Here is a 263,022-nt window from a genome sequence, read left to right on the forward strand (position 1 = left end):
ACTTGGTGCCACCTTATATGCTCAGACTTCATGGAGACACATGCCTTCTCACTTATGCTAATGTGCCAATCTTGCCCAAGTTGACTAACAACCTATACACAAACCGAAAATAGAAGGTCTGATGTCTTTTCACAAAATGTTATCGGTTTTAATTACATGTTAAGCAAATTAATGAGATACAATGTCATGATGATAACTTCGCCTCGTAATTCTACCTGTGGGTAGTTCATAAAACTTTCACTCGACATTTCCTGTCTAATGAAATAAAAACAACTAATTTACATATTTTGCGTCAGCCATTGCAAATTTTGAATATCTCTTCGTGACAGGTGTTGCAGTTCCTGTATGATAAACCAATGCGCAAAACTTTTGCTGGTGTCAGCAATAGGAAACTGCGAGTTGATGACGATTGTCATGACATTACCTTGTTCGATGGCAGCGATTGATATCACTGTGGTTGGAAATTATAAAGCAGTAATATTCTAGCAGTAATGTTCTATTTTAAGAAAAATACTGTCGCTTGTTGTAGACGACTTTTATTTAGATTGAATCTAAAGTGGTGTGTCATTACAAAGGCGTTTATAACTTCATCAGATTCAAGAATGACGATAATCATTCACTAATTTTTAATTAAATGAGACACAGTCACGTTTGATTTGTCACAGAATATAATCTGTCCCATCTTTCTTGTCGAAATCTTAAATGTGACACGCCTAAAATCTTAACAATGATCTTGAAATCTTATGAAATGCATCCATTTATCATCTCCAGGGAGACCATTCATTTATGTCTCCTTTTTTAGCCAACAGAGCTTGAGGTTCCCTGCGACACTCCTTGAAGTATTCGATATCGCCCACTCGTTTTGCACGACGTCGAACTCGCCCTGGCAAATTTGGTTGCAGTGGTTCACAGAAAGCGTCAGGTTGCAATCTCGGATATACATTCTCCACGTGTCCTTCCCTGCGCCATGCGAAATACTCCTCATAGAGAGTGTTATCTTTGTCTAACATTATCAGGTATTCGGCAAGTTCCTTGGGGGAAGAGAAGTCCGCCACGTGAATGAAGGACTTTGGTGGCGCCACACGCTCGTATGCCTCCTTTCGTCCGCCATACACAACCGGCACAACGCCGTTCATCAGACTATTTACCCAGAACTTCTCCGTGATGTACTCGTCGCACTGAGCGCTCTCCAATGCCAAGTAAAACTTGTAAGACCTCATTTTTCTCATACACTCTTCCGAGAACATCGGCAAGCAACTCTTTGTTCCACACTTTCCGTAGACGTCAACCTGCACATGTTCTCGTAATTGGGTAACCCACTCCAATCTTGGCCAGAAAGTTCTGTCGCAGTTGCTCGCCATCCATGATATTAGCGCAGTCTTGTTCTCGCTGTGGTTGACCGGTTTCCCTGGCAGCTCCATAGGTTGGCCTGGAACAGATCTTCCATACGGCAAAACAATGTCGCTCAACGAATGGTAGGTCATTGAATAATGATGCGCAATATCTTTAAGATTAACAACCCAAGACTCAATGACAGGTGGACTTTCCATGGAGTAAAAGACAATGTCCGTTTTATTTGGCAGTAACTTGACAAGATGATGCGACAGGTTGGTCAGTTTTGCTTTGATCAAAAGGGGAGCAACATTCAAGACAACAACATCACTTTCGGTCAGAATTTGTTCGTCATCGGTCGGTATGATGTTAATGTCACATGCGTGGCGAGGACATCTAACATGGGCAGCTGGGGAGGATTCGTCACGTCCTATTCTGTTTGCTGCATCGATAAACATTTGTTTGAGATTTGCATATTCTGGCCAATAGTTGAACGGCTCTAGGGATCGAGTGTAGATGCTTACGATTCGTAAGCAGCGCAGCCTTTGCTTTGACGACCATTTTAGAAGGGGGTCCTTGCTTTGAGATTCTAAATCACTTCCCTTCGCTTTGAAAGCAATCTGTTTGGATTCATTTGCCGATGAGTGTCCCATTTCATCTACATCGACCATTTTCTTAACACCCATTGTATTGCTTGTGTTTGTATCATCGTTGTGACCACTGAAATTATAAGTCGCGTTAAAATGACCTCTTTCGGGCAATTTCAAGTCCCTGACCTTTGTTACGGGCTCGTTCACGAGCCGAGTATGAACGGACAAGCTTATATTCCTCGCTGTAGGTAGTTTCTGGTTGCCAAACCTTTTTGACTTTAATTTAGTTCGGGTCTTTTTGTCCACTGTCAGGTTGTGACCGCTGCTTTGATACCGCTTTCTCAATCCTGCAATGACTTTCGGACGATTACTAGAGAAACTATGCGGAGGCTCGTCGATTGGTAAGATTGGTTTTGCCTTTAGTTCACTGGTATAACTCCTGCTGCTTTCCCTTCCTTGACTTTCGCTTCTCTCCAATATCAATCCTTTCTCTCGCTCTCTCTTAAAGGACGGTGGTCTCTTGATACCAGCAAGCAAAACATGTCTGGAGTTTTTCTGCGTTGAGTGGTGTGCTGTACTCTGTTTCAGAAGGTAGCCAGCTTTCAGGGAAACAGCGGCGAGTACAAGAAAGCACGCCATGCGTAAAATATTGTGTCTGGCGCTTCCCTTCCGACACCGCCACCTCATCATTAAAGCAAGTCGTGGTATTATCCTGAAAGAAAACGTAATGATATTTTATATGATATATAGTTATGATCTCATTTGTAATAATATGCACGTGAGGATTTACAGTGCATGGCTTGAGATTTTTTTTTCTTTTCAAACAATACGTCACATTAGTATCCATAAAGAAAGCAAGAGGGCACGGTGAAGATCATAAGACTTCATACTCGCTGAGTTAGTACACACGTAAAAAAAAAATCATTGCAAAACAACAACAAGACAACAAATTGTTTATCATTCTGACAAGGTCAGACATTCTCATTTCCCATGGTATTGTAAGCCTTCTGTTGTATAATATAGTAAATTATGTTTTAATTATCACACATTATAGCCTGTCGGCATTTCAGTCAGCAAATTTGAAGGAATAACCGAGAAATTTCGATCAGAAATCGTTTTTTTTTTTCTCATGTTTTCTAAATTTGCAGCGAGTGGAGTGTGGAGATTTGTTCACCAACATATAAGTCCAAAGTATAAAATAATATAAAATCAAAAATAAATACCTCTAAAAGACGTAATCTTGGAGTCAGTGAAGCTACCAAACTAGGTACGACAGGCCCATGCATGCAGGCAGAGAGGATAAGCGTGCCACTGAGCGTACGCAAGGAACGCATACCGACACCACTTAGTGACAAGGACGTTTGGGAGCAAAATGGTTGCAACTCTACTCAAAGTCAACGGATAAAGATGACGTCACTTCGAGTTTCTTTCTTTGGAGACTTCCATTCTGATACGAAGAATATACCGTAAATATACCTGCGTGTCACATCTACCAGTGACTGGATCTCATGAAGAAAAGAAAGAAGGGAACTACAGTGATGACGTGGGAATTGCAGTTTCAGCGGTTTGTATCAAGGCATTCGACGTATACTAAGAAATAAGTCATGATAAGTCGGTTTTGAGGGTGCAGTAACAACGGCCGTTTGTAGTGTATAGATATAGTGTTTCTTGGTCCTATGTGTGCGTGTGGGGTGGGGGTGGGCATTTGTTTTAATTTCTAAAAGGTATGATAGGTCAGGTCATCATGCAGAGATGACGTATATATCAACGAGAGGAATCCCGAAGTACTTAAAAATGAAAAACTAACCTCTTGAGCTCCCACCTGTGTTTGCATGGTTCTTCCATTCGGGAATTTCAAGTGTTCGATAAACAGTGCAAATTCGACCAAAAGAACCAATTAGGGCAGCCGGGGTATTCCTATATAGGCAGATTTGGAGAGAAGAAGAAACAAGTGGTTGCAAAGTTATTTGCTAAGACTATAAAGCTTCTATGCGCCTCTGTTCGAGATAATTGGCTGTCCAAGGTGCAACGGAAATCAGTGGAAATTTTGAGCACTACTGATATTACAGCCACAAAATATGTGCGAACTTTATCATGTATAAGTCGACATCACTTTGAAAGAATTACACATTACGATAATTCGTGGATTATAAACTTCAAGACTTTGAAAAAGAGTCACTTTTCCCCCTGGTGATTCCATAACTGATGTATCCCAACTCGTGAGACATATTTTCGACGGATGTATCAGTCTCCCGGGGAACCATGCAATCGATGGAGTTAATAACGAGTGCAGTTGTAAGTTAGCTTGCATCGTCTGAAGTAGCATAAAATGAAATGGGTTTGTGAATATTAAGTATGAACAGCTGAACAAAACAATTAATATGTTTAAACACACACACGCACACACACACACACACACACACACACACACACACATATATATATATATATATATATATATATATATATATATATACATACATACATACACATAATTGTATTTATATATGTGTTCGTGAACCTATCTGCGTATGTTTTTCGTTGGTGTGTATGTCTCTATAAAAGAATGTTGGCAATTTCTCGTCAGAGAACGATTCCAAAATGGCTTGACATTGTCGTATAGTTAAATAAAAGTGAAAGTCATTGTCAAAATAGTCAAAAGCTAAGGAGCCTGTATAATAGCTTGAATCTTTAGATATAACGTGGATACTTCTATCTTGATGAAAGACACAAAGGACCCATGAATTGGAGGAGATAAAAGAATGATTATCCAGAATTTGTCTTCTTTTTTTGGGGGGGGGGGGGGTTAATGGCGATTGGAGCAAAAGGGTTATTTGCAGATAGATATACTCAATGCATTGTCTAGGTCTGAACTGTATGTTTATGTACAGTGTGCTGTTACATATTGAAGGAAATATAACCCCATTATATGGGAATATGATAACAGAACAAGACATATAATAACTATTATACAAATTTTTGTGACAATTAAACATCATCAGACGGTATTCATATTTCATCTTCTTGGCGCCATCACCGATTATTGATTATTCTATAACAACTGCTTTACAACTTTGTTGAGGATATCTAGTTCTGAATAATACTACTGATTATAACGATTCGTTTTACTTTAGATTGATATATGTCTTATTGTCCTTCAACCCCACCCCCAGGTTTCCGGTACATGTATATCAATATTCCACATAAATACACACACAAACACGATATAGGTTTAGATAATGTGTGAGTTATTTTTGCTTGTATTATATAATATATATATATATATATATATATATATATATATATATATATATATATATATATATATATATATATCAGTCACTGACAAGTGTTTGAAGCTATATGTACTGAAATCCTTGCATCTGTTGGCTGAGAGCAAATTTGTCAGTGAAAATAATTGACAAATCATTTGATGAAATGCCCCCAGGCGCCAGGTGGACAAAGTTTGGGCTTTCACGTGAATGGTTCATGGAGAATGACTGATTGTGTTTGGCCTAATTTTCATATGGACAATGATTTAACAAAGATGTGAAAACTAATGAGAAATGTTTAAAGTGCCATTATATTCACGTTAAATTCACCAAAAGTCAAACATTATAGATTATGGAAGATGTAGATATAGCTTGATCAAATAAAGCTACCGTTAAGGTTATACAATCAATAGGCTAAAATCTATGTTGCGTGTTCCTCATCGGTATCATACTATAGATTACAACAATAATTATAATGATAATAATTCGGTCTTCTTTATCCAGGGTATCCTCTTCAGTGTTGCCACTGCTCTACCAGAGGGTCCTGCCATTATTATTAGCCTAGCGTTGCCAAGTACCCATTTATACACCTGGGTCGAGAGGGACATGTGGGTAAAAACATCTCGTCAAAGGATGTGAGGAATACAACGATGCTACATTAGTGACACCATCAGCTTTTCTGTTTTATTTCATTAACATAAAAAGGGGGACAATCCGTGTACTAGTCAATGGTAAACTCGTGAGACAAAACTTAACGTTTGACACCTTAGATATTCGAGTTGCATAATGATACACGGTCTTATAGTTGTGAGCGCTGCCACTTAATGCATGCGTGAAACATGCGAACTTTCAAATATATAACTTCACCATTTCACAAGTGATTTTAGTAAACTTCTACAGTTTTAATTGATTTTACTCGGATATGTATAATGCCAGTACATTCTTTGTATTATGATGGAGGGGACTTGCACTATAAAGAATAATATCATCTTGCAGACTGACTATTATATCTATAGTGTAAAAGGAACAACGCTGGGAAAAGAAGAGACAGGTCACAGAAATGTACGAATTCAGATAACAAAATGAAATGTATCAAGGTTTTAAAAGTGGGAGATGATTAGAATCGATGGTTATGTGCTTGTGACCTGCAATATACCTCGTGTTCGTCCGGAAAACATTATTTATTTGACTTTGATCAATACAGAGATACAAACGACAAAAGAACCTGTGTGGCACTATCTGACATGCTTCTGCAGTCGGGTTATAGACTTTGCATTATATCATCAGTATCATGTTGTTGTTATTTTTAGAGTCTCTATCGTTTTTATAATCGACGTGAATTTTTGGGATGACATATTCTATATACAGTCTTCATACCCCCCCCCCCCCCAAAAAAAAATGCACAGTTTAATTGTTAAAAGTCCTTAAAGGGATCGTATAGTTTTGGTTGAGACCTAATTTCAGGTTTCTAACATTTTTGGTAAGATAATGAGAAACTTCTTATTATGAAAGAGCATGTGATTCCATGAGGAATTCAACGTTTATTTGACGAGAATTGTTTTTGAAATTCTAATAAGTGCGGGACCCACACTTTACGATCGCTTTGTTTTACTTTGTTTTTGGTTGTTTCAGTCATTCCAAACCCGATTTTCATTAAATAAACTTTGAATTCCTCTTAAATTGGTATGCTCTGTACTTTTTCAAAAGTGTTTTCTTGGTATCTCGCAAAAAGTTAAAAGCCTAATTCTCATCTCCACCAATACTGTACCATCCCTTTAAAATTACGTTTGATTTGAGTTATTGCAAAAGTCTGTGCTTATATGCGTTCGACCTAGGTTGCATGGTTGACATGCGTGGTATTTGCATGCTATATCAATATGCTGGCTGAAGGACACATCACAAGAACAAGAACATCTAATCTAATTTATCGTATCATAAGTGTCCAAATCAAAATGTGGCGTATGATTCATAGTTGCAGAAACGATAAATGTATATGTGGGTATGGAGAGTAGCTTATACTACTAGTACTCTGCAATCTTAAACATTGTTACACAGTTGTCGATGCGATTTATACCCTCGTAAAATCAAGATATATTTCATTCATTTCATTTCATTTTCTTTATTTCCATTCAAAAATGCAATTACGATAAAACAATTACATTATACACATAATAATTATATATATTAAATGACAACTCTTACCACATTCTGTTATATACTTTGTTGGTTTACATCAATCCACTGTTTCATGACTAAAAAATCTTTAATGCAACTTATTTGAAATTCTGAAAAGAACTTAACAATGATTGTTAACTCTTCTTGAATTCTGTGTGAAGGGAAATATCATAAAATTATGTGGACTCTCTTCATAACTTTGAATCCTCTTTCTATTAAACTGATTTAATCTATACATTTTTGGTGTTTTTCCCCTCCTCTCAAATACTCGCCATATATAAAATGTATTATATGTGATAAACATACAGTCATGTTCATTTTTCCTATACGCTTAAAATGCAATTAACATTGACGGCATAAAACATCAATAACAAGAATAACACAACAAACAATGAAATGAAGAGTGTTTTCTCGCAACTTTAAACACTGAGTTTCCAATCAAATGAGTTTTAAATTCACGAGTATTATAGGCGAACTTGTTAACAGGCAGACAGGTGTACAACTCTTACAAATTCGGGAATATTGCACCAACTCGTAAAATTTCATATTCGATTTTTCAAAAATTGATTAAATACATTTATTGAAGTGCTTATTGGGCTATGATTAACGAGAATCAATATTGAAATCTTTGCAAACAAAATGTATTTCCGATGTTTAGGGCCTTTTTCGTTTTCACAGATAAAGAAATTAGACTGAAAGGCAATACATTTAACATGAGGTACGAGTTGCATTAGATCAAGTGCATTGACTTTCTATAGCAGAGATCATCCATGAACAACAACAACAACAACTGAATCGCATCGCCATTCGTTCTTCCCAAGAACTGTAAGGAACTGGAATTCCCTGTCGTCAGAAATTGTTTCAGCGCCATCTGTGGGATCATTTCGAAACCGTCTAACGGTTGATCACAGTGGCTAGTTTGTTTTTTTTCGTCAACTTTTCTATGTGCTTGTAAATATCTGTAAATAAATTGTATTATAATTTAAATAGCACCAGTCTGCAAGAATCTTCAGTCTATTGAAGGAGGCAGACTTAATCAGAAGAAGAAGAAGAAGAAGAACAACAACAACAACATAATCCTGGCTAATTTATTTACTTTGATAGGATTAAACATTTCCTGATAATCAGTGATATCAACCTTGCGGATAATAAAAACTATACTCAGTAGTTGATTCTTGTCACCATAACATGTTAGAATGATGACAAAGAGCGCCATTGCAATAGTAATAATCTTACTGCCTGGCGTAAACAGAGACCACGCCTCACTTTATGTCGACCCTATCAATCTCACACCTGCAAAGTAAATGAGGCAGACCCCCATAGGCCTAATGTCATGCATTTGTCCTGTAAGTGTATAAAGAACAAGTTCCAGTGGTTTTCACGGGGTTACTTTTTCAGCTATACGCTAGCCTAGCTGGAAAGAGTTGGGTCTTTGGGGGCGTCTGGCGGCTCCCCCCACCAATGGTCATGCATTTGTCCTGTAAGTGTAAAGAACAAGTTCCAGTGGTTTTCATGGGGTTACTTTTTCAGCTAGGCTAGCCTAATTCTGACATGCCAATATTTTGCGTCTGGCGGCTACGCCCCACCACCCAAAATGTCTGGCAATGGTGTTTTATTGAATCTTGGGTTATGCCTGACAATGTCCCACAGGTTTCAAGAGGTTACTTTTTCAGCTAGGCTAGTCTATTCTTTTTTTTTTTTTTTTGGGGGGGGGGGGGCCTTTTTATCGCCCTCCTGGCCACACCCACCACCGATGACCAGCCAAACTTGCATTTCCATACTCAGGGGCATATGTACTGTTGGGACCGCCGAGTTGGTACCCAAAAGACAGTTAGAGTTCAACTCTAAAGACACAACAAGAAATCAGGCAAACCAGTCATTTCGATGGTTCATGTCTCAAAAGTAGTGTTTTATTCGAGCTCGCAAGATTACATGACTATTCACTGACACGTATAGTGCTCATTCCAAGACTGACTTTCCCTCCAGTCAGCTTCCGAGATCCACTCCTCAACACTCACTCTTAATTTCTTACAACATCAAATCATCATTCATCACATTCTTGTATACAATGACTGTATTCTGCAGTGACCGTTACCAATGACCATTTGTGGTCTGGTCTGGGGACATGGGCGTCTGCTTGAGGGTGATAAACTCTAGGGGGCTAGCTCGTCCGTGGTAAGGGGAAAGGATGAAGAACCACAGATACAAACAATGTTCTCCATAAGACTTGCCCTATCGGTACCAAACTTTCATGTGGATTCCAATTTGCCTAACTCTGGGACTGTAACAGTACTAAATTGCTATATACATAAAAATTTGTAACCTTTTCAGCTAGGCTGACCCCCGCTGGCTCCCGGACTACTAAATGGGATCACTCCAACACTAAAACATATTTTTGAAAAGATACTAACAAAAAAAAAAAAAAAAAAAGAAGAAGAAGAAGAAGAAAAAAAAAAAACACTCTTGCTTTACACCTTAAAATTTGCTGCCCTCACACGGCACGGTGGGCCACGGATCACAGTAAATGCATGGAGAGAGCGAGTTACCTGTACTCAGAGCTAGCTGAACACTGTGAAATGTAGCAAGTATTTACGATAAATTAGATTAATGTGAGCGATTTGAACGATGGACCGAGGAAAACTTCCTCCAAGAAAACCTCCAATCAGAAGAGGTAAATATTGCAAATATTCGCAAATTGCCATTTAAATAACGTAGCATACTCTGAACGTTGGCTTTCGCTCTCATCAAATCGCGTGCGCGTGCTTTCGCCTTTGCCAGTTTGGCAGACTGGCAATGCAGCTTTTAGAGTGGTGGGGTTACAAACTCGTGCGTGAAATGGCTGTTCTCGCTTGGTCGGGCAGGCGCAGGCATTGCCAGCATGCATGCATTTTTTCGGGACTGAAGAACATCTCTATCATCTATGATCTACGCAGTAATTCGATGCATGCCTCTTCTCACTAGTATGAGCTTCAGCTCTAGTTTTGCCTCGATCTATGTACAAAGCTTGCAAATGCTGCCAACAAGTCAAGATAATTCTTCGCCTTCTTAACCTCCGTCCGTCCTTACCCTTTGTGTTGTGCCTTTTTTGGCTTGGGCTCGAGAAAGCGAAATTTGACTTCTGAGATCCCCTCTTCTCGACCTCTTACTTAGTCTTAACGGTTAGACAAGTCTTAGTTCTTGGCCCTTTTTCATTGGGTGCGATGTCGAGAAGGCCAGATATGTGAATTTTTTTTAAGTAGGCCTAAGGCCATATCTCGCCAATTAGCAGAGACGTCTCCGCTACGTCTCCAAACCAATGTATCACTTAGTCGCAGCACGTCGCAGAGACGTCTCCAACATAAAAATGACTTGCAGTCTCACCAAGGAGACATCTCTGAGACGTCTCATGCAGTAGGTTCTTTGAATGAATAGAAAGCTTGGGATCTCTTCCCATTTTTGCTGAACCTAATCATTTTAAAGCTAATTAAAAATCTTTTAGAATTTGATATTAACTAAAAAATCGTGTCAGACGCCTTTTGGTTGGTTTTGAGATGCACGTTCACATTTATTGGCCTTATCATTACATAAATGGATTTTGTTGAATTTACATTTTATTGAAATATATACAGTAACATAAAATTGAATGCATATAACTATACTATATTTCACAGAAATTATTTATTGTAACGCAAATGGATGTACATGTTGGAATTTAACTATAAACTCACACGTGAAGGATTCAACAGCTGCTCTCTTGTAGGTGTTATCTTTGAATCAGCAGCTCTCTTGTAGGTGTTATCTTTGAATTTCTCGTGGGATTTGTCATAAAGTTCAGCATGATCCTCCCAGAAGTCGGCCAACATTTGCTGATGCTCCTCTTTCCAGGGATATTGTTTGGCCTCTTTGGCCTCAGCAGCCACAGTTTCTACAACAACTTGATCAGCCTTCTTCTTGCACCCCCCCCCCCCCAAGCTGGCCTTGGGTGGCATGTTGGTAGAAGTAATGGCAGGTGTCAAAAAGTTTCAAATATGATGGAGCCGTTGCAGCATCACCTGACTTGATCTAGGCAGGATGTCAGCATGCAGATTGGTCACATGGTTTCTAAAGTAGGTCAAACAGTGTCTAGAGTCACGGAGACATCTCCGTGGCCTCTCACCAGTTTTTCTAGTCTTCAGCTGGTTTCGGTGACGTCTCTGAGACGTCTCGGAGACATCGCAGAGACGTCTCAGCAGTCGCGGATATAATTAGTCTCCGCGATGTCTCTGCAACTGATGGAGACGTCGCGGAGACTGGAAAGTCTCCAAAAAAATCAAACATGTTTAAATTTCCTTTGACTCCTCGGAGACTCTGTAATTTTCAGGAGACGTCTCTGCAACTAGCAAAATCTGGAGTCATGAACTAGTCGCGAACTAGTCGCGAACTAGTTTCAAGCCCGGTGAGGTACCCCCTTAAGGAGATGGATAGAATTTTTCCTGGCCCCTTTCCATTCTGTTTAAAACAGAATTCATAGTATCATACAGTCTCAACAAGTCTTGCACAGCTACCTGAGTTAGAGGGAATTAGTGGTCTGCAAGAATCTTCAGCTGATTGAAGGAGGCAGACTTCACCAGAAGAAGAAGAAGAATTATAGCTTTGAATTGTGGGTGTTACAAGCAGTCCCAACCAAGTTTTCAAAAGACCTCAAATTAAGTTTATTTGATGATTTTGTTTCATAGGTCTGCCACTGCCAGGTAACATCATACCTCTTGGAAGCAAAGGACGGCCTGACTCTGAAGCCAAACCCTCCTCATCGCATTATGGCGACCGCAAGAGAGTGGCAAATGCCCCTGTGCCAAGTCACGTCATTCCTCCAAAGACAAAACTGATGGGACTCACTCCTCTGGGCAGGGCAGGACCAGAGACTGGTAGAGCTACGTCCAGTGCAGTGCCCAAACCAGGAATCAAAACAATTGAGGGTAAGTTCAACTTTGTGCTCAGCTCTGAATATAGAAATTTTACATTTTGGTTCCCACACTTCACATGGAGTGTCGATCAGCCAATTGTTTTCTGGTATAAAAAAAAATCTTCCTCGGAATCATGATATTTTTGTTTGTAGTCAATAATCCTTGAGATGAAAGTAAATATCAATACATCACATTTATGATCTCCTTTTGCCCTTGATGCAGTGCAACCCAAAGATCTGGTCGATCGTGTTTTAGCTGCCGATGATGCAGATGATGATGAGAGCATTGACAAAATCTTGTGTGGCGCCCTCTTGAGTTTGAAGTCAGTACGAGCAAAGCCATCGCCTGCTTTGTACCTGGGATTGATGTACCTTGTGAAAGTCAAACCAATGTTTTTTGATTCGCCGAGTGTCATTGAGGTAAGACAGGAAGTATGATTGTCATTTCAAAAAGATGCATCTGTGTCATGTTTTCTTCCGTACCTACACAAATATCATTACCGAGCACTGTGTTATAGTCTTAGAGTGTTGTATTCAAAGGTCAATTAGCCTTTGAAATTTTCTTTAACCATTTTGGTAAAAGGATCAGTTACAGACCCTGGAATTCATCACTACCATTATTTGTACATTATTCTTCATAGAACCATTTGTTAGATGAAATATGACCGCATCGATACAAATAAGTCACCGATCCTTTAGATGTACAGATATGTAAAAATATGTGTGAGTGTGTTTGTATTCATGTATTTGTTGAGAGTTTTACCACAGGCAGTCCTGTTAGGTGCCTTAGTTACAAAATAGTATGACAGCCTCTTAACTCAATCAATCAGAGGTCCTTGACCTTTTCATCATGTCTGATCTTCTAGGAATCCTACAGTGCCAAGGCATAGAATGTAATACTGGGCATACTGTATTTTCTTGATGCACTCACTTCTAGGCAACATGCTCCTTGCTGAAGAGAGACATTGGGATGAGTTTCAAGAGCAAGGGGAATCCCCTAGTGTCTGTTATGGCCTGCAACCTGCTGATGCATGCCTTCGTGTATGAGCACAATTGGCCAGATTCCTTTGTAAAGGTGAGCAAGTGGTTGGAGCTGAGTGTTATATAAATGTATGTCCACAATGATGCACGCTTTGGCCATTATGTTACCTGAAAATGTATTTCCAGTAAAACAGACAAGTTCAAATTCATGAAATTCTTTGTGAAAACAGAAACGTATTGTTGTGACATATTCTCATGTATGCAGTTTATTGCATGGTGAAGTGAGGCCTAGTAATGTTTTCATTGTCTTTTTGACAGTCATAATCAAATGTGTGAAGATGAAGGGAGAATGTCATTGCAGAGGTAATTTGAGAACAATGATGAGTCTAGTCCGTTTTGACAGCTGCCTCACATTTTTGTACATGTTATTTTTCTTTGTTTTATGTCAAGCTAAAGTTTGGCCCAAGACTGAAGTGAAAGTTTAATCTTATGTGATTCTTCAGAACTGATTGCCTGTTTCACAGTTACACACTCCATAACATAATCTCCATGGTGAAGAGGGTCAAATCAGAAATGATGCATTTTTCCATTGCATTGGTTCTTTGATACTCGCCCCAGGAGAAATTATTTCTTAAAGAATGATTTTGGGACTGCCACTGCAAATAATCACATATTTCGCTTTGTGTTCAGGTTTACCTAGAGGATGCCCATGGGGAGAGGGTGTGGGTGGACCACCCTTACTGCAAGGAGTTTGTGACCAACCTCCAGACAGCGTTTGGTACCAAACAGGCATCCCCTCACCTTCAGGTGGCTACCGATCCCCTGAGGGGCAGCCTGACGGACATGTCTGGCAGTGAGTCACCTTCTCTACGAACTCAAACAGACATATGCGGGTATTGCAGAAGCCAAGATAGTGGCCTTTAATAGCCATATCAGAGTCAATTGCTAGAACTTCTCTAGACCCTTTCTGTGCCTAACGTTGGAGATATTGCCGGGGAAAAACATAAGTTTGGTAGAGTGGTATTCCATTTCCTGTCCTTTGAATTCCCTTCCGTGCTCTTAGTGCGAGCATCCTTCTGTGCGTAGTGTGAATAGATAGTTCGGATACCACTTTAGTCATGACACATTGATTCATTGAAGCATGTTTCTCACAATGTGAGTGATCAATATTGAACTGTTCCTTTGGCCCATTAAATCTTTAAACAAGAGGTACTTTGTGTTCATTGTATTGTGCCTATGAGTTAGCTTACTGTAGTCTTAGCTCTGCACAACATGTGGAGTTGAAATATAAAAGTGATAGAATGCAGGGCTCGACACTAACGGTAGCCCGGGGCCACCAAAAATGCACGTTGGGCCACCAAAATTTCAGAAATGAAGAATTTGGTGGCCTGATCGGGCCACCAAAAAAGGTCGGATGTTTGCCTTTGGGCCACCAAAAATAAAAGTTAGTGTGGAGCCCTGTATAATGGCAAAGATGAGGATGACAAATATTGGCTACTTGCTGTTCAGCCAAAAGATGTCAAAGATTATAAGGATCAGATACCTTTTTTTTTTTTACCTGTTGGTAATTTCCTTGCAGAAATTGCCCTTCTTCACAGTTTGAATGAAGATTTAATCCACTAGAGCCAAAAGACCTTGTAGTACCAAAGTTTTTTTTTATAAATACCTAGGAATTAAATATAATCTCAGTTGTAACATGCCCAATATGATTTAATGCTCTATCATTATAAATTGTCTTCTAAAAGTTCCAGTAGCATTTAAGTTTCCTGTTCTCATGTACATGAGTGTATGTTTTAGTAAGGTTGCTTTGAATGCTCAATGAAACATTTAAGGTATACCGTGAAAGTCATGCTGGATGACCAGGCAAATTCTCTTGTCTTTGTGTTATGCTTGTAGTTTTAGAGTGTATTCATTCAATGACTTTTGTGGTTTACCTCAAAATGTTAGAAACAACTGAATGTTTGAACCATGCACCAACATCATATCAATGAAAATATGTGAGTGTAGGTGAAAAAAAAAATGAAGATCTGGATTTCTTCTTGGGATATGTGAAAGGTTGTGTGATATAGCCTCAGCGCTGTCTGTCCACTTTCTCTTTGGCCAGGTGGGAGTCCCAGCCGAGATGATGATGGAAGCCAGTCATCCACCCCCACCCTAGGGTCCGAGGAAGGAGATTTAGGGTTAGAGTCACAGGAAACCACGCCAAGGTAGGAGCAACAAAGCAGCACAACATGCAGTACCATAGCAAAGGATAGTGTTGTGACATCATGTCTGTGTTACTGTTTGCAAATTTTACCTTCTGCAGTTTTTCTGTAGTGAATTGTACAAGAAGGTATCAAGACCGAAAAGTCACTGGTTCATCAGCATATATTTAATGTGCAGCAAAGCAAAAGCAAGGAGCAACAGGCTGGGGTCTTGGAAACTTTTACATCTTTTTTTTTTTTGATGTCAAATAGTTGTGGAAAAGTGCTTGGATTTGCAGCAAATCCTTAAAACTTTTGAATTCAATTACTGGTAATGCTGTGTGGGAATTTTTGTGGGGACTGTTAGTTTTGGGAGTTTTGAAATGAAATCCAGGTCTTATCCTGTATAGGAAAGTGTTTCTGTTTGTTTTCTTGTCCTCTGGCTGTCCTTTTTGCCCTAAGTAATAGTAAGTAGAACCTTCTGACTGGTAACTGTATACCTGTATACTATGCTGTTACAACCTATGTAATGTTTCAATGTTTTTGAAAAGGAAAATCCTGAAAGTTATTTAAATCCTTTATTTTCAACTGTGTGACTGTCATGATGAGTTTTGCTTTATCAAGGGTCTAGGGCAATTACCCCCTGGGCAATTACCCCGCACCCTTCCCCTGGCCCTAATCCTAATCCTAATCCTGAACCTAACCCTAACCCTAACCCAAACTCCTAACCCTAAACCTAACCCTAATCCTAATCTTTACTCTTACCTTACCACTAACCAGTATTTGGCCGGGGGGTAATTGCCCTCCGGGGGTAATTGCCCGGATACGCTTTATCAAAATAGACAATGAAAACTGATATTAGATGACATTACTTATTTGCTCCAAATGACATAGAATTATTGTGTGTATATCATACTATCACAATTATTATCCAAAACTGAAGTTTTGCAAACAGTGAGTAATTAATTTGTAGCTAAGGTGTTAGTGTTTGTGACATGTATGGAACAACTTTGTACAATGGGAATCACGGTCTGCCTACTCTTGATTTCACCATTACTGTTCGCTGATATACAGGTATAGCCTCCTAAAGAATGAGATAGAAAAGGATGTGGTGGCCTTTGTGCGAGAGCAGCTGACCCGAAGGCAGGGGATGGACACACCAAGGAACCTCCTCAAACTACTTTCAGCCACCTGTGGCTTCAGTGAGGTGCGTTTGCTGGTGTCCCAGCGCCTGGAGATGTGGCTGCAGAACCCAAAGGTACTGTTTCTTGCATTTTGGTATGCATTTCACTGCTGAAATGATGAGGGTGCCTTGATGTACACCTTGTTTGTGTGGTATTTTTGGTTGTTGATTTTACGAATCATGTACATGCTTACCTTGAAAACTATTTTTTTGCTAGTTTGGTTACATCCTGACTTGTGTTATTTCACAGTCAGAGATTATGAAACTTTGCTTCCAGTGGAGATCAGCAGAGTATATTCGTAACTTCTCACTCAGAAATATCTTCTGTGGAAATGTTTCAATATGTCCGAATGTGTTTTGTGTCTCCATCTGTGCATTATTTGGTGTCAATGTCTTAAAGGGATGGAACAGTTTTGGTTAAGATGACACTTCAGGTTTCTGACGTTTTTTGATGATGATTTTTTGAGATAATGAGAAATCTCTTATGCAGTATGAAAGAGCATATAATTCTAAGAGGAATTCAAAGTTTATTTGATGAACATTGGTTTTGAAATGGCTGAGATATCCAGTATAAAGTAATCCTAGTAAAAGGTGGAACCCACCTTTTATTAGGATCGCTTTGTTTTACTTTGTTTTTGGATATGTCAGCCATTTCAAAACCAATTTTCATTGAATAAACTTTGAATTTCTCTTAGAATTATATGCTTTTCAACATTTCTTAAAGTGGTTTCAAAGTATCTCACAAAAAGTTAGAAGCTGAGTCTTCACCTCAACCAGTACTATATATTCCTTTAACAGGATGTATGTGATATATTTTTCTGTTTATCAATGTATTTGTGTCATCTTTTCCCAAACGAAACAAATCATGCAGCTGACCAGAGCAGCCCAGGAGCTCCTCGTCTCAACCTGTGTCAACTGCTGCACCCACAGTCAGGAAGACGTTGAGGTCATAGGTCATCTGATCAAAATTCGCCTCAAGACCAAACCTCTCATCAACCACTACCTCATGAGTATGAAGTGAGTGGAACGCTCTGTACGGGTCGCATGAATGGTTGAGTTTGTATTTAATGTACCCTTTTGGCTGATAGGCTGATAGTAGAGGTGTGGTTAACACCTTGTTCAGTTGTTGCAATTTGCTGACAAAGTTGCTGTCATGAAATTTGTCTGTGTAGAGTGGAAAAAGTGGGTTTTTTTTATAATTTTGTTTTTATTCAAAGTGGAAAAAGTTTATGGTAAATGCTCAGTATCTCTCTGTAGAAAGCTATATTTGGGATACAAAGTTTAGCTAAAAGAGTTGTTAAAGTGTATTAGATAGGAACCAAACAGGCACTGTGAGGAAGGTATGGCATTAAAACTCTTACTGTTTCTCAAATGACAGTGTTATAACATTTCTTTTGAGAATATTGTAAGATGTGCAAACTTGTGATGATGTAGCATTTGCTCCTCTCTCCTTTCCAAACACAGAGAGCTACTGAGCCAGCATAAAGAGAATCTGCCCACTGTGTTGAAGCACGTAATCTACAATGAACTTTCCAATGCCCGCAATCCTAACAATATGGCACTTCTTGGTGCCCTGTTCCAGCATTCCCCAGAGTCATCAGCCAAGGTAAGGTGTACCATGAACCTTTGTCCCTAGTGTTTTGAACACTTGTCAGTAACAATGATATTAGACTACTGTGGACCCCTTTATTATAACAAAGTCCCTGGGACCAGCATTTTTATGCCTCCGCAACGAAGTGGCCGGAGGCATTATGTTTTCGGGTCGTCCGTTCGTCCGTCCGTTCGTCCGTCCATCCGTACGTCCGTCTGTCCGTCCGTACGTCCCGTTTTGTTTTTGTCGATATCTCAAGAACCGTGTGGTGGTTTTACATCAAACTTGGTATGAGGGTATATCCTTGGGGGATAATACTTTGTGTGGATTTTAGGGTCACAGGGTCAAAGGTCAAAGGTCACAGGTTATTTTGTGGGGAAAAAAATTGAAATTTCATGTTTTTCTCCATATCTCACAAATGGTTCAAGGTATCTTCATGGAACTTAGTATATATGCTTGTACCGATGGGCAGTGATTATCTAGGGAAGTTGGGGTCATGGGTCAAAGGTCAGGGGGTCAAAGGTCAAGGTCAACTCCTCAAAATATCACTACTTTCCTTATATTTATGCAATGCCTGAAGGTTTTTGTTTTTTTTTAACTTGATGTATGCATGTATTACCCAATATATATTCTGTGGGAAGTTTCTTGCCAAAAGGTCAAAGGTCAAGTGAAAGTGCTGAATTGCACTTTTTCCTCCATATCTCAAAAGTAACTCAAGGTATCATCATGAAACTTAATTATTTATGCATGTTCAACCTAACAGTGATTCTCTTTGGAACTGTGAGGTCAAAGGTCAAAGGCCAGGTTTAGATAATGCTATTTTCCCTTTTGATACTGAAATTATACTTTTTCTCAATACCTTGAAAATTACTCAATGCATAAACTTATAAAAGGGTCAAAAGTCAAGTAAAAATCATCAGTTCCCCAAATACCTGCACTCTGACATTTCAATCATTCATCCAATTGAACCTAGTTCTAGGAAAGTGAACATTCAGCACATTTGTGTCAAACCTGTCATTTTAATATTTTGCCAATTGTGTGAAACTGTCATCACACATTGTCAAGACATTGTACTATAGACCTATTAGGAGAACCATGCATTATGGCGGAGGCATATCAGTTGCCGTAGCGATATATCTAGTTCTTTCATTATATTGAAATTTCATCATAACCAAACAAATAAACCCTAAGAAACAAGGAGAGGATAATGTTGGAGCCTGAATTTTTATTTCATTTTAACCAGAATCTGTTATAACTGTTCGTTATAACAGGAGTGCACTGTACCAGACACACTGATTTGTATGCCACAGGCCTGTGAGATTTGCTGTTGGGCCAATCACTGTACGTGTGCTATGTAGGTTCTTGCCAGTTTTATGGCTGTACATGTATTGACGCTTTGTGATTCTTCTGATATTCCTTGTGACAATTCAGTGTGAGATTGATGTTGGAAAGGTCTACAGGATAGCAGTTTGCTTATGAAGCATGATAACTTTGCTTTCTGATAAGAATTAGTAAACATTTATAAAATGAAGTACATTAGTCAAATGTGGAGAACCAGCTGTCAAACGATTTCTTGAGATTTTAGCATGTACTATGCCTCATCATACTGGGATGACCTCGTAAAAGTGTTCATAGATATCATAGCGGTTTTTAGTTCTCTTTGCCATATTATGTATGTATATGGAACATATTGTTTTTCTTTTAAGTTTATCTTTATTTCATGTCCATTTTTCTAGTTCCTGGCTTCAGTATTTCAAGACCTTCTCATGAACCGCGATGACTATCTGCGAGCTCTGAGGCCATTGTTCAGGGAGATAGTCAAGTCCCTTCGGTATGACGTGGACTTTTTAGCATTTTGCCGAGGCCTGATGACAGAGAGAACTGACCGGCAGTTCACTGACCTCGATAAGACACTCAAGGTAAGGCTTTCAAAATTATCATTTCTGATACCATCAATTTCTGACTACCTGTGCAAAAAGACTTTGTCAATGTAACATTCAGAAAAGTGGACAAATCTGCCCTACAAATCTGCATCCATGATGATCCTGCCTTGAATTTGAATGACAATGTGCCAAATTCATAGCTACTGTTAATCGGTTGTATATTATAAAGGTTTTGGTTTGGAATGAGTTCATTTTCAGTGGTCGTTCACTGATCCACAACTCAACAAGACTGATTTTGGGTTTTGTTAAAACATATGGATGCCATAGAGTTAGTTGTACTGTTCACCTAGCTCTTGGATAGAGCTTATTTTGTGAAGAAGTGTAAATTTTTGTCATTTCTGCCAAAAAAAAAAAAAAATAAAATAAAATAAAATAAATAAATAAATAAATAAAATAAATCATGATATATGTAGGACTACATCCTTAGCATATTGATTCCACCTTTCAGGGTAAAACAAACAATCCAAGAGGATGCATGACTCATGTTTTCATGATACATTAGAAATAATACCTAGGCATTGTGTGGCCAAGCTGATTTTATTTCTTCTGAAACCAATGATACATTTCCCCCTGTTTATGTATATACCTGTGTACTCTGATTGATACCTCAGGAGCGCATGTTTGCTTCACTTTGTGATCTGATCTGCCTGGCCTCACTTCTCAGTGTTACACCCCAAGTCAGAGAGGTGGTGGCTGCCTACACAAGAGGGGAGAGAAAAGGTAACATTCTTGCATAGAGCGTGTTTATACAGAGAAGCAAAATACGCGCTCATGCCGGCTCATGCCGGCTTATGCCGGCTCATGCGAGAGGACCTCTCGAATTTTGTTCTGTATGAACACGGCGTATGCCGGCATACGCCGCCAAATGCAGGCTCATGCGAGAGGTTCCATCCGCCACCTTTTGAGGTGGCCGATGCGAGAGGAGCCTCGCGTATTTTGATGTGTGTTTATACAGACGACCGAAATTCGAGAGGTAACCGGAAAGCGTGTATTTTAATATCTGTCATGATTGAACCACGTCTTCTCCTTCTTACTGAAAAACTGGATTTCAATTGATCATTTGGCCGGGTGGTTGTCAAGAGGAACGCTGTAAGAATGACCTTCAAGCTTGGTGGTCCTGATGACTTTGCCGGTGCCATCTTGATTTTTTTCATTTTTTCCCATCATGCAATAAACTGCACTGCGAACGTGACCTATGCTTGATCCCCAAATTCGAGAGGTCCGGTTCAGCTGAGGTCCGCTCGCATCGGCTCGCATGAGCCGGTATTTTGACTTCTGTATAAACACGAGAAATAAGCGCTAATGCGGGAGGTAAAATACAGGCTCATGCGCGCCGATGCGAGAGGCTCCTGTATAAACACGCACATAGATAGAAATGCATGCTCCAGATAGTCTCAAATAATATAAAAGAAATAAAGCATGAATGTAATTCAGTAGTGTTTTATAGTGTTTAAAATCAAAGATCCAAGCCAAAGTCTGAAAAGTCACCATTCACAAAGTGTCTGAAAGAAATTACTCATTTCCAGTTCCATCTATCTAACTGTATAAATCTCTGTTTTTAAAGAAATATAGATGAACAGAGAGTCCAAATTGTAACAAAATTCTTGTTACAACAGAGAAAAAAATTGAGGTCTCAAAATTACTATCTATATACCTTCAAATACTATACTTTCGCCTATAATGAAATTTCGATATAATGAAAGAAAACCGCTGGTCCCAAGGACTTTGTTATAACAGAATTGCACTATTTATTTTGTTGATTTCACTTACAAAGAATAAAATTTAGTGTGTACATTGTTTTATGTTTTTACCACTAAAGAATGAATACAGAGATGCCAAAGCTATTATAAAATTGTTTTCATTTCTTTTCTCTGCTTTTTTTTTTAAATTTCTTCTTTTTCCCCAAGCTGCAGACATTGAATCTCTGAGGAGTTTCCAGGCTCAGGTTTCTGTAACACAGAGAGACTGTGTGTGGTGGATTCACACGATAGCAATCAAGATGTTCACCTTTTCCAATGGAGAGCTGAACAAAGTGTGAGTGTACAGACTGATTTGTGTGAACAGTGTTTATCATGCTCGGACAGTCGACTAGCAAAGATTTCCTGAAGAATATGTCATAATTTTCCCTCTCTGTTCCTTTTTTTCCTCTTCATCCTCCATCCCATAATTCTACCCCTCATTCTTTTACCCTACCTTCTTTTTTGTCTTTTCTACCTTTCTTCTATTTGTTGTCTTCTTCTTTAGGACAGTTTACACTAATTCCATAGTATTTAACTACATCTTGGTCTTTCATATCACATTATGCATGTGTAGAGATGTTATGCAAGGTTCTTTAATTGATATATCTTTCTTTTGATACATGAAATGTCATGGTCTTCATTTGCTTGATAGTATCTGTGTGTCTGTTCTGGAGTGAAACTGCTTTCTCCCTGTTTGTAGAATCCAAACAGGCATAATGAATAGATTCTTGTGACTTATTTGGTGTTGTTTCCCTTTAACCCTAGCATACAGAAAATGCTGTTCTTAGAGTCACATGAGGTGTACTGTAGCAAGGACAACTGGCCACCAGAAACAGACAGAGGGTAAGATTGACTTATGAAAGCCTGTTTGAAATTACGTGTATTGTCAAGTAATTCTTGTTCTTAAATGCTTGTGCCCATGATTGTTTTGGTAGCTGAGAAGCAGAGGGTACAGTGCAAAAATGTACAACATTTACAAGCTTTCTTCTTAAGTTGATGATTTGTTAAAATGTAAGCTGTTGTTTCATTGTAGTCACAGTTGATGTCACATGATTTGTGTATGGAGTTATATGGAGCAGTTGTAACTGGGGGGGGGGGGGGGGGGGGAAGGTGAAGATGTCACACTTACCATAGAACTGTAGAAAATTGTAGTAGGTTTGCTCACCATTGGAACACTTGCCATTGCCTGAATTATAATAGATCTTAAATGTCAGTACATGATGAAATATCACTGTGAAACATTTACAGTCAGCCTTATTGTTCAGTTTTTTTAGTGAGGCACAATAGGCTTATGTGATAACAGTAGTTTTCTCGTGCCACCGTCCCTCCACTCTGCAGCCTCCTGCTCTCCCTACTGTCAGAAGTGCCCGTGCAGGAAGACACACTCATGCGCCTGCTAATCATGGGCCTGGAGAGGACCATTCCACTTGCTGCGGGGGAGGCACTGGACCTTGTGGACAAACTGGTCAAACGAGCTGCTGTGCTCCATGCAGAAGGTGCAATTCATATGGCATAAAATTTCAAATAGAACTTGCAAGCCCTAAAGCCAAATCAGGAAAGTGAACTATGGGGTAAATATCTAGTAATTGCCACATTCTTGAATAATTTTCTCAATTACTGCTATGGAACTTTTTTCTCCTAGTAACATTTCTGTCTACCCATGCACAGATGATGTAGGAATGGGATATGATGTTTGCTTTAAAGGGAAGATAAACCCCAAGAACAATGTGGATTGAGTGAAAGCAGCAACATTAGTAGAACACATCAGTGAAAGTTTGAAGAAAATCGGACAATCGATGCAAAAGTTATGAATTTTTAAAGTTTTGGTGTTGGAACCGCTGGATGAGGAGACTACTAGAGGTTATGACGTATGAGTGGACTACAATATCAAGAAAATATAAAGAAAATACTACAAAAATCCATTTTTCATGAAAATTGCAAATTCCATCAACTTCATATTGACATATGTTAAGGGTAGCAATTATTCCCCCTGCTTTCTGAAAGCGGTTGGTCCACTGCTCTTTCATAATTCTAGAAAAGTGAATTTTTCTTGAATATCCTTTATATTTTCTTTGTATTGTTGTCCACTCATACGTCATATCCTCTAGTAGTCTCCTCATCCAGCGGTTCCAACACCAAAACTTTAAAAATTCATAACTTTTGATTCTATTGTCCGATTTTTCTCAAACTTTCACTGATGTGTTCTACTAATGTTGCTGCTTTCACTCAATCCACATTGCTTCTGGGGTTTACCTTCCCTTTAAGGGATGATGGTCCATATTGTGTGGTAATGTCCACATTGGTAGTCACTGTCCTCTGGAGCCAAAGATCGCCTGCTCCAAAATGTGGTTCTGGATGTGCACAGTAGTAGCATTTAGGCAAGTGATATGTGATGGGCTTGTGTGTGATAAGATTGGACGAGGCTTCTATCATGTACTTATTTTTTTGTTTCTTCTTGTCGCAGATTTCCTTGTCCTAAAGGTGGAGCGGAATGAACTGATTGACATCGTGATGAACTCCTGTGTCTACCATCATCCAGAAAACATCACTTTGCCTCAGGGGTAGGTGTGCAAAGTGTGTAGAAGGGGTGTCCTTTAGCTTATGGGTGGAAAATGGATTGCTGGAAAGCATACTCAGTTGACTGCATAAATGATTCGATGAATTTATGATGTATCTAAATAAGTAAATCAATCCTAATGTACAAAATAATCTCTGTACATATCGTAGGGTGAGAATGAGAAGGACGTTAAGTTGCTACTGAACCTAGAGTGCTCGAGACAACTTGACGCCCTTCTCATTCTCACCTGATGATATATGTTATGTAGAATAAAAGAGAATTACAGCAGTAATTTTGCAATATTCTGACACCTTACGATCATGCATATTAAACATCTGTTCTGTTGGGCTAGCTGATATTGAAGGAATTAGTTTGGTGGGTTGTTGTTAGTTGAACTCAGTCTATGAGGCACAGTATTCCCTTCATATCCACAGCTATCAAGCTCCCAACCTAGCCATTGCAAACCTCTACTGGAAGGGCTGGATCTTACTTCTCATCTTGGCAGCTTTTAATCCAGCCAACATCGGTAAGAACTCTTGGCAGAGAGTGTTACTCTCTCATTTACTCCATAACACTCATGCTTGTACAAACTGAGCCAGAAAAGAGAAACTGGAACATTTGAATGATTAAGAAGATAAATATTTCGAGAAAGGTGCGAAAGGCAGCCTTGCATGAGTCATAGTGATTTTCATGTCAAACCATGCAGCTTGTCTTCACAAAGAGTGTTTTGAATGGAGAGAGAATGCCACAAGGCAAATGACAATGTGAGTATTATATGTCCTCTATCATTTCATATAATGATGTATAGTAATTTTGTAGGAATTGTTGTAGCACTTCCTGTGAGGATTTGTCAGTTTTGATTACCACAGTACTTGCCATTGATTGTCAACTGTATTTTCATGATCATTTGTATTAGTTAAAGGTGATTTTGAATGAAATGACTGAGTCTGTAAAAATGGATCAGTAAAGTGGGATAAAACCTGGATTAGTTAAGAATTAATTTGAGATTGATTCACATTTGATTTGAAATGTCTGTATATCCTTATTGAGTCATAAAGTTGATGATTCCGCTAAGAAAATGGAAGTAGACAGATGTCACTCAAAACACAAGTGAAGATCTCTATGCATGATTTGTATGATTCACACATACATGACCTTTTTTTTTCTTGAAGTGAATGTGCCCATCTTGTGAGAGTGATTGAGATTATGTGTGATTTTTATTCTTCTTTAATGACAGGTTCTGCAGCCTGGGAGAAATATCCAATGCTCAAATACTTTATGGAGATGGTTATGACAAAGTAAGTGTTGATCTCTGAAAGCTTATGTCTAGAGTCATTGCACTTTTGAGACTTGATGAGTTTATGGGAGTGTATCACTGCAGAGGAGCAATAATCTCTATTTGTATGCCTCCGCCAATGAAGTGGCCGGAGGCATTATGTTTTTGGGTCGTCCGTCCGTCCGTACGTCTGTCCGTCCGTGGGTACATCCGTACGTCCGTCCCATTTTGTTTTTGTCGATATCTCAATAACTGTGTGGTGGTTTTACATCAAACTTAGTATGAGGGTATATCCTTGGGGGATAATACTTTGGATTTTAGGGTCACTGGGTCAAAGGTCAAGTGAAAATGTTAAAATTTAATTTTTTTCTCCATATCTCACAAATATTTCAAGATATATCTTCATGGAACTTAATATATATGCATGTACTGTCTGACAGTGATCATTTAGGGTATTTATAGGTCATGGGTCAAAGCTCAGGGGGTCAAAGGTCGAGGTCAACTCATCAAATTGTCATTATTTCCCTCTCATCTATGCAATGCCTGTAGAATTTTTCCTTGAAACTTAGTGTATGCATGTATTACCCAATACAGATTCTCTTGGAAGTTTCTTGTCAAAAGGTCAAAGGTCAAGAGAAAGTGCTGAATTTTACTTCTTCTTTAAACTTATAAAAGGGTCAAAAGTTGGGTACAAATCCCTAAATACCTGCACTCTCATTAGACAGTATAGCCATTCATCCAAATAAACCTAGTTCAAGGAAAGTGAACATTCAATGCATTTGTGACGAACCTGTCATTTTTAATATTTTGCCAGTTATGTGAAACTGTCATCACGCATTGTCAAGACATTGTGCTAAAGGCCTATTCCGAGAACCATGCATTATGGGGGAGGCATACCAGTCGCCATAGCGACATTTCTAGTTAATCAAATATCTTTGTTTCATGAAGCAGTATTCGCGTTTTGAATCAGTGAAATGTGCCTGGATGATAAATACACGTCTTTTATTCAATCAGTAACATTGGAAAAAAATATTATCTTTTCAGCAATTTCACATTTCCACCATCCATGTTGTCCAAGGATGAGAAGTCAACAGAGGAGCTGAAAAATCTTGAGCTGCAGGTGAGTGTAGAAGAGCTGTACAGTCTCCTTGATTGTGTGGGAGGCTCCCTGTAGAATTAACCATCTCTTCACATCCAGACAAAAGAATGTCGAAGCCTCCCTTATGTGCAATTTTTATCCATCTTTAAACTTCTTGTAACAAAGCAAGTATTTCCATGTTAGCTTTTTGGAAACTCCCATGAATCCGATGTGCAAATATTGGCATCTCTGGTGTAGGATAGAGTTCATCAAGATGAAGATGGTTCTTAACATGTTATCTTGTATGTTTGAAGTCATCCTGTCTTGAATAGTAGACTTCCTATTTTCTCATGTTTATAACCTGTAGGTAACAAAGTCATTTGAAGTGAGATGCTCAGTGAAAGCAGAAAAATATGTGATGTGAATGACTCTGTTACAGTAGTCTTCGTTGTTAGACTAATGCATTGTGGTTTGGCAATTATATCTGTACTTTGTGGAAACTGACCCCTTTATGTTTATCTCATTTGGCAAATTGCCTCATTCTGGGGGGTGTTCCATCAACGTTCGTCAGCGCAAAAAGTTGTCACCATAGTAACAGTCAGTGACCAGAGCATCTCAGCCAATCAAAACCAAGGATTTTGCTGAAATTGTCAGCGCTGACAAACGTTGATGAAACACCCCCCTGACCTTACCTCTGTATCCAACCCGGTCTGTCTGTGTGCTTGTCTGCAATGTGTAGGTGTGTCAGCTGGAGAAGCAGGCTATCCTGGAGTTTGAGAACCACCTTGCCCATGTCCAGATCATGGAGAACAACAGTCTGCTTCTGTCCCAACTCATGAGGATGGATCCAACGTAAGGTTTCCTCCTTGAGGAACATTGGTCATGTGTGTTTGTGTCTGTGTCTCTTTTTTTGTGTATGTGTGTGTGTGTTGGGGGGGGGGGGGCAGTGACATAATGTGATATCATTCAGAGTCCAAACAATTACTGTAGTCTTATCCAAATACAGATTGGTATTCAGTATCCTAACTTATAGAAAAAAATATCAACTTCTTTTGCAATTGTTTGTCATAAATTTTCAGTAAGTTTTGCATTATGCCATGCAGGAGAGCAGTGGTCGTAGATATGTATTCTACTCTTGATATTGGACAAAGTGTTGTAGGGTAGGATCAATTTGAGTGAAGTGATAAATGTTCACACAGCTCAGTGCTACTGAGCCATAGCATAATTATCTTCATGTTTCTTCAAACCTTTTATGCTACACTTCAGCAGTATAAAGGTGGTTGACTTCACAGCTCCAAAGCCGTTCCAGAGCACTGTCCAGTAGTCTTAGCTAGTTTGTGAGAGTTAAGTGACCACACTACACCACTGACCAAGATGAACAGATGAACAGTCTCTGTTATCTTGAGTACATTTTGTCACCTGTATGAGAGATCTGCAAGTAGCCACTGTAATTAAGGGCATTTTAGACTGGTCAGGCTTTACTGACAATCTAGCCATTGTTCTTGGTTCCCTACAGTGGTCCAGTGCGACGTCCACCAATCCAGGTCCTGGACCAGTTACAGCACTATAACAAGGTCTTGCACTTGGGCCACATGTTGTGCAGGAGCAGGAACCCAGATTTCCTTCTCGACATCATCCAAAGCCAGGTAGGTCTACCATTGGACCTTCCTATGTTGCAGGTTGCAGCTACAAGTGACAAAACATCTTGAAGTGTGGTGTAAAATGAAACATCATTATAGCGTATAGCAACCTGTATTGTTGAGACTAAATACTGAAAGACTGAATCCAATACCGTCATACATTTTGTTTAATGTGTTGAATGGCTTGAGGGGTGCCATTGTAAATTATTCTCAGACATTCCAAAGGTCGTGACTGTTCTCATTTGGCCAGTTTTGCACCAATCTGCTTCTTTATTTGGCATTTATTCAAAATAAATGTCACTGAAGGACTTTTTTTTTATGCCTCCGCCACGAAGTGGTGCCGGAGGCATTATGTTTTCGGGTTGTCCGTCCGTCCGTCCGTCCGTCCGTCCGTCCATCCGTCCTTCCGTCCTTCCGTCCGTCCGTCCGTCCGTCCGTAATGAATTTTGTGGACAAGGTAACTATCAAAACCTGTTGAGGTATCCTAATGAAACTTGGCATGTATGTGTATTAGGGGGTGAAGTTGTGCCTATCAACTTTTGGGTGCACATGCTCAAGGTCAAAGGTCAAAAGGTCAAGGTCAAATACATAAAATTTCACTATTTCCACCATATCTATTGAATGCCTGAAGATATTTTCTTGAAACTTAGTGTATACATGTATTACCCAATTATAATTCTCTGGTGAAAGTTTTGGTCATGAGGTCAAAGGTCAAAGGTCAAAAGGTCAGGGTCAAATACATAAAATGTCACTATTTCCACCATATCTATTGAATGCCTGAAGATATTTTCTTGAAACTTAGTGTATACATGTATTACCCAATTAAGATTCTCTGGTGAAAGTTTGGGTCATGAGGTCAAAGGTCAAAGGTCAAAAGGTCAAGTAGAAATATTAAAACTTCTTTTTTTTCTCCATACCTTGGAAAATTGTTCAAGGTATCTTCATGGAACATAGTATATACATATACTGACTGGAAGTGATTATCTAGAGAATGTAGGGTTCATGGGGTCAAAGGTCAGGGGTCAAAGGTCAAGTGCAACACTTCAAAATTTTACTATTTCCCTCCTATCATGCAATGCCAGCAAGGTTATTTTTTTTACACTTGGTGTATGCATACATGTGTAACCTAATAGAAATTCTCTGGAAAGTTTTTTTTTTTCTTCTTTTTTTTGCCTCAAAGGTCAAAAGGTCAAAGATCAAGTGAAAGTGCTGAACAAACTTTTTCCTCCATATCTCGGAAGGGGCTCAAGTTATCTTGAAACTTAGTACATATTATGCATGTTCTACCTGAAAGTGATTATCTTATGAATTTTAGGGTCAAGGGCCAGATGAAAATGGTAACAATTTACTATTCAATTCAGAAATTGCACTCTTTCTCCACACCTGTACCTTGAAAATTACTCAATGCCTAAATGTATGAATGGGTCAAAGTCGAGTTAAAGTCCTTAAATCCCTAGATACATGCTCTCCTATTCATCCAATTAAACCTAGGTCAAGGAAGGTGAACATTCAACACATTTGTGACAAACTTGTCATTTCAATATTTTGCCAATTTTGTGAAAATGTAATCACACATTGTCCACATGTACTATCTAGACCTATTGGGAAAATCATGCATTATGGCGGAGGCATACCAGTCGCCAAAGCGACATTTCTAGTTTCTCATGTAATGACACGTACATTGATGGGAAGCCTATCATAAATGAAGAAAATAAGTGGAATTTTGAGTGCACTCAGGGTGGCTATTTAAATATTAGCTGTTTGAGGGATTGATGTATCAAATAATCAGGTCTGCATTTGTACATATGAATGCCATTTGTTTTGCTGTATCTATAACATGAAGGCTAGTAGCCATGGGATGAGAAAGTTAACTGAGAGGGAAAGTGAGGTCAGTCAATATTTTTTAGCAGGTCCCCATGCACGTAATGAGACTGACACCTGCGTAATCTTCTACGGTTCATTAAGTCAGTCGCTCCTTCTGACCTTGTGTGGTATTTTGCCTTCATCCCCCTTACAGGGAACTTCTCAGTCCATGCCATGGCTCGCTGAGCTGGTCAATTCTGCGGAGGGCTCACTGGACGTCCTGCCTGTCCAGTGTCTGTGTGAATTCCTGATCAATCAGGAGGCAGACCGGGAAGGAGTGGGGGCAGACGGGGGTGAAGGCAGCCTGGCCAAACAGGTGAGTATGGTGGTGAAGTTTTAAAGGATGCCGCCTCTGTGCTTCCACACTCACACTAGTAGTTTTGTGTATGATTATCTAGCCCCTAGCCAGGTAGTGACCATTAATTGTTCATGTTGTTGAACACTTTAGAAAGGGTCTAGAGTCATTTTATCTATTCATTTTGCCTGTCGCAGGTTTTGTCTAAGGGCCATTCACTATATAAGATTATACTTGATTGAAGAAGCACATAGAAGGGAATTTGGGACTCTTAACCCAGGGACTTTAGGCAGTGTGTACAAGTCTACAAGGTTTTCTGTGCCTCTAGGAACTTAAAGCACACAAAAGGATTTAAGCAATCTTTGGTACATATAAACTTTTTAAAAATCTTTTGTACACATAAACCTTTTTTTTTATTTTTTATTCAGTACACATTAACTTTTTTTTAAGTCTTTGGTACACATAAACCTTTCCATGATGTTAAAAGGCTAATTGAAAACAAACAAAGAAAAAACTATAACGGTGGTCTTCAAATACAGAGTTTTGTGTAGAGCATGTTTTCTCTCTCTCTGTATTGTCCTGTGTGTGTAGAAGGTACACAAACATGAACAGCTCCTGTCCCGCCTCAAGTCACTGGTCTTTGATCCCAGGGCTGACCCTCTCACCACCTCAGAGGTCCTGGGCTACTTCCTGACCAGACTGTCATCTCAGCAGCAGTCTGCTCGCAACTTAGCAGCAAAGGTGGGATGCTTGACTTTGTGGTCATACTACAAACTTATCTGTCAAATGTACCTTTTATCATGTGGATTAACATTTGACAGTAGGTATAGGAATAGGGCATAACGTATCAAAACACACACACACACACACACACACACACACAAAATAAAACCAAACATAGAAAGCAGTGTGACTCTCTTAGGCTAAGAACTTCAGTTTAATGTAGAAATTCACATGTTACATATCAAGCAAATTTGCTGAGAATGTTGAAGAGCAAACACAGCTTATCCCACACCTGGGCCATTCAGATACAACTGGCTTTCTGATTTCTTTCTGATATCATACAGATTTTAGGTGGTTAGAGTTGTTTTTGCATTGAATTATCAATAGATTTAAAGGAAATGTCCCAGCATTTTTCTATTTTTCCTTGAGCAAGATTAAAAATGCACTCAACACATCAGCCAGGAAGAAGTTGGCTATCACATGCACATAGTGAAAATAACACAGAGGGTGAAGAGTGAAGAATTGTATGAAATGTGAGAGTTCAGGCCTGTTTACACGGAGCACGGTATGGGCAACGGGCTGGGTTTTTGCTATGGTGCGCCAAAAGGAACCATGTCTGGTTCTGTTGCAATATCGCTTCCCCGCTAACAATTTTGTTACAAACTTAATCTTCTTCTGTTGATGTTGTTGCTCTCAATTTTGACATAAGAATAAAATCTTGGGTGATTTTGTACTGAATTACTGATTCTTTTGTAACAGAACCAGACATGGTTCCTTTTGCCGCACCATAGCAAAATCCCGGCCGGTTGATCGTACTGTGCTCGATGTAAACGCAGCACTAGGCTGCAAAAAGGCTCTGAACATCATCATTTAGAATTTTGCCCATACAAGGATTGCAAAATGTGGTGAACTCGGTGAACTCTGTTTTGGAGAAGATATATCCCTGATCAGTGTGTAGTGACATTGTTTGAATTGCTCAGTGTTCGAATGAATGCTTTAGAGGTAAATCAATGAAACAAGTGAACCTATGCTTCATTATTATTCCATATCCAAGCTTATCTTCATGGAGACAGCAACTTTGCCTAGAATGTTACCACACAGTGTTGTTGTTTTCTCCCGAGTAGTGATTCTCTACAAACATTCTTCACGAGTATCGGCCTCAGTCAGTCAAATACCTGTATATAGTAAATATTCATCTGCCTATTGACTTTAATGCAGGGGCTTTCACTGGTGCTGACCCCTACATCAGTGGAGGATGTAATGGAAGTAGAAGAGCCAGGTGAATCCCAGTGTCTCATTCCCTCACACAAATGGCTCTTACAAGATATGCCTGCCATCCCCAACTTTGAGTGTGTCAAGAGCCAGGCCACAGCGGCACTCAGACAGGTAAGGACAAGCTCAATGAGTGTGTGGTCATAGCACCATCTCCTCAAGCCCTGTTAGTCTCCACATAAGTTCAGTTGTAAATGCTGAAAGCAATACCTCATATATGGTAAACTGTAAAACAAGGAATGTTTGCATACATTTTAATTTCTTGAATTTTTTCAAGAGCCAATATTTGCAAAATTAAAAATGCATGCAAAAGTTCTTCTCTAGACTGTATGCACTGAATACCAAATGCGAAAATTTAATGTTGTGAAAATATCTTGTTTTACAGAGTCTAGTTAGTCTCCAATTTGGACTTTCCGACACTTTAGTGAGGGGTTAAATTTGTGATTGTGAGGACAACAGTGGCCAAAAAAATATCATGCATTGACATTGCATAAATGTCGAGAGCAGAGTTTGTATTCCTGCCTGTTGTTAGTTTCACAAATGTCACCCCACTTCACTCAAAATTTTACGTTTTTTGTTTTTGTTTTTGCTCTTGCTCACTCTTTTGAAACCCATTGTTATTAACATAACTTTCTTTTGATATGAAGTGCCCCTTGTTTAGACTTTAGGTAACAAAGTTAGTTTTGAATTTCATGCTGCATTTTTTGTGTTTTTTACATGTGCTTTCGATATCCAAGCGAGGAAGAAACAAAAAAGTTGTTTCAATAGATCATCAAACTACAAAATTGAGCCATCTCTGTTAATGAAATAGGCAATGGTATGTGATGGAATTATCATATATTTTTCGATCTGATATGTTCTGGGATGAATCAACAAACTTTTTATCGTAGGATATTCAATCTTACTGGACTGAGAAATAGACAGCAGTAAGAAGAAACGATAAGTTTGTATGAAAGTGATGAACAGAGATGGGGTCTTGACTCTGTATAAATGTTTGTATGTTTCCAGGCCTGTCAGATTGACACAGATCCCTTGGCCATCAGTGCTTACATCATCTTCCTGTCCCAGCATGCATTGCCAGCCGACCTCAATGACCTTGCCCAGGTGAAAAAGCATCAGTCATCTCAAACTGCAAACTTTGGCTTTCTGAAGGCTTCTCTAAGACCACTCACACATTTGCTTTGGTTATCACATCAATACGGATAATCCTTTGTTTGTATGAGAGAATATTTCAATGGAATAAGGTAATAAAAACTGTAAAAGAAAGGGTATGCTCTCATTTATGAAAACAGAATATAACGAAATATGTTTAGCAGCCATCCACAGTTATTTTAGAATAATAAAAATTTTCTGTTTTTTAATCCTGCTACATTTATGTAGCCCTTTGCCTCGCTGCAATGATGATCCCTCACTCTGACACCCCTTCTGAAGGCCAACAACCATGCTGTTAGAGAGTGATCTGAGCTATAAAGTCATTTGTGTCCACTGAAAGGAACAATGTCCTGCAGAAAGGAAAGAAGTATATAAAATTCTGTCACACATGACTGAGATATAAAGAGATCTAAGTATTCAGAAGTTGAAATGAGACAGCGTCACCAGTGGCCTCTGCCATGGCAAAGTCACTGTTTAGCAGACTGCACCTTGGAGAAGTCTTGTCTAATTCTATGCAAATGGAATTTTTTGTGAGAGCTATTCAGTGAAGAAAAACAAGGAAGTTAACGAACATACATTGTATTTGCGCACATGTGGATGCAAATCTCATCTAATGAGTGAGGTCTTTCATTACCTGTGTCCCCAGGATATTGCCCAGTTAATTGTGGAGCGTCCCACAATGCTGACATGCATCCTACCACACGAGGGCATGATCCAGGCAGCAGATGACACTCTGGCTGCCATGCTGAGAATCTTCAGTGGTTATGTCATCAAAGCCATCAAATCAACTGAGGAGGAGGAGGGTTACAGATGGGTGAGCAGTCCTGCAGGGAATCTTAAACTTATGACCATCAGAACCTTGAGCATCCGTTCCTTCTCTCCCACCCTCCCCTACTGTAAAACCAGACATTTTTGTGTGCATGAAACTTTCACGAATTTTATGAGGAGCTCAAGAATCACAAAAGTGAAATGCACACAGAATTGTTTGTTTACACAGTGTATGGAATGCTGTGGCGATTTACGAAAGTTTCATGCAGGGAAAAGGGCCATCGGCTCCAATGTTCACAAAAGTTTCATGCCACGAATGATTGTAGTTTTACAGTGTATATCCCATATTGCTGCTATTGAGAATTTGCTATCAAGACGGACAGTGTTTCTTAGATTTTATTTTGTTTGAACAAGGTTTCAGAATTCATATATTTATTCAGTAAACTATTCATGTACTAATTGTCATCATTGTAGAAATGTTTTTACCTCTCTTCTTATCCCCATATGTGTTTTCCTGGCATCCCATCAAGGGATATTTCTTTGCTACCTATGACAGAAGTCAAGAGAAAACAAGATAAGCTCTTTCCCAGTGAGCTTTCATAGGCTCAAAATTGACTTTAAAACTTCACAACAACATAAACAAATTGCACACTGATTGACCAATTGCCCTACATCGACGTAAATAGGGCAATTGGTCAATCAGTTGCAATGAAAACATCTCTACAGAAGAATTTCAGGAATTTGAACGTAAACAAAGGAAAAAAAATCTTGTCCTCTTCCTTACACATATTTCATCTACAAAAAAAGAAAAAAAAAAGAAAAACATCTTTTGATTATGAAGAGTTTGAGTGAAACTCGTCTCTTTTGTTTGTTACAGTCAGAGTCTCAGGACCAGGTCTTCCTGAGGTGGACCAGTGGTGAGTCAGCCACAATGCACATTCTTGTCGTCCATGCCATGGTCATCCTTCTCACCTATGGATGTCCGAGGGGTGAGTGGATTCTATCGCTTTGTGATGATCACTTATTCTAATGGGAAATGCCATAGGTGTGCTGGCAAATAGGGAAGGTAGAGAAAAGGTCCTTCATTTTCAGAACAAAGTGGTGTATACTTTTCTGTTGCAAACATTGCTGTCTCATGCAGGCAAAGTACTGCAAAAACTGGCCCAGTGGGTACTGCTTTCCAGAAGCAAGGACTTAAAACTGAACATAAAATACTATTGGTATCTATAAATTAACATGTCGCGTGTCATTTCTTGAATAATACTTTAGAAAGATGTATAGACTTTTGAATATGAAGATGCAGTTGCACTGACACTGAAAGATTACTATCTTTACGGTGTCATTGGCTTTGGAAGCAGTGCAGTGAACTTATTTATACATTAGACTGCAGTGCCTATAAAATATTCTATACTTTAAATCTCTCCAATCACAAAATTGAATTGCATAGGTTCACATGACAACCATACATCATTAACATTCAACCTGACTTGAAGGGTAGAGTGTGCCAAAAAATCTCAATTTATTGCAGTCTTCCAAAGTGGATTTTGTATTCTTCTTATCTGTTGATATCTTGCAATGATGATCCCTCACTCTGACACCCCTTCTGAAGGCCAACAACCATGCTGTTAGAGAGTGATCTGAGCAGTTACCAGTCGCACAATCTTGTAGTTACATTCATCAACGATTCTTTTAATGTTTGTGCACTCTCTGTCTCATTAATCTTTGCCTTTGATGTAAAGTAGTTCAAAAGTAGTCACCCTTCCTTTTCCTGTGAGTCATTCAGACTTTTACAGAGGACCATGCACTGCATTTGACTGCAGTGACACTGCAGAGCCATTAGATGTAATGAAATAAAGCCAATGCATACTCCTTTAACATCTCGCCTCAAACTATCTGACAGTTCTCCTGACCACACAAAGTTGAACTGTTACAGAATCAATGAGTCATGTCAGATGTGATGTATACACAAGACATAGTCACTAATGCACTTTATGAGGTTGTATGCGTAACAAATGCATTATCAGCTGGCATTTTATTTCACTATTTGTTTGGGTTAGATATGATTGCGTGAGGTCTAAGCACGCATGTGGAGTGCATACAGTCCAGTTTAAACTGATTCAAACCAAACTGATCCATTCCAGTTCAAGCCAATTCAATCCAGCCCAGTTCAGTCTATTATCCTCGTCATTTCTCTGTTTGCAGTCACGAGTGATTTTTCCTTCCTGCTGTCTACATGGTTCCCTGAGAATTCTCTGCCTCCCTCAGCCTACCTTGTTGACACATCTGAGGAGGCCTTGTTGCTTCCTGACTGGCTCAAACTGAGGATGATCAGATCCAGTGTGGACCAGTTAGTCATAGCAGGTATGGCTGGTCTCATCATTTTCACATCACACTACCTGTGTTAATTGCAGCAAGTGTAACTGGAATTTGGTCTGGGGTTCTGTAGTCATGAGTGTACTGTAGTTGTTTTGTGTTTTCATTTGATTATTTATGTTTTTGCTTGTGTAGTACAAGTCCAATGCTGTTGTCATCCCCTGAGATAGTGGTATCAGGATTCTGCATCTCAGTTGCATAGATAGATCCATTGCATTTGATTGAAACTTCATTGCTGATTTGCATTCTGATTCTGCACATGGTACTATACTATCTCTCAACAGCTCTACAAGACCTAGAGCCGGCTCAGCTAGTCCTCTTCATCCAGTCTTTTGGTATCCCTGTCCAGAGCATGAGGTAATTAGTTTATTATTCTACCGATAATTAGTTGAATGTTTGAATGAGTGTTAAATTTGATTGATAGTTTTTACCCTCAGTGGGTCAGTTTGTGATGCTGAGTGGATTTCTCTCGGTGGCATTCATTGTCATTTTGTCTGCCTACTCAGTAGAGGAAAATGATATCTCTTTATGAAGTTGAATCAACTAGATTTCTTCAAGGACATGCATGTTTGTGTGTGTTTGGAAGTGTATACACATGTTTGTATGTATGCAGGTATGTATGTATGTATGTATGTATGTATGTATGCATTACTGTTTGGTTGATATTCTCTCAATGTTGAAGATGATATGTGATCTTACTAATCTTGAATCTGTCTGTTATCCCTCGCCTGTGAATGACAGCAAGCTGCTGGCCCACCTTGATGCAGCCGTGGTCCAGCTGCCCGGCGCCATGGACCAGGCTGTGGTGGACAAGGCTTACATGGCCCAACTGGTTGAGGTCCAACAGATGAGAGGGGCCCAGGGCGGGAACCAGTTCCTAGCCCTCTTAAAGTGTCCACCTTCTGACCCCACGACAAAGGAGGACAAAGGTATGTTTAGACTTCAAGAACAGTGGAGAAAAATTTACCCGCTGAAAATGTGTTTGTGTGTTTGTTTTAAGAGTGCTATTGCAAAATTAATGAACAAGTTTTACATGTTTATTATTCAGCAGAATCAAATTGATAAAATATTGTTACATATGACAAGGAAAATGTTTGCACACTTTTATTTTCACATTAGTTTTGTGCCACTCAAAAGCATGAAAATTTGAACACCACGAAAATTTCCACTTTGCAGTATAGCATCCTATTTGCATTGCATTTTGGTTGACTTGATAAATTTCCCATGCTGTTTTGCATGATAAATTTCCCATGCTGTCTTGCATGATAGTCCTCAGTTACTTCTTTATGCATATGACTCATAGTTTGAGTTTTCTTCAGGTTTTGTAGTCAATTTCTCTGTATGTCAAATTTTTAGGAGGAAAGGTCCTTTGTAGGCTTCTAGTGGACATCCAGTGACCATGGTGAAGTATAATGATGATCCCTCACTCTGACACCCCTTCTGAAGGCCAACAACCATGCTGTTAGAGAGTGATCTGAATGACAAGGTTTTCACCATTGACATCATTGGCACAGCTCAATAGCACATACAAGCACCATCTCACTCATCTTATTAGGCTTGAACAGTTGTATCTTCAAAATTCTTATCTGATGCATTTGTTCATCAAAGCTTATCTGTTAATAAAGCAGTAACTTTTGGCACATGCACACAAGATAGAAGCAAACTAGTTGAGGAGTGAATAGATTTTGCATTTGTTGTTGCAGTGCCATCCACTTCTCAAAGTACCTCTATTTTTCTATGCTCAATGTAATAGACGGAGAAGCAATGGAAGTATCAACCTCTGGGCAGGAAGAGAAGCCCAAATTGGACCAGAAACCCAAGGTGGAGCAGGTCCAGGACCAAGAGTGGTGCCAAAAGGCCCTGATGACGCTTGCCAACCTCCCTGAACAGTCCAGCAGTCAGGAGAAGAGGGACGTCTGGAGAACATTACAAAAGGTAAGTCCTCGTCTTGTGTCCACATTTCACAGTTTGGTGGTGAGTTGGCTCAGTTGGTAGGCTAGCGTGTCTGCCTCACGATCCAAAAGACCCTGGTCCGATTCCCAGGTCCCACTGAGCAGTGTTGTGTGTGATTATACCGTCCCCTCTAGTAAGAGGTAAAACACTTTGTCCCTTAGATATAGGACATAAAACGGAGGTCCCTTGTGTGAGAGAGTCACAATTCATGCACGTAAAAAATCCTTCTTCATTTATTCATCGCAAAGAGCAGGGTGTTTAACCTGACGAAGTGGTCCTGCCTTACACCCAACTGGACCCCATGGAAGACCAGCTATTGCAGCTGAATATGGGCTATCTAGCCATCTTCTCAGATGGAAAATGAAACCAACTAACCAATCTGTTACAGAGCTGACAATTTTCCCTTGTTCTGCCGGAGCTTACCCAAAAACTGAAATTTCTCTTCATATCTGACAAAAGAATAGAAAAGCCTCCATGATTGGGTTTTTATGCCTATAAAGATGCATGTAATACACATATAGCCCCCTGAGTACTTGTTAAAATCTCAGTGATTATGCAGTTTGAATGTTGGCAGCCTTTCATGTGTGTATGATTCAGATATTAAAGAGATAATACCCCCAGCATGGTATGTAGTACAATACAGACATAGATTAGCAGTAGTTTTGGTATCAGTTATAAGCATGCTCAGCAAGAATCTGGAGAAGAAAATGGACGCTTTCGAGATGTGATGCTTCCGTCGATTACTCGGAATTCATTGGCACGATCGCGGCACCAATGCATTGGTGCTGGAAGAGATCAGGAGGAAAATCAGGGATTATGAACCACTGCTGGACACAGTGAAGAGAAGGAAGCTGCAATGGTTCGGACATGTCACTCATCAGCCAGGCACACTAGCGCATACGGTAATGCACGGTCGGGTGGATGGGCGGCGAGCTCAAGGAAGACCAAGGAGGAATTGGGTGGATGATGTGGGAGATGGGTAGAGAAGCTGGTGGAAATCTGTATGAGAATGGCACAGGATAAGGAAACTTGGAGAAGGACATCTCAGTGCTCCAACGGCAGAAATGCTACGGATGTGACCTGACCTGACTTATAAACACAAGATGTCTCCAATAAAAGTGACACAATTGAGAGGGAAAATTTTAGATGTGATATGAAAGTACGACAAACACTGGAGTTTGCATGTCAAGAAAGAAATTAAAACAAGGATGAAAAAGTGCAAAGAAGTAGAATAAGGATAAAAGATATAAAAATATTGTGACCATCTTTTAGAGTGTGTGATTGATATGCAAATATGCTTGCTAATGTGTGTATGTATACACAGACCATGTTACTCATTGCATTTAGAACTGCATTGGTGAAATATGTGGTTTTCGGTAAATCTGATGAATATATGGGTAGATAGAAATGTAGGGAACAAGTAATCTGAAGTTGGTTCACAGTGTGTATGTAATGTTGCACATTCCTGATAGATTTTGCTGTTTCGCAGTGTGACTGAGTATTGACTACTGGAGTGATGTACTTAGCATTGGGCAGACAGACAGAGAGAAAGAGAACGGACATTCTCCTAAGATACTCTTAAATCTCTAAGTTATGTATTTTCTTTCTCCACTTATGTGGGAGTAAATGAGAAAATAGAATTCTTCTTGAAATATTATGAATCCTTTCTCCACACCTATGTGGGAGTGGATAAGAATATAAGTGTCGTAGGATCAAGAGATTTGAAGTGAATATGTAGTGACAGCGTCCAGAGATATCTCAAAGCACTGAACCTTGCTATGTTTGATGCTGTATTCTATACCTTCCTCTCAGGCCATGCTGGATGAACAGAGGGGACATCAAGCTGGCCGTCTGTCTCACACAGTACTAGGTGCCTTACAATCACTGCTAGGCTCAGAATGCTCTACAGGCTTTCTTCAAGGCCTCCAGGCGAATCCCAGCTACCCGTGTGCATTGATAAAGCATATGACTTCTATTGGGGTGAGTCATATAAAGTCATGATACACCGATAGGGGTATATGACCACCTACAGGGCACAAATCATAAAATGTTTGTGTTAGAAGGAAATATACAATTTGTATTTTGTGTATTTTCCCTTACTAATGATGACAAGAGCACCAGACCTCATTTTCAAAACTGTTTAAGTGATCTGAAAAAAAAAGAGACAAGCTCTTTGTAGACCAGAGTAAGTGTTTTCCCCATGTCACAATTATCTTTTATGAATAGAGCTTATTCAAGCTATCAGAGCAACAAAAGCTTTTGTTGAAATCAAATAAGATTAAGAAAATTATTGAAATTAAAAGTTAAAATGTTTTAACGAATGAGTGACCTCAGTTCCAACCACATATGCAAATTAGTGGACTGCCTTCTTGATAGATGGTTCAAAATATTTACCAGATACTTCATGCTTACGAATGTAGCACATACTCATTGGAGAAGATAACTCTTTAATGTAGACACTTGCAAGCACTTTGTGTATTGTGAAAATGAAAGTAGAGTTTGTCGTAAAATATGTCTGTGATTACATGAGATATGTGATAGAAGTTTAAAGATGCAGTCCACATACACTTTAAGAAGCTCGAAGCCATCATTTATACTGATGTATTATGAAATGAAGTCATAATCATTTTCTTTGAGAACTAAAATGTTGAAAAGCTGAATTTGTTTGAACCATTAAGTGATTATAAGAATGTCGTCTTCTGGTTTTTCCCCACCAGGAGAAGTCCAGCAAAGGAGCCTCATTATTGGCAGAGCTTCTTGCAGTCCTACGACAACTGGAAAGTCTGCTGCCCCCTACTGGCCAGTTGGGTATTGCTGTGGCATCATGCAGTATGAGAATACAAACTTGGCAAGATGCAGTGGGAGGCAAGGCTAAAGTGGAGAGAAAGGCTGAAGAAGACATAGAGAAATGTGAGTGACTTTTCCCGTGCCAATTTATAGTATTGAAAACAAGAGACTATTAAGCAGAGGGGTGGAGGTTGAGGTGTAAATTTTCTTCTGTTTGTCTCCCTCTACAGGTTCGAGTCCCATGGTTCCCTTTTTCTGACATGTTTGTTGAATTATAGATCAGCAGTTGCAATCTTACAAATTTCATTTGTAGAGGGAGACAAATTGAAGAAAATTCACACCTCAATTATAGTATTGTTTGTTTGTTTTTAAAATGAAAATGCCTTGTGTGTTATGTAATGGTCAGTGCAGATGATGAAAGTGTAATGCTGGTTTAGTAGTTTGTGAGACGGACAAACAAAACAAATGGCAATGCACAGCTTCTGTTTAGCACACCACATCACTGGGGCTCCACATCATTATTAGTGGGTCATTATTGTTGTCCCTCATATAAGTAATTACATCTTTTATGTAATTTTTTGAAGTGCCATGAGCACCAAAAGGTGGATGTTGCACTAAACAAATAGCCACTACTATCAGTAGTATTTTACAATTACATGCTTGGTTTGTTAAGTCTATAGGATGACCATGATTTTGTATTTAGTGTCAACAGCCACTGATTTTGCTTCCATAGCATGTTCAGCTCTTCAATTGTGAAATAGAAAACAGATATTCTTGCTGTGATGGGTATATTCATTTTACATTGAACCTTTCTTTTTGTTCATGATGGTTATAGTTGTGCATTTTTTTAATTGTTCATTCAGCATAAACTGCTCACCAGGTAAACGCAAGCAATGTTTTATTTCTCCAGCAAAAACAGTGTTTGTATGTATGAATAAGTGAAAGATCAGTGCAAATTGTAGATGATATCTCTGCTGTTAAAAGCATATGGACAACTTTGAAAAGGCGTCCATAGTGAATGTGGTGAAGCAATTGTAGTTGTGAAAGGCCATGTCTGAAGTTAATGATGAGTGGATACACTGTCACAAGTTTGGTTTAAAAAAAATCAACTGCCACCAAAAACAAACAAAAATCCTAAACCAGATTGAGATGTCACCTTGTCCTTTGCATAAACTCCTGTGAATCTATTAATATTAAACTCAATTGTTACTGGACATTGACAGGGTGCAGATTATGTTGAATGTGAGACAAAGGTGAACAAGGAAAAGATTTGTATTTTAAGATAAGGATCTCTGGTTTGTATTCACCAGCTTGCACAGAGCTGCTGAAAGCACCCACCCCTCACGACAGGCTGGAGATCATTCTTGAAGATTGTCTTGGTAAGATGGCAAACATTGAGACAGGAGACTCCATGGCCAAAGCACATATGTTGGCTCAGCTGATGAATCAGGAAGTGGGACAGGCAGATGACCAGTGGAGGTGAGCCTTCAACCCTCAGTAAGGATATGTGTGCTGGTATGAGTCCCTCCTTCTGCTGAGGCGACCCTTGAACCCTACCTGCCAGCAAACCCTGCTTACCTACAAAGCTACCTTACCCTGCTTTTGTGACCTCTTTTGTGAACTATATAAGAGTTTAATTGTAGCTATAATTCCTAAATTATACAAGTAATAAGAAGTATAATTAGAATTCTATTAGTAATAATGAAGTATAAGTCGAAGAGGTTAGCATTTCCCAGGTGTTTAAGGCAGTGAAGTCACATAATGAAATTCAAAGTAGGTAAAAATTCCAGGCAGTCCCAGTTTGCTATAAATACCCGTGTCAGTGAGCAGTAAGCATCTTTTCAAAGAGAATGCGGCTTAAAATAGACAGCCCAGCAACACCATGCAGTATTGGGTTCAATGCAGACAATTAGCTCACTGGTCCTTCTCATCATACAGACAAGCAATAAACAAAGCACAATCATTGCTGTTCCAAAGGCACGGAGCATTCTTATACGTATGGACATCTCAAGTCAAGCAATTAAGCAGAACATCAGCATACAGTATAAGGGCCCACCAGTTTTGACTTCTGTACAGTGTTGTAAAGGGAGGGTTCAGAACTGAAGAGTATCGATCAAATGAGATGCTGGGTGGGAACCTCTTCGACTTATACTTCATTATTACTAATAGAATTCTAATTATACTTCTTATTACTTGTATAATTTAGGAATTCTATTACGTAATACTCGTATAAGTCTTCAGAGGTTAGCATGTTCAAAGTTCCGTACAGAAGTCAGTCTAGTGGCATGAGTGAGGGCAAGAGGACAAGGATGATGAGTTTTCACAACGAGGTTGAAACTTTGGTCATGACTCCTCATGCATAGAGAATGTCTATCGATGGTGACACACATTGTCGCAAACAAGAGAAGAACTCGAGCAAAGTTTGCTTGAGAACCTACTAGTATAAGGTGCAAGGCATAGGTTTTGAGTATGATATCATTTTGATACCTTGCGTGCTTTAACTGGAGCGGGATTAAGCATGATAGCGCACAGACAAATTAATCAAATACAATGGACCTCTTGTACCGATTTTCCAATCAAGAAATTATCCTAATCATGTTCCTTAATATTCATGTATATTTGAAGGAAGAATTAGACATTAACCAGTTCATACTCGGCATAGTAATATTGCAGCAATAATTAGAGGCAAGTCCATTGCATTTTGGGTTGATATTAGAGTTTAAATTCATCAGTTTGGTGGACCGAATCTCCTAAACGAGTGGCCGAATAACGTGTCGCCATTTTCCAATGCACAACGTAACGTGATTTATGGTCTTGTGTCTTCTCTGACTCGTATTATGACATTGTTCTTAACTGAGATACTAATATACAGGTATACACATACTGCCACAATTTACATGTATCTTTCTAACTCAGCAGAACTGAGAATATTGTTGAACTAATGTGGAATCAATTGTTAGAAGGTAGAAGGTTCAAAATGTACCAGCGTTCGTCCAGTCAGTTGTGGACAAGATTTCATTATGACCTTTATACTTCATGCGCGAAAGTTTAGAAGTTGCGGCGCTTCTGTAGCTATGAGCTGAGAATGTGATACCACTTTCATATTAGCATCCGTGGATGTCTTACCAGACCAGGGTCTGGGATGAACGCGGGATGACTGTGCTCCCAAATCCTTATGTATATGAACACGAGGTACGTCCTGTGGTACCCTTTCATACTGATCTCGAAGACAGAACAAACTCGGTACATGTTCCCATAGCAACAATACATTCATACCTAATTGTATGCAGCAGTCAGTACAGTGTACAGGGATGTATACGTACAGCTATTGACAGTATATTAGTTATATTTTAAGTGTTTATACAAGCAGCTGCGAGGGACTGGCTTTCAGCCTCCGCCCCAAGATGCTTGTCGTCACCGATTTGTTGGGATGTTTCGGAGAAATTATGAGTTTGCTTTCTGAACTTGCTCGTTGGAGACTTGTTCTGTGCATGTAATATACTCATGAAGAGTTGATCGGAACACAGAGTTTAGGGTTGGAGGTAAAAGAAGGCACTTTAATTACCTGGTTAGAGATATACCTTCCATATCTCTAATGTGCAAACGTGGCATCATCTTCCGGTAATGTCATAAGAACTAGATGCCTCAGCATTTGTGTACGTTTTGCCGAAACGAGCTAGGAAAATTGTTTTTGGCTCAAGGCACTGAAGGAATCTATAGTTCATAGGTATCTTGAAACGATAAAAAGTGATTCAAAACAATTGAGACATCCCAAGTGTTGTTGTATTTAGGCTTGCGAGGGTCGGAGTTAGATACGCCCTTCATAAGTCTGACTATAGGGGCTGTTTGCCTATGTCATAGCTCTCGGTTTCAGGTAGTATGGAAGACCGAGCAGGTCTATGAGTTAATTGTGGAGTGGGCTTTGTTGAAAAGCTATGCTATAGGCTTAGATGTTGACAACATGTTCTGTAGACGGATTAAAAAGGATCACAAGATTGTTCAGAATACAGACATTGCTACTGTCTTCAAGCACCCTCATTTGTTTTGTTTATTGGTATTGTCTCGCCATGATGATGAAAGGAGCTTTGCAATGTGCTGCGATGTGTCTGCCACTTGTCATCGCTAGCAGAGAGCACCCATGCAGGCGGCTAGTGTGAGCTGGAGGCTCGTCGGTGGGTGAGGGTGTGGGGCAAGAATTTTCTCTTGGAGTAATAGAGGTGGGGCTATTCGCGTTTTGAGCGATAATGAGACCCATGGCTGCCGCCACCATTGGGGCAGTGAGGATTGCTCAGGTCACCTTGTTCAGTTGAAGCTTGTGGAGGACTGAAAACGTTCTAGGTAAGGAAAAAGGCATCAAAATTCAGGGCAATAAAACTTGGCTTTCATTTGACATGAGGAGTGTTGCTAATCTATATGTAGAGTTTGTGGATTGTGTGGTGAAGAACATGTAAAATAGTAATTAGTTGTTCATATCTCTGCGAGACAAGCAGAAAACTTCAGAATTATCTACATTTGTTGAATGTGAAGGTGATATCCAATTGCTAGACACCAATATTCCAATGTTGGCCGTGAATTCGTTCGGGTCAGGTATGCTACTAGCTGTAGAAATGTCTGACCGAATTATGAATAAGCACATTTTTTGTACACGAGCCACACAGGGCTTCAAGACCGTTCATCCTGAATTGCAAGAGGTTCACACACATTGCTATGCGGGGAATTCTGTTTGGCACTCCAGACTCTCTGAGCAAAGGAATTGTCATTGTTCAGAATTAACTACTCTCCATACTGAGATGCAAGCATCGCTTGAATTATCATGCTAATGAAGGTGGAAAATAATTCTTTGTCTTGCGAGACAGCCACCACCAAAGAATGTTTTGTATCGCATGACTAGATAACGACACCAAACTTCGTGTCGATGTCATCTTCTGCTTTACGCAGAGCATTAGTTGATTTATTTTTTCTAGTCCCAAGTGACGAGAATGTAAATTTCTTTGTGGAAGGCATTAAAATCCCGAAATTTGGTTTCGTTACCATACAAGACTGAATTTCCAAGGGCAGTAACCTTGTCAATCTTGTTCTCAGGAAAAAAAAAAACTGAAAATCATTTGCTGGGAATTAATATGAGAACCAAGGAAGGTCTCGACGTGCTTTGGGTTGAGACTGGATTTGTCAAAATCCTTACTGAAACTCTTTAAGGGTGACAAGTTGATCATTGGTTTTGTCAAGACACTCTTCTCTGGTGTGAGAAAGAATATGGATATCATCGAAATAGGTAATTGTTCTAATGCCACTACTCACCGAGGCAAAGACAGGTTTCATAACTTTAAGGAAATTCTGTGGGGTCGAATTAAGGCCAGATGGAAGGCACTGAAGGAATGCAGTGAAAATACTACTTAGTATTTCCATTCGAAAGACTGTGCTTGATGAACAAGGTGAACGGATACGGATAAATATGCACCCTTTGGAGGGGCAAAATTAAGGCCGTAATCAAGCGAAACTGTTCCACTCTGAAGTGTTCGTATCTTACAAATTTGTTCAAGTTTTTCAAATTTATGATTGGACTTAGACCGCCAGTCTTTGGTAGCGCTAGAATAGAGTTGATACTCCATGTGAGGAATCTCTCTAATAGCTTGATTTGCGAGAATGTTCGGAGACAATTCTTCATGGGTTGCCTTTTCCTCCTCGGTAGAATGTACACTTTGTAGAGGAAAAATGTATTGGTATGGGGTTGAAATGAAATTATTGGCTTCATAGTCAAATATTGTGGCCAATATCCAAGGCTCGGGAATTATTTTGACCACAGTCATCTTTGGAAAGCTTGAGATTTCCAGCACTGAACGGTTTTGGACAGTACTCATCCTTTTTTTTTTTTTTTTTTTTTTTTGCTGGCTTGCGTAGAGACATTCATGACACACGATGTATTTGTCAATTTTTCTCAGATGTCTTTCTTAGTAACTTTCTACCAAGTGGAATCGACTTGCTGCGCAAGTGTTGCTGAGAAGGGCTTTCAAGATACCTCGATGGTGCATGCTCAGATCATACGATAAGCAAAGCCCGGGAGTGTCAGGCCATCGATGGTGACATGAGTTGTTCAAATTCTCGTTGTGTCAATTGCATGGATGATTATCCGTGCATGATCTGTGAATTTCAGAAAGGATTTATCTATGAGGTAGAAGTCCCTTCACTACATTTTGTTGTAGAAGTTGGGAGCTCACAAGACCCAAGACCTCGTGAAGGAGGATAGCCCAAATTTTGCTCTCGACTTTTGGTGTGAGAACTGCTTGGGCATTCGATGGCAATTGAGCATTTGCTTCGCGATTTTATAGAGCACTTACCTTCTGATATGGGCAGTGTGACTGCCTTCATTAGCAAATCAGCCAATTTTAAAATTTGGCCCAAATGAGATCAGAATTTAAGTTAAAATCAAATTTGGTACCAGGCTTTGAAAGAGTTTGGCTGTAAGGACATGGCATCCGGATCAATTCGGTTGTCAAAATGACCATAACCACAAGGGCAGAGTCAAGGCCACCCATACAGGGTAACGCAATCAGTTTTGCCAGGAAGGAGGCTGACATGAGAATATCGTCGTCTGTTGAGCTGCCGATGGGGATGGCTAGCTCGCTGAAATCTTCGATGGGCGGGGCAGCGCCCCTGTCCCCGGGGACATGGCTCGCATGTCCGGACTAATCGCCGGGAGGAGAAGCTCTCCTGCACCAGCTGGCATGGCTCGCATGCCGTTTGTCATTTTACCACGGTGTGCCGCCGCCCTATCCATGAAGCGGGAGAGTATCTCGGTCTCTCTAGTTGAGCTTCAAGGCGGCCTTCCATGCCCTGATCTCCCCGCAGGGATGGGGGCTGAGAGGTAGCGTCGTCTTCCTGATCACTAGACATTGGAGTTTGAGATGTATAATCAGGGAGGTGTCCCACCTCCCTGGTATAGTTCACTGCCGTCACACTTGAAAAAGATGCTTACTGCTCACTGACACGGGTATTTATAGCAAACTGGGACTGCCTGGAATTTTTACCTACTTTGAATTTCATTATGTGACTTCACTGCCTTAAACACCTGGGAAATGCTAACCTCTGAAGACTTATACGAGTATTACGTAATAGAATTATTGTAAAGGCAGCTTTTCTTAATGTTAGACAAAGAAGGGGACTTTTTACACCCAAATTTAATGGCTTATTTCAAATTATTTGTATACTTTGTCAAACAAAGATTGAAGGCTTTTGTATAAAAGAGGACAGGAGGTCATACTGATTCACAACTCATGTGCAATTATGGTATGTTTACTGTTATTCTTTTGTTTTGCTCTTAGTATACTTCCATTTCCTCAAAACTGAAATATTACGATCAGCCATCCAAGCCTGAAGCTCATGTTCTATACATCCTTTACATGTCACACCCTGTCCGTCGGGGATTTCAGGTAACAACTTTCTAGTGAAGTTTTCATAGTGAGAAACCGTAAGCTAATTCTTGTGCGAAATCCCTCAAAATTGCATTGTAGATCTAAAGCCTGCAGCTTCCATAATTCAGCAGAATTGATGTTGTTGTCAAAAAGCACCCAAACTGCCAATACCTGTAAAGCCTTGATGTCTTATTCCAATTATAAACTCTTTTGCACTTCAGCAGTGCATCAAAGACCCAAGCGTCAACTTGTGGACTGCTCATGGACTGGCTGGCCCGCATTGACCCCGAGGTCATCAGGTCATGCCCGAATCTCAAAGAAGAGGTCATGTTCAAGCCCAGGGTCAATCCGATGGCAGACAGCAGTGAAGGTAGAAGTGGAGAGGCGTCAGCTGGAGTTGGTGGTAGTGGCTACCTTCTGGCTCTTCTTACTCATCAAACCAGCTGGTCCACCTTACATCGCTGCATTGATACTCTCTTGGGAAGGAACAGAGCAGTGGATGTGTGAGTTGTGCTGCGGCACTTCATTTTTTGTCTCCTCATGTCAATCCTTTTTATAGTATCACAATGAATCAGGTTGCAGACTATTATTCCTCATGTAGGATAGACAACATCCAGTAGTTAATATCTCACTGTTCCTAGCCTTTTAGGATAAGTAGCATTTAGCTGTTGGTATCTCACTAGGTTTTATCTCTAAGTTCATGCGAAGTACTTCACTTGCTTTTCACCATGCTATATGCAAGAACTGAACTGCATCTTCTGGATGCAGAACATTTATTTGACCTTTCTGTGCAGGAAGATAACATCTTTGTTTTTGTTTTGTTTTGTTTTCAGGAGAGGGACAAATTTACTTAATCCAGATATTGTATAATGATAGAGATAGACAGATCCCTCTTCAACAAACCAGGGACAAGAAAGGCAGATGTAATACCTGTAAGGTCTCTTCATGCTGCTAGTATCTTCATGTTGTAGTATAATATGATACGTGTGTGATAGATATTTAGCCTCCTTGTTCATATATAGCAGTGAATACACTGGGAATTGTTTTACCTTACACTACTACATTTTGGCTCTAAGCTGAGTGGTAATTTATGTCATATGTATGCATCCATTGATAGTGACTGTCATGGTGTATTTTTTTATCTGTGATTTGTTTTCTGTCTTTCACAGGTTTGATGTGACGTCAGTGTTAGATTTCCTCTGGGCCTGTGTGCATATCCCTAAGATATGGCAGGGCAGAGATACAAAGGCACCAAAGGTACATCACATATTTAGTGTGTGATTTCTTTAATACCAGCTTACACTCGATTCATGTTTATTTCTTTCACAACATTGAAAAACCACAAACAGTTTTAGTCAAAAAGATGTACAAATTATTTATGCTTGTCAATATTCCTGGTCAATGCATATTTTTTTTTCTCAGTAGTATGTTGAGAGTACCCCCCACCCCAATGAAAAAAAGTAATGATGATAATCTTTTCTCCCATGGACATACTGAAGAGCTGAACAGGGGGACTGACATGTATTCATCGTAATTGAAGCTATTGTATGAAGTGTATGCAAGAGACACTATCCTGTGTGAAAAAAAAAGTAAGCTAGCCCTCTGCAATGATGATCCCTCACTCTGACACCCCTTCTGAAGGCCAACAACCATGCTGTTAGAGAGTGATCTGAGCTTGCCGTACAAAGAGACATTAGGTGCATTCAATCTCTGTTCTACAGCATATTACAATACTGTGTTGAATCATGCCAGAAGCATGCCTTGAACACTTCCAAAGTGTACCTTACTGTGCTGCTATGAACTGCGCCAAGAAGTGTACCATACTGTTCTGCCTTGAATTAGTAAATAAGGTATTTACGTAAATACTCAAGAATTTTTGATCTTCAAAAGTAATGATTGCAAGTTTTTGCCTGTAATCATGATGTTTAACCCTAATCAGGCTGGGCTTTTTTGACTATGCTATATCTGGGGGGGCCGGATTCCGCCCCCCCTTCAGATCTCGCCTATGGAACGCGCGATTGCGCCGAAAATCGGCACACGCGACGCCCGCGACATATTCTATCAAAATGTATGGTTGCTTTCTCCGAAAAATTGTTCTTATATTTTATATTAATTAATTATTGTAATTTATGCATAAAATCAGTTTTGGGCTCTAAATCACTTATTAATGCTCCAATTAAGCTAATTTCTTTTTTAAAATGTTTCTTGTATCATTCTTCTGAGACATAGGATAAAAAAAAATCTGTATCGAAATTAATTTCTTATGTATTTTATTGTTTTTTTGAATTTCTTATGTATTTCTTTGTTTTTTGACCTTTTGTTTTTGTTTGTTTTTTGGCCAAAATTTGTCACAGACATTTTTCGAAGCATTATTATGCTAAAATAAATTAATTTCGGCCATTCTAAGTGAAGATATGAATTTTTATGTGAATTAATTAAAAAAACATAATTTGCATTGGATTTGTACACAAAATCACTTTTTGGAGCAATTTTGGGGTTGACAAATTTTTTTCGAACGAGCGTCGCGTCAAAACAGTACGCGCGGGCGCAACAATTTGGGTCTCAAAAGTTGTGCGATACTTGAAAGAAAAAAGTCAAGAAACATCGCGGCGGGAGCTTATCGCGTTGCGAAGATATTGGGCGAAACGTCGAGGGGGGGGCGGATTCCGCCCCCCCCCCCCCCCCCCAGCCTGATTAGGGTTAACTTGACAATGACATTCATTTAATCAGTTCTCAAAGTATTTACTATTGTCTTGCAATATTTTGTGAGCTGTGATTTATTCTGTCCTTGCAATAGAAGCATTAAAGTGGGAATCCCTTTTCAAAACATTTGGGGACTTCGGGAAGTGCTTCTTAGTTACATGTTTACTTCAGTTCTCAGTAACAGACACTGAAACATGCAATGAAATTGGTCACTAATCTCAACTGATGAGGAATAACAGATTCTTTCACACTTTGGTATAGGAGTACTGTTCAGAACAAGTAGCTGAAGGACTGCAAAACATGCTTACTTCTGCTAGTCTCATGAATGGCTGATAATTTTGATCAAAGCTTCACATGACAAACTACACCAAAGGATAGCTCAAAAAACACACTCTATCAGAGGAGACCGACTGCTCCCTGAAGTTTGCCGCCTTGGCACAATGTTACAAAACACTGCACACTACGGCACAACACTGGATATATATTTTGAGTCTGAGCAATCATTCTTTTGAGAATTTTAAAAATAGTCTGTACAAATAATGTGCTCATTGTGAAATTTTAGTTTTCTTTTCTGTAGAGAGTAATCATAACTTCCCTTTAATTTTGTTAAAATAGATGAAAAATTACACTGAATGGAAATAATCCACAAGTTTAAACTTTATATTACTTTGTGTGGAGACATGCTAAGCAATTCGCCAGAATGAGGGCTCTCCTTCTACATGTGTGTGCGTCATGAGTAGGGTTAAGCAAACTTTGAAATAATGGTTCTCCTTTCCAAGCAGAGGCATGCTGATGAAAACATCTTGATGCTGGATGCTAGACAACTCTGCACTCTCTCTGACTTCATCGTCACGGAAAGCCACCTCAGTATGGCAAACAATTCGCTGGCATCAGAGTGTTTAGGGTCATCTGTGAATGCTAGGCTGCCTCTGCTCATCAACTGTTGCCAAGGTAACAAGATTGTGATTGCCTGCCTGGTGGACCACCTCAAGACCAAGATAGAGGAGAAAAGGTTGGTCGTGGTTTGAGTTTTGCAAAGGATGCAGCATCCTTGATATCTTTGCTTTCTGTTCTTTTTTATATGCAGAATGACATTGAGTATTTGGCTTTGCCATAGATAATTCTTAGGGGATTCAAAATTCAAGCATTTAAAAAAAAAATACTTTTAAGCATTTTTGTTGTTGTTGTTGTTGTTGTTGCATATTTATCAATGTTGCCTGTGTAATGCTTACAGTACATGCCTTAGAGTTCCTATGTAGGCATGTGATGACATGTTTTATCAAACAAAACCCAGCTTTCATGCACTGGCAATAGTGGTATAGCAAAGAGTAAGCACTAACAAAAGCAGCTCCTATATGTTTCATCTTATGCCTCCATTCTTGGCTCCTATGTGTAAGATCTGTGTATTGCATCCCTTATTGATTGATCAGTGATATTCACAAAGAAATGTGCCCTCAGTATGGTATCCCAGAGGAAAAAAAAAAACAAAACATTTCTTCGCAGCAGAGGACTGCTAGAGCTAGATGTAATCCAGCATTGTTATGATTGTTATTATCATCATTATCCCTCATCTTCACATCATGCAGTCCCTTGTCACTGATGTACCAGTCACTTCTGATGGAAGTCTACATTCAGCTGCCCAAAGCTCTAGAATTTTTCTTGGAGGATCTGTCGGCTTTGGATCAACGGTGCCACACAGTAGGAGCTGCCAGTTTCATCGACTCACTCATTCACAGGTGAAGATTTACATTTGTTTTCTGGCCGCACCCTATAGAATGGGATAGGTGATAGGTGTAACCCTGGTCCCCTCAGTGAATTTTCTGTGTTTTTAATTCCGCGGAATCAGGACATTAACTACTGGAACATATGGCATGCAAATATATTCTTGTGCTTTTATTTTTGCGCTAGCTTCTGGTTAAACTTGATTTGCAGATGTCATTCAGCGTACAGTAGGATATGCCAAATATTAATGTATGTTAATGTATACTAATGTTCGTCTCAGTCTGGTGATTGAAAACTGGTGATGGTGATAAGGTCTCAATTCTTAGGTGGTTCCTTTTCTTAACCGAGTGGTTTGCGGTTTTCCTCCTGATATCCTGATATGAAAACATCAAATATTCTACCTAGTATTTGGCTTTATTTGTATGTTTATTTCATTCCTTGAAAGAGTAATTCTCAATTAAAAGCTACTGCTGATTGGGTCAAAGACATCCTCCCTTCTCCACCAAGCTACTGTCTGTAACATTGCCATGTACCAATAATTGGTGAAAAGACTACCTGTTACTGGTCATGAACTGGCTGTCAGGTGGGTGACATATAGGTCTTGAAATGGTAAAAAAGGTTAAAAAAAGAGGTAAAAAGAAAAAAAAGACTGTTTTATTGCAAACTGTTATTTTGTTTATTGCTTTTTCTTTCTTTTTTTTATTTTCATCATTCACAGTGTAGGTATGAAGTATAAAGTCATGCCATAAAAAATCAGCTCACAGTTCTATGTCTTAAAGGGGATGGCTAGTAACTGATCAGTGGGAATCAGTGGGAATGCTGAGGGATGATTGTTCCAATCCTTGTGGGATTCATTTAAGAGTACATTATATATCTATTCTTGTGTGAAAATTATTTGCTTCAGAATGGTCTCATATTCAAGTAATGTGCAGTTTAATGCTTCCAGGTAAGCGTCCCTGGTCAGTGACGGGGCATTAATCTGCACATTACTTGAATACGAGACCATTCTGAAGCAAATAATTTTCACACAACAGTAGATATATAATGTACTCTTAAATGAATCCCACAAGGATTGGAACAATCATCCCTCAGCATTCCCACTGATTCCCACTGCTCGGTTACTACCCATCCCCTTTAAGTCAAATTATATTTAGTAATTGTCAGAATTTTGTTTGCTATGGTTGTTAGTTGATTAAGTGGATGTTGATATGGGCTGATATTCACTGTTAAATCACCAAGAGTACATAGATTTTGCAGATATGATCCATACTTAGAAGGGTTGTTGCACTTCATGCATTTCCCTGTATTCAGGCTCTTCACTGTGTTTTCGGAGAGAAACAAGGATGCCCACACCCGTCAGAAAGTGGAAGATGCCAACGTGGTCTGCCGCAAGCTAGCCTCCATGCATCCTCTTGTTATGTGCAGGTGAGAACTGTCGATGTCTCTTCCACTATCATGACCCTTTTTCATGAAGGATATACCAACAGTTATGAATTCCAGTAATTGACACTGCCTTGCTACAGAAGAAGTGGATATTTTCCTGCAAGTAATTTTGCACGCTCGGCCAGTTCAGATGAATTTTCTGTGTTTTTGATTCTGCGGAATCAGGACATTAACTACTGGAACATAGGGCATGCAAAAATATTCTTGTGCTTTTATTTTTGCGCTAGCTTCTGGTTGCGCGAAATGCGAGAAGATTTCCACACCGCAAAAATATCTACTCTTACAGTATTAGATTGATTGTAGCCTGTCCCGTGTTAGCATTTTGTGTTATTTATTTATGTGTTTGGCTGTTTGTTTTTATTGGGAAGGGAGGGGGAGGGGTAGCAGAAATTTGTGTGATTTACCAGAGTTGTAACTGCAATTGTATATTCATATAAACAAGGACCTTGCCAATCACTAGAATTAGATTAGTGTTTGGGTTATTTCAGGGTGATATTCTAATTCTATAACAGAGCAGAAGTCAGTCCTTTGTAGTATTAAAACTCAGTGAAGTGTTTCCCTTAGTCCCAGGTTGATTGTTTTGTGTGGATAAATGTTTGCCATTATAGAGAATGTGTCTAAGGTATTGCTATTAAAGCATGATGTACAGATGGTAGTGCAGATGTTTGTTTATGACTGTCTTGTGGTAAATTCTCACTGTCACAGACAACTACACCTCCTGGGTGTCCTGATGCGAGGCCGCACACAGGTCAACTTTAGAGAGTTTCGAAGCGTCGGCCACCTCGGATTCTTCTACCACACGGTTTGCCTCTTGGAGCTCCTTCAGCCAGCAGTCTTCAGAGAGGATGCAAAGACTGTCAATGGAATCATGGAGGAATTCTTTGGTGTCTTCCAGGTACCGTGCACTTTTCTTGATATTATTCTTTTTCTGCAGTGCTGAGTGACAGTTAAGCCTGATCTGATATGAGAAATATTCACCAGTCTAGGTGTAAAAAACGAAACAAATAAAAACCAAAGACACCAAAAAGCTGGCTGGAGTGATCTTCATTTTGTGCTGTTGATAATTTTCCTCTGTTGATAAATTTCCTTATGAGATTTGAAATTGTCTTCATATGGTGAAAAGTTTTTTTTTTTTTTTTTTTTTTTTTTTTTTTTTTTTTTTTTTTTTTTATAGACAGTTAAAAATAGAAATAGACATAGAGAGTCCAGCTTTTGGCTGGCCTAGTATTGTTGTCTGTCATCTTACCCCTGATCAGCTACATTATGGATTGACATCACCATACTCTGCTGTAGAAGTGGGTACATAAGCAAGTGCTGAAGCAATGTTGTTGGGTTTTGATTGTTTGTTTGTTTTTGAACAAATGTGAATCAGAACCTGAGCAACAGAAAAAATTTTGCTGTTTCTGGGCTTTCCTTGGAAATAGGCAATCACATGTGTGTGTAGTACAGCTGTTTTACTGGAAGAAATTAGCCACTTCATACCTTGCAGTATTTGCCAAGTACTTGATTACGGAAAGGTTATAAAACTGGATCTTTTTCTGTGTGCATTTGTTGTTTGTTTTTGTTTGCAAGTTGATGTATCATGTAATGCTCTGTAATACCAGTGAAAAGTGATAAATTGCAAAATGTGACTTTTATTGTGTTCGTCCATCTTCACTTTTTAATTCTACGTCACTTCTCTCCTCAGCGGTATGGTAGTGCCAGTAGGCATGTAGAGATGCTAGTCCTGCAGTTCATTAGTCTGCTCCACCAGTACCACAGCCACAGTCCCTCCAAGGCAAGACCAGTCCTCCAGAAACACAGTGCAGTGCTGCAGTATGTATCATCAGATAATGTCTCCTCCTTTATAACACCTCCTTGGTAAACATAACATTAAGTGGGGAATCATGGTGTGCCTGTCTGTGCATCGAATATCAGACTAAATGTCCAATGCATTTGATAAAGGACCATAGTCAAAGCCCAGCTTGAAGAGCATGAGACAGCAAAAAGTCTGATCCAGTGTCAAAGTTTAATTCAGACCTGTGTTCAGTTCCATTTATGCAAGAACTATTGTGTTGATCGGGGGGTATACATTGCTTGATGAAAAATTGATGATAAAAAGGCTAACATTCAGAATATATTGGTACTCATTATAATCTAAAACGAATGTATAAATGAAATTAGCATGTGCTATCTTAGGCTTTGAATATACTGCTAACAGTGATAGATGTAATCATGGGATATGTTGTGAGTATTAGAGGCAATTGGTGTTATCCCGAGACATTCTCCATGTCTTATATCAAGAGGAAGACAAGCATGCACAAAGCATGACAATTTTCTGACAGTGATTAAGAAGCTTTTGCAAAAGAAATGCTGTGATGATCCCTCACTCTGACACCCCTTCTGAAGGCCAACAACCGTGCTGTTAGAGAGTGATCTGAGCTGTAACTTGTCTCTGAGTTTTCACAGTAGTGACAGATTGTGCATCTTTCAAATAATCAGTTTGAGGAGCCTACTGGTCACGTAAGCAGTACAGGTTACTCAATTCATTTACTCAGAGAAACTAAACAACAGGTTCTCACAACATTGATTATTCCAGCTATAGAATTGTGTCTATACCAAGCTATTTAATTGTTCCTATACCAAGCATGTTGGAAAATTGTGGTGTAGTAAAAATCTTATAAAAAGCTTGTGGGGTATATAAAGCATACCGTGTCTATCTCTTATGTGTGTTCTAGCACCATGGCACAAAACCATCCAACCCAAACACAACTCAAGTCCATACTGGCCAGTATAACCCTGACCAGTGCACCGAAGGACCAGTCAGAAGGCAGCGTCGCACCAGTAGATGACCCAGCTCCATCTGAGCAGCTTCCCTTTGTGGAGGGAATCCCTGGGGTGGGGACCCGAGAGGAGACATACTCCCCCACCCCAGGGAGTAAAGGAGATGGGGATGAGAGTGTATGGACCACAGAGTACATCAAGAAGCTCTCCAGTAGATTACTCAGCCGTACCAACATGGATGGTGAGTTTAGTATTCATGATGGCAAGTTCTTTGTTACAAGAGAGAGAAAGGTTTCAATCAAATACTGAAAATTTTTTAAATACTGTATTAGAAATTTTCACTGTGTGGAAGTTTTGTGCATTCCAGTGACCTGAAACTAGTGCACAAAATAAAATCATGTGAATTGTTTTGCATGTTACATGAAACACACTACGTCATATTTTGATTATGCGGGATTAAAAACAAGGAAAATTCATCTTACAGGATTGGATGAGTGCGAAAAATTGCTCGAACCGAAATTTCAACTTTTTCAGGATGCATCATATCAGGGAATAATTTTCCAACTCAAATTTGATAAGCAATTTCAGCTGGTGAACAATATTTCAAGTGGTATCGTGTACACACATATGAAAGCAAACTGCTTCCCAAAAGGTAATTTGTGTAGCAGTGGTATGAAAAATGCATGGCAAATTGCGATGTGATACCAGAAGAATTATTCCCTGCACATTATTTTCTTGAAATTCTGCTCATCTTATGTCGTACATTGTATTACCTCAGTTGCACCACCAGTATTGATTTTGTAAAATGTCATCAGTTGAGAGCATGTAATATGAACAGAGGATACAGGCTTGACTGCCTCCCTGTGTAACACATGGAAGGCAGTCACCCTGTTCCTACATATACTGGTAGACATCAGAAAGAAGTCACATTGAATGCTATGCATTCCCAGTCACTCTTAATGATATGTAGAAGGAAAGTCTGTAGTGGCACTCTAGGTTTTGTAACCATTCAGGAAGCTGTCATATCATGATTTTGTTATTCATTATCACAGTTCCTGACATAGTCTTGGAAAGCTGACACTGAAATACCATAATCACTTCCAGGATTGCATAGGTTAACATTAATTTGTGTCATTTTGTTTGTCAAAATTGCTCATTTTTAACCAAAAGAACATATTTACAGCATCTATCCAATGTTCTTTCAAGTTGTATTTACCTTACAACAGAACCTGCTATAAACATCCACACCATAAACTTTGAATTTTTGTGTCATGTAGATCAGATATATGAATTTCAATGAATACACATTCTTCCATTTCTTAGAATATGTTTGTCCGTTTCCAAGAAATGGAAACCTGACATTGTCCCTGTATCATTAGAGAATCACTGATGTCACAATGTGTTTTTCTCTCTCCCATTTCAATTTCCAAGATGTTCATGATGCCCTGAGTGAGTTGGAGAGTGCCACACACCGCAAACATGAGCTGCTTCATAACTTTGCTGTAAGTGCAATCAACATAATATTTGACTTGTTGCAAAATGGATACTGTACCAAGTTTCAGCTGAAAAAGTTCCCCACTGTCCTGTTAACTAACTGCAATATTTGCAAAACTTATATCGTCCATAAGTCAGCCCTTGGTGGTTTTTGTATTTGTTAGTTGTTGTTGTTTTGTTTTTTGTTTTGTTGTTTTGTTGTTTTGTGTTTTTTTTTTTTTTTGGGGGGGGGGGGGTTGCCCCAAATTATTTTTCTGATATGGGGATGACTGAAACAGTGGTGATATAGTGGTCACTTAATGTGGGCGTGTAATGTCACGTTACATGATTATTTAACTACATTGGCTTTGGCATTGTGTCTCTGTTACTGTACCAGTACTCCAATATTGTTTGATAGTTACTTTTTCATAGATTCATATTTCAAGATGGCACAGGCTGATAATGTGGGAACATCGGTTTAGTTTAAAATTTAGACAGTGATAGGAAATCTAAACAAATTTTGATGATAGCATTATGTTTGATTAGCATGCTATGATGAAACTCACTCTGACACCCCTTCTGAAGGCCAACAACCATGCTGATGGAGTGAATTCTGAGCTGATGAAACTTTTCTCAAATATTGGCATCTTGCAAGGTGTGATAGACCCTGTCCTCATCTTTCGTAGTGAATACCAGCAAGAGTGTTGGGAGGATATGCTTGAGAGATGTAATTCTTATCTAGCATTTGCCTCATCGGTATTTGATGCTTGATATTAGTTGTCAGATCAAGTGCTATGTCTTGGTGAGACAAGGCACATTAGAAGGGAGATGGCCTAAGATGATGTCACGGCTAGGAAGCCAAATATTGGATGTGGCTCTGATATGTGATTTGGGTTAGTCTGGCATCACTTTGCCTCTAGTGACTGTAGTTGGGTTCACAGGATGTTTGTAATCTTTGTAAGATTTAAACTCATTGTGTAGTTTTAAACTAGATTAGCTTGCAGTCTGCAACTACGACGCCCAGCCACATGACGCCTTATCTTAAAGAAAAAGAATTAACTCTTCAGGAGAGCCCCACTTGAGGATTAACCCTAAAAAGACTGGGCTATTTTGATGCCTCGTAGGACTGGGGGGGGGGGGCCTAATTGGACCCCCCCCCCCAAGATCTTGGCTGTTGACCGCGTGATCGCAAGGAAAATTGGCACGCGCGTCACCCACAAGTTAATCTACTAAACTGAATGGGTAATTATGTCACAAATATTGAAATTTATTTTTAATGAATTAATTATGCTAATTTGTGCATGAATTTAAAAAATGGCTGTAAATCTGTAATTAAAGGTCCAAAACTGCTGATTTTTGGTTTAGATACTCTGTGTAGGATTCTTATTGAATGTACATCAAAAAAAGGCAGTATCAACATTTTTTTCTTATGTATTTTATTGTTTTTAAAATTTCTTATGTATTTCATTGTTTTTGACTATTTGTTTTTTATTGTTTTTTTATGGAAATCATCGGCGACACTATTTCAATCATAAACAACGTGAAATTAATTGATTTTGATCAGTAAAAGTAAAGATAATGATACATTTATGAATTTTGATCAGTAAAAGTAAAGATAATGATACATTTATGAATTTTGGTCAGAAACAGAATTTGCATTGGATTTGTACATGAAATCACGTTTTTGAGCAATTTCGGGTCTAACATGCACTTACAAAATATTGCGTAACTTCAGAACCGCGTACCCGGGCATCGCGTATTTGGTCTCAAAAGTTGCGCAAGACTTAAAAGAAAAAAGTTATAAAACGTCGCGGCGCGAGATTTTTACGTTCCAGATTTATCGTGAAAAATGTCGAGGGGGGGCCCAAGAAGCCCCCCCAGTCTTTTTAGGGTTAAACTACAGAACTGGAAGAAATACATACACGCAGTACGAGCGATAAACCTGATAATGTGCAACGATACAGTTGTTTACAAAATGCACTGGAGGTTGACCCGAAAGCTAAGAGGGAATGGGGTTCATGGAGAGGTCATGGTAACTTCCGAGTCCAGTGACTATCGTGTCCACATGACGCTAAACTTCGGCTGGGAACCCCCCTCTGTAAGTGGATAAAGCGTAAACCCTAAGAAATTTTGTGATTCTAATAATTGACTAAAGTATAAGATTGCTAACTTTTGAGTGCATTTACATAGAGCTAAAATATGAGCTAATCATTGAAGTTTAAAACTTCAAGCTAAGCTTCAGGTTAGAAATGTTGTGTGAACCAAACTATTGACACTTCCATTTTCCACTCTACCTTACAGACAGAATTTGCCACCCTGCTGATGTCACCAAACTTTGATTGTCGCAGCCTTGCCTTCAGCCTCTCCATTCGCTACCTGAGATTTGATCCAAGGTGAGTGGTCTTTATTTCTGTCTTATTACCCCTGTGGATCCTCCTCTTAATTGACTTCCTTGGTGTGTTCATAAAATTCTTGATGTCAATTTGTTTAGGTTGTTTAGGTTTGTATGTAAAACAGATATAGACTGCTTTCATTGGGCATTCATTTCCATGCCATGATCCTTGGGTCATAGCATGGAGTTGAGATCCCATGGGTTGTGTAATGGTATCAACATTGCCCCCTCCCCCCCCCCCCCCCCAAAAAAAAAAAACAAAACAAAACAAAAGAAAACAAAAAAAAAACAACCCATATTTATATAGTATGAAAATGTTGTGTATAGGCAGTAAATCATTAACTGCTGGAGTAATGGCTTTCAGTGAGTACTGATTCTCTACAGGTAATGATGGAGCGAAAAATAACCTTTGTGGTTTGTTGTAATGAGCTTAATGTTGTTTTTTTCTTAGGTTTGTATCGAGTGTTTGTTTGTTGTTGTTTTTTTGAGAATGTGTTTCTTCTTCTTTTTTTTTCTTTTTTTCAATGTCTTTCTAATTTGTCCACAGTGTTAGGATATTATTAGTGATAAAGTGCATGACATCAATATTCTAATGTTTTGTGTCTGTCTTCAGCTCTGGAGCCAAGTTACTGCCATCCTATCTGGATGCCCTGTCCTCCAGTGATGGGTCTGTGGTCAACAGTGCCTTGAAATACCTCCCAGAGTTCTCTGTACTGTGCCAAGGTAAATTCCCTTCATTTACATCATCTACTAATGGTCATTTAGATGTGACAAAAGACATTTTCCTCCAGTGCTTCCATTGAGAATACTTAATCTAGTGGAGACTAATACCTCTCCTCAGAAGAAAAAAAAAATGACTGATAGATAATCTGTTGGAACAACTGACAGATAGAACTTAACCCTAAAAAGACTGGGCTATTTTGGTAGCTCGAAAGACTGCGGGGGGGGGGGGGGGGGGGGGGGGGCCTAAAGGGCCCCCCCCTTAAGATCTCGGCCGTGGATCGCGCGATCGCCGCGGAAATTTGCACAATGGTAGTGTGCGATGTAATCTACAAGATCGTATATTTAAATTTTCCAAAATAGTCTTCTTTTATTTTATTTTGATTAATTATGCTAATTTATGCGAGAAATCAGACCTTTTTTATCTAAATCAGTAAATAAAGCTCCAAAAGTGCTCATTTTTGGTCTAGATATTCTTTGTAGCATTCTTAGCAAATGTACTTGAAAAAAAATTCGGTATCAAAATTAATTTCTTATTTATTTTATTGTTTTATGAATTTCTTATGTATTTCTTTGTTTTTTCCGACCTTTTGTTTCTGTTGTTTTTTTCAGCAAAATTTGTGGCAGACCCTTTTTGAAGCATAATACTACTAAAACAAATTGATTTTAGCCATTGAGAGTAAAAATAAGCATATTTATATGAACCATGTGATAAAACTCAATTTGTATTGACTTTGTACACAAAATCGCATTTTGAGCCATTTACGGTCTCACGTGCATGTACAAAAAGTTATGTAACTTCAGAACCGTACCCCGGGCGTCACAAATTTGGTGTCAAAACGTGCGGGAAACTCGAAAGAAAAAAGTCACAGAGCATCGCGGCGAGAGCATTGCGTGTTGCTGAGTAATCGCGCTAAATGTCGAGGGGGGGCCTTTTAGCCCCCCCCCCCAGTCTTTTTAGGGTTAAACTAACATTAACCTCATTATGCAGCATTAAAAAGAAGTAATTACCGCCCACATAATATACACATATGCATGTAAACAATGATGCTTAGTATAGGTGGATTGCATTTTTTCTGTACATTTTTTTTTCTTCTATTTTCCATGATAGTTATCAAAGTCATGCTTCTGACAGCAAACGTTCAGGGAAGATGTCTAAGCCAGGGATGTGTTTGATATATCTGTGATTGAGGAATTGTCTGTGCATATTCTTTATGATCTTGTCATTTTACCCAGTAATGGAAGAAAATCACTGAACACCCTGCCATGAATGCTTTATTGTGTGTAACTGAGTGGCATACCATTCACATGAAACTGAATCTCTAACTTGATGATGACATGATATTAAAGGTGAGTTGTACATGCTGTTGTGTGTTGTGCCTATAGAGCAAGCAGCTGGCATCCTACAGCAGGCATTCACTGTGGGCATACACAGCAAGATAGACACAGTGCCACGCATCTCAGAGACTCTACAGCTACTCTCCATGGACTCTACACCATCCAGCCCAGGGCCAACCTGATGTCCAGCCAAAGAATCTTTACTGGAGTCGAAGGATACTAATGTGCACACACTTTGATGCGCATATTCGCAGATGGCAATTCTACTCTAGCATGCCTACGCTAGTCGTGGCTTTCGAATGTACCACTGTGGGCGGTGCATGAAGATCATTTCGATCGGGCCAACCTTTTCTCCCCATGCTACTGGGTCATTATGATCTTAATGCAAGGGACTGTCTTCAAGAAGGATACTGGCATATGTAAAGAATTCTCAGGTATCAAACATCAGATCACCCACATGAATCAGTCTCCCCAAACCTCACCAACAATGTTTTGTTACGTCAAACTGATATTGTGAGTACAATATCTTTAGAGATGTTGCAAGGCAATTTGACAGTACACAATACACTGTAAGAATAAATCTTGTGTTCACTTTGCGAATGTGCAAATGTTCCTGTGAGCTTCAATTATATGCTAGTATGATGACCAGTGCACAAATAACATAGAGTCTTTTACTGCTGTAAGGTATGCATGGGTTTCCTCTCTTTACAAGGACATATCGCATAAGGAGTGATGATGTGGTACTTATCGTTGAGAGAAGTTGCAAATGTCAACTTGTATCACATCACTATATTGTAAGAATGACTGCCCCATTCATTGTAATCTGTCCCAGTGATGACACACTGAATGTATCAAACAGGACAGTGCCCTCTACATTGTAGTACCAATCAGTGTTTAAGATACCATTGTGGGTCCACATTATATAGATGATGACTGGCGGGGGAGGGAACATAGCGAATGTTCCACCTGAAGGGTTTGAAATGCTATTGAGGGACTTATAGCCTCCCGAAATAGCATTTCAAACCCTGAGGGTGAAACATTTGGTACCTGTTCCCGACAAAAGTCATCATCTGTTATATTATATGGGTTAGTCAAATTATCACACTTTCATACACATTACAATAACTGGTCATCTGCTTTTTCACATTGTATGGAATACTGTAGGCAAATTTATCCTATCGATTGCGTGAAAAATATGATCGTTCAATCATTTGGTATTGTTTGTCATTTGTTACGTGAAAATGTTTTCCCATGGGAGAACATTACAAAAATGTTCTGCCCATGGGCGAACATGACAAATGTGCCTCCATCATTTGACTCCCATTATTTAACTAACCCATTTAATATTGGATGTTAGGAGTATTGGTAGATGCCAGTGTGGCCTGATCACAAGGGAGGCCATCATGCAGGCCTGGCACATTGAGAGTTATCCCTCTTAGAACCACTACCTCATAGTGTTGTTGCCATGGTAACAAGCAGGTTGTGGATGGTAATTACAGAGTTAAAGGACCTATGCAGCATCGCTTATGTAGCCAAAAGACTAAAAATATATGCCATATATTTTAATAGATTACCCGGATATGCCCACAAAAACCATCCAAACCAAGGTTCTGTTGATTGCATCATCTTTCAGTCATTGCTAAACTACTAATATGATGAACAAAAGACAATGGAATGCAGGTACCCCTAGATTGAGCATTACTTGCACATTTCCATTCCATGCTATTTAACTCAGTCTAGAGGAAGGTTTATTCCTCATGTCTTTTGTTAATCGTGTTAGCAATTGAGCAATGATTAACAGATGATGTCATGGACATATCTTGGTTTGGATTTTTTTTTTCGTTAGCGTATCCAAGTAATCTATTACAAAGCATATGGCACATAATTAGATATATTCCTTTCGACACAATAGCATACCAGTAAGTGATTATCAAGGTATTATGAATCAGGTCAAGTCAATATACACTTGCATTGCATATGTCCTTTAAGGGGACATTTGATGCCAGAGCCCTAATGTATAAAAAGATGCAATCAAGCATAAGTCGGAAAATGAAACACAAATCAGGTATCAGCCAATCAGAATCGAGTATTTACATTCTTATGTTTGATCTTAACTTTTATACAACAGATCCAGAGTTGTGATACAGCTGCAGTCTTGCTGCAGTCATAGTCTTCTCTTACCATGACTCGTATGACAAAAGAAATTACTGTATTTCCTGTCAAACTTTGCCATAACATCTGAATTGTCCAGTCTGAACTTTGTTTTTTTTTTTCCTTCAAAACTTAAGTGCGTCTTATGCTCCTGCCATTAAAACTTATATGAAGCTAAAGTTTGTCATGAACAACATTCGGTATAGTGTGCAAAGATTAAAAGTCAGTGCAGTGGACTCCCATTATAATAAAGTCCTCGGGACCGGCAGTTTTCTTTCGTTATAACTGAACAAATAAACAATGCAAATACATAGTGTCGATAATGTTTCGCCCTGAATTTTTACTTTGTTGTAACCAGAATTTCGTTATAACCGTGTTTGTTATAACCGTGTTCGTTATAACAGGAGTGCACGGTATGAATCTCTGTTGAATTTACATTCCCCCACCCCCATTAGACATGAGATTCTCTACCAGAGAGTAAAATGAGTTGACTGGAAACAAATCATTTGCTTGATGCGATATTGATAATGGTGATAATGATTATTGTGATTATTGGATTTCTACCAGTTGTGGTTACTTAATTGAGGAAAAGAAGAAAAATGGAGTTGAAGGCATTCATGTAAAAACAATTAAAAAAACAAAACAAATTAGGGCATATGCTGTGGCAATGCTCAACTATTTGTGCCGAGAGTGTAAAGTGTATATATTTGTATGTACTTTATTTTGGTGCATGGAGCTTGTAATAAAGAGCTGAACTACATCTCTTGGTTTCAGAGTCTTTTGTTATTATGTGCTGAATCATAGGATGTTAGTGTGTCAGACAAGATACAATAAAGTTTTGTGTGTGCTAGGGAAAACCCCCCACAGTAGAACAAACAATCAATTAAAATAATCATGTAATATTGGATTTTTTGTTTTGCTTTCAAAGTCATCTTTACTTCCATAATTACACTGTATTCCCAATGATAATCTGCAGAAATAAATCGAAGTCACCTTCCTGTTTCCGTTGTCATTGACCCAAATACATCCTGTGAATTAAAGGGTACTGCCAAGCCAAGGAAGGCTTTGGTTAGTCTGTGCTTGATTTAGAAACACATGTCAATGAAATTTATATATATAGCATGGCTGTAATTTCTGTGAAGGGAATACTTACCAGAAATGAATGGCATTTAAATAATTTATAGAGTAAAGCTGTGCAGTGTATATGAAATTTCTGTGTGACTTCATTCTTGTGGTTTTGATAACACATACAATCCAAAAGTTAGTGCTTATGAATCATTGGGCCTATTCTGTCAATAATTGTGAAGAATTTGCTGCACATACAGTATTGCAAGTGTGGATATTGTCGCACGACTAATTATTCACCTTGGCCAAGTAAGAAGAGTCTCACATGCTTTTAATTCTGCGGAATCAAGACAGCAACTACTGGAACATATGGCAAGCAAAAATATTTGCATGCTTTTATATTTGCGCAAGTTTCAGGTTGCGCGAAATGCACAAAAATCTTAACACCGCGAAAATTTCCACTTTTCCTGTAGGTGTAACAAGCTATATTTTCACACATGCATGCACAATGGTTGAGACTTGGTGCATGCAGGGGTCAGCGATATATCACTCCACATTAATATTGATTGCATGGATTATGTATTCTTACACAGCAACTGACCAACAAAAGAGTGCACAAATGTTTTACATATTCCAGCATTTTTTAGGTGAAAACAAAGTTGTGATATGCCTGAGTAGTGTATCTGCGAGCAAAAACAGTCTTTACCTGGTGGTACTCTTTAAGCAGCGCTATGTAATTCTCTGCTGTTAGTTGTGACCTAGAATTTGGATAATCTTTTGAAACAGCAAAACAATTCGTGCTTTACATATGGGTAGTGCTAGTTATGTGAGTGAAACTGTCTTACAGCACAACAGTGATAAAATGAGAGAATGTGCATGCATCTGATTAAGGACAGTCTGCTGTCCTCAAGACATTTTATATCACTATGTAGTAAATGGAGAGCTACTCAATATTTTGTAATCAACAAGCCATATGTTTGTTTAAATTGCAAACTACCAGGTACGTTTAACCACAATACTTTTATTTCCTATATGTTAGGCCTACCATTGAGCTGTTGCAAGCACTGATAAAATCCGCTTTCTGTGCTGTTAAATTCTTTTTATACAGCTGTATTGCAATAATGGAGAGAAAATACATGAATTCAACTTTGAAATTATCAAAACTCTTGAAATTAGGAATTCAACCAAGATATGCAGGCCAATATATAGTATTACGTGTGCATGTTTGTACCGGTACTCAATGGTGCAAGCACTGCCAATGCTAGTGGTAATCCTCCTACATGGCTGGTTAAAGAATTTATCACAGTAATTACAATTACATCTCATTGTTTGGTAAAAGCTATATTAAAAAGTAATATAAAAGTATAATGTCTTTCCAGAGCAACATAAAACCTTGCATATTTATGCCTCCACCATGAAGGGTGAGGGAGGCATTTTGTTTGTGGCCGTCAGTACGTCTGATCCCACCAAGATCATATTTGAAGGGGTGGGGAGGGGGGGGGGGGAAGGGGGGACCGGTTGGATTTTATTTGCACATAATCCTAGTCTAGGTATATATGCTACGTGGGATGGAGATGGGCTAATTAGATTCTGGTCAAAATCCCTTGAGGTCAAAGGTGCAAGGTCATTGAACTTTGCCTTGAAATGGCATACACTTCTCGGCTGTGACATCAGCAATTTTCATCAGTAACACAAGATGTATAATGTGATAAGGATAGAATGAACAGATATTTTTAATGAAATGGTTGTGGTGAAAAGTAGGCTCTCATTTTGTCTAAAGAGAGCCAAACCTAACCAATCATGATTTTTAACATGAGATATGGATTAAAAAATATCCGTTGTGTAGATGGCAACATTAATTTCCAGTGAGTCTTGAAGACCTATTTTTTCAAGGTACATATGTATTTATGAATTTCTAGGGAGGATCACTGCTTCGTTGCAAGTTGTAGTATCAGTCCAGCTCCATTGTACGGGGCTTACAAAAAGCAACAATCTGTTTAAGAATCACTTGCAGATTCCGAAGAGCTGATTCCTTCAAGGGGATTACCTTCTTTGGCTTTTACGTCATCGCTCTCTTATTCTGGTCACGAGCTATTGAATAGTGACGCAATCCCATTCAAACACTATTAATCCGAGCAGGCATTCCTCTAGTCTGTATGTGAAATGACGGAACAAGCCTCTTTCGCTAACAACAGGAAGTATGTCAAGCGTCGCGAACAGCGAAGCTATTAGTACTATTTTTGTTTACAAAAATAACGGAGAGGCTTCACAGTTGTATTATACATTATAAACATGTAAAGTTTCTTGATTTCTCGTCTCTGGCTGGGGAAAAAACAAGAATGAAAGAAAAAAAGAACTAAAGAAAGAAAAGAAAAATAAAAGTTGGGCAACAAAGCTTGGACTGGAAAAAAAAAAGAGAAAATCTTAAAGGTTCAACGTATAAAGCCGAAATTCGACCATGCACTTCTGCACGTGGAAAAAACAATCACATACCATTTAAAGGGGTATCTCTCTTAGCTGCGAATGTTAGCGAGAGTAGCGAATTCTAGGGAATCAAGGTTCGTTAACAGTTGCAATCAAATTCGTAAACAATTGCAACCAAATTCAGAAAACAGTTTTCATTGTCGTAAATTACAGTTTTTCTTGTCTCAGCGACGATAAAAACTCGCAAATAGACAAGAAAAACTGTTCAAGACAATAAAAACTGTTTGCGAATTTGATTGCAATTGTTAACGAATTTGATTGCAACTGTTAACGAACCCTGGCGAAACGCTGCATTTTGCTAGAATTCGCTACGTTAGCAAACATTGTCCGCTCAGTGAGATACCACTCTAACTGATTGCTCAATTCTTATCAGTGACCATGCAAAACACTTCTTGTAAAAAGAAAAAAAAATCGCGATAATTACTGTATCTCTTTTAAGATTCACTGTGTACGTGCGGCTCACCTCACAATTTGGAGGCTTTACTGTGGTTACATGCTGCATCAGCTAAAGCGATTTGAAATCCACTAGGACTATTCGGACAGAAAAATATCAATACCCAAAGTTCATGGAACAATCCAGGAAGTGGCCAAATCGCCATTTATTTACGTAAGAAGCAACGGAACAATATCACTGATGATTAACTTGAGTGAGCATTATGCCCATTGGGGTATTTCTTTTTTCCATATGTTAAGACAGATAAATATTTGATGAAGTCAACAACTCGAAGTAAGCAGAATAATCTCTTATTCCAGTGTGACCGGCGTTCTCTCCTAAAGTAGGCTTATATCTCACGAACAAATTTACATGAAAGTGTTGTGTAAAAGCATAGACCTAATATACAAGGACATTCATCGTAACGTTAATTAATTCATGCACCTGTACATCTCAAAAGCGCCACAAAGACATTTTTAACATGCTTCACTGCTTTGATCCCATCATCGTCACCGCCAGCAAGCCGGGAGAAGAACAAGACGGAGATGCGATAAATCTAAGACTATATGCACAGAAGAAAATAACTCACAAAAATCAAGTAAAGTGAATGTGCAGTTGTGGTGTAGGCTATGTTAGGAAATCATGCCTCAAACAATTTCGCTTTGGAGAAGTAGGCAGTTTTTAAAAGAAAGCTTACATTTTGGCGGAATGATTGTCATTTGTGATCTCAATATTTCACTTTTCCGCAGCTTATTCCAGAGCAAAAAAGGATGGTAATGGTATATGTATATAGAGAACAGGCATATCTTGCCATTAGGCAAGGTCTTGAAATGCTTGTGCGAAAAATGTGCGAATCAGCAATTACCCATCTTTTGACACAAAATTTGTCATGTTCTCAGGTTTTGCTGCTCCTCGTCATCTGTATTTCATTCAAAGACATTTCCGTCTGAAAAAAAAGGCACATCAGCGAAACAAGACTGAAATGAGGGAAACGATTCTTTTGTCAGTGATGATGCCCAATTACACAATCGACATTGTCCAAACGTCTGAATGTATACTCATTAAGATGCACATAATCAGGTGGCGGTGGTGAACATTGGATCAAAGAAAGACCTCCGTTCATGGTCCATACCATTATGTGTAACAGGTCCATAGTATAAGTAATAGTCGGGTACCTAAGGGGGGGTCACCGTGCACCCCCCCCCCCCGGACTCCTCGAAACTTACATTTTCAGGATCCTCATGACATACCAAAACATAATCAAGATGTTAACAGGAACGAAAAGTGGCTGTTCTAGGTGAAATTTAATGTATTCTATTGTTTTTCATAATTTCTTATGTATTTTTTTGTTTTTCAACTTTTTCAACTTTTGTTTTTTCTTTGTTTTTCTATTGGAAATTGTCACTGACCACTTTTCTACCATAATTAGCACAAAACTAATCAATGAAAGTGATTAATTGTAAAAATAATCAGGTTTTCATGACCTTCATGACAGAGCACCTGTTTTCCATAGGAAATGTACACAAAATCACAAAATTGTGCCCGTTTTGGGGAGACATACCGTTACAATAATGGGCGTGACTTCGCAAAAGTATACGCGGATGTTGCAAATTTGGTCTCAAAAGTTGTGCGAGACTTGACCAAACAAAGTCAAGAAGCCTCGCGACAGATTTATGGTGCGAAACTTTCGGGGGGGAGGGGTGGCGGATCCCCCCCCCCCCCCCCGTCCTTATGTATGTATGTAATATATATGTGCTTACATGTAGGGCCTACATAGTAGGGTACCTAAGGGGGGGGGGGGTCACCAGGCACCCCCAGGACTCCTCAAAACTTACTTGACTTTGTTTTGTTCAAGTCTCACGCAACTTTTGAGACCAAATTTGCAACTTCCCCGCATACTTTTGCGAAGTCACGCCCATTTTTGTAACGGAATGTCGTCCCAAAACGGGCACAATTATATTTTGTGCTTTTGTGTACATTTCCTATGGAAAACAGGTGCTCTGTCATGAAAGTCATGAAAACCTGATTATTTTTACAATTAATCACTTTCATTGATTAGTTTTGTGCTAATTATGGTAGAAAGTGATCAGTGACAATTTCCAATAGAAAAACAAAGAAAAAACAAAAGTTGAAAAAGTTGAAAAACAAAGAAATACATAAGAAATTATGAAAAACAATAGAATACATTAAATTTCACCTAGAACAGCCACTTTTCGTTCCTGTTAACATCTTGATTATGTTTTGGTATGTCATGAGGATCCTGAAAATGTAAGTTTCGAGGAGTCCGGGGGGGGGGGGTGCACGGGGACCCCCCCCCCCCCCCCTTAGGTACCCGACTATAAGGGATGATATAATCACCAGGGTAACGATGAAACGTGCTGTCAAATAAAAACAACAGCAACAATGTATTATACAATGTTATCAGACTAAATCTTTGAAAAGCAAAGCAAAACAAAACAAAACAGCAGCTGACTTTGCAACTAACTGACTGGCAGGCCTAGATCACCGTTGAATTGCTGATACAAGTTTTCTTCTTCACTGTTCTTCTTCTTCTTCTTGCTCTTCTTCTTCTTCTTCTTCTTTCATTTTTTCTTTTCCCAACATCAACAGTATCTTCTGAGGGGACCCCAATGTATACGAATGTCTCAATCGCGCTATTACACAACCGTCAATATCGCTATAACAACCGTTCATTTGTCAGCAGCATCATGTGGTTTAATGGTTCTTCTACTGAAATGTATCTGAAAAGAATTTTCTATTACACCCCAAGTATTGTCCTTTTTCCCCTTAGTTCGGTTCTAAGTTGTACCGATGCCTCTTACCTTGTTCCTCACACTAAATTTCTATGCTTTTAAGTATGGTTCCTTCGTATTGCCCTAGCTTTTACTGGGATTTAAACTTTGACATATTACATTGACCACCATATTCTATGTTACTGGTATTTTACTGTATATCCCGAGGTGAATATCCGTTATCATGTCATGTGTTTTCATGCAATTTTTTTTTTTATCGAGAAATACAAAGGTAAATTGAAATTGAATTGAAACTGCACGCAAAACGACGCGGAAATTGTAATACAGGTGGCTACGTATACATTGATGTCCTGTCTCTGATTCGAGATATGGAAGCTGGTAGACGTTGAATCTTTAACTCTCGAAAACAGAAAAGAATGTAGAGACTAGGGAATACTCCAGTAGGTAGAAAACTCGAGTGTAAAGCGAAACTTCACACTATGCTCATAAAAACAGTTAGACATATACAGAAAACTGAATATTGATTAAAATCAGACCAAATGCAACAGAAAATATTAATAATTCTCACATATGATATCATTTCTCAAAACAGTGCTTATATCGATCTGAATCACAATAATATCGTAAATTTGCTAAAAACATGTTGTCGGGGCCTGGCAAATCTCGTTTTAACATGGACACAAATGTTCACTTTATCTTTTGAGGTGAAATAAATACACGAAAATTTAAAAGGGTGTCTGAAATTATTCTGAAGCGTTTGTGCGAGAAGCAGTTGGAGTTCCTAAATCACTGAACGCGATGTAAGTTTTGAAACATTTTAATTTGCTCAATTGATGGGAATCATAATAACATCAACATCAGTCCTCTTACTAGTATTTGCACAAACACACGTTTCGGCTGCATACAATAAAACACTCGCGAACATTATACTCAGCAGAATTTTAAAATCTTAATCCAGCAAGATACCACGGCAATAGTCTGTAGGTCAGAAGTTGGTCAGATGCTAATCATGTAATGCCATGCATTTTCGTCTTTGAGAACTATACCGAGGACTATAACGAGTTCATCAGAACATATTATTGTTATCAAAATCAAGGTGTTAAATATATATTCTAAGAGTTTTTGTAACCAATCGTTTAAAATGTAATTATGTTTCCAATCCGCTCATTCATTCAGACTCATTTATGTGCTTCATAGAAAAAAAGTCAAACTCAAAACGTCACAAAACAAAAGTAAAAGATCAAATAAAGTACGCAGTGGCGTAACTACGGGGGGCATGGGGGGGGGGGGCACGTGCCCCCCCAATCCGCTGGTAAAAAAAAAAAAAGAAAAAAAAAGAAGGAAAAAAGAAAAAAAAAACCCTACTAAAATGGTAATTCAAGGGTTAAGTAAACTGCTTTTGAAATCGACATGAAAGGATGATCAAGAAAAAAGATATTTTTCTAAGATTTCTTTTAACCATATAATTAAAGAGGTATTATAGTGAAACATTGTTCAAAAAGCCCGGAGACGACAAAAGATTGTGATTCAGTGTGATTCCTGGTTGGCATTTTGAATACAAGCATGGATGTGCGCAGTGTACTCAGAACATCGGAATGGTAAAAAGAGTCGCTGCAATGTTGCGCAATGATGTTTGATAGGTTGTACACATTAAGCTTGATCATTGATTTTGCAGTGTTGCTTTACATACTAGTCTATATCAAAATGCCTTGCATTGCCAATAATAAGACTTGACCTTGGCTATTTCCTAACTTTTCCATCTATATGAAACACACACACTCACAAACACCAGATGCTCTATATAAAGTGCAGATTTTGGACATCCTTCTCCCGCTTGGTCACTTCGACGCTCCCTCGCTGGTCATACCTCCCCCAATCATAAACATAAACCGACACCCTTGACTACCAGTGGCGGATCCAGGGGGCGCACCGGGCGCCCCCTCCCTCCAAAGCGAAAAAAATATATATGTAGCTACAATTTGGACTGTAAAATGTCAAAATTTTCAAGCTCGCTCGCTTCGCTCGCTCGCATTTAATCGTTATGCAATTCTTCTGATGCTGCTGTCAGTAATTGCCAGCAGTTGCGCCCGGTACGTCCCCTCCCCTTAATTTCCAAAGCGAAAAAATATAGCTACAAACGGCAGTTTGGGGACTGTAAAATGTCAAAATTTTCAAGCTCGCTCGCTCGCATTTAATCGTTATGCAATTCTCCTGATGTTGCTGTAAGTAATTGCCAGCAGTTGCGCCCGATGCACCCCCTCCCCTTAATTTCCAAAGCGAAAAAAATATAGCTACAAACGGCAGTTTTGGGACTGTAAAATGTCAAAATTTTCAAGCTCGCTCGCTTCGCTCGCTCGCATTTAATCGCTATGCAATTCTCCTGATATTGCTGTCAGTAATTGCCAGTAGTTGCGCCCGATGCACCCCCTCCCCGTAATTTCCAAAGCGAAAAAATATACCTAAAAACGGCAGTTTTGGGAACATAAAATTTCAAAATTTTCAAGCTCGCTCGCTTCGCTCGCTCGCATTTAACCGTTATATGCCATTCTCCTGATATTACTGCCAGTAATTGCCAGCAATTGCACCCGGTGCGCCCCCCCCCCCCTGAATTTCCAAAGCGGAAAAATATAGCTACAAACGGCAGTTTGGGGACTGTAAAATGTCAAAATTTTCAAGCTCGCTCGTTTCACTCGCTCGCATTTAATCGTTATGCCATTCTCGTGATGTTACTGCCAGCAACTGCCAGCAGTTGCGCCCGGTGCAACCCCCTTAATTTCCAAAGCAAATATATATATATATATTGTATATGTATATATATACATACATATATTATTATATATAGCTACAAACGGCAGTTTGGGGACTGTAAAATGTCAAAATTTTCAAGCTCGCTCGCTCCGCTCGCTCGCATTTAATTATTACGTTATGCAATTCTGATGTTGCTGCCATGAGGTGCCCCCCCCCCCAATGTCTTGACCCACGGTACGCCACTGAAAGTACGTATCCAATAACCATGAAAATGCCAATAAAACTTTTGCTCATGATCTGTTTACCTCAAAACGGCATGTCTTTCGCATAACAGAAATTTGTGTCCTTTTATGCATATGCGCATGAGACAGGATGGCTTGAAATGCGGATGGGGTGAGGTGGCAAGCAAGCATCTAATCGTGTTAGATGAAGTATCTCAGCCGTTAATCTGGAAGAGGGATGTTGCACCTGTCGGTCAGACTTCAAACGTTTGATACCAACAATAGACGTTTATTTTCAGAAATTCTGTCAATAAAGAACATGAACAATCTTCTATCGTTTGATTCACAATATATGCTTATTATCTGTGAATTAACTTTTATATCAAGTGAAATGATTCAAAATTATGCGCGCACTAACATTACTGACATCTGCATTGTATGTCCTTACATTATAGAAATGCAAAAACGTACCGCTACATTAATTTTTGAACTTGCAGGTAGCCCAATTCCAATGGTTTCTCTCACAATTTTTATGGGAAATAGATGATCGCGCTATCACTTCGTGATGCTGCACCTATTCCCCAACCCTATCATTTTGTTATGATCTTCACTCCCGTTAGGCTCTATGGGGCATATACAGCGCTGATCAAGGGTGGATCCAGGAATTCATTAAAGGAGGGGGGGGGGGGGGGTCTTTATAAAATTAAAGAGGGCGCCCGATGCCTCCCCCTACCACCACCACCACCACACGATCCGCCACTGCTGATGAGGCCGCTCATAGCCACGCCCCCCGTCTGTCAAGGCATTTCCTTGAGAGCTGAAAATTATTGATATCAGGTCTTTCGTAGCCAAGCGAATGGGTTATTCAATTCATGAAAACGGCATCACCACTTAGATAATTTGCCTTTTGATGGTATTCATCTTGTCGAAGTGATGATAGATAGGTCTACATACCGCCAGATCCAGCGAGTTTATACAGATGGATGAGGTGACCGTTGCAGGGGGAAGCACCACAGTAGCTCGGAGGAAGCCGGTTGGTCCTCCATTCCGTTTGAACCGTTTGTACACCCCCCCCCCCCCCCCTCAACAAGAACGTCGCTCTAAAGCTACTGGTAAACACTTAGACGCTACAATGTACGCGTGTTTCACTCAACCAGGGAGGAAGTGGGAAGAGACTAACACATGTTACTAGTACATGTATGTTTTTACAATGACAATGACAATGACAATGACTATGAATTTTATTCTTGAACGGCCCCGCCAGGAGGCATGGAAGAATAACAAACAGGTAACAGTTTTATGGCAAAACAAAGCCATAAATAAAGATGTAATACAAAAAGCATACTATATTATACTATGTACATATCATGAACTTCATAAGGCAAACAACGACAGTTAACAAACAACGATCGAATAAGTGAAACAATCGGTACATAATGGCAAACAGTGGCAGTAGTATCTTACAATATATACAATGTAAAAGGAAAATAATGACGAGACATCAAAATCTGGCCATTATGATCTGACAGAAACGTGACAATGTCTTTAAAACTCTTATGTTCTTAAAATTAAAAAGCTGCTTCATTTTCAAGACATTCGGTCGGCGAGCATAATAGGTCTTAATTAAAACTTTCCGATCTGTTTCAAAGAACGGACATTTAAACAAAAAATGAAACTCGTCACCTGGATCATTCATTTGACACAAGGTGCAGGATTTAACTTCTTGATTAGGGAGATAACGTCCCTCACTAACAGGTAATACGTGATTTCCACATCTAAATCTACATAACGCTAACCGTTCCAAATAATCAAGTTCAATCAAATATTCCTAAAAAATGTAGCTTTCTTTAAATATCCTATAGTTAGTGCAAAGGCGGTTTCTATTTACTTCCGCACACCATTTCTGCTGACCAATATCATTTAAACGAAGACTGACGGCTGATTCAACCCATTTTAGATTGAGGATAATGGCTCGATCGGACCAAATATTAGACATACCGCATTTGTCGAGAATATCTTTCACCTTTACTATCCACTTTGACCTAAAGATTTCTTTATCGTGCAATTGACGTAAAAGGTTATAAATAATACAAGACAGTTTCGATCTCCCATTTACATTTCCATTTAATCTCTCAATGTTGTAAGTCAGGCTTACCCTCCCGAGCTCACCAAACGGAATACAGTTAGCTGTTCCATGCTTCAATCCTAAAAGACTCTTAAGAAATTTCGTATAAAACATTTCAATACATTCTAAATTTTCATGACCCCAAACCTCACTTCCATACAGTAAAATTGGAGCAACAAGGATATCAAACAGCTCACATTGCACATCGACTGGCAAGGATAGTTTCCTGACTTTGCTTTTCAAATGGAACATAGCTCTACGTGCTTGATTAATCTGTTTTTTTTTTCATTGCTTTATTGAAAGAGCCATTACGATAAAAAATAACCCCAAGGTATAGTGTAATCATATACAACGTCAAGAGAACTTTCCCCAAACATAAACTGAGGAAACCTACGAACACGACCTCTGGAAAAAATAACCACTTCGGTTTTACTTGTGTTTACAGTGAGTTTCCATAATCACAGTATTGGTGAACAGCTGATAAAGCACACTGGAGCTCCTCAGCAGACTCAGCAAATCAGTGTCATCAGCGTATAATAATACATACAGACGCAAAAAGACCTCAACATCCTCATCACTTAAATGCTCCCTTATTGCAGAGGAGCACATATCTAGCCCTTTATAATGTTTACTAACAAAATATTCAAAATCATTAAGATAAAGTAATAACAAAAGGGGAGATAAATTTTCTCCTTGGCGTACACCGATGTTACAAACAAAAAACTCAGACGACCGAATTTTACACACAGGATTTTGCATTCTTGTATATACATATTACAAACAACATTAATGATTTTCCCATTAATCCCTGATGATATCAATTTTGACCATAAACTAAACCTATCTACAAGGTCAAAGGCCTGCTTATAGTCAACAAAAGCACACTTTTTCTACGGTTTAAATACAATTCAATTAGACCATGCAAAGTAAAGATAATTATGATCAAGGGTACTATGTCCATCTCTAAAACCAGCCTGTTCGCTTCCTAAAATACCTGCACACTCTAGGTAAAGTGAAAACCGAGCATTAATGCATGCTGTAAACAATTACCAACACAGCTCAAAAGGGTGATTCCTCTTGTCCGGATCATCAGCAGAACCTTTCTTTTTGTATAGGGGCTTAATCATACCTAGACACCAAACAGAAGGTACAACTCCTGAATAAAGTACTCTAACCAACAAATTCACGGAAGAACCAGGGCAATTTTTCAGTTGTTCATTAATAACATTATCAATCCCACTAGCCTTATTATTCCTTAATTTTCTAATAACAAGAATGACCTCTTCATAGGTAAAGTCTTTATTGATAGCCTCATTTGTGGAATGATCTACAACAGAAGGATCAACATCAATTTCATTTGAATTCAAGTCTTCTAGTTTCATACTCAAATTCTTAAAATGCGTCATAAATGCATTTAACGGAATGTTACTACCTTTCTCTGGCGATTTACAAGCATCATCTAACAGTTTCCAATATTTCTTGGGATTGGAATTTTTCAAGTTTCGCAGTGATTTATGAAACTCTTTATTATACGCCCTTGATTTTGCCCTAATAAAACGTTTGTAAGTTTTTGCTAACTTCCTAAGTTCTAACTTTGCATCCACAGAGTTCAACTTCTGCAGCCTGTGCTTTTCTTTAAGATATTCTTTTCTACGAGTTTCACAAGCTTTATCAAACCAAGGCTTATCAGTTTTACTTAATGAGTATTGCGTCTACAAACATTAATAACCGAACGTCCTTTCTTACAAATCCCAATTGACTTAGCAGGATCAATTAACAGTCTATTCAAGTCATTAACCATATCACCCATATCACACTGAGAAATTGCTTCGGCATCAAAAGTAGCAATCTTACTATTCACATCATTAATTGCATCAGTATCGAAAGCATTAAGATAAGCAGTTTCAACTTCTTTTTTCCATGACATTTTCAAAGGTTCATATATACCATCATCAACAATAGAACAAAATTTTCCATAGGAGGAAGCCTGTCATGGCGTGCATCACTTGGATGAACAGCATCAAAAGTGAGTTGAACAGAAATACCTCCATGAGCATCAGACAAGCATTTATCTAATAAGGAAAGGGGTGTACACGGAAATCGGTAATCTTCGGCATAATACTATAGGGAGGAAACAAGTACGTCATAATCAACCACACTAGAGCCTTTCGCATTTTGGCATGTAAATTCTCCTATCCCCAAGTCACTACCAAACCTACCATTAACTACTTTAATGTCAAAGTTCTTACATAACTCAATTAGATTAAGACCATTATCATTAAGGCTAAGGTCTTTACTATAACGCTCTGGCCCTATCCCAAGCTACTAGATGACGATCTACTGTTAGTTCCAGTGCTAGTGGTGGCTATTATCAAATTATAAAGTCCAGTGGTATACAGTACTCGAGGCAGCTTAAGATGTGCGAGACAACTATAATGTACGGCCGGGTTGTTATAAAACCGGAATATCCCTCGATAACACATTCCTCATATTATCACCTCGTATTTTCAACGCTTTCAGAATTGTGCTGTCATCTTATGAAGATGGAAATATCAAGATTTACAACGCGGTAAAGCGGAACCTAAGCGCCGATCTGATCGCGGAAATTGTGGCGTCTGGCTTCCACAGCAACCGAGAGTGACGTCGTGATCCTTGTCGCAACCTTGCCGCCCGGGCTCGCGCTCGGTGCGGATTTTCAGACACTGCTAGTCTAGCTAGCTACGCGTGCACTCACAATTCAGTGTTTCAGATAATCCTCTTTCTGCCTGTGTCCTTTACTGACAGGCAGGATGATGAAGTTACAAGACGGAGAGGATGTACGCTGCTGCTGAGAAACACGGTTTGGATACAAGAGTCTTGTCCTTCTTTGGAAACCAACGAATCGGATTGTGAGAAGAACAATACTAAATTCGTGCCCACTACACTATTATTCACTACCACTGCACTGGTCCACAGATCGCGGGCATCAGACTGAATTTTCTGCGACAAAGAACCCGTACTTTACATTGTAAAGACGATGCCCTCCGAGTCTGAGCTTTGTGTGCGATTACGTGAAAAGAGAGTCAAAACAGATTAGGGCTAGGGTCTACCACGGAGGTAAATACCGGTAGCAACTCGGCCAAGCAATGCCAAACGTTCTACGTGCTCATTCCAATCTGCGTTGTGTAAGCTTTGTATTCAGCTTTTGAACTCTGAAGGACTGCATTTTTCTCACATACAAGAACATCATCTACACTGGCACTGCTGTAGCTAGCTGTAGGCCCATTACATTTTGTAATAGTATATAATACTTCATATGGTATGAGAATGAACTCGCTGCACCGACGCTGGACTCAATAATTTTGCTACCTCACTCTCTGTTGGACGAAGTTACTCTGCATCATATGAAGTTTGTTGGAGATTTCTGATGGATTAAATACAAGGAAGTTTAGCACTGTGGATGCCCAACTCTAAGGACTGCATTTTCTCAACAATTCCATTAAACGCTTAAAGTTCTTTGAAGAAGTCCGAGTTTATTTTCCTATTCAACCATTGTAAATTTACAGCATTTCTGTTTTTGTCAGCAGTTGTCAAGGATGGTAATTAATCTGCCAGCAAGAGTGCAGTGAAATCAACATGGCTAATATATTTGGTAGTCTGCTTGCAAATGGCTATCATGTGGCTATTCTTGGCCTGGACTGGTCAGGAAAAACGTCTGTGCTGTACAGACTGAAGCTGGACGAATATGTGAACACTGTGCCGACAATCAGCTTCAACACAGAAAAGATAAAGTGTAAGACCGGCAGTGCAAAGGGGACCACTTTCAAGTTCTGGGATGCAGGAGGCGCAGAGAAACTTCGACCGCTGTGGAAGTCCTACGCCAGGGCAGCTGATGGGATTGTCTTTGTGGTGGATAGCACTGACAAAGACCGAATGGATGAAGCAAGATGTGAGTTGTTTAAAGTGACCCAACTACAAGAGACCAAGGGAGTACCTGTCCTTCTCATTGCTAACAAGCAGGACCTAAGGGAAGCTGTAGGGTTGGGCTTCATTGAAGATGCCCTCAGCATCGCTGAGCTGCGTGCGCAGCAGCGCACTGTGCAGATCGTCTCTGGCTGTGCCCTGACGGGGGAAGGATTTGAGGATGTGTTGGGGATTCTTGGAGAGATGATTGAAAAACACAGAAAACTCTTGAAGCAGCAGAAGAAAAAAGGAAGATAACAGCAGTCTCAAAGATTGAGGATTAGATATGTTTTTATTTGAAACAAAGTATAGTGTCTACATCACCCACCAGATAATTTATTGATATTTCCTGGTACCATATGTAAAAGTCTATCAGTGTGTGAATATTTGTTGTAAGAACAACAATGTTAATTACTATGTCATATGTGTACCTTCTTTCCAAAAGTTGCACCTTGTTGGCATGCTGATGTTGAGATAGTGAGTACTATGGTAATGTATGTTTAATGTAAATTGATTGCCTGTGAGATTGTTACCAATTGTCCCAAACAACCAGCAAATTGCTGTCCAGTGTATCAGTGCTAGATTATAATTTCATGGATATCTTGAATACATCCAGCCTGTAATTCTGAAGGAGGAAATGGGTAAATATGTATAAACATTCTCTGCTACTTCTGATTCTGCATGAACCATCAGTATTCTCATATAAGGTACTGCTGTAAATGAAATATTCACGGTACATTCATTTTCATGTATTTCGCGCTAATTTGTGCTTGCACGAATTCTAAAACCCACAAAAATTTCTTTGCAATTGTCTACAAATTTTGAAATTGTTGAATCGTGTGCATTGATCACGCCGTACAAGTTCAGTAACCTGCGAATATGTTTTTGAGCTGCTCGTGAAATATTAATTGTGCAAAAATATTAACATTTACAGTAATAGACATTGTACTATTACGAGTGATTGAATCCTGCTTCTGAAATCTATACATTTATCAACAAAGTTAAGGCATTCCCTGTAACTATGCACTTCTTTAGATTTTTTTTCCTGCAAGTATGAAGAGTCTATACTTTGCTATACAGCATATGACAAAGATCATGAAAAATACATTTTCTTGTTTGAAATGATGATAGATTTCAGCATGTCTGTGCTCATAGGGATAGTGGAAGGTGTTCTTGCAGTAATAGTATTAAAGTTTACAGACATTTAGAAGACAGATGGTAAAATTTGTCACAATTTTCCAGAGCAGAATGATGGCAGACTACTCAAAGTGATAGCTTTTTCAGTCCATCTTGTTAATTATGAAATATGGTAATGTGATTCCTGGCAAAGTGCTCATCATGAAAGATTGAGACAATTTCCTCTGAAAAGGCGGCCTGTTCATTATGCATGATATTCTCGATTGTAAAGAGTATTTTGGTAGCATTAACACCTGGACAAACACTGGGTTTTGTGTCACTTCTACGAAAGCTGTAATATTGCATTTTAATTGCTTTCTGCTCTGAGGGAGCTTACTCAAGTGAAACCGAGACCCATTCACCGGATATTGACTCTTCATTTGAAGATGACAGAATAAGTGAGGAGCTTCTGTGCTTGAAAATGTGTCATTGACAGAGAAGTTTTGATCTTGGCCTTCACTTCCATAAATGTACAAGTGTACTCGGCCTATGCTCATTGTCCAATTTCGTAGCAGAGAACAGTTCAGGGCAAGTCCAAGATATCGCGCACCTTACGTATGGGACATTCAGAGATTTCAAACCTCTGAAAAGTAATGAAGGAGCACTTGGATTTTATTGTTTATCATCAGGAGGACTGGTATCCCTGAGAAGAATATTGTGTTTAAGTTTGATGTCATTTGACCTTGGGTTGATAGTTTTATTAAGAAAAATATGCCAACTTACTTATGGGACCAGAGAAAAACTGGATTTTTCAAAATAAAGTTTGAACTGAAAATTCTCTGAAAGTACCTTACTGATCAAGTTCTGTTTGGAAGTGAAGAAAGGTACAATACTGAAATATCTTTCAGCAAAGTTTCACTGCAAAAGAATAAAGCATATTTTCATGAAGTTGGTTTAATCAACGAAAGTACACCTTACGTATGGGACATGGCTCAACTTACGTATGGGACATTTGTCTTTAGTGCACAAATGCATTCATGGGATTGACTTTAAATTTCCCCATAGTGTCATATTCAGTTCCACAAATCATGCTACAACATGTAACAAATGAAATAGACTTCTAGGTGGGTACTTTCCCGGTTCAGGTACCTAGCAAAAGCTAAAATAAAACAAATAAAAGTAATTACCAATTTATAATTAAATGTCTTAGTTTGGATTCCCTCATGCATCAACACTGTCCTCATGATGTCTACACATACAGATACAGTATACTGACACTCTATTTCTAGCCCATTTGTAATTACTCTAGTCAATATTTTTTCATCAAATGAAAAAAAAATAAGCGAATTCTAGCTTGTGACCTTGATATAGCATACATGTACATGTACAATAACTAATTTGTAGTCTTGATAATTTCAACTTTAGAATCAAATGTCATGTACAATGTAATTTGCAAATACAGTTTGAAGTGGGTACTTTCAGTAGCTCTAGGCTTACCTTGCAAGTTGTCTAAGTTTTTATAAAGCTTTGTAATTGTTTGAAATGCAGCACAAAACACAACAACAACAAGAGTACTTCATTTTGCTCTGTAATCATCATGTTTTGCCATGTGAATTTTAGCTGAACTGCAAAATCAATCAAATTTTAATGAAAGTTTTAGATTTTAAGGAGATAGAAGAATGTATGTACCAATGCTGTTTGTTTTTTTTTGTTTTTTTTTGTTTTTTTCAAATTGCTTGGCTTCGTGTCTATGAAACCAAAGACGACAAAATTTGTGTTACTTTGTGCATACATACATGCTTGTGTAGTGATACAGGAAAGATTATCATTTGCACATTCAAATCTAGATTTGAAACACTTAAGTAACTCACTGATCTGCAAATTACAATTTTGAATAAATTCTAATAACCTCATTTGATCATACACTACCAGATTGCAATGTATGTTGATAATTGTGTAGATGTGGGGTACAAAGTAAGTATGAGTTGATGAAGGTGTCTCAGAGCACATCTGTCTCTTCAAACACAAAATAGAAAAGAAAATTGAATTCCCTATTTGTTTGTGTAATTTGTGTTTTTAGCACTCCAACCACAGAATCAGTATTGATATTGTGGTTTATAGCAAATGTAAACTATAGTCTTCATTTTACAGGATTTTCAGAAATCATGTTCATGACCTTGATAAGTCATGACATATTCTGAGGGTGAGCAGTTGAAATATTAACAATCATATCAAAATAAAAAGTATTCTCATAAGGTTTTTCCTTTGCTATCAACTCTAGTACTGACAAAGTTACCTGCTCACACCTTAAGTGATTTTTCTTTTCAGTAAGACCTATAATGTTGTCATTGATGCGCGCCATAAGCACAATTGTTTTGATTTCGCTTTTGAGGCTGTACAACCTGTGGTACATGCTGAACAGTGTACTGCACCTAAAATGACACTCAGAGAATCCCATTCTTGGACAAAGTCATTTTGTAGAGAGGTAAAGTTGAAAATGATAACTGAATTAAGAAAATGTCCAATATCAAAATGTTAACGGGGAATGTTAATTTAAGACCAGCTGCACAGCCTGTAATGAAAATAAGAAAATACAAGTATAAATGAATATTCTTTATTTTCCTTTCTTAATCATAGAATGACTCAATAATGCTGTTCTTACACTCTCCCTGAGGTCAACTGAGTAGGAGAGGCAGATATATAGACATATCCTTCAGAGTAGGTGCAAAGATAACCATTAACCAAACAAATGTAAGGACATATAGCATCCATGTCAAAAGGCGGTTTTCCCATTCACTTTGCATGTAATGTCCCATACGTAAGGCATTTGTCCCATACGTAAGCAGACTTTAATTAGTTATAAGATGAAGGACTAATTAAATTTCCTCATTTAGTTTTGCTAATCTGGAGTTGAAATGAATAAATTAGAACTTCCTAAAGTATGATTGGTCAATGTTACAAATCTTCAGAAAAAACTTAAAAAAACATACTCAAATCCTTACGTATGGGACACTATGTTCTGGGAAAGTGCATAATTTGCATACTTAATGTGCTGACCTTGTCTTACCAATTGCAGATTATACTAACTCATACAGGGGTCATGTCCATAAAGGAACTAGGTCAAGGACAAATTCAACTGATTTTAGATGAATATTTATAATTTGTCCCATACGTAAGGTTTGTTTTTGATTTATGCAAATCAAGGCCATATTTCTTGCATAAATTTGCATAATTCAATATTTTCTTTGCTGGAAATATATGATTTAACTCTTTGGCTACAACATGATATCAAGAACTTTTTGATAAAATCAAGATGAATTTTGAGCATCTGAGGGGACATTATCTTGGACTTGCCCTTCATAACAAAAGTGTATGCTGTACAGTATATGATTACCTTATAAGCATTCCTCCCTTCGATGATATCACACAAAGGTTGCATTTGTGGCAAGGTTACTAATGTGCAAAATTATCTCATATTAAATGCTTTCAGTTTCAACGAGCAGTGACAATGTATGGTGAATGCACAGCCAGTTGCAGCTTTCAGTCAATCTCAGTCTTACCAATGGATAGATATTACTTCAATTGAATATGAAGTATAAAAAGAGCTGTCATAAGCCCCACTGGGCTCTTTTTCTTCTGGGACCCCCTGCTGTCAGTCACACAGGATGGTTACTACCCATAGGGATGTTACTATGCCTGCTTGTATGGATGTATTTCTGACATGTCAGAAGTTGATTAGATGTAAAAGATAAGATGTTTCACCTCAAGGGGGCACAAATTTAGTAAGGTTTCAACAGTTAAGCACACAAAGGGAGTCAGCCTTGTTAACCCGTTGAGGACGAGTCCCGAGCATACTCGGGCAGGTGTCTATGGGAAATGCGTGTTGTAACAAAATCAAACCGTCCTCAACGGGTTTACAGTGGTAAGGGAGTGCAGAGATAGTGCAGTCTCCTCTTGTCTATATTTTTTTTTTTAAAGATGCATGCAAGAATGCAGGGGATCTGCAAATCATGCACAAGCGAAGCACATTTCCTGTTATTCATTTCCCCGTCCTACACCTTTTTTTCAGTCAGAACCACAGTTTTGTGCCTTTTTTGTGCACATATATTTTTTCACAGTCCATGTCCGCAGTAAGGCAGATATTTGCATGCAGGAAATGTATTTGAGAAGCAAATGGTTCATGTGCATTTAGCATTGGCAGTTTTATTTTGCAAATCCAAAGTATGATCACATTGTTAGCATTTTAGCATTCTACATTGTATGCATGTACTCTCATAATTTAGTTTAATTAATTTTTTTTTTTTTGCTGACTGGGTAACCACTTTTTTTTTTCCATGGTATTCTTATACACCATGCATTATTTTATAAAGCAGTGCAATGGATGGTACAATGACTTCATGTCAGTTGTACTGTCAGAGAGACCAGAAAGCGGAAGCAGATGTTTGATATTCCATGCAAAAGGTGACCTATTGTTAAAAAAAAACAGCTGCGTGGAGACGTTAAATGCCTAATAGACTACAGGAGTCTATACAAAAGTAACACTCGTCATACAATTCATTTTCGGTGCTTGTTGTGCATTCATGAAAAGGATTGGTTTACCGCTGATATTTTTTTTTTTTTTTTTTTTTTGGGGGGGGGTGTGTTTATATATAGATATAGTGTATAAATTATGTGTACAAATAGGAGGTGCTGATGCCATTTCATATTATACTGATGTCCTTGATTTTAGTTCTGAACCACAAAATGCTTGATGATGCAGCCATCCAGAGTCTGTGTAATTTCCATGTTCTGCACATGTTGTGTTCACATCTCACAATGTTATGCCAATGTCTGGATGCTCCCACATGCGAAGATGTGTGTGTTTGTCAAAGTGAGACCGAATAATTTCCATTGCAGATGAGAAAGGCGCGAGCATGTCTGGCATGAAATTACGGTGTCGTTGCTTGTAATTTTGCCCGACGACAGTCGCCGAGTGCTGCAAGTCTCAGATAGTTGTATCATCCCTTCTGGCAAAGACTTGATGAAAATTGTGCATCCTCAAATAATTTGTCCTACATTCATTATTACTTTGCCATCAGCAACATGCATGCATAATGACAGAGCCTGTCTTCACACTATACTCTGCCTAGCTACCCTTCTTTGCCTTAAATAAAATGCAATGTCCAACTGTGTATACACGCCTGATGTACTAGCAAACATACAAGTACCATCGGTGGATTCGTTGCATTGTCAACCCCTGTTTAATGAAATGTTCCTCTCATACAAATTCATTAAAGGAAAGACATTATATCGTAGGAATTTATCCTTGCTTATCCCTGATAGACTTCCTTTTTTTGTCACTAATGACAACATCATGATTTTCCCAGCTAAAGAAACAAGATGAATGCACCACGTGAAATAACTGTTCAAACACACCTTGCCCCTCCTGTATTCCAGACCAATCATTTTTGCAGTCATTTAGGCATGCCAGCTCTTCACTGAAGTTTTTTTTTTTTTTTTTTTTTGTTTTGTTAGCATTTATCTAAGTGGTCTGTATTGATCCTTATTAAAATGGGCCTATTACCTTTGTTGAACTCGGTTCCAAGATAGATTTATAACCATGGTTCTTGCTATAGCTCACAACAGGTACGTACAGTGTAGTAATCAACATGAACAGCATTATTGTATGAGTGCAAATTACCATAGCGGTACATCATCTTTTGGTGTTTGGAGTGCAATTTAATAGTACTGCCATACTATATGTACATAAAATTATTGGCTCTGGATTTTTTTTTTTTTTTTTTTTTTTTTTTTTTTTTAAAGACATGATGACTAAATTTGGGCTGTCCGCATGATGTATGCTAGAGCTGATTTTGATACACTGCACAGATTTGAAATAGAGAGTAATGTTAAAGATGACTTTATTGTCTCCATAGTAAAGTTGAAATGTGGTTTTGAACATTGTGGCAATCAACCTATTTCATAAAGATGATATATATGGGACTTCCTCATAATAATCTCTTTCAGAGGTATTACACAACTTTTGCACTACAGGAATTCAATTTCATAACAGTTAATTGATTGTGTTTATCACAGTCATACTATGAGTGCTAGGTAATCTACATGTTCCTGTCCTGATACAAACTTGATTGTAACATCTGATATAATTAGAAACAAATTGTTAGCTGTGGTAAGAGCAAAACAAACTCATAAAGTTACTATCAATTCTTGTCTTTGCATTTCAGTAAATGCTTGGTTTCAAATTATTCATCACAGTGGACAAATAAATGAATCCTTGAGATTTAATTCTGATAGTCAGCTTGTGCAAATTCATAATGAGTCAGACTGGCAATGTGTAAATAATGGGCAACAATGTAATTGCGGAGTAGTTGTGTGCAATTGTGAATTCTGGTGTGAAGTTGCTCTGAAACTGACATCACACTGAACTATGCGATATTAATTCATACATTGCTATATCACAATATCACATGCCTTGTACCAGCCATTAATTGAATTGGACACACATGCTGTAAGACTTGGACCATGACATAATGAATTTTACAATTACACAGTACGTGCAAACACATATCAGTCGGTCATAATTTCATAATGTTTGATCTTATTGGTCAGTTGGATATCACAGTAAATTACTTCGTGTGGTTGAAAATTTATTGCAAAATTTATTGCAAGGTAGACCTGCTCTGCTAAAAGCACCTGCATAATGAATGTTAATAAGTCCCTTTACATACAGTGTATGGACCACTGTGCAATATGTGATCTGCCAACCTGGAGATTGTACTGCCAGTGTTAAATTCTGTGTTTTGTAATTTGCATTTGTGAGGCATATTTGGAAATTCAGTTTTAAAGAAGAAAAAGGAATTGTTGTCGAGAATGTTTTGTCATATTATGGGCGTGGAATGTGAGCATACAAGGCTGAATTTATGTTCTCCGATTTTGATATCTGAAAGTATGCAGCTAATATGGGTAGGCCTACAAATGTATTTCAGGGAATAATCACCAGGTAGTATGTGTGTCCGTCGTAATAAAACCATGCTGCCAACTAGGTCATACTGATGAGGTTCCGTAGTTATTAGGCATTTCTGTTTGCTTATATAAGTTGACCCAAAATCTATTTCCTGTAAACAGACCCAATTTATGGCTGAGGGTTGTAATAATTCTCCCATAGATATTGAGGCTACCTCCCACATCCTGTAGTAAAAATGGAATGAAACAGTATTGTTTACTACGTCTTGACCAAAACCAAATTATATGCCTGTCCCGTGTTGAAGTGTATCACTTTGGTGTATGCACAAAGGCACTGAAGATGCCATAGCACCCTTTAGACATTGAGGCTGATATACTACATTTCGTGATACATGATTCTAGCATCATACATGTATTTCCACTGCCAACCCCCCAGAGGAGAGAGGCCAACATTTCTTGTTTTTGCTGCATGCTCATTTTCGTTCCTAATGAGATGATTTGTTGGAAAATTTGATGGGCTCACCATGGGGGCTGGATGCATTAGAACTCTTTGCATGGAAGAAACAGCCAATTCTCTTGTGAAGTGTATGACAGAATTGATAAATACAGTGAAGTTCTGAAATACCCAGGAGGTAAATTTTGTCCGGTTGACTGCATGCCAATCTGTCAGCATGTGGGCACCATAGCAGTACTGTTTGCCACTAAAGCCAGGGGAACAAAATAAAAATAATGGTGTCCATTTAAAAAAATTGCCCAGTGCAGATGGACACAAAGAAGCCCCCAGCTTTTTGCTCAGGGCTAAAGAGTGATTGTACTAACTAAAGCCAGGTTTTCACTCACTGGACTTCCTTCCAATTTCTCTACTGTACTCTCCTTTACGCTATTTATTGTACATTGTATGGCATCCAAGGCTGCAGGTGATGATATGACTGTTCAAAAAGTCAAAGGAATGATGACAGCACAAGCTGCATGGCTTACACTACAGATTGAGATAAAGCTTTTAAAAGCTCCTGTATGATGCCACCACAAAATGGACTGCCTTCACTATGTGGACAGAAGGTGTGCTCAGAAGGTCTGTGCAGTAATCACATTAATCTGATACCTAGCTAAAGATATTGTACCATGAACTCAAATATTTGTGGAGTGTCAAAGCTGTATGTATATTTTGTAAGCTCACACTGTAGGTGAGCTACATTAGTAGGGTTCCTGTAGTATCAATACAAGCAGTGATTAGCCATTGTGTCATTGCTGTTATCATTAAATGGGATATCATTCAAAATGCACAATGTGTCTACAGTTGAATGAAATTCCAAAGTTGTTCTGCCAATCATCACCCTTTCTTGTTGTTTAAACTTTAAGAGATGAAATTGCATGCATCTTGCAATGTTCTCAGGTCAATACCAAGATTTTTTTTTTTCTTTTTTTAAAAAACCAATGTGAACACCAGTTTGTGTAGGCATACACCTTGGTGATGGTGATGTTATGTTTACAGTATATTAAGATCCTAGGTGTGCTCCTTCCATGGAATAATATGCCATGATATGGAGTTTGAATGGCTTGCTGCTGCGATGTTGGTGTAGATGCGCCAGTGTTATAAGATGAAATTGTTCTTGCATTTGTACTGGTATGAGACTCACGTGCATATTTTCTGTATTGGACAACATTTAAAAGCAACAATTGCAACAGATTCATTTTGATTGTCATTATCATTTTCATGTGATGAGTCACATTCTTATGCCAGTACTTGAAGAGGTGTCATATTTCATGTAAACAATCTATGCTAGTTTGTTAATGTTGTGAAGGATCTCCAGAAATGCAAAATGGCTTGAAATGAGTGAGTTTTCAGCAGTGTATAGTGCCTAGTTACTTCTCTTCATTGTTACATGTATATCCCAGTTGAATCTGTATTTGTATGTTTGTGTATTTTTGTGCGTGAAACAGCAGTACATATGGTAAAATCCTGTCATACAAACTAATTATCCTCTGTACAAGGTGCACACGCATCCAGACTAATTACCTGGTACTGTGTCAACACCAAAGTACACATTCTGTTTAATACTGATCATGATACTAGAGATATGTAACCAAGTGTTGTCTTCCAGACAGTAAGTGAAGATTCTGACTAGAACTGACCAATCAACAACTTCGGTAGTCACCTGTAATTAGTAATGAAATCCAAGAAGAATCAGGGTATCATTTTAGGCAAAGACTTGCATTCAGTAGTTGTTCGAAGGTAGAGTGATTGCAGATACTGTATCTGGAAATATTAATGCATTATGTAGCATTGATGCAGATATCTGGAAATATTATAATGCATTATGTAGCATTGATGCAGATATCTGGAAATATTAATGCATTATGTAGCATATTGATGCATTTTTCTATGCCATGGTGTGCAGTATTCTATCAAACTTGCTGATCCAATTGTTTTACCTCATACTGCAACCAGCACTGCAGTATAGGTGCATATGTTCTTTCCCTGTGACGATTTTTGGTGGATGTTTCCTGAACGCACAAGACCAATGCATGATTTCTGGTCATTCTGTAATTTTTGTGGTTCTTCCTCATTCCAGGAAGATATAAGCTATGTTTGCAGTATCTGTAGTTATTCTGGCAAGCATCACTGCCAGTTATAGGTTGCGTTTTAACATTTATTGGATGGATTGGGTTTTCTCTTCCACCTCCCTGGTGCTAGTAAATAGTGAGAACTGAGATGAAGAAATGGTATAATGTTGAACCAGCGAAAATCTGAAACCTACCTTTGTCACAAGACCATAGTGATTACAAGGTTTGTGTGTGCATTGTGCAGTAGACAAGTAATCCTTGGTACAAAACATGATTATTGCTACCATTTAATACTCTTGTTGGTGTCCTTGTAGAGAAAGCTTATTTGAGCTGACAGCATTGATTGGTGTTCCTGCGAAGGTTGTGCTGAAAATTGCTGTGGTGTGTTCTAATTCCTAGATGATGATGATTATCTTTAATTTTTTTTTCTAATTACACACATGTGCATACTATGTACTAAATATGGCTCTACTGAGGTAAATTACCAGTGAATTGTTTTCCAATCATTCTGGATGTATTGTTACCAGACAGAAGCAGGTCGAATACAGCTGGAAATTTTTTCTCATGTTCATTGGTAGACCGCAGTATTCCAAGAACCAGGAAGGAAGGAGAGACCATTGCCCTCCAACCTGGAGATTTAATTTGCCTAACATTGTACAAATGAGGTTATGATACATGATCTGTGCTTTATGCTGCGTTTGGGTTGCATATTCATGGAAATTTGGAAGGTAATTTAATGAAAGCCAGTTCATGTGTCTACAGTCATTATGTTTGTCTGCCTAGGTCTCAGAAGAGTCACCTTCTCTGTTTCATCTCCTTTTTGCTATGAGATGTCAGATATAGATATAAGGGGGAATGTGGTATTCTAATCTCTTAACTTATTGCTCAAGCTTTGTTGACATCTACAATTTACCTGCCTAGCAATTCTGTGACACATGACACATTTTATAGTAGAAGTCCAACCCTCATATCATTTTGATGTATATTTCTGGTTTGATTCCTGCAGTTAATGTATGTAAAGCTGGAGTGTGGTAACACTGTCATATACTATACTGTGTATGGAAGAAAAAAAAAAATCCTGTTTGCATTTAAACGGCAGGCTCATCATTTGGTCTCACAAAAAACAATAATGGTGTTAGTAGGTTAAAGAGAGGCATTGTGTAAGGTTGAATTATTATTGAAGTACTAATGTATATTGTGTGACATACCTCTGAAAAGCATGGCACTGTATTGACTACCAATATGTATATTCCACTGAAAAACATTCCTATTTATAGCCTACCGTGTTATATATGCCATTAAAGATAATATAATATATCATTTTTCCTCTTAAATGGTAACCTTAGATATATTGTGCTTGTAAAACTACCTGGTTTTATGAGTAGTACTAACTTTAATGAATCCAAACAAATATATTGCTAGTGTACAGCCATCTGTGGGACTCTTTTATTTTATGTGCCTTATACTTTTGTGCGATTGATTTTACTCCTGCATATATACGTATATAAACATGGTAAAGTATCAAATATTAAACCACAAAAGTTTGAAACCGGCCAAACAAATGTTTTTGTGTCGTTTCTTTGATATGCTTACTTTTATCAGGGAGGTGAGAAGAAATATCTCACCTCCCTGCTTTTACTGATGGCGAGAGACTGGGATCTTATTGACAAATCTGTGTGTGCAGTGTTCATTTGATCATGTAGAAACTCTGATGATTGTTTCTTTTCCTCTCAGGGGAAGAATTTTTGAAAAGGCCAAGAGAGACTGAAAAAAGTGCAGAGTGAAATCCTGTGTGAAATCTGATTAAGTTGTCACTGTCTGTAGGAGATCTTTGACTGAAGTATTTTGTTACTCCCCGAGCATATGAGATCACCCTCTAGTCAAGTAACTGTTATGTGTGTGTGTGGACTAGTAATCACTTTTTGTTGTGTGCTTATTCAGGGCTTGATGCTTCTCAGTGTGCAGTGAGAAATTGGAACTCTCCTCAAATTGGTTCCTCAAATTGTTTCTCCTTCATGGCTCACACTAAGCAATAATTATGTGTATCGAACATCCCTATGATAATCACACGACTGTGACATGCTATTTGAGCAGGATGTACAATGTTAGCTGAATGCATGTGTATAGTTTGTATTGGTGCAGGAGGGTTTGTGTGTGTGTGTGTGTGTTGTATTTCGTAGGCCTATTTATTTCCAGCAATAGGGTGGATAACCCTTTCAGCGTAGCTGATTTTCAAAGGGGTCCACTTGTCATACATATTAAAATCCACATAAAACAACAGCGATAAATGCACAAGAAAAACTTTCACAGTTGTTGGTATAAAATAATTGTAAAACAAAAGTGACTAGCAGTTGGCATATTGATATCATACATTAGAATAATATGCAATTACAGAAATAATGAACGGACAAAAAATGATAAAAAATATACTTACAGAACTCACTAAACACACCTAAATAACGAACATACTAATCAACAAAATAAAAGAATGTGTTTGTGTGTGTGGGGGGGGGGGGGGGGAATAAAATCATCCAAAGACTGAAACCTGAAACCGGAAACCAAATTGAAAAAAAAAATAATAGAACAATAATAAATAAATATATATATATATATATATATATATATATATATATATATATATATATATATATATACATACACACACACACACACACACACACACAATATCAAAAGTACCGAAAATACTGAGCAAAAATAAATAAAATTCTGTCTGTCTGTCTGCCTGTGTATCTGTGTCTGTAATATTTGTTTGTCTGCAGTCTGTGTATGTGTGAGGGTGTGTGTGTGTGTGTGTGTGTGCGTGTGTGTGTGTGTGTGTGCGTGTGTGTGTGTGTGTGCGTGTGTGTGTGCGTGTGTGTGTGTGTGTGTGTGTGTGTGTATGCGCGTGCGTGTGTGTTGCAAATGAATTGCCATAGAATGTAATAATGCACCGGGTATTCGACTGTGATACATACAAAAAACTTTGCTGAGCCTGAGCCATCTTCCTCACAAGCATTCATGAACAACGAAGTGCATTCAGTAGTGTACAGTGCATGGGGTGGGAAATGGAGAGAGACAGAGCGAAAGGAGAGGAAAGGGGGGAGAGTGGAGATCACAGAATTTTATCGCTGTCTGGCGCTGATCTGACATTCAGAAGTCATTCAGCACCTCGGCTAAAGGTGATTCATGGAGCAGCCAAGCTCAATATTTAGACCAATAGATCCACTGTAACATCAGAGTGTTCCTCTCCCTGCCACTGCCATCTATTTCAAGGATGAGACTGATGAATGCACATCGAGTCCAGGTAGTTTGCCGGGGGTAATTTAAAGGACCTCTGTACATTTAGAATGAAAGTGCATGTTGACTTTTGTTGATTTATAGGGCCTATTCTGATCATCACTTATGTGGCTCAAAGAGTACCAAAATATGTGCCATGCATTTGAAGAGTTCCTTTAATTCCAAAAAGGGCTAAGTCCATTTTGATTAGATTTTGCCTTTTGTTGTTGTTTACAGAAATATATATATTCTTACGTCGATGCCGGGCAATTTGTCAATCAGTTGCAATATTTTCAGTAATTCCGTACTGTACAGTAAACTCTTCGAAGCAATGAAATTCTTGTGAGAAAATGGAGAAATCGGGCATATTATAACGAATTTTGTTCCAAAAGGTTTTACATCATTTATTTTGTTCCAAAAGGTGCCAAATTCAGTCTGATACAGATATTATTTACAAACTCGTGTGTATGCTTGACCGCACTGACCCCAGACTACAGCCAGGTTGCAGAGCTACCAAGTCTCACGCATTCTGCGGGAGACTCACGCATTCAGGGTCTGTCTCACGATCTCACGCATGGCACCCATTTTTCTCACGCATCGGGTGAAGTCTGCAACTTGAGCCAAAAACAAGGAGCATAAAACAAGCTCAAAGGATTAAAGTGATAGTTGCAATCATTGAAGAGCTAATAATAATTTTAAAAAAAAGCTCCCTACCGTGGGAGGGGGGACACCCCACCCACTCGTTCGCGCGTGTCATAAAAATCTCACTCATATCTTTTCTTTTTTTTAACTTGGCATCTCTGAGGTTAGGGGTGGCCCTACCTGTATAGCTTTCCAGATATAACTCGGGACCCGGGGCTCGGATGGAGCCATGTATAGGCTCTACACAGACTCTTGTTTGCTTGATTTTTAGCTGTGACATTTTTCATTTCTCTGCATATAAATTCTTCGGGGAGATGACGAAAACATGAGGAGAATGTATACAAATCATGAACTAGACAAATAGACTAAGTCACAGAAGCTATAGTCACTATACACATCACCGTGCTAAAATATATATATATATAAAAATAAGGTGCTAAATCCACGAAATCCCCGCAAAATGTGAATTATTCAAAAACGTGTAGACGCGTACGCCCTAGATTTTTCAGAGGCAAATTTTCTTTATCCCAATTTATACTTGTAAGGGACATAAAAGCATTGCATGGAAACACTTAGAAGATTGTAAAATAATAAAAAACAGAGGTTTTTCTTCTTGCCAATAAAAGTGGATTAAGTATACCTTTTGGAATGGAACTTACTCTTTACTCTATTATAATTTTTCTATTTTTCGTCGGATTACTTGCGGATCCGAACACACACACAAAAAAAGCCTCGAAACCAAGCCTCCGAAATAGTCTATCGACCACTGCTAAATTACTATAAACGAAAGGCATTGTATTGAATCATAAGACATTGTGTGGAAACGTGCAAGTTATGATCAGGGTACATGGTAAATGAACACACGTCAATATTGCTTTAGTTCGTTATTCTGAAAAATGAAATAAGGTTCGTTAATTCTGATACACCTATAGACCGTTGTTTGATGTTCATCACATTGTTGTGCCGATTTCGTGACATTATCTGTATATGCGAACATTTCATTGTATTCCTAATTATTTTGTTGGAAATGAAATTGATTCAACTTGAACTTGAACTTGAATATTCATTAATCTAAACAGCTTAAATAGAGTCTAGCTCGTGTATGGACCGTAGCTCATGGGCCTATTTTAGTTTATGTCGAGATTGTGGTGTGTATAACTCGTGAGTTGTATATTTCTGGGGTGTAGATGTCCCATGGGCTTAGTGATGACTCGTGGGTGTCAAGCTCGTGATGTGCACCGAATAGACTGATGCGTCGGTCGTCAGTTATTGCCGATGGTGACGTAGTCACTAATATTCCTTTCATTTTGGCTGGTTTCATTAGTTTATTTTTATATACGCCTTTTTTTCCTCAGATAAGATGTGAACATAAACATGACAATGAAATAACATGCAGATTAATATAGATGAAGCAATGTATATAATTACATTAATTGTCAGTCTATATTTTATTATGTTACACCATATTGACAACTGCTTTTACATGAGATTTCAGTTGCATTCTGAGGCGGTGGTAGTGAAAGGATTTAAGGACAGTAATTGATAGTGTGCATTCAGTTTCCCACTCAAAGGATCTGCTGAGCATTTAGAGGGTAATGTCTCGATACCACCACGGGGACTATATAGGCTGTTCCATTCATAAATGATACATGGACACTCAAAGTCTGCCTTGAATTATATCTTCTAAAGCACACAGGGCTCACATCATCACATAAATATCAGATGGCAGTCAAATTGAGCGTGGATGACGGATAGGCCGTTGCATTTGGGAGGAGAGCGACCAGATGCCATCCCCATGATTGCCGAGTGAAGCACAGTTCTGATGCCTTAGCGAGGTATGTATACTCGTTAATTTGAGTTTCGGCTGTGACGTTGCACTGTAACATGCAATGAACTCTAATAGTCTTCATATTCACACATGTTTAGCGTTCTATACATGCACCCTTTATACACTTCAAGAATAAAACTGCATGTGAAATAAGTGACCAAAGCATTCGTGATTCTTTCTCGTTGGGAATAGCAATCATTCCGAAAATGTCTATTTAGACATCATTTATGGTGGCAAGAACATTGGAATTTCTATTCCTAACGTCCGATGGCATCTTTTTGGGGTCTGTGAATTGAAATTAATACGTGTGTTTGAGCAGGTGGTGCAAACAGAATCTTCATAAATCACCAGATTTTTTTTTTCTCGAGCGTATTGCCTTATACTCAAGAATATGGACGTTTTGAAAAATTACCACGAACCAGAAATTACCACCGTTTTCGGGCCCATTAATAGCGATAGGACAGGAAAGCAGATACACAAGGAAAATTAATAATGTGTCAGCATAACAATATTTCAGCAATATGAGCAAGAGAAAGAATTCTTTACGTTGGAACATGCCGACGTGCACGTTTTATGGGCATACTGGGCCTTAAAGGTTTCACGCCAATTTTCGTCATCATTATTTTCATTTAAGTAAAAGAAAAAAAATGCTTTCAATGTCGTTACGCACAGTCTATAGAATGTGCGAATTTTTATTCCAACTTTGTCTTTTGCCGATCGGTTTTGAAACATTGACATTTCACCCATTTTGCAATTCAGATTCGTGGGTCACAGTATCTCTATAGCTGAGCACGAGACAGCAAATTCAGTTTTGTCCATTGGCATTCATTTCCGTCAAACTTTCACCCCAAAATAATCGTTTCTCAGATTTATGGTATAATACCAAATTTGTAAATATGTTTGTACTTTCATATTCATATTGTTGATAAGTCTGATTCTATACTTTCATGTCTTATTCCTGTTAATTGTATTATTATTATTATCAGGGGCGGATCCAGGAATTCTGTAAAGGGGGGCGTGACTAATATTTCTGGTGCCACTTCCGGGTTTCATTTCATTCTTTTTCTTTTTATTTCTTTTGTTTTTAACGAAAAATTAAGGGGGGCGTGCGCCGGTTGCGCCCCCCTCTGGATCCGCCACTGATTATTATTGTATTCTCAATGATTGTATAAATGATCTGTGATTTTAAACTCGAACTTAAATTTGGTAATAAATCATTCATTCATTCATTCATTCATTCATTCATTCATTCATTCATTCATTCATTCATTCATTCATTCATTCATAATCTGTGTATGATGGCGGGATAAGAGCATGTTCTGTCTGCGTGACTCAACGGTGTTTTTTTTTTTCTTTCCGATGTCAAATGGAACGCTATATATAACAGTCTTTTAGATGTTCTCAAACTCTACAAAGCACATTATTATCATGCACATTTCTTTTGACATAAGTATGATCCTATAGGGTTTCAATTCTTTTAATGTAAATGATCTTAAACTATAAGACATTGCTTTTGTCCTGTTGGCTTGAAGAAATGCATGGCATTCAATTCAATCATTACGTTATTTCAATTGAATAAAAAGCGATACATAACAAAATACACAAGCAACAAAAGTAAAAAAGCTATAAAGTACAGTACAAAATGTATGTGCGAATAAAATAAATGTATAATAGTATAACACAAACAATGCATAGTTTGCAGAAATGACATAATAAAGTAAATAAAGCGATGGAAAATGTAAGTAATCCACTAAAACGCATAGCTTGTATACAGAAGTGCATCTTTCGGTAAACAATTTTCAAGTAACCTATCTATCCAAATGTCGTGAGGTGATGTTTGGTCACCGGTGTAGATTGTGTAACAATCTTTGGGTTCGGACTCAAATGAATGAGTATCAGCACTCAGAACGTTGTTATTACTAACTTTATTCTGACATCACTGACGTCATACCCAAACAACAACCCCCAGGTCTGTGATTACTGTCCTGAATCACACGAGTGGACATCAGTCAGGCAGGAATACCATACTCGTGAAAACATCAAAAGTTCCTCCTGCACTCACAAACTGCATCCAGCTCCTCCAAAGTTCAGGACAGCAATGAGCACATGGTATAACTTTTACAAAGACTTCTACACTGGGAGTCTTATCACTTTACTCCAAATTCGATATCGAGGTGCCATGCAATCTGCATCAAAATTACCCGTACCTTATGTGCATCATGCATATTTATAATAACCATATCACCTTCAACAAGTAATGATTGTATAAACCACCAATGGTCTAGATTGACCTCAGATATTGTTAAATATCTGTTCTTCAAATAAAGGACTATATTCATTTTGCACCTTGCTACTCCTAAACTTGGAACTATTTTCAGTGATGGGGTAGCTTGGGTCTGGAAACAATAGAACAAAGAGTTTCTGCCAAGCACTGCCCATGACTCATTTTGTTTACCCATGGATTAGTGTCCCCTTCCCCTCCTTGACCATGGCCTGCAATGTAATTCATGTAGGATACAATAGTGTGCATGTCTAATAGTGAACTGGACAGTGTATGTTATATCATATACTGTACTGCCCTACACTGTAAAATCACTATCTTCAAATTTCCATTTCTTGTCACAAACTTTATCTGTGTTGAATAAAAGCAGTCGTTACGTTAGCTGTTACGAAAGATCATAATCACTATAGTCACTTAACCATAACCATCTATCTATAGGCGCTGAGCAAGATGCCCTCTTCTGATAATTCACATTCGAATAGTTCTATAACTTTCTTCTCATCTGTCTCTCCTATTTACAAAATCGACTGATTCACCAATATTTACTATAAATCCCTTATTTTATGGTTGTAAAGTGCCCCTATAACAGAGCACAAAATCCTCAATTCTATAACCACAGGATAATGTAGACACTGTACATGTTTGAATAGCAGGTCGTTGTGATTATCTCAGCAAACACTCTCATTGTTGATTATACAAATACAGACTATAGGGTTTACTAGTAGTAGGTGAACAACACATATGCAGACACAATGCATCTCAGACGCAAACATGCAGCATCCACTTATAATCGCATCTAAAAGTAATGAATTCCAACTATACCAGCAGGTCTTGACGCTTGAGAATTTTCGGTCATTAGTCTACTCTGAAAGTCCAACAATGATGGAAACAAACAAACAAGCGATAATAACTGTTTTCTGATTGCTTGCTTTCAGACCTGTTGATGTTACATTTCGTTCAGATTTTCACTTTATACCATGGTAGCTCCATGTTTATACTAAGAATGGACACTCAACATTGCTCGAGTGACTTTCCCACGCCTGCACGTCGAAATGACTTCTAGTGATCTTTTTAACTATACTATCCCAGCATGAATCAATGAGATGCACTCTGCAAGGTGACACCGTGTAAACAAACCCAGGGCCATCAAGACGTTGGGCAGTCATCTCTCACGACAGTTGATGTCAGTCGGGTCAGAGTCAGAGTCAACGGCCACACCCATAGCTGTTCTCTGGTACCATCAGAGAGCGCTCCTCAGCGACATGCGCAGGTCATCGTGGAAGCAAGGGCGGCGATATGCCTTTCCTTGTAAAGAGCGGATCAAAAAAAAAGGGGGGGGGGGGGGAGGGAGATAGTGTTGACTATAATCCTTATGTAATAAATGTCGTTTATAAGTGCTATAAAATTGTCATAAGATGTTATGTTATAATCTTATCTTAATCCTTCATGAATAAAATCCCGTTCGCTGCTAATAAGATTGGTCCACATAATGCATAGCGTCATGTCAACAATTTATTGAATTCCAATTGAGAAAAGACTGTAAGTGTGCCACGTCGTGACGTCATATTCTTGGCACATTGCACCATGTATGGTATCATAAGTTATTACCTTCATCGATAATGTGTGTAAAGTGCTATTGGTATCGGCCTCTTAGACTATGCATTGTAATTGTGTAAAATCATATCCATTGATGTGCTGCAACATGTAAATGAACAAACAACCAAATTATAATTTAAAATTAAAAAATTCGTAATTTTAAATAAAACAAATATAATAATGCACTATTTCGAGGGTATATAGTGAAGTTATGGATTTCTCGTTGACATGTTTAGGATCACTATTATCTCCCGGTCTGCGCCCTTCAGAAAATAGTGTTATTCTTGTCACCTTGGTATTGGTATTTTCAACTGGAAACTCTCAGTTTCATACTCTTTAAGAGGACTTTTTCATGATGCAGGGATCGCGGGACTTCATTATGCTACTCTCGCGCATGCTTTGTAATGTTTTCTTTGCATGTATTTCTAAGTGCGACCAAGCAACCTTAATGAGCCTGATCAAACTGATCAAGGTGAATAATTTGTTGTACAACTCATTCTATGTATATATCAGATGGTTGCAGGGCTTTGTAAAACTCTTGTATTTAATACTCTTCAGTGGCGGATCCAAAAGAAATAAAAAGAAAAAAATCGGGGGGGGGGGTGTGTTCCCCCTTTGATTTTTTAATTTTGTAAAGGCGCCTCCCCTTTACGGAATTCCTGGATCCGCCCTGCTCTTGTTTGTGTAGGAATTCTCTCTGTGCATGAACGGATTTTTACTGTGATCAAGCAGTATAGGCGCAGAGGGGAGTGCTAAATCAGCTGCTTTCATGTTTTTCTTAATCCTATATATAATTTTATGAAAAAAAATTAATAAATTAGAATACAAAAAAAGTGTACTGGAAGGTGGCGGGAGAACGGGCGTTTAGGCTATTTAATGCTCACGGTTGAGTGAAGGGGCAATACTCCCCCTCCGCCTTCCCGTCTATGTGAAGAATTATACACGGTAGAGCCTTGGGAAAGTTAAGGGATTCTCTTGAGTCCCACAGCCCGTGAAAAGGTACGATAGATTCCCGAGATAGAGTTCTCCAAGCAAAGGAGAGCGATCGCGCAAGGGGATGGACAGGTGTGGGATGGAGTATAGGCACTTTGATATGATATTATTCGGTATGTGTGCACAAACGACAAACAAATATGAGGCATGTTCTTAATTCAGAAAAAAGGATTTAACTCTGTTTTGTATGTTTCGAAATTTAACGAGCCAAAGACGATGCCCTTTAAGCGTAAATGTGTTCTTTCGTTGAAGGATTTACCAAGTTCATGTCTTCACGATAATTTTATGACATGCCCTGCACCCCCCCCCCGCATACACACACACACACACACACTGACACACACACTCTCTCTCTCTCTCTCTCACACACACACACACTCACACACACACACACACACACACACACACACACATCAAAAACAAACAAACACATATACAATTGCTCTTCGTTAAAAAAAAAAAGAGGAAAAAATGGCAACAGAAATATAGACAACAATTAAAACTCATAAACCCTCTCCTGGGGTTCTGCCCGATCCAAAGATTCTTCGATTGTCGAACAGCTTTCGTACTGCTGTAGGCATTGTACCTGAATACTGTCATGTCCATGCATTGTGGCTTCCTTATTGTGGTTTAAATTACACATTGCTTGAATGTGCGGGTAGAAACTTCATTTGTACAACCTTGGTTTCCATGAAATTTGTCTGTTGATGTCACGTTTTCTACCATTACACGATATACTTTTATTTTTTCTTTCAACTCATTTGGCAGAACTTCATTCTAAAAGCAGGAAAGATTTATTGTTTTGATTATTATACAATCTCTACTTTACATCAAGATAACTTTTCTGGTACAACTCTTTCTCTCGTTAAGTATAAACTCAATTCTTTGCCAATGAATGTGATTCGTTGTTAAGTCGATGCTTGTTTATCCTATTACATGTGATTGACAGGACTCGAGTTGTCATTCTCGCAAAATTATAGTGATTTGAATTGTAATGTGTCGTTAAACCAATCGAAGAACAAGAGCAGGCGATAATGTCACACTGCCTTCATGATGACATGTGTACGTCTGCCCTTGTTTGGTATATGCAACCTGTTTATCTTTTCTTTGTTATACAGAACAAAAACAAGGTGCACTTTAACAACATAATATCACATGAACTGATAGGACACAGCCTAAATCACAAACTTATTGCACTGCACTTTGCATGACCTGTGATGTGTCTGACTTTCGAATCCTTTCCGTTGCCCGCGATGTTTTAAGTTCGGAAGAGTCTTTCTGTCTACGAATGTATCACCTTACTTAAGGATATCCGCGGAAGATTATAAGCCCTGCTGTAAAATATGCTGTAGCAAAGGAACACGGAACAAGCACGCATGCATATGTGATAAAACTGCAAAGAAATAGTGCAGATAAACAGAAGTTCCGGTGATATTGTTACTGTTCGCCGACTTACAAACAGGATGATCATATCATCTTTGATAGGCCAATTGCGTGTTCGACGATCTTTTTACTCAACAATATGGTTCAAATTAATCGACCTTCCGCTCACCAGTTTTGGGTTTGTTGTTCTCTTGAAAAGCTATATCTCTCCCTTGCTTTTGTTAAAAATGAAGAGACAGCAAAATGAGATTTAAAAAAAGCGTCGGTCCTAGAGCTTGAACAATATTTGATAAACAATACACACTAAAATATGGACACAAATCAGATATCAATAATTATTTATTCCATTGTTCTTGTTCATGCTTTAAATTCGGTTTTACTTGCAGCTTGTGACATTGATAGGTCTGTTAATCTCTCTATGATATCAAATTACGTTATCACTCATCGACCCTTTGTGGCTATAGATCTCTTCGGATGATTTGCAACAGTTAAAACTATTCAATAATACATGCACATGAGGTCGTACAGTTTGAATGATTAAAAGTTGTAATTGTCATCTGACAACCAAACCCAAGCTAGGGGGTGTTTCATCAATTTAGTCAGCGCTGACAAGTTGTCAGTCTCTGACAATTTCAGCAAAACTCTTGGTTTTGATTGGCTGAGAGGCTCTGGTCACTGACTGTTACTATGATTATTGTCAGAGACTGACAACTTGTCAGCGCTGACTAAATTGATGAAACGCCCCCTGAGTATCTCCTAGCTGTCGGCGGAAAGCGAGGGCGCGCTTCTCATTTGAATTTATTTGTCAACAAACAAAACTGTTTGTTTTCTCCTGGTGTACTCCTGAATCTGCCTCTGTTTTCACATGTGAACTGGTGAACAACGAGTAATTTAGATATTTCATATCTCTTTGAGTGACATAAAAAGGTAAGGCGTGCATGTAGAATGCAAATGTTGTTATGAATTGCTGAAAATACTCACAAGAAAGCAAACTTTTTTTTGTTTTTTTTCTGTCAAGGTTGTTGTCATTGGTTAGTGTAGTCCCATACGAGTATATCGACGTTCGTACTTGGGTCGCTCTATAAAGTTCCAACGTCTCATTACTTGATTACCTCGGGCCTTCATCATCATGCCTTCATTTTATCAGCTAATTTACTCTTATACTGCCAAGTCGACAACTGGCGGCTTTTTTACGCTTGTTACGCTAATTTTATGATGTATTCGGCAAAATCGTGAAATAGGCCCCACCGGGCACCGCAGTGCGCGTGCACCCGTGCGTTAGCAAGCAAGAAGGGTAGGTCCTAGGGTTAGGGTTAAGGGTTAGGTAGGGTTGTATTTATGGTTAAATTGGCCGTTAATTTAGTCGAGGGACATCAGGGAGTCCTTCCGTGAAGAAAGGGAGGACGAAAGATGCTATGCTGTGGAAATCGGCCCCACTGCTGTATCAATTTCGCGTAAACGCCGTTTGGTGGGGCCGCACTGATTCACGAGTATTATACTGTGGAAGGAAGCCCCACTGCCGTGCTTACCTACCGATGAACGCCACACGGTGGGGCTGAATTCACGAGTATAAATAGGCGAGCTGCCGTAGTATCAATAGTACGGACACGCAGTGGTGGGGCTAACCGCAGCAGCGACCCCATACGGACAAATACGTACCGTTACAGCGCCCCGCGACGGGGTTATGGTGGGGCCTATTTCACGAGTACAATTGTATGCCACGTATTCAGGTATTAGAACCGGTAAACTGTAATTTACTCTTTACACTGTGACATCCAAATCTACGCTGACAACACCAAAATATATGGTGAAGTCTCAACAATTCACCACCAGAATCTAATGCAGGAAGACTTGGATAAAGTAATCGGTACGGGTTGGGGTTGCTGGTGCGGTTTGCATTTGGGCAGAGTTAATCCCATGACAACTTAAAGGTAGGGAATCCCATTTGCATGCCTTTTAAATGAAGAGTTGTATAAATACAGTGGTATTTTGAAGAGAGTATCATTTTAGGAACTCCCATAAAGTATTGAAAGAGGAAGGTAACATTTAGTACATTTTTATTGACCGTTAGATTTTGAATTGAATTTTTTTCGGGGCTCACCGTAAATTCCAGTACATTACTAGGCTACCTTTGCAGACCCATGCACTGCATGTGTGTCCATCATGTATATTTTGTGAAGAAAGTTCATCAAAACTTACAAACATTTCTATAATATACGTTCTTGCCACACACTCTATATGTTATTACATCAGCTCTTATACTTTTAGATTTGTGTTTATATATAAAAAATACAGAAGACTGCAACAAAAATGCTAAGTGTGGCTGACACACAGAACTACTGAGTAGTTGAGTTTTGTGCATTATTCAAATTGTAGATAACTGTTGACTTCCAAATTTCTCAGCAGTGGCCTAAACAAGTCCCCTGAGGTTCATATTTAATGTTTTGCTGCATTTTGGGAGGTCTGTAAAAGGTATCCCCTACCTTTAATATGAACAACCAGGTTTTGCAGGAGACCGCCATGGAGAGGGACCTTAGTTGGAGTCATCATTGACAACGAACTGGCCTTCCAAGAACATGTTGCCAAAACTGTGAACAGGGCCAATCAGATGTTGGGACTGATCAAGAGAACGTTCACTAGGATCTCCAGGGAGACATTACCAAACTCCTATTCATGACTCTCGTACGTCCTCTGCTTCTAGAGTACAGGAACGTGATTTGGCATCCGAGGTTCAAAGCAGAAGCAGAGAAGATTGAAAAAGTCCAAAGAAGAGCAACGAAACTAGTCCCGGATCTCAGACACTTGCCTTATCAGGAGAGACGCGTAAGCCTTGGAATGTACTACCTACATTACAGAAGGCAGAGAGGTGACATGATAGAAGTATATAAGATGATGAATGAAGTTGTGAATGTTGACCCCAAGATTTATTTCATCTCAGCTATACATGGTAGCACAAGAGGACACCATCAGAAGTTATTCAAACAAAGATGTAGTACGACCTGAGAAGAAATACTTTCAGTCAAAGAGTGGTCGACTCTTGGAACAGTCTCCCTTCATCAGTAATCTTAGCTCCTTCGCTTAATACCTTCAAGTCCAGGTTGGACAAGCACTGGTCCTCCCTACACCAATCTCTTTCTTCCCTAATGATGTATAGTCCGTTCACCCACATGCACGTACACCAAGTTTTAGGTAGGATCATGTGCAACTAGGAAGGAACGACTGGAAGTCTCGACAGGACTACCTACTACTTCCGTACACTGATGATGATGATGATGACAGTGACAGTGTCCAGTAGTGCAGTGCTCTGTGAAAAATATTAACAATAAATTTACTCCTTTTCCGCGATATCTAACATTAAATTCAATGCGATGTCATCATCATCATCATCATCTGGTACAGGAAGAAGGCGTTGGCCTGTAACTCCTGATCACTGCTTCTTATTTGGCCTGTACTTAACTGAGTACAGCATGCGCAGGAGTGGAGTCATGGGAGATCAAAATGATGCTCCCACCAATATTTGTCAATATATTTTTTGAATTTTTCAGTTGTTGACAAGACCACTATATAATCCGGCAAGCTGTTCCAGTCCTGTATTGTACGTCTGCTGAAAGACTTGCTTCTAACATCCAATCTGCAATGTTCTCTTTGGATCTTGAAACAGTGCCCTCTTGTGATTCTACTTGTAGGTTGGGAGAAGAAGTGGTCCTGTGAGATGTTGACAAGTCTGTGCATGATTTGATGAACAGCAATCATGTCTTGAAACAGTGCCCTCTTGTGATTCTACTTGTAGGTTGGGAGAAGAAGTGGTCCTGTGAGATGTTGACAAGTCTGTGCATGATTTGATGAACAGCAATCATGTCTCCTCTTCTTCTTCTGTAGAACAGAGAGTACATGTTCAGATGCTTAAATCTTTCTTGGTATGAGAGGTCCTTACATGATTTCACGAACCAATTTGGTTGCCTTCTGCTGGACTCTTTCAATTTTCATTGCGTCTTCTTTGTACCTGTTGTGCCATGGAACACTCCCATATTCTAGGTGTGGTCTAATTAGGGTCTTGAACAAAATTGGTAGTGTTGCCTTATCCAGTTGTGAGAAAGTTCTCTTTATTACTCCCAGTAGTTGATATCCCTTACTAACCGCTGATGACACATGTTGGTGGAAATTCAGCTGGCAGTCAGTTATCACTCCAAGATCCTTTTCGGCTTTTACTGGTTGCAGATTTTTCCTTTGCATGCGGTAATTTCCCTCAGGATTTCTCTTACCGATGTGGAGTACTTTGCATTTGTCCTCAGTAAAAGGCAACTGCCATCTCTCAGACCATCTATGTAGGTTGTTTAGGTCGTCTTGGAGGTTATTGATCTGTGCTGGTGTGTTCACTGCATTATACAGCTTTGTGTCGTCAGCAAATAGGGCTACTTCACTCTTCCTCACGTCAAGTGGTAGGTCATTAATGTAGATCAGGAAGAGGACTGGTCTGAGGACACTGCCTTGCGGTATCCCGCTTGTTACTGGTGATCAGTTGGAAAATTCTCCATTTACGAAGACGATGATGATGATGATGATGATGATGATGATGAAGGCATGATGATGGAGGCCCGAGGTGATGAAGTCTATTTAAACGTTAGTGTTAATGTCTAACGTTAATGTCAATGGGCTCCCAAGTGGAGCTTCGTGACATTTATCATGTTGACAAGGACTAGGCCTGATGAGAAAATTATAGCAGGCGCCTATACGATAAGAGCTGAATTCAACTTTTTTTTTTTTTTTAAATGTAAATCGACTCATTCATTTGACATTGGTCTGCATCTAATTTTACATTGAGCAGTCTGAGCTCTGCAGATGTCTCATCGGACTGATCTTGTGTTGGTCAGTCACTTGCTTACCATTCTTAGTCCCTACCTTAAATATGAAATTAAATGTGTTTGCACTAATTGATAACAGTTGCAGTCTTGAAATTATTATTATTATTGTTTGTAATGTTTGTAATATTTACATTATCACCATCTTCATCTTTCATTGTTGTTTATACATTTGTACTAGCCTTATTATCACTCAAATGACATTAGCATCATCATGATTGTAAGTCTACGCTGTCTAGATTGTAGTCTTGTGTGGGATCTAGGAACTGCATTTCTCATCTGACTTCATTCAACTTGCCATTTGAACACCTTTTTTTTTTCCCTCCTGGTAACTTGAAAGATTTGTTGCATGATATTGGACAGATAACTCAACGCTGCGCACTGGCACTGGTCTGAAGGTCCAGGATCAGTGAACTTCACTGTTGGACCAACAAATTTTTCAGGAATGGACAGTAAAACATGAAAAAACTGGGTACCTACTGGTCTGACCTACAGGTCGGATCCGGAATTGGACCAGTAGAAAAAATGGGTCAGTGTGCAGCCCTGGTTAACTTCAGTTTCAGATTATGCAGGCAGTATACACCATGATGCATGGCTCATTAAGAAGGAGTTATTTTGAGCGACAACATGACAGTTGACCGTGATATTGACGCTTCTCAATGACTGATTTTGTTCAAATTTATGTGAGTGATTGGAAATAAGCTATTTAGTGTCCTTTGATTTTGGTGCAATTTTGGCTTCTGGAATTCAAGATATCTACAATTATACAAAAGTACATGAGCACCATTTGTTCTACATCCATGCACAGTTCTGATTGGAAAGTGGCAGTGTGATATCACAGCAGCAAATTTTGCAATGTAATGTAGGAACATGAACCTGTTACTCAGACTAGTATACTCCTCCAAGACTAGTCTACAAGGGATTAAAGTACTGGTAGTCAGTATGACAAGAGTTGTTCACTTTGCCACTAATGTAATTTTTCATTAGGCAAAGACAAAAATCTAAGAAATATGAAATAAAGAATAAAGGTTAACTGTTTATGTTGTGATTATCCAAGCCAGTTAAGATAGTATGCATGCTGAAATAAGCCCATGGTACAATGTTATTGGTGTAAGTTATGACACACCACACACCGGTATTCCTGACTTGTGACAGTAACTGCACCCCTTTATTATGCACAATGCAGTGATGTATATGGTGCCGGAGCATTTGTCATACCAAGGGGCATAGCAGTGACAGAGTCATGGAGGCGTTTAAGGTGGTCTACTTGCAGATCTGTAGAGAGCATGGTATTTCGCCTCAACAGAGTGTCTTAGCACAGCTAGCTCCCACCTTGAGAGGGGGCCCTGGATCTTCTAAGAGGGGTTCACAAAGCACTCCTGGAACGGCTGGAGCCTCCTCTCCCTCAACATTGGACCTCTCCACCATATCTCTGACTGCCCAGACATGCTCTGTGCTGGGGTCGGCTCTGGCCACCAACCACAGCTTTCAGGAAGTGCGACTGGCAGACTGCATGATCGGTGATGAAGGTTAGTGGTGCAGCTCTGTGATTAATCTTTTTGCTGTTGGTCTGGTTACTGTGGAGAACACTCATTTTTAAATGTTTGTGGTAGAAAAAAGAAATATAAGTGCAAGTGTGTATTATTTGTAAAAACAAAGAGAAGTTCAAATAGTTTTCCTGAAGCAGCAAACACTTGAATTGAATAATTGAATTGAATAACTGAAACTGCACTGGTCTTGCACTCGAGACACAGTGAACAGTTCCAGCATGTTTATTTTCATATTTCACTTGACATCAAAATACATCCAAAAAAAGAATACAAACCAAGTAAGATACAAAATATGTCATACGTCGGGAAATGAACAGAAAAAAGTGTGTCAGCATACACAATGTACATAAGACTATTCTCTATAACTTGTGAAATATGATGGAACCGCAAAAGCAAAGCTTGTAAACGCAGGTTCCATGAAAAAATACCGGTGTAAATTTGCTATGCAATCAATGGAGATAGGACACAAAGTAATAATGACGAAACGATTATGAAAGCTAAAATATCAAAGTACAAAGGGAAAAAGAAATAAGAGAATAAAAAGAAAAAGTGAAAAAAAAAACAAAACAAAAAACAAGAACCCAAAGAATAAGAACTAAATGAAAATATGGCATATATTAGGTACACAAGTATATACGTGCACATTATCTATAATCAACTTCATAATGAGTTCAAAATGTTAATACAAATACGGGTGCAGTGATTATATAACGGGAGCATAAACCAGAAATATACATTGAACGAGGATACTGCGCATATAACATATTGAAATATTCTAATCAGACTGATTATATTCATTTATTAACATTAATTTCAATTTTTGTTTAAATGTAAACATACTAGAACAATTGATTAAATCGGCGGGAAGATCATTCCAGAATTTAGGTCCGGTAAAAACAATTGTTTTTTGAGCAAGGAGTGTGCGAGTACGTGGAAGGTGAAATGATTCTCTTTGTCTTGTGGGGTAAGCATGGACGATATAGTTTTTCTGAAACATATGAGTAAATACGTCAGGCAAGCCGTTTGCTGATAACTGAAACATAAATGTGCCTAAGTTGTATAAAAACAAGTCAGCAACCTTAAGGAGTCTGTTTTCAAAGAAGAAATAATTCGTGTGACAATAATAATCGGCTAGATTTATTGAACGAATAGCCCGTTTTTGTAGTTTGAAAATTTTATCAATGTATAATTTGGCACAGTTTCCCCAGGCAAGTATTCCGTAACAGAGGTAGGGTAAAATGAGCGTTGAATATAAGTTTTTCAAAATATACTTTGGAAAAAAATGTTTTAGCTTATTTAGAATCCCAGTATTTCTCGAAAGCATTTTAGATAAATAATTCATGTGATATTTCCATGTTAATTCATGGTCAATATGAAGACCTAAAAATTTAAACGATTCAACTTGAATCAAACTATTATTATTCATTTTTATATCGCCAGGCAAATGGATCACAGAATTACTAAATAACATATAAACAGTTTTGTTTATATTAAGAGACAACTTGTTTGCTTGGATCCACATTTGAACCGACTTAATTCTCTGTTCACTACATCTAGAAGGGTTGTTGGGTTTCGATGGGAAAAAAAGATATTAGAATCATCGGCAAAAAGAAGAAAAGATAAAACATTAGATGAATTTTTGAAATCGTTTATATAAAGAATAAACAAAAGTAGGCCTAAAAGGGATCCTTGAGGGACCCCACAAGATAGTGTTTTTAAGTTGGAACTGAAGCCGTTGATATTTACAAACTGTTTCCTGTTAGTTAGGTAGCTCCTGAACCAGTCCAAGGCCTTTCCACGTATCCCATAGTGCGAGAGTTTGTATAGCAAAATACCGTGATCGATAGTGTCAAAGGCCTTGGACAGGTCCAGAAATATACCAACAGTATGTGACGAGTCGTCAATAGCGTGGGCTACTTTATCGATAAAAGCAAGCACAGCATGAGTAGTAGAGTGTTTTTTCCTAAATCCAAATTGAGACTCACAAAAAATATTGCATTCGTTTAGGAACTTAATTACACGAGAATATATCAACTGTTCAAGAATCTTAGACATCGCAGTCAAAAGAGAAATTGGACGATAATTACTTACATCTTGCTTGTTACCTTTTTTATAAATCGGAACAACTTTAGCAATTTTCATTTGACTAGGCACTACGCCAGTAACAAGGGACAGATTAAATATATGTTAAAGGAGACAATATTGCCGATATAATATTTTTCAGTAAAAAATTTGTAATACCATCATGTCCAGCACTCTTTTTTGCTTTCAACTTCAGAACTACATCCCTCACCTCGTATTCTTGGATGGGAGTAAAAAACACAGATTGAGGATTTGGATCAGTTAGAAAATAATGAAATTCTTTATCTGTTACTGGGATATTACTAGCAAGACTGGGGCCTAAATCAACAAAAAAATCATTAAACGCATTAGCAACATGTACCGGATTTTGGATCGAGATACCATGCTGAGATATTTCCTTCACTTGTTCCGATTTATCTTTAACTCTGAGAACTTCATTAATCACCTTCCACGTACTCTTGGTATCATTTTTGTAAAGTTCAAACTGCCTCGTGAAATACCTCCTCTTAGCAAATCTCAAAGTTGTTGTAAGAATATTACGATAACATGCATATTTACCTTTCGTATTTTCATTCGGATTCCTCTTATATTTACAAAATAAATTATTCTTATGATTGATAGACTTAAGGAGGGATTTGGTGATCCAAGGCATTCTTGGTGTTTTTTTATAGGTAGAACGGGTGGATTGTCGTAAAGGAATAATTTCATCATAAAGCCTAGAAAATTTATCCAGAAAAGTATGAAATGCAGTTTCTGCATCATTATCAATACCAAAAACTTCTTCCCAGTTAGCAGTCAACAATCTCTCCCTGAGTCTATCAATGTTGCTCTCAGAAAAATCACGAAAAGTAAATCTTTGAGTCTTAAGACAACAGCTTTTCACAAGAGGAACCTTGGCGTATATCGGGAAATGATCAGATATATCAGATACTATAACACCAGATGATACAAACGAAATATCGTTAGAAAAAATATTGTCTATCAAGGTGGATGATGTATCAGTCACACGGGTAGGTTTTCTAATTAACGGTATAAGATATTTGGATAACATCAGGTCTAAAAATTCTTGGCAGTGGACATTTTCATTGTAATGAAGCAAATTCAAATTAAAGTCCCCCATGATAAAAATATTCTTTTGGTGTAGGGAAGGCGTTAGCAACAAATCAGAAAACGTTTCAAAAAAGTCCCGGAAATTGGAAGAAGGCGGCTTATAAACTTCACCAACTACAATATTCTTTTGTTTTGATATTTCAATTTCAATAAAAATACATTCCAAACTATCACACATTATATTTAAATCCTTCAATATTTTAACTTCCAAATTGTTTGTAACAAAAAAACCTACACCACCCCCTCTCCTGTCAAGCCTATTATTCGAATGAAAAGTATACCCTGGAATAGAATAAAATGAAGACGGCAAGTTGCTTATCCAAGTCTCTGATACACCAATAACAGAACAATCAGATTTCACTTGATTTAAAAATGTTTCCAGCTGATCAACCTTTTTATTAAGACTTCTGATATTATAATGCAAAAGAAGAAGTTCACTCACAGGAGTCTTTTGCATTTGTTCAATCATTTCATTCACGGAATAATAATTAGTGGTAATGTTGTAAGCTAACCGATCATTGGGATCAAAATCAAATCGCAGCTCAGGTGTGGCCGTGTAAAGGGACGGTAAAGATACATGACTTGAAAGCAGAAGAGTGATTAAAAAAAAAAATGTTACAGAAAGAAACATACTACATCAATAGTACTGTTTGCCAGACTTTGCTACACATTTTATGACAAAAAAAAAGAAAAGAAAAAGAAAAAGAAAATGAATGATTTTGTACCAACATTTTAGCATTCATTTGGATACTTGTTTAAAGTATTGGGTACCTTATATGAACAAGTTAATGGTTCTCTAGCATTAAATGAATCAAGTACTCTTGCAGGTCAAGAGCAGATCATTCAAGAAGTGTCTTTTGTTCCAGGTGCCAAGCCCCTCCTCCATGGTTTGTGTTCTAATGCATCTGTCAGAGCTTTGGACCTGAAAGGAAACAATTTGAGGTCAGGGAGTTCAGACAGTGTGGGCAAGCTACTCCGGCAGAATCACACCATTAGAAGGTAATACCTCCAGAGGGTCGGCCTCCTACCAGAAATATGTATAAACTTCCTCCTCAAACAGAATTGTGTAGTGCAAAGGAGGTCCTGTGTGTGCACTAATCCACCAGGAAAAGACGGAGGTCTGCTGTCGGCACTTCTATACTGTCATGAAGTGTCAAGCTGTGTAATGAAAAAACAAAAACAAAACAAAACAAAACAAAACAAAACACCCAACAACAACAAAGGCCACCAGGCTTGAGCCTATCCCAGCTTCTAAAGTGTAATAAGACATAAGGTCACAGGTCATCCCTTGGTTCGCTGATCATGAAATAAGTACACTCCATGCTTTATAGAAGAGCTACTCAAGGGTGAGTGTTAGGAGTGACTGTCATAGATAGGTGACCAGTGTAAATGGGTTTGTCACTATTATTGTTTGTAACACACATTACACTGACAAAATCAGTGCAAGTCGTCTTGTTCATGTCCATGGACTGACATTGTAATTAGAAGATATATAACTGTCGAGTTGCTTTATACATTCTTGTGTAGGCTTTTTTGCACACAACAAATTTAAGCAATTATTAATTGAACATATTCTTAAATATTTACTTCTGGATGAAAACAGAAATACATTTAGAACAAAACGGTGGTGGCTTGCTGTGCTCGACAGGTGGTCAATATATGCAAGGTATATGTCACTTTGTTTTCTGGGAGGGGGTATTTTCTTGTTGTGTGGGGCGAATGACTGCCAAAGAGAGGTGTCAGATATGTTTTGACTCTATTCTCCTTAGTATGAATTCTCTCAGACGAGGTTTCTTTACTCATTGTATTAAAGTGCCATGTACATCTTATCACAGTCTGCCCTGTGTTTTGATGACATGCAATGTGCAGAGAATCTAACAAGCAAAACTTAATTTGTCATCCTTTTATCCAAATGTAAAACTGGCATTGCACCAAAAATAACTTAGCCTCATCTCAGTGTTTCTCTTGTAATTTGATAATCTTTGATTAAGATATTATAATGTGTATCTGATGAACGATGTTATTGTGAACTTTGCTGTACCAGATTATGTCTGGAGTGGAACAGTCTTGGATTGGATGGTGCAAGGTTTGGCGTTGTGGCTGAAGGACTGTCTGCTAACAATAGCCTTGAAGTGTTTGACCTGAGAAACAACCAGGTCAGCCATGACGGTGCTGATCATCTTGCCACAGCAATCTCCAGAAACAGCTCAATAAAGACCATTGGTAAATCATCTTACTACTCAATGTACTGTAACCATAAAAGATACACACTTAATTGTCTTTATAGTGCACTTTTTTTTTTTAAGTTAACCACCATTTTGTGTTCCTACACATTAAACTTTTGTGTATGTTTGTAATTTCTGCTCTGCTGCAGAGAACTGATTTCATGAATCTTCTAACTTCAGCAGAATACAAGTGAGTGGAAATAAGGAGGCAAAGCATTCATCTATTATTTCATAGATGAGTAATATTATTTATGATAATTGTGTGTTTGTGAATTGAATTAATAGAAAATTTGTTGAAGTCAAGGTATTCATCATGAGCAAACTTGTCCTTTTCTCTGTAAGATCTGAGGTGGAACAATGTTGGCATTGTAGGTGGTAGAGCCCTTTTAGCTGGCTTGAAACACAACCACAGCATCACGTCCATAGAGCTGGCAGGCAACAACATCCCACAGGACATCATCAAGGCTATTGGTAAGCAGTGGCATTGAACCATTCAAATGGGAAAGATTGTAGAAATTATGGGTATTTTTGTAATGGATATCAGTCCAGAAGATTGTCATATCAGTCTTTGTTACTGGCTAATGCTTTGAATTAGTCCCACTAATTGCTATTCTTGTTTTTATATTTTAAGACCAGGCCATATTAATCTGAAGTAAACTGAATGAATGATTTGTATGAATGTTAACATTATCCTTGCTTTCAAAATTGCCCTTTTAGGAATTGATTCCTTTAAAGTATGAGTAAATTCTGCAGATGTTTTCAAGATCTGTAGATGTGATTTTTGTATAAATGCAGAAACCCATGTTCATGAAAGAGACCAAAATATGTAGATGTATTTTATAACTGCTGAGGGCATCAGATGCACAAGCTTAAAGTTTCCATAGTATAAAAGTGTCGGATGTAAATCAAAGCTGTGATAAGAGAACCTTGGAGTGAATGTTATGACTTGTCTGCTGCTATGAGAAGACATATTATGCTGTAATAAATCTCCATCAACAGGATACCCTCACAGAGATTTGGGAATGTAGTAGTTTCTTGCATTCTATGTTTTGTTTTGTTTTTGTGTGTAAGGTCTGCTAGAAGAGAGGAACAAGGAGCGAACCAGCTTGGCTGCCTCCCACCAAACCAGACAGGACATCTTATCCAGAGAGATCAGGCAACTCAAGAATGAAAAAACCCAACAGGTGCGTCTTTTAGTAAGGAAATGACATGATTTGGCTCTCATCACATCCCTCTTGCATTTCTTGTGGATTATCAGTACCACATTGTGTGAAAGAAAAAAAGATGCAGAGGCCAATACTGAGGCTTGCCATCATGGTCATACCCCCCCCCCCCCACTTTTGACTGGAATTATCCATTCATTGATGACATCTGAAGCGCTTGCAATTTCTGATACTGAATCTTCAGTAAGTTCTTAATAGTGAAATATAAAAATGTCCTACTAGTGTGCATTGAATGTTCTGCTGCTTTCATTGACATACAGCCATTACAAAAGGAAGGTGACAAATAATCATGACCAAAAACAGTGATAATCGCATGTGGTCGACTGTAGATCAAACTGCCTCTTTATTTCATATGGTATGATATGATGATAGTCCCATGGTGATTAGTGTGGTGACTGTAGTTACATTGTCCAGACTTGTATCTACAGTATGGTGTCATTACACATGCTAATATATCATTCATATATTTCATTATGTGATGTACAAGGAAGAAGTTCACCCCAAAATATATGTGCATTGCATAAATGCAGCAATATCAGTAGAACACATCAGTGAAAGTTTGAGGAAAATCTGAGAATACATCCAACATTTTTGAATTTTTAAAGTTTCAGTGCCACCATTGCTAGATGAGAAGACTACAACAGATTGTGACATTGCTGTAGGACAACAAATTAAAGAAAATATAAACAGAATTCAACATGCTGTCATATTTCTAGCAAAAAGAAAGCGCACATGATTTATGTCTTTTAGAAAGCAGGGAACGAGGGAATGTGTAGTTTTCATTTAAAAAGAAATTGTGGAATTCTCTTTATATTTTCTGTATATCGTTGTCCTGCAGTGACATCACAAACTGTTGTAGCCATCTCATCCTGATCCAGCAATGGTGCGTGCACTTAATCTTTAAAAACTCAAAACATTTGAAGGGATCATCTGATTTTCCTGAAACTTCACATAAGTTATCTTGTAATATTGCTGCATTCACTCAATCCACACATATATTTGAGTGAACTTGTCCTTTAAAGTATGGTGCCATGAACATTGTAGAGAGAGGTGCTTACATGACAGTGTCATTGGCATTGTGCACAGGCCAGAGATCTTCTTCAGAAGATTGACCAGCAGAATGACCAGATGGGAAGGACGAAGCGAGATTCCAGTAAGAAGCTCAGGATGTTGGAGGAAGCACTGGCAGAGAGGAAGTCAGCCTTCAATGCCATTGCTGCCAAGTAAGCTTTAAGCACCAACAACTTGACACATCTCTACACTGTGTACAACTACAACTGGATGGGAAGACACTTTGTGTTGAGTTGCATATTATTGTGGTACTCCACCTAATACTGTATACGCCATATATTTACTGTTAGAGAGTCTAATTTTTTTGCCAGTCGGGACTTCTTGTCAGTTTCTCGAGTGTTTAAATTTGCGATTGTGGAGTACAGTACTGAACGGAGAAATGCATGCGTGCACATCACATTATGTTGGGGATCAGAGTTGATATTTTTGTTTGTTTTTAAATTCGCGGATGCCACCTGACTCACGAAATTTGCGAAAATAAAAACGTCACGAAATATTCAGCATACACAGTAGATTCACAAATAGACCTTTGCATCCTGCCAAGTGTTCAGTTATAGCCAGGATGGATACATCATGAATGCCAGTGAATTCCATCACTAGAATCTGTCATCCTTCTTTTGCTTGAAACACATGGGTGTCTTTACCCCTGTGGATTACATTGGTACTAAACCACAAAATTAGTCAGTTACATTTGTGCATGTAAGAGCCATTCCAAAGTTTCAGACCCAAGCATGGTGGAAGACATGCAACCAGTAGGCAAAATACTTATTACACAACACACCAGTCAATTCAATTCAATTCAATTCAATGATTTTGGCACTAGTTATTGCTGTGTGAACTTATTGAGAGTTGATATATAATCAGGAGCTTAATACTCATATGTTATATCTTGTGCTTCCAGTAAAAATGAAACAATATCCTGCCGCATGAATGCAGATTATACTAGTTCACTAAAGAATGTGTAGTTTACAGAAAATTGATATTTAATGTATGACAATTTACATGATGTGACTTTCAATCAGGACTAAGTGATTGTAAGTTGGCACTGATTGTAACACAAGTACGCAGCTGAATGGATGCATACAATATAAATGGAGATATATTCATGGACAGAGCAAAGGCAGTGTTCCCATACGTATTCCCCCAAAATGTCCCCTGGGGTTGTTTCAGCTTTATGAAACACCCCCAATATTGCTTATGATCACTGAACATTCTGTAAGAAATAATGTCAAAGGGCTCAACTAGAGAGTGTGAGATAATTTCAAGATGGCATTGATCATATGCTTGATCACTGGTTTGATGGTTTCATATCTTGACCTAAGTGTAGATACATGTACGTAGCTTTCACATGACACTCCACCTGTTTATTCAGGAATCACATTTCTAACACATGTCTGATACATGTCACTGTGGCAGGTTATCAAAGACAGAGGCAGAGCTGTCATTGGCTGAAAGGAAGTCACATGACCTGAGTACAGTCCTAGAAGACACAAGGCAAGAAATGTCCACCATGATGACATCTCAGCAGAGAGAAATGCAGGCGGCAAGAGAGGTTTGTTTCTTCTAGAATTGGCACTCTGTATCATGAGATTAGAAGCCTTTTATTTACTGTGTGTAGACAATATTACTGTTCTCCATCATTTCTCATGTGATTTGAACTGCCTGGTCTTGTACGTTTTACCTAACTGTTACAAGCACCAAAGGTTAACCCAGAGAGGTTGGCATTTTTTTTCATGAGCTTCTAGTTTACATTTACATGAGCTGTTCAGATCATTGTCACCCATACACCTTAAAGGATAAGTCCACCTTCATGTACATAAGGATTGAGAGAATGCAGCAATATTAGTAGAACACATCAGTGAAAGTTTGAAAAAAATCGGACCATCTATTCAAAAGTTATGAATTTTTTAAGTATCTGCCCAATCACTGCTGGATGAGAAGACTACTACAGTGTATGATGTCACATGTGTACAACGATACAAGGAAAATAAAAAGAGAATTTCACAAAACTTTACTTTTTGAATATAGTGCACATTCCTTCGACTTGTTACTGACGTATGTTAAGGGTAATATTTTTCCCCCTGCCTTCTGAAAGAGAGAAGTTGAGTGCTCTTTTGTTATGCAGGAAAAATGGAAATATGTTGAATTTCCTTTATTCTTTCTTTATATCGTTGTACACCTGTGACATCACAAGCTATAGTAGTCTTTTCATCAAGCCATGACTGAGCAGAAACTTTAAAAATTAATGACTTTTGAACAGATTGTCGGATTTTCCCCAAACTTTCGCTGATGTGTTCTACTAATATTGTTGCATTCACTCAACCCACATGTCTATGAAGGTGAACTTGTCCTTTAAGATAGGTCCTTTTGTGTGCATGAGTCAGAACTGCTGTGGCTCAGTAGATAGCCCATAGAGTCCATTCCAGCGCTTTCCTGAAGGGAATGGAGCCGTACCAAACCTGCACCGGAGGAGCACTCGAACGCTCCTATAAGTGCAGCGTACCGAACTGAACCGAGCCAAAAGTGGACCACTTCCCGATGTGCTCCAAAAAGGTACCAAAAGCGTACCAAAAGTTCACATGTGAAGAATGTGCATATCAGGTACATACTTCAAAATATGAAGAGCTCATTCTCTATGTTTGAGACATCTGTAAGTAGTTTTAAGTGTGCCAGGTGAATGACCCTCTTGCTACAAAATATGTAACCCCTTCTAAAAATAACTCATGAAGTATGCTTTCTCAACAGAGTGCTTGAACCCTCCAAATATTGCAAGTAATATATGGTTCGCTTTGGTTTGTTATTGAGTGCTCAAATACACCCATAGACTCTCTATCATGATGTCCCTGGTTCAAGTCCCCTGGCTGCAGTGGTTGTGTTCCTAGGCGAGGCACTTTATCCTTGTTGCCTAGTCCTTTGAAGGGGACTTCAGCCATCAGACTTGTGGTTGCTTGCCTTACGAGCATTAAGTGTTTCCTTACAGAATCAATGGCTTTCCCACAAAGGGGATAGACAGTCATCATCATGCAGATTTCCACAGTGTTTTGTCTCTTACAGAGGTGATGTTAGAAAGCATGACTCCTTGTCACATCTGATATCACAATATTTGGCCAAAGTACTAGTTCTCCAATTCCTACATTGGCTCTCCATACATCAATGTATCACCTATGAAGTACTTCTTATGGTTTATAAGATATGTAATAACATTGCCTCATCTTATCTCAAGGACTTGATTTCTCTTTGCTCCTCCACTTATAACTTTTAGTGGCCCTAGGCCAACCAGCCACTGCTAATGTGGAGCCCCATGTCACAATGTTCATAGTTGTATTCTGTATCTTCTTAATTCAACTTTTCTGTTCTGTATGAATGCACATAAAAATGCCCATATTAATATTATATTGGATGGCTATGAATGGGATACCAGGGAATATTGCACGAGTTAGGGCCAATATTGCACGAATCGAAGATGAGTGCAATATTGACTCTAACGAGTGCAATATTATACAAATATTCAATGTTTATGAGTGCGATGGTTCCGAATATTACATGAGCGTGCAAGTTTAATCGTTCTATTCAACGACGCGAAGCGGAGTTGAATAGAATGGTTAAACTTGCACCGAATGTAATATTCGGTACCGTCGCACGAATGATAAACATTGAATATTTGTTTTATACAACACATGATATTGAAATATTTAGGCATGGTCTAGAGTCTAGACCAAGGTAGATATGCTTTAACCCTAAATAAGTAGGCCCTAGGTCGAGAACTATGCGAAAGCCTACTCCTATTAAACGTTATGCCTACTATAGCTATACGTAGCGTACTGCCACTGGATGGCTCGATCTGCTGTAGGCCTAGGTCTTGAAAAAAGGTCTAACTAAACCCTATATATAGGGCTAGAGAGTTTGCTTACCACTATTTAAAGCATACTGTATTTGACCACTTTCTTAGTATTTGCTGCTGCACTTCACTCATGATTAGCAATGCGCGGAGATCCTCATCAGAGACGAGAACAAAGCTCGGGTGAGAAGAGGTACAAGTAGGTTTACGTAGCCATGATAACGTAGTGGCGCTTTATGGCATGGCCATGCGTGTATAACGGTGGACTGGTACGGTGGTGGTGAACCGGTTGCGTGCTGGCGCAGCGCACACCCTACGGGTGCAAACCCTACGGGTGCGCGTATGCGCCATCAATGCCAGCTAGCTAGTGTACGATACACAAGTTCAGTGTGTCCTAGGGTCTATTGCACTGCCGGCTCGCTTGTACCGTTCAATAGTCGACTATTGCACTGCCATTGAGAGTGAGCGTTGGATAGCTGATTCCTCTGAATGTCATGTGACCCGCATTCATCCAATCAGATGGCAAGATTCCATACATGTGTTGTATAATCCCTGGTATTCCATGAATCAAGGCCATCCAATATAATTATTATCATCTATACAATCAAGTAGAGCAACCATGAACTGCACAAAATTACCCGGCTTCTACTCGTCTTTGAAGTTGACTCGGCAGTTCCATCCCAGCGCTGAAAAGGGGAAGCCCCTAAAACTGCGTATTGAAACAAACTAGCAAGATGTTTGCGCGCTTGTGAAAAATGTAACAAAATGACGCGCACTAGTAGCAAGTATTTGCGCATTCAGCAAGCGCTCACGCAATAAACGAGACAGAATTGAATATCGTGTGATCTTGAACGGCAAGTAAAAACGGTAGCCTATGGGGAATTAATACGTTGGTCTATGCGATTCGTTCAATATGCTCCGATATTAAACGGTAAAAATTGAGTTGACTACAATACGCGTTTTTAATGCGCCGCTAAAACGTCCTACATAGATGATAATAAGCAATGTATCCATGTTATTTATCTTTGAAGGTAAGATTTTCTAGACTTGTCAATGTAGTCATGTTAGTTTGGAAATAGATGAGAGTGTAGAGCAGTTGATTTGTAAGGTTATCAATCTTCCAGAAGGTACTGGTACATGTGAGGAGTAAGGATTGGTTAATCTTCACACCATACTGTTTGATAGTGGAGATTGTCTTATTCGCCGCCGAATAGCGCAGTCTGATTGAAATGATTTGTGTCTTTATAGGAGAGAGTGGCAGCAGAGACGAAGCTGATAACAGAGCTGTCATCAGCCAAGGAGCGGGGCAGGGAACAAGAGAGCAAAATGGAGGAGATGGAGAGAAGAGTGCAGCAGCAGCAGGACCAGATCTATGAACTGAAGGAAGAACTCATGACCTCTCAGGCTGAGGTCAAGATGCAAGGCACCAGAACAGAAGGTTCGAAGAGAGGGAGGGGCTCATGAAATATCATCAGAGAAGATGGCTGTAGTTTGAAGCACTCACAAATATCATCAGTGGAGACTGCTGTTAACTAGATCTCACTGATTTCATAACTGCATAATAAATCTAAACAAGGTTACAAGTGCACGGAATTATTGCACATTTTTTTTGGGTTTAATTTGTTTGTGTTTTCAGAAAATAGTATCCCAAATTTATTGATCAGGATTGATTATGTAGGAAGTTGAAATGTATATATTGGGGTTATAGCAACCAAGTAATGGTTTTCCAAAACACATGAACTTAATGACTCTGTAAATAAAAAACAGCAACACAAATATATGGGGATTGAAATAGGTAATGTGATCTTTTTCATTTGGTATGGGTTATATAGATTAATATCTAGATTTATCATCAGAAGTCCTCAAACAAATTTTTTTTTTTCTACCGTCTGAACTTTGCTTTCACAAATGAAATAAAATGTTTTCTTTCAGAAAAATAAAGCCATGTATTGTGTTGCTTTCAGTTTGTTTCTATATGCTTAATGCAATGTATAGAGCAGATTATTATCAAAGTTCAAAAACTTGAGAAAGAAGAATTGAAATAAATTGTACATATTTGTATTGAACCAGAACTACTTCAGGTTGAGAGAATCAAGCACCGTGATGAAATCAGTGAAATTGATCGCCGGCACCGGTCTGAACTGCAGCATCTCAGGCAGGGGTATGAGGAGAGTGAGAGGGCGTACCGGGATCGCATCGAGCGACTGGAAGACCACCGGAGGGGCATTGAGGAAGAGCTGAGCAGGCTGAAGGCCCAGCAGCTGACTGAGAGACTGGGTCTGGAGGAACAAATATTGGCCACCAAGAAACAGGTCAAAGAAGAAGAGGTAGGTGGTGTACACAGGTGTCATCCTTGTTGCCACACTGATTACTATTTGCCTCACAGAACTTGATCAAAGAAGTAGAAGAGGGTGGTGCACTTGTTGGTCATCATGGTTACTATGGTAATATCGCCATCTACCATAAGATTTTAAATGGATGCAAAGAAGTTTGCTATGACTTATATCTGCACATGCTCAGATTGTAACTGTGAACTGGCGTATTGCAAACAATGCAATATAGAATGACCCATGGCAGAAGAAATCAATTTCATAATAGTATGAACAATAATAGAAAGGAAAATCTATATATCTTATCATATCTAATTATTTTGATATCCAATATAAGTTGTGAAATATTAATTTGACCTTGATTCAATTTGGTTTTGTTTATTCTGTGTTATTCAGTGCCCTGTTCATGGCTTGACAATTCATCAAAATAATCACAAGTACATAAAAGATTAAAGTCAACACAGAACAAAAGAAGAGGGGGAACAACTGGACAACTAGCATGTATAGACAGAATAGATGTGTGAATATAGGAATGGAGGATTACAGGAATCTTAAAGCAACTGCAACCCGTGTAATGACTGGATATTTTATTTCGGAAGTCTTGAAAGAGACTACGATGCATTAAATGAGTAATAATAGGAGAGCCCGCACGCGCGTCCAGCAATACGTTCGCGTTCTTTCCAGCCGACAGGAGGTTCTCCTGCCAGCTCCGCGGTTTGATTTCTTTTCATAAATTCATCACTGGAATTTTACCTTCTCGCAAGGTAATTTTGCTTCACCGGTCATCGGGTACCGACTGAGAAGGGTTTTGATGCAGCTTTCGAGCCTAAACTATATGGTGGTTCGATAAAGATGAGCTCGAAAGAGCAGCACAATCCATCCTTCGCTTTACGTGCTACACGTCACCAGCGCCTGCGCCTCCCCCCAGCGATGCCGGTACGGCGCACGTACACACTGTACAGAAGAATGTGAGCATCGGTAAGGCTAAGGCTCCAGATTCAGGGAAGAAGTTGATGAAGAAAATTCCCAAAAATGCACCCCATACGGTATCAAAAGCCCCTTCCGAGGATCGGGTGTCTAGCTCCGGGGATGTTAGTGCTCGTCTAGACAAACTTGAAAATGTCCTCGCCGAAGTGGTGAAACACCTTCCCCAATCGCATGATAAGACCACTAGCCGTGCTGCTGTGGTACATACAGGCGCGTCTACTTCTAAATCTATAGCCGAGGAATTTTCCCGCTTTCCTACTGACGTCCGCCATTTTGGGGATGATTTTGATACGTCTGACGACACAGAGCTTGATGGACCGTTCGATTTTGATGAAGGGGTGGAAGAGATTCCTCCTGCTGCACAGCTACCACCGTTGGCAACCAAATACTGTATGCTATTCCCCTCGGGATTGGGGTGGCAGTTGACGAGGAAATCGCAAAATCGGTGAACTACTTTATTGGCAACAAACTGGAAGATAAAGCCATCGAGGAAACGGTTGGAAAATACCCCCCACCGAGCAACTGCCCCCACCTCGATACACCTAAAGTGAACGCTCCCATTTGGGAACACCTGCAGTCCGTCATGCGTAATAGAGATCTGAAATTACAGAGAGTGCAGAAATGTCTGACTCGCAGTATTGGGGCTCTTCTTCGCTCTTTTGACGCGCGAGATATCTCCGAGTCTCAGCAAGACGCACTTGCTCTATTGAGTAATGCACACTTTGAACTGAATTGCGTGCGGAAGGAGCTGATTAAACCGGACATCAACTCGGAATACATGCATCTCTGTAAGCCGTCTACAACAGTCACACAGCTGTTGTTTGGTGATGATCTCACAAGACAGATGAAAGATCTCAAAGAACAACATAAGGCCTCTGCTGGGGTCCTGAGAACCCAGCAGAAGCATATTTCTCGTCCGAGCGGCTCTTTCCATCCGTACAGACGACCCTTCAACAGCGGAGCTCGCCAACAGGCTCGCGATGTGGGCTGGACGGGCTCATGTAGCGCAGCCTCATGCTTCGTGCATGAACGGCAAATCGTCCTTTTTTAGACCAGTGCTACCAGGGGAAGTCGCGACCTCCCCCACAGCAACGGCCGCAGAGCAGAGCTCATCCACAGGCCAGAAGCAAGACTCCCCACAACAAGTAACCCAACAACAGCCCTCCTCTGAAGAGGTAGGAGACAATGATTCAACAGATTGCTCATTTGACATGTCAGTAACTGACCATGATGCATTTCTATCTTATCTAGAAGAACAGTATTCTAGATCTACTCCTCTATTTACTAGATCTATAGAATCCAGACCTACCACTTCATGTGTAGGCATAAATGACCATCCAGTTGGAGGTTGACTGAGGCTTCGTGTGCGTAATTGGGAGAAGTTATCTTCAGATCCCACAATACTACAAGCTGTGAATGGCTATAAACTTGAATTCAAGCCTGAGTGTTTTCCACCTGAAAGGATTAAACCTTTGGTTCAGTACAAAGTAAAGAATGAAGATATGGCCAATATCCAAGCTGAAATTTATTCACTGGTAGCCAAGAATGTTATTGAACCTTGTTCACATGAAGCGGGAGAGTTCATCTCTAACATTTTTACCCGCCCTAAGAAGAATGGCATCCTTCGGGTCATTCTTGACCTCTCAGAGTTGAACAAAAGTCTAGTCTACCTGCATTTTAAGATGGATTCCATCCATACAGCAATGCAATTTATTACACCAGATTGCTTTCTAGCCTCAGTCGACCTTTAGGATGCTTTACTATTCAGTACCAGTTGATCCGCAGGATAGGAAATACCTGCGATTTGTGTGGCAGGGCCAACTTTGGCAATATCGGGCACTGCCAAACGGGTTTAGTACAGCACCATGTCTGTTCACAAAGCTTCTCAAACCAGTTTTTGCTCATCTGAGAAGAGCAGGTCATATGATAGTGGGATACCTTGATGATACTATCATTATTGGGAAGAGTGAGGTTTGCACTCAAAGAGCAGTCGATGCTACGACTAATCTCCTCGAAGACTTGGGGTTTCTTGTCCATCAGACTAAATCAGTGTTAAAACCCACTAAAGAAATCACCTTTTTGGGATTTGTCTGTAACGCTGTGAACATGACAGTTACTCTCCCTGAATCTAAGAAGGAAGATATCACTGCTGAGTGCATAGGCCTGTTGAATGCCACAGAGTCCTCTATTCGAGAAGTGGCTAGAGTAATAGGGAAACTGATTGCTACGTTTCCAGCAGCCCAATATGGACCCCTCTACTACCAAATCTTGGAAAAAGAGAATATTTTGGCATTGAAGGCCAATAAAGGTCATTTTGATAGGAAAATGAGCTTGTCTAATAGAGCCAAACAGGAACTTATGTGGTGGATTGACCACATACAGTACACCTTTAATCCTTTCAATAGACACAGGCATACACTAGAATTGCGCACAGATGCGAGTGGGTCTGGTTGGGGAGCAACGGACATGTGCACAAACATAGGGGGACGATGGAATGAAGTGGAGAGAGAAAAGGCTGTTAACAATGAGATAAATTATCTAGAAACCCTTGCAGCAGGACTGGCATTGAAGTCCTTTTTTCTAGCCTGAGAAATGTTCATGTTCTCATTAGACTGGATAATACAACTGCAGTCTCATATATCAACAATATGGGGGGCTTCAGATCACAGGACTGCAACAATTTGGCACATGACATTTGGGAATGGTGTATTGAAAGACAAATTTGAATCACAGCCGCCTACTTGCCAGGATGGCTCAATACCACAGCAGACTTCTTGTCAAGGAAGTTTAATGATCGAACAGAGTGGATGCTTAACAAAGCCCAATTCACTGAAGTGGTAGAACATTTCGGCCTCCCTGAAATAGATCTTTTCGCTTCCAGACTTAATGCACAGCTACCCAGGTATATCACTTGGCAGCCTGATCCTTTAGCAGAGAATGTAGATGCATTTACAGTGGATTGGGGTCCATTATGGTTCTATGCTTTCCCTTCTTTCTGCCTTATCCCTAAATGTCTGCAAAAGATAAGGGCAGATAAAGCCACAGGGTTGCTAGTAGTACCAAACTGGCGTACACAATCATGGTTCCGAGCACTTCAGGACATGCTGACTGAAAAACCACTTCTTCTATGTAGACATGCACAACTTTTTGTTCAACCTGTGTCTTTAATGCCCCACCCCTTACACAAACATTGGGATTTGCTCTGTTGCAGGCTTTTTGAAAGAGCTAACATTGAAAGTGACAATGTTATTAGCGCTTCTCTCAGCGCAGCGGGTACAGTCTTTGAATGCTTTGCGAATAGACAAGATGACATTCAAAGACAACTCTTGTTAATTTCTTCATTGATGACTTGTTAAAGCATCACAGACCTGGTAATACAGGCCAAGTTGTTAGTCTAAGAGCGTACCCTCCAGACAGAAGAGTTTGCGTTGTACGATACGATACGATACCGGAGTATCTGAGAAGGACTCAGATCATTAGGAAGGACCAAAAGTATCTGTTAATCAGTTTTTGTAAACCGTATCACAGGGTTTCTACCCAAACTTTGTCACATTGGATAAAGACAGTTATGACAGAAGTTGGGATTGACACCAGCTTGTTCTCGGCACACTCCAGTAGAGCAGTCTCTGCGTCCGCTGCCCAGAGGAAAGATCTGCCTGTACATGAGATTTTGGCACAGGCAGGCTGGAGTAACGAGAAGACATTTCAAACATATAACACGAAATCCCTCAGGGAGGAGAAAGGGGGTTTCAGCCAAGCAGTGTTATCGTAAAAGGTAAAGCCATACCCCTCAGTGGTAAAGTGGTCATGGGTACAGTACTGTATGGCCAAAAAATGTGACTACCGGCTTCGAAGTCTCCTATTATTACTCATTTAATGCATCGTAGTCTCTTTCGAGACTTCCGAAATAAAATAGAAAATTTAAATGAGAACTTACCTGTTTGAAATTTGAATTGTATTTTATGAGGAAGGCGAAAGAAGAGACTACAGTCCCTCCTCTCACACCCTTCTTCATAATATCAGGTAGTTCTCAATAGCAGTAGAATGACTGTTTGATTGGTAGTCACATTTTTCGGAGCTACTAATATTGCTGGACGCGCGTGCGGGCTCTCCTGTTATTACTCATTTAATGCATCATAGTCTCTTCCTTCGCCTTCCTCGTAAAATACAATTTAAATTTCAAACAGGTAAGTTCTCATTTAAATTTTCTATATTGCCTTTATGAGATACACACAACAGAATCATGTTTATAAAGACACAAATTAATACCTTGTTATATGTTATGTGCACTATCTGTATTGACTAAATGTTTTATACTTGGAAGGCAGTATTTGGGACATCCCCTTTAATCACAGAACAGGAGATACATGTACACTAGTCTCATCCTTTTGCAGCAACAGAGAAGCAAGTTCTTGGAGGACAAGTTGCGGGTGTTGCAAAACGCCAAAGATGATGTGCAGCAGCACGCCAACAACCAGAGTCAGCTGGTTGGGGAGCTACAGGCCAGAAACAACAACCTAAGCCTTGAGGTGGAGTCTCTCAAGAGACGCATGCAGGAATTAACGCAGGTGGGACTTACCTCCAGTTTGTCTCATCTCGACTGCCAAGATACTCTTTATTATTTATGGCTAAAGGTGTGATGAGGGAATCTAATACAGCTTTAACTGGCTAGCTCCACAAGTAATGTCTTCACAGCCCTCCTATTGCATTCACCCTTTGGTGTGAAATGATATGCACATCTGATACCATCAGCCAACCTTGACAGATCTCCAGAACATACACTTGTAATTTAAGGGATGATATCAGAGGGAAAGTTATCTCACATTTAGTGTTCCAGAACTGATGTCCCTACATCATTGTAATATTAGGTTGCTCTCCTTAGCCATGGTCACATTGGCAAAACTTCTGGAAGTTTAAGTTCTTGAAGTTTGACCCGTTTGAATGCAACTTCCTGAAAAGATCTCTCTGAACCTGCACAAATCTTCTCTCAAAACTTCCCTTTGGAACTAGAGAAATTTACCGAATCTACACAAATCTTCTCAAAGTTTGTGTAGTCTTAATGCACATAGCTGAAACTTGGTAGAGTTTGTTACATGACCAGTCCACTTCCTGTTTTTGGTGCCTATGAAGCTGTAAAGACAGCATGTACTTTCTTGTTTGTTGCACATGCACACCAATGACCCAGATTTCGATTTGAGAACTTTATAAGAACCGAAACTTGGGGAGTTTGGCTGCCAATGCGAATGGATGAATAAACTAGCTTTGCAAAGTGTTCTCGAAGGTAAACTTTTTAAAGTTTTGCCAGTGTGACCAGGGCTTATGTGACAATGGAAATGTCATTTTCTATGTGCTAAGACTGTGATACATTGGCAAACTAGAGAAGCACTCTGAGAGTGCAGACCTCTGCCAAGCATGCAGCTCATTTCCATCATTTATCATGTTCTTCCATAGAGATATCAGTGATTTCCACCCACACGTACTTATAGCATTGTGTGCTGAAAGTTGCCCGATTTCCCAATATAGAAGCCTTTGTTACGTCATAAACCCTCACTTGCACGGTGCGCCTCGCCCTAGCAGAAACTAGAGAGCACGCACTTTAGTGCGCGCATGCAAACATCAAATACGCACAGCCTGAACTCCCAAGTTCATTGACCCTACTTGCCAAAATAACAAAAATCCTTCATAAATTCCCCAAAAATTCTCGGATCACTACCAAAAGTTAATCGTTTGTTACTTGTATCATTCTCAACCTTTCCTGCAAGTTTCATCCCAATCCGTTAACTACTTTTTGAGTTATTTTGCACATGGACAAACTAACTAACTAACAAAGCAACGGTAACGAAAACATAACCTCCTCCCTTGGCGGAGGTAATAATACTCCCAACATATCGTTTTGGGTGGACACAATCCCTCATCTTTCTGAAGTTCTGAGGTAATCCTCAATCAATGTAGAAGGAAATCATTCTCGATGTGCAATGCTGCCACCAACTGTTCTCTGGGAGATACAGATGAGAGCCACAGACTGTTTGTGCTTGAAGCGGGTAGATTAATCAATTAGTTAGATCTTAATTCCCAGGCCAAGAACATTTTATTATCTAAAGACATCTTGCTCTTTTGTCTACGAGGCTGGATTATACCAGACTCAAAACTTCTCCTGATTATTTCATCATCTATCATAAGGCAAACTTGCCCCCTAGAGGATAAATGTACCAGGATCTCTCATCTTGCTCCATTTTTAAAGAAATGAAGAATTATACTTCTTCATTTCACAACTTTTCCAGTTGACCAGTTTGAATGCAACTTCCTGAAAAGTTCTCTCGAAACCTGCACACAACTTTGAAATATCATTGACTCTGATATCTTGTCTCTGTTTTTCCAGGAGTTGGCAGGAAAGAACAATGAGAAGCTTTCAGCCGTCCACCAAGCCGAACTCCTTCACCAGAAGGAGCTGCAGCGTATGGAGACCAAGCTGGCTGGCTTCCAGGAGCTCAGGGAACACTGTGAGGAGCTGGAAATCAAACTTGCAGGTGATTTGATACTGCAAACTTGATGTTGGTATTGTATTATTATTATGTGTTTATTTGTGTTCATGCAGGGCCTCCAAGAACAACAGTGTTTAACCCACTGACGGAGCCACCCTGTGAAAATAAAACATATAAATAAATAGATAAATAAATAAATAAATAAATAATAAATAAAAGTGACCTCTGACGTCACTGCTCACCACATTTAATGTCTGTTTGACCCCCTCTTTACACAATGACCTACAAGCTTAGACATGTCAAGGTAATTTTGTAAGAAACATGCGGGTATGGATAGTTAGGGATGGTTTGATAAAGGTAGTGATTACCGGTATGCAAAAAGCACTTGTCATTGTATCGGTGACATTGTAGATAAAACTTCATAGAGAGTCAGTCCTATTATTTCTGTGATACGTCATGACAAGGTTTCAATATTTTGCCTGTTAATTGAATCATCACATTAAAGAAAATGAGTTCGATGACAATTGGATCATATTCATGTTTATGTTTTGTCATGCATCCTTAGATATATACAGTATATGTCTCTTGATGAGAGATAAAGGTATGCTTTGGATTATTGTTCCTATGCTCTCCCTCCTGTCTCCAGACGTGATGAGGAGATCCAAGATGGAGCTATCCAGCAAGCAAGGAGAGTTGGATGCTGCACAGGAGCAGCTGAGATCCAGGGAGCTGGACATGGCTAGACTCCAGGAGGAGGAGACCCAGAGAGCCAGCGCTCTACAGTCGGCCATCTCCAGCTACCTCCATGCCCCTCGCACACCACCCATCACCCCCAGGCGATGACCACGCCCTTCACACACCACCCATCATTCCCTAGTGATGATTCACCAAGTGATGGCGCTTCGTGCTTTGTGCTGGCATTGCTTTACCAACCAAATCACAGTTTTTAACATGCTGTGCTTATTGTACTAACATGCAAGGGTGCTGAAATGTGATACAGATCAAGAACCTAAATCTGATGCTGTATTACATATGGTCTTGATCTTTCCTTGGAAGGTAGGTTAGGCTTGAATCTCCCAAGGATTTCAGATAGTTTGCACACTGTGTGTATTCAATCCAATCACCAGCAGAAAAACAAAAAGACCAGCGAAATCAATCAATGACATACACATACATTCCTTAATTTCACCTTGATTATTTGATGTAGCTGTTGTAATTGCCAGGGTCATACTGTACATGCTATATATTTTACGAGGTTAGTATTTTTGCGAATTTTGTGGGTCAGGTGCTATTCGCATATTTAGAAAACAAGCAAATATATCAACTCTGATCCTGACATAGCTGTGACATGCATGCAGACATTTCTCTGCTCAGACCTTTTACTCCATGATTGTAAATTTAACCTCCCGGGAAGTTGCCTGGAAGTCCCGATTTGCAAAAAATTAGACTAGCTAAATATATGGTGTATAAAGTAGGTTGAAGTGAGGGGTGCTGTCATCCATTTCCAAGTCTGTTCTTTGCCCCTTTGGCCCCATCCTCACCTTTCCAGGCATTGAGATGGCTGGCCACCAGACTCAAAGGCCCATATATATGAATGTGGTGTAAATTTGGTCCGTGGACCAAAATAAGCATAAAATATGCATATCTTTCATACGTGAGTGCATAATTGGATTTTTATGAGCAGATACGATCTTTCACATGCATTTATTGAAGAGAAATTTGCATAAACCATGGGCTAACTTTGAACCACCCTCATTAGAATGGGCCATTGTGTTTAACAGCTGTTGCTGTACATCTTGCTATTTGAATGCTTGCGGTGTTCATTAATTTTTGTGTGAGCTTAGAGCTACCCAGTATTCAAATATTTGGCCAGTACCTGTTGATGTGACATTTCTTGAACATGATTTGTTGTAAAACACCTTGAAGCTTGCTTAAGTTATTATTATATCAGTGACTGCTTCTTGTGATATGTTTTTTTACTGCCTTTGATAAAATATTGAGCATTTATTATGTATAAATTCCTACAGTGATCTGTACACCTTCTGTTGCTGTGTGTCAACATTCCAGTATAGTAAATGGGTCTGCATTGAATGCATTTTCTGTAATTGACATAAACAAGAATTCTATAGTCTTGCATTAATTCATAAATGATATTAAGATGTATATAATATGAGGATGCAGTTCACATGTAGATGTGCTCAACTTGAATAGGCAGTGTGTATGAAGAATATATTGAAAATATGAACCCTTAGGGTGTAAAATTTAGAAATGGATAAAAGTTACCTTACAGGTTTACTCTTAAAACTTGCTGGATGTATTTTTCTTTTGAAATATGTGATGGCTACTTTTGGCGCTTTGAACTAGGCATCAGCTGATGTTAGCACTCTTATTGTAAAGTCTTTGAATTGCAGAAGTACATGTACCTTTGATAATTGACATACACAATCAGTGATTTTAGCCCACCTTTGCCAAATGGCTAGAGTGAGCTATTGTGACCATCAGGCATCCAAGCCTGCATCATCTGGCATTCTGTCTTGTGTGAACTTTCTTATATTGTAATTTTCTTTTTGAAAACTGGTGGCTGGATGTTGATCAAATACTCTAAAGTAGGAAGGTGTCCAGGGGACCTGCAACCTGAATCTCAGAATTTTGAAGGAAAAAAAAAAATTGTCTTGTGTGGAATACCATGAAGGGGAAGTGCACTGCTCTGGGGTTAGCACTAGACCTACAGTTCTGTTGTTTTTTTACACAAGTTTATCCAACTGTGGCGCCATTTTCTGGTAAAATCAGAGTTTAACCTGACACCAACTGATATATGGAAACCTAGTATACCAGGTTCCCAAGATGTAGACAAGAATGTCTGCATTTGTGGCGTAAGTTCATGTTTGTTTGTGTTATGCTGCCCAGAAAAATAACTTTGATCAAAAGATTAGTTTCTTCTATCAATATCTGTTTTTACTCGGTGTCAAAGCTGCATGCATTTCTGTTTGATTTACCTTTTTTCAACATACAGTTCGACCTCGATTATCCGGCCATGTCGGGACCGGCGCTCATCCAGATAAGCGAATTGGCCAGATATGGGAGACACAATGTTAATGTATATAGCTGCCGTCCAAGCTGCCGTCCCAGTGCACTGGCAGGTAGGCAGGTAGCGTACCCCGCTAAGATGGTTGAATCTATGCTAGCCTGCGCATAATTGTAGTCCCTTCTTCACAAAAATAAAGTATATCTTTATGTGAAAATCATACATGTTTTACCTCATTAGATATTGAGAAACCTATCATGCACGTCTTATGAAATTAGTGAAATAGATCCAGGAAAGTCACTGTTTTTTCTAAATTTTTGGATGAAAAAAAAAAGTCTTTCACTGCGTGAATGAGAGATTTCCGGATAAAAGGAGGCCGGATAATCGAGGTCGAACTGTAGTAGTGTTCTTGTTTTGCTATAAAACTTGTTTGAGGACATAACATAGCAATCAAGGCTGAGCACGTTAGATTTTGACTTTTGCTGACCCCATTTGGGTGCCCTTACAGTGTACGTATAACAAAAGAGTTTGTGAGCCCTTCAGCGCACACTCGTGTGCAATGGCACATGGAGTTGATCGTTGAAAAGGAATACACATACTGATTGACTGCGTTCATCACTCTATCGTTCAAAACACTGCCCACCCATCATCCACTCATTCTAACAGCCTTTACCTTACTAGGTCACATAATGACACCACAAAATATACTCAATCCAATATTTTGGGATATGGCCTGCCGAGCTAATAGCACGAAGAGCTGGCCTTTATTAAGAGAAATCTCTAATTATTAAGAGCAACATAATAAAAATAATTGCATATATATATGTATATATATATATCTTGACATAATTCATATCGATATGCATATCCATCTTCTGACACGGATCCCGATTTCTTTAGAAATCGATATAACAAGATATAACAGGACTAATTAACAAAATAGCCCGGGGTGAAAAAACCAGAGATAAAACTTAATAAGCGCAAAACTCTGGAAAAACCCTATGGCTACGGCTGAGACCAAAGTCGTAATTTTGGCTACTTGCGCGTCACTGAGAGCTTTCTGAGATTCGTTCAAAGATTGCTGAAAATTGCTCTGTCTGTTTGAAATTAAATTATCGAGGTCTGATAAAAGACGGTTTTGGCTCTGCTTGACTTTAGAGTCAATCATGTCGGCTATCCTGGCTGCATCCATATTGAGAAACCGCGTAAAACGAAGGTAAATTGTGAGAGGCCCAAAATTCGAACGTGCTATCAATGGAGTGCAAGGCTAGAATGCCTCTTCTTCCTCACCGCTCCCTACACAGGCATCTATCTCCTTTCATATTCAAATTTCCCTCCACTCGCATGACGGATACAATGCATTCCGTCATGCGTTCCTGAAAACAATTAAGTGTTCGCACTTATGCCGTCTGAACAATATTTGCCAGCTATACTGCGTAACGCAGGCAGATACATTTTCACACAGGTGGATTACCAGCCTTTCCATTCTTTGTCAACCTGCAAAAAGAATCTCGTTTGGGGGCATTGAGGGCTCTAGTCTCAGAGAATTGTGGGAGGAATGAGTTCAATGGTTTATCAAACTGTTGCATGTGTCACCAGTGTTTAACTCTTTATTTGCCATGGTGGAAACCCCCTGTGTGCCACGTTATTCTGAGACCCGAAGGTAGTCATGCTTTGAGAAAGAATTCTATTTTTCCAATCTATATAACTTCTACAAATTTCTGTTAAGCTGGACATAATAGTGAGCAAAGGTGAAGGGGAATGCCAAGCTTTTCTTTGATATAAATTGTATGACAAATCTATTTCTATTTATTTTTTTACTGACCAGTTGCTACATAACTGTAAAGGCATGACTTTTGCACATGAAACCGTGAGTGAAACTTAGAATTTACACGAAAATTTAGTTGGGAACACCGCTTGATAGTCAATCACCACGTAGAATGCAAGCTGTATGTAAAAGGAACAAAAGCGCGAGAAAAGCTCTTATCGTACCGTGGGATTAGGCGATTTATCGATCGGTTTAAGCGGATTATGCGTTTGAGTGGAATATGCAAAGTTGGCACGCCGTCGACTGAGTGGGACATGCGAACATGGCACATAAAGAGTTTTTAAAAAAAAAGAAGCTTTTTGTAGCTATGTGTCTGCATATCGCTGGGAATATGAAACAAAGACTTTAATGTGGGCAGAACGACATGTATTTGAAATATCGTCTAATGCAATCTTGAAGGTAAGATATGTAGCAATTTTCAGTGCACTCGCATTCCCTCGTAATAGACCTGTATAAATGATTGATACTTTTACACAAAAGCCACTGCATAATAATTGAGCACAGGGCAAAGTTTAGAGTAATTCTGTAAGTTTTTTTTTTTTTTTTTTTTTTTTTTTTAATCAGAAATATATGTATTTCACTAACATTCCATCTTTGAGGACCATGAAGTATCTGTGATGTGTACATAGTTTAGTGTGGAAAAAACAAACAAACAAACAAAGTGTATGATTGACAAGAGGTTGGACATACTGATATCAATGCTTCCATGCTAAGACAATGATGTAATACCAGAGTTTACACTCATACCTGTGACATACATATATGGTCTGCTAGTTTTAATGTATCATTGTTATACAGATGAAGCTCGGAGGTTGGAGACACATGGACTCTGATATTGGACCCATTTTTGTGTAGTGTATCCTGTAGAGATCACACTTTTGCAGCTGAAATAAAGAGTGATTCCCTTGCAGAAGTAGTGATTAATAGTACATGAAATGCATTCACGTCTTGAGTGTAATCTACTGGCATTTGATGAGGAATAAATGAATAATACGTACATGGTGCTGATCTTAATAATGATGCTATGTAAAGACTATTAGGGTATTAGAAAGGATATACAGATACATAGGATATGTTATCTATGATATTGCCATTATACTATGTATTGGGATTGCTTCTTTTGAGCTTTACATCTGCACTTGGATGAGCGGAGATGCCGGTAACCTGAATAAGAGTAAATGGAGACTACTGTGCAATAAAGTATGTATGTATGTGTGTATTATGTATGTATGTGTGTGTGTATGTGTGTATGTACCTTGCATCTCCCCTCCACTGATAGTCATCTCAGTAGAAATAATGACAGCGTAAAGTTGATTGTTTCCATCAGCCTTCATATAAACAGCATGTTTATCCTTTATGATTTACATTGTCTACATTTTCAAAATATTTTGATTAAGAAAGAAATATTTCATTACATGCACTTGCGTGAAAAGTTCCTTTGAAAGCATAGAAAATAGCTTCATGACATTTTACAGATCGTTAATGACATGATTTCAGATACACTGTATATGTAGACAGCAAGCTAACCACCTGGTAGGTAGATGAATAGAACAAATGAAAGAAATGAATAAAGAAGACAAAGAAAGAAAGAATTGTAGATAAATGATAGATAGGTAGATAGATAGATAGATAAATAGATAATAGATTTGAAAGTTACATAGACAGATGAGTAGATATGTAATTGTATACAAATACACGTATGAGTATCACACTTATGCAAAATTTACTAGAACTAGCCCCAGCAGCGTATGTTCTGAAATCCATACATGCTAGACACACATGACTTCACAATAATCACATTTACATCTTATGTAGAAATTAGCACTGAGTACAGTATATATTTTTATTTGAATCCATTTCTTCACACAATGGAACATGCATGACAATAAGTTGTACATTTGAATTAATACCACACAGAATCAAATAGAGATTGTTGTAAAAATCTAGTTAGTCCCTGTAAAACCTGAAAGATAAATTCTTATCTGTTTTCAGAGAGAGAGAGAGAGAGAGAAAAAAAAAATACTGTAGTGATAACACTCCTTATCACACTGCACACAGTGTCAAATCAATGCCCAAATCACATGAGACATGCCATATCACTTATTCCACAATACTATCCTCATGCAATAAAAGAAGTAATAAAAACCATTAAAATTAGATAAACTACGAACTGAAAGGAAGTACATGTACTTAAGCCTTTTTAGCTCAGGGGTGCATCAATTTGCTTTAGACTCTAACCAGTAATGAGGCATTCACTTCTGAATCACAAGAAATGTTGGCAGAAATCGACATGGCTATTTAATCAAAATCATAACACACTATGCATGAATGAAGATTTTTTTTTATCCGTAAGTTGCATGAATGACTCATCTTCATTTAGTCTTTTCATGTTTACAATCCGTGTCAGTTTAATACTATGGTCCCTGCAGGTCCATAAGATATAATGTTTCAGTAACTGTGGGTCAATAACCTAGCAAATAGCAACTAATTTGCCATTTACACTTCTCCAAGCAAGTCATGATATGATTTACCTGTACACAGTGGCAGCAAAAGTATTTCAGAGTGTATATGCAACGTACAGACGTTATATCTAATACTGCTGAAATATCAAACTTCTGGATACTTCCAGTCTCTGTGTATCAGCAGAGATTGTCCCATTTGATCTTTTCCTGGAAAATGTAACATGATTGATTACCAGTGTGAATAATCAAGCACTGCAGAAAATAATCAACTTTACACCAAATCCTTCACAATTTTCATTGTCTGCCTATTAAGGCAGTAAAGGGACTCAACACACAATGTATGTCACTTTATTAGCAAACAGCTAGTTTCATGCAAACATTCAAAGGGTCTTATCAATAAGACACTGAGGCTCTTGTGTAAGCATAAAACCCTGAATGTGATATCAATCATATCCCTATAATAGTATTGAAAACAAGAATGAAGGCAGCACATGTTTACAAACACAAACATATTACATTTTGATGGCATACATGGACACAAATATTAATGTTTGAGCAAGGAAAATTTCCATTCAATCAAAGTTATTTAAAGATGCCAGAATGCCCTTTCTTATTTTAAACTTTTCAAAGTCGATTAAGGAAAAAAAAAATCACATCTTCAAACATAACAAAAGACAAAGTAAAAAAAAAAAACCCATAAAATCTTGTACACAATTCAAGGAATATGACAAATCAACTTACACATATAGACCATTTAGGAATATTTAGCTGTGACTAAATAATGTGAACCCATATTTGACCACAGGCAGCATCGGCTCTTTGTAACATGTCTATCCATTTATGTATACAGGGAATCCCAGTTACAACAAGATCGCTAACAACAAGATCCCCTTTTACAAGGTAAAATTGGCAGTCCCAGCAACTGTAATAACAGGTTTTCCCTGAACAACTTCGGCATATAAGTTCACATTGCTATAAATGTAATAAAAATACACAACTCATTACTAAACACCATACAAATTATTCAGTCAGTTTCTTATTGTGAGCAGCAACAAGATTTCTGAGGTGTGAATTTTCTTCAATTTGTCTCCCTCTACAAATGAAATTTGTAAGATTGCAACTGCTGAGCTGCAATTTAACAAAAATGTCTGAAAAAAGCAACCAAGGGACTTGAACCTGTCATCTACAAGGCAGCGACACTACCACCGGGCTATTCCTGGTTGCCAGCAGAGACACAATGAAGTCATTTGTAGAGGGAGACAAATTGTAAAACATTCACACCTTAACCTTAACCCTCTGATTAATATTCTCTTGCGACATTTTTCTTCTCCTGGTGAAACTTTTGACACATCTGTCTTCAGGAAGTGATCTCCTGGTGTGACACATCAGCTTCTCCCTGTTAATATCCTGAACATACCATTAGGGAGTCCACTTCTTGTTATATTCTAAATATAAATTTTGTAAAAGTAATTCCAACCAGTTAGCTTTGAACAGAGGAACATACCCAAGACTAGAAGCTGCCATCATTCAGAGTCTGAGACTTCATCACTATCTGAGCAAATAATCATAAAATGGTGTGATTTCCCATTTTCAATAAAGCATAATATCAATACTGACAATGACAATAATACAGTTTTACTTTCCCCTGTGATTCAATGACATTTTATGTCAACACATTTTACCAACAAACTAAATAACCATCAAAGTTTCTTTACATATTATTTCCCTCAACTCATAATACACGCATTCCTCTCCCTGGATGGTTTCTCTGCTTAGCTTCAAGTTTTGGCACTCTTGAAAACACAAAATCGACAGAAATTATTGTTTACTTTCAAACAGAGGCATACTCACACTCCTCAATATATATTCGTTTGTTTGTTTGGTTTTTTTTTTCTTTGTGCAGGCAGATGTATGTGGCTCATTTTATTGAGATATGAACTGTTGACTCTTTTTTTTTTTCAGGAAATGAACCAATATCTCTGCAAGTCTATATCCTGCTCGATACATCACATAATTAAAAATAATCCAACTTCTAGCTCCCACAGCACTACTACAGTGTTGTAAAATCCATGCATGGCAATTCTTTAATGATTACAGCATTACTTAAAATCTACAATCTATGACCTTGGTTCATAGTTAACTTGTTAAATTACTTCAAGAATACAATTTACATAAGTTAGTTCCCTATTAGTTGAAGCTATCTTCACCACATGTTAATGTGTGATTAATTACACACATCTTAAGGTGTTATTTTGCTTTCTTTTGTCTTTGGCCAATGCTAGTCCAATACAAATACATCAGTATGAATTGAGCCCAGTACAATCCTTGAATTTTAACACAGCAGTACAGCATCTTTTATAATCTTAGCAAGTACAGGTCCATTATTTTACAAATATACATTGTTTAAAATAGACGACATTAATTTCAATCAGTTATTTTTATATTCAAGTTCTCAAAACATTTCCTACCTATAATTTTTCAAACTTTTTTTTTCTTCAAAATATCATCAATATCCATGCTTATCCAACTTGATATTCTTCTGATATTCACATGTATATTCACATGGACAACCCCAGATTACTTTTAGCACACGCGCGCACACACACACACACACACACACACACACACACACACACAAACCAAAAACATAAAAGGACAGAATAACTCCTCATGTTTGACATTCATTACCTGAATATATAAAAGCTGCACATTGTCTATTTCTTTTAAGGCCCTAATTGAGAAACTTACTGCTCACAATCATGAATGATCAATTGAATGCCAAGACATGATTATGTTTCTCATTTCTTTTATGACCAAACAAAATCTCCCTCTGAACAATGGCAATATCACTCCACAAAGTTAAAGTTTCAAGCTATATGCTCATGGCACCAGTACAATTTGCAAACACAGCACAAGAATATGCAATTTCCTTTCAAATTAAAGTGGCAAACTAAACATTATCTTCTAAATTTTCCACACCCTTAGGTAATTAGTGTATTTTCTCTTTCATTTCTACAAGCAACTGCTTATGACAGTCTCTTCCTCTGCATTAATCAAAATTGTATTCACCTTATCAAACAAGGTTTGTATTGATTCATATCAATATCTATGCACACTGTATTTTTTGTTATCGCCCGACTGCTTGGTCATTTCTACTATTTCACTGCTGTTAACAGTCATTACAAAATAAATGCAGAAAAGTGTCTGCAAACAAACTATGAGAAGACAGTGATAGACATTTCATTAAAGAGGCAGGCATGCATCACGACAACCATCTCTCCCCGTAAAGGCAGACTTCACTCATAGTTCTTGGGGATGTCACCAGTATTAGTATGTTACCTCTACAGAGATGAGACAATAGTTACCAATCATCAAAGAATCTTGAGCAAGTTCATATGCAAAATTATACCAATTTACAGCAGTCTAAATGTTCTAAGCTCACATGCCTGAGGTTTAACATCAAAAGTGATACATCTATAACAGCTCACAAAAATCTTTAGATTTTGCAAAGTAAATTGGACTTCTGCAGGCAATACACTTCACAACTGTGAATTAAATTCTTTGCAATACAACGGAAAGACACAGCATGAACCTATTTTCTTTTCTTGAAAGATCATAAAGTAAATCTTTCATTCAAAGTGATCCACACAACCATGCGTGGTGCATCAGTGGGTCACGGCATGCATGTTGGCACTTACCACACATAAAAAAATCAGCAAAATACAGCAGTCAATGTCTATCTTTCATACTAAAAGTAGACTAAAGATTAAAACTGTATGAAAATTAACAATCTGTATTTTACTCTAACAGCACCTGCCAAGAGAGAAACTAGAAGATAACAGTTGGCAGAGAGTTATCCACATAGTGTCAGGCAGCACCTACATGTATCTCCATGTTAGCCCGAACTGACTTCCGACAGATTGTGGTCAATTGCATTCTTTTTCTGTGGTACCAGTTCTAAAGTTATTAAACAGAATAGCACTTAAAGGTGAATGACCAATCTCTTCAGCTGGTGGGTAGCTTATCTTAATTTCTTTTCACTGTTGCTACTCTGTTTTGAAAATTGTTAAATTGTTGGGTGAGGTTCATGAGTTCAGAGACAATTTTTAGTCTAGTTGAATTAACCAATGTCACACAAACATCCCTGAGGTATATGGTGCTTGTTGTATGATCTTATCAGAGAGCAGGAGTTCCTTTCCAGTGATCACAGTCAGTACACATGTGCATAAGACGTCATTAAGTACTTTCCAAATATTTCCAAACATGACTACAAATCTTTTGGTTTCATTGTCACGAAGTCAAAATCATACTCTTGTGGCAGACCTTCATGTGAATACCGAGTGAAAGGAGAAACCCACTTGAACGGTGGCAGACTCCCCTCGGCCCTCGTCGGCCCATTGATGACATAGCTTGTCTGCTCTGCTGCCATCGCCAAATTGGCAACCTGGTGAAATCAGACATTGAATTCTAATTTTAAAACATCCCTCGTCAGTGTGATATACTGAAATCTTGCAAGTGGTTTTTAAAATGAGGCATTATGATTTCTAAATTTGGGTGTGAAAATTACCTACGTAAGGATAGAAAATTGACTGTAAAGCCAAGCTAATCACTCACAACATTGATTCAGAATACACTCAACCATCAACATGAAAATAAAAATAAATGACTAAGCCTCCATTTCAGGAAAAACATCCAAAATTTAACTGCCTGGTATGTGTCTGGGTTGATCTGCAAGCATTACTGCATTACCTATTGAAAAGTATGAATAAAATAAACTTTTAACTCATCAGAGTTACGAAGGACAGATGTGAGACACTACAGCCTTTTTTCAAGAATGCAGGCACATTATAAATACATTTCATTGTAACCACAGTCATGCAGACAATAATTATACAGGCAGTTTCATGCAACATACTATGTCTACACGGGATATTTTTCCTAATGCATGTAAAAAGAAACACGGCACAAAAGACGAGATGGGAAGACAATATTTACCTTAGTGTCATAGCAACCATCTGGAATGGGTTTGGTCATCAGGTCACCTCTCATGCAGATGCTCTTGGAAGGATCACCCTCAGAGTAAGGGTCAGTCTTATACTCTTTGGTCAATCAAAGCAATACAATGGGAATTAATTGGTAATAGCAGTGCTATCAAATGGCAATACATTAATTAGTCCCTGAAGTAACTGATTTTGAAGATGCATTGACTCTTGTCACAAATGTACACACTAGTAGTTAGGTACATGTATCAAGGCTGTATGCATGGTTGTTTTAATGTGTATGTACACAGGGTGACCAGAATAATGGAGAACATTCTATATGATATAGATATAGTACATACAGGCTGACCAGATCAGTGGAGAATTTTCTATGTGGTATACAATGTAGCTACAGTACATGTATGCATGTGATAGGAAATGCATTATAGCTCACGCAATCTAGAATAATTTTGCCCATTCCAGAATATTCTGGGAAGTGCTGGCTGAGTGAGGCACTGTCCCTGTAGCCCAATGTGATTGGTAGTTAATTTTGGCAATGATGTTATGCACATATTAGGCAGTGAGTCATCCAGGATTCCTGGAATTTGGACTTGCTAGTATGTTCAGGTATGTGGCCCCAGGTTGGAGAAAATTACAGAATGTACTAGAAAGGGGTGAATGGATAGTATATAAACCGGAGAAATTCTGAGGTAGGCAGAGTACCCAACACCTCTGCTCTGAGAGTTACGTCACTTCTGGCTCTGAAGCGACTTGTTATAGTCAGTCCTGTGTTACCTGCTGACCTGCTATACAAACTGTGTTTGTAGAGATAAGGCCTGGGAGACATTTTGCCTGCAGAGAATTAATTTGCCTACATTGGAGATAGACTCCATATTTTAGTGTCAACGGACATTATTACGGCAAAGCTGTGACTGGCTGGATTCCTTGCTGGACATTATAAAGTGAATCATCATTCAACGCATCAACTGGACGTGGTCGTCACAACGTTTGGATTCTGCGAGTTTCGCCGTGAACATCTATCGTGGATCTTACCCCGGATTTATACTGAGGATTAATGCAACCTGTGCCTTTGGAGTTACGTCGGAGGAATCATTCATCGGTGCGTCAAGGATCATTCATCGGTGCATCGAACATCGTATCTGAACATTTTCAAAGGACTACTTGATAACATAATATGTAAGTGATTCTATTACCGATTTGTAATTGTTTCTATTGATCATTATTGTACTGATGTGAGAACCGATTACGAGTCTGTACCCACAATATCACTGTTAATAAACCGCCTGAACATTAGTTGATTGTTTCTTTTGTGCGATCATTCTCAGAGTGATTTTGGTCGTAACACTCTATGAATTCACTGTGATTACAGGACAATCTTGAAATATTCTAAATTTTCAACATTTCATCATTCTTTTATACAATAATATTATTTTTTATACAACCTAGAAATCTTAACATTTTAAAAAAAGTGCAAGAATATTGACAGGATGTAACAATTTTTATATCAAAGTATGTAGTTTGACTGAAAATATGACTTATCTTCACTCTCATGCTCAGTGAATCTGCACATCAACTTTAGTAAAATTAGGTACAATTAAGAGAGAGAGCTTTAGCCAAATTCTTCTGTTGAAGTTACGATTGCAAACTGGCTGAATATGAATCACGCTGACTGGTGACTGGAGGTATGTAAGTCAAGTACACTACAAATACATAACATGTTTTACAATATTAAATGAAAGCAAGATATCATTCAGAAGGGTGAAGGTGCATGTGTATTCTTCAATTTGTTTCCCTCTCAAAATGAAATTTGTTAAGATCCTCCAACAATAAGCATAAAAAAAAAATCACCATTCATCAAGCATTGCAGGAATAGTGGTCCTCTTTATTGCATCTGAATGATCAAAAGTGAAGTTCATTCCTCACACTTTTGTCAATGTGCTTATGTTCAATCCAGTAAGATATCAAATTAATCTACTTCATTGGCGTATACTTTACTCTTTGATTACCAATGATTGCAAGACTGCTCGTAATTCAAGCAGTCTTGGACAACATATATACAAGTGCTAGCTTACACTGATATACTTAATACATGAATGATCTTTAGCAGTATATGATTTTCTCCATGACAGTTCCATCTTTGACCCAGCAGTGATACTACAGTCAACCTCGCCTAAGTCGACATAATCGGGACTGAGAAAAACACGTCGACTTACGCGAAAGTCGACTTACGCGTAAGTCGACATTTTGTCGACTTGTAAATGAAAACAAATTTCCCCTATACAGAGTAAGATCACGATGCAGATCGCTACCCAAATCTTACTCCTTTTGCCACCAAAACATACCTACTGACATTAGCAACGTAATAGTTCATACATAAATCTCGTGCGGATTAGTAACGACAACGCACAATTCCCAAATCTCTAGAGAGATTTTGAGAGAGCGGGATCGGAAACCTTGGCCCATTTCTAGACACTGTACGTTTTAAATTTGATTTGAAAAATCACACGCATATTTCCAAAATTGCATGCAACTTTGCGATTTAAATTCAAGTGCATTGCTGCGAAGATATGCGTGTGAATTCGTATAATTCTGTCGAGATAATTTTTCAGTGCCGACTGAGTTGAAATAGAATGTGTGATTTTCCTTCCCTAAGTCGCCATATTTGTTTTGCTTAAATTTCTATTGCCATACTCTGAAAATGAATTGTTCTCGCGCTCCGATTCGCAACATTACCGCTCTGAACGGCGCGGGCCAGTCTGAAATAAAAAGAAGAAGAAAAGTTTGTTAATTCGAAAACGACACCTTTCGGACTACTAACCTTCGTAAAAACAAATCTCTTTCCATCGTCGGACTAATTTCATTTTGGACTGAGATTTAAACCTTCGGCATAGTGAACTGTAACAATAATTTGCTACTACAGTTGAACCTCTCGTATCCGGACAAGTCGGGACCGGGGCTCATCCGGATAAGGGATTTGGGCGGATACGGGAGACTCAATGCTTTAGTGTTACATGTACATATACATACACATGTACTGATGTAGCTCATTGTAGTACCACATGTAGTAATGTGTATACTGCAACCTTTTCATTGTTACATTTGGGGATGTTTCGGGATGTTGAAATGTCTGAAGGTAAGCAATTTGGAAGGAAATTTGATGCAATGTATGTTAATCATATTGGAAGTAATATGTAATTCATGTGTGTGGGTAGGAGTTCTCAAGGAGTTGGGAATTCCCCTTTCTTCCCGTAATTATTAAAAAAAAATCACGGCGAGATTACGTCCGGATAATAGAGAGATCCGGATAAAGGGAGGCCGGATAATAGAGGTTCAACTGTACATGTATTTTTTCATTGACATTTCGTGAAGCAGCATGCGTTTCGGTAGTTTGAAACGTGTGAATGTTGCGATGTCTTTCCCCTGCTAGTGCAGACTAAGTTCGGCCACGGCGAAAGTTCCGTTACGAAATAAAAAATAATTCAAGTCTTTTCAACAATAACACACTTCCGTATAGATTTTTATGCATTTTAACGCAGTTTCTAGTTTCTACTAAAACCGCAAGTATTTTCTGCAACGCTCTTGCATTTTAAATACAGCATTGCTTGTGATTTGATGGACTTGCATTTGATTTTTAGAATTGCATTTAAACGCAATTGAGTTTTAAGTTTCTTACAATTTTCTAGTTTCGGATGATTATCAAACGCAAGTCTCTTTAGCGTTCCGTGTGATTTGATGGACTTGCATTTGATTTTCGGGGTTGTGTTTAATTTTTAATTTTGCGTAGGAAATAAAGAATAATGCAAGTCTTTTCAACAGTAACGCACTTCCGTAGATGTTTAGAGATGCGTTTAAACGCAGTTTCTTATAGTTTCGTACCAAAACTGTGCAAGTCTTCTCTGCAACGCTCTTGCGTTTATATACAGCGTTGCGTGTGATTTGATGGACTTGCACTTGATTTTTAGGTTCGCGTTTAAACGCAATTGAGTTTTTAAAAAAAAAGTTCCCTAAAATTTTCTAGTTTCGTATGATTATCAAATGTAAGTCTTTTCAGCATTCCGTGACAGGACTTGCAATTGCATTTGATTTTCAGAGTTGCATTTAATTTTTAATTTTGCGTACGAAATAAAAAATAATGCAAGACTTTTCAACAATAACGCACCTCCGTAGATGTTAAGAGATGCTTTTAAACGCAGTTTCTAGTTTCTTATACGAAAACCGCAAGTCTTCTCTGCAACGCTCTTGCTCGTGATTTGATTTGCGCGTGATTTGATGGACTTCATTTGATTTTTAGAGTTGTGTTTAAACGCAATTGAGTTTCAGGTTCGTACAGCTATTTTCTATTGCAACTGATTGACAAATTGCCCTACATTGACGTAAATAAGCACTGAATTGATCAGTGTTTTTTAGTAGTAGCCATGATAAAAAAATCATGGGCGTACATACTCGAGCCCATACAGTACGCCCCTGATTTTTTATCATGGCTACTACTAAAAAACACTGATCAGTTCAGTGCTTATTCACGTCGATGTAGGGCAATTTGTCAATCAGTTGCAATGAAAACATCTCAATGGAAGAATTTCATGAATTTGAATAACTATTTTCTAGTTTCATATGATTATCAAACGCAAGCCTTTTCAGCAACGCATTTGCGTTTATGTGCAAAGTTGCTCGTGATTTGATACACCTGCATTTGATTTTTAGTCGCATTTAATTACATGTAGGTGCATTTTAATTAATTTTCTAAAAAAGGGCCCAGGTTTCTAATACCGCTTCGGAATAATTAACATTAGAATATTCGGATAAACAGAAACACCTATTTCATGTTCTGATAATGATTTTCTACTAGGACCTATAGGTGTACAAAATTGTGTGTTTTGAGAATAACGAGAAAGAGAAAAGGGAGAAAGTGAACTGCTTTGGGTACTACATGTAATTCTAAATGAGTGTATGCCCCTTCTATTCTGGCGTACATGACAATGGACGCATGGCGCGAACGCTACCGCGCCATACACTAGCGAATTACCGAGTAGAAATACTGCGAATTGGAGCGGGAAAACCATTCTTTTTCAGAGAATGGCGATAAGATTTTGAGCGAAAAAATTATGTCGACTTAGATGAGGAAATTAACACATATTTCAGCTCACTTGGCACTCAAAAATCAGGTCGACTTACGACTTACGCTCAGTTGGCACTCAAAAATCAGGTCGACTAACGCGAGTTGTCGACTTATAAATGTCGACTAAGATGAAGAAATTTTCAAGGAATAACAAAGGCAAAAATCAGGACTTTTTTATCGTGTCGACTTAAGCGAGGTGTCGACTTATGCGATGTCGACTTAAGCGAGGTTTACCTTATTTGCCTAAACTAAGAAATAATTTCAATCACATGTTTCAATCACAAGTGTCATCTCACCATTGAATCTCATGATTTTCTTCATGGAATCCATGTCCACCACTTTCCCCTGGTCCCTGCGGAATATCTTGGCTCTGGGAGCCAGCTGGTAGGACGTGTCTGGACCCTGCTTCTCCACCATGGCAGGGTAGCCACTGATGTTGAAGATCTGCTCGTAGAAGGGAACGTTGTAGGAGGGCCAATAACCTGGCGAGATGTAAAATACAAACTGAACTATTCAGGATCTCTGCTCCTGGGGTGCAATGCATCAGCTTCTGGATATTGTTGTAAACCTTGGCTAAATGTAAGAGCAGCAGTCCAAAATCGACTCCAAATTGCTACTACAGATCACAGGTACTAGCGATAATTTTTCAGCATTTCCTCTAAATGTTTGTATGATTGCCTGGTGGTCACTAGCCCAAAGCATGACATCTTACATTCATTTGACTGATGCAAATAAAGTAGTCATTTTGTTATTCAAATAACTTTTATTTTAATAGTACATAGCATCTGCAAAGTCATAAAAAGCAGGCATACTGATTTAATTCTACATGGCACATTCCACCATGACACCGTGCAAACGACACTAGTTTCATTAATAAACCTCATGAATATCATGTACTTACCAGCTCTCAAGATATTTGTCTGATCGCCTGAGACAACAAGTGTTGGAACTTGCTCAATTACCCACAATGCATCATCCAGGATGGTGGTCTTGGGCACTATCTTTGTTCTGTCAATGATCATGTACTGATTATTGTATGTACCTATAAATACCACAAAATGATGAGGGGGGAAAAAAAGATGAAGAGTATCTCTCATAGTATTACATAGTCAAAGTTTGACTGCACTGTGTATGGATATGAAAGACCAAAAATTAATCATTTTACAATAAAGAGTATCACTTAACAATTAAAAGTAAAGCGATAATCAGACACACAGGTAGTGCAAATTCGTCTCTTCACTGTGCACTTAGAAACATTGTATTAATATTCCATTACAAATGCAATGTATTATTATTATCATTATTACAAATAGAGAAAGAGAAAGACAAATGGACAGACAGATACACATGACACACACATACACAGAAGCAAGCTGTGAACTTACGAGCAAGAGTTAGAGTCTGAGATGACTTGTGTCAGAGAGTGCTTATCTGTTAATAGCAACTTCTTTAAAGAGTTGGTTTAACTTTATGTGTCATAACTCTTTAAGTGAATATAGGATTTAAAATGAACTGCTGTAGATATAGAGACAAAAATTGTAATTCTTATGTTACAAGAAGCACCGCATGTCACAGAAAAGACTTCATAAATTTTCTAAAATGTTTGGGTCATACACCAGGTAAATGGAAGGAACCAGCCATCGTTCTGTTTAAGTCAATAACAGATATCCAGGGACACTGCTTTAGTACCACACTAACATATTTTGGCAGGCTACTTCTGAACAAGTAAATTTGTTTTTTATTCAAAATGGGAGATCTGTTGACAAACTGATAATTGAAATACTGCCTGTTTAAAGAAACACAAAAAGGGAGTGTGGCTTTATCTGTACTTCTCCTCTATTACAAGCTGAAGTTTACTCTGTAAAAGTGTTCCTTAATGGCTAGAAAGTTAATCCTTGAACCAACCTCACATTTAAAAGGTTCAAAAGACTTACCAGAATTGTATCTGGCAACGATCTCTGCCCACTCCTTCCCGCTCCTTGCCATCATGTTGGCCACGCGGACACGGTGCCATGCAAACAAAGACTGGGGCTGGACAAAGGTGTACAGTGTGCTATTGAAGACATTGTTAGTGGTTTGTAGCATGCTGAGGCCACTGCTCATGATGTAGAAGTCATCCAGGGATTCCAGGAAGCCTACAGAGAGTCAATATGTCCAAGATTCAAGTCAAGTTCATCATTCCCAACATCAATATGTAATATGACAGCTGTAGCTCACAGTAGCTGGCTGTGCACATACTACAATGAGGGAAGTTCTATTTCACACATGCAGAATATGATGCAAACCATGCATTAATACATCAAATCAGTAGACATTTACACTGCTATTGGCACAAATTGCTATATGAAATGAAAACCATCAGCTGCTTGCTGAAAATGTCTAACCTGGATAGCTGGAGAATGACATCACTTCTGCTGCATTATGCTGAAAGCTAAGCTTAAAGTGGTAATGCTTGTAGATCCTGAGGGTTGCACTGTATGTAAACCAGCTGGAGTGAGACATGAAGACATCCTCAAACCCTGGAAGCACCTGCCAAACCAATCAACAGTTTGTGACACCATAAATTCATCTAAACATCAATCATATGAGCATCGCGATACCATACATAAGATAGCACAAAAGCCAAAAGATGAGCATCCACAGCTTTACCAATTTAACTTTGAAAAGAGTGTGTAGTCAAAGAAAAGTGCTGTATTACATCAGTGAGAAAATGTTACCGAATTTCATATAATTGTTTTGTGCTTGTTTGTTTGTACTTACTCATAATATCAACTTCGCTCTATCATTTCTGGGTTCTAGTGATTATTTCAGAGAATCCTTCATGGGGAAGGGTTGGGCCCCCTATGCCCCCAAGGGGAGCATTGTGCCTATTTGTACAAATTGAGATCCTATCTCCCTAGGGATGCTACCTGCCAAGTTTGGTGAAAATCCATCTTGGGGTTTTCAAGAAGATGATGAAAATGTATAATTTAGGCCCCCATTTTAAAGATAATAAAAAGTTTTGGTACCTCAAAAATTTCCTTGTCTTAGTTTGTGTTTCAGGTTAAAGTACCTTTCATATAACTAACACTGTGAGACTTACTCGCCCCAAGTGCTCTCATGTCTTAGTAATCATGCAATTAACTGCGACCAGCAGCCCCATACGCAGAGTGACCAGCAGTCCCATACGCATAGCGTAATCGGGCTTCGCATTGTAGCATTCAGGATCATGACAGATTTAGTATCGCGGGATAAATGTTAACTTAAAATCCCACAAATTCTTCAATTTGAAGACTTACCAATTAAGGTGAAGTATTGAAAACAGGCTTCGGGTAACGTTTGGTTCTGCCTATAGTCCCTTTCTGTTCGAATTGATGACTGAATGTGACTCGGCCGAGAGGACCTTGGGAGAGCTACATACACCATGTACACTGAATACTACAGCCAGTGCATGCGAACACATCAAATGCGCACAAATTTCAAATCCCATATCAACGGATAAGATGCTTGTGTGCGCATGCGCTGGCCGTAGTAGTCAGTGTATGCATTGGGCCATGGTGTATGTAGCTCTCCCAAGGTCCTCTCGACCGAGTCACATTCAGTCATCAATTCGAAAAGAAAGGGACTACTGGCAGAACCAAACGTTGTTCGAAGCCTGTTTTCAATACTTCAACTTAATTGGTAAGTCTTCAAATCGAAGAAATTTTGGGATTTTAAATTGGCATTTACCCGCGATACTAATTCTGTCATGATCCTGAATGTTACAATGCGAAGCCCCATTACGCTATGCGTATGGGGCTGCTGGTCGCAGTTAGCTATGCATACAATGGGCTGCACGCTGCTGGTCGCAGTCAGTGGTTTCGTACAATATTTATCGACGCTGTACGGCGACGGCTCTGGTACGAAACCATTATTGCATGATTACTAAGACATGAGAGCACTTTGGGGCGAGTAATTCTCACAGACAATGTACTTAAACGTGAAACACAAACCAAGACAAGGAAATTCAGGGAAACTTTTGAGGTACCAAAACTTTTTATTATCTTTAACCCTGCCCCTGGCTCCAAAGGGGGTATCCCTGGATCTGCTATGAGCAAACTTGAAACCACATTTATCAATGTACTAGTAATTCATAGTATTAACTTTATAGTTCTATCACTTCTGTGGTTTTACAGAAGAAGATTTTCAAAGATTCCTTAATTTAACCCCCAAAGGGGCAATGGCACCCATCATATCCCCCTAGAGATGCTACCTGCCAAGTTTGGTGAAAATCTGACAGGGGTTTTCAAGAAGAAGATGAAAATGTTTTTTATAAAAATCACGCATGAGGCGCATGATGTACGATGCACAATGTACAAAGGATGCTGGACAGTGATCCATCATAATATCTCACCAAGCCCTCCGCTCAGGTGAGCTGAAAAGGCTTGCTGAATATGATGCTGCAGGAACTAAGACACACTCAAATCAATAGGCCTTGAGACTTTGTTGTTGTTGTTTTTACATTTTCTCCACCAAGAGCTCACCTTCACAAGGGCTGAGCAATGTCCACTGGAGGCCACATATCGGTAGAATTCTTGCTTGGTGACTTTATCAAAGTCTGGCATGAGAGAAGGCATGACAGCCTTGGTCAGATCCAGTAGATCACCACACGCATTCAAAACCTGCATGGCCAGGAAGTACTCCCTGGACTGTGGGAACAACAAAACAAAAGAAAACAAAATAAAAATAAAACAACAATGTTCAAAACCAATCCATTTATCAACCCCTCAAAAAGTAATCAATAGGTCCAACATACAAAACATACTCGCTGCAATAAGAAGGAAAAAAAAAATAATAATAAATGTAATGTGTACGATGCAAAGAAACTCTCTTTATCTGAGGTCTGAATATGTGTCTTTTGTTTCACTGTAATGTGAACTTGCATCTTAAATCATATCACTCAACACAATACAATTTTACGACATCATATGATGCCATTGTAATATGATGATAAAATATCAATTTCACTCTTATGACAATCATAAAGAATCCTGCTAGCAGGGAAAATACTATGAAGGTGATTGTCATCAAGATCATCTAATGTGATCACATGAGCTTAAATGTTGTGAAATAAACATCACAAACCTATTTCCAGAAATGTATAGAGTTGAGAATGAATGCCAAAACTCTCAAACTGGGTTATCCTGCATACAATTTTCAATATCATGGCAGCCATCATGTCATAACATATCATCCCAACAGAACCATTCCATTTTAAAAATCATCTGTATGTCTGAAGTGTAAAAATCCACAGCCATGCATATTTGATATATGAATTCTCATTTCCTCACAAACAGATAGGAGTAACTTTTCATCAACATTGTTAGGAGTAAGCATAGAAGTCCATTTGCTGATTACAGAAACTCTGGTCACTGATTTCCTTGTGAGAATGGCTAAAAGGGATTGTACTTCTGCCGACTTTTTGATAAATCATTGAGTAGCAGCAGTGTGCAAGAGTAGAACAAGCACACAAAAACAAACATTCAACCCTCACCATTTGTTTTACAGTGCACTCCCGTTCTAATGAACACAGTTATAACGAAATTCCGGTTACAACGAAACAGAAATCCAGGTTGCAAAATTATCGGCTCTATTTTCTGTTATTGTTTGTTTGTTCGGTTATAACAAAAGTGTGATATAATGAAAGGAAACTGCTGGTCCCGAGGACTTCGTTATAACGGGAGTCCACCGTACACTCATCCCCCCCCCCCCCCTTCCCCATGAATATATGGTGATGAGGACAGTGTCAAATGGAAATTATAGTATCTTCTGGCAAAGGAGTTCAATCTTCAAAATCTGCAGCACACAAAATGATGTACAGAAGTCACATGAATCAAGAAACATTTCTTGAACAAACCTTGTTTGCCACATGATTGGTGTGTCCCTTGTAGCCTTCAATGAGACCATCAAACTGGGCAACCACCAGGGCTACACCCTCCCAAAAGGGGTCATCTTTCATCCTCTCTGCAATCATCTGCCTCATCCAAACATCCTGCTGCTCAAAGAAGGTGACAACCTTGGCCCAAAGCTCTGGATCACCGTCAGACCTGAACATGGTGGAATTGATGTTCTGGATGTTGGCTGAGATTTCTCTACGGTAGAAAAGGGGAAGGAGACAGATAAATAGTCATCATAAGTCACAATGCAAAATACTCTCTGACTGAATGCCAGACAGGATATATTAAACAGAGTATTCTAGTGAGAATGGTAAGCCTTGACTTCAAATATATCACTTTTCAATTCTTGCAAAGAACAGGATGAAATTTTAGACAGACCAGCAGACATATAATAGTTCAGTGTGCATGATTCAAACCCCTCTTGGTTCCCACTGGAAAGCACCAGTGAAAGTCACCAGGTAGTACATCTACTCTCTGTGCAGTCCCCTCAATTTTTCAGTTTCAGCTTCAATAAAGTCCAGTTACCCTAGCTGTATGAGATGATCAAGACCTAAGTCAGAACTGAAGAGTGACTTGCCAGTTTATGCCTCAGAATTCACATTTCATTTGACATACTGCCTCACATGGTCAAAATCTCTTTTTGCAATTCTCCCGCCAACACATATCACTGGGATAATTTCCTGCAGACAAATTAACTGTTTTTCTGTACAAAAAAAAAATACAACACAAACTGTGGGTACACCACGTTCCTTATCTTGAGGGTCTTCCTCGTCGTAAAATGTGCACCAGTAAACCAGAAATGGAATAACAACTCTACCAATACTCTTTGAGATTTACATGATGCCAATAGATTAAGAAACCCAGACTCACTTTGCAGTCAGAGCCCCTTCTAGCATGCCAGCTGCAAACATGGTATCATGGTCTGCCAACACCTTGTTCCCCTGTGAGTAACCAGCAAACAAGTGCAGCTCCCCCCATCCTGTTGTCATGAGAGTGTTGTTGTAGGTGCCATAGGCAACTCCAGTCTTGTCGATGACACCCAGTTTTACTTTGAAGGTGCCATCCTGCATGTACACAGTCCCACTGACAATTTCTGTCATTTTCAGTAAAAGTTGAATAGAAAACAATGACATTTATGCAGCAATGAATAAAAAATGAAGAGCTACAAAATAAATGTAATAAACAAATATGACATCAATTTACTGACACTTAATGTACAATAGAATTACACTAGAATTGGATGATATTATCATTAAAAAAAAAAATTGTGGTACATGTATTTCATTAGATTCTCAAGCTTCAGGCATTTATCTCATCCCTGCCTGCCCCTCCTAGCAACCAGTATTAACATAAAATACATATCACATACATGGCCCTCCACTTGCAAAAAGTTTTGACCAATGGAACAAGTGGTGATTGGTCATTTGACTAGCGTCCTTAAATTAGTTACCGGGTATGCCATTATCGTAATATATCACTCAATAAGACAATATCAGTATAATTACATAAAAACCAAAGTCAGCACATATGATTAAAATGAAGACCAATGTCAGCATGTCACTACACTCAAGGTAAGCATACAATGTAATCCATCCCCTCCCCCCCCCCCATCATCTATCAAAACAGCAAGTAAATTTTTTTTTTTTTAACACTGATCAAATATTTTTCCCCTAAATTTCTTTCATTTCACTGCTTTCATTTTAAAAATATTTCTCTTTGGGTAAAGTCTTCCTTTGAATACCATAACAAAGGTGAACTTCAACCTCCTCTATCCATTTTTAACAGGTTTGTGAGGATGTCCTGGGTCCATGGTCCTTGTGGTGGGTGATTGAAGGTAGTATAGGACACTGAAGACTTACCTGCCTCAGCACCGTTCATGAGCAAGATCCATGAGAGAATGCAGATAATTAGCATGACAGGAGACCTCTGGCACCAGGACTGGGGAGCCATTGTGATCATATGGTGTGTTCTGGCTGCAAAACAATACAATAACAAATAATATCACTTGTATCATACAGCTTATGCATATTTTTTTTCAATAAGCATGGACTTAAATATTGCTGGATGAGAAGACTACAACACTCTGTGATGACATGTATGGAAACAATATAAAGGAACTGAAGCTCTGTGGTCTAGTGGACACAACTCTTGTCTAGTGAACAGGATGCCATTGGGTCGACTAACCAGCTGCAGAACAATACAATAACGCACAATATGATTTGTATTATACAGCTTGCAAATACAAAGTACATTGTACATGAGAAGACTCCAACACTTTATGATGTCATGTATGGAAGACAACATAAAAGAACTGAAGCTCTGTAGTGTAGTGGATATAACGCCTGTATAGTAATCAGGAGGTCATTGGTTTCAGTCTAATCCAAATATGTACGCCCTTGATTTATTTTATGTCTGTGAGGGGCAATTTGTCAATCAGTTACAATAAAAACAACTTGATGAAGAATTCATAAATTTGAATAAACTTTTAGAACTTGGTTTAATACAGTTTGTATACCTTTGCCTACTGGACCCCTCTCATCCTTTGTGATTCCCTATTAAACTCAAGTGACTAACGCACTGTGACTAATTAATCCTCTTTGAGCAGCTAACCTTCAGTAGTCTGTTCAAGGTAGTAACCCTGACAAGAAAACTGTGTGAGATATCACACAGAAACAGGCTTATTGTGGCCCAAACTATCACCACTGGAAAAGCATACATTGTACTTAAAATAGTATCAAATAGGAGCTTTGCATGTTAACATGAATGTGAGAAAATGGCTGAAGTTATGTCAAAATTAGAAATGATCTACAGTCTGCAATATCTAAAGTTTGTGCATGTTGCATGTCTCAAATTAAATTGACAAAAATCAACATTTTTGCTCAATGATATCATTACCAAATGCATACTGAAGCTGTTATGTTTAAAAGGATTTAACTTTCACGAATTTCCCAAATCCATGATGGACTGCGAATGTAACAACATAGTGAAAATGTCGGTGCACTTAGGTTAGCCTTGGTGTCCATTTGCGAAAACAGCATCTTACAAAAATGTCTGTGACCTCCTCATTTACGAAAATATCTGTATGTGAAAATAACAGCTAGCTTCTATACAATACAAACCATTTAGCACACTGTGTTGTAAACATTTTTTTAATGTGCTGTCAATGTCAAATGGTAAACTACTGTAGCTTGAAAAGATGCTGAGCACTACAAACGTACACTTTGGCATTGATCATCAATTTATATGTAAGTGCATGAAGCATCACACACTTGGCTCCAGTTGACACTTCTCATCTCAATAACCCAGGGTTAAACTTTGAACCTTGATTAACAATAAGTACATACAGTTGTACTTCTGCGAACGATACCAAACCTTGTGAATACATAGAAAATGTGGGTAGTTGCATAGTTATAAAGCCTCGCATCTATAGACTTTTCAGTACAGCCCAGTCAACAAAAGCTCATTCAGTTAAAGTTTGAATATGGTTCATCGGATCAAAGGTGAGGTCATAAATCAAAATCCAACAGGCTGTTGTGTAAAATTTTCTTGGCGAGAGTAACAATGCCATACAAATAGAGCAAGGTTAAAAATATGAATGATAAAAAGAATATTCCAATTGCCACCATTACATTATCATTTTAGTGTAAGTAACCATATTTGACAAATATCACCAACAATTTCTTTATTGCAACTTATTGACAATTTGCCCTACATCGACGTATAAGCTCTGAATCGATCAGTGTTTTAGTAGTAGCGTCCCTGATAAAAGAAATCATGGGCGTACGTGCTCGAGCAGGATTTGAACATTTTGTCAGTCAGTTGCAATAAGAACATCTCGACGGAAGAATTTCAAGAATTTGAAAAATTGCTTTGTTTACTTACAAACTGATATAACATATTTTCAAGGATGTTTGCTGTGTAGTATTAATACTATTATTTGTTCAATATTGTGTGCAAGGGAGAGGAGGGAAAGAAGTACTATAAAATATCCTATCATGATCATACTCACCATGACTGGTAATCTAAATTTGATATGAATAATGAATGATGTGAGGTTTCCTACTAACTAGGGTAATGCTGGCTACAGTGACATAACATTTGCTCACTGGACTGCAACAATTGCTCCGGTTTTATTTTCTCCAAGGACATAGGGTTCGGATTAGGGTCGTGATAGGGTTTTAGTTAAATTGATGTGAGGATTAGGAGTAGGATTAGGGTTATTCATATTTGTAGGGAGAATTTTTGTTTGGCTTAGTGTGCAGATAATTAATCGAAGCGATTGACGCAGGAGCAAATATCATGGAACCACTTGTTACAAACTACACAGGCAAACGGTTTCATAGAGGACAAGAGAAACACTTCAGTACCCATACGTCACTGACTGGTGGTAGCAATGCATCCTGATCAGTGATGTTCAAATTAGCTAAACTTACTGTACTTGAATTACCTATGATGATGCCCAGTCAATGTCAAAGACTTACAGAGGGCCATTCAACATATCCAGTCCTGAGCCTGAAGAGTTCAATGCAATGTATCCACAGGGTGGTCAATTCATGCAATCTGGATTAAATTTATTATGCTTCTGTGTTCACTGATCATTGAGCTTACATTGGAAGGTGTTAAAGGCTATTCTAAGAATTCTGCTCTCTAGCTGGCTCAAAGAGTTCAACCCTTTACTAGTGCAATGCCTTACTTTATGCCACTTAAACTTATGACCATGTGCAACTTGATCATGATAACAAAGAGAACAGCTGGATCAAAGTCTTCCATATCATGCAAACCCTTCAAGACTTGAATCATACACTTTGCATCTGCACGTTCATGTCTATATATTCTAAGGATGGAATCCCCAAGAATTGAGTCCCTTAGAATATGACATGATTAACTTCAGATACCAACTTGGTTGCTCTCCTCTGAACCAACTCAAGTTTTTGTTTTTGTTTGTTTGTTTGTTTGTTTTTGCATTACTCAAGTTTATTCAAGACACAAGAACAATAATTTAAGAGCAGTCTAAGTTTACAGTGAGACAAACACTTCCATAGTCAGGTGAGTAAAAGTCCTTTTGATCAGACAAGTACTTCATTTGCTTTGGCAATGACTTTGTGCACATGAAGACTATCATTCTTATCATCTGAATGTATCTGGTATTACAAAAATTCTCGGATCATTACCAAAAGTTAATCGTTTGTTACTTGTGTCATTCTCAACCTTTCCTGCAAGTTTCATCCCTATCCGTTAACTACTCTTTGAGTTATTTTGCACACGGACAAACTAACTAACTAACTAACTAACAAACAAACAAACCAACGGTAACAAAAACATAACCTCCTCCCTTGGCAGAGGTAATAAAACAAATCACAAACACCCACTAATGTAGAAATACATCAACCACAAATGTAGAAATTTTCTACATTTGTGGTTGATGTATGGATTTTTTTTACTACATTAGTGGGTGTTTTTTACATTTGTGGGCGCTGTTCGTTTTTACATTTGTGGTTGAAATTTCTACATTTGTGGGCGATGTTTTCTACATTAGTGGGCAATTTCTACATTTGTGGGCGATGTATTTTTGGTATTTTTACATTTGTGGGCGTTTTTACATTTGTGGGTTCAACAGGGGCACGGTCAAAAGCCCTTGAGAAGTCTAGGTAAAGTACATCAAAATTGCCACCATTGTCAAGGACTTGAGACCATATATCCATGCAATCAAGGAGGAGAAGAGAACAAGACTGTTTGGAACAAAAACTACATGTATGTATACTGTACATCACTAAATAGATCATTATTATCAAAATGCTTCATGATACGATCACAAATAATGGATTCCATAGTCTTACAAACATATGTCAGACTGTCAGGTCTGTAGTTACCAGGATCAGATGTACTCCCTTTCTCACAAATTGGTATTACATTAATAGACCCCGTTTACAGTGCGGGGCTGGGCCGAGCCGCGGCTGAGCCCCGCAATTTTGTCCATTTACACTGCTGGGCTCGGCCGCGCTTTTAATTCAAACCTTTCAATATTTTGTCGCAGTGGCGCTCTGCTTGTAAACAAACGCAATTTGGTATAGCCTGGTTTTCAGACCCTTTGCCAACTGGATTCCATGGCGACGAAGTCGCCGTTTGGGCAAAGGCCTTTGCCGAAGGAAAAATCCTTTGCAGGACAAAACCACCTTAAACTACACTGGTTTTTGACGTTGAGGGGGTTAATATCGTGAATAGCGAAATAGTACGGGCAGAGGGTCTGGAAGCCAGACTAAAATTGGCCGCGCTTTTGGCCCAGTTTGCGTTTACACCAAGAAGAGGCCGGGCTCGGCTGTGGCTTGGCCGCGGCCAAGACCACCTCCAGAGCGTGGCCAAATGCGCGGCCAATTTTGGCCTTGCATTTGGCCTTGCATTTGGCCTTTTGCGCATTCACACTGAAATGAAGGAGGGCTCGGCCGCGGCTCGGCCACGGCCGAGCTTCGCACTGTAAACGGGGTCTTAGTCATTAGTGTTCTTCCAATCATTTGACACAATGGCAGTTTTCAACGATTGTAAAAATATAGTAAAGCTGCAGAGGAATTGCAATTTCCCTCCTAGCTTCTTCCATGAATTTAGGATGAAGACTATCAGAGACTTGGGCTTTTCCCTCTTTGATACTACCAAGTTTCTCTGCAATATCTTTAACTGTGAGTGTGATGTTGATGTCAGACAAAATCAGAATTGGTATAGATCTACATGTGCTTCATATCATTAATACCTCTTAACTAGTTAGCACGACCAGACGCTGTGCGAAGCACGGCGTCAGACAGATGGGGCCTCGCCATCACATCGGGGAACCACAACACAACTACAAAACTTGTAAAAATGTATGTACATTACTCATAGAAACCACTGTAAAAGTAGTTTCTTTCGCGGTGATTTTATTTTTGCGCTTTTCGCACTTTGAGGTTGAACCGTGAATTTAACATCACACGAAAATGTTTTGAAAAGTCGCGAGAAATTAACCACGCAAGGAAATGTTTTGAACTCGCCGCTTGTTGCAACGCTATTGCGCACATGCACACAAGAAGATTCCACGCAATGTAGGTAAAAGCATGTTATAAAGTACTCGAGAGATGGGATTTCAAGTAAGCTTGCATTTAATTTAAATTTCTCTTTGATAGATAAAAGAATAATTGGATTATAGTTTGGGTTTTCATGTGCAAAATAAAAGTTTTTGCCGACTGTGAATTCACAGATTTTGCCGACTGCGAATTTAAACACACGCGAATAAGTCAGCACTGATGGAAACCGCGAAAGTATCTGTACACGAAAGAAACCACTTTTACAGTACGTTACTCACGTAAAGTGCTTACTGCAACCAGCCCCATACGCATAGCATAATGGGGCTGCGAACTGTAGCATTCAGGATCATGACAGGGTAGTATCGCGGACGAACTATCAACTTAAGATTGAAAAATTCTTTCAATTTGAAGACTTACCAGTGAAGTTGAAGTATTGACAACAAGGTTAGTGCAACATTTGGTTCTGTCAACAGTCCCTTTCAGTTCGAATTGATGACTTAATGTGACTCGGTCGAGAGGAACCTGGGAGAGCTACACTGAATTGACGGCCAGCGCATGCGCACACATCACATGTGCACAAATTTCAAATCCATTGACTGGATAGATGTCTGTGTGCGTATGTGTATCGCAAGCAAGGTTAGGCTAGGTCTTGCCGAAGATGCCCACAATCAATAGGTTGATTATCATGGCACTTGGGATGCAGACCAAGCCTGACCTGTCCTGCGTTGACCTTCAAAGCTGCTATTTACACTGTACAATTTTTTTCTTTTTTTTTCTCTTATTCTAAAAAACAATGCCCAGTGATGGTTTATTACTTGCTGACCCTTGACATGAATATGTCAAGGGTTGGAGCAGCCACTACTTCCTCAGGAAGGCTGTTCCAGTCCTTTATGGTTCTTGGTAGGAAAGATGACCCCCTGTATTGTGTTCTGCAGGTTACAAGCTGGAACTGTGTTTGCTGTGAGAGCGCCGTTGGCGAGAGGGTAGTGGAAGAAGTTTTGACTTGATTATTGGGCAGTGGGCAAGGTCATTGTTGATCCTAAAGAGCATGGAGAGACGTGAGATTTTTCTGCGGTGTTCCAGGGACTGCCAGCCAAGGGTCTTGATCATCTGGCTATCACTTAATGTGTTGTGGTAGCGGGTACCTGTTCAACACAAAGCGAGCAGCTCGTCTCTGTACAGACTCCAGCTTATTGATGTTTTTCTGAGTAGCGGGATCCCAAACACAGGAGGCATACTAAAGTGCTGGTCTTACAAATGCCTTGTACGGTACGCTCTTTCCTTGACCTTACTGGAACTCATCTTGAGGTTTCTTCTGAGGAAGCCCAGTGTTCAGCTTGCTTTGTTGTAGATTTCGTTGATATGGTTTTCCCAGCTTATATTCTGTTGGACAGTCACTCTGAGATATTTTGTGCTTGTGACCCTGTCCAAAGTGTGTCCATGTAGGTGGTATGATAGCTGTAATGGGTTTCTACTCCTAGTGACTGGAAGGGAGGAGCACTTTGCCGGATGGAACTTCATGTCCCAGCTGTCTTCCCAGTTGGTAAGGCGCTGGATGTCATCTTGCAGGAGATCTTGGTCTGCACTGCTTGTTACTACACGATACACTGCTGTGTCGTCGGCAAAGACACGGACCTTCGATGTCACTTGCTGTGGCAGATCATTGATATACGCCAGGAACAGACACGGACCTAAGACTGACCCCTGCGGGACACCTGACTTAACATGGGCAAAGGATGACCTCTTGCCATTCACTAGTACAGCTTGGCGCCTATCATGTAAGAAGTTGGTTATCCATGAGAGAGTACCGGTTGTTCCATTGACTCCATAGCACTGGGGTTTGTGTGTCAGTAAGCTATGGTTCACCCGATGAAAAGCCTTGGCGAAGTCCATTACCAGGATGTCAGTTTGCTTTCCACTCTCCAGGTTGTGTGTTAGTTCTTCTGTTAGCTCAACAAGCTGTGTTTCACATGAATGCTGTTTGCGGAAACCATGCTGGGAATCCGCTAACACATCATATGTGTCAAAGTGGTCCATCACTTCGCTGATGACTATGTGCTCCATGATCTTGCAGGCTACACATGTGAGGGAAATTGGTCTATAATTTCCTGGGTCGTAATGCTCATCATTTTTTAAAACGGGTGTCACATGGGCATCTCTCCAGTCTGCCGGTACCGATCCTGTCAGCAGAGATGACTGGAAGATAGCTGTAAGTGCTGGAGCCAGCTCCATGGAAAGCTCTTTAAGCACTCTGGGGCTTATGCCATCTGGGCCACCAGCCTTATGGGTGTTGAGGTTTATCATCAGCTTCTCCACACCTTGCACTGATATTGCGATATCTTCGATTTTAGGAGTTCCAGTGTCTGACATTCTTGTCTTCTGCAAAAACTTTTCTTTGGTGTAGGTCTTGCCATCTCCAAAGACTGACTGGAACTGGGTGTTCAGAATTTCTGCTTGTTGTAGAGAGTCAGTTATCAAGTGACCATCTTTCTTGAGGGGTGTAACTCTGATGTTAGTTGACCGCTTGTTCTTTATATAAGTCCAAAACCACTTGTTCGTGCCCGCTTGTTCTGGGGGATCATCTTCCGTGAAGATGTTGTTCAGATACTTCCAGTAACTCTGTCTCATCTGTGTTTGTATTTGTCACCTCAAAGATTTCACTGCATCTTTAAGCTCTTGACAACCAGTCTTCTTCATCCATCGGTACAGTCTGTTCTTCTTGTTGATCAGTTTCCTTAAGCTGGTATTAACCCATGGTTGGCTGTATCTTTGTCCGAGATGTTTTGTGGGGGATAAAGGTTCTGATGACAGCCACAAGCTTTTCCCTGAATGTGGTCCACAGCTCTTCTGTTGTAACAGTCTCTCTCTTCTCTGTGATTTCAACACTGATAGCTCTCGCTGCATCCTTGATGGAATCCCAGTTTGCCTTATTGTATAAGGGGAATTTGCGAGGTGTTTGTTTCTTTCTTGGCACACAGATACTGAACTCACAGTACGGGATGCTGTGGTCTGATAAGCCTAGTACCACTTCCACTCGGGGAACAAGATGGGGGCAATTCGTCAAGAAGAGATCAAAAGTGTTTTCATCTCTGGTTGGTTCTTTTACAAGCTGCTCCAGTCCATTGTCATGGACAATGTTGAGAAACTCCTCATGAAGTCTTGGGCATCGTGATCTTGCCTTAAGAGACCCTGTCGTCCAGTTCCAACCAGGAAAGTTAAAGTCACCACCTATGAGTAAGTAGGCACTGGTTATCTGGGCTGCTCTCTGGACAGAAGTGTGGAAGAGGGACAAACTGTTTCCATCAGCTACATCAGGTCGGTAGTAAGAGCACACATACACGTACAAGGTGCGGCGTGCGTCCTTTAAGCTTGATGCGGGCCCACAGCAACTCGCAGTCCTCCACATCCAATTCAGGAACAAGGTAGCTGTCAAGTGAGTCATGAACGGCGATAAGCACTCCTCCTCCACAGCCATCCCTATCTCTTCTGTGCACTTTGTAGGAATCAGGAAAGATTTCTGAAGAAGCTATAGTCGGGTCTAACCATGTCTCTGTCCCAATTATGATGTCGGGTGTCATGGAAAGGAGGAGGTTAGGGATTTCTGCCCGTTTCGCACTAGCCGACTGAAAGTTGATGTTGAGAACTCTCAGAGGCCTGTTTTTCCATCTGTCCTGCTTACTTATTCTGGTGGGAGTAGAAGCATGCTCAGGTGAGAAGTGCGTATCTGTTGGAGTAGCACATGAGTCTTCAGCAAGGGAGGGTGCAGACCCTGGTTCGGACCAGTTTGTATCATGCAGGCTGAAGGCAGTTGCACTTGGCACTGTTGTGGTTGCCACATATGACACAGAACCATACCATGATCCCTCGCTGTCATCTAAAGCATCATAGCTTCTCTCGTTAATAATCTGACCATGAAACCACTGTCCACAGCGATCACATGCTAAGCCTCTATCACTCCAATGCACTTGCAGATCACAGGTGCCACAAATCCATGACGAGTGATTGTGCGAGCCAGCAGGGCACTGAAGCTCTGTGGTAGGTCCAGGATTGGGCTCTGGAAAGTAAGAGTGGCTGAGAAGGAGAACAGCAAGGTAGAGTAATACCAGTCGCTGCCTGGTGAAGGTGAAGGTGTAGGAGTGTCCATGACCTGACCGAGAGATGGTGTCCCCGAATAGGCCAAAGCCCATGCCAAGTATCCTATACACAGTCTTATCGCTGAACCGCACATGATCAACACAGCAGGGAGTAATTGGTTGAGTGGCATCACTGCTTACCACCTTGAGCATGAATGCAGCACACACAGCCAAAAGGAGAGTACAGTTTGTGGAGAACATAGCATCCCACCATAGTCACAACACAAGTTCCAGTATATAATGGTTTGTCTTGTCTTTTCTAAGTTTAAATACAGGCCATGAGAGCCACTAGCTGATAAGATTGCTTGATGCCCATGGTGTACACCAGTCTATGCAGTGAGGTCCAGCACAGAATGCAACATGTGGGACTTATTCTATATAGCCTCAAATAGGCTTGTCAGTAAAATACTGAAGCTCAACAGATTTTGGCAAAACCCTGGTAATCCCAATTGAGCTTTCTATAAATCCCAGTATAATGTGGCTAGAGCTAACAGGCCACGAGATCCACAGCAACAAGTTGATAGGGTTGCCTGACTCTGGTTACTGAACATGTATTGTAGTTACATGATATCCATATGTACACACGATTCAGTCCACAAATTAGTGGAGTCCAGCTCAAAAATGCAACAATGAAGCAAAAATGAGGTCCAGCACATAGTACAACAAGTGGGACTGATTACAAAATAGGTTCTATACAGTTACCGGTAGTTGACGGCTTGTGCCGAAAGGGTGGGTTGGGTGGTGGCGCGTCGCGTTAATGGGAACACCACCCTTCGTCCAAAGCCCCCCCGGTTTTGCCGAAAGGGTGCGTTGGGAGCGTTGGGTCGCGTCGCGTTGACTGGAACCCCACCCTTCGTCCAAAGCCCCCCCGGTTTTGCCGAAAGGGTGCGTTGGTACTTTTTCTCATGTAATATTAAAAGACGCGTTTTGAATTTATATTTAACCTTCAAACAACCATTTCAAAGAGGCTATCGTCCGGATCGGTTTACACTCTATTACAACTTGGTCTACAGCCAGTTGGTCTAATAGACTGTTTAATATCAGTTGGTCTAATATATACCAGTTGGTCTAGTCATCATTTTGTCCAATTACTGTTTGGTCTAATTGCTATTTGTTGTTTAATACAAAACTCGTCTTTTAACCCTATAAAGCCCAAGGGGGGGGGGGCACATTGTGCCCCTACCAGATTTTCATTCGCCACTCCTTCGCCCTTAATCCAGTTTTAACCAAATTTGGTGACTTTTCCAAAAATCTTATTTCCAACATTTTGATATATAGTTTAGCTATATTTGATATTGCTGGTTGCCATGGCAACAATAAAACTGACAAACATGTCAGTCAGATTTTGCATATTTTTCTGTTCCAATTCCAATTAACCATATTATAATGTATAAAATGGGCGTTTGTTGGCTGAAATTTGCTGAAGGAGCAAAATGTGAAGTAATTATCGCCCTGAAATGTTTTTCCTATTATTTCCTTTGTTTTTCTGTGACAATGCCATAAAACAGTAGCTATAGTAGAGATACTTGAAAATAACAGTATTTTCCAAAGATTGCCACTCTATTTTGTGTCATTTTGATTCCTCCACCCAAGTTATACCTCTAATATCATTTGTTTATCACATTATCAATCTGCAAACTTAAAATTCCGATATTATTGGACTATGAAATATGATAACTATGCATGTACCTATCCCTAACAATACATCACAGGTCTCATAATGTATTTCTTTATTTTGTTATGAATAGCGCCCCCATGTAGTGACCTTGAGAAATTTCAACCATAAAAACTAATGAGCTTTGACTTGCAGATCATTTGTGGCAAATATGAAAAATATTGGTCTATGATAAGACATAGGGGAAGTGTGGGAGAGTTGAGCCACTGGGAGAGTTGATCCAGGCCACCTCACATCTTCATAGTGACTGATAGCAGTCAGCTGCTGCCATTTCTTGTTCATGCCTATGATTAACTATATACCAGTGTATGAGGCAGCGACATTGGACGAAGCATGACAAAATAGTCAAAGAAAAACCATTTTTGGTCACCAAAAGTGAATGTCCACTTGTCAGATTATGTGGTTTCTCTCACACCTATGGTAGAGGATAAGTGCGAATCAGTTTGATTAGCAGATAGTCTGTATATCATTTGTTTCTTTCAGCAAATTTCAACATGTTTGGTGTGGTCACTTTCATAGGTTTTGAGGGTTAGTTTAAAAGGCGACTGTGGGGAGAGTTGTGCCAACGTGTCGAGGGAGAGTTGTGCCATGGCTAAACCCTGTATTCCAATGGCTCAGCCCTCAAGTGGCTCAACCCTCCCTTCAAGTGGCTCAATGAGTGTCATTTTTTAGTCAAAGAAACTGGTCTGCAATTGGATGAGGTGAGGAATATTGGAAAGGTATGTGGTGTTCTCGCCAGGGGTGACGCCCTAAAGGCGGTTTCTTCTTCCTAACACCAACAGTTGACTTATTACACAAATCCAATCAGAATGCATCTAGAAATCCTGATCATGTGATCGTAGGTGGACCCCAACAACATCCACATTATCCATCCGATGACCCGTAAGTCAAACAGACGCCCCGCCCCCTCTGTTACCATTACACCATCTTTCCTTAGATAGGTTTCCATAGTCATTTTCTTTTATAAACCTGAACTTCTTAATATGATATGTAGGGCCTATAGCATAGTGGCTCAACTCTCCCAACCCCGTGGCTCAACTCTCACCACATCAAGGGAGACTTGAGCCATTTTGCAAAATATTTTTGTTGAAGTGTCACCCCCAAGTTGTTTGTGCTAGGTGTCTTATTGGGCTATCGTATTATGCCTGAATAGTTGTAGTATATACCAGCGAACGAATAATCCATAAATTGTGTATAGTTATTGAACAATATCACTAAATGTAAAAAGTGGCTCAACTCTCCCACACTTCCCCTACTGGGGATAAAGAAATTATACAGAAAAATCATGTTTTTAGCATATTTCCTATGTATTTCTTTATATTGTGGTAAATAGCGCCCTCTATGTGTCATCATGAAAAAAATCAAGTATGTGGTCATGTAGACTATGAGTTGCTCTACCCATGTGCCAAATGTGACGATGAAACATCAAAAAATAACATCAAAATAGCTTGGGCTTTATAGGGTTACATGAGAAAAAGAGAAAAAGTACCAACGCACCCTTTCGGCAAAACCGGGGGGGATTTGGACGAAGGGTGGGGTTCCAGTCAACGCGACGCGATCCAACGCTCCCAACGCACCCTTTCGGCAAAACCGGGGGGGCTTTGGACGAAGGGTGGTGTTCCCATTAACGCGACGCGCCACCACCCAACCCACCCTTTCGGCACAAGCCGTAGTTGACAGGGTTGCCTGTAATGGCTCAGCTGAACGTGCCTGTGATAATACACATCATTCAGTCCAGGAAATGAAGTCCAGCGCAGAATGCAACAGGTGGGTATTATTAGATGAATTGACTGTAGACCAAATAGTAATTAAACCACATAACAATTAGACCGAACAGTAATTGGACGAAATGATGACTAGACTAACTGGTTATTAGACCAACTGATATTAAACAGTCTATTAGACCAACTGGCTGTAGACCAAGTGGTAATAGAGTGTAAACCGATCCGGACGATAGCCTCTTTGAAATGGTTGTTTGAAGGTTAAATATATATTCAAAACTTATCTTTTAATATTACATGAGAAAAAGTACCAACGCACCCTTTCGGCAAAACCGGGGGGGGGGGGGGGGGGCTTTGGACGAAGGGTGGGGTTCCAGTCAACGCATCGCGACCAAACGCTCCCAACGCACCCTTTCGGCAAAACCGGGGGGGGGGGGGGGGGGGGCTTTGGACGAAGGGTGGTGTTCCCATTATTAACGCGATGCGCCACCACCCAACCCACCCTTTCGGCACAAGCCTTTGTGATGGGGTTTTATAGAGCGGCAGGCATAAAAATATTCACGTAACTGTTGTGGCAAGCTGGCGCAAGCTAGAATGTTAAAAAATGATATTTATTGTCTCGCAGACTACTGCCAACTTTCTCACACTTTGTGCCATGATCATGCAATATTCTGCGATGCAACATTGTATAAATCATAGAATGTAAAGCTCGATAATCCTGCAGCGGAGAGCAAAGGCATGCAAAATCGCGATCACAGTGTTCGAGGAGGTGTAGTCAGCTCTGCAGAAACGCAATGAGTGCAGGCGGGCTTTAGTTACCTTATCACTCGTCTAACGCCGGTGTTCCATACAGCAAGAGAAGCTCGCCATTGCCAGCTGCTCAGTGCGTGGTGGTTCATGGGATATCACCTTGGCATACAGCGAATGAGGTACCGATCAATAGGGCCGTAAAGTGTGCAATTGCCGTGTAGAGGATGGGGTGGCTGTCCCAGAAGAATCTTTTCCCACATTGGCTATTTAAATTGCATTGGCGGATTGAAATAGGCCAGACCAGACGTATTAAAATCAGATCATGTTAGACGTCTAAATTACATGGTCTAAAATTATCCTGACAACAGTCAATGCGCCCATATCAAGTTTGACACACTTTGTGGTGATTTAGGTCCTACTATCTTACTCTCAGCTAAAGTTTACACTGATTAAAGCTTTAACTTACGCATCGATTCTCCTTGCCTAGTTGTGTGATCTTGACACCTCTAACCCGAGTTACAGTAATCTTGTTTCCTGCCAGCGCAGCGCAGGGGAGAACGAATACCAAGTCCAAGGCAAGGGTAGGCCGACGTTGAGATGAGAACGTCGATGACAAAGTGTAAGGGATGGCAGGAACGTTTTATGCCATTCAGATACAGTGTGGCTGGTTCCTACCGCTACATATTGGACAGTAGGCCTATTGTTACGAGAAGACTTCAATCATCACCGATGCATCACGCGGATCCGGACCTCTTTCCTGCTGACCCCTACATGCCATTACGGAATCACCTGACAGTCAGTCATGATGTCACATGACCATAACAGTGGACGTGCGTGCGGGTGCGCGAGCGTGACAGCGTTGGTACGATGTATCTTCAACCCCATGAATATTAAATTTTTAGGTCCCGTCCGTCCTGTCAACCCTGTCAAAGATGGTGTTGATGACGGTGGTGGTGGTGGTGGAGGTGATGATGATAATAAAGAAGCAAACCCTTTTGAGAAGCATGCAATATTGTTCAATGAATACATATAGATTGTACTTAATTGGTAGAGATTGCTGCTAAGTTGAGCAATCCTGCTTTCGGTGATACAGACAAGGACGATGGATGTTTATAATAATAATAATAATAATAGTGGCTACTTGTATAGCGCACAGGACCACTTTTCAGTGCTCATGGCGCTTCAAAAATGAAAAAATATCATATATTTACATGCATATACATATTCAACCATTTCAACAAAGAAGAATATGGTAAACAAAAGCAAATATATACCAAATAAAGAATACAACATATATCAATTAAAAATACAACATTGATCCAATATTAATGACATACAGCAATTACAGTCCTCAGTATGAAAGGAACAAATAAGTTTTAAGTTTGGATTTGAATGACTCTGTAGATGACAGTTCCCTTAACTGAAGAGGTAACTGATTCCACAATTTTGGTCCCATAACGGAAAAAGTACGATCACCATACCCATGTTTTACTCTGGGTGTTTGGAGTAAGAATGCACCTGATGATGAACGTATAGCCTTCGTGTCGGATTGTATTTTTGAACAGAATTACTTATGTATATTGGGGAAAAAGAATGAACTGAATGATGTACTAATAACAGAATCTTGAAAATAATCCTTTTTTTCTACAGGTAACCAATGTAAGGAACGGAGAACTGGTGACATGGAATCAAACTTATTAGTAAAAGTTAACAATCGGGCAGCAGAATTTTGCAACCGTTGAAGTTTTGTGACATCTTTTTTTGAAAGATTACACAACAATGAATTCGAAAAATCCAACCGAGAAGAAATCAAAGCATGAATAAGTATCTCAGCTGCAGATTTAGACAAATATTTCCTTATGAAACTTAAATAACTTTAACTTTGTCACTTTATACTGACAATCAACGGCCTCTAGATATAAAGGCGCGGAATCAATGACTATACTGAACCTCAAATTTTGAATTTGTTTTAAATTGTTACTCTAAATCAGGTAGATTTTCTAGTGGCCAAGTAAATAGTTTATGCAGGTCGACTGATGAAGGGAGGGTATACAGTGGTATAGGGGGTGAGAGACGCGGTTTTTGTGTTGATTATAAACTAAGAATGGTGTATATAACCCTTTGACTTTTTTTGCAAAAGGGCCTAAGTAAATGAAAAAAACAACAACAACTAATAATTCATATGCAAAAATCATTTACAATTGTAAGACATCTGCCGACTTTTTTACAGTCATTTTTCACATTCATGAAATTCTTCCTTGCATTAGAAAACAAACAAAAAGTCGCCAGACATGGATTTTCAGGTAAGAGGGTATAGGTTCTGAAAGAGCCTATTAATACTCTAAGCTTCAAAATTGACCTTCCTATAACCTATAAACGGACAGAATGTACACACTCTGGGAAAGTGTTTATACTGAGAAAAGAGGCTTTGAAGTAAAGGGTCTATTCGAGTGCTCAATCTGACCAAACTGTGCTTTGTACAATGAATGGGACAAAAAGATGTAAAACTCCGAGAAAAAAAAAACACAACGATGGGACTATCCGATTAAATGGAAATTTTGCAAACTTAAAGAAACACATTGTATTCATGACTAATGCTAACTTCAAAGCAATGACATCATCCTTTATAAAGTTATTTATGATCCCAAACTTTAGAATTGTGTTTGTGGCAAGAATAGTTGCTTTTTCAGACAAAGTAAAATGCTAAAGATTGACTGGGTTGACCTTTTACATCTCCGAGTCCTCGTATAAAATCGGGGCCTAATGCGTTAAGCCCCGTGATTAATGTCGGTCTCGTGGGCCTTTTTTGCCTAGTGTCGAACTGGGACCGCATAGCTTGTGTGCTAGCTGTATGACTCGTGGGTATAGAGCTCGTGACGTACCCCATAATGCATCTACCATTTATTGCGCATTTCCCCTTATCGCTGGAAATAGCTTTATATATGTGTGTGTATATATATCTATATATATTTATTCATTGTGAGGCGATGACATCGTCACTACACGATTGTGACCATTATTACTCTCATGTGAAAACATCTTGACATGGGAATTTTTCTGCCATACCACTATGGCTGATTTTGATTTTACACTATGTAAATTGCAGGTGGAGTATGCCTACCTACAGGTAGTTCTCAGGCACTTTCGAATGACTAAATGCAAGGGCGCTAAAGCGGTATTTCTTACGGTCATGGGACATACAGTATTTATATAGATACCACTATAATAAAAAGCAAAGTGGCGTGTCAGGGAGGCGTGTGGAGCCGGGAAATGTGCAAACGCCGGGAAATGTGCAAACGTCTCGCCGGGAAAATAATGTGCAAACGCCGGAAAATGTGCAAACCATTCATTTCACCTACTCAGTATATTATGTATAGATGGAAGAGAAACTCTCAATCAAAGCTGCGCACGAACTATTACCATCTTTACCACTTGTCGTATAGCGACCATCTGTCTTGTATTTTTTTTTTTTTTTTTTTTTTTTACATTTTCAGCATTTGCTTGCAAACCCTACAACGAATTTTCACCAGATTTGGCAGATAACATCTTAATGGTGATATGATCGTAATTACTTAAAATGAGCCCCAAACCCCCCTCCCACACCAGTCCTAAGGAGGGGGGGGGGGGGGGGGAGGAGTTGAAGCCTGAGTGTCCCTAAACGCTTGATTTTTTTCTTCATCTGTCGAACCGAAAAAGATAGAGCTAAGTTAGTGCTATGAAGACATTAATGACTAAAATTTCATGTTTGATTATGGCGGACCCAGGGGTGCCCTGATCGGGGGGTGAGGGGAGGAGGGGGATTTTCCACATTTTCAGCATATTCTCGAAAAATCTAGGACGGATTTTCAGCCAACTTGTGAGATACAGTCATATTTATGGTAATATAATCTTGATTTGTTAAAATGAAGCCTCTGAGTCCCTAAACTCTGAAATGTATATCTTCTCCTGTCAAACCGGAAAAGCTAGAGCTTAGTTAGTGCAATGAAGACATTAATGCCTGAAATTTTATTTCACGTTTGATTGTGGCGGATCGAGGGGTGTCCTTATTGGGGGGGGGGTGAGGGGGAGGAGGGGGAATTTTCACATATTCTGCATCCTCTTGAGAAATCTTTGACGGATGAATAGGGTAATAGGGTAATAGAATCCCACTCTGTTCGAAGGGGCAACAAGTCCAATTTGTTCCCCTTCCCAAAAGCTAGGGATAAGACCAGGGTATAGCCCCCACATCATAAGCAGACGTGAAATTTCATCAAAGTATGTATAGGTCTATCTAACCCCTTCTAAAAATGTGATAAAATTGTGTTCTATTACTCTTGGTTGCATAGAAAATTTCTTTAAAAAGTATGTATTCTGTCTTTCATATGTGTAGGGTTTTTAATAAAATTCTGAATTCCACCTGAACGACCCACCCCTCGTCTTGGTCCCTTTTAAGTTCAAGGGGCGGAGATGGGGGGGGGGGGGCTCCATCTCCTCCCACCTTAGGGGTTGGGGCAGTGCTCATTTAGACAAATTGAGATCATATCACCAGATAAATACGCTACACTACGTGTCAAGCTTGGCAAATATCTATTATAAGGGGCTAATTTCAATTTATAAAGATCATATCACCGTAATGAGGCTATCTGACAAGTTTAGTGAAAATCTGTCGTAGACTTTTCAAGAAGATACTGAAAATGTAGAAAATCGCCCTCCTCCCCATCACCCCCCCCCCCCCCCCGGCGATCCGGGCATCCCTGAATCCGTCATAATCAAACATGCAATTTTAGTCATTAATGTCTTCATAGCACTTATAGTTTAGGGACTCTGAGGCTTCAATTTGAAGACTCCTCCCCACTTATGGCCCCGTGCCTTGCATCCCTGGATCTGCCATTAAACTTGAACTATACTATACTGTCATCAATGTCTTTAAAGAACCAACCTAGCTCATTCTTATTTGGTTATAGAATACAAGAAGAATTTCGATAATACCGTAGTTCTGGGACTTTGAGGGGCCCCCTCCCCTTATTTTTTTTTTTTTGGGGGGGGGGGGGGTGGGTGGCTATAAACAAATTGAGATCCCATCGCCATAATCGTGCTACCTGCCAATTTCGTTGAAAATCTGTCAAGGATTTCATTAAGAAAATCTAAATGGTGGAAGTTCATGGGCAGTTTTGATATGGAGTTTATCTACTATTTTTATACACAATATCGCTAAAGTAAATGATTTGCACATTTCCGGGCGACGTTGGCACATTTCCCGGCAAAATTTAACTTTTGCACATTTCCCGGCGTCATGTTTGCACATTTCCCGGCGAGACGTTTGCACATTTTCTGGCAAGACGTTTACACATTTCCCGGCGAGACGTTTGCACAATTCCCGGCGTTTGCACATTTCCCGGCTCCACAAGGCGTCGGAAACTGACTCCTGATTAGTGGCGCATTGGGAACGGATCGGGAAGGGACAGTCATTGTTCAACCGTGGAGTTACTGTTATTAGCTCCATGGTTGAACTACACGTACATTCAACACAATTACTCTTATGTCATCACCTTCACTTTGTTGGGACATCTTTTATATATATATCTATATCTATATCTATATCTATATATATATATATATATATATATATATATATATATATATATATATATATATATATATATATATTTATACATACACACACACACACACACACACACACATAAGTATATACAACGTATATATACATATATATATATATATTATTGAGAAGCTCGACTTAACACTTATCAATTGATGCTTAAGTGTTCAGTGCTAAAAATTCATCAGGAATACTGCCTAAAATGCTTGCAAAGTTCACTCTAAAAACACAAATGTTGAATTAGCATTTAAAAGGGCCAAGTGTTGGTTTTCCTGCTAGATTCAACGTTTAAAATGTTATCTTAAAAGTTAGATGCAACACTTCAAAAATGCTGTCACTCCTCGACCCTTTTAAATGTTGATTGAACATTTGCGTTTTTAGAGTGTTATGAATTAAACAAACCATTACACACAACAAAAACAAGTAACAAGTATAAGATTACCTGCACTATGTTTACAGAGAGATATGGCACAATAAGTCACGAACAAGATCAAGTGTGAGAGTTAAAAGTAATCAACAAAAAAAAAAAAGAAATCAAATATGTTTTCTCTAATTGTATAGCTTTAAGTGTGTGTGGCCATAGATTGCCTAACCCACAACCATATGTATTTGATTGATTCCCTTCAAAACATTCCACTGCATTTGGCATGTGGGAACAACCCATCCACAAGCATTCAACATGCGTATCTGAGCAAATTATTGCCCCCCCCCCCCCTTTCCCGGCTAAATACTGTTTAGTGATAAGGTTAGAGTCAAGATTAGGGTTAGGGTTAGGTTTAGGGTATAGAGTTTGGGTTAGGATCAGGATTAGGTTCAGGATTAGGGTTAGGGTTAGGGTCAGGGGACAGGTCCGAGGTAATTGCCAAAGACCCATAACATGTTATGCCGCAGTTATGTAAAAATGACTTTACCCGTCTGCACCTGAACACTGCTATTCATCATTGAACATGTGCATGTGTTTTGTATAAATGGGGTGTGGATGTGTGACAGAGATGCCAAGTTTCTAAACTGGCTGGTAACGTGACTGAAGAGGTGGGGATGGGAGGAGCTTTTTTATTTTGGAATTTGAAATTGTGCAATTTGGCTCACATTTCTAATTTTAAAAGCATAATTATCATCTATTTTTATGGAAGATGGTCCTGCAAAACATTATTTTGACCGACATTGTGGTTTATCTATATCAATAGAAAGAAAAAAATAGTGTTAGTACAGCCATGTAGGTACACTCTATAATATTATTCTCCAGCCAACAAAAAGAATAAGAAAAATACTCTAAATTCAGGATAAGCAGGCTTCTCATCCAATGTTTATTATTGATCAACCTAACTATCTGTTTGTTTGTTTGTTTGTTTGTTTGTTTGTTTGTTTGTTTTCTTTTTCAGGCATGAGAAAGTGATTACTTGGCGGGTGAGCATGAGATAAGTTGCTGGGGAGTGAGACTTGCACCGTAAGCATTAAACTTGGTAGGTCTGGTGAGGGGGTATGTCTATGAAAGTGGGTATAGGTGGTGAAAATGCTTTTTTCTTTGCCTGGTACATACCATCCCCTTATCATCCTATATTTGCAATTTAATCTCCAGCAGAATGCTCCCCTGAGGAATAACAAAACTGTGATTACTCATGAATGAAGAAAGTGACATATACAATAGAAACACAAAACATAAAAAACAAACAAACACAGGTTCAACAATGTTCCATTTGAAAGTCAATGTAAACACACAAAATATGTATTCCCAACATTTATTCCTTTCTGTTTATTCTTGAAAGGTCAAAAGTCAATATAATATGGTACAAACAATCTGTAAGTGGCATTATGCTACTTGCCATTATATTCAATCAATATGAATAAATATTGTAATTGACAAATATCAACACAAACCATGATATTCCACTTCCATCTAATCCCACATGAAAATAGTGAGTCATTTACTGCACCCTTCAGAAAATAAAATCAACAGTTATGTTCCACACCATATTTAAATTGGCTCTATATGAACAATGTAAACTCAAAGAATGTTAGCAATTTCAAGTCAAGAGTAAATGAAAAAACTGCATTTTCAAGGAGACTGCTAAATGTTTTCAGACTTCACCATTTGAACATCTACAAATTGTGCTGAGTACAGAGTTTCAGAATTTATTGTGATTGGGATGAGGATTAAGATTGTTTTCAAAATTCATTACAATTCACAGTGAATGAGGATGATGACATAGCAGCTTCACATAAGAATAATGATTGCATGGTGAATGAAGCAAAACAAAAGAAGAAAGCTTGCATAAATTCTACACAGGTACTGGAATATTCCTATTATAGTTATCATCCCTGTTCAGTGTAAAATTTCATTGGTTTTTCAGAGAATTGGTTTATCTGCTCTAGGACCACAATAAATTCCACAAATCTATACTGGCACTATCGATTTATGCCCTACACAATGTACAATTATATTAAAAAACCAAAACAAAAAAAAAATTGTCTGGAATGTCCCTTTAAGTGTCACAAGTTTTCCAAAATAAGGCAACCAAAATCACATTAATTGATGTTACAAACCGCCCCAAGTTTCCCCTTTTTGACATAGAATTAAAATACTGGTATTTTTTTTTGCATCATACAAGCATATCATGTTGCCTTGGCCAAATGTGGTAGTGACTTATCTTGGGGAAAGTGCTTGTATAAGTTAAATTACTACTGGTACCCCAAAACATGATTTAACATTTTTTTCTTTGATATGATATTTTTGTTCAATACATCTATGGGAGAATTGTGAAGTGATGACATCTCATACAACTCGTACAACTGAGTTCCATTATATAGTTGCCATAATAAACCTTTATTATTCTATACACTGTAAGACTTGTAGACTTGTCTTCACAACCTTTTATTGTTAGGTTTGATTTTTGTGAAATTGTTATCATTCTATTTGTCTGATTTCACTCTATTCACCTGTGTTTGAACAAAGCAAGAAATCTTGGGGTGCTGCATATTGTTAGGATTAAGGCTCCTTATCCACTGACGATTACAGGTACTTGAAGGATATCTTTGAACAACAGCTACAGTCTGAAGCATAGGAATGTACTAACTGGCTGTGATCAAATTTCAGGTGGGGTTTGAGAACCCTTCAGTTGCTCTGTCATAATCAGTCTATTTCCCAGTAAATTGTATTTCAGTAAGAATATCACATACCTGTAGATTATGACCACAAATTCACTCTTGTGAAGTGTTACCGAGATGGGCCTGTCACTTATTCACTGAACAGTATGACACTCTTTCTTGCCAACAACAGGCTATGCACAAGACGCACATGAACCCCAATATTAAAGGGGCATTCCAGACAATTTTCATAATTTCACTTCATGTAGTACATAAATCGACAGCTCCTTGTGTAGATTTGTGGAGTTTATTGTGGTCCTTGAGCAGAGAAACATTACTTTGAAAAACCTTAAACAAATTACACTGAACAATGATGATGACATAGAGGCTCACATATTTTAGAATTTCCATTACAATACTGCTTTCGTGCAAGTTCACCTACGTATAATCGGGTGCTCTTCGTTATTCCGAAGGTTCGATATTCCAAAGGTTCGTTAATCTGAAACACGCAAATTCCCTATACCTAGAGGTTCGTTAATCCGAAAATGAAAAAGGGTTCGTTAATCCGAACATTTGTGGCGTTATTCTGAAGGTTCGTTATTCCAAAGATTTGTTCATCCGAAAATAATTCGGAATAAGGAATCTTCAGACTGAAGAGCCTTCGGAATAACGAACCTTCGGAATAACGAGCTGTAACCATATAATCTATGCATGCCTTATTCTTTTGTTCTGCTTCCTTGAGCTCCAACTCATGCATTCTCATGGTGAGGTTGCATGTCATCATCCTTGTTCATTGCAATTTGTTATAAATTTTGAAAACATTCATTCTTCATCCTAATCATTATAAATCCTGAAACACTGTACTCAGTTTAACTAATTTATAGTTGTTAAAATGTAAAAATCTGGAAATCATCCGGAGGTCTACTATAACTACAGCAATCACCCTCACAATGTGCCTTGATAAGGTCTCAACACATGTTTCTCTGTTTTGCTTAATACACTGCAATACATGGAAACAAAATACAGTTATAATGGTAAGGTACAATGCCTCTCCATAGGACACTTTCATATTTTGAGAAAAAGCAATGACTTAATCAACCAATCCAATTCTGTAGGACATTCCTAATTCAGTGATCAAAATCAATATCTTTGTTAGATTACTAAATTCTTAGAAATAAAAAAGGTGGAGTCTGTGGAATACCATTGTACATGCACTATTTTCATGCAGGGAGGTGAGACGGAATCACCTCCCTGATTCATGATACAACTTACAATGTAGAAACTACGAATAACGGTACTTGCAGTACAGGGAATTTATACACTGGGTAAATGGAATACAATCATAAAGTTTCACTAAAATTGGAGAGTTATGAAATTCCTAAGTTTCACAGGTCTTCATGATACACGGATATTGGTCACAGTCATACAGGTAAAATTTGCATATTATGCAAATTAGATGAAGTGATGGTATTGGTTAGACCCAAAATGATAAAATCCTGTTTCTGGTTGATGCTGAAATAGCATATCCACTGAAGGTACATGTACAATGTAATCGCTGCTGACTCGATACAACTCTGTACAGCACATTCACCTAAAGAATAAAACTCTGTGACTTCTTTCCCAAAGGAAAACAATTACAGAAGATGAGTCAATGGAAGACATGTGAGGTAATATCATCAGCCCTTCTAATTTGCATTTAATTGTAAATAGTAGAACTGTCTGGCTGAACATGTCATATCATAACTCCATAACATGATGATGCTACATTGTATGTCCATTTTCATTGAAAGCCTACCATTGTTTATTTCATGCTCTTCTTCATTACAGTCCACTTCACATGGAATGCCCTATCTCTTTAAAGAAATGCAAGAAAATTGATGCTTCAAATGAGGTTAATACATTACAAGAACAAGTCTACTGAAATCCATTTTACTACTTTCTGTTCGAAAAGAAGTTAATAATTGAATAATCATGACGTACTAAAGCTCAATGCCTATGGCATACAATGAAGCTACAGTTATAATCTGGAAACGTTGTCATGTTGTCCAAATGAAATTACAGCCTGTATCAGTATGTCCATACAGAACTTGTTCACATGACAGGCATGACTTTTTTCTTTTCTCTTCCTCACTCTCTCTCTCCATGTCTAGATCATACTTCACTAGTGCCATACACCATAGCCTGGAGATACACTATGGAAACAGCAAACTATTTCAAAATACATGAAGTTCTCACCCATGAATGAAATCTCATATTGAGGTGCCCGAAACAAAAAGCTATGCAATATCTACCTCAGTACACATGCCTAAATAATATCCACCTCACAAAAATGCAACTTTATCAATGCAAATAACAGGGAAAAGAAGAAACATTTTATGTGGCTGGCATCATTGTCAAAACAATTCCAGGAGCTGCAGCAAATAAATAGTGCATCACAGTTAAGCACAGAAATACTGAACGATACCTCCAACTACAATGTATACTGTACAGTATGTCCCCCCAAAAAATTACAACGGGGCCCTCCGCAATGATATCTTTAAAAATAGTGAATCAATCTAAATACAAATTCAGGGTATGAAACTGTAACTCATTGCCCGCAACTTACAGGAAACCGCACTCGATTTGCTTCAGTGGTCAAAGAGAAACACGGAATTTTGTAGAGGATGTCAGGAACCTCTTTTGTCCAAGTTCTGTTTATTATTCCCACACAATATCATCGAAATGCCAAACTCGGAAGAATCCGATTCATGACATGCTTTACAATAATCCACATTTCTCTGTGACCGCTTAACCAAATTGAATGGGGTTTTCTGCAAAATACAGCTAAGATGTTATATTTTAAGACCCTGAAGTAGCACCTAGACAGGTTGATCATATTAGGTGCTATCAATTCGAAAATCTGGTTGTAATTTTTGGGGCCACTTACTGCAGTATGTCCCAAAAAAAATTACAATCAGATTTTCGCATTGATAATGCCCAATATGATTAAATCTTTTTAATGCTACTTCAGGGTTTAATGCTACTTCAGGGTCTTAAAATATAACATTTTAGCTCTATTTTGCAGAAATCCCCATTCGATTTGGTTAAGTGGTCACAGAGAAATGTGGATTGTTGTAAAGCATGTCATGAATCGGATTCTTCCGAGTTTAGCATTTCGATGATATTGTGTGTGAATAATAGACAGAACTTGGACAAAAGCGGTTCCTGACATCCTCTACAAAATTCCATATTTCTCTTTGACCGCTGAAGCAAATCGAATGGGGTTTTCTGTAAGATGTGGGCAATGAGTTATAGTTTCATACCCTGAATTTGTATTTAGATTGATTCACTATTTTTAAAGATATCATTGCGGAGGGCCCCGTTGTAATTTTTTTGGGGACATACTGTATATCAAAAAACAACAAATAAAATACATGAAAGGATCATACAATGAATGATATCAATGAAATGCTCCTAAATTTAATGCCATGTTTCAGTACAGATTTAGTATTTAAAGTATTTAATTTAATTATGTTTAATGTAAATATTTAATGTAATTATTTAAAGGAGGTATTCAAAGGTACAGTTTTAACTCGCAATTTCTCAGTGGCGCGAATATCTTTTAATAAGTCACATTAAAAATCTGTTTTAGGAGACATTTCCCTCTGCTTTGACATCTTCTTTTATATGATTTTCTTGATTTTAATGTCTCGTTCACCATACTTTAAGTGATGGTGCTGGTATTCTTATTGCCCAAATCTTCTCTGCACACGGGTTGTTTTGATGTCTGCTTATTGCTGAATGACAGAAATGTTATTAGAAACATTTATGCTGGTGGTTTGCATGTACATGTAACTTTACCAAGATACCGGTATTGTGCAACAGAAAGTCATCATGCCATGTACGTACTTGTACAAAACAATCTATTAAACCAGCTTTTGTTTGAGGCAAGAGCTCTATGGTAACACTAATGCTTGATAACCGCTGAAAACTGAAACCTCAATAGCTCTGCCACTTTTTACACCGTCAACACCTTTCTTGACTAGTATACAAAATTGTTCGTAAGTTGGAGATGTCATGACGTAATCTTACCTGCAAAAAATGAAGAAAAAGTTTCGGGTTACACATATACATTTAATCTCCTTTGCCATATTGGTCACAAGGACTACCTGCATGACCTTTGACTTCATCACACACCATTCTTATCAGCTTTAAACAGATGCGCCGTGAACAGTTGTGTACATCGTAACATGTACCAGCAATTGTAACAGCATGCAAATTAATCTACCTCTTTCAAGATGCTGGAAAATTGGGCAAAACAGAAAAAAAAGTGCAACATACAGCTGTACATGCGTGAAATGACATGTTTAGAGTCATATCCCATTGTAGAACCCACACTAATTTATGACTGAAGGCCAGCCAAAATCCAATAATGCATCACTTCCATGTGCAGTTAACATGCGAACAACACTTTGACTTCTCTATGACACAGCATTAATATCGTTCATCAGCATATATGGCATATAAGGGAGAACTTTGGTCATATTACGTGTACATGTAAATGAAACACTGACACCTACTATGCAGGGCTCCACACTAACTTTTATTTTTGGTGGCCTGATCGGGTAACCAAAATCATTGATCTTTATTTTTTGGTGGCCCAAAAGTAAAATCTGGTGGCCCGAAAAAAAAAAAAAGAAAAACACAGGAAAAATTAAATCAGTCCTACTAAACATAGAAAATAAATATTAAGTATTTCTGAAGTGATACAGGTACCCATGTCTAAACTAAAGGCAAACACCCGACTTTTTTGTTGGCCTGATCGGGCCACCAAAATCTTCATTTCTGAAATTTTGGTGGCCCGACGTGCGTTTTTGGTGGCCCGGGCCACCGGGCCACCGTTAGTGTCGAGCCCTGCTATGGCCTTATAGCTCCCCAAAATACAAAATGTTTGGCTATCAAATGCGATAAGTTAATGACACAATAACAAAGCACCAACAATGTCATGACAAGATGGAGAAATGTTTACAAAAACATGATACATAAAGATTAAAAGACAGACAGGAATAAAGAAGAGAGCGAAATATTTTCAAGAATTAAACATTGTGAAAGCATCAAGATGGTTCCCCCTGCCCTTATCTGTATAACAGAAAATTGATACCTCCACAAAATACAATAAACTTTCACTAAAAACATCAAACAACATATTTAACTTACACTGTAAAATGAGACAGATCTATACAGCTAGTATAGTGTACCACCTTGGCAAAATTTTGGAAAAAAAAATGCTTAGTGCTCGAGTCCCAGGACTAAGAAATGGCAGATGTGACTATACCTTGTTTGAATCATACTTTAAATTTACATAAACAGCAAAGGCAAATCCCTTCAGATATTCACTGACACACTCACCACATTTGTTAGTCACTACTAAACAGTAATGTATGCGAGAAAGTGAGAAAACTGTTAATCTCCAGGGATGCTAACCTGTCACCACATGAGCTAACAAATCAAGTTCTGTCCACAGACTGCACACTCGTGTACAGAACTAAATATCAGGGATTGATGAGTAATATATAAGATATGCATTTCACCTTGAATTTTCACAGGTTATGCAAACAATGAGGTGTGATGTTATGGTAGTATCTTTGAGCTAAAGTATGAAAACTGCTACAAGAAAAAAAGAATACATTCTACTGCTGAAAATGCGTACTATACTATATGTCGTAAAGCAAAAACACAAAATCACACACTCATGTAGTCTTACAGAGTATTCTTTCCTTCCTCCTCCCCCCCCCCAAAAAAAAAAGAGATGAAAGCTGACCAAGTAAACTTCTTCTTTTAACAAGCATTTAAGACTCAATTATTTCTATCAAAGCAATGATTACAAAACACACACACACAAACACACACACACACCAGGATTTTAACTCACAATTTCCTACCATCTATCATCTGTTGTAACTTTTGCACTCAGATTTCAGTAGCTTCTAACAGAATCATAGTATTGGGGAGATCAGAAAACTTTTCTTCAGACATGAATTACAAAATGTGCAGGGGCATGGAAAGATTATAAGTGACTGTGATACAAAATAGTTCAGTAAAAAGCATTCTGAGCATTCTTTTTGTGACATTGGCTGTGTTTGAGTGCTCAAAAGTGAACAAAAGAAACCAAACGATACTGTGCCATACCAAACCATACCATGTCAGATCGGGAGCATTCTGACGCTCTGTGGGCAAAATGTACAAGTGTACCCAATGAGCTATTATTTTTGGACTAGAGTCAGAGGGGATACACATTTTGTAGCAATTTTGTCATGCACCTGGTGCAATGATGCAGGTGTCCTGAACAAGGAGAATCAACTCGACACAGTATGGCATGGTGTGTGTTATGCACATTTTTCTCATGCCAACTTCAGAACAGTACATGTACATGCATGGTGCATTATTTTGTACACCCAGGGAGGTGCTAGAGAAGGAGAGGCAACTAAAGCTCTCCTTTGAAGTCATGCGCGGCACCGCCGAGAAGTTATGCGTTCAACTACAGGTGTTACCCATGTGCTTTGACAAAAGAGAGCATCAATAATCGGGACTAGCGCTCTCACATCTAGAAATATTTGCTCCTACTGCAATTCGCTCTCTCTTTCAATGTGATGGCAACCATGAATTTGTGTACCTTGAATTGGAGCAGCGAATCAAAATGCAGTGTAAAACTCACTATTTTACCAGCTAATAGTTTAAAAACACGCTGGAACACGCTTTAACGGAGTACTTTATTTGAAAGATCAAAATATCCCCTCATTAACAGATAGAAAATTAACATGCGGGAATGTGCGCATTATAGAAAAAAATTAGGTTTTTAAGAGGGCCTAATTTTGATTTCCTTTCGATTTGCGAATTACGAAGAAACTAGAAATACATGTTAATAATATTGAATTCTTTCCTAAACTAATCTAAATCAATTCGAGTATTTCATTTAAAATTTTGCGGTGAAATAAAGCTTATAATTCAACGAAAGGTGAAATGCGTTCTTCGTCTCCGAACTTCGTCTTGCAACTAGAGCGGTGCCGAGCATGACTTCAAAGCGTAATGGAATGCTAGACGTCCCATTGTAACGCCTTGAACCCAAACATGTGTTTGCATGAATTACGAAGAGTTGCCACTCCATCTATTAACACCTCCCTGGTACACCTTTTTGAGCACATCGGGAAGAGGTCCACTTTTAGCTTGGTATGATATGGTACGGTGTGCTTTAGGAGAGCGCTTGAATGCACCCATTATCTTCTAGACCAATTGGTACTTTTCCATAAGGATTGATGAAGTGTAAAAGAATGGTGTGGTGCAGAAATAGCACACTTATTGCACCACTGCACGTCCCATGTCCCAGAGGTATATGTAAAAGCAAAGACCATTCATACACACCTCCATTGCTGCATAACCCAGAGTTTTCTTCACTATAGTGAATTGGTGAGTGAGCAAACAGTATGAAGCTTTTCATTCTGTCTGAACAGCAGCAAATTCCTTTGTGTTCTTCGAATCATGCCATGCCAAGCCAACAGTCAAACTTGATAGTACATGTTAAATGCCACATACTCCTTTTAGTACTGATGCACTGAAAGGTGAAAAGTGCCATGCTTTTTCACTGCCACAGGTCTCAACAAAAAGCATTCAATTGGTATAACTTTAGACCTGCATCCTGACACTTCAGACACTAACAAAGTTACTGTACATATATGCTATGCTTTATCATTTACTGTGAAATTTTTATTATATCTATCACAATTTTTTTTTTTCAAAAATTATGAAGAAAGGCAGTATTCTACCATGATTGGTACCCTGCAAAATCTTCACCACAGCTTTCCATTACTGGCATACTGGTCTTTGTGCAAAATAAAATTCAGAGTTAAATTATCAAATTGTGGGTGAACTTATGTAGCTGAACTGAGATTGAATGTGGTTTTCATAGTAATAAAACCTTTTGGATTACTCTTGATGTCTTGGATAGCCTTGCTCATATCAATGAGAATACCATTGGTACAGTAAGATATCATAAATATTCTTAAAGGACAAGTTCACCTTCATTAACATAAGGATTGAGAGAATGTAGCAATATTAGTAGAACACATCATTGAAAGTTTGAGGAAAATCGGACAATCCGTTCAAAAGTTATGAATTTTTGAAGTTTTTGTGCAGTCACCGCTGGATGAGAAGACTACTGCAGTGTATGATGTCACATGCGTACAACAATATAAGGAAAATATAAAGAGAATTTCACAAAATTTCATCTTTTGAAAAAAGTACACATTCCGTTGATTTGTTACTGACATATGTTATGGGTAATATTATTCCCATTGCCTTTAGAAAGAGGCAAGTCAAGTGCTCTTTTATTATGCGAAAAAAAGTGAAAATATGTTGAATTTCCTTTACATTTTCTTTACACTGTTGTACTCATATGACATTACAAGCCTTAGTAGTCTTCTCATCCAGCGGTTCCAACACAAAAATTTTAAAAATTCATAACTTTTGCATCGATTGTCCAATTTTCCTCAAACTTTCACTGATGTGTTCCACTAATATTGCTGCACTCTCTCAATCCTTATGTTTATGAAGGTGAACTTGTCCTTTAAATACCACTCTATACTCAATGTAAAGCCTCATACATGTATAAATGTAAATATTATGTTGTAGAAAATCTGCATAACAGGAAACACACTTCAGTAATGCCTAATCATATCCCAAATAAATGTTTATCTGGTAATTACAAAAGTATGGCTTCACGATATCATAATGATTTCTCATGTTTCTATTGTTATTTGAAGGGTTAACATATATATGTGTACACGTTGTGGACAGAGTTCTGACTGCATATGTTTGCAGTGAAAGACATTGTCAAAATTACACCAGTACATACATGTACAATATACCTGTACACATTTGAACATTAATATATTTTCAATCAGACAAGAGCCAATAGAAGTCAGAACTTATTAATACTTGTGCTTTAAGATTTTACTTATCTTCCTTGTGTTTTTAAGAATAGCTTGCAGCCACTTGTGTGTTCTCTGCAATGCCCACGATGGGAGATCGATGAAACAATTCACTGTTTCTTCCTGAGGGTGTGGAAGGTTTCTGTCTGCAAGACAATTGGTCAGGATCACAAGGACATCCAGAAAACGCTCTGCAAGCACCTGCTCTCCCCAGTCAGTCTCCTCTTTGCAGGCTATGTACATGATTGCCAAAAGGTGGGCATGAGATAACACCTGCAGCTTGGAGTTGTTCACACGCAGGGCCTCCATGATGGCCAGACACTGCATCCTGCAGCCTTCCCCTCCATCCAAGTGGTGCAGCATCTCCAGGACATACTCATTGTAGGACCACATCCAAAGGTTTGCATCAGGACCAACAGTGACCTCATGGTCTTCATCCCTGTCACTTTCACAGCTGTCTTCTGTCCCGACTGAGGTACGAGGGCAGTAGGGCGAAGAAATCAGTGCTATGGACTCTTGGCCCACTTTGGCGTAGATCTTCGCTTGGATGGTGAGGCTTGGACGCTCCTCATTAAATTCTTCAGAGTACTGTTCAATGGAGTCAGCAAGAAGTTTCTGTAAATGGCGCAAAACATATGCTGGGCAGAAGTAGTTTCCCACCATGAAACGGTCAGACGGATCCTGCCCTTTTGGGATGAAATCAAGGTTTATGCGCTTCACTAGGAAATATCCTGGGGCTTTCATGACTGAGTGTTGGGCATCTACACATTCCCAAGTATTAGGATCCATTTCAATTGGTACCACCATTAATTTTGTAGCTGAATCATAGGCCTTGACAATGGTCACATGAGACCGATCAGCTGCAAAGAAGGCACTGCCAAGATGGAGACTCTTCTCATGCTGTCTGACATACTTCATGAAGAAAGTGAGGAAGTTCTGCAACTCATCTCTCTGCGTTTGCTGTCTTTCTTCATTTGGCACTACATAGGCTGAGTAGTAGCTGTTTAGCCTTCTAAGGAGAGGTTCACCATTGTTTTGTGATTCCTGAGAACTTCCACCGTCACCCCCAGAGCGATTTTGAGCATTTACCTGGGCAGCAGCCTCTTCATAGTCATCGGAGTCAACTTCTTCATAGTCCGACCAATCACAAGGTCTGGACATGACGGCTTCCTGGTTCTCTGTGGTCTCCTCCACTTCACCCTCCCCTGACTCCCCATCAGCTCCTGAAGTTGAGGCTTTCTGCTTGGACTGTTGCTGGTACTGCCGCTGTTGTGTTTGCTTGGCTGCCCTGTATGCTTCGGCAGCGATGAGAGCACTGGCAGACAATACGCCGATCCCAGCTGCTCCCTTCAGTCCGAGCGACCACCAGGACTCTCTGCTTTGCTCTTGTGACTGCCTATTCCTGCCTGCCATTTTTTTCAGTCATGTGAAAGACCTGAAATAGAACATGGAGAGAGACAATGAATTTTTATTTCCTCTGACGATCACTTCCGAGGACTGAATTCAAATAGTGGTTGTTACGAACATATCTGACTTTGTAAACACAGGGTTCGAAATTGGCGATGGTCCGCTGGCCATTGGCCACCCAAAATCACGTCGGACTAACTAAAAAGCATAAAATTCTGAAGTTACTAGTCCGTCTGGCTAGCCAAAATATTGCTTCAGTGTCAAAATTGATTCTAAGTAGTCCGCCTGGCTAGTTAAAAAAAAAAAAGTTAAGTGCGACCCCTGAAACATATGTAAAATTTTAAATCTCATAACTACTGTATCATTTTAGGTGTCACAGTGATTAAGCCCAAATCGAATGAAGCATAGAATTGTAAGTGAAAAGAAAAAAAAAACCTAGAAATATTAATTGCCGTGCAAAAGTGTATAACCAAGGTTGTGGAACCTCAGCCATACAAAATAAACTCCCATTCAGTAGAATTTTTCTTTGCCATGAAATACTACATGTACAAAGCCCTCCCCCCCCCCCCCGAAAAATGGCAACATGGATGTTTCTTTTCTAAATATTGGAAGTCACTCAGTGAATGAAAAAAATAGTACATAAAGCCATGTGGAAACAACTAAGAAACTTCAAAGAAATACAACAAATTATGGACTACAGAGAATTTATACACATTAAACTAAATATCATGTTTGCCCTATGAACAGTGGGATACTGGGGCGACATTACAACAACAACAACAAAAAAGAGAGAGAGAAAACGAAAAAAAAGAGTAATATCTGTGTACATATTTAAATATGATGGACCTTCATATAATCTATTTTTATAGGAATCTGTCAAGAAATGCAGTGCTTTAGAGTCCACGCACGAATGACCATGGAGGGACCACACGGGAAACATTACCCAAAACAATAGGAGTGTAGATTTAATATGTATAAGGCCCATTCTCAGTAAAAGCGTTCAAATACGGGATCTTGGTGTCGCCGACATTCCATGACAGTTTGCGGTTCCCTGAAACCTATTAGATACTATTTAAATGTTTATAATATATCACGAGGACCTTATTTGTTAAAAATAAACACGATCAAATGCGGTTGTCTGTCTTTTTGTATAAAATTTTGCTGTTAAACTTCGTTAAGACCCCCAAAATGCAGTAATTTTAGAATTATGTTTTATTGCTCCTCTCCGTCCACAAACACACTTTCCAAATATCATTTTCGTGGACGATGAGCATATCATATGTGCTAATCACAATACTCGAAAAGTTCCAAAATTTTTATTGACTTCTTTTTTATAGCCTTTTGAAACCTGTCGCCAAGTTCACCGCCAGATACGTTACCAGTTTCTTTAGTGTTACAGCATTGCGAAAATAACAAGACTTTGCAATGACCCTGTGTATATGAAACCCTGAGGATATACTTCGTACATTGCAAGTACTTAGATTTTTTTGTGCAACAGCTATTTATTGAGAATACGGTACAATGTTTGAAATATCGGTTTTCTACATTTTTATTTGGACAGATACGTTACATACATTTCACGCCACCCACTGCGACAGATATTGCAAAGTCAGACAAATTGTATGTTATACATTACTCCTCGGAATGACGCATCGATTCAACATTAAAGTTTAGTACAAGTGAGAAATATTTGGTAGATATCGCTCTCATAATAACATGATCGACCATATACGTTACCGCAGATACGTGACCGAATTTTGCTCATTGGTCTTGTGCTTTCAGGGGATCAAATCTGGTCAAAATTCATCCCTACACATTACATGCTTCGTTTTGTTGGACCTCAGGATTATATTCTTACACCAAAAGGACAGAGAGGTGAAAAAGAGCAACGCTTCCACATGATTTTTCTTTCTGTGTCAGTGTCTCACAACTTAATGCCAAGTTTTCCGACAGATACATTACCACATAATCAAAATGCTGAAAAAAAATTGTAAATGTTTTGACAAACAAATCGTTGTGTGCTCACAAACTCAAAAGTTCTATTCTATAAAACCCAGCCACTTTCATATTCTATGCCACAACTTTGAACGTTTATTTTACAAGACGAAGCTATGATTCAGCATATCAGTTTTTTGCTTTTCAGATTTAGCAGATACGTTACGTATAATTCAGGGCACCCACGGTGACAAATAATGTTATGTAAAACAACGTGTTCATAAAAAGATTCTGCATAGAATGACACTTCCATAAAAAAAAAAATAAAGTTACGTTCAAATGAAGAATATTCAGTAGAAATTGCTCTGTAACTTCACCGACAGATTCATTTACGGTACGCCAGATACGTTACCAAACTTTGAAAGAGTAAAAAGCAGTTTATGAAAAGCTTCCGAGAAAATTTTCAGCGTTCTGTTGCATATTTATTCTAGTGTTTTTCAACATACGAAGAACTATTCAAGATTCACTGATAAGTTGAACAATTATTTATTCATTTTCATTAAAAGGGGTGAGCCAAATACGTTACCATAGGCCAAACAACTTTTTAGTATATCGAGTTCATAGAGACTGTACCTACTTCCTTCTAAGTGCCTGCAAAAATATATTTTTTCAACCTTGTTTGCATTATCCATCAAAACTTAATGAATATTTATAGTCAGATGGATAAATTCATTCAGACATAAGATGAGAATATTCTGTGAATGAAGAACTCAGCTTTCACATTTAGGCCTCTTTTCCACTACATTTCACAGTTTAAATATTACGTACAATGTTTGAAATGGTTAATTTGGGCTTACATCATTCATTTTTACATCAATTCATAAGGTAAATAATTAAACAGGTGATATCTATTAATTCATACACAACTAAAATTATTACTCATATTTTACCAGATACGTTACCAAAGGCGATTCGATATTTTTCAATAGTTATTTCCCCAGGAAAGCAATTCATATTTGTTTCCTGTGGAAATTCCAGATCGGATCGTTCCCTTTGCATGATTTGTGGGATTCGAAACTTGATTTGTAAGCGAAATTTGTTTAAAATACAAAGTGAATCTTAAAATTATATTTCATTTCAGCAAAAAACATATTTCAACCTTCCACACAGAAATAATTTCTACCAATTAGCAAGGGATGACAACATCTTTACCTCTTGAAAAACCCCAATATCTTTAGGGGGGACAGATGTCTTTTCCTGAACAGAAACTGGATCAAAACAATAAATTTAATTCAAAGTTAGCAGTCCATTACAACATGTAAATTTGCGGTAACGTATCTGATTGGTGATCAAAAATCATACATGATACTCTATTTCAATTCATTTTTACTCAATGAATGGCCATCATTTAGCATGTTCCACTTTTTGTTTCGTATTTGACCGGTTTTGAAGTTACCGAAAACACATCTTTGAATGTATTACTTTGTGGCTGATTTTTCGGTTTTACTCACATGGAATTGAACACTTAATCTGAGAATGGCCCATAAAATGTACAGTGTATCACCATTTTGCAAAATTCGCACCAAAAAAACAAAAAACAAAAAATCTTTCAACAATTGAGGCCTGCAGAATGCACACAGTAAAACGACCAGACCATAACTACAGACCCAATAACAAGCACAATATTGAGGGCAGTATTACTACAAAGTATATTGCACTAAGAGTAAAATACATTATACTCCTATGGATGTGTATACAAATGGTAAACAAAAAAATCAGTAGAGCATAGAATGTATCATGTCTTCTCACTCAAGACTGATAAGGGAAAGGCCAGAAGGGCAAGTCAGAGAAAACAAGCGAAGAAGTAAAAGTTGATGGCAAATATGTAGACCAAGAGGAGAAACAATCATACTGACATACGAAACTGATCACTTTAAGACCACTTAGGTGTACACTGTATAAGTTTGTAGGTGATACGCGGGGAAGGGGGTGATCACATGTCAGTCGCCCATGATTGGCAACTTTTTAAAGGGGTGACTTAGAAATCCAAGTAGTAAATTTAGAAAAATACCACGTAAACATGTTAATTCAAAACTAATCACACCATTTATATTCCTCAATTTTGACTTTCATCTCCATGACTAAGGAAGAGGTCTCCAACAAGAACAAAATCAAACAGGACTCAAAAGTGTTCTAAGGGTCATCTTGGTCTCAAAACTTTGACCCTAATTTGCATAACCAAGATGGATATTTATCAACTTGCTGTTATTATCGAATATTAGCAACTGGTCAAACTCTTTGAGCCTAAAAAATTTTACAACAGTCGAAGCACTGCAACCTCTAATACAAAACTAAAGGAAATTGTGCGTATGCCTGTGTTTCCTTGGGTGTGTTCCACTTTAGAAATTGATTCAACATGAATTATACAGTGTAAATTGGAGTTTAGCTCAACAGCAAAAAAGATAAACAAACAAACAAACAATTTTCATCCTGCCGAATATGCGCACACATTTCTGAAATGCTTAAAAATAAAATTGTCTGAATTGTATAAAAAATCCATATGGTAGTAATTTTGAGCATTTTAAAATTCTGATGCATGCATACTAGTGCATAATGACAGTCTGCCTAAGAGGCACTGTGCAAAAAGATCTGCTGGCAGTCATGTGAACTTTTATGCCTACCATATGTGATAAAGATATATGACATTTATTTACGAAGATAAGATGGATCATTTGACCACAAAATCACAAAATGGCACCTAGATGATGTCACAGATAAGCTAACATTATGGAAAGTTTTGTTTTATTTTGTTTTGTTTTGGTTTTTTTAACCAAGATATTGACATGAGACAAGATGGTGGAAAATGTCACTTGGGATATTGCATTAACATGTTGTATGTCAGAAAGAAAGAGGAAAGAGAAAAAAAGAAAGGAAAGGAAAATTCCTTATTAGCACAATTAGTGATACACTGTACGCTGTTAGCATCGAGGAACAGGTTTAGAGCATTACATCAGTAGTAGGAATCGCAAATGCTTCTTGCACAGATTAACTGAGGATGCTTTCAAACTGGCTGTCAATAGAGAAGTAAGCACTCTCACTAATCCCAACTGTATGACAATTATAGCCTTTGTGGCCGAAATCTGTGCCAGAGTTTTCAACTGAGTGGGTTTGTTTGACTTTATTCGATGCTAAGTTGTGAGTTATTTGGGGGTGGGGGATCAGCTGAGTGTAAAGAAAGAAACAAGCAAGTTGTGTCTCTGGCTCAGAGCTTGTGCACATGCAATATCAAGTCAAATAACATACCACAGTACAGTAACCAATGGGCACCTTGTACATGTAACAGTCCTTCACTGGAAATACAGTGATATTACACATCTACTTTTATGAATGAAGAATTTCTTAAACACATGTTTACACATAATTTTTCATGATATAGCAACAAAGTGCTTCTCATATCTACACTTTTATGATCAAAGCAACTAATTACACACATACATCTGCTAACCAAATTTGAGACAAATTATTCAACTGCAGACTCTTCATAATATTTGTACAGTCCAAAACAAACTCATAAATTCGGCTTCACCTCGTGTGATTCCAACTGCTTCACAGTTACTATCAAGTGGATAAATCTTACTTTAAGGTAACATTCTGTGTAATGTATACATTGAAAAACAATTTTTTTTTTTTTTTTTTTTTTTTTTTTGTGGAAAGAAAGATAACATTCAGAGGGGTGAAGGTTCAGGTGTGAGTTTCTTTGGCACTGCCGGCAACCAGGGACAGCCTGGTGGTACTGTCACTGCCTGGAAAGCAGCAGATGACAGGTTCAAGTCCACTTTTTTCCAACATGTTTGTTAATATACAGATCAGCAGTTGCGATCTTAACAAATTTAATTTGCAGAGGGAGACAAATCGAAGAAACTCAAACCAGATTTCTTTTTTCTTTTTAACATCTGAATACCCGGGTAAGCAGTGCCAGATGAAAATACTATTGTAATTGACTACTGTCAAGTGCAGTCTTGCAATAATCGTTCACGATGTACAACATGTAGAACAGTGTACTCCACATCTCAAGGCAGATTTGTCTTTCTTTTTATTTGTTTTTCATCATCATATTCTGAAACCTTCACTTGTGAGTGTGACTATGACCCCATTTATACTGAGTGAAAAGGGTGGGCTCAGCCTGGCCTTCCTTTCACTGTAGACGCTCAAAAGGCAAAGCTTTTGAGGTAGTCTCGACCCGGGCTCAGCCCGGGCTCGGCCAGGCCTTTTCTCACTGTAAATGCAAGTTTAAATTTAAGATATCATCGAATCATCCTAACTGTAGCTACATCATTTTGTGTGTCCTCCTCCATATTCTTGTGTTCTGTTGTGTGTAGAAAACAGATAACCAGTAAAGATCAGGAAAGCAGTTGAGAGCGTGATGTTTGAAAGTACACGATTGTACAAGTTCGCCCTGTACAAAAACCGTAGCCCTTTGTTCATTGCAAATAGCCCCCGCCAGTGCCTACGTGTTGGCACTGTGACCCCGGCGCGCTCCCACATACTCGTTTGTTTAAAAGCAGAGTGCCAATATGACAAAATATTGGAAGGTTTGAATTAAAAATAAGAGACACTACACTTAGAAATTTGTCATAACAGACAAATTAGGTGATCCGTTTAATTTATGATCAGGAGCAATTGGCCATGCACTTTCTAATATAATGCATCACGCGTTACCCCGGGGTACCGTAGTACCCCGGATTACCGCGTTGTGTAGTGCCACCTCACATCCACTCGAGGACAGCTAGAGAAAAATGTATGCACTGTGTGCGTGTACATAGTCATTCCCATGCCACTGCATGTTATACTATGCGTGCATGGCACGCTGTGCAACCACTAGCTTGTGCTGCAGTGCAGTGCAGTGCAGTGCAGTGCAGTGCAGTGGCATGGCTAGCGCGCGCTAGCTCCAGCACCAAAATAGTTTCCTCTTTTTGGCACCCAGGGTACAACCTCTTTAAAGAAATAAATAATTCAACAAAATGGCTGATTTTCATTGAGCACCCGGTACCCCGGGATACCATTTATGTCATCATATGTTTATCAGAGAACCCATATTCCAACTTGGCATCTTGCGGCCGATAAAATTCAGGATCTGCTCATACACAATGAGTATTGAACAAAACCTCCATAAATTGAAGCCTGAGTTTCAATTTCAACCACATTCTTAGAAATGATTGCAACATCCAAAAATAAACAATGGCCACATGAACAATAGCCAAGAAGGCCAGCAACATATCAAAATCTTGGAGAAATCCAACCAGGGATAAGTGAGCTGCTGCTAAATGAAGAAAGTCATGCCCATTTGCATTTTGCAAAAGAAAAAAGAAAAAAAAAAAGGACTACCATTACGATAAATCCTAAAATAGTCAAATTTGACTAAGGTACAACTTGTGTAACTTCAAACAGGTTTGTCACAATGATGACATCATCAAATTGAACAAATGTTAAGAATAATTTTGATTGAAAATTTGATCTTTAAGCTAAAACATAATAAAATTTGGGTATAAATTGATCAGGATAAGTGACACACGCTCAAATAAATCTGAAATCCAATGATGTCATTATGAAATTTCACATTTCTCATTTCATGCAGGAATTTTGATAACTTTGATTCTCTTTTAATAATTTGCGAGACTAAATCTTATATAGTCAACAACTACATGTACCACTCATCAGCTTTCAGAATAAGCTATGCCGTGTAAAAAATATTGGGGTCATCATCTATTCTTATGAGCCAAAACACATCTAACATACAATAAGCATTTATTTGGCACATTTGTACTGTATATCGCCATTGACGCAGGAACAGAATGTCAACTTTGGCAGGCCTGTATAAAGTCCTATCTGCTTGGATAGACTTGAAATTTTGTAACCATATTCTATATAATAATAATACAATATTGTTCCATTAAAAATAATAATAATAATTATAGAAAAAGAAATGTACTCTCATTCCAACTTGGTATCTTATTGACAATTGCTAACAGGTTTAATATGCCTAAACACACTTTATATCAAGCCAATTACCCCCGAGGACAATCCCCCCCCCCCCCCCCCCCCCACGAGATTCTAGTTAGTGATATTAAGTTGAGAGTAAAGATTAGGGTTAGGGTTAGGTTAAGGGCAAAGAGTTTGGGTTAGGATTAGGTTTAGGATTAGGATGAACGTCAGGGGGAGGGTCTGGGGTAACTGCCCAGGAGGTAACTGTCCTGTCTTAGACCCCCTAAACACAATACAATGTAGATTGTACCAAATCTCTGTAAATTGAAGCCTAATTTTTGATTTTTAGCCAATCTTAGACATGATTCAGACATTCGCTCAAAAATCAATTAATGTAATTATTATATTGGATTACAAACACCTATAGAGAGCCATAGACAATGTCATAGACTTTGTATGTATAAAGAGTAACAATTGCATGCACTAGCCTTTTACTTGAATCTGTATGCTAAAAAGACAGGCATTTGCTTGCCACCAAAATCTTTTGCTAGCAAGCACAAGCAATTGCTTAGACAACAAGCATATTTTGCTTTGTTAAAAATTTTCTAAAAATGCATAAAATGGACCTTTTGCTTGTTCTTGCTGGCATTACCATTGCTTACATTTTTCCAAGCTCTGTAAAATGAGCTTCAGCTTTTTGCTAAGAAACTTATGTTATTTGCAGAAGAAATTACAAAGAACAATTGATGAAATTCTGTCGTGGTGTAGAGACTGGAAGATTGATGTTTCAGCTGATAAATCAGCTGTGATGGTGTTCACCAATAAACAGAAAAATAATTTTGAATTATATATTGAAGGATATGAAATTAAACAATATGCGGAATATAAGTTTTTAGGAATGTGGTTTGATTATAAGTTAAATTGGAAAAAAAACCATATTGATGTTATCAAAGACAAGGCTGTAAAGCGATTAAATTTGTTGAGATGTGTTGGTGGTACACCATGGGGCAGTAATGGTCAAATATTATTGATGGTATATAAAGGATTGATAAGTCAAGATCAATTTTAGATTATGGATGTGAATTATATGATGCTGCAAGTGGTAGCACAAAACGTAAACTTAATTGCATTCAATATCAGGCTTTGAGAATAATTACTGGTGCAATGCGTAAGACATCTCTTGAAGCTTTACAAGTAGAGTGTGGAGAGATGCTTTTGAAATTTCGCAAAAGTATATTTGTTGATAAGTATAGATTTTATGTAATGTCTTCTGAAGGGAAACGGCATTCTACAGTAGAAATACTACAGCCATGTTGGTATTACGATTGATTTAATTGGAAAACCGGTCAAGGCCCGCTTGTTATGAGGGCATGTACTTTGAATACAAAAGTTGAACAAAATTATGATTGTGTATTCAAAGAACTGTATTGGTATTATGTACACTACCTCCGAGAATATCGTATTTCTTTTTTGAGAACATTAGCAAAAGAATCGATACTGAGATAGAGGTAGCAAATTATGGAAATGAAAGATTATTACTAAGATGGAAAGGTTATACACAGATGGATCAAGGCAAGACAATAATAATACTGGTGCGGCTTTTTATGTTGATCAGTATGACATAGGTAAAGTATTTAGATTACCTTCAATATATGTATTATGAGAGCAGAATTAACTGCAATTATAATGGCATAAGAATGGTTAGAGACTTTTTGTAGTATTTTGGTTGTCATTTTAACCGATTCTCTAGCTGCATTACAGGCACCAGAAAATTTGTCCTCTATTACTAATGTTCTAGTTGTCGAAATTTTAGAGAAATTGAAATGTTTACAATTGCAGGATATAGATGTATATTTTGAATGGATACCCTCTCATAGAGGAGTGAAAGGTAATGAAATAGCTGATAATTTAGCAAAAAGGGGGTCTTTTAAAGAAAATATAGATGTTGACATTGCTCATACGAGACAAGAACTGACCAAACATATGGTGTTGTATTATAGAGATATTTGGCAAACAGAATGGGAAACATCTGAGAGCTAGGAAGAGATTTCTTCAGAATACAATCGCAGATATATCTAGGGAGTACAATTACAAGGAATGAGTAGAAAGGAAGAAGTGTTAGTACATCAACTTCGTCTGGGGAAATGTAGGTGGTATTATTACCTTTATGATATCAATTGTCATGAAAATGGATTATGTGATTCATGTCAAGTGTTAGTAACAATAGAACATTATTTATTGGAATGTAAACAGTATAAAAATGAAAGAAAATTGATGCAAAAAGTGTTGAAAATAGATGCATTGAATATTAGAAATACAATGAAGGTTATATAGTGTAGAATTTTAGGGCATTGTGTATTTAAAGAATACATAAGCACTTATAAATGATGCAATAAAGACTGCATACTGATATTGTTGGTATTTACAGATTTTGTGTGCTCATGCATTTTGTCAAAATACACACACACACAAAAAGAGGCTATTTATATTATGTATTTGTATATAGATGCACTGCACATACTGCACTATTAACGGTGGAGGGAAATTGATCTCACACACTGCCACTTGACAGGTAAGCCGAAACCTAACCCCGTCGCGGGGCGCTGTAACACAGTAACCCTTTACGGTACGTATTTGTCCGTATGGGGTCGCTGCTGCGGTTAGCCGAAACCTAGCCCGACCAGACGCCGTGCACGCGACTTACACTTGTTGTGAAGTTGTGTACAGCGACAGGGCTGTGTATAATTTCCAATAGCCGAAACCTAGAACATCAACTGAACTGAGCTGAGCTCACGAGTCACAGACTCTTTCATGGACTGACTGCTACTATAGTATGGAGAAGACGTGCCGAAGATACTACAGTAATCAGAATGCTTGAAAAGCGCCAATAAACACCACCATCAACAACAACAACCCCCCCCCCACACACACACACACACACAAACATACTGTTACTCAGTATGCATACATGGTTTATATAAACAGTCAAAATCATACATTCTGGTCACGATTAGAAAGATACCTTCAGCATGACATCTGCTCTTAACATGTGATGAAGACATTCGCCGACACCTCGTGATAATGAAACAAACGTTTTTCCGCTCAGTCCACCCAGGCAGGCCAGACTAGCGACTGTCGACCCTTTTTGAAATGTATGAGTTTAGGAAATACACTGTAAATAGGTGCAGCAGCGGCCGACTCGCCTAGCTATACCTCCCTGGGCTAACTAGGGTCTGTGGTGGTATGGAATTTTACGAGAGCGCGCTTCACACAACACTACAGAAGCACCGATCACACGCGGCCCGCGCGCCCATCCATCGATCGCGATGACACAGTTTGGTGCTTGGTGGTTATGGTGGAGGTGGTGGTGGTGCTGGTGGTGGTGGTGGGGGGGGGGGGGGGGGGGGAGAATTATTCTTCACAATTTACTAGTACATTTTGTAGCTCATCAGCGTTCTTATTCACGTACGTGGGATCACGATACACTAACAAGAAAAGGAAAACAATTATTGTAAATACGCTTTCTAGTTTCTATGTGTTTTTCATAATGTATTATACTCCGCAATTTGTAGTGATTATGTGTGTGTGTGTGTGTGTGTGGGGGGGGGGGTTGTTTAATTATAGGAGGTTCGAATGACCCCCCCCCCCCGCTGACATGCTATTTAACTGCTTGACAACAGCAAAATTTTACGACGAAACAAGAAAATTTCTTTTCCAGTCTTAAACGCAACTGAAGTGTGTGTGTGTCTGTTGCGTGTTTTAAGATTATTTGATTGTCTAATAATCCAATGCATAGTATTAGTTATGTGATGAATGTCAGAATAGGCCTACCTCGTTCTTCTTCTCCCTCAGACTGCACCTTATTATATCCTCTCCCCTTTCCTTTCTCAGACAGAAACATTTTAGCGTTTTGAATCAGCGTTTTAAAACGCTGATTCTGCCTTCGCAATTGAGCATAAACACACCTTTAGTTTATTTCTTCCACAGCATTCCAGTTCCAGCGGATCCACTCAACCACCTGCCCTTAGCTTTCATCTCCCCTTCCTCTCTTTCTTTTTTCTTTTACCCATAGTCTTTCCCCCTCTCAGTACCTCTTTCTTTCCCAATTTTTCTCTATTCGTCATTTTGATTTCATAGTCCATATTGTTCACAGACTTCGTTTAATTCTCCCAATTGGTTTTATGAATTTACACGTGTCTCTCTCATATCTTCATGATTTTCAACATCGACCACGTCTCCCTCCCCCTCCCTTCTACTTCATCTTTCTCCTTCCAGCGATATCTGAACCTATTTTTACTTAATTGATTTTCACTATTTTTTTTTTACTTTGTCCCTTATCTCCTACCACTCTCTCTCTCTCTCTGTCCCCTTTTCCTTGACCATCTACAGTCCAATTTCAACTTCCAGCTGCCACTCACTTGTCACCCTTTAAGTCACTTCCCTCCTCAACTCTCTTCTTTCTTGGCTCTTCTTTTGTCAAGCCACGATCCCTTTAAAACATGATATATTCGCGGCATGAAATTTTCGCGAATTGGACCCGACGGCCTTTTTCGTGGCATGAAATTTTCGCGAATCGCCACTGGCGTTCAATGCATACAGTGTATATTGAAGTATATAGGCCAATAGACAGAACTTTCGCGTGCATTTTAATTTCGCGAATCTTGGCGCTTGAGAAATTCGCGAAATCAAAATGCACGCGAACATTCCTCGTTTTACAGAGTACAAGGACTACTGGTATAGGTCTACACATGTGCTACTGTTACACATTTCTCGGACACCTATTTTCGGAAAGCCCTTCTTGACCAGTTGTTATGAATATTCAAATCATCATGTAAAGCATGATGATGTCATGGTCTCTCTTATTCATTTCATACACATTGACAAAATCTCACATTCAGCTGTATGAATACAAAACATGCTTTAAAACCACCCCCAAAAGACCGATGACTAGCTCTGATGCATCGGAATATGCTTTCATCTATACTGCTAAAAAAAAAAATCCAAATTTTTTATGCATGAGGTGAGAGCGGCATGGCGTATAAAATCGCCAACTCGTAGGATTGGTCAAGAAATGTTAAAAAAAAAAGAAAAAAAAGATGAAATTTCAAAATGCCATATAGGGCCTAATTACCTTCCTTATTTTTCTTATCCGATCTTTGTCATCTTTTTTTAAACGTTCTGTAGAGATTTGTTTTCTCTCTTTCTTTAGTTTATTTATTTTTGGGCCGGTGGACTGCCTCTTAGATTTCCAAGAGGGAGCTTATGCATAATATATTGATAGTCAACGATCTGGCACATTACACATGCTTTTGTGGAATCGAAAAAAAAAAAATGTAAGTCAAAAAAAGTAACACGATAATGCACGTCTGATGTTTCTTTAAAATAGAATAAAATGCCAAAACAAGCATGTCAAATAAGCTTTTGCGTTGAAAATAAACGATCTGGGGTTCACTTGTCTGTGTTTGGGTGAATGAACGGATATCCGGAAATTTCTCAGAACCTGGGGCAAACGGTGCTTCCACCTAAAATCACCGCCACTGATCAGTGGTAGTCGAAACAATAATTCCCCGCGAAATGCTGAAAGCGAAGAATTACTCAGTACAGTAACATCCACTGGTTATGCCATTTTATGATTAGATCAGCATGAGACGTCAGAATTTGGACAACCTTGAGAGCATAATGCATTATGCATTCAAATCCACCTGTGGCAAATTCTGTCCGCCATTTTGGCCTATTCAGTTCAATTCGATTCGATTCAATATCAATTCAATTCAATTCAATTCAATTCAATTTAATTCAATTTAATTCAATTCAATTCAATTCAATTCAATTCAATTCAATTCAATTCAATTCAATTCAATTCAATTCATGTATCAATTCAATTCAATTCAATATACGCAACAGAAACATTGAATAGGCCCCTACTGAGTGTAAGTCGTTGAGCAAGCGATCATTCAAAGCGATTTGCTGATGTAAAATTTCCGGTCTGCGCTGGTTCAACTAACTTTAGTACAAGCATGGACCATAGAGCTATATTTACATGTATAATAGAGCTCTATGGCATGGACCATAGAGCTCTATTTTACGTACGTAAATACAGCTCTATGTTTGTTTGTTTGTAGTTTATTAACTCAATCACCCTCCTGGGTTATGTGAGTAAAAATAAATACATGTAAGATACAAACTGGCAAGAATAACAACCTACATGACAGACGAAACATGCAATGAAGATATATACATGTACATGGAATAGAGATGAATATATACGAATACATCAGACTATCTACTTTCTATAACAGGCACTGTGCCTGCAATACATGTAAGTTAAAAAAAAAATTATCACCCTCTAACAGGGTTAATGTATAAGTACTCATAATCACACACTACACAAGAAAATCTTATCAAAGTTTATCAAGATAATCTACATTACCTTAGAAAACTTTGCTAATTTCAACATCACTGTTTGCGCAGAGTGGTTAAATAAAAGATCCATTTTATATACATTAGGTCGTCTCCAAAAAAAAAATTCTTCATGGCTTGTTTACGATCATTTTAAAATATTGGACATTGAAACAAATAATGAAATTCATCCCCGATCTGATTCAGGGAGCAACATTCACATATTCGATCCTCTCGAGGAATATTTGCATACCTTCCAGTCACTATAGGGAGTTTATTATTTAAACATCGAAATCCACAAAAAAGTTTCCTATCAAATGAATTAAGGTGCACCAAATAATCTTCAAACACTAACTTTTGCTTATATATTCGATACACAATACATTGAGAATTCACATTTATGTCGTTATGCCAAACTTGTTGGCGTGTATCATTCAACCTCTGCGACACAATTTTCTTAAACACAGAAAACTCCATATCTTGTGCTTGGTTATCCCAAATGTAAGAAAATCCTAAACTATCAAAAATACTTTTAATCTTCCGAAGCCATGGCAGGATGTAAGTACCAGTTTCAAAAAGAGAAAAATAAAACGAATACATTATGCTAGCCAGTTTACCTTGCTTTCCATGAACTATCCTATACCAAAACATAAGCATACGACTTGCAACAATATACTCTAATTTATATCTCCCCAATTCACCATAAACTATACAGTTAGGGGTCTTCCTATGAACATCAAGAAGACCTTTACAAAATTTCAAATAAAAATTTTCAATCTGTGTTAACTTTTCAAACCCCCAAATCTCGCATCCATATAATAATATAGGCAGGACCAATTGATCAAACAACTGTAAGTCAAGAGTGGTAGATATAAGGACTCCAATTTTATTTTCATAGCGTAGGAAGCCCGTGATGCTTGGCAAACCTGTTTATCAATAGCCTTCTTAAATAAATTATTATAATTAAAAGTAATACCCAAATAAGTATAATCGTAGCAAATACTCAACTCTTCACCACCAAACATAAACTTTGGAATATTTTTAATCTTACCACGTGAAAAAATCAAAATCATGGACCTACTTTGTTGTAGGTCCATGGTACAAGTTTCTATTTGTTGGCGATTTTATCGCAAATTGGGCTATGAATACAGACGTACATGATCACGAACCGTTCGCTGTGTGTGTGTTGTGCAATGAATCTCTTTGGTGTTGTGCTGCATGCACGCGTGTTACTTGGACGTGTGTTCGTCTGACCCACTCTCTGACCATCAAAATACTAACGTGGTGTGGTATGTGTGGTCGACTGAATCGTAATAACTGCATGCATGCATAGGTTGGTTGGTCGTATGGTCAAAGTATTCAATACTGCTGCCAGTCGTCTCCAGAACATCTGCCGAACCCGGAACGGTAAGACAAATCAGAAATCTTGTGTGCCCAAGGCAATCTTTTTCGCGAAAGTCAACAGCATCTTAGTGAGTATATAATGTCGAGAGAGGAATGCAAGACATTTAGTAGCCCGACCAGACATTGACCGAAAGATCGGTCTGTATCTGTCCGTCGGGGAATTGTCCGCGGAGACTGCGTCTGGCTTCACGGATCCCCTCCGTATACAGACCGAAGTCAATGATTGCGGCTCCTGTGTGGAGCAGTCGCGCACAAATCAAACGTTACGATAAACCAAATTTCAGACAGCTTTTTTACATTCAAACAAGTTTGACATGACATGACACATTATGCAGCAATATTTGGGATAAATTTCTCAATTGTGCAATCGAAATACTCACATAAACTCGGTTATAACGCAGAAATTTTATCGATATCGCAACATCGCCGTTCGCAAGCTGTAAGTCGCCATTTTAAATCTGTAAGCCAATCACATGCGAGGTACGTGTTTTAGTAAAACAAACACGTAGAAACTACCTCGCATGTGATTGGCTAATAGATTCATAGTGTATGTTTCTGGAGTTTGAACGTGACGACGCGACAGGCTGTGTTTTACGTTGAAAATTCTACTAAAATGTTGGATTATTCATTAATCTGGTGAGTGTAATGCATTCTTAAAAGGCTAATTTCACTATACAAGCTTAAATTTGCCGACCTAGGGCCGTGAATTAGACGCAATCGAGAAGGGTGAGGTACCTCACCCAATTTTCCATAGAGACAGTGGTTAAGAACATCCACACAGCAATGGGTACTGCAAGCTTCCGTCTGTCTACGGAGGACAGCGTTAATGGCAAAATATGAAAAGAGTCCTCCGGACAGACGGATCTTTCTGTCTAGACCAGACACTGTTACGCTATACGTACCATGTACAGCGACTGGGCTGTGTATAGTTAGACATTTAGTAAACATCACAAGAAAGCCAAAAGGGGCGCTAATGCAGTTGAGTACCAGCATGCGGCCATGCAGCTAATCAGTTTAACCACAGTTAGAGTTAAACCCCTTTCCCGCTGAAGGAAATCTTCCCCGGGGGCACCCGGGGAACCCGCAGTGTGAAAGGTAACTCGGTTGAAACCTAGGGGAAGCCTAGGTGAAACACCGATTAAATTTTGGGCAATTCTTACCCTAGAAGCGTCCTGGGTAAACACCGATAGTTCAACGGGAAACCACGGGTGGTTCACCGAGGAACGCCCAGCGTGAAAGGTCGTCTCGGTGAAACACCGGGCAAAATATGCAAATTGTGTTTTTCGCAAGTAAGCGCCCAAGTTAATCCACACGTAGTTGGTGTATACCCATGTAAACATACACATGACTACAGTATGTCGTTCGTTAGCCCGACCAGACACTGTTACGCTATGCGAAAACAGCGTCTGACGAGCACGGCATGCAGCCTCGAAGTGAGGAACCTCAACACAACTACAAAACTTAGGAACATGTATACTTTTCTCCTTTAAACAGAATACTTTCTATTACAGAAGAATAGTTCGCCACACTGGGTCTATGGAGACCACTTGCGATAAGTCCGTGGAACAAATAAATGACACTTTCTGGCGCAATTCCTGACCGTCGGGCTTCGTCGTTGCAGGATTCAAAATGGCGCCTTGACTTATGCGCATGCGTGACCGGATGTGCTCCAGAGCGAGCGCGTGTGCGTTGAAAGTGTCGAACAAACCTTGGCGTCTGCTACACAACAATAACCGTGGTATGGAGCTCAATGTTCCTCGCCCGACCAGACGCCAGCCGCCGCCAAGCCCAGTACAGTTTATAGCTGTATACTAGTAACCGTGCGTACGCTGCTTGAGTGTAGCGGCACGGTCGACAGCACGACCTTTTGAAAGGGCATTCACATCACGTGACCACCCGATATCTAAACTTGGCCTGGCGTGAAAGATTGTGTACGGTGTGGACATGCTGGATATGATGATCAATTTCGGTAAGTTTCATTACGTACATTTTAATATATATAGCATCAGATGTAGAGTAAATATTGGAGAGTATACTCGATGAGTTTGAGGTGACAAAAGTGATCGTAAGTATCAAAAGTCAAAGCTATCGTGATACGATTACGTCGCTCTCCAGTGGTTGGTGGTCGCACTCGTACAGCCCTGTCGCGACGTACCATGTACAGCGACTGGGCTGTGTATAGTTAGTCGTTCGTGTGACGTTCACAGCCGCGACGGCATTGTGGTATTGCATCTTGTTGTATTCATCCTCATGGTATTGTTTAATTGCACAAATAAACCGAGCTGATTAGAGTGTACTCGATCGAGTTGCCATGTCTTCTTCTTCCTCTTCCAGTCTGGTACGGTCTGCCTCTGGTATCGTACTGTACCTTGTGCTTGTCAAGTGCTGGGTATACAGTGATAGCAAATTCCATTCTTTCTTTCTTTTGTTTTACACAGTAATGTCTAACGTTAGATCCGGTAGCGATGCAACAGGTAAAAGGTAGTTCTCGGAGATGATGGAGTCTAGTTCTGGTGGCAATGCAACATTTAAAAGGTAGTTCTCGGAGATGATGGAGTCTAGTTCTGATGGCGTTGCAACAATTAAAAAGGAGTTTGCAAAGAAGAAAAACCAGGAAAAACCAGGTAGCGATGAGAGAGTTCAGAGAAAACCAGATAACAATGAGTATGTGGTGTTGACAGTCAGATCGAAGAAATCGGGTAACGATGAAACTGAGTGTAACAACAAAGTCCGAACGGAAAGTGTCTCTGAAGAAAAACGGTGTCAAGATCTCTCCGTGAAAATCTATCAAGCAATTATATGATCATTTCCTGCCTTGTGAATTGTCTAGTAAGTAAGTCGGCAAGTGAGTGAGTAAGTATCTATCTAGGTCCTATATCTTTTAAAATGTCTGCAAGACAATGCGTTGGTAGAATCCCACATCTTAGCAACGAGACAACAATGCTAAAAAAAATGAGTGCGACGCACTTTGAGGCACAAAGAGGCGTGCCTCAAATAGCGCAGCGCTCATTATCACTCAATAATAAAATACGCATATAACTTATTTACAGGCACATACGTCATAGTCAATACATTAAATGTACATAGACTGTGGCTAAGAAATAGGCCACAATAAGAACATGCTACGTGTACGTTAGCCCCCTCCTAGTCATGACTTGCTGAAAAGCCAGGAATGACGAATTAAAAGAAATAGGAGCATGTGCTGAAATCTGAAATAATAAATTATCTTGCAAAAGAAACAAATATCAAGCACTTTGGGAAATGCACATGTCGGCCAGATCGAGTGACCCGAGATGGACTCTGGAGATTTGGGAGGAGGTGGAGTGGGAATTTTCACTTTCGACGTAGAGGTTGACGCAGGAGAAGCAGAGACCTTAGTAGCCTCCCTAAGCTTCTGCTGGGACTTTTCCTGTGATCTCGAAGGATGCTGTATGAATGCCGGTTTGAGGAGTAGCTCTTTTACCAAGCTGATCGATGACGAAGTATTTGGAAGTGCGGTGCTTGACCTGGAAGGGACCGGCATAGGGTGGTTGGAGGGTTTTTGTACATGATCTTGACGAACAAATACATATGTACATTCTTCCAAGGCTTTCGGGACAAAAAATGTCTGGGTAGTTTGACGGCGTGTGTCAGACGGCGACAATGTGGTCATGTGGTGCCTGAGCCTATGTACATAGTCTGTGGGGTCCAGAGGTTCCTTTGTTGAACTTGGATCGACCATTTGTCCAGGTAGCCTGAGCGTGGTTCCGTAGACCAGCTCAGCTGGTGTTGGTCCGACATCCTCCTTCACTGTGGCACGTATGCCCAGGAGAATGAGGGGAAGATACTCATTCCAGCGGTGAGGTTCAGGCTGAGTCTTGAGAGAGGCTTTAATCTGCCTGTGCAGTCGTTCCAACAAGTCCATTGGACTGTGGATGATACGCAGTAGTACGTACTGAGGTACAGCCTATCAGGTCGGACAATGTCTTGAACAACACAGATTCGAATTGTCGTCCGCGGTCGTGGGTAATGGATGATGGCGTTCCGAAACGGAGGGGAAATGCTTCTGGCCAACGAGTGAATCGATCTACTACTGTCAGTAGGTAAGTGAAGCCTTGTGAAGGAGGCAGGGGTCCAACTAGATCGATATGGATGTGGGCAAAGTGTGCATCAGGGGTAGCAAAAGTACCAAGAGGTGCTCTGGTATGCCTGTGAACCTTTGCTCGTTGGCACTGAACGCATGTGCGCACTCATGTGCGCACCCATGTGCGTACGTCTTTGTTGATCCAAGGCCAGACATATCGCGTAGTTATGAGCTTGTGTGTAGCATTGATACCTGGATGGGATAGTCTATGGATTGATTCAAAGACTGCCCGTCTATGTTGTTGAGGGATGTACGGACGTGGTTGTCCAGTAGTGACATCACACCAGATGTAACTGGCTCCAGAGGAGAGGGGAACTTTTTCCAATTGCAAGGATGAAGTGTCGTGTGTGTTTTTGATGGGGGGGGGGGGGGCACACAGCTTCTCCCCCCCCCCCCCCCCCCCAAAGGCTGCGCCGGTCCGGTCACACGTTATAAATCATACCTTCATAACGGAAGAGAATTTTGCACTGAAATTTACATGTGGTAAAGTTCAAAGCAATTTCTATCTATCCATTGTTTTCAAATTCATCTGTAGACGGTTAATGTGCGCGTATGTGCGTGTTGAAATTTTACCATGCCCTAATCGAGCTCAAAATTGTTTTGCACACATTTCAAGCCATTTGGAGCATTTCATAAAAATCGACGGACGTGCGTGCGCATGTATGGACATGTAGCTCATACGCCATGAAAATTTCCCATTTTTTTACATGGATCGGATGACTAAAATGTCAAGAAAAAATTCTACGAAATTTCAAGTCAATCAAACTCAGTATGACGTCATACGGGCCCGTCAAAGTTAAAATTCCACGCGTGCGTCAATGGCGATATACAGTGCAAATATGCCAAAAAACCGCCAATTTTAAATCCCATTTTACTGGATCGGATGACTAAAATGTCAAGAAATAATTCTACGAAATTTCAAGTCAATCAAACTCAATATGACATCATACGGGCCCGTCAGAGTTCCGCGCGTGCGTCAATGGCGATATACAGTGCAAATATGCCAAAAAACCGCCAATTTTAAATCCGATTTTACTTGTTAGGTTGGACTGTGACCCCCCATTTTCTTTACATATTCTGAAAGCTAATGAGTTGTACATATCATTTCATGGGTAGCCGATGCTAGCAAAATGATTAAAAGGTATCAAATTCCACAATGAAATAAAAAAACTAAATTTTCAAAATGATGTCATCATATTTCAAGTTTACTCGAACGTATCTCACTTATCCTTGGCCGATTGTCACCCAGATTTCAGTATGTTGTAGCTTCTTGAATGCTCTTTCAGTAACGTTCAATCAATATTTTGATTGGACCGGACATCAACTGGACATCAACTGGGAATCTGCCTCAGTAAAGCCCAGTTCAGTAAGAGTATATAAAAGTAGTGAACAGTCGTATAACCTACTTCTCGACATCGTCAGCAGTCATAATCTTCTACAAATTGTGAATTTTCCAACAACACAGCAGAACATGTTAGATCTCCTGTTCACCAGTAATCATACTCTGGTGGACTCGGTCAAACCCATCCCAGGGATTAGTGATCATGACTCCATTATCCAGGTTGATTTCAATGTATCAGTCAAGTACCAGAAAGCACATGCTCATACTAGAGTCTACAATTACAAGAGGGCTGATTTTGACAAGATTAGATCGGAATTATTGTTCTTCTCTGATGAATACTTCAGTAATCATCCTGACACTTCTTCTGTTAATCAGAACTGGGAAGCTCTGAAATCAAAATTGCTTTATCTGAAAGAAAAGCATATCCCTAGCAAGATGAGTAGTACAAGGTTCAACATACCTTATATCACACGAGAGATCAAAGGTAAAATCAGACAGAAACACCGTGCGTACAAACGAGCTATGAATAGCCAGACGCAGGAGGACTGGAGCCTCTTCAAGAAACTAAGATCCCAAGATCAAAAATCTCTCAGTCTCCGTTCAGCTAGGAGGAGATATCTAAATGAGGTAATTGGTCCAAGTTTGAGAGAAAAACCCAAAGCCTTTTATCAATACGTCAAAAGGCTTAGGCAGGACTCCACTGGTATTCAACAACTCTTCCACAAGGGATGTCCTAAATCCTCTAGTCAAGAAAAGGCAGACATCTTAGGCTCCCACTTCGAATCAGTCTTCACTTCTGAACCAGACACTCCCTTACCTAACATCCTTCCTTCCAAGTATCCACCTATGGAGGAAATAGTTGTTCATGCAAATGGTGTCGAAAATCTCCTCAGAGGATTGGACCCCAGTAAATCAACTGGCCCTGATAACATCCCAGCCATCCTTCTGAAAGAGGTAGCCACCAAAGTCAGCCCTATTCTCACCCACATCTACAACCAATCACTAAAATCTGGCGAGCTGTCCAAGGATTGGAAGAAGGCCCATGTTCCGTTCTTCAAGAAAGGGGATAGGACGAAAGGCTAAAAATTACAGACCCATTTCCTTAACCAGCATTGCCTGTAAAATCTTAGAACATATTGTTGTTTCTTCAGTGATGAAACATCTCGACACCTACTCCATCTTTTCTTCCTGTCAGCATGGATTCAGAAGAAAACATTCCTGCGAGACGCAATTGCTACTCACATCACATGATCTCGCCAATTCATACTGGAAGAAGAAGCAAGTTGATATGATCATGTTAGATTTCTCAAAGGCCTTTGACAAGGTTCCACACAAACGCCTTATACTCAAACTCATCGAAAAACTTGGTTGAAATTAAAGCTTAGCTTCGATGTATTGAGATATTTCTTTCTTTCTGCAACTTTCTTTGCAATAACTCAAGAAAAACAGGCCCTATCACCCTCATATTTTGCACATGTTTAGTCCACATCACATACATTGTTTCATAAAATACCAACTTCTTGATCGGACACCATCTTGGGTAGGTAAATTAGGGTCAAAGGTCACAAATGTTTCATGCTGTATCTTGGTGAATACATGTCCTATCTTTCCCATATTTTGCACATGCAAAGACCATGTTACAAGAATCATTTAACAAAATAACCACTTTTTGCTCAGATGCCATCTTGGCTGTGCAAAGTGGGGTCAAAGGTCAAATATACTTTATTCTGTATCTTCGTTAGTGTATACGGAATTCGGTACCAAAGATGGTTGGTCTGACTCCCTTTTCTAAATGAGAATCCAAACATCACACGGCCAATGTCCCCTAAACACAGATGAAACCGGTATGGGCATGCCTATTGGGATCAGGACTCAAATCATTGATTTCCGAATAGATCGGATCACCTAATTTGTCAGTGTTGACAAATATCAGGTCTAGTTTAGCTTGATGTGTTCAATTTGAAAATTTGGCCTGCTGGTTAAAACATTTTATGAAATTGCCCTTCTATATGAACCACTCTTTCACTAGGAATCCGGGGCTTGATGTCAACAATGGAAAAGTTAGAAGGCTTTGAATTTTGGGAGAAGACCCTTGGAAGGCCCCGCTTTGCTGTGGCACCGATGGTTGACCAAAGCGAGTTACCATGGAGACTGCTGAGTAGACGACACAAGGCAGAACTGTGCTACACACCAATGTTTCATGCCTCTGTCTTCACAAGGGACAGCCATTACAGAAGAGAAGCCCTTGCTTCGTGTGATGAAGACCGGCCATTGATTGTTCAGGTCAGAACTGAGGATGTATATAAACCCCATTGCTTACTAGGTGAAAGAGATTGAGTGATTTAAAATCAATTAATCCTATTTTTTATGCTCATTTTTCACCAATGAAAACTTGACAGACGGTTCGCACTTCATTTCAAGTATCATACAAATATGACTATGTGGAGGCAGTGTTAGTGAATGAAAATATTTGCTTGATACACTGTATTTCTTCTTTGAGACTTCAAATCTCTTTTGTAACAGGGTCAAATCTGTACATGAACATGAAATAGTGATGATTCCATTCTACACCTGAAAGCAGTATTGCATGATTGCATGATACCATCATCTTCACAATTTTTAGTGCATTCAGTCTTATAAGAGATAGCTTTCCAAGTCCTCTTCTTCATTTCTTTGCAGTTCTGTGCAAATGACCCAGAAGTGTTTGTGCAAGCTGGGTTGCTGGCTCAAGACCGCTGTGATGCGATTGACCTTAACTTGGGTTGTCCTCAATCTATTGCTAAAAGAGGTGAGTTACATAATTCATATACCCTGTGGAAGTGATTGCAATTTATTTTGGCAAGTACTGTGAAAGTGGAAATTTTCGCACATTTAGCGCAACCAGAAGCTAGCGCGAAAATAAAAACACGCGAAAATTTTTGCGTGCTATATGTTCCAGTAGTTACATATCTTGATTGTGCGGAATTAAAAACACGTGAAACTCTTCTTACCCGGCCAAGTGCAAAAAATTAGTTGCGCGAAAATAATCACTTTTACAGTAATGTTTTGTGTTTTATCCTGTGCTCTGTATTTTTTAAAGATATTATCCATAGTGTCATGTATTTGTCTACTGTATAGAAAGGAACTGTCCATTGTGCAATAAGTATACTGTAAAAGTGGATATTTTCGCGCGACTAATCTTTCGCGCTAGGCCGGGTAAGAAGAGTTTCACGTGTTTTTAATTCCGCGGAATCAAGACATCACGCACAGGAACACATGGCAAGCAAAACTATTCAGTTGCTTTTATTTTCACACTAGTTTCTGGTTGAGCGAAATGCACGAAAATTTCAACACCACGAAAATTTCCACTTTTACAGTAATACACATGTAGAACTTGGGGTTTTACGACAGGAGTTTTTATGCACTATCTAAAGCTACAGGAGAAAGAAAGAAAAATAAGATGAGAAGTGAAGTAGAACTTTTAATAGCATATTAGTGTGAATACTAAAGTGTGAACATGTGAATTGATTGACACTCTTGATCTTTTTGAAACATATTTGAGAGACAATTGATTTGGAAATTACTTGACTGTGGTCATGATTGGATATTCATAAAGTAGATACCAGAACTGTAACTGCAACAACTGTGCAGTAAAATGAGCAAAGAAGATTTTGTAAAATGTAAAAAAAACAACAACAAACAAACAAGCAGAAAACCTTTGTTAACTTGTTGTTCGGTCATTATCAGAAATGCGCTGCTAATTGCCAACCAATAAACTTTGCTTATGCTTGAAATTTCATTGATCTTTTTGATGTAATATTTTCAGGTCACTATGGTGCCTTTCTACAGGATGACTGGGATACCATCAGTAGCATGGGTAAGCAAGCCCTTATAAGCTATTATAGTTTTTATAAATCCCCATTATGCCACATCAGTTTGTGTAAATCCAACTTGAATTAAATGGATCCAATGGTATGCTTTTCAAATGTCCATGGGCGACGATTCTATCAAGTGGATAAACCTTTCCCATATGCTAAAGTCCGATACTGTAGTTGCCTCCGCCAAGGCAGGAGGTAATGTTTTCATTGGTGTTGGTTTGTTTATATGTTTGCTAAATAACTCAAAAATGTTGTGAATGGATTTGAATAAAACTTGCAGGAAAATGCGATGCAGAGGAACATATGATTTCGGTAGTGATCTGGAAATTTGTATTCATTTCTGAAGAAATTTTGATTGTTTGCCATATAAGGTCAGTGAACTTGGGAGTTCAAGCTGCATGTTCTGGAGGTTTACATACGCGCATCAAAGCGTGTGCTCTGCTCAGGCAAGGTGCCACGCTGCTGGAAGCTGATGACGTAAACAAAGGCTTCTGTATTGGGAAATTGCATTCGTGTATATGAGTTCTGGATTGGCAGAGGTCTGTGCTCTCCAAGCGCTTAATATTTAATAACGATAGATTCAATGTTTGCAAAACAAATATTCATCTGTACGTGTAATCAGAAAAGGAAAAAAAAATGCTGCTGGGAAACTGTAGTGTACAAGTAGTGAAGAATTTGAAGACAAGTGACAATAGGAGCACAACAACTTTTCTAAAACTCTATGTGTGTGTGTGTGTATGTGTATATCTTGGGGATGACAGCTCGGGGTAAGCTGTGGTCCATATCATAGGTAGTTGCATGACGCTCAAAAGTTCTCTTCTCTCAATCCAAATTAAAAGTTGCCTCCCTGACACTTGTATCGTTTCATTTCAGTCATAGACATACCCGTATACTAGCCTTACATTATGTGGGCATCCTGATTAGGACCTAGAATCAAAAATGTACAAATTGTAGCTTCTCCAGTGCTTAATAGGTAGAACAGGATGAAATCCAAGTGTCAGAATATGTTGGAATGGTGTCATGTTGTAGACTCATTCCTGAGATTAATGGTTTTTTGCTCATTTGTCATTACAGTCAGTCTGGCCCACAAGAAGCTGTCTGTTCCTGTCACATGCAAAATTCGCATCTTCAAGGATGTCCAGAAGACAGTGCGCTTTGCTCAGATGCTGGAGAAAGCAGGATGTCAGCTGCTCACAGTCCATGGTCGTACCCGAGAAATGAAGGGACCAATGACTGGCCTGGCAGACTGGTCAGCCATCAAAGCTGTCAAGTGAGTTCTTGGGCTTGGGGGAGGAGAGTATTTTGAGTGCAAATTCTCTTAACCAGAAACCAAGTGTATCGTGTGCTGACTGATATCTGTAAGGCAGGGGGGTATATGTATACTTACATTTGTAAGTCAGTTCAGTGTTTTGTATGATTTATTAAAATTTCAGTTAACAAAACAAAAGCAAGAACTTTGCTTTGTTCTAACATGTCAGAGGACATTTGTGTAGATTTGAACTTACAGTGTTAAAAACTGTGAAAATTACCACAAATTATGTTAATTTGTGTTAACCGTGGGCCACATGGATATAGTGGTGGGGTCACCTATGTCTTCATATTGCAAGTGAAATCTCATACGAGCTGACATGATCCTCATGTTTGTTTATCGGTGAAATGGACTTTTCAACAATGCAACGTTTCCACATGTTTTGAGGGGCAATTTATTTCTGAGCAGCATTGCAAAGTGCACATAATCTGCATTTTATCTCGTAATGTACGGTAGAGAATTCAGCCATTGGCTGCGCATTAGCCATTGGCTGAATTTGCGTAATTTGAGAGGCCGTTCCGCACAATCGCCATCTTCGTTCCAGCGCAATGTTTGATCGCGAAGCGATTTCTATCTGACGGAAAAATCGGAAAATATCTTCGAAATCGGTGGAAATACGGAGCTGATTTCGTGCTCTCTTACAAGCGTAAATATCGTTGGTTTGTTTCGTACTCAGCATGGATGAACCAGCTCACAAATCGGAGAATGCAAAAGCCAAAAAAGATACTGAGCTGTGTGAGCCTAAGGCCAGCCCAGCTCCGGCAGCGAAGAAGAAGGCTGCAGGCAAAACTCTGTCTAGCGGCAGGAGGCCTAAGGCATTCCGCCCCGCATCTTCGGGGAAGGCACAGCCGAACCCGCCCGCACCAGCTGCTACCGCTCCGAACCCGACCGTGACTACAGCGGAGAATAGCACGGAGGTTATGTCCCGCATTGGGAAACTCAAGTCAATGTTCGAGAAAATGATGGAGACCTTGAGCACAGCTCAGCATGGAGAACAACATGCCAACACGCCGCAGGATTGTTTTAGTGAATATGGCGAGTGCGACACGCAAAGGGGAAGCAACTCACCACCCGTCATAGAATTGGCGGATAATCGCAGCGTGGCTGATTTCCTATCGGCGAACCGCGATGACGCGGTCAGCTTGTTTTCGGACGTAGCCCTACAGGAGGCAGATAAAAATAAACGGCCAGAATTCAAGATACCATGAATGGCTTATAAATTTGTGGCTCTGTCCGAGATAGGGGATCCACTCGATGAGGATGTCGCAGACACTATTGTATATATGATGGGACAAAAACTTGATAAAAAATCTCTCGACGAAGCAGCAACTCGCTACCCCTGCCCATCGAACTGCACATGTCTGGAAACCCCTAAAGTTAACAGCACAATCTGGGAGAACATCTCCACTGGGACGAGACACAGGGATCTGAAACTACAAATGATCCAGTCATCCCCCTTGAAAGGGATAAACACGTTTGCTCGTACCCTTCCAGCAACTTTGTCTGAAGCTCAGCAGGATGCTACGGCCTTTCTCTGCGCTGCAAATTTCTCCCTCAACTGCATGAGAAAGGACAGCATAAAGCCTGATATGAACTCAAATTTCCACCACCTGTGCAAGCCCTCTCACAAAGTGACAAAGTACTTGTTCGGAGATGACCTAGGGCGTCAAGTGAAAGAGATCCAAGAACAAAGGAAAACAATGTCAGGCATGATGAAATCACGCTTCACACAAGAGCAATCACAGTTCCAGCCGTACAAGAAAGCGGATATGAATCTCGCCGTCAAAACACGTCAACTGGTATTGCCCGTCCTTCGGGAAGGGTTATGACCGCCGAACATCACATTCCAACCCCATGGCTGGTTCTTCTGCGCAGCCTTTTTTAGGGAAGGCTTGGAGGGGGAGACCACGAGATCCTCCTCACACTTTCACACCGTCAGCAGCGAGGGAGGGTTGCAACAAGCAGCCAACCTACCACAGGCAGAGCCAAAGCCAGGGGAGGAAATAGAAACAGACATCACCTCTCAACAGGTAGGTGACTATGAATACAATACATAGACAACGATCTAGTTACAGCACCAGCTGTCGTCGGAGGTCGTCTGAAGCCATTTTTCCCTGCTCGGGAAAATATCACGAGAGACCCACTCATCTTACAAGCAGTTCAAGGCTATATTCTTGAGTTTGACCCAGAAAAATTTCCCCCTTCTCGAGAAAAACCTTTGCGTTTTTACAAATGGAATGCTGAAGAAACAGCCAAGATTGACCATGAGATTCTTGTTCTGGAAGAGAAACAGGTCATTGAAAAATGTGTCCATGAAGAAGGGGAATTTATTTCAGAGGTTCTCACGAGACCAAAAAAGAATGGAGGAGTCCTATTAATTCTTGACCTGTCCGAACTCAACAAAAGTGTTCAGTACCAACACTTTAAAATGGATAATATTCAATCCGGTATTCTACTCCTCTCAAAAGGGTGTTATATGGCTTCAGTAGACCTCCGTGATGCATACTACACAATTCCCATTCACCTAGACTCTCGTAAATATCTGCGCTCTGAATGGAGAAACCAATTATGGCAGTTCAAAGCCTTGCCAAATGGCTTATCCTCAGCCCCAAGACTGTTCACCAAAATACTGAAACCAGTGCTTGCCTTACTAAGACAACAGGGACACACAGTTTGTCGTACTTGGACGACACACTGATAATTGGGGACAATAAAGCAGACACTCGCTTAGCTGTGCAAGCCACCACTGACCTTTTGACTAATCTAGGGTTCATTATTCACTCGGAGAAATCGGTACTTGAACCATCTCATGAGATTGACTTTCTGGGTTTCCATTTAAATACATCTGAAATGAGAATCACCCTTCCAGCTAGTAAAAGTGATGACATTCAAGATGCATGCGGGTCATTACTTGTTAATAACAAACTTAGTATTCGTGTGGTAGCTAAAGTCATTGGGAAGATTGTGGCTGCCTTACCAGCATCTCAGTACGGTCCCTTGCATTACAGGCAGCTGGAAAGGGAAAAAATCAGAGCCCTGAGAAAACAGAAAGGACATTTCAATAGACATATGAGCCTATCTAGTAGAGCCAAGGCAGAACTAGCTTGGTGGTCAAGCCATGCACATCTTGTGTCCAAACCCCTGTGCCCAGCGAAAGTATCAAAAGAAATAAGAACAGATGCTAGTGGACAAGGTTGAGGTGCCACATACCTGCAACCTAAGACAGGGGGTAGATGTAATGCTCAAGAATTAGCAAGAGCAGTGGGTAATGAAATAAACTATCTGGAAATGCTGGCAGCTGGTCTGGGACTCAAAAGCTTCTATTCAAATGTCAGAGATGCACATATACTGTTGAGATTAGACAAGAACATGGGCGGCGTCAAGTCTGAAGCATGTAATGAAATGGCATTGCAAATTTGGGGTTGGTGTAGTTTCCTACAACAAATTTGGATAACAGCATCTCACCTAGCAGGTTCTAAGAATACAGAAGCAGATACGATGTCAAGGAAATTTAATGATAATATAGAATGGATGCTAGACAAGACAATATTCACTGAGATAGTGCAGAGGTATGGGTTACCAAGCGTAGACCTTTTTGCTACCAGACTGAATGCCCATCTCCCGACATACGTCTCCTGGAGACCAGATCCAGGGGCATGGGCAGTAGACGCATTCACCATTGATTGGGGACCCCTAGAATTGTATGCATTTCCCCCCTTTAGCCTAGTTGCTAAGTGTCTCCAAAAAATCAAACAAGATGGTGCTAGGAGAATTTTGAGAGTGCCTAAGTGGCCAACACAGCCCTGGTATACTGTACTATGTAACATATATACTACTGGAGGAGCCCTGGGAATTGCGAAAACACCAATTGTTAACTCAACCCATTACAGGTAGACTCCATCCACTTACACATCTCTCCCTCTTATGTTGCAGGGTTGGAGCAAACATTTCGTAGCTCAAGGGCTGACAAAAGAGACTGCTGATATAATGGCAGCGTCTTGGAGGAAGTCTACCAAGGATCATACATGGTGTATATCAGGAAGTGGCAAAGGTTTTGTCGTAAACGACATTTATGATGGACCCATACAAAGGTGGGAAATTCGTTTGCTTTCTTCAATTCCCTTTACAAAAATGGAGCAAGCTACAGCACCTTGAATACATCAAGGAGTGCACTCGCATCAGTTGTTCTTCTACGGGACGAGAAATACACCATTTCTACACATCCTTGGATATGCCGGTACTTCAAGGGCATCTTCAATCTCAGAACACCCACTCCGCGATACAGCTTCATATGGGATGTAGGGAAGGTGTTAAACTGCCTCAGACAAGTAACCCCAGCTCACAAGATTTTGCTGTGTCAACTGACACACAAAGTATGTTTTTTACTCTCGTTGACTTCCGCCCAAAGAGTGCAAACACTTTCATACCTAACCCTTGACAATGTGAAGGTGTCCAAGGATTGTGTGGAGATAGCAGTGGCTGATTTAATAAAGCAGAGTCAACCTGGGAATGTAGGAGTGAAAGTAACTCTGAAAGCCTCTTCCCGAGGACAAGAAGCTCTGTGTTGTACACTACGTTAAAGAATACATGTACAGAACAAGCACACTGAGGAAGGAGGTGAATGCACTGTTTGTCACCTACAAGCAACCTCATGGGAGGGCATCAAAGCAAACCATTGCTTGATGGATTAAAACAGTGTTGAAAGCATCAGGTATCAACACTGATCTCTTCAAAGCACATTCAACAAGATTAGCGGCAACCTCGTCTGCCAAGAGGAACCAATTTCCATTAGCAGACATTCTCAAACATGCTGGGTGGAAAAGTGAATCCACGTTCAGGAATTTTTACCTGAAACTCACATCCCAGGCAACGTCTTTTGGGCAAGCAGTTATGGGACAACAGACCCCTAGGAGGGGACAAGATACAGTTCTGTAAACATTATAGGTAAAGTTGCCCAAAAACATTATATCTCTGTCATATATCCTCTGAGAGCAATGACTACTGTGAAAATCTTTGTAGTCTCATATTACGCAAATTCAGCCAATGGCTAATACGCAGCCAATGGCTGAATTCTCTACCGTACATTACGAGATAAAATAGAAAATTAAATGAAAAACATTGAAATTTAATTTATATTTTATGAGTAATGGGAGGATAGAGAATTCAGCACCCTCCGCTCCCTCGCTTACCCTGAACAGCTTTAAATGTGTCTTATACAAAAACAATTTATCTCGAAATATTTTTCACAGTAGTCATCAGATGGCGATTGCGTGCGGAACGGCCTCTCATATTACGCAAATTCAGCCAATGGCTAATGCGCAGCCAATGGTTGAATTCTCTATCCTCCCATTACTCATGAAATATAAATCAAATTTCAATGTTTTTCATTTAATTTTTGTCGAGCACACCGGAGGTGAGGGGAGACTTAGGGATCACCTGCGGCGTCTGTCCATCCGTCGTCCGTCCGTCCGTCCGTCCGTCGTCCGTCCGTCCGTCCGTCGTCCGTCCGTCCGTCCGTCGTCCGTCCGTCCGTCCGTCCATCGTCTGTCCGTAAACGCTACAAAAACTTCAATAACTCTTTACTGGGCTTCAATTCCGATCAAACTTTGAGGGAAGAAGAGTCATACAAAGTTTCACATTTTACCATATATGAAGGTCACCTCAAGGTCAAAGCTCACAGGCAGGGGTCAATGAACTTTAGGCCCCAATGTTAAGTTTTTATGGCGCGTTTCTATTATGGGTCATAACTTTTGATCCGTAACTCCATTTGTGACTAAACTTGGATGGTAGATGTCCCTTGGGGAGTGGATGGTCACCACAAGGTCAATGGTCACAAGCATGGGTCAACGAACTTTTAGAGCCCAATGTTAAGTTTTTATGGCGCGTTTCTATTATGGGTCATAACTTTTGATCCATAAGTCCGTTTGTGACTAAACTTGGATGGTAGATGTCCCTTGGGGAGTGGATATTCACCACAAGGTCAAAGGTCACAAGCAGGGGTCAACGGACTTTTAGAGCCCAATGTTAAGTTTTTATGGCGCGTTTTTATTATGGGTCATAACTTTTGATGCATAACTCCATTTGAGATTAAACTTGGATGGTAGATGTCCCTTGGGGAGTGGATGGTCACCACAAGGTCATTGGTCACAAGCATGGGTCAACGGACTTTTAGAGCCCAATGTTAAGTTTTTATGGCACGTTTCTGTTATGGGTCATAACTTTTGATCCATAGGTTCGTTTGTGACCAAACTTGGATGGTAGATGTCCCTTGGGGAGTGGATGGTCACCACAAGGTCAAAGGTCACAGGCAGGGGTCAACAAACTTTAAGGGCCCAATGTTAAGTTTTTATGGCACATTTGTTTTTTGCCATAAATTTTTACCCTTTTATATCTCATTTTATCTGTTATATCCCATTTGCGTACAATTTCTTGTACGCGAATGGGCGAGACACATTATGGCACTTGCCTGTTATTGTATCTATTTGATAGATTTACAACTTACATGTATTGGTGGATAAAACTGATTTAATGGCTCAAAAATGATAGACGACAAGCAAATTTTGAATGCTATAAACAAAAGTCATGTACATCAGGTGATGGATTTTTGCATGAGTAAATGTTAAGAATTCTTCTTTTTTTTTCCGTTTCTTTTTTGCCGTAAATTTTTACCCTTTCATATCTCTTTTTTTTTATATCTCTTTTTTTTTATCTGTTATATCCCATTCGCGTACAGTTTCTTTTACGCGTATGGGCAAGACACATTATGGCACGTGCCTTGTCTATTTTAGAAACAAATTATACTGCTTCATGTTTTTTTGTTGAGACTTGCCTATATGCAAACCATATTAGGAGTGCACAAGGATGCAGTATGTGATGATTAATGCAGTATCTGATGTAGTATTCATGGCATCTCTAAATTTGCTTTATCTAACTTTATGATTGGGAGAATGCTTTGTATTCTTACTTGTAGTCATCAGTCAGACAGGGGCTTCATAGACACTGTCTCGGGACTAGTTGACCTATGTCCTTTGCCATTTGTTTGACCTCAATCCACTGCTGTAAACCCAACAGAGATGCTGTCAAGATCCCAGTGTTTGCTAATGGCAACATCCAGTCACTGCAAGACGTAGAGCAATGCATGGCGGAGACGGGTGTTGATGGTGTGATGAGTGCTGAAGGAAACCTCCATAACCCTGCCCTGTTTGAAGGGACTTATCCTCCCGTCTGGACCGTTGCAGAGGAGTATGTCAGCCTGGTCAAGGCTTACCCATGTCCACTCTCGTATGTCAGAGGTCATCTCTTCAAATTGTGGCATCACAGGTGAGTAGAAGTGAACAAAATTTAAATTAATGATCCATTTGAAGTGATAATGTCCATGACATCTGTTGCTGGGGGGGGGGGGAGGGGTTGCTAGAGCTTGTCAGTTTCTCCTCATTTGAATGCTCTTTTTTTTCTTTCGTTTGTATGTTTGTTTAGCTTTATATGTCTTTTTGCTTGGGTTTGGAAATCATATAGATGTCTTTACTGTATTTTCTCCATGGATCATATTTCATATTGTTAACTGGTGTAACATGTAAAGGAAGATTGCATATCCATTAGACATTTGTTGAATAGGTAATTATAATTTTCTTGTGTCAAGTTTTCATTTATGTTCTACAAAATTAGTACCAGTTTTATTTCACGGTATCTTAAAGTTGTCTAGTGGAAACTGAAGAGATATTTCATGTAAGTCTTGTGAAAAACAAACAAAATACTTCCTTGTATATGAATTAAAAAGAAGGTACTACTCTTTGCTAGATGTACAAACTAAGAGCAAAATACCCAAACCATGTAGAACAGAATCCATTACTCACACATAGAATACTATGTGGACTGACATGCCCTTGTCTGTCTTCATTCCAGCCTGCTGGTTAACAGTGACCTACGCATTGAGCTAGCCAAAGCCAAGAGTCTTGGTGAGTGTGAGAACATCTGCAGCCGGCTGCGTGCTCGCTGTGAGGAGGAGGCTAGTCAGCAGCCTGAGACAGCAGACAATGGCAAGCGCCCCCATTGGCTTTGCCAGCCCTACTTCAGGCCCAGGTTAGTTATGACAGCCCAGCCTTAGAGACCTGGGCCCCTTTTCATAAAACTTGTTATCAATAACAATAGTTGTTATAAGCTACTGAAATCCTTGCATCTCATTGGCTGAGAGCAAATTTGTCATAGAAATGTGGCAGTTGTCACTGATAACAAGCTTTATGAAATGGGACCCAGGTAGCATGGGAATTCCATGGAGTGGGAAGGCTGGCCCATCTTGGATATATATGTAAAAAGCTTGTAACAAATTGTGTACAGCTTTTATCACTGATCTTTGTATAAGTACACACACAGCCTAAGAATCTCAATTGCAGTTGACCGCTACCAATGAGTGGAGGATATGCACATATTTGCTTACCAGTGCCATTTGTGGTTTCCAAATTTACTCTGGTGGGCACTTGCAACAAAGAAACATCAATGCAGTATTTTTTTCTTTTTAAGCTCTGGCATTTTCCATAAACTTGATAATCTATTTAAGTCCAGATGACAATATATTAGTACATGAGGGCATACGTAGTGTACTCCTGATAGCAAAATGCAATTACACACATATTGCACATTATTGATGAATGCATTGCAATGACTACAGGTTTAGACATTTCTAAACATTGCTGTGTAAGCTGTTATTTTCGCGTACAGATATTTTTGCAAATGAAGAGGTCATGAACATTCTCACAAGATGTTGTTTTCATGAATTGGCACAAAGTTGTTGTGAGTGCGCTATTACAACAGCACATGAGCGACATTTTTTGTGTATTGTTAAATTTGCGGTCTTACAGGGATTCGCAAAATTCGCCAAAAAAAAGACAACTTATACAGTATTGCATTCATTTAAAAGTACATCACTGTCTGTTACCTTATATAGTGAACATGTTTGTAAGAACTTTTGTCATTTGATAGCAGCAATTTCAAGAGACTAAAGGAACAATGTAGTTAGATGAGCGGCTCATTTTGTCTGTTAATATCTATAGTCCTGAGCAGATGGAGCAGAGCCGAGCAGAGAGGAATCGAAAGCGCCCTCTAGCCCTCATCAATGAAGATTTCAATAGCGAGGGTCTCTCCAAGAATCAGCTGAAGAAGAGAATTCGCAACCCACGTGCAACGTTCCATGTGAAACGTAAGTGTTTTTTACATTACATTGATTATGTCAAAGACATTAAAGCTGAGAAAACTGGAAAATAAAGTTATTTGAAGGAGAAGAATTTTAAGTGTTAAGTGATCAAAAGTTTGAGATTCAAAGTACCTCGTTTCCATATTTCATGGTGTTTGAATGTTTTGAAGTTATAAATGTTTGGTTTGTGTGAATAGTGTTACTTTCGTGTTTTCGCTTTAGTTCCTAATTTCGTACCTAATTTACTGTATGTAGGCTGAAAGGTGATATTCTTAGAACTTTGTTTATCCGGTGGCTAGATTTCTCATTGCTTTGGTGGTGGCTTGTTGGAAATGGAGAGGCCCAATTCATGATGAAGGAGATGAAGATTTTTTTTTTTTTTTTTCATTTTACAGTAACAAAATCGTTCAGTGTTTGGTGATTTTATCATGCTCTCATGGTTACAAGTCACGTTTATCTTCAATATATGTAACATAGAAAGAAAGAATAATTAATTTGTGATCATTGGATTCATTCCTATTTTGTATTAGAAATATGGGACTCTATAATGTTTTGTGGTTATTTGCCCTGTGGACAATAAACTACAATGCAAATACCTAGAAGCCAGCATTCTGATTATGCACAGTAAAAGCTGGAACCATTATGCTTTAGTTTATTAATATAAAGACAGTCACAGCTTCCAATGTGTCAATGTGACATTGCTAAACCTACACAACTTCTCCCATCGTTATCATTATCACTGCAACAAGATTCATATTGAGTCTCTTCGTGTGTGTTTCGATACGTTTCTCCTCTTCAAGCTGCTAAATATGAAAAGTGTGCGAAGTGTGCCAATCCACGAGGGAAGAAGTGTGTGTTTGAACAGTGTAGAGCCTGCTGCAAACACACTGCACACAAAGCTATGGCAGACTGTCCAGGTGAGTCACGGATGAGAGTGGAATGGGGATGGGGTGCATGGGTTACTTGCCCTCCTAAGATCTCGGCCATTGATTGCGTAATCGTGGCATAATTTGGCACACACGTTGCCCATTACATAATCTCCAAGAATTAATCATTAAATTTCCCTAAACATGGTCTTTTTCTCTAAATTATGCTTATTATGCATATTATGCCAAAAAAAAATTTGTGCATCAGATTTTAAAGGAGAATAAAAGTGTTACAACGTATACCCAGGCGCGGTGGAGCACCCCAATTTGCATCTCATTATCGCCCCGTTCTATTTGAATTTCCAACGGGCATCCACGGCTGCCCGAAACTGTGTGCATGAAAAAGTCAAATCTTTACCTTCTCCTTCTGCCGCTATGCGTGCCGCTAGTAAACTCAAACTTCCCACACTATCTAAGTTTTTAAAAACCTTCCTTTTGATGAAAAAATTATGAAATTTGCTGCACTAGAACTTGAGATATTAAAGCGTTTTGAAAATCACCTCTCGCAAAACATGCTCTCTGTTTTTTTCCAACTGGACTATGGCCGGGCTCCAATGTGTCCGAAATTGGCAACATAAGTTCATTAGGCCTCAATCCATATATGGTGAAAGTTTTCGCCTGGTTCCACCTGTACTTTTTGAGAAATCAACTTGTTTCTACAGGGTTTTCGAATAGAAAATTGTAGTCAGCGAAACAATTGAAAATGACGTCATTTCTTTTCCGTAATATTGGGCATGCGTGGTACGTGAGATTCAGGATTTCGTGCTCATTGTTGGTTTGCATGAGACGCAATCAATTTTGCTGAGTGTCGCACGGCGGTGACTGCTGAGCTGCTGTCGCGCATGCTGCATGCAGCAATGCGTTGTGTGCTGTGACGTGCAACGCTACAGTGACGCAATTATATATACATGGGACCGACCTGTACGCTTTGCATTCGTGTCATTTCTGACATCACCTTCTGTTTTTTTTTTTCCAACACAACCATGGCCGGGAATATTACGGTATGAAATTTAAAATGCAAGCAGATAAATAAATTTCGGTGTACTTTGTTCGAATGGCGCTTTGGTTCCGAAATCACACTTCGTGAATTTTAGGATGATTTGCGAGGCATATTTTTGGTAATTTTGCTCGCCAGGTTTTTGCTAAAATTTCACATTTTATCATTGTCAAATCCTTTAATATGTTATATGTGCATATTCGGACATGTTTTCAAATTCAAACTAACTCAATTTTGATCTGAAAATAGGTTTCCTTAAATTGTTATTAGCTTGAGAAGTTGTTTACTTTTTCTCAACTACGCGAGTACATGTTGCTTACTTTATGCAAATGAGGCGTGGCTGCCGATGGATTTCTGCGAGATAATTGGGGTGCTCCACCGCGCCTGTACCATTTTATATAAATAGAGAACATATCACCTACAGTTTGTTGTAACTGACAAGTCTGTAGGCCCCCAAATAATAGAGTAATTCCACTTTTAAAATGCAACCAACATCTGCTATGAGACGTGTATTCAGTCTTTAGTGAGCTGCCAATTTGTCTGGGAATACAGAGACCCCCGTGAAGAAATATGAAGAAATTGGGCTTTACTGTTAAATGCTGTTAACACATGTGATCCTATACACGCAGCAATGAAGAATGAGTGCGCTAGTTCTTCATCGGTTAACGTGTTGCATGTTTAAGATGCCATCCTGTCGGCCTTGGGATGTACAAACAAGAGAGGAAAGAGAAGTAGGAAAATGTTTTATTCCCTCCCAAACCCAGAGAAAAAAAAAAAAAATCCCGCACAGTTTGTCACTTGATGGCACCATCGGCAGTGCAAAGCCGAGTCTAGTGGCTCACAGTTGCTACAGCGGCACCACTGATTGTTAGCCATCTGGTCTGCTGGTGTGTTTTTTTCTTGTAAAGTTGGCATCATGACTAAAAACATTTTAAGTGATGATATTTATAGTTTTGGTGGGTTTTTTTTTTTTATACATCTACTCTCTATGGAACAAGTGCACACTGATCGAGTGCAATTTAGAAATGTTGAGAGCTACGTGGGGAGCAGAGAGATGCCACTCATGAGAATCATGGCCGGCGGAGCTGTGGGGGCCGTGGGGGCTCAGGCCCCCACACTTTTTATGCACCATACAAAGGAAAACATAAGGTGTCATCACTTTGGGCTCCCACACTGTTTTTAACCCGGAAGTACGTAAGTGGCACTAAATAGAAATAGATAGAGATCTTGAAGTGGTAAGGTTATGTTTTTCCACTGAAGACCTTTTTTTTTTTTTTTTTTGCGATGAGCTGAGGACCTTTTTTTGTTCTTTTTTTTTTTTTTTTTTAACTTGTTAGCTCATGAAACCCGGAAATGGAAGGGGATCTAGAGATGAGCTGAGGACCTTTTTTATTTTTTAGTTTTTGCTTGTTAGCTCATGAAACCCAGAAGTGGGCCCCCACACTTTTGAAAACATTCCGCCGGCCCTGAGAATGAATGGTGCTCCAAGTAGATTTTTGTTTTTTATTCTCAATGCAGGTCACAATTTACTCTTCAAGTCCAAGCAAGAGAGGAGATTGCAGTGGGAAGCAGAGCAGAGACTCAAAGGCATGATGGAGATTTCCTCAGCTGGTGGCTCCTCCTCCTCCTCCTTTGTCACAGCAGTGCAGGCAGAAGGAAATGGGCAAATTGATTCTGGCTAGACAGAGAGGGAGGCACAGCTCTCTCTTTTTATCTATCTCTTACTCTATACATATCCTGTACATATCTACCAAATATGTGGTGAATATACCTACTTTTTATCAGGGCCCAGAATATAGTATGAAGAGTAGTAACTAACTGTAGGATGACGATCTATCATGACTACTGTAAAAGCTGTTATTTTCGTGAGATGTTATATTCTCAATGTGACGCAAAGGTTATCATAAGTGCACTAACATCAGTCCGCCGCTAATTCAGGCAATGCAGATCAAGTGGTGATTTTTTTTTTTGCATGTGATTAAATTGTGGCGCAACAGTGATTTATGAAATTTGCAAAAATCATACCCTCGCGAAATAACAGCTTTTACCATATCAGGTAAGTGATTGTCTGTATGCAGAACAATGTTGTGATAAATGGCAGTTGTTTCATGCTGGGCTGAGTGTCCTGCAAGGGTTGCAGGTGACCACAAGTCTTTTTAAACCACTTCAGTAGCGACTGATGCCAATGTTATAGGCAAAAGCAACAGGGTCTAGGACAATATCTCAGAGGAGAAAAGAGGATATTGGGCTATTCAAAGCAGCATGACGTACATGTATGTTTGTTTGTATGTGTATGTGTATAAAAAACATCCAACTTCTACAGATCTTTCAGAAAACCCACTCTGATTGCTTACAGATGCTTACATTTTTCTTGTCGTCTTCCCTTCAGATAGTAAAGTTGTAATCCTGCAGTCCAGATGCCGATTCTGGATATAGCTTCATCACAAGTCCTGGAAGCATTGTCCTCTTGTCTTGTCTTCTTACTTTAAATTTGATTATACAGTGACGCAAGTTACATTTCTCACAACTCTATTTACATTCCTTCAAGGTTTTAACAAAGAGTACTTACTAGAGTAAAGGTTATGAAGTTCAGGGATAATAGATGGAGGTCAATTGCCAATATTCTGTCTGCATCTACTCAGAATACTTCAGACACATGGGCAATGGAAGAGATGGTGAACAAATTAAGGTGAAAGTTTATTTTATTGTGGTTTTATTCTTTTAGATACATATGGACAAATGGGAAGGGGAAATGAATTGTACATTGTGATGTAGATATAATATATTCATAGCGTTATTAAAAGGCAAAATGATTCACTGCATTGGTATTATTTGTTTCAGTGTACAGAATGATTGTAGAGCATTTTGTTAAAATTCTGGGTGTTTCTGACTTACTTTGCCCATGCATTAAACCTTGATGTCACACTGAGCTTCATGCTGAGCTTTGCTTTTGCTTTGCATACAACGGATGTCTGACTGACTTATTAATCTCCCTCATAGTATGGTAGAGAGATCTGTAGCCAGTGGAACTATAACCTGCTAATTGAAATGTTTTGGCTGCCCTAAGGCCTTCCAGTTGTCTGATGATTATTATTTTTTCCTTTTTTTCTGGGGGATACAAAATAAAGATAAATGATACGAAACTTCAGTCTGTTGTGCAAGGATTAACAGATGTCCATATGGGACCCATTTCAGTGTCATTTGTAATGTCTACATAGTGCCCATTGATTCTAAGGACACTTGTAATATGATAGTGCTGATCAATACTTTCCTGGCTTTGTGGTATAACTTTTCAGGTATTACATAATATATTTGAGCATCATATTTTTGTGTTGATCAATTTAAGGAACATTCCAAATCATTTCATTAGAGTGAAAAGAATGTAATCATGTGGTAATATTATACTGGGCTCTTTCACCTCAATATTCTGGCTGATAGTATGCTTTACAAGTAAGACTTTGTTTGACTTTTTGTAATTTATCACTCTTTTAAAGACTTATGTAGGCATCATTTAAAGATATGTAGCATCCCGCAGACTTTGTCATGATATTAAAGAGTTCTTTTTTGCCAAGAAGCTGCTCTGTTATGGGAAGGATATGTCATTTGAGTAAAAACTTTTATTGTTTTGCCTGATGCAAGGAACAAGTGATATGCTACAGGAAAACTGTTACAGTGAACTCACTTGCAAGATACTGCTTTTAACAAGCTAAACTTGATGGTCCCAATTTTTTGCTCATGCTGTTCTATGGCAAGACACCCCACATAAAATGAGTGTGATTGTTACCAGATTCCAGTTACAGCAAGGTCAATTTGAATGATTAAAAGAAAACATAACCATCTTGCTCATTGAACGTGTTAAACATCATTGGCAAAATTGTTAATAGCATGTACCAGCTGTATGCAGGCACCAGTACTGTTTTAGTTGATTTTTTGTTTGTTTGTTTGTTAACAATGTGGTACGTTATTGTACCTATTACAGTATAATGAGGTAAACTTGGCGGTCCTGGTAACATCGTTTTAAGGGGGGTTTCCCAGTAGAACTTTAACAACTGTTATCAAAACTTACCATCCTGAAGTTAAACTTCTGTCTCCAGATAACTTTTGCCAGTTTATATAGAGTTTACATGTGCTAACCCATGTGGTGGCTAAGAGAAGAGTTTGTATCAGCCATACAAAGTAATTTCTTTATCAATACTAGAGAATGCTCATTTGAAATCAAATTTTGGTCATGTGTACAGTATGTGATATACAGTATACTCTCAGAGGATTGGTATTGTTAACTTTTGGCCTCTTGCATATTTATAGTATTTTATGTATATAAATTAATTGTTCCCATGACGATATTATGATCCTTGACTTGAATTTTTTCCATTGCCAGTGATTTTTACTTGAAGAAATATAGTACTGGTAACCACTGTGTATAATTAGACACAGTTTTTATTGCCTATCACCATGCAAAAATAATGTTTCAAACCATACTTTTCAGATTTTCTCTCCTTTTATCAAACTTGTAACAAGTCTCAATAAAGGGAAGTCATCCAATTATTTGTGTGTGCTTTACAATATAGCCACAGGAAGAATAATGGGGTATTCTGTATCTCATAAACTTTACATTTTTCTACAGGACATTTGTTTTTCCAGTAGTGTACAAATGAATGTCACTAAATTATGCATGATACAAGTATGTTTTTTTTTACCTTGTACACTTGTACTTTCTAGCATACCACAAAGACCATGGTTTCAGCTGTAGAAATAATCAGAATATTCTGGTTATCTCGTTCGGTGCAATATTATCTCTCTCTCTCTCGGTCAAGAAACACAAATATGAGTGCCTTGCATTTACTATGTCTGACATGCTTAGAATTATTGCTATGATGTGTTTAAAGACATGATAATTCGTTGAAACTATAACTGAAGGTGAAAAGCACCGAGTAGATCACTGAGGAACACTTTTGTGATCTCAGCCAAAATTGCAAAGAATGAGAATCTGTATATGCCTCTTCTGTAGATTTGAGTGTTCTTTTTCGTGTGATACATGTACATGTATTTTCTTCACTGATTTAGTGTTGTACATAATGATCAAATATTTGGCAGAGATAGGGAAATGTCATTGCAGTCAAACAACTAGTCGGACCATATCTATATCTGAAGTACCACAACTGTTTCATTTGGCATAGCCATCAAATTGTTCTGCCAAGCTGCCAAAGACAGCAAGAAGCGTTGGCAGGTGATATTTAGAGGCAAAGGTAACAAAATGATAGAGCAAAACAGTGGTTTATCATATAAAGATAATCAGTTCTTCTCTCAAACAGTCATATCAATATTGTGGTGTGGTATTGCATAAGGATGAGAACTTAGCCTGTGTCGTTGTAACACACACACACACATACACACACGCACACTCTCACAAAGTGTACTACAGGACCATCTACAGTAACATGTACTTTCACCTCATAAAGACAGACAGGGCATGGCTTCAGTGTGTTCAGAGGTCCTTTCATCTGGAAGGCATGTTACATAATGAGATTTGCAGTAGATATCATTAACAATAATTACATACATGTACTCACAACAGCAATTCAAATGCTCACAAATTATTGATTGCTGAAACTTGCCATGGTAATGGAATTGAATTAGATGAACTTGAAATTCAAATAATGTAAAGTCCCCTAGGATATATAAACCATTGTTATGTCTACAGTAATGTGAGACTGATGTTTTTACTTGTTTGTTTGTTTGTTGTTGTTTTTTTATAGATAAGCAGAGGCATACTGGCAATTTTAAGTCACCAGAATAATGAAATTAGAAATCTAATACTTTTGTAGATGGCAGAGGAAAGGGTGTGGAATTCAGTGATCAACATCTTCAGGCTATGATTTGGGTCTAATCTCATGATTAATTGAAGGTTACAGCCATGCTGCAAGTGTAAAGCCCATATCGTCGGCTGAGAATGATAAGGGCGTTAAGTTGCCACTAAACCCATAGTGTTCACGACCACTTAACGCCCTTCTCATTCTCTACAGATGATATTGTAATTATGGTCAGAGAAAAACTATGCATGTGCTTCTATGTGTAGTGAGGATTGCCTTTGTGTTTTGGCTGTTCTGATCTGCAGTTAGTGGGTAAGGGTAGAATGAGTCAGTCGGTGACTAGCGGAGTGAAAAGCTTCAAGTGCAATGTTTACTAAGTACAACTATAGCTTCAGAGCAATGTAGGACGTACATATTGTAGCAACTGCTTCATGTTGCACTCATGGCTGTAAAGTGCTTTGTATAATAAAATTCACATTTTGTAAAGCTATGGATTTCTCTCTCTAGATCTCTTCAGCGTCCAGTTTTATTTTGTTACAAAATCATCCTGGTAAATGTACGTTGTATTTCATAGCTTTATATCCACTTAAAATGTGTATAGTACATGTTTCCTGTATTTTGAAATATTGTATTCTTTCTTAAAGTAATAATTCTTGAATTTTTATGCAGAAAGGGACATCTTTGGGGGTTATTTACATACTGTGTGTTCATCGACGTGCAAAGAATCACACCTTTTGGGAATTCCCGCTAACTTGTTCACAAAAACTTCAAAGCCAAATATAAACGCATATATTACATTTGTGTATATATATATGTGTGTGTGTGTGTGTGTGTATATATATATATATATATATATATATATATAAGCCACAAGTCTTACCAATCCACCAACGGGAATTTTTTTCAGACGAGGAGAGTCAAAGAAAATATACCCCCGGTAGCACTTCTCCACCCGACCGTATATATATATATATATATATATATATATATATATATGCATGTATATATATGGGCCGTGACGCGAGAAAAGGGCCCTTAGGGCATTAAATACCGAAAATGAGTTTTTTACCTCCACATTGTAGAAGGAACTCTGACGTATTTAAATATGCAAACCTTTTTCTGAAATTCCAATCCTATATGACCCATTACGACATTCAAAAAAGCGTGTTTTGTCCAAAATCCTGTCACTTTTTTGATGCGTTTATGGATGTGCGCGCAGTTAGCAGGTTGATCTTTTTTTTTTTTTTTTTTTTGCGCGTATTGCTTTGTCAAACTTCCGCGCCGTTTTCTGGCGTTTGCGCGCAGCGGCGCTAAGGCCCTTTTGCTCGCGTCACGGCCCATATATATATATATCCCGAAATTTACGGTTAACTGGCAATCTAACGTCAATGTATTTATCTGGATGCTTTAATGGATGTCAAAACCCTGATGTACGTTTCTCTTGATGAATAAAGTTAATACATTGTACATAAAATGTCTGTCTTTTGAAACCAGTTATGGCAGTTATGAGGCGATGACATCTATCGTATAATTCCAGTGTGTGAGATTGTCACCGTATTCCTGTTCAGTCTCACTTTATCGATATTGTTTTCATTTAGCACGATTTTTATGAAATCTGTACAATTTGTACTGTTCGTAAATATTTCCTCTGTTTTTAAAGTTTAACATGCCGTAGATTTTCACCTGAGAGCCATGCGTTCTGATATTATTATTTTTTTTTTTTTCAATTCAAAATTTCATGTAGGCCTCTATGGAATGTAAAATAGGCCAAACAAATGAGTAGCCTCACGTAACAATAATGTACAAGCATACATTGTTACGTCAGACAGGCGTTAACAGTGGATCGACCTCCGGCAAGCCTTACGCACTTTCATTGGTCAAAAGTTGATTGTGACGTTGCCAATGAATAACGCGTTGCGCGCGTCTGTTTACTTCATCGAGTGCATGGCGACATCTCACCAAGTACTTACTCTACATTTCACTTACTGTATGAACGCCTCTCAGCTAGCACCCTGACGTTAGTATTTACGGAAGAGTCTTGCTTTAATGAAGATTTTGAAAGATTTGAAATAACATTTCAAACTCCTTTCAGTTAAGTGAAACCAGGTGACAGAGGTGCTCATTTCGGGTGAGTACATGTATTTGTCTTTTAAGAGAGACATTGGAAAACAACATTCTCAGGATCTGGGTGGCATGCCAAAGTATAGCCTCCGAGAAACAGAATGGCAGGCAGAATAGCCGTTATACGCGAATATTAAAAAAGGTTAGTTGGGCTATAACGAAGATGAATTTGATTCATGTTTTTATGCAAGTACATGCTCCCCGGCTGATGATTTATGTTCGAAAAATCACCTTGAAATTCTTCATTGTGTCTGTAACATGATGAGTTTCAAAAACGTACATGGTGGTATTGTAGTAGCCTACATACCCGTAATTAGCCTACCTTGTATTCCATATACATGTATGTATGTATATAGGAATGCCTGTAGTATTCCTAGACGTAAAGGTCTAGTTGTGTACAGTTCTGGTCGAGGTGAAAATTTAGCCTTTAACATTTTGCGAGATACTCAGAAACCACTCTATGAGATGTCAAAGAGCATGCAATATAAGGGGTATCAAAAGTTTATTTGATGAAAATCGGTTTTGAAATGGCTGAGATATCCAAAAACAAGGTGAAACAAAGAGATCCTAATAAAAGCGTGGCCTGTCGCCTTTTATTATTATCATCACTTTTTTGGATATCTCAGCCATTTGAAAACCAATTTTCATCAAATAAACGTTGAATCCTTCTTAAAATTACATGCTCTTTCATATTTCATGTGATGTTTCTCATTATCTCACGTAGGAATGCTCAAAACATGAATCCCCACCTCAACCAGTACTGTACAGTCCCTTTAATAGTATATTGGTATGTCATACTGCGTGTAGAGGAACATTTTGAATTCAATACAATTTCAACTTTATATTTTAATATGTTTTTGCATTTTTTCATTAATACGATACAAAAACGAAAATACAATAATACATAGATTTTGGTAAAAACAATTTTCTGAGGATAAAATTCTTTTACAAAACAAAGTCAGTTATCATTCAGATACAATAGATTGTTGCATTTTCTTTTCCATAACATATTCTACGTTGCACTGGCCATCACAATAAACATACTTAATGATGTTTGATGAAGTGACAACCCTTACCTAGTGACAAAACGACTAAAAAAGAAAAAAAAAACGACAAAATGGGGGGGGGGGGGGTAGTGAGGTGCAAGTGCAGGGGGAGGGGGAGGGAGGAATCACGAATGACCTGGTTTGATTTTACTTTGAAAATGTTTAAATTATGCGTAAAGGGATCATAGATTACCATAACTATACATTTCTGCTATAATTATCTATACTACATGTATAGTATATATTACTCATCGTCAAGTGGTCACTGTATTTACCATGTATACTATTTTCGGACAGCTTTTAGCTTGAAATGGGCACTGTAGCCTGCAGAGACACAGTCCCCCCTCACGAGAGGGGGCTTGAGACGCGGGCATCCTTCCACCTGATGCCCGCCCTGGAGGAACAGACAGTTTCGCGAGACCTGGACACTCGTAAGACCCAGAGATTCCGGGAAGAGGTAAAGATGAGGCAAAGAAATTTGCGGATGACGGAAAAATATATGACAGTGGAGAAAGTTTTGGATGTGGATGGGATGAATGAAAAACCGTTTAATCGTAGCATCATGAAAATACCTTCGATGAATAACGCCTCACAATTATTTTCACAAAGTTTGATCCAACTGCTATTAACAACATTATGAATGCATCGGCTCTCGCGAGATGACATCAAAGATAAAAAACAAACAAACAAACAAACAAACAAACAAACAAACAATCTCATTTACCGTCACATTTAAGTCGACCAGAATATTTTATGAGTGCGAGAGTGCCACAGATGGTTAATTTATAGTGACAACATGTTTCTATACGGCCTCGTATCAGAATGACTTCATATGAAAATGAACAGAAAAACTAATGTTAATGTAGAAAAGGACATTGCGGCAGCTTGAAAGTTAACATTCAAAGTCACATTGGGGAGAAAAGAATCAAAACAGAAAAATTATATGTCTTGTTGGTTAATTTATTTGTGATTTTTTTTTTTCATTCCTGTTCTTTAAATTTGTAATTTTGTTCCTACTATTCATCTTCTGTTTTCTTTGTTTGTCAGGACATGCGACTGCTGTTTAAGTTCCTTCGCGATACCTGCGATCTTTCGTCGACCGCCAGCCCGGCCGACACGATCCGCATGCTGCAGCACAGGTTTGCAGCAGCAGATTTGAAGATCATGCGGATGAAAAAACAACTTCTGGTAAACATGTTTCCTTCATATTTCAACGTATAGTTTTAAAAACAAAGAAAAGCACGTCACTTTCGTACCGTGTGCAAAACAGGGGGTGGGGGGATAAAACGCCCCATATACTCGGGTGATAATCCAGATAATAGCGTTAAATGATGGACTGATGCTGCAACATGTTCAAAAAAAAGAGAGAGAGAGAGAGAGAGAGAGAGAGAAGGCTGCTTTCTTGAATGAGAAAAAAACCCAACACAGAATATGCTAGTACATGGGTCTTACTGTAAAATACCTCCGCTGTACATGTGCGCAAGAAGATATCAGAGCTCATGATATCCGAAATCACATCTTCAGTTTTCCGATGATTAAATGTGTTTGTGTTTACTGCAAACTACTCATGGACTTTCGTGTCCTTTTTAAAATCATGTCGTTTTGTGTTTATTTGTAGGACCATGACGTTCTCTTGTTTGCTGCTCAAGAGGCGTTTGGTTTAGGACCGGAAGTGAACCCTGTGAAAGTTAGCCACGCCCTCAAGAGTCACGTGAAGACATCTCGTGATCTCATCAGCAGACTGCAGAAAACCATTAAGGTATCAATCAAGGCGTTGTAAGGCGTCAAGGCGTCACTTCATAAAATATGTCAGGATAGCAACTCTTGCTAAAATGGCAATTTTTCATAGCAAAAGCCAATCAGGAAGCTGGACTCTTGTCATTATCCATGACACTCGCCATTGCAGCAAGAGTTGCTTCCATAGCAACTTTTTATGTTTGGCTTAATTCGTGAACTAGGTCAGTCTTTTTGTATGAAAGGTAAACTTGGTTTTGCGAGTAGTGCTTTCAATTTAAAGGGAGCAACAAATTGCCGAAGAACAAAGTAACAATCTACCAATGTAATACTTATATATTCACTGCTAATGTGAATATCGAGAAGTCGCTACGTATCACTACAATGACAATGACATGTTTTCTTCACTGCTAATGCATAGTTCTTTATTGATGTATTTTGCAGATTTCTTCCACTCTCCTTTTTCATCTTACTATGCCACAGTTCACTTTGGTGTGTAGTATTATCGACCGTGCCTCCGTGCGAACAATAAACATTCAATGTTGCAACTAAATAAATCTAGGTGTGAGATTTTTCAATTTGTCTCCCTCTACAAACTGAATTTGTTAAGACCGCAACTGCTGATCTGTAAATTAATAGATTGTAAATTTACAGATCAGCATTTGCGATCTTAACAAATTAACTTGTAGAGGGAGACAAAGTGTAAAAACTCACACCTCAGCTTTCATCCCTCTGAATAATATATTTCTTTAAGTAACTCTACTTCTTATAATTTCCCATTATTCTTGAATTCTGCACGTTGTCTTGGCAGGAGGTTTTTTTTTTGTCAAAACAACAACAACAACATACAAACACACGATGAAAAAGGCAAAATAAACTAACATCTAAATTGACCACGATCACTGACGATAAACAGCGCATGTATGTTTTGAGCGTATACCCCCCCCCCCCCAGTCTTGGATTTTACTTTCAAATAACTTTTGTTCATGTATTTTAGACTTCAGAAAAAATGACTGAAGTGTAGAGATAAGGGAGAGGAAGAGACTATAGCGGCAACTCCTGGTTACTTTATATTAGTGTTCACGATCCCTGTCTTCTGGCTTAGGACATGAAGGCATCCATAGCAGCGGCCGCCATTCAATTTGGCCTCCTGTCCACAGCAGAGGAGACGATCAGTGCGGAGGGCCTCTGCCGCTCGTTTGACGAGATGAGGCAGCATTGCACGGCGATGCAGGGTGAACTGGATATTTGAAGAGGACCAAAGCACTCTTCGATCAGATGGTTAGTGTCAGGATGATTGCTTTTTTTTTTTTTTTTTTTTTTTTTTTGCTCTTGCCATCACGAGAGATTCACTCATTCTAATTACAGTGTCTATAGGTCTAATGCATTCACGAGTAAAGATTATTTCTTGATCTCTGCCGTGATTGTATATGGTTTCAATGTTCACACACCGGAATGTGGGCCTCACTGACTACATGCTAGCAATTCAGTAATGATTCAATTATTTCTTATTTGGAGACTGCACTGTGCCAAGACGGTCGTGAGATTTTATTAATATCTTTTGTGAGTTTGATCAAAACGCTTGAAATGCCTGAAAAAAAAGAGAAGTACAAGCATATTATATTATCATCTATTTGCCTCTCTGCAAGTCGTATCATATGCCCTATATAAGTTGAATTTTCATCTGCCATGCACATTTCTCTCCCTCTCCCTTGTTCTCTCTTTCTCTCCCTCTCTCTGTCTCTCTCTCTTTCTCCCAAACAGATGAAGATGTGTGCTCCAACCATAGACAGTGTTGATATAGATGATGACAGCGAAGTGTAAGAAATCCAAATTCATTGTTATAAACAATCAACTTTAATTTTGTTCTCAATTTATATAGGCGAACGTCATTCTATATATATCAACACTTGCTGATCATAAACCTTAACAACATTACAAATGCATAAAGTAAAAAGCACACGTATTGGTACGAAGTTTGACTGAACGGACATCATGTCTTAAAGGCAAGTTGACTGATATAATACTGATTTAATTTTATCATTGCTTTCCTTGGTACGTGTAATGATACTACACTGCTGGTAAGTTGCATCAAATAGACATGATTCGATGGCTATCTACTATTCAATATACACATACACACACACACACACACACACACACACACACACACATACACACACACACACACACACACACACACACACGCAAACCGATGCTGAATACTCTGCTTATAAGCTGATAAATGGTATTTTCTTCATTTCGTCGTTCCACAGAGACTATGAGAAGAAAGAGATGGCAATGATGAGAGAGACCATTGACGCTCTCAGGTTCAACACCAACCGACAAGAACTCATGATCAAGAAACTTTGCTACCACGTGACCTGGTGAGTCTATAGCAGCCAACACTGGTACCAGCACAGTACCATGCACTGAAATATGCTTCTAACACCGGCTTCCTATCACGTCAGGTTTATCATGCGCTGAGAAGTTATGTGTAGCATGGTACAAAAACGACAATCTGAATGTAGGTCATATCTTAGCGAGTGACTGATCTTGTACAATCATTTTTAGCTCCAATAGTTTTACATGAGACCACAATATAGTAAATTTCAAGTTCTGAAAATCATTTGTTTGGTTGTATCGACATTTTCAAAGACCGAAAATTTGCATGAAGTGTTACCTGCTGCCCGGACTGACGCAACAAATCAATCGTTGAACTTCATGAGTGATACTTATAAAGATATCTTTTACTCGGCTATTTTTCTGTTATTTCGAATGTAATAAAACTAGAAAAGAAATTCCGGACACAAGCAGGTACATGTTGGAAGAAAATACAGCAATGTGTTTATTTCCATGAGAGTAGTTAAGCGGATAAGATACTGATTAATACAATGAACATCTAGTTCTTCTAAATACACCAACCATAGCGAATTCAGTCTGTAAGATTAGTTTTGCTCTTCGTTAGTTTTAATGGATAAGGTGTGTGATTGCGTGTTTGAATCGGAACTTTTACAGCTTCCACGAGGATGCCCTTGCAAAGCGAAGCTCCCTTTACGGCGATATGACGTACATCGAAAGAGCCGTTGTTCAGCAGCATACTTCTTTAATTGGGAGAAGTCGAGGCAATTCCACCCGATGACCTTTCACCTTACGGGCAGGAACCGGAAGATTGGGAGGAAGAAATCCCCATCGGTCAGGGCTCTTTCGGCAAAGTCTTCTTGAAGCGGTACGGAGGAGACGTGGTGGCGGTGAAGGTGCCGTATGACAAATTTCAAGACAGGGGTGACGACCAGGTCAAGAGGGTGTGTCGCGAAAAGATGAGCAACGCTCACATCACCATGGAGGCCATCGTCCATTGCGTCCTCCAAGATCATCCATCCTTCCCAAAGCTCTTCGGTGTGGTTATGAATGGCCAGGGTTCTCCGTCACTCGCAGTAGAATTCGTGGGTGATTTAATGACAGGGACAAGTTTCCCGCTCTGCCAAGCACTCAAATTCTACAGCCATTCAGTCTCAGAGGACGGCTGGTTCGACATCATCCTGGACATCGTGAGAGGAATGAAAGCCCTTCGTGATAAAGGTCTTCTCCACAACGACCTCAAAGCCAACAACATTCTCCTGAAGTGGGACGACGAGGCAAAGCGCTGGCGAGGAGTCATCATCGACATGAGTAAAGTCTCCACCGCCATCGTCCCCATCAAACACCGGGCCATGACCAAAGATGAGCTGTAAGGGTACAAGGATGGAACCATCTATCAGCACTTGGCACCCGAGTACGTTCTGGGTCTGGAGTTTACGTCAGTCCAAACGGACATCTACGCTCTTGGGAAATTGTTGGACTCGATTTCGCACCGCATTCATAATGATATTCTGCGGGAGTTGGCAGCGGAAATGACGGCTTCCAAACACCATCTCAGGCCGCTATGGAGGCACATTGAGAAAACTGTTCTCAGGGCTCGGCAGAAATGCCACATATAATTCAGTTTCCATTTAGACGTTTTGCTGGGTGACTTCAAGGTCGCTTTTATACTCTAGGAGGTGGGGGTGGGTAGGGGAAAGAAATTTGTCAATTTACTTCTTGAAAGAATATTATCATGTTTTGTTGAAATTTAAAAAAAAGTTTGGTATCCCTATACTTTTGGAGGTCTGTCTAAACCACGGACTAAGCCCATGAATTCATAGAAAGCCATTCATGGCATAATCAGAATGTAGCTGATGATATTATCATGGATAATGCAGAGTGTGATGGTGTCTCAAATCATTGAAGAGAATTTGTCGAAGGAATATTCTGAAAGACCTTAACACCCGAGTGCATCGCCAGGATCGTCCTTACGGATGATCAAACCGTTTTAATGCGACATCCCTCTGTGAAATGCGCCCCGTTCAAACCATGGTTTAGACAGATCTTTTCCAAAAATATGGGGCTATTTGTTCGTATAATATCGGGCTATTGAAAATAACAGCTATGTGGAAACGCTATGGAATGTGGTAGGACAATGAAGGGAAATACACTATAAGCGATTTTTTTTTAAGCGTCTGATACACACTCTATGAAAGTGATTTTGCCAGATTCTTTAGTACTGCAGGAAGTCTCATCTCGATCTAGTCTTTTTACTTCTTTCTTCAAAGATGAACTAAGGCAGATTTGGGGTCAGGCTTTCAAAGCGGGAAGGAAACTGGGAGATCACGTGCTCAGAAGTTCTGGCATACTTAACGAATTTCCTCGACTTATGCCAGGACACGGCAGAAAGATATTTGGCGCGAAGACGAGGTTCTGTAGAATCACGATGAAAGTGACAATAGCAAATCTAAAAATGATGTTATATAGCCCGTAGAGTTATTTTGAGCAACCTCCCCTCTCAAGCCCCCACCTCCAGGGATGAAATGCCATGAATTGTAATGCATCTATGATTTCTTAGCTTGTCTCCTTACAGACAAGTCGGTTGATTCATTTTGCGAAGATATACTTCGACGCACTTTGCGGTGCATTGAATGTGGCAGAAAATCATAGCGATAGGAATCTGTCCACATCTAAATGAAGTGATCTGTCATCTCCTCTGGTACTGTAGGAATCCTGGGTGTATGGGGTTGTTGCATGATGCTAAAAACACTGGCTATTCCAGCCAGAATATTGAGTTCATCTTTGTTCGTCTTGACTTCAATATACACCCAGCATTTCAGGCGGGAAGGGAGCTGGTTGGTCACGTGGTCAGATGTTCCGATGCTGGGCATTGAAGCGTGACTTCGGCCCACGTCGGAACAGAGAATGAAGACATTACTAATCGGAAGAAGGTATACAAGAACTGGGGTCTGAGAAGAGGTTCTGTATTTTAACGGTTTCTGATGACGATTGTATTACTATTCATGGCAGATTGATTCTCTGACTCGATTCGACATTAATCTAGTCAGTCTCGCGACACTTGATGATACTGAAACTATGGATATTACTTTTTGCTCCAATTAAGTGAGCAATCTACTATCTTCAATCGTTTTTTTTTTATTTGAAGAACATTATGCGCTCGTTAAGTTGAAAACTTGATAAATGGCAGTAAATATTCTTGACCGTATAAAAAAGAATAAAACGGACAGAGGCAAAATTAGTAAATTATCGGCCGAATTAATCTCCATTGGAAATAAAAAAAAAACAAATTGATGCAAGCTAATGTCACATTAAAAAAAAAAAAAAACCCACACAGACTGAGCAATGCAAACTATCTCGTTGAAAGAGTGGTACAAGAAATTAAACAGCGCTGACATATATCTCAAGTTTATTATTGAATGACACAAATTATGAAATTATAAAGCGAAATCGAGTGACCTGAAGTTGAGGCATTGTTAAGCCACGTGGTCAGAAATTTGTATTTTCTGTGATATCATTAAAACTGATAAAAACCGATAAGAACTTCTATGTACACGCTTTCTGTGTTGCCGTCGTCAAATATCTCCTGGTATATTCAGTCTTTTGATTTTTTTTTTTCGGATGACCCATGTTCGGGTCTTTCACGAGTGAAATAATACAGTGTATGTTCCTACCCATATCACATCATAATCCCTATATGGGTCATCGTTCAAGAAATACCTCGATAAACTCCAAAAATTACAGATTAGGGCTGGTCGAATTATACTAAGATTTCAATCTGATTCTCATGTTTCTATTCTCGAGATGCATGCAATTTCTTGACCAATTAATAAAGAAGATATCATCACTCTCTTACTTTTATTTTCAAAATAATGAATAACTTACCCCTTCTTATCTAAGAAATGAAAATGAATTTGTAACTCATTCTTACCCCTCTTGTTTTGGACAAAAATTAAGATTGCCCAAACCTAGAACTGAATATTTGAAGAAATAATATAAATATACTATATAGATATGCCAAGGAATATAATGACCTTCCCATGGATATAGAGATTTCCCCCAGTGTTTATTCATTCAAATCTACAATAAGTATGTTTAAGGTTACTGCCCTGTTAATTTGATTCTTATTTGTTGATAAGAAAGAGTTGTATTGTTTAAATTAGTACAGGTTAATTTGTTAAGTTATGATTTATGTATTTTCCTCTTTTCTTTCCCTTGTATCCTTTCTTTTGTTATTAATTTTGCTTGTATCAGCTGTAATATGCGATGTTCTTTTTTTTCTCTCTTTCAATCTATGTACTTTCATGGTTTCAATTTATGTATTTCATAATTTCATATTGCATTTGGAATTTTCATGTTATGGACCCCATGGAAGACCAGCGATCCCATGTTGGCATCGCTGAGTATTGGCCATCCAGCCGTTGTTGTTGTTTTGTTGTTTTTTTTTTTCACGCAAAATATAATCAATCAATCAACCAATCAATCAATCAATCAATCATATATAAAAATACTTCTACATTGATCAATGCCGTATACATACATATATTAAGCGTTACCTTTCACTATAATAATTTTGGTCGTATAAAACAATTTCTAGTCCCCCTTTCAGATTGGTGATGAAATATAAACAAAGAACTACATGTATGAGTGTATCAGTAGTGATACCATAACTGTACAGGCATGCTAACCTGGAAACATTAAACTGCACATTACTTGAATATGAGACCACTCTGAAGCAAATAATTTTCACACAATAGATATATAATACACTCTTAAATGAATCCCACAAGGATTGGAACAATCATCCCCCAGCATTCCCACTGATTCCCATTGATCAGTTACTAGCCATCCCCTTTAATGTGTGGTATCATTTCTCCACAAACACACACACGCACACACACACGAAAGAACCTATGAAAATAACTACAATAATGTACACAACTCAAAACAACTCGTAACACATTGTCACTATCCAACAGGTATACGTAGTCACAAAATTTATTGCGGGAAAAAAAAAGTTTCTACACATGAAAATCTTTGGCTTCTAACAGGAAGTGGGGTAACATCACAGGGTTGTAAATACAGATACTTTGAGGAATAGTCTTAAGGCTTGAAGACAATAATGACACACAAATATATATTCCTATATACAAACAGACAAGTCCTAACCCCGCAAGCCATGTCATGAGTTACCGTGTATACAATGTGGAGGCACAGTGAATGTGGATACATTGGTGTTTCTTTAATGCCTCTACAAACTTGTTTGGACTATACCACAGGCCAATGCTGAGATGTGACAAGAAAAGAGTGATTTCATTTCTTTCAGCTTTCTCTGTCTATGATGCATTGTGCCGTCATGCAAGATTAAAGGTTCACTTACTGCTCATGGTGCTTGTCAGCCGGCCATTATGTAAGTTCATGTACAGTAACAGCAGCTTTGATTGGAAAATATGTTACATTGTCTACACTGAATGTCCATACTTTCTTCTGGAAACATGCAATACATGTATTACTCCATCAGCTCTGCAGTAATAACGGGTACTTTATGAAGTATTTTGAAGTACAGTGTTATGTAAATAAAGCAAACAGCACACAGGATAACACGTTTACCTTCAACATTTAAGGTTCACCTGACTAGAGGTTGACAATTAGTGGATGTCTGATAGTACAGTTCTCAAAGCACAAAAAATACAGATCAGATGGAAGAATACAACTACTGGTACACGTATAATGGGGAAAGTCACACAATGTGGCATACTTCTGGTATAATTCTGATTAATTGATTACAATGTTCAATGCCATGATTGCGAATCTGTCATGTGTAAGCCTGGATTGTATATCCTTGCAACTTGTAAGCATCTTTCCATCCAAAGAAGTCTTTTGATAACTTGACCAAGACTTGTCTTAGGTTTACCACTACTTTTGTTTGATAAAAAGGAGTCATTACAATGTACCATACCAACAATGCAAAATGCAATGATTTGCATCAACCTTTACCTCATTACCATATCAACAGCTGACATTCAAAATCATAGTACAATATGCCACAGAGTGAGTGCTTTTGGACTCAATTGGCAACACTACCAAATGTATTGTGACATACAGATTATCCATTAGACCAACCAGTGTAGCAAGCCAGTCAATATACCTTGTACAGCGGTTTCACACACAAAGTCTGCATGACAATGCCTCAGGTATGTCTAATGGTGGAATTACCATCAATCACACTAAGAACCATAAAATCACACACATCATCACATAAAAAATGGATGATTTCATACATCCTGCATGAATACATGTAATTATAAAAAGTCTGTAGTACAGATTACTAATACGGTTGTACAAAGAATCTGTAACCTATAGGACTGTGATGAGTGGAGTATGATATCATCATCAAAAGCAAATCACTATGCAGATATAAAGCATGTCATGTCATGTATGTTTTGACCATTTAAAGTCATGGAAAATCATTAAATTAACTACAGTATTCCTAAGATGCATTTAAACATAGTACAGTGTATCTTCCAAAGACCACAAGAAAAATAGATAAAAGTTGCATTATCATATCACATTTGCACTGCTTTATCATGAGAAGAAGCAACACAATAAGATTTGAGATTTTTTTTTAAATGATGCATTAACATTCTTTGATGGGTCAGGATGTTTAATATGTAATGCATTCATGGAGAAAGTTACAAAGATATTGCATTTTCACCTGATTTTCTATCACTTTAAGAAACACTCTCACTGATGCTTCATTGATATACATTTATTTCTTGATTTGTGCATATTTTTGACACAAAATGACATTTCCTGAACAAAATACACAAAAAACAAGATGGGAATGATTTCAAGGATACAAATACTTTCAAAATATACATCATTTAGCAAGTGATCACTTCACTGTACAATATTATCACTTTACTGTACAATGTTATCACTTGTAGCTGCATATCAATATTTCTAGACTTTTTTAATGAATGAAGAATTTTACAATTCTGTTTAGCACAGAACAGCTTCAAGCAATGTGATAGAACACCTCTCACTGCCTTCAGTACAAGAAGCCAAGAAAGAATATGATACACAAATATAAGTTCAAAAGCAAGAAGATTGCATCATCATCCTTAGCAAGATCATCACTAAATACTTCAGCATGATTATCACTAATACCTACTAGATTAACTGTATATGCCAAAAGAACATGATGAACACACTACTCAAGTGTACATTGGGCTATTTGGGCCTCAAACTGAGTCAACTCTGAGTATATTGTAGTTGATGCAAGTCAGAAACTCCTGCAATATTGACAGCAAAAGTTCTGGTGTCACGGACTACAAACAGTATAAAGCAAACCCTTTGATCACAGCAGAGTGAAACTTAAGTATAATACATCACAATCAAGTTGTACAAGGTGTGATGTCATAGCCATTCATTGCCATGGAAACTGATTCTAAGTAACCTCACCTGGCCTGGATATCTGTGTATGTACATGTACACTATTCTTGCTAACAGGCTCATACCTGATTCTAACCCAAGCTACATGTATGACAAAAGACTGTGACATCATCACTTTGATACTCCATAGTAAAATCAAACAAGAGGTTTCATCATAATCAGCCCTGAAATGAAAAAGTCACGACATTATACAAATTTACATATCTGTAGAAAACATCTTTATAGCATAGGTATCAACCACATATTTTTCTCTTTTTCTGCACATTAGATAAGGTGAAGGTGATGTGAGTCTACCTTTGACCAACATACACATTTTCAATAAATGTTCCTTTTGAACATGACATCAAAGAGGGGGGAAAAAGCACACATGCTTGTATCCTTCACATCAGAGTGGCAATAACCTGGCAGTAATGACTTCGTATGGGAACAATAGCTAAAATCATCAACTGGCAGGTTTAGTTGCAACAAAGCTACAATTTTAAAACAAAATTACAGGAAGAAAGCACTCCAAGCTTTTTTTTGTAAAGAAAAAAAAATACAGTACATTGGTGACAAATGGAAGTAAGGATACCTAGGCTGTACCCAGACAAAAGCATGGTACTACTGATTACTTGGAAATACCAAGTATGCTAAAAATTGAGATGAGTTTTCTTCAATTTGTCTGCCCTTTGTACAAATGGAAATTGTAACATCCCAACTGCAGATCTACTTTTTTTCAACAAACATGTCGGAAAAAAGCAACCAGCAGAAATCGAACCTGTCATCTACTGCTTTCCAGGCAGTGACACTACCACCAGGCTATTCCTGGTTGCCGGCAATGAACTTGGAACAAATACCCAAGCTCCAAATTCCGACATTGCTTATGTTAACTAGTCCAAGGCAGACAAGGCGTTATTAAATGAAAGCAAGAGATTATAAAGCAGAGGGGGTGAAGATATTAGTTTTTTTCAATTTGTCTGCCCTCTGTACAAATGAAATTTGTAAGATCACAACTGCTTATCTGTAAATTAACAAACATGTCGGAAAACAGCAAGGGAACCTATCATCTACTGCTTTCTGGGCAGCGACCCAACCACCAGCGACCCAATCCCTGGTTGCTGGCAGTGGCACGATGAACTTGGGACAAATACCCAAGCTCAGAAATCCCGTCAATAATCTCTTGGTTTCATGTAATATACCTTGTCCACCTTGGACTTCTTATTAAATAATGATGGAATCATAGTTGAGGCAGTAATGCTGTCATAATGGTGACCGCACAAATCACACAAAAGTGGATCCACACATCTGTCTCTGTTGACTGATGCTTAAATAGTCAGTTGTGCATACAGTGCATCGCCATGTCCAAAAAAAGAAAAAAGAAAAAAAAAACGTAATCCACTTATGGAGGGCTACTACATGTACATGTATTTCATAATTATCAGCTATGGAGAGTGCAAAGTTGGTTGTGAGGAAAGTGGAACTCTTTCTCTTTCCATTGATACCTAATTATGTTGATAAATGTCATGCATGACTGAGCACATGAATTTTACAGAAAACAATGACAAATTGTACCTTTTCCAAGTTTGAGTGTCATCATGAAGGAACAATGAATGTCTCGATGAATGGATGAGATCTGTCAAAAAAAAAAAAGTAGTCAAATGAATAGGCCAGCCTGCACAACTGCAGGTTTGTTTTAGGGTTTCTTCTAACCTTTTATGGTCCATAACCTTCAACATTGCCATGTTGTTGATAACTTGGTCACTCCCAGAAAGGCTAACCTATTATCCATTTTTCTCTCTTCATATTCAAGACATGGTTTGTCACTGTGAGCTTTGCTCTGAATATGAACAGAGAGAAAAAAAGGACTGTGTGGGTTTGCCTTTGTGAGAGTGACCAAGTTATCAGACAGGTGGCCATGTTAAAGGTTATGGACCATAAAACGTTAGAAGATCCCTAAACACAAACCCTAAACACAAACCTGTATTAGTACAGGCTGGCCTATCTATTTGGCCTCTCTCATTGACAAATCTCATCCATTCAATGAGACATTCATTGTTCCTTCAAGATGACACTCAAACTTGGAAAAGTGCAGTTTGTCATTGTTGTCTTTAAAGTTAATGTGTTCAGTCATGCATAACATTTGTCAACATAATTAGGTTCCAATGGAAAGAAGAAGGGTTCTTCTTTTCTCACAACCAACATTGTGCTCTCCATAGCTGATAATTAAGAAATAGTAGCCATCCAAAGCTGGATTACCTTTTTTTTTTTTTTTTTAAATATGCACTTTACATAAAGAAATAGACTCAAGCAAGACAGTCACATTCATACATTGTGGCCCGAATTCACAAAGGTGGTACAATCTTTGTCCATGTTTTAAACCATGGACAAAGACCGTAGTTTTGCATGGGGTGCCAAGTGTTGCATGGCCTATTTCGTTACGAAATCAGTCATTTCGTCGACGAAGTGACCATTTTTTTAACGAAATAGGCCATGCGACACCTGGCGCCCCATACGTTTGTCCATGGTTTAAACCAAGGACACAGATTGTACCACCTTTATGAATTCGGGCCTGTACATTGTAAGTATAAAGTCAATCAGAGGGGGGAAATGTACACTGTAGACCACATGGCTACTCAGACAGGTCTCCCCCCCCCCCCCCCCACACCAACTGTAACATAGATACATCACAGATGCAAACTAGAAATGTTGCTATGGCGACTGGTATGCCTCCGCCATAATGCATGATTCTCCTAATAGGGCTATAGTACATGTGGACAATGTGTGATTGCATTTTCACAAAACTGGCAAAATATCAAAATGACATGTTTGTCACAAAAGTGTTGAATGTTCACCTTCCTTGACATAGGTTTAATTGGACGAATAGGAGAGCACGTATTTGGGGATTGAAGGACTTTAACTTGACTTTGACCCTTTCATAAGTTTATGCCTTGAGTAAGTTTCAAGGTATGGAGAAAAAATGCAATTTCTGTATTGATTAGTAAATTGTTACCATTTTCATCTGGCCATTGACCCTAAAACTCATAAGAAAATTACTGTCAGGCAGAACATGCATAAATATGTACTAAGTTTCATAATAACTTGAGCCACTTCCGAGATATGGAGGAAGAAGTAAGTTCAGCACTTTCACTTGATCTTTGACCTTTTGACCTTTTTGGCAAAAAACAAAAAACAAAAACAAAAACAAAACTTTCTAGAGAATCACTATCAGGTTAAAAATGCATACACCAAGTTTTAAAAAAAATCCTGCTGGCATTGCACAAATATGAGGGAAATAGTAAAATTTTGAAGTGTTGCCCTTGACCTTTGACCCCTGACCTTTGACCCCATGAACCCCAAATTCCCTAGCTAATCACTGCCAGTCAGTACATGCATATATACTATGTTCCATGAAGATACCTTGAACTATTTCCAAGATACGGAGAAAAAAGTTAAATTTCACATTTTTTACTTGACCTTTTGACCTTTGACCTTTGACCGCATGATCCCAAACTTTCACTAGAGAATCTTGATAGAGTAATACATGTATACACTAAGTTTCAAGAAAATATCTTCAGGCATGGCATAGATATGGGGGAAATAGTAAAATTTTAAGCATTTGATGTTGACCTTTTGACCTTTGACCTTGAGCATGTGCACCCAAAAGTTGATAGGCACAACTTCACCCCCTAATACACATACATGCCAAGTTTCATTAGGATACCTCAAAAGGTTTTGGTAGTTACCCTGTCCACAAAATTCATTACAGACGGACGGAAGGACGGACGGACGGACAACCCGAAAACATAATGCCTCCGGCACCACTTCGTGGCGGAGGCATAAAAATACGTCACACCTGACAGCCTAACTGTCTCTAGAAATTACAGTCTTCTCCATTACAATCATTTGATTGTCTAATTGTTTTAAGGCATCCATCTTCGAGAAACTGTTTCATTGAATCCCTAATGTTTGTACTTGTGCGAAAAACATTCAATACACTTTAAATGGCCATGAATATATCAATGTCATTTATGTTTTTTAATCAAAGGTAATCAAAGATATGAAATGGTATAAAAATTGCACATGTTTGGTATGATTAAAGGCACAATTTTCCTTTGACAAATTGAAAGACAGTTAAGGTTTACAAACAGTAGATCCTTCTTGATTTAACTAGCTGAATACTGGCTCAAAGTTTGGGACATTATGTCACTGTGGTAAGACTTAAGAGAATGGTAGCCCCATGTATCAATACCTCGTCTTCCATGAAAACCCAGCAAGGCTTTATCTGGTTTTAAAATCAAGCTGCCTTCCCACTTTACAATATTTAGTAATTGTTCTGCCTGTATTACTCCTTATATTTCTCTGCAGATTCTGCACATTCTAACATACATGTACATGTACTTGCGAAAAACTGGCATGAAGGAAGCTAATACAGGAAATGAAGATTACATGTGATCAAAGCTTTGAGGTAGCCGATAAAGGAAGAGGGATTTTATACTTTGGCAAAGAATGAAATTATTACAGGGAAGATTAGTTGAAGAACAAATTACATGTAGATTGCATGCTTCTTGGTGATATTACAAAAGGCTGTGGAACAAAAATAGAAACTTTGCATAACAGAGCCACAGTACATGTATAAACTAAAGTATATCGCATTCTCACCCAACAAGCCATTATTTCATGCCATACCCAGCAAATATCTGTTCAGAACCAGCATGTAACTTGCATAAATGCATGGAGTGATATCTAAACAAATTTCAGCCATAAATATGATACGAAGTATTGTGAGCAAAGGAAATTCACTCATCATGTATTTGCTGACAGCCTATTGTGTCTTAACTACAGCATCTATGTTGGTATGTGAGTGGTGTTTTCCTATTTTTCCTTCAGACACTTCTACCAGCTCAAGGTGTGAAAAAAAGAGGTGTAAAAGGACTCAAAATGTTCTTCAATTCAGCTCTTGTCTTCCTATCTCTACTTCAGCCAGTAACACGTAGCACTCTAATACCTTTCAAGAGAACATGAGCTTTACTTTACAATCAACAGAGCCTAATCTCATCAGTAGTGTGTTTTAATTTCCAATTGACTCTTCAGCCTAACCAAAGACATACTTAAAGACCCAGTAGCATAGGCATACCATGCAATGGGATATATTTGGGAATTCTCACTACTAACTGAATACAGCTAATCTCTGTGTAAGTACAAGTGCAGCCAAAGAAAATTGACTGGAGTCAAATGTTATCCATGAGCACACACTTTGATGCTCATATTCACTGACAGGCAATTCCCAGAGGAAGTCTGTACTAGTCTCTCTTTCTCAACGTACCATGGTGGGCAGTTAGGTTAAAATTTGGTTAAAATTCAGTTTCCAGTGTTTAAGAAGATAAGAACTATGCAAGTTTGCAAATTTTGGTATTGGACCCTGCCCTAAAGATTTCACATTGTCAATTTGAACCACTTACTCGATCCATACATTCTTACTGTGACTGTTTGCACTAGAATTCAAAACTGGATTTTGCCTTGTATGAAAAAAAAAAAACTAAGATAATGACTTTCAGCTACAAACCTTGCTGCAGTCATAAAAATCAGAACAAATAAGAAGTTCTGCATTCACAAACTTGTGCACATTGAGTTTAACTTTGACTAAAGTTTTCTTAACAGAGAGTGACCAAACAATCATACTAAGTTCATTTGAAGAGTTAGAACAAATACATCATGAATGGAACAGTTAAAGAGTTGCAATCATTTTATTTTGTAAGAAAAACATTTCATACATTTTCAACAAAGAGGGAAGAGTGAAGAGCTTAACAAACCAGAGTATTAAACTTGTATTTGCCTTCAAATTTGATCATAGTGGCCCAACTTAGGGAGTGAGTCTTTTCCCTCTACGAGTCCCCACAGCCACGATAGCTCTCCTCAGCCTCTGGTTATAAAAAGTGGGGCACACAACTTGCCAGCAAACAGCTCAGAGACGACAGTGAGCACAATGGACAGGAGAAAGATGACATAGGAAGAACCCACTGACACAGTGCTGGGGAGTTTGTATGGCTCACCACCAATTTCATCCACGTAGAACCCCATCGGAAAGACAATGGCAGCCAAGCAGAGAAGAACCACTGTGTAAGATTTAAAGAAATCACAATCACTTGAAAAAGAAATTAATTTTCACATTTATAAACACTGTCAGGACATTATTTCACGGGGTAGGTCATACAGTAATGGCAAATATCAAATTGGAACAATATAAATTCAAATATAGATTAATGTATCCACAGTCAACAGCAATAGATTGTTATAGCAATTGATAGCTGTAAATCATGTGATATACATATTTCTATCAAATGACTTTGGCACTAATAATCATTTTACTCAAACATTGTCACAGGATGAATGCTCACACCAAATCAAATCAAAGTATGTTAACCCATCCTGTCAAAAATAATAAATCTTTCTATTTTAATGACACTGTGTTTATTGTGTGGTCACTGTGTTTTCTTGCTGGTACCGCAGACCAGACACTTTGCCCTGGAACAGATCTGTATGGGTTTGAACAGAAAACATAGTGCAGAACTCACTTGCTGAGAAGGAGAACCAGCGGGCATAGTCCAGTGCAGACTGTCGACGGTGGGAGTAGGCAAACATGACGCATGTCGTTGTGAGGCAGATGATGGCACAGACAATGAAGAAAAGAGCTGCTTGCCAAGCAGGGCACAGTGTAGGGGGCATGCACACCGTCTCACGACCAAAAATTGTCAGACATTGCGAAATCAGTCCCATCGTCATTGCCCCTGTATGTTGTGACATCAAACAACAAAGTGACTTTCAAGACCTTGAAATTTCGTGGCTCTTTCACTTAGACAAAATAATCAAAGTTCTTTGTGATGAGACTTTACTGAGAATAATAGTACCTAAGTAAAATATATGGTGCTAGTGTACCTTCAGATGTAGATACACTGTATCTCAAATTCCACTGAACCAAATTGCACCAAAATAACAGGAGATGTGTACTAAGAATAGCTCATTTCCAATCACTCGCATGAATTTGAACCAAATCGCTTGTCAAGAAGCATTCATATTGACATTGACTTTCATGTCGTCGCTCAAGACAACTTACTCTTCACAAGCAATTACAATGTACCCTGCCTGCACAATCTGAATCTGAAATCTAATAGTCATCCAATATTATGCAACATATCTTTTAAGTGAAATTAACCGGGATTTCAAAATCGTTTTATTTTTCAATAATCATGGCAAGTTGAAAAAAGTCGATTGAGAAATAATCATGTGTATAAGTGTATTAACTGTGTATGTGTTTGCCTCTGTCTGTGTCTGTATTTGTGCTTGGCATATTCATGTGCAATCTAATTAGAACTGCATTTCTCACCCAACTTCATTCATCTTGCCTTGAATCATTTTGTACATTGATTGTTAACCCACAGTTACAGTATACGCCATATATTTCGCGAGTCTAAATTTTCACGAATCGGGAATTCCCGACGATTTCGCGAGTGATTAAATTCGCGATTGTGGAGTCCTGTACTGAACAAAGAAGTGTACACGCATACGTCACATTCACATCAGGATAAGAGTCAATATTTTCGCGTGTCTTTAATTTCGCGAATAGCACCTAACTCGCCAAATTCGCGAAAATAAAAACCTCGCGAAATATTTGGCTTATACAGTACTTGAAATGTATACATGTCACATATACTAGACGGCCAACTTCAGTGTCAGATTATGCCAGCAATAATTGCTCCAAAAAAAAAAAATGAACTGTTTGGGACGATGACTTGAAAGTCAACGTCAATATTGATGCCTTGCGATAACCAATTTTGTTAGTACAGTATTAAGTATTTCCTGTGGATTTTTGTGCAATTTGGACTTGCAGAATCTGAGATAACTAAAAGTACATGGGTATGAAAGTACTGTAAAGCAAGCTGTCTATAAATCAACCACAATACCATCCAAGGTTCGACCTAGGAACTCCCTTATGCTTTAGCTTGCGGTCAAATTTCGGCACATGCCCACAGGAGGTCAAACCTTGCCCGAGCTGTTTAGTTAGCTGCCTGCACTTTTACTATGAAATTATTTATTAGTCGTACACTGATTTTTTGAAACTGTTTAGAAATACAATATTAAATTTAATATAGGCCTAGACAGTGGGCCGGGGGACTGTGTTGACCAATTCCATTCATTGTCATCCGTCGAAATGTGCATTCGCCATTGGCATTAGCAAAACTCCACCTAACATAACAGGGAACCACACCTCATTTTATGATTTGATCTTTCCACAACACTTAAAGACTAGGCCTACTAGTAGTAACAGTCTACCATATAACGTTAGATAGGCCTATAGCATGCCAACACACAAGTTAGATTCTAGATTACTTTGACCGAAAGATCGGTCTGTATCTGTCCGTCGGGGAATGTTCCGCGGAGACTGCGTCTGGCTTCACGGATCCCCTCCACGGAGGACAGCATCAATGGCAAAATATAAAAAGAGTCCTCCGGACAGACGGATCTTTCTGTCTAGATTCTACTAGAACCTAGTACGGCAAAAAGATCTAACAGCTGTATTTTAAATGTAAATTACTTTCCTGTAAAACTGCACTCTTAAGATACCAATTCCGCATTCCATGTTGTGAATCTATACCTCTACACCTCTATGTATGCTGTGTAAAAGTAAGCAAAAACAACCCTATCCTAGTCATTTACACTGTAAGCAAAAGATAAAATAAATAAATTACACAATAAAGAATACATGGGACTACGTTTGAGATAAAACCGTTTTCCTTACCTGAGCCACGAGAAACCACCCACATTGGGTTGAATAAACTCGTTAAAGCAAATACATCTGCTGTGAAGAATAATAACCCCGCAATCACGATAAGTTTATCCATTGTTTGTGCAAATATGTTTTGCCTCCACAGCCACTACGAGGAAAAAACTCATATTTCTAGCCTCCGTCAAAGTCGAGTGCCAGTCACCTTAATTTAGCGGCTAGCAACACACAGCACGTTCACACAGCAACGATGATTATGTACGAAGGTACGGCCAGGTACAGACTAGTATGCAACATGAACTCCTGCAGGTGCTTGCTATAGCAAAATCAGTCCGCGTCCCTCCGTCCTCAACGGGTTAAACCGACAGGACAGATAATGCACCAGCAAGCTCTCTCACACAGTAGGAAAAGCAAATCGTCTAACTACACACAGTAGGAAAAGTATTTTCGTCAAGATTATGAGCTCTATGAGCTCTCAATAACGAAATTGAAACATGATGACTATTCTACCGTTTATATTTGTTTTTCTTTCTTATTCTAATCATTACGTTATAACATGTTTACTGAATGAAATATGAAACATTTTAGGCTGCCATTTCTTACATTTCAATAGCCCATATCGTGTTATTGCCAATTGATGACTGTCTATTTATTTTCCACCTCTGTATATGTGTATTTTTCCAATACTGCAGAGATTTAAGGTGATTAAGTTTGATTAGCCCTATTTCAAAAATTAAACATAATTAAGACTTAAAACTTTCAGGATATGTAGCCCACATATATGAGAGACAGTGGAGATAAAATCATATGAAACCTTACATTTTTCATGTATATTTTAAACAATATGCCTTAAAAATTGGCCATTTTTGGACACCAAATTTGTGACATGATTAGTACCCCTAAGATCAAATGCATCACACTCAACTAAATTATATATTTCTATAAGTGTTTTTGACTGATCTTATTCCAGAACATGCCTATTTGGAATGACATGTAAAGAAAATCCTGTTAATAAACCTTTTTCATTCCTAAAATGCCATTATAAACAGTGCGTAACGCGTGTTACGCTTGGTGTCCACGCGACAACCGTTACACAGAGATCCTAGAAAAGGTTGATCGGAATTCTGAAAATCAATGCATTTTTGCTGTTTTAATGAGCTCAATGGGGGATGAAAAATATGTGACTTTTGTTCCAAAATATTTACATCTTTATGTCAAAATTAACAATGGTAAATCAACAATTTTTTGGTGTCCAATGTAACCACCGTTACACATGAAGATTTGATCTTTTATTTTGTACATTTCCAATACTATTTACTGGCCTTTCTGATTTTTCTGAGTTCCTTTCCAGGATAGGTATCCAAAAGAAAAGAATATAAATTATATAAAATATTTGGGAAGAAACTATTTGCCTCTTTCTCTTTAGTGTCCAATCGCGACGCGCGTTGCGACACGCGTTATGCATATTTGGAAAATGCCTAAATAAGTACAAACAGTAAAATTCTGCACTGTTATCACAATACATAAGTTACATTATTAACAAATCAAGTTCATAAATATTTTGTGATCAACAATATGTGTTTAAAATTATTTTCAATATTCTATGTAACGGATGTTACATAGGACACCAAGCATTTTCAATGGATTTCCCTATAGGAATGCACACAAAATAACATTTTTCTGATTTAATTTTTTACAGAGCTTTTTTGTGCACTATCTCTCTGTACAACCCTGAATATCAAGAAGTCACTATTCATTAAAATGAAGCTTATTTTGAGGTCATTCTAGTGGAATTTAATTTGTAGTACAATGTCACACTTTTGGTTGCAGTATTGTAAAACTACACATATAGTATGTATTTAAGTAATAGTCTTGAATTGCCACTTTATCTCCTAAAATAGCCACGTGATAGATCGGATGTATTTCACTCTCACAGCTCGTAATTGGATTAGCATTACCCCCCCCCCGTATTGTACATTATACCTCTTTATCCCCTATTCTACTTTATTTTTTTTTTAAATCATATACCCTTCTATTTCTTTTTAAACACTAGTTGAGGACGGACTGATTTTGCTACAACACGCATTTCCCACAGACCCCTGCCCGAGCTTATACTCGGGACTCGTCCTTTCCTTTGAGTTGCAGCCAAATTAACGTTAATTGTCTATGTTTAACATCCTGTTCTGCGCCATGGTTTTCAGACCACTTCATCTTCCGCAATGTCACTTTTGTTCATGAATTGATTGTTGTAATATTTTGATATGAATGGTTTGTTTTCTTTCTAGTGGAAATAACTTGCTGTGAAATTGAACCCGGTACTCCTCATCACGATGTATAATTATGATGGCGATGGGGAGATTTTAGCATACTACATGTGGCGTTTGCTTTGATGAAGTATAGTTTTTACCATGGGCGTAAATCCCGGGGGGGATGGGGGGGATATATCCCCCCCCCCCCTGAAATGGAGGAGGGGGGGATGGCCTGTACAATCATCCCCCCCTGAATTTTGAGGAAAAAAATGGAGGAAGCAGAAATGTGATTGTAACAATTTTGACATAATTATTGCATGACGTTTGTACGCCGGCCTTCAGACAGGTAACATAGCTGAACAGTATTCTATCTTGTAGGAAAATGTATACATAATTTTCTCAGGCGCTCGCTCGCTTCGCTCGCTCGCGAAGAAAGTAACATCGACATACAGTCACTGTAAGGTATGGCTCAGACGTTGACAACGTCTGACAACGTCAAATAGTATAGGCTTACATGTAAACATGCTATGACGCGAGTAACTGGGGACCATCTGCAAAATATGTACGAAAACAAACAAACAAACAAACAATAACAAAAACTATATCGTCATAATTGAACCCCCTCCATTTCCTGATTCATTCCTGAGAAACGACAGTGACAAATCTATCTCGGGGGGGGGGGGGGGGGGGGGCAAAGGGGCATTTGCCCCGCCCCTTTGGAAGTGTTTAGGCAGACAAATCATTTATCCCCCAAGCAATTCCCGAGATGAGGACAAATCTCGAACTTTCTTAATGGAAAATTGTCCAAATATCCCCAGAACTATGCACCAGATCGTTGTATTGCAATCATAAGCATGCAAAAGCTCCGCTATACAGGATCCCTTTCGATAAACTTTGCACACTTTTGACATTGACGTATATATCCCTAATTCATCAAAGAGTGTGCAGCAGATCTTTCACTTAACAAAAGCACCCTCATATGCAGAGGCGTCGATCGGGGGGGGGGGATGGTTCTCCCATAAAAGTGGGACAAACAAAAGCGAAAAATATAGCTACAAACGGCAGTTTTTGGAGTGTAAAATATCAAAATTTTAAAGCTCGCTCCCTCCGTTCGCTCGCATTCAACCATAATGCCATTCTCCTGATGTTGCTGCCAGTGACTGACAGCAGTTTTCGGCCGGTGCGCCCCCCTCAATTTCCAAAGCGAAAAATATAGCTACGAACGGCAGTTTTGGGACTGTAAAATGTGAAAATTTTGAAGCTCGCTCGCATTCAATCATTATGCCATTCTCCTGATGTTGCTGCCAGTGATTGACAGCAGTTGCGCCCGGTGCGCCCCCCTTAATTTCCAAAGCGAAAAATATAGCTACGAACGGTAGTTTTGGGACTGTAAAATGTGAAAATTTTGAAGCTCGCATTTAATCATTATGCCATTCTCCTGATGTTGCTCCCAGTAATTGCCAGCAGTTTTCGCCCGGTGCGCTCCCCTTTATTTCCAAAGTGAAATAATACAGCCACAAATGGCAGTCTTTGGACTGTAAAATGTCAAAATTTTCAAGTTCGCTCGCTCCGCTCGCTCGCATTTAACCGCTATGCCATTCTCCTGATGTTGCTGCCAGTGATTGCCAGCAGTTGCGCCCGGTGCGGCTCCCCTTAATTTTCAAAGCGAAAAAGTATAGCTACAAACGGCAGTTTTTAGACTCTAAAATGTGAAAATTTTCAAGCTCGCTCGCTTCGCTCGCTCGCATTTAATCATTATGCCATTCTCCTGATGTTGCTGCCAGTAATTGCCAGTAGTTTTCGCCCGGTGCGCTCCCCTTTATTTCCAAAGTGAAATAATACAGCCACAAATGGCAGTCTTTGGACTGTAAAATGTCAAAATTTTCAAGCTCGCTCGCTCCGCTCGCTCGCATTTAACCGCTATGCCATTCTCCTGATGTTGCTGCCAGTGATTGCCAGCAGTTGCGCCCGGTGAGGCTCCCCTTAACTTTCAAAGCGAAAAAGTATAGCTACAAACGGCAGTTTTTAGACTCTAAAATGTCAGAATTTTCAAGCTCGCTCGCTCCGCTCGCTCGCATTTAATCGCTATGCCATTCTCCTGATGTTGCTGCCAGTGATTGACAGCAGTTGCGCCCGGTGCGGTCCCCCTTAATTTCCAAAGCGAAAAATATAACTACGAACGGTAGTTTTGGGACTGTAAAATGTGAAAATTTTGAAGCTCGCTCGCTTCGCTCGCTCGCATTTAATCATTATGCCATTCTCCTGATGTTGCTGCCAGTAATTGCCAGTAGTTTTCGCCCGGTGCGCTCCCCTTTATTTCCAAAGTGAAATAATACAGCCACAAATGGCAGTCTTTGGACTGTAAAATGTCAAAATTTTCAAGCTCGCTCGCTCCGCTCGCTCGCATTTAACCGCTATGCCATTCTCCTGATGTTGCTGCCAGTGATTGCCAGCAGTTGCGCCCGGTGCGGCTCCCCTTAATTTTCAAAGCGAAAAAGTATAGCTACAAACGGCAGTTAAAAAGTTTTTAGACTCTAAAATGTCAGAATTTTCAAGCTCGCTCGCTCGCATTTAATCGCTATGCCATTCTCCTGATGTTGCTGCCAGTGATTGACAGCAGTTGCGCCCGGTGCGGTCCCCCTTAATTTCCAAAGCGAAAAATGATTATAACTACGAACGGTAGTTTTTGGACTGTAAAATGTGAAAATTTTGAAGCTCGTTCGCTTCGCTCGCTCGCATTTAATCATTATGCCATTCTCCTGATGTTGCTGCCAGTAATTGCAAGCAGTTTTCGCCCGGTGCGCCCCCTTTATTTCCCAAGCGAAAAAATATAGCCACAAAGGACAGTTTGGGGGACTGTAAAATATAAAACTTTTTCAAGCTCGCTCGCTTCGCTCGCTCGCATTTATTCGTTATGCTATTCTCCTGCTGTTGCTGCCAGTAATTGCCGGCAGTTTTGCCCGGTGTGTCCCCCTTAATTTCCAAAGCGAAAAAATACAGCCACAAACGGCAGTCTTTGGACTGTAAAATGTCAAAACTTTCAAGCTCGCTCGCTCCGCTCGCTCGCATTTGACCGCTATGCCATTCTCCTGATGTTGCTGCCAGTGATTGACAGCAGTTGCGCCCGGAGCGGCCCCCTTAATTTCCAAAGCGAAAAAGTATAGCGACAAACGGCAGTTTTTAGACTGTAGAATGTCAAAATTTTCAAGCTCGCTCGCATTTAATCGCTATCAAATAGCGGCCATTCTCCTGATGTTGCTGCCAGTGATTGACAACAGTTGCACCCGGTGTGCCCCCCCCCTTAATTTCCAAAGCGAAAATATAGCTACAAACGGCAGTTTTTTGGACTGTAAAATGTCAACATTTTCAATACAAAAAGATTTATACCCCCCCCCCCCCCGTTTGCTTCGCTCCCTCACATAACCGCTCCTCCTATAGGTCAAATCCTGTCTACGCCGGTGATAGGCCCCATTATTTAGTAGGCCTTCACAGTGATGTCGCACAGGCGGAGCAAGAGCTGAAATACCACGATTTAGTCTTTCAATAATATATTGTGAATATTTCACTTTCTTATTTTTCTTTTAAGAAAAGAAAATAAAATTTTCACCAAAAGTGTGCACCAGATCGCTGAATTTCAGGTCTGAAAATGCAAAATCTTCCTCGTGTGGGAGAGGGATACCCACCCACACACACCCTCCCCCGTTCGGTCGCTCCGCTCCCTCTCACAGATATTTAAAAAACAAAACAATGTCTTCATACTTTTAAGGTCTGATTTCCGCCGAAAGTCATCTGATAAGCAAAAAAAAAAAAGCAACAAGAACAAAAAGTCTTCATATTTTTGCTGCCACTTTCCTCCCACTTTATATTTCATGCAAAAGAGTGGGACATCCGGTCCCTGTAAAGTGTGTGTGTGGGGGGGGGGGGGGGGGGCACCAAGCTTCTTCCCCCCCCCCCCCCCCCCCCGGTCCGGTTATGGGCTTGTAATCGTGGTGATGGTGACCATCCCCCCCCCCCCCCCCACTCCTCAGTACGGATTTACGCCGTTGGTTTTTACTACGCATTTATTATGCTCGAGCACATCAAATTTTGGCCGTTAGAGGAAGAGGGAGGGGGTGGTGGTATTAGACAGTGTATTGTTGGTCGTGCACCTGGAGAATAATCATCTTGGCAGGTGTTTTTTTTTTTAAAGCTCTTGAAGACACAGCCCGTAATCTCTTTTTTATTGTTATTCGAGCGAACCTTTAAGATTCCATAACTCAGTTCGAAAAACAATGTGAAAACACAACAAAGCTTCTCAATGTATAGTATACATCCGTTGCCATAAAATCTGATTTCTCGTTCAGCGGTTGCCCTATATACCTATAATAT

At 39.0% G+C, this 263,022-nt stretch overlaps 10 protein-coding genes and 3 pseudogenes across 11 annotated transcripts; 9 read left to right on the forward strand and 4 right to left on the reverse strand.

Moving 5' to 3' along the window:
• Positions 1-761: 761 nt before the first annotated feature.
• LOC140231494 (uncharacterized) lies at positions 762-2,612 on the reverse strand. The gene has a single exon (XM_072311627.1). The coding sequence runs from the start codon at positions 2,610-2,612 to the stop codon at positions 762-764; it is 1,851 nt and encodes a 616-aa protein (XP_072167728.1).
• A 7,282-nt stretch (positions 2,613-9,894) lies between these two features.
• On the forward strand, positions 9,895-66,521 carry LOC140231925 (integrator complex subunit 1-like). The gene is made up of 45 exons (XM_072312071.1): positions 9,895-10,040; positions 12,064-12,303; positions 12,514-12,710; positions 13,228-13,365; positions 13,962-14,124; positions 15,376-15,478; positions 16,529-16,712; positions 17,509-17,654; positions 18,102-18,243; positions 19,965-20,147; positions 20,783-20,891; positions 22,079-22,205; positions 22,676-22,753; positions 23,249-23,406; positions 24,375-24,471; positions 24,902-24,993; positions 25,705-25,765; positions 26,788-26,863; positions 27,561-27,673; positions 28,338-28,467; positions 30,479-30,640; positions 31,211-31,360; positions 32,561-32,728; positions 33,623-33,718; positions 34,413-34,580; positions 35,412-35,523; positions 36,737-36,895; positions 37,192-37,264; positions 37,649-37,836; positions 38,661-38,842; positions 40,673-40,840; positions 41,578-41,770; positions 42,958-43,126; positions 49,281-49,559; positions 50,226-50,313; positions 52,542-52,771; positions 53,346-53,495; positions 54,793-54,906; positions 55,630-55,819; positions 56,612-56,739; positions 57,642-57,928; positions 59,119-59,189; positions 61,462-61,553; positions 62,166-62,275; positions 63,659-66,521. The coding sequence occupies exons 1-45, from the start codon at positions 9,995-9,997 to the stop codon at positions 63,790-63,792; spliced, it is 6,444 nt and encodes a 2,147-aa protein (XP_072168172.1). The 5' UTR covers positions 9,895-9,994; the 3' UTR covers positions 63,793-66,521.
• A 14,547-nt stretch (positions 66,522-81,068) lies between these two features.
• Positions 81,069-81,796, forward strand: LOC140231845 (ADP-ribosylation factor-like protein 4A). The gene has a single exon (XM_072311997.1). The coding sequence runs from the start codon at positions 81,206-81,208 to the stop codon at positions 81,788-81,790; it is 585 nt and encodes a 194-aa protein (XP_072168098.1). The 5' UTR covers positions 81,069-81,205; the 3' UTR covers positions 81,791-81,796.
• Positions 81,797-105,015: 23,219 nt separating this feature from the next.
• On the forward strand, positions 105,016-137,612 carry LOC140231511 (leucine-rich repeat-containing protein 45-like). The gene is made up of 13 exons (XM_072311646.1): positions 105,016-105,102; positions 110,221-110,563; positions 114,643-114,775; positions 115,821-115,999; positions 116,344-116,472; positions 117,073-117,185; positions 118,311-118,447; positions 119,712-119,847; positions 123,382-123,571; positions 124,204-124,460; positions 129,845-130,018; positions 131,830-131,977; positions 132,579-137,612. Exons 2-13 carry the CDS (start codon positions 110,278-110,280, stop codon positions 132,773-132,775), a joined length of 2,079 nt encoding a protein of 692 aa, XP_072167747.1. The 5' UTR covers positions 105,016-105,102; positions 110,221-110,277; the 3' UTR covers positions 132,776-137,612.
• Positions 125,316-126,599, forward strand: LOC140231911 (uncharacterized; annotated as a pseudogene).
• A 4,317-nt stretch (positions 137,613-141,929) lies between the features above and the next one.
• On the reverse strand, positions 141,930-171,109 carry LOC140231601 (phospholipase B-like 1). 2 transcript variants are annotated; one of them, XM_072311750.1, is made up of 11 exons: positions 171,073-171,109; positions 157,138-157,251; positions 156,149-156,371; positions 155,239-155,473; positions 153,866-154,030; positions 151,748-151,892; positions 151,298-151,498; positions 150,265-150,405; positions 149,660-149,845; positions 144,243-144,346; positions 141,930-143,691 (listed from the first exon to the last, which is right to left on the reverse strand). In XM_072311750.1, exons 1-11 carry the CDS (start codon positions 171,074-171,076, stop codon positions 143,515-143,517), a joined length of 1,695 nt encoding a protein of 564 aa, XP_072167851.1. In that variant the 5' UTR covers positions 171,077-171,109; the 3' UTR covers positions 141,930-143,514. The 2 variants fall into 2 exon arrangements, with proteins under 2 accessions (XP_072167851.1, XP_072167852.1); XM_072311751.1 differs by lacking the exon at positions 171,073-171,109 and adding an exon at positions 162,745-162,759.
• Positions 171,110-188,185: 17,076 nt separating this feature from the next.
• LOC140232021 (mitochondrial dynamics protein MID49-like) lies at positions 188,186-200,705 on the reverse strand. The gene is made up of 2 exons (XM_072312172.1): positions 200,599-200,705; positions 188,186-189,687 (listed from the first exon to the last, which is right to left on the reverse strand). The coding sequence occupies exon 2, from the start codon at positions 189,663-189,665 to the stop codon at positions 188,253-188,255; it is 1,413 nt and encodes a 470-aa protein (XP_072168273.1). The 5' UTR covers positions 189,666-189,687; positions 200,599-200,705; the 3' UTR covers positions 188,186-188,252.
• A 4,624-nt stretch (positions 200,706-205,329) lies between these two features.
• LOC140231898 (tRNA-dihydrouridine(16/17) synthase [NAD(P)(+)]-like) lies at positions 205,330-229,620 on the forward strand. The gene is made up of 10 exons (XM_072312050.1): positions 205,330-205,382; positions 212,874-213,127; positions 213,524-213,632; positions 214,650-214,700; positions 215,776-215,971; positions 223,082-223,330; positions 223,913-224,089; positions 225,058-225,203; positions 225,998-226,114; positions 228,639-229,620. Exons 2-10 carry the CDS (start codon positions 212,888-212,890, stop codon positions 228,800-228,802), a joined length of 1,449 nt encoding a protein of 482 aa, XP_072168151.1. The 5' UTR covers positions 205,330-205,382; positions 212,874-212,887; the 3' UTR covers positions 228,803-229,620.
• LOC140232154 (uncharacterized) lies at positions 211,367-211,927 on the forward strand. The gene has a single exon (XM_072312298.1). It carries the CDS (start codon positions 211,367-211,369, stop codon positions 211,925-211,927), a length of 561 nt encoding a protein of 186 aa, XP_072168399.1.
• Positions 216,688-218,017, forward strand: LOC140232299 (uncharacterized; annotated as a pseudogene).
• Positions 219,888-220,945, forward strand: LOC140232347 (uncharacterized; annotated as a pseudogene).
• A 10,515-nt stretch (positions 229,621-240,135) lies between the features above and the next one.
• LOC140232156 (serine/threonine-protein kinase 16-like) lies at positions 240,136-241,565 on the forward strand. Its single transcript, XM_072312299.1, has 2 exons — positions 240,136-240,210; positions 240,993-241,565. Exons 1-2 carry the CDS (start codon positions 240,136-240,138, stop codon positions 241,563-241,565), a joined length of 648 nt encoding a protein of 215 aa, XP_072168400.1.
• An 11,974-nt stretch (positions 241,566-253,539) lies between these two features.
• Positions 253,540-256,546, reverse strand: LOC140232280 (uncharacterized protein C16orf52 homolog A-like). Its single transcript, XM_072312411.1, has 3 exons — positions 256,421-256,546; positions 254,199-254,411; positions 253,540-253,739 (listed from the first exon to the last, which is right to left on the reverse strand). The coding sequence occupies exons 1-3, from the start codon at positions 256,521-256,523 to the stop codon at positions 253,540-253,542; spliced, it is 516 nt and encodes a 171-aa protein (XP_072168512.1). The 5' UTR covers positions 256,524-256,546.
• Between the last annotated feature and the right edge of the window lie 6,476 nt (positions 256,547-263,022).

This window comes from Diadema setosum, chromosome 8 (assembly GCF_964275005.1).
Source record: "Diadema setosum chromosome 8, eeDiaSeto1, whole genome shotgun sequence".
NCBI classification, from domain to species: Eukaryota; Metazoa; Echinodermata; class Echinoidea; order Diadematoida; family Diadematidae; genus Diadema; species Diadema setosum.

Coding starts and splice junctions, on each gene's coding strand:
- LOC140231494 (XM_072311627.1), bottom strand. CDS start 2,612: ATGATGAGGTGGCGGTGTCGGAAGGGAAGCGCCAGACACAATATTTTA.
- LOC140231925 (XM_072312071.1), top strand. CDS start 9,995: ATGGACCGAGGAAAACTTCCTCCAAGAAAACCTCCAATCAGAAGAG. Junction 27,674..28,337: donor CTCATGAGGATGGATCCAAC/GTAAGGTTTCCT, acceptor GGTTCCCTACAG/TGGTCCAGTGCGACGTCCAC. Junction 28,468..30,478: donor TCGACATCATCCAAAGCCAG/GTAGGTCTACCA, acceptor TCCCCCTTACAG/GGAACTTCTCAGTCCATGCC.
- LOC140231845 (XM_072311997.1), top strand. CDS start 81,206: ATGGCTAATATATTTGGTAGTCTGCTTGCAAATGGCTATCATGTGGCT.
- LOC140231511 (XM_072311646.1), top strand. CDS start 110,278: ATGGAGGCGTTTAAGGTGGTCTACTTGCAGATCTGTAGAGAGCATGGT. Junction 117,186..118,310: donor AGAATGAAAAAACCCAACAG/GTGCGTCTTTTA, acceptor CATTGTGCACAG/GCCAGAGATCTTCTTCAGAA. Junction 118,448..119,711: donor TTCAATGCCATTGCTGCCAA/GTAAGCTTTAAG, acceptor TCACTGTGGCAG/GTTATCAAAGACAGAGGCAG.
- LOC140231601 (XM_072311750.1), bottom strand. Junction 144,347..149,659: donor GAAAATCATGAGATTCAATG/GTGAGATGACAC, acceptor GATTGACCAAAG/AGTATAAGACTGACCCTTAC. Junction 143,692..144,242: donor ATGGTTGCTATGACACTAAG/GTAAATATTGTC, acceptor TGATTTCACCAG/GTTGCCAATTTGGCGATGGC.
- LOC140232021 (XM_072312172.1), bottom strand. CDS start 189,665: ATGGCAGGCAGGAATAGGCAGTCACAAGAGCAAAGCAGAGAGTCCTGG.
- LOC140232154 (XM_072312298.1), top strand. CDS start 211,367: ATGAATAGCCAGACGCAGGAGGACTGGAGCCTCTTCAAGAAACTAAGA.
- LOC140231898 (XM_072312050.1), top strand. CDS start 212,888: ATGTCAACAATGGAAAAGTTAGAAGGCTTTGAATTTTGGGAGAAGACC. Junction 215,972..223,081: donor TCAGCCATCAAAGCTGTCAA/GTGAGTTCTTGG, acceptor TAAACCCAACAG/AGATGCTGTCAAGATCCCAG. Junction 223,331..223,912: donor TTCAAATTGTGGCATCACAG/GTGAGTAGAAGT, acceptor TCTTCATTCCAG/CCTGCTGGTTAACAGTGACC.
- LOC140232156 (XM_072312299.1), top strand. CDS start 240,136: ATGAGAGAGACCATTGACGCTCTCAGGTTCAACACCAACCGACAAGAA. Junction 240,211..240,992: donor TCAAGAAACTTTGCTACCAC/GTGACCTGGTGA, acceptor CCTTACGGGCAG/GAACCGGAAGATTGGGAGGA.
- LOC140232280 (XM_072312411.1), bottom strand. CDS start 256,523: ATGGATAAACTTATCGTGATTGCGGGGTTATTATTCTTCACAGCAGAT. Junction 254,412..256,420: donor GGTGGTTTCTCGTGGCTCAG/GTAAGGAAAACG, acceptor CACAACATACAG/GGGCAATGACGATGGGACTG. Junction 253,740..254,198: donor CTGGTTCTCCTTCTCAGCAA/GTGAGTTCTGCA, acceptor AATCTTACACAG/TGGTTCTTCTCTGCTTGGCT.